Source organism: Hemitrygon akajei, chromosome 25, assembly GCF_048418815.1.
Source record: "Hemitrygon akajei chromosome 25, sHemAka1.3, whole genome shotgun sequence".
Taxonomy (NCBI): domain Eukaryota; kingdom Metazoa; phylum Chordata; class Chondrichthyes; order Myliobatiformes; family Dasyatidae; genus Hemitrygon; species Hemitrygon akajei.
In genome coordinates, this window is record NC_133148.1 from 28,508,256 (window position 1) to 28,796,613 (window position 288,358).

Consider the following 288,358-nt stretch of genomic DNA (forward strand, 5'->3'; position numbering starts at 1 on the left):
ACCAGCCCTGTCTAGAGAGCATCAGGTCTGTCCCGGGTTTACCAGCCCTGTCTCGAGTTTCCCAGGGCTCCCTGCACCATCAGGTGTTGGCCTTAGAGAGAGAGAGGTATTATCGTGAGCCCTATGGGCCCGTGTGGCAAGCTGTAGACCGTTGGGCTCCAAGGTATCTGGAGCAACTGTATTAGTTAATTCTTGTCTTAACGAGAGTGACTAAGCCCTTGTGCTATCTGTTTAATCTTGTCAGGTTTATCTTGTCAGCGGTAGTATCTGGAACATGCAGCCATGAGCAGTTGGAGAATGACATATTTTATTGTAAGATACAAACCGTAATCGGCTCTTATGGCCAGTGCTACCCCATTAGATCCATGAGATCTTCTAACCCGTTCAACTTTGAAGCACTCGCAGGAAACCCACGTGGTCACGGGGAGAACATACAAACTCCTTACAGACAGAGGCGGGAATTGAACCCAGGTCACTGGCGCTGAAACAGATTTATGTTGATAACCACATTACCATCCCACTCCAAAATGACAGCAACATTTCAGAGATAATTACCTGAGCACATGAGCACATAGGGATGGAGATCATGTGAAGGGAGAAAAATTTGGTATAAATGGCCAGCATAGAGATTGTGGGCCAAAGGGCACATTCTTGTGCTGTATTGTTCTGTGTTTGAAGTTTTATGTTACAATAGATATTCTCTCCATTCCTGCTCTTCAGAGACATTGCAAAGCCACGTCCACAGAAATCTCGGGGAATATTTTCTGGCACACAATTTTTTTTCACGCCTTTGGAAAGCCATGCTGGAATTTCTGAAATGTAACTCCCTGCTGGGATGCGACGTTGGAAGATGATCCACTGCAATCAGCCTCGACAGAATATCTCGGATTCCTGGATCTGAATGGAAAGGTTTGCTGAAAGGTGAAGCTGGCAATTCAGATCTGCGTGCACCGTCAGAATAGTCAGATAAATTTCTGCTTCTTATCTACTAGGGGTGATTGGTAAGTTCGTGGCTTAAGGTAGAAGGAGTCAATTTTAGAAACACATTTATTTTTCAACATCATCCCCTCCTACATTTACACACTTAGTCCAGCGGTCGTGGAGTATACGGATCTTGGACCCCCAGAAAGTGTCCACAGATGGGTGATTGATAAGTTTGTGGCCTAAGGTAGAAGGAGATGAGTTATACAGCTCTCGTTACATGCACATGCAGTTCAACTCTTTGAATGATTATGCAGAAAATTTGAAGTTAATAACTCATTTCCTTCTATCTTAGGCCACAAACTTATCAATCACCCCAATGAGTTATTAACTTCAAACTTTCTGCATAATCACTCAAAGAGTTGAACTGCACGTGCATGTAACGAGAGCTGTATAACTCATCTCCTTCTACCTTAGGCCACAAACTTATCAATCACCCATCTGTGGACACTTTCTGGAGGTCCAAGATCCGTATGCTCCACGACCGTTGGACTAAGTGTGTAAATGTAGGAGGGGACTATGTTGAAAAATAAATGTGCTAGGTTTTCTAAAATTGACTCCTTCTACCTTAAGCCACGAACTTACCAATCACCCCTAGTAGATAAGAAGCAGAAATTTATCTGACTATTCTGACGGTGCACGCAGATCTGAATTGCCAGCTTCACCTTTCAGCAAACCTTTCCATTCAGATCCAGGAATCCGAGATATTCTGTCGAGGCTGATTGCAGTGGATCATCTTCCAACGTCGCATCCCAGCAGGGAGTTACATTTCAGAAATTCCAGCATGGCTTTCCAAAGGCGTGAAAAAAAATTGTGTGCCAGAAAATATTCCCCGAGATTTCTGTGGACGTGGCTTTGCAATGTCTCTGAAGAGCAGGAATGGAGAGAATATCTATTGTAACATAAAACTTCAAACACAGAACAATACAGCACAAGAATGTGCCCTTTGGCCCACAATCTTTATGCTGGCCATTTAAACCAAATTTTTCTCCCTTCACATGATCTCCATCCCTACGTGCTCACGTGCTCAGGTAATTATCTCTGAAATGTTGCTGTCATTTTGGAGTGGGATGGTAATGTGGTTATCAACATAAATCTGTTTCAGCGCCAGTGACCTGGGTTCAATTCCCGCCTCTGTCTGTAAGGAGTTTGTATGTTCTCCCCGTGACCACGTGGGTTTCCTCCGAGTGCTTCAAAGTTGAATGGGTTAGAAGATCTCATGGATCTAATGGGGTAGCACTGGCCATAAGAGCTGATTACGGTTTGTATCTTACAATAAAATATGTCATTCTCCAACTGCTCATGGCTGCATGTTCCAGATACTACCGCTGCCTTGAGACCTGAAGGCTTGTGTGACAATCCACAGAGCATCAGCTCTATCCTGAGTTAACCAGCCCTGTCTCGAGAGCATCAGCTCTGTCCCAAGTTTACCAGTCCTGTCTAGAGAGCATCAGCTCTGTCCTGAGTTTACCAGCCCTGTCTAGAGAGCATCAGCTCTGTCCCGAGTTTACCAGTCCTGTCTAGAGAGCATCAGCTCTGTCCCGAGTGTACCAGCCCTGTCTAGAGAGCATCAGCTCTGTCCCGAGATTACCAGCCCTGTCTAGAGAGCATCAGGTCTGTCCCGAGTTTACCAGCCCTGTCTAGAGAGCATCAGCTCTGTCCCGAGTTTACCAGCCCTGTCTAGAGAGCATTAGCTCTGTCCCGAGTTACCAGCCCTGTCTAGAGAGCATCAGGTCTGTCCCGAGTTTACCAGCCCTATCTAGAGAGCATCAGCTCTGTCCCGAGTTTACCAGCCCTGTCAAGAGAACATCAGCTCTGTCCCAAGTTTACCAGCCCTGTCTCGAGAGCATCAGGTCTGGCCCGAGTTTACCAGCCCTGTCTAGAGAGCAGCAGCTCTGTCCCGAGTTTACCAGCCCTGTCTAGAGAGCATCAGGTCTGTCCCGAGTTTACCAGCCCTGTCAAGAGAGCATCAGCTCTGTCCCGAGTTTACCAGCCCTGTCTAGAGAGCATCAGCTCTGTCCCGAGTTTACCAGCCCTGTCTAGAGAGCATCAGCTCTGTCCCGAGTTTACCAGCCCTGTCTAGAGAGCAACAGCTCTGTCCCGAGTGTACCAGCCCTGTCTAGAGAGCATCAGGTCAATCCCGAGTTTACCAGCCCTGTCTAGAGAGCATCAGTTCTGTCCCGGGTTTACCAGCCCTGTCTAGAGAGCATCAGCTCTGTCCTGAGTGTACCAGCCCTGTCGAGAGAGCATCAGCTCTGTCCTGAGTTTACCAGCCCTGTCTAGAGAGCATCAGCTCTGTCCCGAGTTTACCAGCCCTGTCGAGAGAACATCAGCTCTGTCCCGAGTTTACCAGCCCTGTCTAGAAAGCATCAGCTCTGTCCCAAGTTTACCAGCCCTGTCTAGAGAGCATCAGCTCTGTCCCGAGTTTACCAGCCCTGTCGAGAGAGCATCAGCTCTGTCCCGAGTTTACCAGCCCTGTCTTGAGAGCATCAGCTCTGTCCCGAGTTTACCAGCCCTGTCTCGAGAGCATCAGCTCTGTCCCGAGTTTACCAGCCCTGTCCAGAGACCATTAGCTCTGTCCCGAGTTTACCAGCCCTGTCTAGAGAACATCAGCTCTGTCCCGAGTTTACCAGTCCTGTCTCGAGAGCATCAGCTCTGTCCTGAGTTTACCAGCCCTGTCTCGAGAGCATCAGCTCTGTCCCGAGTTTACCAGCCCTGTCTCGAGAGCATCAGCTCTGTCCCAAGTTTACCAGCCCTGTCCAGAGACCATCAGCTCTGTCCCGAGTTTACCAGCCCTGTCTAGAGAACATCAGCTCTGTCCTGAGTTTACCAGCCCTGACTCAAGAGCATCAGCTCTGTCCCGAGTTTACCAGCCCTGTCGAGAGAGCATCAGCTCTGTCCTGAGTTTACCAGCCCTGTCTCGAGAGCATCAGTTCTGTCCCGGGTTTACCAGCCCTGTCTAGAGAGCATCAGCTCTGTCCTGAGTGTACCAGCCCTGTCGAGAGAGCATCAGCTCTGTCCTGAGTTTACCAGCCCTGTCTAGAGAGCATCAGCTCTGTCCCGAGTTTACCAGCCCTGTCGAGAGAACATCAGCTCTGTCCCGAGTTTACCAGCCCTGTCTAGAGAGCATCAGCTCTGTCCCGAGTTTACCAGCCCTGTCTAGAGAGCATCAGCTCTGTCCCGAGTTTACCAGCCCTGTCGAGAGAGCATCAGCTCTGTCCCGAGTTTACCAGCCCTGTCTTGAGAGCATCAGCTCTGTCCTGAGTTTACCAGCCCTGTCTCGAGAGCATCAGCTCTGTCCCAAGTTTACCAGCCCTGTCCAGAGACCATCAGCTCTGTCCCGAGTTTACCAGCCCTGTCTAGAGAACATCAGCTCTGTCCCGAGTTTACCAGCCCTGACTCAAGAGCATCAGCTCTGTCCCGAGTTTACCAGCCCTGTCTCGAGAGCATCAGCTCTGTCCTGAGTTTACCAGCCCTGTCTCGAGAGCATCAGCTCTGTCCCGAGTTTACCAGCCCTGTCCAGAGACCATTAGCTCTGTCCCGAGTTTACCAGCCCTGTCTAGAGAGCATCAGCTCTGTCCCGAGTTTACCAGCCCTGTCGAGAGAACATCAGCTCTGTCCCGAGTTTACCAGCCCTGTCTAGAAAGCATCAGCTCTGTCCCAAGTTTACCAGCCCTGTCTAGAGAGCATCAGCTCTGTCCCGAGTTTACCAGCCCTGTCGAGAGAGCATCAGCTCTGTCCCGAGTTTACCAGCCCTGTCTTGAGAGCATCAGCTCTGTCCCGAGTTTACCAGCCCTGTCTCGAGAGCATTAGCTCTGTCCCGAGTTTACCAGCCCTGTCTAGAGAACATCAGCTCTGTCCCGAGTTTACCAGCCCTGACTCAAGAGCATCAGCTCTGTCCCGAGTTTACCAGCCCTGTCTCGAGAGCATCAGCTCTGTCCTGAGTTTACCAGCCCTGTCTCGAGAGCATCAGCTCTGTCCCGAGTTTACCAGCCCTGTCGAGAGAGCATCAGCTCTGTCCCAAGTTTACCAGCCCTGTCCAGAGACCATCAGCTCTGTCCCGAGTTTACCAGCCCTGTCTAGAGAACATCAGCTCTGTCCTGAGTTTACCAGCCCTGACTCAAGAGCATCAGCTCTGTCCCGAGTTTACCAGCCCTGTCGAGAGAGCATCAGCTCTGTCCTGAGTTTACCAGCCCTGTCTCGAGAGCATCAGTTCTGTCCCGGGTTTACCAGCCCTGTCTAGAGAGCATCAGCTCTGTCCTGAGTGTACCAGCCCTGTCGAGAGAGCATGAGCTCTGTCCTGAGTTTACCAGCCCTGTCTAGAGAGCATCAGCTCTGTCCCGAGTTTACCAGCCCTGTCGAGAGAACATCAGCTCTGTCCCGAGTTTACCAGCCCTGTCTAGAGAGCATCAGCTCTGTCCCGAGTTTACCAGCCCTGTCTAGAGAGCATCAGCTCTGTCCCGAGTTTACCAGCCCTGTCGAGAGAGCATCAGCTCTGTCCCGAGTTTACCAGCCCTGTCTCGAGAGCATCAGCTCTGTCCCAAGTTTACCAGCCCTGTCCAGAGACCATCAGCTCTGTCCCGAGTTTACCAGCCCTGTCTAGAGAACATCAGCTCTGTCCCGAGTTTACCAGCCCTGACTCAAGAGCATCAGCTCTGTCCCGAGTTTACCAGCCCTGTCTCGAGAGCATCAGCTCTGTCCTGAGTTTACCAGCCCTGTCTCGAGAGCATCAGCTCTGTCCCGAGTTTACCAGCCCTGTCCAGAGACCATCAGCTCTGTCCCGAGTTTACCAGCCCTGTCTCGAGAGCATCAGCTCTGTCCCGAGTGTACCAGCCCTGTCTAGAGAGCATCAGCTCTGTCCCGAGTTTACCAGCCCTGTCTAGAGAGTATCAGCTCTGTCCCGAGTTTACCAGCCCTGTCTCGAGTTTCCCAGGGCTCCCTGCACCATCAGGTGTTGGCCTTAGAGAGAGAGAGGTATTATCGTGAGCCCTATGGGCCCGTGTGGCAAGCTGTAGACCGTTGGGCTCCAAGGTTTCTGGAGCAACTGTATTAGTTAATTCTTGTCTTAACGAGAGTGTCTAAGCCCTTGTGCTATCTGTTTAATCTTGTCAGGTTTGTTTTAACTGGCATGGGGTTTCAATACGTTCAAGAGGTACATTTAATGTCAGAGAAATGTATACAATATACATCCTGAAATTCTTCTCCTTCACAAACATCCATGGAAGCAGAGGCGTGCCCCAATGAATGAATGAATGACAGTTAAAAGGAGAGAACGCCAAAGCCCCCCCCAGCTCCCCCTCCCATGCACAAGCAGCAGCAAAGTGACGACAACCCCCTCCCCACCAGCAAAAAGAGCAATGACACCCTCCACCGAGCACTCCAGTGTGCAGCAAAGCATCAATAAAGACACTGACTTGCAGTACCCAAAAATTCTCTCGTTCACCCGGTAATTCAACATACCACAGGCTCTCTCTCTCTCTCTCTCTCTAATAAGGGAAAAGAGGTGTCCCCATTTCACAGCAAGAGGGGAGACATAACAAACAACTCATTGATTTACAATGCTAAAAGCCTCTTGAGTCGCTTTTTCCAAGTTCTGTGCCCGAAGAGTTGGCCCCAACGCTCAGCTCTCTGGGCACACAACCCACGGCAGCTAACCCACTGCTCCCAAGGTTCTGTGTTCTCGTGCGACGCCTCATTCAGGGGCACCGGCCTTGAATCAGCCCGTCTCCAGAGCCACAAAAATCCAGCACCCTGAAGGCACGCTGTTCTTCCAGGGCATATGGAAAAGCAGTCAGTCGTGAGGCCCTGAGAGCGGGCCCCATTTCCGCAAAGAACCGTAGTCAGCACGTAACTCCAGGTCACATTCTTGAAAAGAACCTTGAAAAGGAAAAATAGAGATATCAAAGATAGAAATAGAACCGTTTCTGAAGATGCGAGCAAAGGAGCCGCCATTTAGCTCCATCTAAATAAACTTTGCTCTGCCTTCTGGATTCCTGATTAGCGCTTTTTGCAGGGTCGTTGGTCTGAGAATGATTTCTCTCGCAGTGTTGCTCGGTCGATCCATGGGTATTCTGTTGGATTTCCTATGGATAAATTCTGTTTCCGCCTCTATATGGGAGCCTGCCATTCCTCTACCCTTGGTTTCAATCATAGTCAGTTCACATGCTGTCTACCACTCTCTCTGTAAGAAAACTTCCCACAAAAATCTCTTAAAATATTCTCCTTTCACTCGAAAGCTATACCCTCTAGTATTTGAGATCTCTATCCAAGGGTAAAAAAGTATAGAATATAGTATTATATTCCATATAATATAGTATTATTCTACAGAATATAGTATTAATGGTAAGACTCTTGGCATTGTGGAGGATCAGAGGGATCTTGGGGTCTGAGTCCATAGGACGCTCAAAGCAGCTGCGCAGGTTGACTCTGTGGTTAAGAAGGCGTACGGTGTATTGGCTTTCATCAATCATGGAATTGAATTTAGGAGCTGAGAGGTAATGTTGCAGCTATATAGGACCCTGGTCAGACCCCACTTGGAGTACTGTGCTCAGTTCTGGTCGCCTCACTATAGGAAGGATATGGAAGCCATAGAAAGGGTGCAGAGGAGATTTACAAGGATGTTGCCTGGATTGGGGAGAATGCCTCATGAGAATAGGTTGAGTGAACTTGGCCTTTTCTCCTTGGAGCAATGGAGGATGAGAGGTGACCTGATAGAGGTGTACAAGATGATGAGAGGCATTGATCATGTGGATAGTCAGAGGCTTTTTCCCAGGGCTGAAATGGTTGCCACAAGAGGACACAGGTTTAAGGTGCTGGGGAGCAGGTACAGAGGAGATGTCGGGGTAAGTTTTTTACTCAGAGGGTGGGGAGTGCGTGGAATGGGCTGCCGGCAACGGTGGTGGAGGCAGATATGATACTGTCTTTTAAGAGGCTCTTAGATAGGTACATGGAGCTTAGTAAAATAGAGGGCTATAGGTAAGCCTAGTAATTTCTAGGGTAGGGACATGTTCGGCACAACTTTGTGGGCCGAAGGGCCTGTATTGTGCTGTAGGTTTTCTATGTTTCTATGACTCTATCTACTTTGCCTATGCCCTCAAAGTTTTATACACCTCCATCCCCAGCTCTCCCCACAAACTCTGTCCAGAGAAAACAACTCAATTCTGTCCAATGTCTCCTTATAGTTTTTACTCTCTAATCCAGGCGTTACCCTGGTGAACCTGGAGACACAAGACTACAGATACTGGAATCAAAATCAGCACGCCATCTGCTGGGAGGACTCAGCGGGTCAGTGGGGGGAAAGAAATGTTTACGTTTTGGGCTGATGGATCCCGCATCAGGACTGAGGGCGGAGGAACAAGGTGGACGGCACATGCAGGGGAATGGGGAGGCTTGCAAGGAAAGGACTCCCAAGGTGATTGGTGGACTGAGATGGGCGTTAAGTGCCAGGTAAGAGAGGTGAGTGGGGATAGAGCGCGCAGACTGTGGCAGGTGAATGGCAGACAGAGGTATGAGGTAGGAAGTGGGAGAGTGACGGTTAGAAACAACTGCTGGAGGGAGATAAACAGGACCAAAGTCGTTGGATTCAGACAATCTAGGAGATGAGAATGGGAGCCATTAGTCGAAAAAGGGGAGGTGAACAACAGTTGGAGCTAGCTAGGGGTTGGTGCGGGGGGCGGAGGGGAACCTCTGTGTGCTGGGTGAATGGAGGAAGGGGATAGGTATAAAGATGGGTGAAGGGGGACAAAACTGGGGGAGCCAGAAGAAGGTGGAGGGAAGAAATAAAAACTGGAGACTTACCTAAAATTGGAAACTCAATATTCATGCCATTGGGTTGGGAAATTCGACATGTTTCTCCTCTCGTTTGCATTGGGCTTCACCCTGGAAGTGGAGAAGGACAAAGAATCATCAGGTCAGTTCAGCGATGGGTAGTTGAAATCACAATCAGAATTTGATTGAGGTTCAGTGCCAAGCTTAAAACACAGGGCAATACCATAACAGAAAATACCACAGCAACCAACAACCTCTGGTAAAATAGCGTTTGAGTGCGGCAGCTTCTTCGGGGCCAACTATTCATTTATTTATGGACTCAGGGCCTTGGATTATGTTTTTCTTTATGTGGCTGCATTTTACTGATATCTTATATATGCTATATGTGCCTTGTACTGTGTATGACTGTTGGTATTATGTTTTGTATCTTGGCCCCAGACGAATGCTGTTGTGTTTGACTGTATACATGGGCATTCATGTATTGTGTGTTGGTGCGTGGCCAAGTGGTTAAGGCGTTGGTCTAATGGTCTGAAGGTCACTAGTTCAAGCCTCGGCTAAGGCAGTGTGTTGTGTCTTTGAGCAAGGCACTTAACCACACATTGCTCTGCGATGACACTGGTGCCAAGCGGTATCGGCCCTTGCCCTTCCCTTGGACAACGTCGGTGGCGTGGAGAGAGGAGACGTGCAGCATGGGCAACTGCCGTTCTCCCATACAACCCTGCCCAGGCCTGCACCCTTTCCAAGGCGCAAATCGAGACTAATGGATGCCTATCGTGTTTTGTTGAATGACAATTAAACTCGAACAATTTCAAAGACAGTAGTGCAAACAGCCATAAGCATTCAATTTAGCAGAACACTGGCATGCACACGTGTCAATAATCAAACTTAAATAAATGTGAACATATGAACAGACTCAATAATCCTCAACAGAACGAGGAGAGGTTGTGAAGGGATATTTAAAGCATTACACCTGAGTGAGTTTTGTGGAGAAGTACATAAATGGAGCTTCGGAGATGACATGGAGTCCTGGTGGTGATGGTCTTGTAGCATCTTCCTGGTGGCAATTTGGTGAATAGGTGACTGATAAGTGGGTAGAGTCAGCAGTAATTTTTTTTCCACTCCGTTCTTTGCTCTCGTGATGAACAGGTCTTTTAATGTTGGTAGCTGACAGCCAGTGATCTTCTCTGCTGAGTAGGCCCGGACTTGAAGGAGGAGGAGGGGGCAGCAGGAAACCAAGTGGTGATAGGGGAATCAGTCGGCAGCTGGGAGTTCAGGATGGCCATTGTAGACAGTCTGTAGGTGTTCTGTGAAACGGTCACTCAGTCTGTGTTTGGTCTCTCCAATGTAGAGGAAGCCACAGCAGGAGAACTGATTGCAGAGACCACCATTGATAGCTCTTGTACCTAGATGAACACAAATTACTCAGGCAGATGGGGAGGGGGGTGGTGTATGGATCATTGCTGGTTAATCCAGAAGGGTGCTCACGGGTCCGCATGGACAGATTGGGCTGAATGGCCTGTTTTCATGCTGTATGTTTCTACTGGGGTGGGGGGCATCCCATTGAAACCAATCGGATATTGAAAGGCCACGACAGAGTGGGTGTGGAGAGGATGTTTCCGATGGTGGGAGAGTCCAAGACCAGAGGACACAGCCTCAGTATAGAGGGACGTCCATTTAGAACAGGGATGAGGAGGAATTTCTTTAGCCAGAAAGTGGTGAATCTGTGGAATTTGTTGCCACAGGCGGCTGTGGAGGCAAAGTCATTGGGTGTACTTAAGGCAGAGGTTGAAAGGTTGTTGATTAGTCAGGGGGAGAAGGCGGGAGATTGGGGCTGAGAGGGAATTGGATCAGCCATGATGAAATGGAGGAGCAGACTTGATGGGCCAAATGGTCTAATTCTGCTCCTATATCTTATGGTCCTATGATTATTATGACAGTTTATTAATATCAATGGGGTCCTCAACTTTACAGATGTGTCTGACAATCAGAAACATTGAAGAGATGAAGTAGACCTAAAAATTGAAGTAACTACAATTGTTCTTATAAAAATGAAATTCCGATTTCCGCCAACTTGAGTGATTGAAGGTCGGTGTTGGGAAACCCATTCATCCAACCAAAATGACCTACAAAGTCACACTCCCACTTAAGTGTTTTTAACCTCAGAATACATCACTCTCGAACTACTCACCCAAAGTTCAATGTCGCAGCTCGTCACTGGAGCTCACGTTAAGTGGTTTTGTTCTCGGCTGGAAGATAATGTGAACCTGATCTGAAGTTGGCAAGGAAACACCGGGGAAGAAAGGGGAGCAACTTGCGGCGTACTGAGTCGCCGGAGGACCGAGATGTCTCACGCCGGATGTGGCTTTATTTTAAAGTTTAACATTTTGAAATGTTCACACTAAGTTCCAAACACAGACATCTGGTAGTGCTAATGTCAGGAATTTACATTCTTTCCTTAAAAAACAAACATCCTTCAAAGTCTTGGGCTTAAGAAGTTCTGTAATGTAAATAAATTATGATCTGATGAACAAAGATTCAAATTGTGGCAATTTAGTAGCTTTAAACACAAATAATTTCCCTCATCTTTTAGACAAATTACTTCCACATTTTGGGAATGGGCTGGTTTTTCAATTGTCCACCTGAAATCCCAATAAAGGTGCCCCTTAGCACACTTAGTGCCCAATTCATGTGCGGCTGAATCCAACACGAAGAATATTTTAGGGTAACATACACAATATTCTGGTGGAGCTCAACAAGTCAGGCAGCATCGGTGGGAAAGACTAAAGAGCTGACATTGCAGGCTGAAACTTTTCATCAGATACAGGAGCCCCAGGACTTACAGCACCAGGTTCAGGAACAGTTATTATCCCTCAACCAACAGACACTTAAACCAAAGGGGATAACTTCACTCAACTTGCTTGCCCTATCATGGAAATGTTCCCGCAACCAATGGAGTCACTTTCAAGGACTCTTCATCTCATGTTCTTGATATTTATTGCTCTTTTTTTTTCCTTTTTGTATTTGCACAGTTTATTATCTTCTGCACTATGTTTGAACACCCATGTTGGGCGATCATCCATTGATTCTGTTATGGTTCTTATTCTAAAGATTTATTGAGTATGCCAACAAGAAAATGAAACTCAGGGTTGTATATAGTGCACACAGTATATATACTTTGATAATAAATTTAGTTTGAACTTTGAAAGGAAGAGGGAGAAGCCAGAACAATGGCTTCCCCCTTTCTTTCCAGAAGAAACTCTTGTGTTTATGAAGAATATTTTCTAACTAATGCACAAAAACCCTGGAAAAGGGTCTGTTTGGTACTGATAGATTTGCAGGGCCTGAACTTAGTTACAGATCCATACAATGTTGTCAAGAAACAGCAACTCAAAACCTACAGACTAGGGTAGTTCCAGTTCCAACGTGGCGGTCACAAGACAGGCTGCGAAATGGGTTGGCACGGGGCTAGCAACCCCGTCCCGTCAAAATCCAGTTGCTGTGGAAATGCCAACAGAAGCACCAGAGACCTCATCCCTGGGAGAGGAAGGATCTTTGAAAATGGGCTACGCCAGGGGACACAGCTTGAAAGATCGTCCCAGGACAGAGACTCTGGTGAGCTTCTGTCTCTGGCCTATATTCCAGAAGAAGTGATGGGCTTAAAAAGAAGAAGCAGGGCCGTTCCACTTGCCTCCTCACTTGGTTCCTTCCAGAACAGGAAAGCAAAATTGTGATGCTTGTATAGAAACTCACACTGCAGTCTCTCTGCTACATTGGCCCCTGACCAGATTCTAACATTCTCATCCTTGCTTTTTGGCTTTTCCCGTGCCCTTGTGCATTCCCATCCTTGTTAGGTCTTCCACTGCAGTCCTTTATCGATTCCTCCACTCCGCAGAGTATCTACTCTGGGCCCACCACATTGATGCAATCCTGAAGAAGACACGCCAGCCCCTCTACTTCATTAGGGGTCTGAGGAGAGTTGAGATGTCACCAAAGAGTCCAACAAACTTCTACAGATGTACTGTGGACAGCATTTTGACTGTTTGCATCACCTTAGGGAGGGTCCAATGCACAGGATTAAAAGAAGTTGCAGAGGGCTGTAACTTAGCCAGCTCCATCGTGGGAACAACCCTTCCCCACCATTGAGGACAACTTCAAAACATTGCATCTATCATTAAGGACCCTCACCATCTGGGACATGCCCTCTTCTTATTACCATCATCAGGGAGGAGATACAGGAATGTGAAGAGTCTGAAGGCAGAGTACAGGGCTACGGTGGGAAACTTTGTCACATGGTGTGAGCAGAATCATCTGCAGCTTAATGTGAAAAAGACTAAGGAGCTGGTGGTGGACCTGAGGAGGGCTAAGGCACCGGTGACCCCTGTTTCCATCCAAGGGATCAGTGTGGACATGGTGGAGGATTACAGATACCTGGGAATATGAATTGACAATAAACTGGACTGGTCAAAGAACACTGAAGCTGTCTACAAGAAGGGTCAGAGCCGTCTCTACTTCCTGAGGAGACTGAGGTCCTTTAACATCTGCAGGACGATGCTGAGGATGTTCTACGAGGCTGTGGTGGCCAGTGCTATCATGTTTGCTGTTGAGTGCTGGGGCAGCAGGCTGAGGGTAGCAGACACCAACAGAATCAACAAACTCATTCGTAAGGCCAGTGATGTTGTGGGGGTGGAACTGGACTCTCTGACGGTGGTGTCTGAAAAGAGGATGCTGTCCAAGTTGCATGCCATCTTGGACAATATCTCCCATCCACTCCATAATGTACTGGTTAGGCACAGGAGTACATTCAGCCAGAGACTCATTCCACCGAGATGTAACACTGAGCGTCACAGGAAGTCATTCCTACCTGTGGCCGTCAAACTTTACAACTCCTCCCTCGGAGTGTCAGACACCCTGAGCCAAGAGGCTGGTCCTGGACTTATTTCCACTTGGCATGATTAACTTATTATTATTTAATTATTTATGGTTTTATATTGCTATATTTCTACACTATTCTTGGTTGGTGCAACTGTAATGAAACCCAATTTCCCTCGGGATCAATAAAGTCTGTCTGTCTGTCATACTTACTGTAACAATTTAGGAACAGCTTCTTCCCCTCTGCCATCAGATTTCTGAATGGTCCATGAACCCATGAAAACTGCCCCACTATTTCTCTTCTGCACTATTTTTGGAACTTTTAGTAATGTTTATGTCTTGGACTGTACTGCTGCCACAAAATAAAACACTTCATGGCACATGTTATTGATAATAAACCTGATTCTGCTTTTCCACATCTCTAATTCTGGCCTCTTGCTGTCCCCAAGTTCCCTGACCCCACCCCGGTATTGCTAGCTATTAGTTGCTCAATCCCTATGGTTGGAAATTTGTCCCCTAAACTCTATCCCTTTTCTCTTACTCCCAATTCAGGACACTCTTAAATGCTACCTCTTTGATGAATCCCTGGCTTGTGAAAGCACAAGAGTCTGAAGATGCTGAAACCACTGTGGGAACTCAATGGGCCAGAGGGGTGGGTGATGCTTTGGGCTGAGATTCTGCGTTAGTCCTTTGTCTCCACAGAGGAATTCCTTCAGGTCTCCTTCAAGCACCTTTACATGCATCAGAGTCCTGATGAAGGGTCTCACATGGAAACGTCGACTGTTTACTCTTTTCCGTAGATGCCGCCTGATCTGCTGAGTTCCTCTAGCATTTTGTGTGTGCTGCTTCTTCATGAATTCTGGCTCTCCGTTACTTTTTGTTTGATAACCCTCCTTGCAATGTTTTAGTTTGAAAAATGACACCTATGTATTACAATAATATTACATAATCTGATTGTTATGCGGCATATCTTATGACATGGGCGATTGTGGTCTTTTGCTAAAGATGTGGTTTACCACGGCCTTCGTCTGGGCAGTGTCTTTACAAGACGGGTGACTCCCAGCCATTATCAACACTCTTCAGAGATTGTCTGCCTGGCGTCAGTGGTCACATAACCAGGACTTGTGATCTGCACCGGCTGCTCGTACGACCGTCCACCACCTGCTCCCATGGCTTCATGTGACCCTGCTTGAGGGCTAAGAAGGTGCTACACCTTGCCCAAGGGTGACCTGCAGACTAGCGGAGGGAAGGAGCATCTTACACCTCCTTTGGTAGAGACATATCTCCACCCCGTCACCTAAATGATCATTACTAATTAGATTACCAATGAGACAGTGTAATGTAAAATTAGTTACTGTGCATCAGCTATAGCTTCTGAATAACACCAAAGCACATTTTCTGTAGTCAGATTGGTTTCACTTTTCACATGTACATCAAAACATCGAAACATACAGTGAAATGTGTCATTTGCATCAAATCAAATCAGGGAGGATTGTGCTGAGGTCAAGGGTGACCTGCAGGCCAGCGGAGGGAAGCCTCCTCTGGTAGAGACGTATCTCCACCCCGCCACCCTTAGGCTAAATGCTGATCAGGATCTTAACTGATTCCCTTTTATCATAAGTAATGAATTGGAGGGCAAGGGTGGAGGGAGGCAACGGCAGTTATCCGGGACCTCCCTCATGTACAATACACTATAAAGGTTATAGGCATTCTACGTTTTGCATATTTATGCATGGTGTTGTTGAGAAGGAAGCTACTGGTCGACTAGTAAATTGGGTAGATGGACCTTAATCCTGATAAGAGTGAGGTGATGGATTTTGGGCAATCTAACGGGGAATATTGAGAATCTGAGGGACCTTGTGTCCAAGATCTCTGAAAGAGATGGCACAGAGAGGAGGGTGAATACTGTACACAGGATGTTGGCCTTCATCACATGTGACGTTGAATGCAAAACCTTGGATATGATCTCATTATACTACCATAAAAGGTGACAATACAACCTCCGCAACAGTATGCACAGCAGTGCCCCTACTTCCTGAGGAGTTTTCAAAGATTCGAGAAGACATCTAGAACTTTGACAGAATTCTATAGATGTGTGGAGGGGAAAGCACTGACTGGTTTTATGCTTTCGTTGCAATTACACTTGCATGCTGGGCCCAGGGCAGGTCCTCTGAAATAATAACACTGAGGAATTTAAAGTTTATGACCCTCTCCACCTCTGATCCTCTGATGAGGACTGCTGGTTTCCTCCTCCTGAAGGCAATAATCAGCTTTTTGGTCTTGCTGGTTGTCATATTGGCCCTACTCAGCCAGAGGGATACAAAGCTTTCTTTACCAATGGGGGTTTCCTTGTTCTTCTGAGATACCACTCAGAAATTAAAGTTGCCACATTGTGCATTGTGTTATGGTGTACATGCAGTTATTAATGATCTGACAGATGATGAGTAAGAGAACTGTTTAAGGCCTTACAGTTTCCAATGTTACATACACCGTGGGTATCTTGTGACTGTCACATGACCATGATGTAATTGAGTATCTGGTGAGCATGATGATGGTGATGTGATGGTGATGGTGATCTTGTGATGGTGGGGTGATGTAATTTCCCACCAGTGTGAGGTCACATGATGTAATTTTCCCACCAGTGAGAGGTCATGTGATGGCCTGTTTCAACAGTTATAAAAAGGGAAAGCTTTGCTGTGACACAGGTCAGTTCATGGTTTAATTCATCAGTGACTCCGTTATGCTGCGTGTTCATCTTGTGATGCAGTTTTGTTTTAGAGTGGAGTTTTAATTTCTGTCTTAAGTCTCAAAGGTTATTGCTAGCAGTCTCGCCAAACACTGCCAGTATTGGTTTCTACCTTAGCAGTCCAGTCAGAGAGTGAAGATTTACTGAAGTATTGAAAACTCGAAGGATCGAGTAAACTTGGTGTCAGGATACAGGATCGACCTTATTTAATCTTTGTTCAAGGAATTAGTAACCTGCATCTGAGATAACTCCTGCATTGTGAAAGCAGAAAGAGCTGGACGCAGCGTTTTGCCAAGGAAAGGTCAGTGCCTTTAAGCTGTTTTATTTCCTTCGTCGTAAATCCTCCGGGCAAGGCATATTTTGGCTGGGATCAGCAGTAACGTCACGTCGTCAAGAAATTTGTTACTTCAGGAAAGTCTCTCCTAATTGACTGTGTAAATAATTTGGACTTTTGCATTTATCATTTTTAAGAACTGTGTTCACGTTTATCGCTTTAAGAACTGTTCGAGTTGCCATATAGCCATTAATTTCCAGTTTAGTTAGTCGTTTGTTTATTTTTATTTTTTTTATTGAGCAGTGTTTAATAAATGTTTTATTTGTTTATAAAAAACAGTCTCAATTCTAAATTCATTGTTGCCGTATCATAACACCAATATCTCCTGATGGCCTGTGCTCACCTCCATTGCTTTTAGAAGCATGTAATGACAGGAGACAAATGCTTTCAACATTAAAAAAATATAGAAAGTAATAAATTTATTTAAAATGCATTACATTTATGGAAAATAATTAAAACATTAACATTAATTTGGCCAAAGGAAATAAAACCACTCAGTTAATGTTTCAGTGAATGTTGGCTACCTTGTTCATGTGGCTGGGATTGTACATGAACCAGGTCTGGAGTAAAGCTGAGGGGCCAGATGTGAAGTGTATCTGGTCCATAACATCCAGGTATTACAGAAAGCCTCCGGGCTCAGTAGTAAGTGCAGACCCGCCAGCTAGCTATCAGTGCAATCAGGAGCTTTAATATAGATCATAGGTTGGAGAGAACTCAACACCAACTCTAATAAAACATGAATATTAATCTGTAAAGACAGCATTGTCAATAATGCCAATAATCTCCATTGTAGCTCTATGATGTAGCATAAATGCCTCACAAAGTGGGTATTGGCGACGAAATTTAACTCTCCGATTCAGAATCAGGTTTCAAATCACCGTGAAGTTTGTTGTTACGCAGCAGCAGTACATTGCAATATATAATAAAAACTGTAAACTAATGTAAGAATTACATGTATTTAAAAAGTTAAAGTTAAATAAGTAGAGCAAGAAGAGAGAAAAAAGTGGTGAGGTAGTGTATGTGGGTTCAATGCCCATTCAGAAATCTGATGGCAGAGGGGAAGACGCTGTTCCTGAGTCATTTAGTGCGTGCCTTCAGGCTTTTGTACCTCCTTTCTGATGGTAGCAATGAGAAAAGGGCAAGTCCTGGATGATCAGGGTCCTTTTTGAGGCATTGCTCCTTGAAGATGTCCTGGATACTATGGAGGCTAGTGCCTATGATGGAGTTGATCAAGTTTACAGCTCTCTGCAGCTTATTTTAATCCAGTGCAGTAGACCCATACCAGACAGTGATGCAGCCAGTCAGAATGCTCTCCACGGTACGCCTGTAGAAGTTTGCAAAACTTTGAGCTGGACAAGAGCTTGTTCAAAGACATGGGTCTCAAGGATTCCCTTAAAGAAGGAAAATAGGGTAGTAACATAAGGGACCATGTGTGTAGGCCTCCGTTAGTCTCGATAGACCATAGGATTTGCGCCTTGGAAAGTTTCCAAGCCTGGGCAAGGTTTTTTTTTATGGAAGACCGGCAATTGCCCAAGCTGCAAGTCTCCCCTCTTCATGCCACCGATGTTGTCCAAGGGAAGGGTATTAGCACATAAGGAACTAAGGAATAGGTAGATAGATAGATTGATAGAAACTTTATCAATCCCAGTATCACAGTAGCATTACCAAGTGCACAGATATACAAATATTAGAAGACAAGAAAGAAAGAATAAAAAATAAGTTACCTTTATCCATATCCTTCCTGTAGTGAGGTGACCAGAACTGAACACAGTACTCCAAGTGGGGTCTGACCAAGGTCTTATATAGCTGTAACATTACCTCACGGCCCTTGAACTCAATCCCACGGTTGATGAATGCCAACACACCATAAGCCTTCTTACAACAAGTTCTTGATAAGTAAGGGAGTCGAAGGTTACGAGGAGAAGGTAGGAGAATGGGGTTGAAAGGGATAATAAATCAGCCACGATTGAATGCCGGAACAGACTCTATGGGCCTAATAGCCTAATTCTGTTTCGATGTATGTCTATTTAAAAAGCAAACACGAGGAAATCTACAGATGCTGGAAATTCAAGCAACGCACACAAAATGCTGGTGGAACGCAGCAGGCCAGGCAGCATCTATAGGAAGAAGCACTGTCAACGTTTCTGGCTGAGACCCTTCATCAGGACTAACGTTAGTCCTGACGAAGGGTCTTAGCCCGAAACATCGACAGTGCTTCTCTCTATAGATGCTGCCTGACCTGCTGTGTTCCACCAGCATTTTGTGTGCGTTCCTGTGTATGTCTTATGGCCTTATGGAAGTGTGATGGAAGGACCTGATAAAACTTCAACTTCACTGAGGGGCACATCTACAGTTGAGTGCATCTACACAAAATATCATCGCAGGAAAGCAACATCGATCATCAGGGATACCCAGGGCATGTTCCCTTCTCACTGCTGCCATCAGGAAGAAGGTACAGGAGCCTCAGGACTCACACCACCAGGTTCGGGAACAGTTATTACCCCTCAATCATCAGGCTCTGGAAGCAAAGGGGATTACTTCGCTCAACTTCACTTGCTCCGTCATTGAAATGTTCCCACAATCTCTAGACTCACTTTCAAGTTCTCTTCATCTCACGTTTTCAATATTTGTTGCTTATTTATCTATGATTGTTATTTATTCTTGTATATGCACAGTTTGTGTCTTTTGCACACCGGGTGAACACTCAAGTTGGTGCAGCCTTTCATTGATTCTATTATGGATTTATTGAGTATGCCCGTGAGAAAAAGAATTTTGGGGTTGTATATGGTGACAGATATGTACTTTGTTAATAAATTTACTCTGAACTTTGAGCAAACCCAGCTGTAGAGAAGTCCAGAGTGGAAAGAACTTGACTGCTCTCTAACTCTTACAGTGAAACATATTCAAAAAATAACTTGTTTTGTGATGTCCTGAAAGGCATTTGGAAATGGAAATAATTTCCCTTTATCATTTTAATCCTAGATTTTGCAATGTTTTGAGAGGCCAGTCACTTCCAGACTAACGTCAATACTCTTATCATTTAGTGAAACAAAATTAAAATGTGTTGGAATTCTTCAGGTCACACCTCATTCGAGAGTGAGGTTGTTTCACATCAAGAAATAGTAATCCTGCCTTTCAATCATCTCAGATGCTGCCCGACCTACTGATTACTTCCGGAAATCAATGTTTTATTTCAAGCTCCCATCATCTGTGGGACTTTGCTTTCAAATTACTGAAATTCTACACCTTAGTTTCACAAATCTTCTTCGGAGCCGGAAATCTGTCATCCTTACCCACACTGTGTGACTCCAGACTCAACAATGCATTTGTCTCTGAACTATCTCTTTCCTCTGGGCGATTGTGGAATCAAATTCCAAATCAGGTTATCACTGACATATGTTATGAAATTTGTTGCCTTTGTGGCGGAAGTACAGTGCAAGAGATAAAAAAAAATGATACTTACTTATGCTCATAACAGTACTGGCATTTAGGGCACCAATGAAGGTCCTTCATCTCTGTTTCTCCTTGGCCATCTTCTCTATTGTGCCCAGGTGTTGTTCAAGGTCTTCATTCCTGCCTCTACAGTATGGCACCAAGTTGTCCTTGGTCTCCTGTGTTTCCTCCGTCCTTCAGGGGTCCAATGAAGTACTGTCTTGATGATGGAGATGGCCTCTCTTCTCACCACGTCCCCAATCCATCCCCAATGTTTCCTCATGATGGCACTGAAGGAGTAGGGAGAGGTTGGAGATCTTTCTTGCCCAGAACATGCAGTGGACCTTTTGAAAAAAAGTAACTATAAGTTAACATTTAAAAATAAAATAAATATATAGAGCAAAAGAGAACTAGCGAGGTAGTGTTCATGGGTTAATCACTGTTGTTTTGCATCTTGACAAAGTCAAAATCTGACGTCACTGAGGAAGAAGATGTACCTAAAATTGTCTGTGGGTCTTCAGGCTCCTTTACCTCCTCCTTGATGGTAGTAACGAGAAGAGGGCATGTCCTTATTGCCCTCAATAATGGATGCTGCCTTCTTGAAGATGTATTCAGTGTTGGGGAGGGTTGCACCCAAGATGGAGCTGGTGGAGTCTACAACCCTTTTCAGCCTCTTTTGGCCCTTTGCATTGGAGCCTCTCTACCAAGCTGTGATACAACCAATCAGAATGTTCTCCACGATACATCATTATGGACAATAGTCTCCAGCGTCCTCGTGAAGGAGGAAATTTAAAAGAAAAGATATGCATCTTTTGAAATTGGCAAATTCTCAGCCCTCAGGATAATTGGCAACACCAGCTGTCAGGAGCTCTGAAGGGCGTTCGCTTCGAAGCAGCGGCCAAGGCCTTTATCCACTAATTGATTTTTATCAAACCGCAGCTGTGTCTGAAGTGAACCAGCATTTCTGAGGAGCACCAGCAAAGTTTCAAACAAAGAATTCATATTTTATTTGCAACCTTCTTTTTATTAATGACATGTGTATGATATCAGTGCAATGATTCGAGTTGTTGGATATAAGTTGGATGCAATTTTGTGAAGTACTGGATATGCTTAAAAGGAAAAATATGTTTCACTAAACCTTCTTCTTGACCCCACACATGAAAGAAAATTATAAATATTGCCTGATATTCCCCTCATTCCAGGGAGTGATGCCGAACTATAGTACAACAGTACATTCCACAATCCCGCGCTCCCAGCAGGGAAGTCACACTTAAAGGTGGTGTGTGTCGGTGACTGGTTGAAACATTAGTCCGAGTCCAAGTCTCCTGCAAGTGCTGCTTCCTTCCAAGAGAAGATAATTTATTTTATATCCATATTAAATTTAAACAAAATCATAGACTGAGACCAACAGTCACTGATGCTCAGCAGGATCCACAGACACGAGACAAGGAGTCTATCAGTTCAGCTGAAACATTTATTTACAGTCTATATATGTGTGTGTGTGTGTGTGTGTGTATAGATAGATAGCCAGGGTGCCTAAGACTTTTGCACAATACTGTAGTCATTTTATGTATTGTACTGCAAAAGAAAAACCAAAACGCTGGTCCAGAGAAATGTTGTTTCATTTGACGGTATACATGTATATAGTTAAATGACGGTAAACTTGACTTGTGACCTGATTCTGATCTGGGTCTCTATTGCGGACTGAGAGTGGGAACGGGGCAGGGGGTGGGGAATCATGGTTGGGGAAAGGGGGGAGGGAGCAGGAAGCACCAGGGAAACATTCTGTAATGATCAATAAACCGATTGTGTGGAGTCAAATGACCTTGCCTTGGGATCTCAGGGCTGGGTGTGTCTACACCCGTGTCACCCCCCCCCCCCCCCCAGCCCCCTGGCACTCCTTCTCTGCCACTTGTCCCACTCCCCTCCTGCGGTGCACTACCCTCACCATTCCCAATGTCCTTTGCTCCTGTCAGATTTACAAACTTACTCTCCATATAACCATATAACAATTACAGCACGGAAATAGGCCATCTCGGCCCTTCTAGTCCGTGCCGAACGCTTACTCTCACCTAGTCCCACCTACCTGTACTCAGCCCATAACCCTCCATTCCTTTCCTGTCCATATACCTATCCAATTTTTTTAAAATGACAAAATCGAACCTGCCTCTACCACTTCTACCAGAAGCTTGTTCCACACAGCTACCACTCTCTGAGTAAAGAAGTTCCCCCTCATGTTACCCCTAAACTTTTGCCCACTAACTCTCAACTCATGTCGTCTTGTTTGAATTTCCACTACTCTCAATGGAAAAAGCCTATCCATGTCAACTCTATCTATCCCCCTCATTATTTTAAATACCTCTATCAAGTCCCCCCTCAACCTTCTACGCTCCAAAGAATAAAGACCCAACTTGTTCAACCTTTCTCTGTAACTTAGCTGCTGAAACCCAGGTAACATTCTAGTAAATCTCCTCTGTACTCTCTCTAATTTGTTGACATCGTTCCTATAATTCGGTGACCAGAACTGTACACAATACTCCAAATTCAGCCTCATCAATGCCTTGTACAATTTTAACATTACATCCCAACACCTATACTCAGTGCTCTGATTTATAAAGGCCAGCATACCAGAAGCTTTCTTCACCACCCTATCCACACGAGATTCCACCTTCAGGGAACTATGCACCGTTATTCCTAGATCACTCTGTTCTACCGTATTCCTCAATGCCCTACCATTTACCATGCATGTCCTCCGCTCCTGTCAGATTTACAAACTCTTTCTCTGCTCCATGTACAGGACAGTGCAAAATTCTTAGGCATCCTATACATACGTCCAGGTTAAATTCCCAACACTGCCCTTAAGGAGTTTGTACATTCTCCCCGTGACCGCGTGGGTTTCCTTTGGGTACAAACTGTAGTGGGTCAAGAAGTGGGTCAGTAATATCCAAAAACAAGCTGGTTGGTAAGTTAATTGGTCATTGTAAATTGTCCCGTGAGTAGGCTAGTATTAAATTGGGGGGGGGGATTACTGGACGGTGTGGCTTTTGCACATTACTGTTCTTATGTAGAGCAGGAGTTCCCAACCTGGGATCCACGGGCCCCTTGCTTAACAATATTGGTCCATGGCATAAGTCGGGAGCCCCTGATTTAGAGATAGAGTGAGGAACGGGCCTTTCTGGCCCAGTGATCCTTGCCGTCCAACAATCCCTGATTTAACCCTAGCCTAGTCACACGTCAACTTACAATGACCAAATTAACCTACTAAACGATACGTCTTTGGATTTAGCAAACCGGGGAACCCAGATGAAACCCGCATGCGGTTCACTGAGAGAACCTATAAACTCCTTACAGACTGTTGCAGAGTCTGACCTTCCTGACTGGAATAAGAAATATCTTTGCCCAGAAGATCGTAAGTATTTTGAATTTTTATCTCAATGCATTCCAAACTTGGGTCAATAGAATTTGGAGACTGAGGGAATCAAGAAAAATAGGCACCAGGTAGTAAAATCAAGGACTGCGAATGAAGAATCAAATTTATTCACCATGTATTAGAAATTAAAAGTTCCTAATCTTAAAAGCTTCTTCCCCAGGTGCTGCTAATCTAAGGTACAGTCATTTGTATAAAGTGGAACAGGAGGGGTGAAAGAACTCACAGCATGTGCTTGTAAACATTGAATCAGACAAGTAGAAGCCTAACCTTATAAACTGCTTCCTTCCTGTCAGGAAGTTCGTAATCCACTGACAGATACTGTAGGCTACAGCTAGCAGGGGCAGCTTACTGCATAGCAACTTCAGAACAGTAGTGTTGAAGGCGGATCTAAAATCCATAAGCAAGATCCATGTATATTGTATACATTTCTCAGACATTAAATGTACTTTTGAAACGTCGGTGTTGGGGGAGTCCAAAGGTTAAAGACTGTAGTGAAGGCACAAACTACGTGCATCCTCAACTGAATGATTCGTTCCATAAGCGAACTGTAGCGGGTCAAGAAGTGGATCAGTAATGGACTTAAATAGGCCAACGTCAGACGTTCAGAGGTTTTCAGAGCTACTATAGTCAGAGTGGCTGGCCTATAATCATTAAAGTCAGATTGTGCGCCGAATCATAATCAATTCTGCTATGTTTCACATACTGGCAATAAAAATGATTCTGATTCTGATCAACCTTTCTAATTAGCAACCCCCAACCCCCTCTAACTCTGTCACTGCACTGTAAACACTTCAACTGTTTTTTTAATGCTATTTACATTGTAAGTACATGCTAGTATTTATTCAATATCTGCACTTCTAACTTTATTTTTATATATTGCTTCATCCTGCATAAAGAATGTAGACATGGCCAGCACGGTAGCGTAGTGGTTGGCACAATGGTTTGGCGTGCAGGTGATCCAGGTTCAATTCCCGACACTGCCTATCAGGAGTTTGTACATTCTCCCCGTGACCGCATGGGTTTCCTTCGGGTGCAAACGGTAGTGGGTCAAGAAGTGGATCAGTAATGTCAGTGGATCAGTAATGTCCAAAACAAGCTGGCTGGTAAGTTAATTAGTCATTGTAAATTGTCCCGCGAGTAGGCTAGTATTAAATCGGGGTGGGGGGGGGGCGCGGAGATTACTGGATGGTAGGGCTTGAAGGGCAGGAACGACCTGTTCTGCACTATATCTCAGTAAGTAAATAAAAATAAATAGTTGTTGAATGCTGGAGGTTTTTGCTACGTCCAGTGCCAACAAACCCCAGCAAGTTTCCAATACAGGGGGATATGCACATACCGAATAAAGGTGAACTTGATCCTTGAACTTGCTGTGGTGTGTCAGGGCGTGGCATGCACCAAGTAAGTAATCAATCTTCAGCAATTATAAAGAATAAATAATTATATAGAAAGTAACGTGGAGCTTAAAGTGATGATACGGAATAAAATGTGCATGAGCACATAAATGCCAGCATTTACTTAACAATATAAATAGCATTATAAGATGTAGTTTAACGTTTTTATAGCGCGATGCTTAAAAGGTAGAGGGGGTGGGGGAGGCTAACTAGAATGGTCGATCAGATTAACTGCCCAGAGGAAGGAACTTTTAAGATGGTGTGAAGTTTTCCAAAGGGGGGATTTTGGAAATAACAAGAGAAAATCTACAGATGTTGGAAATCCAAAGCAACATGCACCCGCAGAATGCTGGAGGAACTCACCAGGTCAGGCGGCATCTATGGAAAAGAATGAACAGCCAATGTTTTGGCCTGCTGAGTTCCTCCAGCATTTAAATTAAAAAAATTTTTTTTATCAACCTACAGCATGGAATAGGTACTTGCAGCACTTCGAGCTGTGCACCAAGCAACCCTCCAATTTAATCCTAGCCTAATCACAGGACAATTTACAATGACCAATTAATCTTCCAACCGGTACGTCTTTGGACTGTGGGAGGAAACTGCCCGGGAGGAAACCCACACCCTCACGGGGAGAACGTACAAACTCCTTACAAGCAGCAGCAGGAACTCAAGCTGGGTTGTCCGTACTGTAAAGCGTTGTGCTGACCACTATGCTACCGTGATTTGCGCGCATAGCTTTTGGAAAAGGCTGGTTCCCGGGTGGGTAGTGTCTGCAGTGATTTCCCCCTGTATGCTTTCTTGCCCTGGAGACATGCAGGTCTTGAGCTGATGGTAAATTTCAGCCAGCTGACCTGACAACCTGTCGTAGTTTTTGTACGTTGTGAGAGCTTGCCTCACAGTAACGGCCGATGATGGACGAGATACAGGGGGCAGCCATGATCCTGTTGAATTCTAAGGCAGGATCATGAGAGTGCCTGTTGGATTTGGATTGGGAATGAGACGAGAGGAGAGGCTAGCTCCATCATCAAGACAACATTTCGCTGGACCTCTGAAGGGCTGAGGAAACGCGGGAGACCACAGGCAACTTGGCGCCGTACCGTAGAGACGGAAATGAGGGCCCGGAACCACACCCGGGGCACAATAGAGAAGATGGCCAAGGACTGACGGAGATGGAGGAGCTTCTCTGCTGCCTGAAACACCAGTGCCATAACGGGCAGTTGGCAAGTAAGTGAGGGAGCGTCTGCTTTAATTCTGCTTCGATTAACGTGACGCACTCAGGGCTCCTCATGGACGTCTGCCCTCACTGAGGAGATTTTCCACACATGGGAAGTAATCCACATTTTCCAGAATCTGGTGGATATATTGTCTGATTAAGCATTCTTTGTAGTTTTTACATAATTCATTGTGGGCGAACGGCATACATTGTTACACCACCACGTGGTATTTATTTATTGACATACAGATTGGGGACGGACCCTTCCAGCACTTGGAGATGCATCACCCAGATGCACCCTCCCCCCTTTATCTTTCCTCTGGTTGGTTTTCCACCTGGCGCCTCTAGGCTCTAACCCCTCCCCATCTCTATTACTGGGCTTCGGCCCTCTCTTCCCCCCCATTCCTGATGAAGGGTCTCGACCTGAAACATTGGCTACTCTTTTCTCACGGAGGCTGCCTGACCTGCTGAGTTCTTCCAGCGTTGTGTACGTATTCTTTGATCCACAGCATCTGCAGTTGTATTTTTGTGAATGTGAAGATTCTATTTTTAGGTATTTTGAGAGAAAAATCTTATCTGGGAAACCTGGCAGAAATCTCCCGGCTCTTCTTCAAATCAATGCCACAGATCAATGCCTCCAAGTGGGCCACAACCTTATCGTTGGGTTCACTGACCAGGAGAGCTATGTTGGCTGGAGTCAGGGGTTTATGCTTTGGCTTTTGGCTCTAGGTCAAAGGGTAGAGGGCAGACTAATTGTGGTCCACTGGTCCTCCAGGTTCAGGGGTTGAGCTCAGGGTTAAACGGACAAGTAAAACAAAATTGTAACGGAATCAGCAAACAAGAATCCTTCAGCATCTGAGTGTGACTGTATTCCTGAGTCTCCACCCGGGATTTGCATGGCTGACAGTAGTGAAAACCGAGAGGAAGCTACTGACACGATGAAGGAAGCCCTGAACACCGCCAGAGATGGGGGACCTTCGTTGCTGCCCTAAACGCCAGCAGTGTAACAGGCAGTAAGTAAGAAAGCTGATTCAGTCTTGGCTTCGCATTTCAACTCAAAGACACAGATGTACTTCTTCAGCACTGTACTGGAATCTCCAGTTGGGGCGCAGATGTGTGTCCAGTTTCGGACTGATCCAGAGTGGAATATAAACGCAGCATACCTGCTCCACCAGGCAGTGGCTGAGTTCTTGTTTCACTGTGCACAACAAAGGAGCTGGAGAATCAGTGTGCGACACATACAGCCCGCAGCAGAATGATGAAGGATTCCATGCCCACATTGCAAAATTATTGCTCAGCAATGCAGTTAACAACTTTGTCTAGAATGAGAACATCAGAACAGAAGAAATAGGAGCAGGAGTCGGCCATCCGGCCCATCGAGCCTGCTCTGCCACCCAATAAGACCATGGCTGATCTGACCATGGACTCATCTCCACCTACCTGCCTTTTCCCCATAACCCTTAATTCCCCTACTATGCAAAAATCTATCCAACCTCATCTTAAATAAACAACCTGGGGTCCGCAGACTCCTCAGCTGACGGTAAGAGATAAAAAAAAGTTGGGAGCCCCTGGTCAAGAACATCAAAAAATATACTACAGTCTCTGGAAATCTGAAACAACAGCATAAAATGCTGGAGAAACTTGACAGGTCAGGCAGTATCAATGGTAAGAGAAACATTAACTTTGACCTGAGACGTTAACGGTTTCTCTTTCCACAGATGCTGAATGGCCTGCTGAGCTTTTCCAGCATTTGCGTCTGTGATACCATAAGACCCTAAGACACAGGAGCAGAATCGGACCATTCAGCCCATCGAGTCGGCTCTGCCATTCCACCGTGCCCCATCTAGAGCTTGGGTCTCCCCCTTTATTGGTGTTCCGAAGTGGTTCTGTGTAAAGCACCCGGTGCCATTCAGTTCCTCGGCGAAACGTGAAATCGGCCAAAGGTCTGTAAGAAAGGACACGGCGGGTCGTGCGCGGGGTCATCGTTGGAATGGGGCCTGAGCATTCCCTGAGAAACCCGGACCAGCCCAGCGGGGTATCAAAAGGCACACGCCCAGTGGCAGCCGGACTGCATCCACACACAGACTAAACTCAGGCAGCAAGGAGCAATGGGCCTGTGCTACAGGGCAAGTTCTTGCCTCTCTCTGGGTGAAGAAAGTGCAGCTTAGGCTTCTCTAAATCGAGAACAGGACCAGGCCTTTCAGCCCTCAGTGTCTATGCCGACCATGATAACAATTTAAACCAAACCCATGGTCAATATCCCTCCATTCCCCTGCCTGCAGGTTTTGGTCTAACTGCCTCTTAAACAGTTTCACCTCTTTCCCCTTAGTCTTAATCTACCACCTCTAGTTTTGTTCACCACTGATAAGGGGGAAGGTTTTCTGCAGTCTACCCTCGTCATCATCATTATACGCCGTGTTGTATGACGGAGGCAATCATAGAACATAGAAATCTACAGCACATTACAGGCCCGTTGGCCCACAATGCTGTGCCGACCACGTAACCTATTCTAGAAACTGCCTAGAATTTCCCTACCATCCTCTATTTTTCTACGCTCCACGTACCTGTCTGAGAGTATCTTAAAAGACTCTGTTGTATTGTATCTACTACCATTGCTGGCAGTGCATTCCACACACCCGCCACTCTCTGTGTGAAAAACTGACCCCTGACGTCCCCTCTGTACATACTTTTAAGCACCTTAAAACTGTGCCCCCTTGGCTTAGCCATTTCAGCCTCTGGCTATCCACATGATCAATGCCTCTCATCATATACACCTCTGTCAGATCACCTCTGATCTTCTGTCACTCTGCTAATGGAATGTTGGCCTTTATTACAAAGGGAATTGAGTACAAGAGCAAGAAAATTCTCTTGCATTTGTACAGGGCCCTGGTGAGACCACACCTGGAGTATTGTGTACAGTTTTGGTCTCCAGGGTTAAGGAAGGACATCCTGGCTGTAGAGGAAGTGCAGCGTAGATTCACAAGGTTATTTCCTGGGATGTCTGGACTGTCTTACGCAGAGAGGTTAGAGAGACTGGGCTTGTACACACTGGAATTTAGGAGATTGAGAGGGGATCTGATTGCAACATATAAGATTATTAAGGGATTGGACAAAATAGAGGCAGGAAATATGTTCCAGATGCTGGGAGAGTCCAGTACCTGACGGCATGGTTTGAGAATAAGGGGTGGGTCATTTAGGACAGAGTTAAGGAAAAACTTCTTCTCCCAGAGAGTTGTGGGGGTCTGGAATGCACTGCCTTGGAAGGCAGTGGAGGCCAATTCTCTGGATGCTTTCAAGAAGGAGCTAGATAGGTATCTTATGGATAGGGGAATCAAGGGATATGGGGACAAGGCAGGAATAGGGTATTGATAGTAGATAATCAGCCATGATCTCAAAATGGCGGTGCAGGCTCGAAGGGCTGAATGGTCTACTTCTGCACCTATTGTCTATTGTCCGGGGGAAAAGGCCAAGTTCATGCAACCTATGATTGCAGTCTCATGAGTATGATTGTTTTTGGCAGATTTTTCTACAGAAATGGTTTGCCATTGCCTTCTCCTGGGCAGAGTCTTTACAAGATGGGTGACTCCCAGCCATTATCAATACTCTTCAGAGATTGTCTGCCTGGCGTCAGTGGTCACATAACCAGGACTTGTGATCTGCACCGGCCACTTATACGACCGTCCACCACCTGCTCCCATGGCTTCACGTGACCCTGATCAGGGGGCTAAGCAGGTGCCACACCTTGCTCAAGGGTGACCTGCAGGCGAGCGGAGGGAAGGAGCACCTCACGCCTCCTTTGGTTGAGACGTATCTCCACCCCGCCACTCAAATTCACCCCTTAGATTGTGTAACCTGTCCTGTCATCATCCTACCATCTCCCATGACTATCCTGCCACCCACCCACACCGGGGTTAGCCTCCTGCGACCACTTAACCTCGCAACCTGCATGTCTTAATCTTTGGAATGGGAGAGGAAGCCAGAACACCCAGAGGAAACCCACGCATTCTCGGGAAGAGCGTAGACTCCTCGCAGACAGCAGCGGAGGCGAACCTGGGTCACCGAACACAGAAGCTGATTCAAGAGCTGGTCTAAGATGGTCAAAAGAATTAAAACTAAAATTCTAACTCTTCAAAACATGCAAAAGAAGCCAGACTGGCCCGTTATCCGTGGTTATTTTCCTATTTTTCTTGTCCAAGTGTCTATCCAATTGTTTTGTACTTGTCCCTCCCTCTGCCATTTCTTTAGGCAGCTCGTTCCACATACCCGCCAGCCACCTTGTGAAAAACTTGCCCCTGTAAATCTATCTCCTCTCACCTTAAACCCATGCCCTCTCAGTTTAGACGTCCCAACTCTGGGAAGAAAAGACTTACCGTTCACCTTATCTGTGTCCTCATGAGTTCCCAACCTGGGTCCATGGTTAAAAAATGAGGGAACCGCTGCTCTATCAGGTCGCCCCTCAGGCCCCCGCACTCCTGTGAGAACAATCCCAGCCTATCCCAGGGTAGGGCAGTGGAAGTGGTCTACATGGACTTTAGCAAGGCATTTGACAAGGTCCCTCACGAGAGACACATCCAGAAAGTCACGAGGCATGGGATAAGTGGAACCTTGGCTTTTTGGATAAAAAAATTGACTTAAAGGAAGAAAGCAGAGGGTAGTTGTGGAAGGTAAGTATTCTGCCTGGAGGTCAGTGACTAGTGGAGTGCCGCAGGGATCTGTCCTGGGACCCCTGCTATTTGTGATTTTTATAAATGACCTGGATGTAGAGGCGGAAGGATGGGTAAGTAAGTTTGCAGATAACACGAAGATTGGAGGAGTTGAGGATGGAGCTGCAGGTTGTCGAAGATTACAAGAGGATATAGACAGGCTGCAGAGTTGGGCAGAAAAATGGCAGATGGAGTTCAATCCGGATAAGTGTGAGGTGATGCATTTTGGAAGGACAAACCAGAAGACTGAGTACAGGATTAATGGTCAGTTACTTAAGAGTGTGGATGAACAAAGGGACCTTGGGGTTCAAATCCATACATCCCTCAAGGTCATTGCGCAGGTTGATAGGGTAGTTAAGAAGGCCTATGGGATGCTAGGCTTCATTAATAAGGGGATTGAGTTCAAGAGTAGAGAGGTCATGTTGCAACTCTACAAATCTCTGGTGAGACCGCACTTAGAGTATTGTGTTCAATTCTCGTCACCTCATTATAGGAAGGACGTGGAAGCTATGGAGAGGGTGCAGAGGAGATTTACCAGGACATTCCCTGGTTTGGAGAACAAGTTATATGAAGCAAGGTTAGCAGAGCTGGGACTTTTCTCTTTGGAGCGTAGAAGAATGAGAGGGGACTTGATAGAGGTCTACAAGATTATGAGAGGCATAGATAGGGTGGATAGTCAGTACCTGGTTCCTGGGGCACCAATAGCAAACACCAGAGGGCATATGTACAAAATTAAGGGAGGGAATTTTAGGGGAGACATTAGGGGTAAGTTTTTTACACAAGGGTTGTGAGTGCCTGGAATGACTTACCAGGGATGGTGATGGAGGCTAAAACATTAGGGGTATTTAAGAGCCTCTTGGACAGGCACATGGATGAAAAAAAAATGGAAGGTTATGGGGTAGTGTGGGTTTAGTACTTTTTTCTAAGGATTATATGGGTCGGCACAACATGGAGGGCTGAAGGGCCTGTACTGTGCTGTAATGTTCTATGGTTCTATGGTTTTATCCTTGTGACTAAAGCCCTCCATTCCAGAAACATTTTGTTGACTGGAAAAGGCTTTGAATTGTAATGTTTGGTGCCCATTCCCATCAACATGTCTGTCCATGGTCTCCTTTGCCATGATGAGGCCTCATTCAGGTTGAAGGAGCAATATTTCACACTCTATCTGGTAAGCCTCCAAACTGATGGCATGAACATGTATTGTTTTCCCTCTCTGGTCATTTTTACCCCACCCACTCTCTCCTCGTCTCTTTTTTCCATTCTCCATTCTGGTTTCCCTCTCACACCTTCTCTTCTCCTTGCCTGCCCATCAACTCCCTCTGGTGCACCTTCTGCCATCTCCTCTCCTATCAGATTCCTTCTTCTTCAGCCCTTCAGCTCTTCCACCTATCACCTCACAGCTTCTTACTTCACCCCTCCCCCTTACCCCAACCCTCCACCTTCCCCCTCACCTGGTCTCACCTATCACCTGCCAGCTTGTATGTTGTCCCCTGCCCCACCTTCTTATTCTGGCTGCTGCCCCCTTCCTGTCCAGTCCTGATGCAGGGGCTGGACCTGAAAAGCCAACCATTGATCCCTCTCCAGTTGATCCTGCTCAGTATTTTGTTATTAGTTCTGTTTCACCGGAAAGAATCAGATAAAAATCTGGTATTGAGCCTCATTATTAGGGCAGCATGGTAACATGGTGGTTAGTACAACGCTTTACGGTACCAGAGACCCTAGTTCGATTCCCGCCGCTGTTTGTACATTCGCCCCGTGACCTCCTGGGTTTGCTCTGGTCTCCTGCCACAGCCCGAAGACGTACCGGTTGGTGGGTTAATAGGTCACGGTCAATTGTTAAGTCAGGGGATTGCTGGGCTGCACTTCTCAAAGGGCCAGAAGGGCCTATTCCGTGCTGTATCTTAATAAACAAATAAAGATCGGACGAGCGTGGCTCAGCACCTTCTGCTCTCGCCATCAGTTTTACAGGAGAAGTGAATGACTCGTCAGATTAAAGAGAGAAATAAAGCGAAGAAAGCGAAGCGTCAGAAAGGTGTTGGATGAAGCCCTCCTTTTTTGCCTGCTTGTTCCAAGATCTTCCTCACTTGTCCTCATCTTTCTGTGTCGATGGCCTTTGCTGTGCGATGGTCAGCTCCAACGCCAGGCTAGATGTTTGAACTCACTGATTGCACTTCCTGCCGTCCCCTCATCCTGATTGACTGCTGAGTGTTTGTTCGTTCTGTGGCTACGTGAACTCAGCCGTCTGCAGACATCTCTGAAACGAGTTTCTCTTTGATGATTCCCCTCTTAGAAAAAAGAACATGTCAGGGATATGATTATTGCACAATTACAGTACTCTCCCGCTCACAGAAAAAGAATTGAATTCTGCTTATAGGAATGTGCAGTCATTTTAAGCAACATTGCATTAGGCATTTTAGCCGATGACTGTCTGGAAATAGTCATCATGACTTGTCTGTTTACAGATACAGTGCTGAACAAGTTCTTCTGGCCCAACGAACTGCACTGTCCAGCAACCCGCCTATTTAACCCTAGCCTAATCACAGGACAATTCACAATGAGCAATTAACCTACTAACCGCTATGTCTTTGGACTGTGGGAGGAAACTGGAGCACCCGGAGGAAACCCACGCGGTCACAGGGAGAACGTTCAAACTCCTTACGGACGGCACTGGAATTGAACTCTGAAATCCAGATCATTGCGGTAACCGCTACTGTGGCACCCCAAGTACAGCACTCAATGAGAAGATGAGAAGGCCATAAAACAGAGGAGCAGAACTAGGCCATTCAGCCCATCGAGTCAGCTCCGCCATTCCTTCATGGCTGACTTTTACCCCTCTCAACCCTATTCTCCTGCCTTCTCCCCATAAACGTTGACACCCTGACTAACCAAAACCCTGCTGTTCCTTCATTACGATAACAAGATGTTATTGATTGAACAATGGCAAGAATTATCATTCAGATTGAAAGAAAGAGATATCAGACATGACTTTGTTGAGCTCTGCTCTCCAATTCTGAAGAATGTGGGTCCCAAATCCTCTTCAGAAGCTAAAGAGCAAATTCCACTCTAGTGCAGGGATACGAAGAGTTAGCACAGGAACAGGGCCGTCACTCCACAATGTTGTGTCAAACTAATTAAACTACTAATTATAATTTATTTTTAAATTTTTTACTGTTTCTTTAAAAAAGATTTTTAAATACAGTCACGGGACGTGGGCATCGCCAGCTAAGCCAGCATTTATTCCCCATCCCCAGTTGCCCTTGAGAAGGTGGCGATGAGCTGCCTTTTGAACCGCTGCAGTCCCTGAGGTGTAGTGCTGTTAGAGAGTTCGTTCCCCTCCACAGACGCTGCCTGGCCTGCTGAGTTCCTCCAGCATTTTGTGTGTGTTACTCTCGGTTTCCAGCGTCTGCAGAATTTCTTGTGTTTAAACTTCTGATTAAATGCCTGCTTCCCAGATAATGTCTATATCCTTTGGTTCCCTGCATGCACATGTACCTACCCAAGACCCATTTAAACACCTCTCTGGTATTTGCCTCCACTATCAACCCTCTGCTAGCCTGTAGGTCACACTTGGGCAAGGTGTAACATCTGCTTAGCCCACTGATCAGGGTCACATGAAGCCATGGGAGCAGGTGCTGGACGGTCGTACGAGCAGCCGGTGCAGATCACAAGTCCTGGTTCTGCGACCATTGAAACCAGGCAGACAATCTCTGAAGAGCATGGATAATGGCTGAGGTCACCCGTCTTGTAAAGTAAATTTAAGAATAAGGGGTAGGCCATTTTAGAACGGAGTTGAGGAAAAACTTTTTCACCCAGAGAGTTGTGGATCTATGGAATGCTCTGCCTCAGAAGGCAGTGGAGGCCAATTCTCTGGATGCTTTCAAGAAAGCGTTAGATAGAGCTCTTAAAGATAGCGGAGTCAAGGGATATGGGGAGAAGGCAGGAACGGGGTACTGATTGTGGATGATCAGCCATGATCACATTGAATGGCAGTGCTGGCTCGAAGGGCCGAATGGCCTACTCTTGCACCAATTGTCTATTGTCTATTGATACTGCTCAGAAGAAGGCGATGGCAAAGCGCTTCTGTAGAAAAATTTGCCAAGAACAATCATGGTCATGGAAAGACCATATTCACCTACGTCATACAATGCAGCACATAATGAACGGATGAACCACCCCTGCCAGCGGATTTCAGGGGCCCACCACTCTCTGGGTAAAAACACTTGCCTTTAAACTTAGCCTCTCTCACCTTAATTACATTAGAAATTTAGAGTATTAGTTTAGAGTTGTCGTATTAGACGTTTCAAAGTTCAAAGTAAATTTTATTATCAAAGTACATACATATAACAGGATCAGTGAAAGATCAAGCAGAGTGCAGAAGACAACAAACTGTGCAAATGCAAATATAAATAAATAGCAATAAATAATGAGAACATGAGATAACGAGTCCTTAAAGTGAGATCATTGGTTGTGGGAACATCTCAATGGATGGGCAAGTGAGTGTAGTTACCCCTTTTTGTTCAAGAGCCTGATGGTTGAGGGGTAGTAACTGTTTTTGGTGGTGCGAGTCCTGAGACTCCTGTACCTTCTTTCAGATGGCAGCAGTGAGAAGAAAGCATGACCTGTGTGCTGGGGGTCCCTGATGATCGCTACTGCTCTCCTATGACAACGTATCATGTAGGTGTGCTCAGTGCTTGGGAGGCCTTTGGACAAGGTAAACAGGGTTGAGTCCACTACTTTTTGTAAGATCTTCCATTCGAAGGCGTTGTCGCATCCATACCAGGCCGCGGTGCAGCCAGTCAATACACTGCCCACTGCACGTCTATAGAAGTTTGTCAAGGCTTTAGATGCCATGCCAAATCTCCGCAGATTCCAGAGGAAGTAGAGGCGCTGCCGTGCTCTCCTCGTAATTGCACCCATGTGCAGGGTCCAGGACATGTCCTCTGAAAACATGACACCCAGGAAGTTAAAGCTACTGAATCTCTCCACCTCTGATCCTCCAACGAGGACTGGTTCCTGGACCTCTGGTTTCCCTCTGATGAAATCTACAACGGGAAAAAGATGCCAGCTATCTAACCCACCTATGCCTCTCATAAAGTTATATAAGAATGATTATTAATCTTATAGGGGTGCAATGATTTTGGAAGCAATCTCTATAAATTTGAGTGCTGAGATAGCAGTGTAAGAGAGGTCCTTGTTCATTTATCCCAGGGCCACACACACCCCATGCAGTAATTGCATTGTTTAAGCATTGCTGCTGGCGCTGTTGTCTTCAATACGACAACTAGTTGCAGGACTCTCCAGGTCTTTGGCTCATGCCTGAAGGGTGATATATAAACTGACCACTACAGAAAGTTCTTGCAACCAAGGTGTGTTCAGCATTGAAATGGGAATGTGCGGTTGGGAGACTGTAGGTCTGACACAGTGGTCAGCAGCACAGGAGCGCCACAGGGAACCGTACTCTCTCCGGTCCTGTTCACCCTGTACACATCTGACTTCCAATATAACTCGGAGTCCTGCCATGTGCAGAAGTTCGCTGATGACACGGCCATAGTGGGGTGTGTCAGGAATGGACAGGAGGAGGAGTATAGGAAACTGATACAGGACTTTGTGATATGGTGCAACTCAAACTACCTGCGTCTCAATGTCACCAAGACCAAGGAGATGGTGGTGGACTTTAGGAGATCTAGGCCTCATATGGAGCCAGTGATCATTAATGGAGAATGTGTGGAGCAGGTTAAGACCTACAAGTATCTGGGAGTACAGTTGGACGAGAAGCTAGACTGGACTGCCAACACAGATGCCTTGTGCAGGAAGGCACAGAGTCGACTGTACTTCCTTAGAAGGTTGGCGTCATTCAATGTCTGCAGTGAGATGCTGAAGATGTTCTATAGGTCAGTTGTGGAGAGCGCCCTCTTCTTTGTGGTGGCGTGTTGGGGAGGAAGCATTAAGAAGAAGGACGCCTCACGTCTTAATAAGCTGATAAGGAAGGCGGGCTCTGTCGTGGGCAAAGTACTGGAGAGTTTAACATCGGTAGCTGAGCGAAGGGCGCTGAGTAGGCTACGGTCAATTATGGAAAACCCTGAACATCCTCTACATAGCACCATCCAGAGACAGAGAAGCAGTTTCAGCGACAGGTTACTGTCGATGCAATGCTCCTCAGACAGGATGAAGAGGTCAATACTCCCCAATGCCATTAGGCTTTACAATTCAACTGCCAGGACTTAAGAACTTTTTTTTAAAGCTATCATTAATGCTTTTTGAGTTAGTGATTTAGATGCATATCATATTATTACTGAGTTAAGTATTGTATGTAATGAGTTTTTGCTACAACAAGTGTATGGGACATTGGAAAAAATGTTGAATTTCCCCATGGGGATGAATAAAGTATCTATCTATCTATCTATCTATCTATCTATCTATCTATCTAATTGGAGTTCGGTCGACAAGGTCCAAATACTCGGGGACTCAGCAAGCCCCTGACATCTGAACCAGGTTTATTGTCCCTGGCGTGTGTCATTCATGAAATTTGCTGCTTTGCAGCAGCGACACAGTGCAAGGCATAAGATGTTACTATAAGTTACAATCAAAATGTGTAAATAAATAGTGCAAAATAGGAAAAGAGAGGTGGCGTTTGTGGGTTCACGGACCGTTCATGGAGGGGAAGAAGCTGTTCCCAAAGCATTGAGTGTGGGTCTTCAGACTCCTGTATCTCCTCCTCGACGGTAGTGATGAGAAAAGGGCACGTCCTGGGTGGTGAGGGTCCTTAATGATGGGTATTGCCTGCTTGGGGCTCCACCTTTCGATAGTGAGGAGGGTTGGGTCTAAAAGGCTGGTTGAGGCTCCACAGCCTTTTCCAGCCCTGTTCATTGGACCCTCCTGTGGTGAACTACAAATACCTGTCTGGACACGCCCCCTGCTGACTGCTCCTGTGGCTCCTCCCACTGACCGTGGCTCCTCCCACAGACCCCAGTATGAAGGCGATTGAGGCCTGAGCCCAGCCCTCAGTCTCCAGGATGTAGCATGGTGGTCAATTGCTGCTTGTTCTTTCTTCCAGTCAATAAAAGCCGATATCTCGCCTCACGTCTCAGAGAGTTATTGATGGTGCATCACCTCCTCGCCCAGGCGGCGATGTAACCAGTTAGAATGCTCCCAGCCTGTAGAAACCTGCTAGAGAATAAATTGGATTTAAGGGCAAATTGCAAAGGGAGAGCAGGGACCGAAGTAACCTTCGATGAACCCGGTTTCAGAAATCCAGCGACCTCTGCCATGTAGCCGGAGATAGTGGACTCTTCTGTCAGCCAGTGCGTGCCTCCACACACTGTGAACCACCAAACCCCTATCGGTCTCCCAACTTGTGTTCTGAATCGGCCTCTCACTCTACTTTTCCAACGCTCACACCTAGTCGGCTCTCCAACCGTGAAGGGTACGTCACCGAGAAACGTCGCAAAACTCATGCTAACACTCTTTCTTCTCACTTCCGGGGAACGCTGGCACACAAATGCCAGCAATGACAGCCTGAAATCCTTACTCTCCGCAGCGCGTCCTTGAAAGAGAAGGAAATAACCCCGAAGCCCCCTCCCCCTCCCACACACAAGCAGCCGCAAGCAGCATCAACCCTCCCCTGACATATTCTAGTGGATAGCATCAGCTTTCCCACCACCCCCCCACCCCAGGCCAGCAACAGCAAAGCCCCCAAAGAGAGACCGTGGTCCACAATCCATCAAAAACTATATCCCAACAGCTTGACATCCCTCAGGCTCTCTCTCTCTCACTAACAAGGGAGAGACAGATACCACTCCTTCCACAGCGTAGGTTCACGAGGTTCATTCCCGGGATGGCGGGACTGTCATATGTTGAAAGACTGGAGCGACTGGGCTTGGATACACTGGAATTTAGAAGGATGAGAGGGGATCTGATTGAAACATATAAGATTATTAAGGGATTGAACACGCTAGAGGCAGGAAACATGTTCCCGCTGTTGGGGGAGTCCAGAACCAGAGGCCACAGTTTAAGAATAAGGGGTAGGCCATTTAGATCGGAGATGAGGAAAAACTTTTTCACCCAGAGAGTTGTGGATCTGTGGAATGCTCTGCCTCAGAAGGCAGTGGAGGCCAATTCTCTGGATGCTTTCAAGAAAGAGTTAGATAGAGCTCTTAAAGATAGCGGAGTCAAGGGATATGGGGAGAAGGCAGGAACGGGGTACTGATTGTGGATGATCAGCCATGATCACAGTGAATGGCGGTGCTGGCTCGAAGGGCTGAATGGCCTACTCCTGCACCTACTGTCTATTGTCTACACACAGAGTAACATCACACAGAACCTCCAGTATCTTTTACACAGGAAACGTTGGGAGCTTTCAGAAACAGAATCAGCTTTACTGTCAATGACATGTCATGAACTTCGTTGTCTTGTGAAAACACTCCAGTGCAGGATAAAAAAAAGTATAAGTTATAATAAAAATTAAAACAAATAAATTGTGCGAAATCGGAACAGTGAGATCATGTTTTGCGTTTGTTACTTTGATTTCCAGACTGCAGATTTTCTCGTGTTAGTGTTCATGAACTGTGGAGGGGAAGAAGCTGTTCCTAAAATGTTGAGTGTGCGTCCTCAGACTCCTGTACCTCCTCTTCGATGGTAGCAACGAGGAGAGGGTATGTCCCGAATGGTCAGGATCGCTAATGATGGATACCAGCTTCCTGAGGTGCTTTTGAGCTGGAAACAGACGTTCAAAGGTAGTGGAAGTGTTGCAGAGGGTATTGTCTATTAAAAGGGGTTAAAAAGGGACACAAACAGTCGCGATTTTGATGTCGCAGTCTGCAGTACCACTCTTATTCCAAGTTTCCCTGACTCGAGAATCGGCAGCAAACTCCCACTCACTGTGGAGAGGGAGAGAGAGAGAGAGAGAGAGAGAGAGAGAGAGAGAGAGAGAGAGAGAGAGAGAGAGAGAGAGAGAGAGAGAGAGAGAGTGAGAGAGAGAGAGACAGAGACAGAGACAGAGAGAAAGAGAGAGGGGGGTGGGGAGTGAGGGAGAGAGAAAGAGAGAGAGAGAGGGAGAGAGAGAGAGACAGAGGGAGAGAGAGAGAGGGGGAGAGAGAGAGGGGGTTGGGGAGTGAGGGGGAGAGAGAGAGAGAGAGAGAGAGATTACCCGAGTGCAGAGACCTCCGACTCTGTCTTGATCTTCTGGCTCCCTTCGACACTTTAGTTCGCGAAACAGGCAAAATAATTGGGTCCACGGGGCTGCACTAGGCCGTACCCCGAAAGTGCCGTCTTTCAGGCCACTCCTGGAGATATCGGAAGGTTGGCCGATCGGCGAGCTCCAAGGACGAGAACGCGCTGCCGTGAAGAACCGCAGGTTGAGTGCAGTTGCAGATCACGGACTCTGACAGGACCTCAGCCACCTTGAAAAGGGAAAAAGAGGCGTTAGAGGAAAAAGAATTTAACTGTTCTACTGATGAGCTGGGAGAATTCACCTTCTGGTGCCATTTTTAGCTCCACCCCAAAGGATGAAAATACTTTCAAAACTCATGAAATGGATTTGGTGGAGAAGAGAGCTTTCAGATTTTTCATGCAGCCATGATAATTTTGTGCCTGATTAGTTCCTGCATTATGATGGTCCCCAGGAATACCAATGATTGGGAAATGAATGACCTATGCATATTGCAATTGGTCTCCTCCAGGAAACTGAGTGGGCTGCTGGGAATTTTCCAGTCCTCATTCAAAACCCACATGTTGGCAAACCCTGCAGCCTGTGGTTACAGGACGTCTCCTTCAATCCTTATTCATTGGAGTGGGGTGCTTAACTGAGGCTGCAATGAGGTTAGGCTGATTACAACAGGATCTGGCACGACTGGGCGAGTGGGCCAAGAAGCGGTGGATGGAATTTAAGACTGTAAGACAAAGGAGCAGAAGTCGGCCATTCGGCCCATCGAGTCTGCTCCGCTATTTTATCATGAGCTGATCCATTCTCCCATTTAGTCCCACTCCCCTGCCTTCTCACCATACCTTTGATGCCCTGGCTACTCAGATACCTATCAATCTCTACCTTAAATACACCCAACGACTTGGCCTCCACTGCCGCCCATGGCAACAAATTCCACAGATTCACCACCCTCTGGCTAAAAAAATTTCTCCGCATCTCTGTTCTGAATGGGCGCCCATCAATCCTTAAGTCATGCCCTCTCATACTAGACTCCTCCACCATGGGAAACAACTTTGCCACATCCACTCTGTCTGTGCCTTTCAACATTCGAAATGTTTATATGAGGTCACCCAAGTCAAACAAGTATTCCATTTTGATTCAAAGTATTATCAAAGTGTGTATAAATTACGCAACCTTGAGATTTGTCTGCTCACAGGCAGCCACAAAACGAGAAACCCAAAAGAACCCAACTGAAAAAAAAGACCAACGCCCAATGCACAGAGAGAGAAAGGAAAAAAAAAACACTAATCATGCAAACAGTAAAAGCAAGAAGCAGCATTCTGAACCAAATTGAGTCCATAGAACTGGAGCCTGCAGCATCCAAAATAGGCCCATAACCTCAGGCTCAGTGAACACCAAAGAGAAATACAGTCCTTATCCATGGATTCCATTTGCGCGGATTCAACCAACCACGATCGGCAAAACCCGGAAGTTCTCTCTCCAGCGCTCGTTGTTCGAGCATGTACAGACTATTTTTTCTTGTCATTATTCCCTAAACAATTCAGTATAACAACTATTTACATAGCATTTACATTGTATTAGGTATTATAAGTAATCTAGAAATGACTTAAAATTACAGGCAGTCCCCCAGGTTATGAATGAGTTCCGTTCTCAAGTCCGTCTTTAAATCGGATTTGAAGTCGGAACAGGTACATCCGGTATTATTTAGCATCAGTTAGTCAAATGTTTTTCTTAGTATATAGCACATCTTTTACATTTCTATGCATATGCACTTAAGAAACATATGTATTTCAATAATTTAACCACTGCATTGCTTAGAAATAATTGTAGCTTTCATCGGGGCAGGGCCTTTCAAATGCTCCATTAAAATTGTTCCGATCATTGACCGACTGTAGCCTAACGCTTTTCCAATGACCGATGGCATTTCACCTCTTTCCAATCACGTTATTACTTCCACCTTATTTTCAATCGCGATTGTGATTATTTTCGTGACCAGAAACACTGGGGATTCAGAGCCACGCCGTCAGGTCCTAATGTCCACCGCACAGAGACATGTTAAATAAAGTCCGGGGTTCCGCTGGGTCCTAAAGATCACCGTACTGATACACATTAAATAAGGGACTTGAGCTTCCGCGAATTTTGTTATCCGCGGGGGGTCCCGGAACCAATCCCCCGCGGATAAGGAGGGCCAACTGTATTTATTAAAAATCCCACCCATCTCCTGCAGCTCAGGTTATAGGTGATCCTTCTGACCTCTGAAGGGACCTACTCTCTCCCTTGTCATCATTTAACTCTTAATATAGCTATAGAATATCTTGGGATTCTCCTCCTCTGTCCTTTGCTTTACTCTCCTTATTTCTCTCTTAACAGCATTCTTAACCTTGTTATAATTATTGAATAGTTCACCCACTCCAGACCTACTAGGTCCAACGTATGCTTCCTTCTTTTTCTTGATCAGACCCTCAATACCTCTCCTCAAGGCTCCCTAAACTTGTCAGATTTACTCTTCATTGTAAGAGGAATATGCTGCTCCTGGACACCTGTTCAAAGCCTCCTGCTGGCCGTTCATTCCTTTCCTTTCAAACAGGCTTCTGATAGACCCTGTGGATACACCCTAATCTTTCCATCACTATCTTAAAACTAATAAAGTGCTCCCTGTGTCAATAGATAGAGCTGTCCTTTAAACATTTTCTGTTCGGTAGCCTGCAAAGGATTTTCAAAATTAGCATTCTATATCCTCCTGAGAACATCTAACCCTGTGTCAGTTCAGTAGAGAGAACTCCAGTTTTATACACCTTGCCTTGAACAGTTTTTTGGACTCCAGTTGAATATGCAAAGTACATTCTACCTGTTTTGGTCAGGGCTTCAGCTTTAAACTGGCAAGTGATGGATGTCTGGCAGAAGATAACATGGGTACCTTGTGTGCAATCATTCATCATCATCATTATGCGCCGTGTTGTATGACATCATCATCATGTGCCGTGTCGTATGACGTGGGTGATCACGGTCTTTCCATAACCATGATTGTTCTTGGCACATTTTCCTACAGAAGTGGTTTGCCATTGCCTTCTTCTGGGGCAGTGTCTTTACAAGACAGATGACAGTGCTCTTCCAAAATCATCTGCCTAGTATCAGTAGGACTTGTGATATAGACAAGTCACAACATCAATCAGCTGCTCCCGTGGCTTCATGTGACCCAAATCGGGTGGGGGGTGTTAAGCAGGTGCCACATCTTGTCCAAGGGTAACCTGCAGGCTAGCGGTGGGTTGGTAGAAGAGGCAAATACCATAGGGGTGGTTTGCCATTGCCTTCTTCTGGGCAGTGTCTTTACAAGACGGGTGACCCCAGCCATTGTCCATGCTCTTCAGAGATTGTCTGCCTGGCGTCAGTGGTCGCATAACCAGGACTTGTGATCTGTGCTGGCTGCTCGTACAACCGTCCACCACCTGCTCTCATGGCTTCACATGACCCTGATCGGGGGACGGGGGGTAAGCAGATGCTACAGTTTGCCCAAAGGTGACCTGCAGGCTAGTGGAGGGAAAGAGCGCCTTACACCACCCTATAAAATCATTGCATACAAAAAAATAGATCTAGAACATAGAACATAGAAATTTATAGCATATTACAGGCCCTTTGGCCCACAATATTGTGCTGACCATGAAACCTACTCTAGAAACTGCCTAGAATTTCCCTAACGCATAGCCCTGTATTTTTCTAAGCTCCATGTACCTATCTAAGAGGCTCTTAAGAGACCCTATTGTGCCCAATATATATTGGGGATATTGAATTGTAATCATTTATAAATTTTATCCAATTTTTCTTTCCATTGGGCTCAACATGCTGGGCGTTTGATGTAGTGGAATAGTATCGGATCGATTGTGAGAATTGGCAAGTGCACGTGCATCTGCTTGATTGTGTGGTGAATTGATTGGGTTTCCTACATAGGGGAGGCATTTAGGTGTGGGCCTGTTTTTCTCTCGATTTGTCGCTCCCGCTCTGTAAGTCGCCCAGCGTGTACCATTATTGACATGGCTGTCGTCTTTCTTGCTCTGTATAGTAGGTAACAAGAAGTACATTGATTTCTCGAACTTCTAATAAACTCCACCACCCCCCTCTCCTTCATCGTTCCCCATTCCCATTTCCCTCTCTCACCTTATCTCCTTACCTGCCCATCACTTCTCACTCCCCTTTCCTTCATGGCCTCTGTCCTCCCCTATCAGATTCTCCCCTTCTCCAGCCCTTTATCTCTTTCACCAATCGACTTCCCAGCTCTTTACTTCACCCCTCCCCCCCACTTTCACCTATCACCTATCACCTTGTACTTCTTCCTCCCCTCCCCACCTTCTTACCCTTACCTCATCTCTCTTTTCTACTCCGGATGAAGGGGCTCGGCCCAAAACGTTTATTCTTTCGCATAGATGGGTGCCTGGCCTGCTGAGATCCTCCAGCGTTTTGTGTGTGTGTGTGTTGCAAAGTACATGCTACCTGTTTTGGTCAGGGCCTCCGCGTGAACTTGGCTAGTGATGCACGTCTGGCAGATGAGAAGAGGTGTGCCTTGCATGCCATTATGACACTGAAAAATGGATCTATATTGGGAACACACACAAGCTCAGCAGGCCAGGCAGCATCGATATTGGGAATATGGAACTGCAATCGTCTATAAATATTAGCCAATTTTTCTTTTTATTGCTCTCAACAAAGTAAACCTGCTGGGTTTTTAAGTCATGTGGTATTGATTATTTGGGTGGCAGGTTGGGGATACGTCTTTACGAAAGGAAGTGTCATCCTTGGGCAAGGTGTAGCATCCCCCCTCCACCCCCGATCAGGGTCGCGTGAAGCCGTGGGAGCAGGTGGCGGATGGTCGTTTGAACAGCTGGTGTATATCACAAGTCCTAGTTATGTGGCCACTGGCAGACAATCTCTGAAGAGTATTGATAATGGCCGGGGTCACCCGTCTTGTAAAGACTGCCCAGAAGAAGGTGATGGAAAACCACTTCTGTAGAAAAATTTGCTAAGGACAATCATGGTCATGGAAAGACCGAGATCGCCCACGTCGTATGACACAACACATAATGATGATGTCATATGATACAGCACATAATGATGATGTCATTGACACAGCACATAATGATGATGTCATATGAGATATAACATTATGAATGAATAGTATTGACAATTGCCTATTTGCATTGTTGCTCAAAGTTAAACATGTCCTAGACCCTTCGTCAACCATTATGTCACAGCACATAATGATGATGATGATGAATGTGGACGACAGATGTAAAATACTTATCCAGGCATTCCTTCTTTTTTCTTTCTTTCTTTCTTCTTTTTTTCTATAGGGATGTCAGGGGGGAGGGGTTAAGGGGAGGGGGGAATGGGTAACATACATTTTCTTTTTCATACACTTTTATTCTGTAATTACTTGAAAACACAATAAAAAAAAGTTTTTTTTAAAAAAAGAAAGAAAAACCATTCTTTAGTGTGATTGAGGAAGGCTGTACATTAGTCATAAGCAAACACTTGTATGACTCATGGGGGCATCATGTTCAAGGCCAGGGACACATATTGCATCACGGAACCAAGTGCAGGACGTGAAGAACAAGAATAACAACATTTGCAAAGTTCAGAGTAAATTTATTATCAAAGTACACATGAGATTCATTGTCTTGTGGGCATTGACAGTGAATACAAGAAACGCAATAGAATCAATGACAGACCGCCCCCAACAGGACAGGCAAACAACCGATGTGCAAAAGACAACAAACTGTGCAAATACAAAAAGAAATAATAATAGAAATAACACACACAAGATGCTGGCGGAATGCAACAGGCCAGGCAGCATCTATAGGGAGAAGCGCTGTTGACGTTTCAGGCCGAGACCCTTCATCAGGACTAACTGAAAGGAAAGATAATAAGAGATTTGAAAGTAGGAGGGGGGGGGGAATGTGAAATGATAGGAGAAGACCAGAGGGGGGTGGGGTGAAGCTGAGAGCCGGAAAGGTGATTGGCAAAAGGGATACAGAGCTGGAGAAGGGAAAGGATCGTGGGATGGGAGGCCTCGGGAGAAAGAAAGGGGGAGGAGAGCACCAGAGGGAGATGGAGAACAGGCAGAGTGAATATATCAGGGGTGGGAGGAGGGGCATTAACGGAAGTTAGAGAAGTCAATGTTTATCATGACCCCACTAAGGAGCACCAGGCCACTGTCTCCTATACCATCACCAACCTTATCAGCTCTGGGGATCTCCCATTAAGAACATTGCGGCTTGCGGTGCATCGGGCAGCATTTTTGACGTTCCCATAGCAATTGGCTGATTTTTTTTTTACGAGGCCGATTTGCTAGTTCGACACGGTGCTAGGAGCCGGCCGGATTCGAACTGGACTGTTTGCCTCGAAGTCCAGTGCTGATGTCATTACACCACTGCCTGACAAACAATAATAATAATAACTTAATTAAGCAATAAATATCAAGAACAACTACTAACCTTTACCTTCAATCAACCTTAATTTCCATCATTGATTTAGCTTGCCAAGCGATTGCTGAGCAGTGATAATTGAACACTTAAGAATTTTGCTGATTATCTGTTACCTTCGTGGTATCATATTTCTTGACAAAACACAATCTGGCAAATTACAGAACTACAGATTGAAATCACGAGATTTATACTTTTGTTTTTCTTAAGCCAATTCTCAGGCCTCAAATGCCTTTCGGTTTGATTGTTTCTTTAACTTTCGTGATAATATTAACTGGCAGAAGCACACAACAGTTACTTTGAATTAGAAACATGTGGAGATGCGTGCAGTTGAAAAAAAAATCTTTTTGTTCCTCTTAAAAGGATTATCACTAAATACATCCTGGACATACAGAAATAAAATTGTATTAGTGCCACATAAAAGCCTGTGATTCAAGAGGATAATAAGCAATCATTGGCTTGCCCTGAAACTAATCCCTAGGTCAGAGAGGGCACAAACACAGTAATGTTAAATGTTAGTTCAGTCTTGGCAAATTTACATAGAAATTAGTCCAACCACAATCTCCATAAACAAAGCATTCCCACTTTTATCTTGTACCAAATGCAATTGTGTTGATTATTCATCATTCTCTGATTTCTGTCCTAGAAACAATAATAAATATGGGCTGAAAAGAATGAAGAGATAGCTTTTTAAAATTACTTAAGGCTTGTTATACCGCTGGCAATGAAGTTCCTCCATCTCTGGCGGTGTTCAGGGCTTCCTTCATCGTGTCAGTAGCTTCCTCTTGGTTTTCATTACTGTCAGTCATGCAAGTCCCAGGTGGAGACACAGGAATACCGTCACACTCAGATGTAGAAAGATTCTTCATTGCTGTTTCCATAAACGTTTTGTTTTACCAGTCAGGGTTGTTAGCCCTGAGCTGAACCCCCCAAGCTGGAGGACCGGTGGACCACTCTTAGTCTGGCCTCTGCCCTTTGACCTGTTTGGCGTGGGTGACCCCACCAAGAGCCAAAGCACAAAGCTTTGGTTCATTTCATAAAGCCCTGACTCCAGCCACCATAGCTCTCTCCGGATCATTGGGGCACGCAAGCCTCCAAACCCTACCTCAAGGTTGTGGTCCTCTCGGAGGAGTTTGTAAAACAATCGTGCTTTATCCAAATTTCTGGTTTAATCAGTGTCCGTGCTGGTCTCTTTTTGAAGAGAGGGAAGTGCTTTGTGTTATCTTGCTGCAGCTCTACTGCAGTAGCGTGATCACTCGGGTTGGGTCAGATCTGCAGTGGGTCAACAAGTCAGCACACTCTGGGAAGTATCGTTACTCACTGTTCATCCCTCCCCCTCCAAGTTTCACTATTCACTTGGCGTTTCTCTCTCACCCCCCCCCCCCCCCCGACCTTTCAAATCTACTCCTCAGCTTTTTTACTCCAGTCCTGCCAAAGGGTTTCAGCCCGGAATGCCAACTGTACTTTTTTCCATAGATTCTGCCTGGCCTGCTGAATTCCTCCAGCATTTTGTGTGTATTGCACAGATTTCCAGCATCTGCTTGTTTGTGGTCTCTCTTGGACGGGTCCATTGGGTGTCATGTAGTGTAGCTATTAGTGTGACCCTGTTACCTTAAGACCATAAGCTATAGGAGCAGAATTTGACTATTTGGCCCATTGAGCCTGCTCTGCCATTTCATCATGGTGATCCAGTTTTCCTCTCAGCCCCAATCTCCTGCCTCCCCTCCGTACCCCTTCATGCCCCGACTACTCAAGAATCTATCAACCTCTGTCTTAAAAATACCTGATGACTTGGCCTTCACAGCCACCTGTGGCAATGAATTCCACAGATTCACCACTCTCTGGATAAAGAAATTAAAGAAGCTGGAATTCTGAAGAATGAGAGATTTTATAGAAATGTATAAAATTATGAAAGGGGTAGATAAGACACAGGCAGGAAAGCTGCTTCCACTGGTAGGTGAGACTAGACCTGGGGGGACATAGCCTTAAGATTTGGTGGAGTAGATTTAGGACGGAGATGAGGAGGAACTGCTTTTCCCAGAGAGTGGTGAATCTGTGGAATTCTCTGCCCAATGAAGCAGTGGAGGCTGCCTCAGTAAATATATTTAAGACAAGGTTGGATAGATTTTTGCATAGTAGGGGAATTAAAGGTTTGGGGGAAAAGGCAGGTAGGTGGAGATGAATCCATGCCCAGATCGGCCATGATCTTACTGAATGGTGAAGCAGGCTCAATGGGCCAGATGGCCGACTCTTGCTCCTATTTCTTATGTTCTTATGTTCTTAAAAGGACACCCCTGTATGATGAGGCTGTGTCCTCTGGTCTTAAACTCCCACACCAGAGGAAAAAGCTCAAGCCATCAAAGGTTGGAGTTCAATTTCCCTCAGGATCAATGAAGTATGTCTGTCTGTCTGTCTGTCAATTCTGGTATCCTCTGTAAGATGTTTGTATGTCCTTGGTCTCCAAATTTGAGGTAGGACATTCTTGCAATTGAGGGAGTGCAGCGGAGGTTCACGAGGTTAATTCCCGGGATGGCGGGACTGTCATATGTTGAAAGATTGGAGCGACTGGGCTTGTATACACTGGAATTTAGAAGGATGAGAGGGGATCTGATTGAAACATATAAGATTATTAAGGGATTGGACACGCTAGAGAAAAAAAATTGAGTATAGGAATTGGGATGTAATGTTAAAATTGTACAAGGCATTGGTGAGGCCAAATTTGGAGTATTGTGTATAGTTCTGGTCACCGAATTATAGGAAAAATGTCAACAAAATAGAGAGAGTACAGAGGAGATTTACTAGAATGTTACCTGGGTTTCAGCACCTAAGTTACAGAGAAAGGTTGAACAAGTTAGGTCTTTATTCTTTGGAGCGTAGAAGGTTGAGGGGGGACTTGATAGAGGTATTTAAAATGATGAGGGGGATAGATAGAGTTGACGTGGATAGGCTTTTTCCATTGAGAGTAGGGGAGATTCAAACAAGAGGACATGAGTTGAGAGTTAGGGGGCAAAAGTTTAGGGGTAACACAAGGGGGAACTTCTTTACTCAGAGAGTGGTAGCTGTGTGGAACGAGCTTCCAGTAGAAGTGGTAGAGGCAGGTTCAATATTGTCATTTAAAGTAAAACTAGATAGGTATATGGACAGGAAAGGAATGGAGGGTTATGGGCTGAGTGCAGGTAGGTGGGACTAGGTGAGAGTAAGCGTTCGGCACGGACTAGAAGGGCCGAGATGGCCTGTTTCTGTGCTGTAATTGTTATATGGTTATCGTGAGTACGTGGGTTTCCTCCGGGCGCTCCACTTTTCCTCCCACAGTCCAAAGACATATCAGTCAGATGGCTACCCTGGTCAGGATGGACAGATGGGCTAAAGGGCCTGTTTCTGTGCTATGTGATTCCATGACTCTGCGATTAGTTAGTCTTCCAATGTAGATCTAAAAGGGCATTGAGATGGTGATACAGAATTCAGAATATGACGTTGGAGAGGAATGTGCCGTCACTGTAAACCTTTCCCTCATTACGAGCAGTAGAAAACACTGTGCCACGTTCAATCCAAACACTACTTTAAAATGCCACACAAATTAACTGCACACGCAGAGCATCGTTTAGAAATTCTTAATAAATTGCCATTTACAAGTTTAGGCACCCTTATCGCAAAATAGTTTTTTTTCCAGGAATAAGTGGAATTTGAAGTCACAGCCTTTCCTGAATCTGATTTAATTCATTCATATTTCGCTGAACCGTTAAATGATTTGTAAGAGTGATTAGTCATCCAGTACCTCAAACCTGTTTTTGTTTCCGTTCATTCTGATCTTGGTTGATTACGTGTCTTGGCTCATTGTTCCTTCACAAAAATCTAGTCACATTACTTAGGTGTCAAGAGAACAACCTCTCCCTCAACATCGCAAAACCACTCCGGTCTTTGGACTTTGTAAATGTCATGAGTAGTGGGAAGTTCACAGCTACAAATGCAGACATTGGGTGTATGATGGTCTTTTGTTTTAATGAGTTCTATTAGGTTCCTTCTTTCTGTGGCTGCCTGTAAAGAGACAAATCTCAAGGTTGTATAAAGTATACATACTTTGATTATAAATATACTTTGATTTTGTCTTTGCATATGACACTTCTTAAAGGTCATCTGAATAACCCAATTCTCCACATGCATGGCTTCTCCCTTTTCATTCTGAAACATCCTTACTGATGCCTATTGAGGTCCTGATCTACACAGGGGAAATAACTGGCTGGCATTGCGAAGTTTCAAACCATGTTGTTTTCCTGTAGGTATGTAGGACCATCGTCAAACTCCCCCAGACTCACATGCCATTCCCTTTTTTAGACATTTCTTGGAGTCAGTGGTCATGTTATGAGGCCCACCTGTATACCTGCTCATTAATGTAAATATCTAATCAGCTGATCACGTGGCAGCAACTCGATTCATAAAAGCATGTGGACATGGTCAAGAGGTTATGTTGTTCAGACCAAACATCAGAAAGGGGAAGAAATGTGCTCTAAGTGGCTCTCACCATGGAATGATGGCTGGTGCCAGACAGGGTGGTTTGAGTATGTCAGAAACCGCTGATCTCTGGGGATTTTCACTCACAGCAGTCTCTAGAGCTTACAGAGAATGGTGCAAGAAGCAAAAGAGCATCCAGTGAGTGGCCATTCTGTGGGCAAAAACATCCTGTTAATGAGAGAGGTCAGAGGAGAATGGCCAGACTGGTTCCCGCTGACAGGAAGGGGAGAATAACTTGGGTAATCAGGTGTGCTGTGCAGAAGAGAGCATCTCTGAACACACAACATATTGAACCTCAAGGTGGATGGACGACAACACAGATGACCATGAACACACACTTGGTGGACGTTAGGTACAGGAGCTACTTAATAATGTGTCCACTGAGTGTACTTTGATTCCTGGAACCTAGAGCAGCAGAGTGGCTTGACTTTTCATGGGATGGGCAAAGGAAAGCTGACCTTCTCGAGTAACACTCATGTCCTGAGAACGTGTGACGTTGTGTATTTAACACAAGGCGTTACAAACCATCGCTACTAAAATTTGCAGAAATGACTTGCTGGAGCAAATGGTTTTTAATTTAATGCTTGGGTCTTCTCAGAAACTTCCTGTACTGTTGAAGCACAAAACTGTTTCATCGCCTATGTCATGATATTTCATCCTGGCTCCAGTAACGTACCAGGGACTGAAGGAATTTGAATCACATCTGCCTGTGTAGGGTCTATGTCCCTCCTTTCACTGTCTGTTCATATCTCTGTCTGAATGTCTCTGAAATGTTACTGCCTCCATCATTTCTCCTGGCTGCTACCACTCTCTGACAAAACAAAAACTTACTTTGTAAATCTTTTTAAAACTTTTGCCCCTCATGCCTTAAGTCTATGTCCCTTAGTATTTGACAGTTCCAGTCTGGCAAACAACTGACTGTCTACCCCAATTATGCCTCTCCTTTGACAAACACTCCAAAGAACATGATCCAAGTTTACCTAATCTCTCCTTAGAGCTAATACTCTCTAATAAAGGCAATATCCTGGTGAACCCCTTCTGCATCCTGCACAGTGACCAGAACTGAACACAAAATCAGTACCCCAAATGTGGGGTACTGTTTTATACACTTTATACAAGAGTTTTATACACCTACAACATGACTTTGTGGTTTTTATACTCTGTACCTTGACCTATGAAGACAAATATGCCCTACACCTTCTTAAACCTGCCTATCTATCTATGTTGCTATTTTCAGGGAGCTATGGACCTGCCCCCCCAAGATACCCCTGCGTATCAGTGAACATAAGGGTCCTGCATTTTCTGTCTTCTTTACTCCTGAATTACGTAGGTGCAATTATTAAGAAAGCACGGCAGTTCCTCTATTTCCTTCAGAGTTTGCGAAGATTTGGCATGACATCTAAAACTTTGATGAACTTCTATAGACGTGTAGTGGAGAGTATAATTGACTGGCTGCATCACAGCCTGGTATGGAAACACCAATGCCCTTGAGCAGAAAGTCCTACAAAAAGTAGTGGATACAGCCCTCCCCACCATTGATCACATCGACATGAAACGCTGTCTCTGGAAAGGAGCATCCTTCATCAGGGACCCCCACCACCCAGGACATGCTCTCCTCTCACCGCTGCCATCGGAAAGAAGGTACAGGAACCTCAGAACTCACACCACCAGGTTCAGGAACAGTTACTACCCCTCAACCATCAGGCCGTTGAAGAAACTTCACTTGCCCCAACATTGAAATGTTCCCGAACCAATGGACTCACTTTCAAAGACTCTTCATCCCATGTTCTCAATATTTATTGCTTATTTATTTATATTATTATCACTTTTTGCATTTGCGCAGTTTGTTGTCTTCTGCACTATTCGAAATCCCTGGTTTGGTGGTCATTCATTCATTTTGTAATAGTTACTCTTCTGTAGAATTGTTGAGTATGCCCATAAGAAAATGAATCTCAGGGTTGTATCTGGTGACATATATGTACTCTGATAATAAAAATTATTTTGAACTTTGAATTTGACCTCAAAGTGTGACACCCCACACTTATCCAGATGTGCATTTCTCTACCCAAATTTCCAGATGTTGTACATCCTGTTGGATTCTTTGACCATCTTCTTCACAATCCTACTACTTAATAAACTGAATAAAAATATCTTTAAGTATTTTTAAGATGAGGTCGCAAATTAGACACTGGCTTTGAAGGAAATGGTTTCCTCTCTGACCGGAGGCCTGTGACTAGTGGAGTGCGGCAGGGATCGGTGACAGACCCGTTGTTTTTTGTCTTCCATATCAAGTGGATCAGCAAATTTACGGATGACATCAAGATTTGGGCTTAGTGGATGATGAGAAAGATTATCAGAGCTTGCAGCGGGATCTGGACCAGCTGGAAGAATGGGCTGCAAAATGGCAGATGGAGTTTAATGCAGGCAAGTGTGAGGTGTCGCACTTGGGAGGACCAACCAGGGTAGGACTTACACAGTGAGCATTAGGGCACTGAAGAGAGCTGTAGAACAGAGAACGATCTGGGAATACAGATCCATAATTCTTTCTAAGTGGTATCACGGGTAGATAATGTGACAAAGAAAGCTTTTGGTACATTGGTCTTTGTGGATCAATGAATTGAGTGCAGGAGATGGGATGTTGAAGTTGTACAGGATGTTCGTGAGGCCTAATTTGGAGTATTGCATGCAGTTTTGGTCACCTACCTACAGGAAAGATGTGAATAAGATTGAAAATGTGCTGAAAAATTTTACAAGGAGGTTGCCAGGACTTGAGGACCTGGGTTAAAGAGAAAGGTTGAATAGGTTAGGACTTTATTCTTCAGGGCATAGCAGAATGAGCGGAGATTTGATAGATGTATACAAAATTATGAGGGGTAAATGCAAACAGGCTTTTTCCCAATGAGATTGAGTGAGACTACAACCAGAGGTCATGGGTTAAGGGTGAAAGGTGAAAAGTTTAAGGGGAACCTGAGGGGAAACTTCTTCACTCAGAGGGTAATGAGAGTGTGGAAGGAGCTGCCAGTGGAGGTGGGTTCGATTTTAACATTTAGGAGAAATTTGGATAGGTACATGGATGGAAGGGGGATGGAGGGCTATGGTCAATGGGACTAGGCAGATTCATAGTTCAGCACAGACTAGATGGGCCAAATAGCCTATATTTATGCTGGAGTGTTCTATGACTCTAAGTAAGCATTAATTGACAACAAACAAAAAAAACTGCTCTGAAACAAGGATAGCCTTTCTGAAATGATTTAAAGAAAATTCTTTCAGGTAACTACACATTCTGAACAGGGGAGCATAAACTCAAGAGGTCACAGGGAGATAAACATCCATGTGATATCTCGTGTTACCAATTCCTGGCTAGGTTCGGCAGTTGGCCAATGACTGGTGATATCTCAAGATACTGGGTTGGAGGTATTCTGAGCATGTTTTCATCTTTTGAATCAAAGTAATGAACCAGGTTCGCTCAGTCTCAAATCCCACAATCCAAAGCGTGGAAAAGAATGGTTTTTCGCTCTATGAACTGGGGGGGTGGGGGGGGGGGGGTTTGCTTGCTATGTTCTGATTACTTTGGTCCACGTAGAATTACTTTCTGAACACAGATGTTAGCCCATATTAAATTCGTACACATCATCACCACCAAGTGCCATGACAACAAATTTCATGACATATGTTGGTGATATTAAACCTGATTCTAATTTGTATGATGTGGACGATCATGGTCTTGTGACCATGATTACTCTTGGAAAATTTTTCTGCAGAAGTGGTTTGCCATTGCCTTCTTCTGGGCAGTGTCTTCTCGAGATGGGTGACCCCCCCACAACCATTATCAATACCATATAACAATTACAGCACGGAAACAGGCCATCTCGGCCCTTCTAGTCCATGCTTAACACTTACTCTCACCTAGTCCCACCAACCTGCACTCAGTCCATAAACCTCCATTCCTTTCCTGTCCATATACCTATCCAGTTTTACTTTAAATGACAATATTGAACCTGCCTCTACCACTTCTACTGGAAGCTCGTTCCACATAGCTACCACTCTCTAAGTAAAGAAATTCCCCCTCGTGTTACCCTTAAACTTTTGCCCCCTAATTCTCAACTCATGTTCTCTTGTTTGAATCTCCCCTACTCTCAATGGAAAAAGCCTATCCACGTCAACTCTATCTATCCCCCTCATAATTTTAAACACCTCTATCAAGTCCCCCCCTCAACCTTCTACGCTCCAAAGAATAAAGACCTAACTTGCTGAACCTTTCTCTGTAACTTAGGTGCTGAAACCCAGGTAACGTTCTAGTAAATCTCCTGTGTACTCTCTCTATTTTGTTGACATCTTTCCTATAATTCGGTGACCAGAACTGTACACAATACTCCAAATTTGGCCTCACCAAATTTGTACAATTTTAACATTACATCGCAACTCCTATATTCAATGCTCTGATTTATAAAGGCCAGCATACCAGAAGCTTTCTTCACCACCCTATCCACATGAGATTCCACCTTCAGGGAACTATGCACCATTATTCCTAGATCACTCTGTTCTACTCTTCAGAGATTGTCTGCCTGGCGTCAGTGATCGCATAACCAGGACTTGTGATCTGCACCGGCCGCTCGCATGACCATCCACCACCTGCTCCCATGGTTCCACATGACCCTGATCGGGGGGGCTTGCCCCAGGGTGACCTGCAGGCTGGCAGTACATAAAGGAACCAATCACATCAATATTAGTTTTATCAAGCCTATCAGTCCCAGATCACCTCATGACATGACTTCATTGAGAAAGCACCATCATTAATGATGTTAAGATTTGTATTTATTGGTTATTGTGATTTCAAATGACAGCATAACCACCCCTCCCCTCAAAGAACAATACACAGTGGCACATTTGCGAAGGTCAAAAGCACTGCCTAAAATGAAAGAAAGCTATCATTCAACAAGGCCAGAACCCACATTGGGATCTAGCCTGCAGTTCTTCACAGGCAGACAAAGTGCGTGCTCAGAATCTGTCTTGCCAGGCAAGCTTGCTTCTTAAGGAAGATTGATTTTTTTTTATTAGCAGTCACCTGCTTGATTCCTTTCCGATCATCAGATAGCATTTTCTTCACTGTAGATTATCATACGTTCCTTTGTTTAAAAAAAGAATGACTTTCTAGATTCCATGACTGATTTACTATTTACATAATTTAATGATTTATTGGCACAGTTGCCAGCTGCATGCTTATGCCTGATTTCGCCTGCACGGGTTTTCGTTTATACGCGTCGTGGAGTCCTCCTGGCCATTGGGCTGATTCCCCAGGTTTATAAAGTGCCACTCTGAAAACAGACAGCAGCTCTTCCCGCCGTGCCCTATTCCGGGTCTATGGAGATGCAGCGGCACTCCTTCACCAGCTGGATCCGCCTTCGCCTGGATGAGGGCTGGAGGCTGGGGCAGTTGAAGGAGATGGTGACAGTGTTGAACTTCCTCGGCTTGCAGAAGGAGCAGGAGCGGAAGGGGTCCCCGCCGTACTCGTAGCTCGGGATGTAGAACGAGTTGCACTGGCCGTAGCAGAAGCGGTTGATGACGGTGCGGCTGACGCAGCCCTCCTCCTTCAGGGTCTGGATGAGAGGGTGGGACTTGCACCAGTCCCTGCGCACGTAACGCCGATCCATTACAATGAGAGCAGCCTGGCTGGAGTCCAAGACGTCCTCCTTGTCCTTCCTCCTCCTGGACGACCCCTTCCCAGGAGAGGGAACTGCCCCACGAGCTGCTCCACGAGTAGTTGTCTCTTCACCATACAAGAGTCCAGATATGATAAATAAAAGAAGGATACTGTAAAACATTCTGCAAAGGAAAGAGAAAGAATATTAGAAATACGGAGGCTACATTGTTGGCAACTGAAGCTAGTTTGAAGGATAATTCATGATGACACTAGTCACATAAGATTACTTTCTGTTCTTTCTGAACACGGGGGTTATCCCAAATCTGCCTTTCTTCCTTGGAGCGACGGAGGATGAGGGGTGACCTGATAGAGGTGTATAAGATGATGAGAGGCATTGATCGTGTGGATAGTCAGAAGCTTTTTGCCAGGGCTGAAATGGCTAGCACGAGAGGGCGGTTTTAAGGTGCTTGGAAGCAGGTACAGAGGAGATGTCAGAGGTAAATTTTTCACGCAGGGAGTGGTGAGTGCATGGAATGGGAGGCGGAAACGATAGGGTCTTTTAAGAGACTGCTGGACATGGAGCTCAGAAAAATAGAGGACTATGGGTAGCCCTAGGTAATTTCTCAGGTAAGGTCATGTTCGGCACAGCTTTGTGGGCCGCAGGGCCTGTGTTGTGCTGTAGGTTTTCTGTGTTTCTAAATCAGTGCATAAAGAAACCAGGCGTGCCAGCATTAGATTCAGCCACCTCTGTCATGAGCACTAGCCTTTTCAAAATCTTCAAAATGCAACACCTCGTGAAGGTGGAATCCATCATTAAAGACTCTCACGACCCGGGACGTCCTCCTATGTACTTATCTATCTGTCTATAAGACCATCAGACATAGGAGCAGAATTAGGCCATAACCAGTACGTCTTTGGACTGTGGGAGGAAACTGGAGCACCTGGAGGAAACCCACACAGTCACAGGGAGAATGTACAAACACCTTACGGGCAGAGGTGGAATTGAACCGGGGTCGCTAGCACTGTAATAGTCATACATTAAACTCTACACTACTCCGCCTTGCTTATTTTGAAAAAAAAAGTAAAGTTTTGCCCTTGGTAAATATCAGCCCCCCCCCAACCAAGCAATATTATAAACAGAAACATTGGTGATGTAATCATGATCTCCTTGTTTAGGGTCACACTGTGCAAAAGCAAGCATAAGACAGAGGAGCAGAATTAGGCCATTCAGCCCATCGAGCCTGTCATCATGGCTGATCCCGGATCCCACTCAACCCCACGCACCTGCCTTCTCGCCAATCAGGGAACCATCAGCTTCCGCTTAAGTACACCCACAGACTCGGCCTCCACCGCAGCCTGTGGCAGAGCATTCCACAGATTCACTACCCTCTGGCTAAAAAAATTCCTCCTTACCTCTGTTCTAAAGGTCGCCCCTCAATTCTGAGGCTGTGCCCTCTAGTTCTGGATACCCCCACCATAGGAAACATCCTAACTATCTATCCATCTGTTAGTTTCTCTTGTTAGTGAGAGAGAGAGCCTGTGGAGTGTTTTGGGCCGTAGTTTCTGATGGACCTAGGTCACGGTCTCTCTGGGGGCTTTGCTGTTGCTTGCTTGGTGGGAGGTGGGGGCTGATGCTTCCTGCTGGAACAAGTGAGGGGGGGTTTGATGCTTTGTTGCTGCTTGTGCATGGGAGAGGGGCAGGGGGGCTTTGGGGTTCTAACACTTATTCATTCTTTGGGGGGGTTTTCCTCCTGTTTCGTGGATGTCTGTGAAGAGTAAGAATTTCAGGTTGTATACTGTATGCATTCTCTGATGTTAACGAAACCATTGATCGATTGATTAATTGATTGATTCAGATACAGCGCAGAGTAGGCAATCAGGCCACCCAGCGCCTCCCCTGACTTAACCCTAGCCTAACCATGGGGCAACTTACAATAACCAATCAACCTACCAATGGGTACGTCTTTGGAAACCGGAGTACCCGGAGGAAACCCAGGCGGTCACGGGGAGAACGTACAGACTCCTTCCAGGCAGCGGCGGGAATTGAACTCGCCTCTCCTATGCTGTAAAATGTTGTGCCAACCACTACACTACCGTGCCACCTCTGCTCATTATTACCATCAGGGAAGAGGTACAGACCTGCACTCCAACCTTTGAGGAACAGCTTCTTTCAGCTTCCCGTCCAGTATCAGGTTCATGAGCCGTGAACAAGACCTCACTAATTTTTCTCTTTTTGCACGCTTTAAAAAATATATTTCTTACTGTAACTTATAGCAGTTTTTATGTAGTGTATTGTACTGTTGCCACAAAACAACAAATTTTGTGACATATGACAGTGATTACAAACTTGATTCTGATTTTGAGTCTATCTGTGCCAAACAGATTTCTGAAGGAATGTGCCTTCAGAAATTTGTGTGAGTCTGCAGTTTATCTTTTGCTGGTTAGTACATGGTGATCTAATACATAGGCAACCCTCCATGCTTTATAGGCTGGGAAATGTTCAAAGATTCAAAGTACATTTATTGTCAAAGAATGTATAAATTATACACCTTGAGATTTGTCTGCTAACTGGCAGCCATAAGCAAGAAACCTGAAGAACCCAATTTAAGAAAAGACCATAACCACTGCACAGAAAAAAAAACAAATCATGCAAACAATAGAAGCAAGCGACAGCATTCTGAACCGGAGTGAGTCCTTAATCCACTTCCCAGTGCAGCCAGAGTAGGCCCAAGCTAGACTGAGTCCTTAGATCCACTCTCCTGTGCAGCCAGAGTAGGCCCAGGCCAGATTGAGTCCTTAGATCCACTCTCCTGTGCAGCCAGAGTAGGCCCAAGCTAGACTGAGTCCTTAGATCCACTCTCCTGTGCAGCCAGAGTAGGCCCAAGCTAGACTGAGTCCTTAGATCCACTCTCCTGTGCAGCCAGAGTAGGCCCAGGCCAGATGGAGTACTTGTATCCTCTCCCCAGTGCAGCCAGAGTAGGCCCAAGCTAGACTGAGTCCTTAGATCCACTCTCCTGTGCAGCCAGAGTAGGCCCAGGCCAGATTGAGTACTTGGATCCTCTCCCCAGTGCAGCCAGAGTAGGCCCAAGCCAAACTGAGTCTTTAGATCCACTCTCCAGTGCAGCTGGAGTAGGCCCAAGCCTTGGTTTCAGTTCGTCACATCAGCGGGGTTAAAATGCCGCAAAACTCGCAGAGATGACAGCCGTCGGAGCCATTCACAGCCTCAGTGCTGTAGAGAGAGGAGTGAACGTGGTGGGAGAGTGAGTGAATTCAGCCCACTCGGGCTTTCCAGTCTATATGAACTGGGATGTCCAACAACCTGCCATGCACATCTCATTTTACTGTTGTAGTTTTTAGTCTGTGTATCTGTAGGCCCTGGCAGTCAGGCCTACCACATAGAGAAATGGTGGAGCAGTAATTAAATGCGGTGTGTCTGAGCAGGTGACAGGTGGGGAACAGGAACCTGACTCACTGGCCCTCCCACATCTCCCACCCGTACAGTAGTAAGGGACCCGAATCAGAATCAAAACTGACATACAAAACTGTGCAGAAGTCTTAGGCACATAGATATAGCTAGGGTGCTTAAGACTTTTGCACAGTACTATAGTAACTTTATGTATTGCACTGTACTTCTGCTGCAAAACGAAACAAATTTCATGACATATGTGAGTGATGATAAACCTGATTCTGATATGAGTCTCTGTTGTGGACTGAGAGTGGAAAGGGGGGCAGGAAGAGGGGGAATCACGGTTGGTAAATGGGGAAGGGAGAGGAGAGGGAGCAGGAAGCACCAGAGAGACATTCTGTAATGATTAATAAACCAATTGCTTGGAATCAAATGACCTTGCCTGGTGTCTCAGGGCTGGGTGTGTCTGCACCAATGCCATCCCCCTCACCCTGCCCTTGACACTCCTTCTCTGCCACCTGCATCCTCTCCACTTCCGTTTTGCCTGGGCCTTTCAATATTCAATAGGTTTCAACGAGATCACTCCCTCGTTCTTCGAAACTCCAGTCAGTACAGGCCCAGAGCCGCCAGGCACCCCTCATGCATTAACCCTTTCATTCTCAGGGTTATTCTCCAGAACCACCCATGGACCCTTTCCAAAGCCTTCCTTAGATAAGGGGCCCAAAACTACTCACGATGCTCCAAGTACTGCCTGACCAATGCCTTACAAAGCCTCTTAAAAACCGAATCGCTTTGCTGAGAGCCGTCCAGATCACAGTGCTGCTAATAGATACGCTGTTTGGGATAGAGCGCTTGCTTCCTGCAGTACAACAGTGAATGATCTGAAAGCTGTAAAAAGCATTATGTAAATGCAAAGGTTTCTTTCCAGTCTAGACACAGGACATGCGGAGTTACATCTGCCTAGAATGATATGCAGGAACTTAAACCCACAATCTTCCAACACTGGAGGTAAATTTGCAATGAGCAACAGTGAGGATTAACCTGCCAGAAGCATTTTTGCTCCAAGATCTTGCTCTGATGGCTACAACACATATTCCTATGAATTAGCTTGTGGAAAACTTGAACCTCTTCCAAGGCTGAGTTCATCGTAAGGGATGGTTTGACTTTCATTCCCCCTGTCTCTGTGTTTACTACATCCATAATGGCTTTTGTTTGTTTGAAATAAGCTCCTTGGCATTTAGTTTGAAAGCTTCTCAATGAAATACATGATTTATTGTTTTAGTCTATTTGTAATTTGCCCGAATCCAGCTATCTTTTGTCTCAGGGATTTATCAGGATAGGTCTAAGTCAAATAAAGCATCCTCTTTGATTGTAATGTATATTGGAATCAAAATGAGAAATCTTATTACTTGTTCAGCTTGGACACACTCCAGAGGCACACAACTCAAACATTTATTTGAACCTTTTCCTTTTCTTGGAAGCCAAAATGCTAATCAGGGACCTTAGCATTCCCTCGAGTTTCCATTTCTGCTGACATGTTAACATTCGGATTTCTCCTTCAATAATCCTGCGGTCACCCGTGATGCCGCCTTGTTTCTGAAGAGCAAAGTTTCGATTGTTTTAACATCAAGTACAGCCAGTCCTGGTGCAGATCGATCAAAATAATTGAGGCAGTCACTAAGTGCTTACAGCTTTACACTAAAGCGCACGCTGCATGTGACTCTGGAGAAGCAGGAAGCTGTCCAGTTCCCCGGTTCCCACAAAGAACAGTAGCAGTCTCGGGATGGTGGTGATGAGCGGGCAGGAGTGAGCCGAGGTCGTTTACCAGAGGATCCAGGTGGACTTCTGTGATTTTACAAGGAGGTGGTGTACACCATCCCCGTGGTGGTTACGATGGGGGAGCCCAAACCAATTCTCATAGTAGTGGAGTCACTAAGCAATTTCAAGTTCCCAGGTGTCCATATCTCTGAGGACCTAACCTGGTCCCAACATATTGATGCAGCTATAAAGAAGACAAGGCAATGCCTATATTTCATTAGGAGTTTGAGGAGATTTGGTTTGCCACCTTAAACACTCAGAAACTTCTACAGAGGTAGAGTGGAGAGCATTCTGATAGTCCTCATCACCATCTGCTATGGTGGGGGGGAGGCTACTGCACGAGAGCAAAGTAAGGCTACGTCCACACTACGCCGGATATATCCGTAACCAAAGCTTTTTCTCTTTGTTTTTACCCTCCGTCCACACTAAAACGGTGTTTTTGTCCCCCGAAACCAGAGCTTTTCAGAAACGCTTTCCAGGGTGTGTATTTTTGAAAACGCCACTTGGGCAGATCAGTGTGGACGGGGTAACCGGAGAAATCTGAAAACGCTGTCAGACGGCAGCGCGCCATTTTATTGTTTTCCTGAACGCAACCTAACAATTTCAGAACAGACGGCAACAAGACTGAAGCCAGAAGAGTTAGAAATGATCTTACCAAATACTTTGACCCATAACTTACTGAATAAATAAGTATACTCACTTTGCTGTTTTCTGTCCCTGCTTGTATGAAGGTGGTTTACCTATTTATGCAAGTACTTCTCTGACAATAGATTTGTAACAGCCTAATGTAACATTGTATAGAAATACAAGATAATACAAGATAATACAGATAATATGATGCAGACATGTTTTACACCTTTAACAAGGGGCTTTATTAATGCAACAGAGTTAGTCAGTTTTTCAATGTTCGTCGTCAGCCGGGTCAATCTGTCCGTGAACTCCCTGTCCGTTGCCTCCGTACACTCCAGTATTTGTTTTTTTTTACTTTTAAGTCCTCCTGCACGAGAGCCAACAGCTGCCTGTCGTTTAAGTTTTTCTAGTCTGTAACTGCACAAACGCGCACTTTCACGGCGAGATTCGACACCAACCATGTCGCTTGTTTTTGGTAGATGTGTCCTGCGCATGCACAGTAGGAGGAGATTCACCGAAATATCTGTTTCAATGTGGACAGAGATATTTTTAAAAACGCCTAGTGTGGACGCCTATCGTTTTTACACGAAACTGGCGTTTTCAAAATTATCCGGTCTAGTGTGGATCCAGAAAATTGTAGAATTTGCTCCATCATGGGCACTGCACGGTATCCAAGACATCTTCATGGAACAGTGTCTTTGGAAGGCCGTGTCTATCATTAAGGACCCCCCACCACCCAGAACATGCCCTCTTCTCATTGTTACCATCAGGGAGGAGGTACAGAAGCCTGAGGCACATGCTCAACAATTCAGAAACAGCTTCTTCCCCTCTGCCATCTGATTTCTGAATGGGCATTGAACCCATGAACACCACCTCACTATTTTTTTATTTTTGTTTTTTGCACTACTTATTTTAACTTAACTATTTAACAGATATATATACTTACTGTAATTCACAGGTTTTTTTTTCTATATTATCATGTATTACATTATACTGCCATCACTAACTTAACAAATATCACAACACAAGCCATGGAGCCTTACCATTAACCAAAGGGTCCGAGGACCCCGGGTTGGGAACTCCAGGTTTAGAGGGATATAGACTGAAGACAGGAAATTGGGACTTGCACAGTTCCCAGCATACTCGATGGGCTGAAGGGCCTGTACCTGTGCTGTGTGGACCTGTAACTCAATGGGGGAAGATAGCTAAATGGCACTTGGGTCCTAATGCAGAGGGGAGAGGCGATATTACATTGGGAAGAATTATATCAATGGTGAGAGAGAGTCTGCGGCTGGTTTTCGAGCTGGGTGGTGGGGGGGGGGGGTTCAAAATAAGCGAAGCTGCAGACTGCAACACTGAAAGAGCGAGCGGCAGAAGTGACACCCCTCTCTCCCTCGTTAGAGCCTGCTGAGGTGTTGAAGTGGTGGGCTGGACGCTACTTTCCGATGGTCTATAGATGTTGGTCTCTGGGGGCTTGGTATTGTTTGTTGGGTTTTTTTTGGGGGGGGACTGATGCTTTCTGCTGGAATAAGTGGGGGGAGGGTTGATGCTCGATGCTGCTTTGAGTGGGAGAGCAGGGGACTTTTGGGGGTCCTAACATTTTCTGTCATTCATTTTTTTCTCTCTCTCTCTCTCTCTCTCTCTCTCTCTCTCTCTCTCTCTCTCTCTCTCTCTCTCTCTCTGTTTCACCGACGTCTGTGAAGAGTACGAATTTCAGGTTGTATACCTTATACATTCTCTGATATTAAATTGAACCATTGAATGAGAGACTTGGGACTTCAAACCCTGCCCTCAGGATGTATGGATGTTGCATCGCTGTGTACATTTGAGGCTGAGGTTTATAGACGTGTGACTACTGAAAGGGTTCCATAATGTGGGAGTTGTAGGGGAAGTGGGAAGGAATCTGTTACAGGATCAGCCATAGCCTTGTCACGAGAGGCTGAATGGCCTACTCCTGCTTCTCCTTCCATGGTGCACTGTTCTCCTTCCCTGTATGTACATTTGCTCATGGTCACTCGTCCAGAGAGCACTGAAACACAGCTGACTCCTTCTGAACTCTCAGACCGCTCCCTCGGTTTCACCTTTAGCAAATGCACTTCATGTTGACTGTCTGACCCAGTCCACGGCCCTCTCTCATGCCCCTCATACCTACCTGCACTTTTATTCAGTCACAGAATGCAGCAGGGTCAGCTCCGCTTTTGACTCCGAGGGTGTCACTTCCTTTGTGGTTCCCTGGTCTGCTCCTCCCTCACCTCCTCCAGGGACAGTTCCATCAGCTGCAGGCAATGCCATTCCTGTCCTTTCAGCTCTTCCATCCCCCACCACCCAGGGACCCCGACGGTCTCTCCAGGTCAAGCAGCAGTCCATTTGCACGTCTCCAGCCCTAGTGTCCTGCAATGTGCTCTGTGTGGCCCCTTCTAGTGTGGAGGAGCCAATTGTTCTGTTGAGCACTCGTCCTCGGTGCTCCACAGTGACCCTGAGCTTCCACCTCCCCATCACTGTAATCCATTATCCCACACCCACACTGACCTAATTTGGCAGGGACTCAAGATAGGGCGGATGGTAAGAAAGCAAAGATAGCATGCAGCCAGACTTTCAGGAAGGGCAGGCAGCTGACAGGACAAAATTGCAGCCTGCAGAGCGAGCATCAGTGCATTAGGGATGCAGATTCGAAAAGGGGTAGCAAATACAGAACTCAAGGTGTTATATCTCAATGCACAGGGTGTAAGATAGAAGGTGGATGATTTTATTACACTATTACAGGTTGGCAGATATGATGTTGTGGCCATCACTGAATTGTGGCTGAAAGATGGTTGTAGTTGGGAGCTGAATGCCCAAGTTTACTCGTTGTATCAGAAGGTTAGGAAGGTAGGCAGAGGGGGTGGCGTGGCTCTACTGGTAAAGAATGGCATCAAATCAGTAGAAAGTTTTGACATAGGATCGGAAGATGTTCAATCCCTGTGGGTTGAGAGTTAAGAAACTGCAAGGGTAAAAGGATCCTGATGGCAGTTATATACAGGCCTCCCATCAGCGGCTGGGATGTGAACTACAGATCTCAATGGGAATTAGAAAAGGCATGTCAAAAGGGCAATGTTATGATAGTCATGGGAAATTTCAACAAGCATTTTGATTGGGAAAATCAAGTTGGTAACGTATCTCAAGAGAGTGAGTTTGTTGAATGCCTATGAGATGGGTTTTAGAGCAGTTTGTTGTTGAGCCTACTAGGGTTATACTGGATTGGATGCTATGTAATGAACCGGAGGTGATTAGGGAACTTAAGGTAAAAGAGTCCTTAGGAGGCAGAGATTGAGTTCAACTTGAAATTTGATAGGGAGAAATTAAATTCTGACATAGGTGTATTTCAGTGAAGCAGGGGAAATTACAGTGACGTGGGAGAGGAGTTGGCCAAAGTAATTGGAAGGAGATGCTGGCAGAGATGGCAGCACAGCAGCAATGGTGTGAGTTTCTGGGGAAAATGAGGAAGGTCCAGGATAGATATATTCCACAAACAAAGAAATACTCAAATGGAGGAAGAGTACAAATGTGCCTGACAAGTGAAGTCAAAGCTAATGTAAAAGCAAAAGAGAGGGCATACAACAAAGCAAAAATTAGTGGGAAGACAGAGGATTGGGAAGCTTTTAAAAACCTACAGAGAGCAATTAAGAGAGTCATTAGGAAGGAAAGATGAACTATAAAAGCAAGCTAGTGAATAATATCAAAGTGAATAGAAGTTTTTTCAAGTATATAAAAGACAAAAAAGAGATGAAAGTGAAAAAAGGGACCACTAGAAAATGAGGCAGGAGAAATAATAATGGGGGACAAGGAGATGTCAGATGGATTAAATGAGTATTTTACATCAGTCTTCACTATGGAAGATGCTATCAGTGTGCCAGATGTTGAAGGGTGTGAGGGAAGAGAAGTGAGTGCAGTTGCTATTACAAGGGAGAAAGCGCTCAAAAAGCTGAAAGACCTAATGGTACGTAAGTCACCCAGACCAGATGAACTGTCCCCTAGGGTTCTGAAGGAGGTAATGGTAGAGGTTGTGGAAGCATTAGTAATGATCTTTCAAAAATGAATGGACTCTGGCATGATACCAGAGGACTGGAAAATCACAAATGTCACTCCACTCTTTAAGAAAGGAGGAAGGCAGCAGAAAGAAAATTATAGACCAGTTAGCTTGACCTCAGTGGTTGGGAAGATATTAGAGTCAATTGTTAAGGATGAGATTATGGAGTACTTGGTGACACAGGACAAGATAGGACAAAGTTAGCATGGTTTCCTTAAGGGAAAATCTTGCTAGACAAATATGTTGGAGTTCTTTGAGGAGATTACAAGTAGGATAGAGAAAGGGGATGCAGTGGATTTTGTATATTTGGATTTTCAGAAGGCCTTTGACAAGGTGCCACATATGAGGCTGCTTACCAAGTTAAGAGCCCATGGTATTACAGGAAAGTTACTGACATGGTTAGAACATTGGCTGATTGGTAGGAGGCAGCGAGTGGGAGTAAAGGGATTCTTTTCTGGTTGGCTGCCAGTGACTAGGCAGGGGTTCGGTGTTGGGACTACTTCTTTTTATGCTGTATATTAATGATTTAGATGATGGAATAGATGGGTTTGTTGCCAAGTTTGCAGATGATATGAAGATTGGTGGGGGGGCAGGTAGTGTTGAGGAAACAGGTAGGATGCAGAAGGACTTAGACAGATTAAGTGAATGGGCAAGAAAGTGGCAAATGAAATGTAATGTTGGAAAGTGCATGGTCATGCACTTTGGCAGTAGAAATAAATGTGTGGACTATTTTCTAAATGGGGTGAAAATCCAAAAATCTGATATGCAAAGGGTCTTGGGAGTTCTTTGCAGAACATCCTAAAAGTTATTCTTGCAGGTAAAGTTGGTGGTGAGGAAGGCAAATGCAATGTTAGCATTCATTTCAAGAGGTCTAGAATACAACCCCTCATCCCGTGTCTAGACATGTTGCAGCTCACAGGCCTCAATATTGAATGCTCTGACTTTATATAACTCACGCTCACTGTCTGTATTATTTGGCCTCTAAAACAGTACCTAGGGTCACCCTTGGGCAAGGTGTAGCACCTGCTTAGCCCCCCGATCAGGGTCACATGAAACTACAAGAGCAGGAGGTGGATGGTCATATGAGAAGTTGGTGCCCATCACAAGTCCTGGTTATGCGACCACTGACACTAGGCAGACAATTTCTGAAGAGCATTGATAATGGCTGGGGTCACCCATCTTGTAAAGACACTGCCCAGAAGAAGGCAATGGCAAGCCACTTCTGTGGAAAAATTTGCCAAGAACAATCGTGGTCATGGAAAGACCATGATCGCCCATGTCATATGACATGACACATAATGATGATTATGGTGATACAGTACCCAACTGAGTGGCCACTTTATTAGGTACACCTATACACCTGCTTATTAATGCAAATATCAAATCAGCCAATCATGTGGCAGCAACTCAGTGCATTAAAGCCTGCAGACATGGTCAAGAGATTCGGTTGTTTTTCAGACCAAACATCAGGATGGGGAAGAAATCAATGACTCTGACTGTGGAATGATTGTTGGTGCCAGGTTTGAGCATCTGAGAAACAGCTGATCTCCTGGGAGTTTCACACACACGGTCCCTAGAGCAGAGGTTCGCAACCTGGTGTCCATGGACCCCTCGATTAATGGTAAGGGTTCATGGCATAAAAATGTTTCTAGTGTTTGCAGAGAATGGTGCTGAAGACAAAAACAAAACATCACGTGAGCAGCTGTTCTTTGGGTGAAAGTGCTTTGTTGAATCAAATTGAATTAAATGGACTTTATTTTTTACATCTTCAGGGAGTGGTGTCTCAGAAAGGCAGCGTCCATTATTAAGGACCTCCAGCACCAAGGACATGCCCTCTTCTCATTGCTACCATCAGGAAGAAGGTACAGAAGCCTAAAGGCACAAACACTCAGCGATTCAGGAACAGCTTCTTCCCCTCTACCATCCGATTCCTAAATGGACTTTGAAGCTTTGGACACTACCTCACTTTTCTCTCTCTGCTAGATTATGTATTGCATTGAACTGCTGCTGCTAAGTTAACAAATTTCACGTCACATGCCGGTGATAATAAACCTGATTCTGATTCTGATTCCTTCACACACATGAGGAGTAAAAATCTTTATATTCTCTGCGATTAAGGGAGGTACAGTTCCCACACAAAGCAGTGATGCAGCCAGTCAGGATGCTCTCAATTGTGCCCCTGTAGAAAGTTCTTAGGATTTGGAGGCCTATACCAAACTTAGAACTATAGAACACTACAGCACAGTACAGGCCCTTCAGCCCTCCATGTTGTGCTGACCCATATAATCCTTAAAAAAAAAGTACTAAACCTACACTACCCCATGACCCTCTATTTTTCTTTTATCCATGTGCCTGTCCAAGAGGCTCTTAAATACCCCTAATGTTTTAGCCTTCACCACCATCCCTGGTGAGTCATTCCAGGCACTCACAACCCTCTGTGTAGAAAACTTACCCCTGATGTCTCCCCTAAACGTCCCTCCCTCAATTTTGTACATATTCCCTCTGGTGTTCGCTGTTGGTGCCCTGGGAAACAGGTACTGATTATCCACCCTATCTATGCCTCTCATAATCTTGTAGACCTCTATCAAGTCCCCTCTCATTCTTCTACTCTCCAAAGAGAAAAGTCCCAGATCTGCTAACCTTGCTTCATCTGACTTGTTCTCCAAACCAGGCAACATCCTTGTAAATCTCCTCTGCACCCTCTCCATAGCTTCCACATCCTTCCTATAATGAGGTGACCAGAACTGAACACAATACTCTGAGTGCGGTCTCACCAGAGATTTGTAGAGTTGCAACATGACCTCTCTACTCTTGAACTCAATCCCTTTATTAATGAAGCCTAGCATCCCATAGGCCTTCTTAACTACCCTATCAACCTGCGCAGCGACCTTGAGGGATATATATGGATTTGAACCCCAAGGTCCCTTTGTTCATCCACACTCTTAAATAACTGACCATTAATCCTGTACTCAGTCTTCTGGTTTGTCCTTCCAAAATGCATCACCTCACACTTATCCGGATTCAACTCCATCTGCCATTTTTCTGCCCAACTCTGCAGCCTGTCTATATCCTCTTGTAACCTTCGACAACCTGTAGCTCCATCCACAACTCCTCCAATCTTCGTGTCATCCTCAAACTTACTCACCCATCCTTCCGCCTCTACATCCAGGTCATTTATAAAAATCACAAATAGCAGGGGTCCCAGGACAGATCCCTGCGGCACTCCACTAGTCACTGACCTCCAGGCAGAATACTTTCCTTCCACAACTACGCTTTGCTTTCTCCCTTTAAACCAATTTTTTTTATCCAAAAAGCCACTTAGCCCATGCCTCATGACTTTCTGGATGAGTCTCTCGTGAGGGACCTTGTCAAATGCCTTGCTAAAGTTCATGTAGACCACATCCACTGTCCTACCTTCATCAATTTCTTTTGTTACCTCTTCAAAAAACTCAATCAGGCTCGTGAGGCACGACCTTCCCTTCACAAAGCCATGTTGACTATCCCTGAGTAGGCTGTACTTCTCCAAATGTTCGTAGATCCTATCCTTAAGAATCCTTTCCAGTAGTTTGCAGACCACCGACATAAGACTCACCGGTCTGTAGTTCCCAGGTTTCTCCCTATTACCTTTTTTAAACAAGGGAACTACATTTGCCATTCTCCAGTCCTCCGGCACTTCCCCTGTAGCCAAAGAGGATTCAAATATCATAGCTAATGCTTCAGCAATCTCTTCTCTCAACTCCCACAACAACCTGGGGTGTATCATATCTGGCCCTGGAATATCAATCTTCATATTTTTAAGAAAATCCAGCACTTCTTCTTCCTTAACCTCCACATTGTCCAGCACACGGGCTGGCTTATTTCGACCTCACCCTGATCAAGATCCTTTTCATTTGTGAATACTGAAGCAAAGTATTCACTTAGGACCTCCCCAACCTCCTCCGCCTCCCGGCACATGTTTCCCTCTTTATCCTTTAGCAGTCCCACCTTCGTTCTCGTCATCCTCCTATTCTTCACATACACATAGAACACCTTGGGGTTCTCCTTAATCCTACATGCCAAAGCCTTCTCATGCCCTCTTTGAGCTCTCCTAAGTCCTTTCTTTAGCTTCTTCCTGGCTACCCTATATTTCTCATGAGCCCCTCCTACTTCCTGCTTCTTATATCTAACATATGCTTCCATTTTCCTCTTGACGAGTTGCCTCATGTGTTTCGTCAGCCACGGTTCCCTTTTCCTACCATTTTTTCCTTGCCTCAGTGGGACAAACCTATCTTGAACCCAGCTCAAGTGGTCCCTAAACTTCTCCCACATTACTTCTGTGCTTTCTCCTTTGAACATCTGTTTCCATTTTACTCTCACTAGTTCCTGCCTCATCCCTTCAAAGTTAGCCCTTCCCCAGTTAAGCACTTTACCATTTCATCTGATTTTATCCTTTTCCATAGCTATGCTGAAGCTAAGGGAGTTGTGGTCACTCTCACCAAAATACTCCCCCACCAAGAGGCCTGTCACCTGACCAGGTTCATTACCCAGAACTAGATCCAGTATAGCCTCTCCTCTCGTCGGCCAGTCCACATACCGTGTCAGGAATCCTTCTTGATCACACCTGACAAATTCAGCCCCATCTATCCCCCTTGCACTCAGGAGGTGCCAGTCATTATGAGGGAAGTTGAAATCACCCATAACTACTACCCTGTATTTCCTGCACCATACTAAAATCTACCTACCGGTACTTATCTGTGTCCCGAGGGCTATTTGAGGGCCTATAGATTTCTCCCAGCACAGTGATTGATCCCTTCCTATTTCTGACTTCCACCCACACCAACTCAGTGGACACTCCTTCTGCAGCGTCCTCCCTTTCTATAGCCGTGATACTATCCCTAACCAGCAATGCCACTCCCCCCCCCCTTTTCTACCTCCCATCCTACTCCTTTTAAAACACCTGAACCCCAGGATCTGCATCATCCAATCCTGCCTTTCCTCCAACCAAGTTTCAGTAACGGTCACAACATCGCAGTTCCACGTACTAATCCATGCTCTAATTTCATCCTCCTTGTTCCTAATACTCCTAGTATTGAAATAGACACATTTCAACCCCTTTAACAGGCTACAGTTAAGTTCTGTCCCCTGCCTGTCCTTCCTCATCAACTCAGAACTCTCTCAGCATCATGCCCTTGTCCTTCTACCTTAATGCCTGCACTCACATTCTGATTCCCACCCCCTTACCAAATTAGTTTAAACCCACCCCAACAGCTCTATCAAACCTGCCCGCCAGGATATTGGTCCCCCGGGACTCAAGTGCAACCCGTCCTTTTTGTACAGGTCACACCCGCCCCAAAAGAGGTCCCAATGATCCAGAAATCTGAATCCCTGCCGCCTGCTCCATTCCCTCAGCCACGCATTTATCCTCCACCTCATTCTATTCCTATTCTCACTGTCGTGTGGCACAGGCAGTAATCCCGAGATTACTACCTTTGAGGTCCTGCTTTTTAACTTCCTTCCTAACTCCCTGTAGTCTTCTTTCAGGACCTCTTCCCTTTTCCTACCTATGTCATTGGTACCAATATGTACCATGACCTCTGGCTGTTTTCCCTCCCACCGCAGGATATCTTGGATGTGATTAGAAACATCCCGGACACTGGCACCTGGGAGGCAAACTACCATCCGAGTTTCCTTCCTGCATCCACAGAATCGCCTGTCTGACCCCCTGACTATAGAGTTGCCTATCGCTACTGCCTTCCTCTTCCTTTCCCTACCCTTCTGAGCCACAGGGCCAGACTCTGTGCCAGAGGCACAGGTATTGTCGCTTCTCCCAGGTAGGATGTCCCCCCCAAACAGTTCTCAAACAGGAGTACTTATTGTCAAAGGGTACAGCCACAGGGGTACTCTCTAGTACTTGACTCTTCCCCTTCCCTCTCCTAACTGTGACCCATTTCCCTGTCCCCCGTGGCCTCAGAGTGACCACCTGTCGGTAACTCCTCTCTATCACTTCCTCACTCTCCCTGACCAGACATTATCAAGGTCATCGAGCTGCAGCTCCAGTTCTCTAACATGGTCCCTTAGGAGTTGCATCTCGATGCACTGGGTGCAGATGTGGCCGTATGGGACGCCGGGAGATTCCAGGACCTCCCACATCTGACACTGACCACAGAAAACTGGCCTCACACACATACTACTTCCTTTTGCAATCAACAACTGCCTCGCCTCGTCCTGTTACCGCCGAAGCCCGTGGAGCCAAAGCCTTTTCACTCTGCTGCCTCTCACTCCACTGCCCACTCCCAACGCTGCCCACTGGATATGGCTGCCTTCTTTTTAAACTGTTCACGCTCAACTGACTGACGTCACGCGCCTGCGCAGTCTGGCCTCTCTCTGCCCCCGAGAACTCAAAATGTCTTCCCACTGGAAATCTGGAAGTCTGGTGCTCTCCCGCTGCCTTCTTGTTCTGAATCAAACTTCTTCAACAGTCTGAGGTGAAAGAGGCTCTGCTGCGCCTTTTTCACCATGCAGCTGTTGGCGCGTGGCCTAGTGGATAAGGCATTGGTCTGGTGATTTGAAGCCTGGTTTGAGCCTCAGCTGAGGCAGCGCGTTACGTCCTTGAGCAAGGCATTTAACAACACATTGCTCTGCGACAACACCGGTGCCAAGCTGCTTGGGTCCTAGTGCCCTTCCCTTGGACAACATCGGTTTCGTGGAGAGGGTAAGGCTTGAAGCTTGGGCAACTGCCGGTCTCCCATACAACCCTGCCCAGGCCTGCGCCCTGGAAACCTTCCAAGGCACAAATCCATGGTCTCACAAAACTCATGGATGGTGTGTACAGACCACGTGAGGTCCTCGGTGATGTGGATGCCGAGGAATATAAAGCTGTTTACCCTCTCAACCCAGATCCATTGGTGTCATTGGGGGTTAGCCTGTCTCCATTCCTCCTGTAATCCACAATCAGCTCCTTTGTTTCTGTGACATTGAGGGAGAGGGTGTTTTCTTGACACCACTGTGTCAGGGTGATGACTTCTTCCCTGTAGGCCATCTCGATGCCTGTAGGCCAATCTTCCCTGTAGGCCAATCAATGTCGTGTCGTTGGCAAATTTAATTGACAGATTAGAGCTGTGGGTGGTAACACAGTCATGGGTATACAGGGAGTAAAGGAGGGGACTTAGCACACAGCCCTGAGGGCTCCTGCATTAAAGGTCAGAGGGGTGGAGGTGAGGGAGTTAATGAGGTACATCTGGTAACATACCCCCAATTATAAACAACATATTTTTATTAATAAATCCTCCTTTACTGTAGGGTTCTTAACAGTAATATCTCACCTCAAAAAGCTAGAATATTCAAGTAGGATGCCCACTGTACGAAGAACCCAACAGAGCAAGTTGAGCAGTTTGCATCCAAATTCATGAGCTGATTTAATATTTTGGAATGGCAATTTAAGATTCCCTTCTCGGAATCGGGTTGGCAGTTGACTATAGCAGTGATAGATGCAATCTATATCTCAGCCTGTGCCAGAGACCAAAGTCACCTCTGACCCAAAGTAAAAGGCTTTGTTGGCGTTATATTTGGTATTCAATATTTTTTTGTTAACTTGAAGGAATGCCTGAACCGCTTGCCAGTTAGATCCAGCAAAGAGAATGGCAAATGATCCACAATCAGTGCAGCTAACACAGCCAGATTCTAACTTTCGGAGATTGAAACAATTTATGTACATAAATGTCTGGTCTGCAATGGTAATACAGAGTGCAGGGACTGTCTCAGTGGAAAATTACAAGGCAGTGTGCCAAAACTGAAATGGCATAACAAAATATGACTTCAAAGATGAGATGAAATTACATTTTTACATTTAGAATCAGTTTTACAGCACAGGGACGTGTTTTCAAGTCCAACTTGTCCTTGCCATCAAATATGCCTTTTTGACCTCATCCCATTCCTCCCAAATTTCCCCGTCCACGAGCCTGTCCGTTGCCGTTATACCCACCTCTACCACATCCTTTGGTAAATCGTTCCGGTAGTGGCATGGTAGAGGTTAGCACAACGCTCTATGGTACCGGCGACCCGGGTTCATTTCCCGACGCTGAACGTAAGGAGGTTGTACGTTCTCATCCCCATCCCCACTGTGACTGCCTGGGTTTCTTCCGGGTGCTCTGGTTTCCTCCCGCAGTCCAAAGACGTACCGGTTGATAGGTCAATGGGTCATTGCAAATTGTCTCGCAATTAGGCTAGGATTAAGTCAGGGGATTGGTGTGCAGCATGGTTCAAAGGACCTATTCCACACTCTAGGTCAATAAGCAATAAAAAATATATCCTCTACCCTCTGTGTGAAAAAGTTGTCCCACAGGTCCCATTCTTTGCTATAAACCTATGGCCTTTACATTTTAGATCCTTCCCACCTTCCCTGGGAAAAAACACTTAGACAATCCATCTTATCTGTGCCCCTCAAGAGTTTATAAACCACTATCAATCTCCTCGGTTATGCAACCATTGATGCTAGGTAGACGATCTCCAAAGAGTACTGGTAATGGCTGGGGTCAGTCATCTTGTAAAGACACTGCCCAGAAGAAGGCAACGGCAAACCACTTCTGCAGGAAACAAAATTTGTCTAGAGCAATCATGGTCATAGATAGACCGTGATCGCCCACATCACATGGCACGACATGCAACGGAAGAACAAATTCTCCCCCCTCGGCCTTGTACACTCCAGGTGAAACGTCACTGGATTCTGCATAACTTGTGTGTTTTGGCACGTTGGAACATACCAAACGGGGCAGATTATAGAAGTGAAAGAAGAGGCCACATACACTCAGTGGCCACTTTATTGGATATCTCCCATACCTAATAAAGTGGCCGCTGAGTGTATGTTTGTGGTCTTCTGCTGCTGTAGCCCATCCACTTCATGGTTCGACCTGTTGTGCATTCAGAGATGCTCTTCGGCACACCACTGTTGTAACACGTGGTTATTTGAATTACTGTTGCCTTCCTGTCAGCTTGAACCAGTCTGACCATTCTCTTCTGATCTCTGACATTAACAAGGCATTATCACTCATGGATTTTTTTTTTGTTTTTCACACCATTCTCTGTAAACCCTAGAAGATCAGCCCATCTCAAACCACCCCATCCAGCACCAACAATCATTCCACGGTCAAAGTCATTTAAATCACATTTCTTCTCCATTCTGAGCAACTGAACCTCTTGACCATGTCTGCATGCTTTTATGCACTGAGTTGCTGCCACGTGATTGGTTGATTAGATATTTGCATTAATGAGCTGGTGTTAAGATGTACCTGATAAAGTGGCTACTGGGTGTATATGTCACCATATGCTCTCTTTGAGATTCACTTCAGTCTGCTGACAGAGAGGTTAGGAGGATGCAGTACGGGAACTTTGATATATCTCGGAATTGAAATTTGACTATGAGCAAGTAAGTAGTCAGGAAAGACAGCTTTTCAGAATGCCTGTTGGAGGAGTTTCAGCTGCTCCATAGTGTAGGGAATGGGCTGAGGAGAAAGCTGCGGTACTACAGTGGGCCCTCATCCACCATACCCTGGCTCCTCTTAGCCTCCCAATATCTCTCATCTTCACTCTTGGATATAACAAACAGGTGTCTGCGGCCTCTGGTACATCATTTCAAAGATTTACAACATGGATTTTTTTTTTCTTCATCTCAGTTCTGAAAGGCTGCTCTCTAAGACTGAGATTATGTCTGCCGCAGGTTCTTGAAACTTGAGAAACCACTGGGAGTATTCAAGGGTCAGAGCATTCCGCAGTGAGTAAATCTAGTCCGTGTTTTTGGAACAAATGATCAATGTCTAGATCTATTTCCTCATAAAGGGTTTATGCTTTCACTTCGCCAAACCATTGCTTCCACATCACTTTTTGAAACTATTTCATTGTTACCATGGCCAGAAGTTCTTTTTAATATTTATGTGAAAAAGCTTAATGTGAAAAAGGCTAAGGAGCCGGTGGTGGACCTGAGGAAGGCTAAGGCACCGGTGACCCCTGTTTCCATCCAAGGGGTCAGTGTGGACATGGTGGAGGATTACAAATACCTGGGGATACAAATTGACAATAAACAGGACTGGTCAAAGAACACTGAGGCTGTCTACAAGAAGGGTCAGAGCCGTCTCTACTTCCCGAGGAGACTGAGGTCCTTTAACATCTGCCGGACGATGCTGAGGATGTTCTACGAGGCTGTGGTGGCCAGTGCTATCATGTTTGCTGTTGTGTGCTGGGGCAGCAGGCTGAGGGTAGCAGACACCAACAGAATCAACAAACTCATTCACAAGGCCAGTGATGTTGTGGGGGTGGAACTGGACTCTCTGACGGTGGTGTCTGAAAAGAGGATGCTGTCCAAGTTGCATGCCATCTTGGACAATGATTCCCATCCACTCCATAATGTACTGGTTAGGCACAGGAGTACATTCAGCCAGAGACTCATTCCACCGAGATGTAACACTGAGCGTCATAGGAAGTCATTCCTGTTTGTGGCCATCAAACTTTACAACTCCTCCCTCAGAGTGTCAGACACCCTGAGCCAATAGGCTGGTCCTGAATTTATTTCCACTTGGCATGATTAACTTATTATTATTTAATTATTTATGGTTTTATATTGCTATATTTCTTCACTATTCTTGGTTGGTGCGGCTGTAATGAAACCCAATTTCCCTCGGGATCAATAAAGTATGTCTGTCTGTCTGTCTATTTAATGGTGTGGTGAGTGTCTGCTCTTTGATTCCACAGATTTATAGTTGAATATGACTCTGTCTTTCCCAACTACCTACATATTCATAGTCAAATTTCAATCCCAGGGTGTATCAAAGTTCCCGTACTGCATCCTCCTAACCTCTCTGTCAACAGACTCAAATGAATCTCGAAGTAAGCATACAGTGACATATATACACAGTGGCCACTTGATTGGGTACACCTGTTCACCTGCTGGTTAATGCAAACATCCCAGCAGCCAATCACGTGGCAGCAACTCGATGCATAAACGCATGCTGGCACGGTCAAGAGGCTCAGTTGTTGTTCAGAGAAAATGTCAGGATGGGGAAGAAATGTGATCTCAGAGACTTTGACTGTGAAATAATGGTTGGTGTCAGGCGGGGTGGTTTGAGTATCTCAGAGACTGCTGATCTCCTGGGATTTTCACGCACAACAGCCTCTAGAGTTTACAGAGAGTGGTCAAGAAGCAAAAATTAAAAATCCAGTGAGCGCCAATTCTGTGAGCAAAAATACCTTGTTAATGAGAGAGGTCAGAGGAGAATGGCCAGACTGGTTCAAGCTGACAGTAACTCAAGTAACCACATGTTACAACGGTGGTGTGCAGAAGAGCATCTTTGAACACACAACACGTTGACCCTTGAAGTGGATGGGCTACAGCAGCAGAAGATCACAAATATACACTCAGCGGCTACTTTATTAGGTCCAGGAGGTACTGAATAAAGTGGCCACTGAATGCACATAATTTTATGGCAAATTGACTTTGACTAGCCCCCATCCAGTGCATGCTGCTGATCTTTAACGTGAAAGGAATGGGCTGGCATCTGACTGTGTTGGCTGCGGAAAGCTGTTTGTATCCGTACCCTGCTGCTCCGATTATTTTCACCCACAAGCTGCAGAAACTGAAGCGTAAGACAATATCAGCAGCGAGAGAACAGGGCACGTGAGCTCTGAATGAAGTGTAAGATGATATCAGCAGTGAGGGAACAGGGCACGTGAGCTCTGAATGAGCAGAGCAAGCAACAACCAATCTGAGGTAACCAGTGGAAAAGGTCAATTTGAATGTTGGATTCAATGTTAAATTAGATACAGTTAACTTCTCTCACCTCAACACCAAAATAATCACTGAACGCAACATATGGACTCACTTTCAAGAACCTTGCAACTCAAATCCTTAATGTTATTTGTTAACCAGAGAAAATCTGCAGAAGCTGGAAATCCGAGCATCACACGCAAAATGTTGGAGGAACTCAGCAGGCCAGGCAGCATCTAGGGAAAAGAGTACAGCTGACGTTTTGGGCCAAAACCCTTCGGCAGGACTGAAGAAAAAAAGCTGAGGAGTAGATTTGAAAGGTAGAGGGAGGGGAGAGGGAAATGCCAGGCGATAGGTGAAACTTAGAGGGGGTGGGGAGCAAAGAGCTGGGAAGTTGATAGATGAAAGAGAGAGGCCATGGAAGAAAGAAAAAAGGGCCCCTTGGCTTTTTCTCTCCAGTCCTGCTGAAGGGTTTCGGCCTAAAACGTCAACTGTACTTTTTTCTCTAGATGCTGCCTGGCCTGTTGAGTTCCTCCAGCATTTTGGGTGTGATATTATTTATTAATTTTTTTTGCATTTATGCAGTTTTGCATATTGGTTATTTGCCAGTCTTAGTGTGCTGTTTTTCATTAATTCAATGGTATTTCTTTGTTCTACTGTGAATGCCCACAGGAAAATGAATCACAGGGTGGTATATGTCTGATACTGTACAAAAGTCTTAGCCACACATACGTAGCTAGGGTGCCTAAGAGTTTTATACAGCACTGTAGTAATTTTATGTATTGCACTGTAATGTTGCCGTGAAAAAAAACCCAGATTTCGTGACATATGTGAGTCTTGATAAACCTGATTCGGACACAAGGGGTACTGCAGATGCTGGAAATCGCTTTCACGGCGCTCCACCATCACCATTCCCAACATCCTTTGCTCCCGCCAGATTTACAAACTCGCTCTCCGCTCCACGTTGACAAAGGCGGCACTGTGCAGAAATCTTAGAACCCTACCTAAGTATACGAGTAGCATCCACAGATGTCAACGTTTCCACGGATGCTGCCCGACCTGCTGAGCTCCTTCAGCTTGTTGTACGTGTTAAATATACGAGTATGTGCCTATGACTTTTGCACAGTGCCACACGCACTTTGATAATAAATTTACTTTCAACTTTGAATGGGAAATATAGTTATAAATAAAGAACACATTTACAATATCACATTTTTGTTTAAATCTTGCAAATAAAATAAAATATTTCTCTATATAAAAAAAAGCTGTGTGCCAAACAGCTGGGTATATTTAAAGCAGAGGCTGATAAATTCTTGATTAGTAGGGGTGTCAAAGGAAGGCAGGAGAATGGGGTTGAGAGGGAAAATAAATCAGCCTTGATCGAATGGTGGAGTAGACTAATTCTGCCCCAATGTCTTATTGTCTTATTGTTTTAACATTTAAGCTTACATGTATTAAAAGAATACTGATACTTATAAATACCATGCCTAAATATCTGCTCGACACATACAAAATGCTGGAGGAACTCAGAGGCTATATCTGCTGTAAGTCTAGATTGTATTGTTCAAAGAAAATTCACTTCATGACATTAGATGTATTGATGAGACAGGCGGTTCAATGATGTTTTCACTGAGCTAACTACAGTATGGTTGAATTTGATCTAAATTCTTCAGATATTTCACTCTGTTTCTTTGCCTTGCCAAAAGCATATTTGCAATATAAAGGCTCATTGCTAATAGTCTCAGCCTTGCCTAGACAGAAAACTTTGGCCTGAAGTTTTATTGGAAGATATTTTCCTTACTGCTTGTTCACTTTCCCCTTTAGTAACTGGGGCAGCAGCCGTCAAGTTAACTATCAGGAGAGAATGGCAGCGTAGTGGTCAGCACAATGCTTTACTGGACAGGTGATCCAGGTTCAATTCCCGCCACTGCCCATAAGGAGTTTGTACGCTCTCCCTGTGATTGCGTGGGTTTTCTCTGGGTGCTCTGGTCTCCTTCCACAGTCCAAATATGTACCAGTTAGAGGGTTCGATGGTCATTGTAAATTGTCCAGTGATTAGGATAGGATAGAATTGAGGGATTACTGGGCAGTGTGATTTGAAGGGCCTTAAAGGTCTATTCTGCACTATTTATGAATAAATAAATATAGATAGACAGATAAATGAATAAATAAATAAATAAACAAATAGGTAGATGGATAAATCAATCAATTTTATCTTCATTAGCTTTTTTAATACCATGGTTCTATTTTGGCCTTTTCTATTATCACGGATTAAAATTGTCACTTTGCAACGTACCATGAATCAAGATGTATGAATCAGGTTAGTGTTCAGGACTAGTCAGTTCCCGGTTCTGAAGACATTTTCTAACCTTCTCAGCTTAATCAGAATCAGGTTTAATATCACCGGCATAAATCATGAAATTTGTTGTCTTTGCGGCAGCAGTACAATGCAATACATGATAATTTAAAAAATCAATTTTAATGAATTCCTTATTTAACAGACACACTCATACACATATGTAATAGATGTGTACACACGTATATAATAGATATGTGTGTATATTAAATAATTAGTGCAAAAAATAGTGAGGTAGTGTTCACAGGTTCAATGTCCATTCAGAAATCAGATGGCAGAGGGGAAGAAGCTGTTCCTGAATCGCTGAGTGTGTTCCTTCAGGCTTCTGTATCTCCTACCTGATGGTAACAGTGAGAAGAGGGCATGACCTAGATGATGGTGGTCCTTAATCAATGATGCCGACTTTTTGAGGCACCATTCCTTGGATATTACGAAGGCTAGTGCCCATGATGGAGCGGAATGAGTTTACAACTTTCTGGAGTGCCACCCCACCATGCCAGACGGTGATGCAGCCAGTTAGAATGCTCTCCACGGTACATCTGTAGGAATTTGCGAGTACCAAACCTTCTCAAACTCCTAATGAAGTATAGCTGCTGTCTTGCCTTCTTGCTGCACGATTTCACTTAATAATTATATCACGAGTTTCCAGTTATTCATTATTCCCAAAAATGAACAGAAAACACTATTTCTACACACTCTTGCTCTATTTGGTAATACTCGTGATCGATTTAAACATTCAAATAACTGTCAGAGGCCTCTGCACACTCTCTCGATGGTGAGAGAGGGTTTGCTGATTCTGGAGTCGGGAGAACTCGAATAAGCGATGCTGCAGATTGTAACGTTGAAACAGCGAGCTGTTGGTCTCCCCTCTCGCTGTGGCAGGTGATCTCTCTCTCTCTCTCTCTCTCTCTCTCTCTCTCTCTCTCTCTCTCTCTCTCTCTCTCTCTCTCTCTCTATCTATCTCTATCTCTCTCTCTCTCTCTCTCTCTCTCTCTCTCTCTCTCTCTCTCTCCCTTCTTAGTGAGAGAGACAGCCTGTTGAGATGTCGAAGTGTTGGGGTGGACAGTAGCTTTTGACGGACTCTAGACCACGGTCTCTAGGGGCTTGGTATTGCATGGTGAGTGGTGGGGGGGGTGACATTTTTGCTGGAGTCAGTGGGGGGGAGGAGTGAGAGTTGATACTTTCACTGCTGCAGGGAGGGGGAGTCTATCTCTAAGGGTTCTAATGTTTTTCTGTCATTCAGCCTTTAGTGTATTTTCTCTGTTTCATACCTGTTTGTGAACAGTAAGAATTTTAGGCTGTACGCTGTATATGCTCTCTGATATTAAATTGAACCATTGAACCATTGGAAATTGAAAGAATTTCCTCAGTGGGAGAAATGATTTACCTTTCTTCTCTTGCCACTTAGATTTGGCCCAGACAGCCAGCTGAACAGAACCCAAACTTCACTTGATTTAAACTTGGAACACATTACTTGTTTCTTCTTTGTTCTTTCCGTTTTCCAACACTGGCATTGGAAGCACTGGCAAAGAACCCAGAGGCTGGCCCTCGAGTCCTGGCCACCTCGCCTAGGCAATGAACGATCAGCTTTATCGGGCTACGATCAAGGTCATTGGACTTGTTTACGCTCACTGGGAACCAAGCGGAGTTCTGTCTTGCAGGCTGCGTGCTGTTTCCTAATGGAAAACACTCCACTCCTCCTTCCAGAATGTTTCAAAAGCTATTTCACAAAAAACCCTTCCAGCTATCCGAGGTTGCATTGCTTACCAGAATGGACCTGCAACAGACCTTGGACTGAATGCCCTGGAGACAGCAGAAATTGGGATTTACCCTTGCTTGGGGTTATACCTCTCAGCGCACTCTTAGAACCTCAAAGTTCAATGTTCAAAGTAGATTTTATTATCAAAGAATATATAAACTATACAACATTGAGATTTGTCTGCTTACAGGCAAGAAACCTGAAAGAATCCTGTTTTTAAAAGAAGGACCAACACCCAATGTGCAGAGAGTGAAAAAAAAACAAATCATGCAACAGTAAAGCAAGGATCAACATTCAGGATGAAACTGAGTCTGTAAAGCCAAAGCTGGGAGCAGCCAGAAGTCAGCCTGTAGTCCCTGTCTCAGTTCATCACACAGAGAGGCAAACCACCGGGAAACTTGCAGACGCTAAGCCAAGAGCAGCCGGGGCACGACACAGCACTGAGCAGAGCAGAGCTGGCTTGACCCTGGCCATTGTACCATTATACCTGTGGTCTGTATCATTGTGGAAAAGAAAGGCGTGTGAAGTAACTTCATTTCAGTACAGACCCTCATCCAACCTTACATTAATTGCTCTGCCCAGTTCAGTAGTTCTGCACACTACCCACCACCACTTTTTCTCTCTTTCTGCACTACTTATTTAATTTTTTATAATTTTTATAATTTATAATTTTTAATTTTTAAAATAAGCACTGAGTGCTTATACTTTTTTATAAGCACTCACTGGCCAATTTATTAGGTACACCTGTACTCCGGCTCGTTAATGCGAATATCGAATCAGCCAATCATGTGGCAGCAACTCGGTGAATTAAAGCACGCAGACATGGTCAAGAGGTTCAGACCAAACATCAGAATGGGGGAAGAAATGTAATCTAAATGACTTTGACCGTGGAATGATTGTTGGCGCCAGATGGGGTGGTTTGAGTATCTCAAAACCTGCTGATCTCCTGGGATTTTCACATGTAACGGTGTCTAGAGTTCACAAAGAATGGTGCGATAAACAAAATAAGTGGCAGTTCCGTGGAAGAAAATGCCTTGTTAATGACAGAGATCATGGAGAATGGACAGACTGATTTAAGCTGACAGGAAGGTGACAGTAACTCAAATAACCAGTGTTACAACAATAGACAATAGACAGTAGGTGCAGGAGTAGGCCATTCGGCCCTTCTAGCCAGCGCCGCCATTCACTGTGATCATGGTTGATCATACACAATCAGTACCCCGTTCCTGCCCTCTCCCCATATCCCTTGACCCCGCTATCTATAAGAGCTCTATCTAACTCTCTCTTGAATGCATCCAGAGACTTGGCCTCCACTGCCTTCTGGGGCAGAGCATTCCACATATCCACCACTCTCTGGGTGAAAAAGTTTTTCCGCATCTCTGTTCTAAATGGCCTACCCCTTATTCTTAAACTGTGGCCTCTAGTTCTGGACTCACCCAACATCGGGAACATGCTTCCTGCCTCCTGCGTGTCCAATCCCTTAATAATCTTATATGTTTCAATCAGATCCCCTTTCATCCTTCCAAATTTCAGTGTATACAAGCCCAGTCGCTCCAATCTTTCAACATATGACAGTCCTGCCATTCCGGGAATTAACCTTGTGAACCTACGCTGCACTCCCTCAATAGCAAGAATGTCCTTCCTCAAATTTGGAGACCAAAACTGCACACAATACTCCAGGTGGGGTCTCACCAGGGCCCTGTACAGCTGCAGAAGGATCTCTTTACTCCTATACTCAATTCCTCTTGTTATAAAGGCCAGCATGCCATTAGCTTTCTTCACTGCCTGCTGTACCTGCATGCTTGATTGATGTATTGACTGATGTACAAGAACACCTAGATCTCGTTGTACTTCCCCTTTTCCTAACTTGACTCCATTTAGATATTAATCTGCCTTCCTGTTCTTGCCACCAAAGTGGATAACCTCACATTTATCCACATTCTGCACAACAGCGCTGTGCAGAAGAGCATCTCCCTGAATGCACAACACATCGAACCTTGAAGTGGTTGGGCTACAGCAGCAGAAGACCACACTGGATTCCACTCTGTACGTAACAAAGTAGCCCCTGAATCTTTATGTTTTATTGTATTTTATATAATTTTATCCAAATCAGGTTTATTATCACCGGCATGTGACGTGAATTTGTTAACTTAGCAGCAGCTGTTCAATACAATACATAATCTAGAAGAGGCAGGAGTTTAGTCTAGTCGTGACCAAACTCTCAAAGCATTTAATCACTGTCGATGTGAGTGCTACCGGGTGGTAGTCATTAAGGCAGCTCACATTTATGCATTGTCTTGTACTGTTGCCCAAAACAAGTTTCATGACATACAATATTCAAGATCGTTTAATGTCATTTCCAGTTCACAAGTGTAAAGGAGAATGAAATAATTGTTTCTCCAGCTCCGATGCAGCACAAAACAACGCGGTAAGATAAAAAACACATTAAATATAAATACATAAGACAGCTTATATACATAGATTGATTGCGTGACGTTAGGCACAGGAGTGTCTGTACATAAGGTGACTCTGGCAGGAAATGATAAAGTAGTGGTAGAGGGTGGAGGGTGGGTTAGTGGGTAGAGGTCTGATCAGCTTTGCTGCTTGGGGAAAGTAACTACTTTAGTATCTGATAATCCTGGTGAGGATGCTCAACCTTTCCCTCAATGTCGCAAAAACAAAGGAGCTGGTTGTGGATTACAGGAGGAATGGAGACAGGCTCACCCCTATTGACATCGATGAATCTGGGGCTGAGAGGGTGAACAGCTTTAAGTTCCTCAGCATCTTCATCACCGAGGATCTCACGTGGTCTGTACACACCAACTGTGTGGTGAAAAAGGCACAACAGCGCCTCTTTCATCTCAGATGTTTGAGGAAGTTTGGTTTGGGCCCCTATATCCTAAGGACTTTCTACAGGGGCACGATTGAGAGCATCCTGACTGGCTGCATCACTGCCTGGTATGGGATCTGTACTTCTCTCAATCGCAGGGCTCTGCAGAGAGTGGTGCAGACAGCCCAGTGCATCTGTAGTTGTGAACTTCCCACTATTCAGAACATTTACAAAGGCAGGTGTGTAAAAAGGGCCTGAAGGATCATTGGGGACCTGAGTCACCCCAACCACAAACTGTTCCAGCTGCTACCATCCGGGAGACGGTACCGCAGCATAAAAGCCAGGACTACCAGGCTTTGGGACAGCTTCTTCCACCAGGCCATCAGACTGATTAATTCACGCTGACAGAATTGTATTCCTAAGCTATGTTGACTGTCCTGTTGTATATCTTACTGTACGTGCTATTTATTACAATAATTTGCACATTCAGATAGAGGCGTAACATAAAGATTTTTTACTCCTCATGTATGTGAAGGATGTAAGAAATCAATTCAATACAGCCTCCTCCCTGATGGGGGTGAGCAAGGGGGGTGGAATCCTTCATGACGTTACTGGCCCTTTTCTGGCATCTTTCAGTATTTATGTTCTTGATGGTAGGCTGGTGCAGATAATGCGTTGGGTACCCATTGTACAGCCTTCCTGTCCACCACAGTGCAGTTTCCGTACCATGCGTGATGCCGCTTGCTGGGATTCTCTCTACCACGCACCTGTAGAATGACGGGAGTATAGATGTGCGTGGTCCAGCTCTCTTCAGAAAGTAGAGGGGTGGGTGAGCTTTTCTGATTATGTGGGGTGTGTCCTGGGGCCATGAGAGGTTTGTGTGAGATATGCACTCCCAACAGTTTGAGTATACATGCAGTTTCCACCGCTGAGATGCCAATGTAAGGAGGCGCATGAGCGATACAAGTTCTCCTGAAGTCAACAATCGTCTCCTTCGTCTTGTTGCCATTAACGGAGAGATTACTTGCCTGGCACTAGGGCTCGATCTGTTCCAAAAGACCTAAAACCATAAGACCCTAAGTCCATAGGATATAGAGGCAGAAGTAGGCCATTCGTCAAGTCTGCTCCGCCATTCAATCATGGGCCGATCCACTTCATCCAGTCATCCCCGCTCCCTGCTTTCACCCCATCCCCTTTGATGCCCTGGCTAACGCCCTTCCACTTCTTCCCTACAGAGTTGCCGGTGCTGAGCCCCACCGCTGCTGCGTCGTCAGCGAACTCGACAAGCCGATTGCCTGGGAGTTTGGCCGTGCAGTCGCGCTTCAGCAGAGAGTACAGCGATGGGCTTGGCACACAGCCCTGGGTGTTTACCTGTCTTGAGGACGATGGGGAAGAAGGAGTGATCGTGTATCCTGACTATTTGAGGTCTGTCGGTCAGGAGGTCCAACACTCAGTTGCACCATAGTGTACTTAGACCGAGGAGTAATGTAGAATACTGCAGGTCCGGTTCTCTGGATTATTGGCAAGACCGCCAGTGTGGGGGTGTGGTGTACATCACCTCCCACCTTGTACTTCTTCCTCCCCTCTACCCACCTTCTCACTCTGACTTCTCATCTCTTTTTTTCCCCAGTCCTGATGAAAGCTCTCACCCCGATACGTTGACTGTTTACCCTTTCCCATTGACGCTGCCTGGCCTGCTGAGTTCCTCCAGCGTTTTGTGCGTGTGCGCTGCTCTGGATTCCCAGCATCTGCAGAATCTCTTGTGTTTATCATTTGTACACAGTGCAGGCTGAAGTGTTACGACTACGGAGAGAATGCCGTGCAGGTGGACCGAAAGGTAGACGATAATTTGTTCCAGAGTTGAGGAAGTTCACTTGCACAGATTGACTGGGAAATGGATTATTCTGTTTGCTGCAGATGTTAGTAGAAAGTCCGATAGGAAAGTTTAAAATTATGAAGTATTTTTTCAAGTCAAGTCAAGTTTATTGTCATTTAACTATATACATGTATATAACGTATATAATCATAACCATATCTCTGAACCAGGGTGTAAAGCACAGTAATACACATAACACACAATAACTTATGAAGGTAAGGATAAAATCTACAGAATTACTCATAAATTGCAAACTAAAGCACATAAATTAAATATTGTAAGGTACAGAACAGATTATCCAGTGACACTTCGAATGCGATGCGGCAGGGAGTTCAGAAGTCTGTTGGTCTGAGGGAAGAAACTGTTTCCCATCCTGACCATTCTAGTCTTTATGCATTGGAGTCTCCTGCCTGATGGTAGAAAGTCAAAGAGGATGCTAGATGGACGGGTGGGATCCTTGATAATACTAAGGGTCCTGCGTACACAACACTCCTGAGAAATGTCCCCAATGGATGGTAGAGAGACCCCTATGATCCTCTCAGCTGTTCTCACTGGTCCAATGCTCGGCTGCTCCCATACCAGATGATGTTTCAATGATGGGGACAAGGGAGGGGAGATATCAGTTACCTGAAGACTTAAACTTAAGATGTATGGCAGAGTTAAGATGGCGCCGGTGGGCGGCCTCTTTGAGATCATCTGCAAGAACGGCTTAATTTCTTCCTGTTAATGTCTCTTCTTTTCTTTTACAAGGTAGGTGGGGGTTCTGTCGGAGTCTGTGATCTACAGCTGCACTGAAACTACGGTTCTATATGGCGACGGTTCCTGCTCCTGTCGCTCACCCACTGGCCATTTTTCAATAAAGGTCTGGCCCGGAAGACGTGCGAGCCTTCGGGGTTCTGAGGCCCTGCGGACGAGCCGATTCGACGCTGGAGCGTCGCAGGGGAAACTGAACATTGCGAACAGCAGATCGGCTGTCGGAGGCCACCGTGCCTGAATCGCTCTCTTGCTTTCTCTTCCTCGGGGGGAGAGCTTGGCGCTGATTCTCAAGCCGGAGAACTCGGAATAAAAGCGATCCGCCAGGTTTTAACATTGCAATCAGCCAGCTGTTCCCCTCTCGCTACAGGTAGGATGACACCTCTCTTATTAGCGAGAGAGCCTGTGACACTGAATTGCCGGGTGGACGACTAGCTTTCGCTGGACAGCAGATAACGGTTTCTTTGGGGGCTTAGCTTGCTGATGCTTTTCACTGAAATAAGTTGGAGAGGGCGAGGGTTGATGCTTTGCTGCTGTTTGTGAGTGGGTGAGGGAGAAGGTGGCTTTGAGGGTCTGACGTTTTTACTGTCACTCGTTCTCTGGGGAACTCATCTGTTTCTGTGGATGTCTGCGGGGAGCAAGAATTTTAGGTTGTGTACTGGATTCATTCTCTGGTGTTAAATGGGACCATTTGCACCATTTGAACTTGGCAGAGGTCCGGGGGAGGGAAGGTTAGAGACAGTATTTTATACAATGAATTATGAGCTGGCATGCACTACCTGGCATAGGTTCTCTGCCTGGGATCCATAAATGGAGACAAAAAGTATAAAGGAATTAAATCATCCGTTCCATAAACAATAGTTAGACACATTTACAGGATTGCATGCATCTTTAGGAAGGACGTGAATGTGCCAGAGAAGGCGCCAAAAACAATGGGAGGTTTCAGCTACAATTTGACTGTGTGAACTGGGGTTGCCCTCTTTTTGGAGCGAAACTTACAGAGAGGCAATTTAATTGATCTGGACAAGGTCTGAACAGCTTTAGAAGGAGAGAAGTTGTTCCCAGTGGTGGATAATTTAACCAAGACATGGATTTCAACTTTTGGCCGCAAGACAAGGGAGAAAGTGAAGTGAAAGGTTTTTATAAAAGAGAATAGTTTAGATGTGAAACTCTGCCTTGGGCCAGGTGAAAACAACATCACTCAGGACGTTCAGAACGGGATAGATACTTGACATGCAGGGCTATGAGGAATGAGTTGGCAAATACGACTAATAAAAGATAGAGAGAAAGAAAAGATCTGCTTCATTTGTCACATGTACATCGAAACAGCAAACCATGCACTCAGTGGCCACTTTAATAGGTACCCCCCGTACATAATAAGGCGGTGACTGCACGTACGTTTGTGGTCTTCTACTACTCTAGAGCATCCAATTCAGGATTCGATATGCTGTGCATTCAGAGATGTTCTTTTGCACACGTGGTTAATCACCTTCCTGTCAGTTTGAACCAATCTGGCTATTCTCCAATGATCTGAAGGCATTTTCGTCCACAGAACTACAACTCACTTTTGTTTTTGTTTTTTTGCACTGTTCTCTGTCACCTCTAGAGACCACAGTGCATGAAAATCCCGGGAGATCAGCCGCTCCTAAGATACTCAAGCCACCCCATCTGGCGCCAAAGAATCACGGTCAAAGGATCACATTTCACTTAGATCACGTTTCTTCCCCCCATCCTGATGTTTGGTCTGAACAAAAAAAAACTGAACCCCTTGACCACGCCCGCGTGCTTCTATGCGTTGAGTTGCCCCCACACGATTGGCTGATTAGATATTTGCATTAACGAGCAGGCATACCTAATAAAGTGGCCGCTGAAAGTAAAGTGCAATGTGTTGACGGAACAAACAGTTTTGCTCTGCATCAAAACAATTTTCTGCTAGGATGGTTCTAGGCAGTGGCAAAAAATCAGAAAATAATGTGCCATTGTCAAGTGCATTTGAATAACACAAACTGGCTCCCTGTCACAAGAGGTTTTACACGGAGCACATGTGACACTCTTGGAGAGCCATGAGAAACTATTCTGGAGCCAACATTCTCTTAAATGATCCCTATCAAAAACTGGATCTTCCTGAGGAGCTGGGCAAAGAGAACAAGCTCTTTGTCTATAATTTCCTAGATAGCGACAAGCAGTTTCTCATAGCGAGGGCGACATGTGGGGAGAAGCTGCCACTGTCTATTAAATGGTGTGCCCCTCAAATAGCCTCTGACAACCAAGTCCATCTCCTGGCCACCACGCGTGGCTCAGCTTCTGAGCCCGGTGGAACCATTTCAGACGCATTAACTGCACCGTGCTTGTTAGTGAGGCCTTTCTTCAGCTCCCCTAGGCCCTGACAATTTTGCAAGGCTTAAGGACCTCCACATGGACCGCCTCATGCCTTGATGCTCCTTCCCCATGGGCTTTCTTCCGAAAAGTGTACTTGCCCGCTGGGCAAACCTCAGCACGGAAGGCCAGTGGAACTGACAGGAGAAGGGGCCAATGTGGGCTACTGGCGCCTTAAAACCAGTCGCTTTGGGCAGGTGGGGCTCATCAGCCGCGGCCGGCACCTCAACTAGGAGGAGGGAATCTCTGATCTCAAACCTCCGCTGCCTTGCAGCTATACCCACTCACGGAGAAGGCTTTGGGTGTAAACCGCCAAGGAAATATCCTGCGTTGGCATCCCTAAGGCAGGCCTACATCCAGTCCAACAATGACTGTGACGCCACTGGTGCCAAACTCTGCCGTTCCTGTGGGTTCATCAGATGCATGGAGAGGGGGAGCTTGCTACATGGGCCACAGCTTGCTCTCCGTATTGTACTGCCCGGACTTGCGTACTGGCCTGAGTATCGCGTAGACAGCTGGCACGCAACAACCATGGTCGGCCTTGACCAACAGAGGGCCTCAAAGCCAAGTAATTGGGTGGAGAGGTTTCAACTCTCTGAAGTAACCTTGAAATGGAAGCCTCAATGTCTAAGGATGTCTCCCAGATTTGTTTCAGATTCTGCCTCCTTCCGCTTCCCTGATACTCAAAGGGCTCTGTGGTCCCCAGTTTGGACCTTCCATTCTGCACCACTGGCGCTTATGTTACAGCAGAGAGTTAAAGAGAACACCCTGCTCTTTTCATTGGATCCTGAGCAGTTTGGGGAGATCCGTCATGTCAACAAATACACTCAGAAACTTCTGTAGTTGTACCGTGGAGAGCATTCTGACAGGCTGCATCACTGTCTGGTATGGAGGGGCTACTGCACAGGACTGAAAGAAGCTGCAGAAGGTTGTAAATCTAGTCAGCTCCATCTTGGGTACTGGCCTGCAGGGTGCTCGGAGCGTCTTTGGGGAGTGGTGTCTCAGAAGGGTGGCATCCATTGTTGGGGACCTCCAGCACCCGGGGCATGCCCTTTTCTTGCTGTTACCATCAGGCAGGAGACACAGAGGCCTGGGGACACACACTCAGCGATTCAGGAACAGCTTCTTCCCCTCTGCCATCCGATTCCTGGGTGGACGCTAGAACTTTGGACACTTCCTTACTTATTTAATATACAGTATGTCTGTTTTTGCACGTTTTAAAATCTTTTCAATATACGTAATTGATTTACTTGTTTATTTATTATTCTGTTTTATTTTATTTATTATTTTTTTCTCTCGCTGCTAGATTATGTATTGCATTGAACTGCTGCTGCTAAGTTAACAAATTTCACGTCACATGCCGGTGATAATAAACCTGATTCTGATTCTGATCCTGAACTGTGGGACTAGTGTTAGGAGGATAGGATAGCTTGGGCGGCTAGTGTCAGGAGGATAGCAAGTTCAGAAAGTCTAACCTGTCAGACATTTTATTGGCAAACACGAGGAAATCTGCAGATGCTGGAAATTCAAGCAACACACACAAAATGCCGGTGGGACGCAGCAGGCCAGGCAGCATCTATAAGGAGAAGCACTGTCGACGTTTTGGGCCGAGTCCTGACGAAGGGTCTCAGCCCGAATCGTCAACAGCACTTCCCTATAGATGCTGCCTGGCCTGCTGCGTTCCACCAGCATTTTGTGTGCGTTGGAGACATTTTATTGACTGATTTTTGGTTTCTGAGTGTCAGGTTAAGGGGGCATTTATTGCCCATGTGTACATGCCTTTGAGACAATGGGGTGAGCTGCCTTCTCACAATTCTACAGGGGAAGGTGCTTCCATGGAAGGTCCAGCGTTTCAACCCTGGTACAATGAATGAACGGTGATATTTCTCAAAGTCCGGGTGAGCTGGAGGGGAACCTGCAAATATTTTTTTTCCTACAGAAATGTCGCTTTCAAGGACTTTGCAACCCATGTTCTCAGAATGGGAATGGAAATTAAAATGGTTGTCCATCGGGAAATTCCTCTTTCAGTAGCCTTGTCTTATCTTCACCTTGTCTGCTTTAAGGCAAAGAACCTCGGTGGTCTAATTTCTGCACTACTATAATCTCTCATCCCTGGAGCTATTCTGGTAACCCAGAGACTGGACTCACACCAACCTACTGCCCTCTACTGTGCCTATTGCCTTGTTTATTATTTATTGTAATGCCTGCACTGTTTTGTGCACTTTATGCAGTCCTGGGTAGGTCTGTAGTCTAGTGTAGTTTTTTTTCTACGTTGCTTTTACGTAGTTCAGTGTAGTTTTTGTACTGTGTCATGTAGCTCCATGGTCCTGAAAAATGTTGTCTCGTTTTTACTGTGTACTGTACCAGCAGTTACGGTCGAAATGACACAGTAAAAAATGACTAGACTTGACTTGTATCCTAGGTAGCTCTCTCCAAGCTAAAAAGCCCGGAATTTGACACAGCCTCTCATATGTGTCCAGGAACCCCAATGCGCTTTTACTGGTTTTGTTAACTTGTCAGAATGTTCCACATAGAGACCCGTGTATGCTTCTCTCCCTCTCTCCTTGCACTCCCATTAAAATTGGCTTGAAATGTTCCTTCTAAAATATGTCATCCATAAGATCTCGGAGCAGAATGAATCACCTGATACTTTCCTGGCTTTATTTTCATCAGACCACTGTGTGTCCATTCCATAGACCTGCCGATGCCTCCCCTGGTCAGCTACCGACTCCCTTACAGTTTGCCCATCTCTGGCTCTCACGTCGGCCTCGGGTTTCACACCCCTGCACACTTACACTCAGTGTCCAATTTATTAGGTTCCACTGTACACCTGTCCGCTTATGCCGACATCTAATCAAGCCAATCATGTGGCAGCAACTCAAAAGCATCTAGGTTCTGTAACAGTGTTACACTAACCACTTAGCTCCTGTGCCACTGCCCCAAAAGAGAAAAAAAGAACCTTAAAACAGGTAGGCTTTGATACACTGTAACAGCACACCAAAGTTCCTAAGGCAGCACCTTCCAGACCCACGACCACTGCCATCTAGAAGGACGAGAACAGCAAATACCCGGGAACACCGTCACTTGGAAATCCCCCTCCGAGTCACTCACCATCCTGACTTGGAAACATATCGCCATTCCTTGGGTCAAAATCATGGAATACCCTCCCTATCAGCACTGTGGGTGTACCTACACCTCAGGGACTGCAGCGGTTCAAGAAGGCAGCTTCTCAAGGGCAACTGGGGATGGGCAATAAATGCTGGCTTAGCTGCTGATGCCCACATCTCGTAAATGAATAAATTTAAAAAATCTAATTATACAAAGCTGACGTTCATACCCTGAAGCTAAATTGATCAATCATTCCAGTTCAATCAAAGTTCAATGTGAATTTTATTACTGAAATATGTATATGTCACCATATACAACCCTGAGATTCACTTCCTTGTGGGCAATCACAGAAGAACAAGGGATGGGCAATTCAGAAGCATAGTGGCTAACACAATGGTTTACAGTACAGACGACCGGGATTCAATTCCCGATGCAGTCTGTATGTTCTCCCCACCATGTGGGTTTCCTCCGGGTGCTCTGGCATCTAGGTTAATAGGTAATTGTGAATTGCCCTGTAACTAGGCTGGGGTTAAATTGGGGAGGGAAGTTGCTTCGTGGCGTAGCTCAAAGTGCTGGAAGGCCCAATTCCATTGCTGTATCAGAGTGAGAGAGAGGGAGAGTGAGAGAGGAGTGAGAGAGTGAGAGAGAGACTGAGAGAGTGTGAGAGAGAGTGTGAGGGAGAGAGAGAAAGAAAAGGAAGAGAGAGAAGAGGGGGAGAGAGTACAGAGGCCTACGACAGCCGCGCTCGCTGTCTCAAAGTCAAAGTCAATTTATTTTTCATACTACCCTGATTTTCGTTTTCTTGCAGGATTTACAGGAAAATAAAGAAATACAATAGAACTTGTGAAAAACTATACATAAACAAAGACTGACAAACAACTAGTAAACAAAAAAGACAAATCGTACAAAAGTTCTAAACTAACTAAAATAGATAACACTAAGTACATGGTCCTTAAAGAATTTGCCACCACCTCAGTCGGGAACACTTAACCCCTTATTTTGATCTCTGAGAGGGAAAGCTTCTCTCTGCCTCCTCCCAGTGAAATCCCATAAGGATGTTGTGTGCGGGTGGCCAGTTTCCATGTTGGAATTTCTTTTTTTTTAAAAAAGGATGAGAAATTGTCTGTACATTTGGGTCAATATATCACACGTTAAGTATCTTAACAGATGCTGTTTTATATTTTTCTCTGAAACCTATTAGGGACTGACTTGCTTCCAGGACTCACAGACTTTTACCTATCCAAATTTATGATGATCAAATGCTGGCAAGGTTTAAGCTATTTTGCTCTTCGCTTCCAGATTCGGCAAGAGCGGGTCTGGGCTCTGGTCGGTCTGGGTATAGCATGTATCAATGTCACACCAAATGATTCTAGTTAATATATGAAAACAGGAGGGTAGCCCCACATGATAATAAACACCGATCAAAACATAATTAATCCATTCCTGTTCTCATTTAATTTTGTGCCGCAGTAAGTTTTCTGCACAAATCAAAGATTAATAAAAGTTCAAAGTTCAAAGTAAATGTTATTATCAGAGCACATATATGTCACCATATACAATCCTGAGATTCATTTTCCTAGGATTGTAACTATAACAGGATCGATGAAAGATCAACCAGAGTGCAGAAGACGACAAACCATGCAAGTGCAAATATAAATAAGTAGCAATAAATAATGAGACATGAGAACGTGAAATTTCTTTAGCCGGAAGGTGGTGACTCTGTGGAATTTGTTATCGCAGGTGGCTGTGGAAGTCAAAGGTTGACAGGTTCTTGGTTGGACACATCATCAAAGGTTACAGGGAAAAGGCCGTGGAGTGGGAATGAGGAGGGGATAAGAGGACCAGCCATGATTGGATGATGGAGCAGATTCGATGGGCCAAATTCTGCCCCTATGTCGTATAATGAGATAAAGAGTCTTTGAAGCGAGATCATTGTTTGTGAAAACATCTCAATGGATGGGCAAGTGAGGGCAGTCATCCCCTTTTGTTGAGGGGTAATAACTGTTCTTGAACCTGGTGGTGCGAATCCTGAGATTCTTGTACCTTCCACCTGATGGTAGCAGCGAGAAGCGAGCATGGCCTGGGCAGTGAGGAACTCTGATGATGGATGCTGCTTTCCTACTACAGCGTTTCATATAGATGTACTCAATGTTTGGGAGGGCTTTACTCATGATGTAGAGGGGCTGAATCCACAACCTTCTGTAGGATTTTTCGTTCAAAGGAATTGGAGTTCCCACACCAGACCGCGATGCAGCCATTGACTACACTAGAACTCTTAAGGGCCTGCTGGTGGAAGCTGATAGATTATGAGAAGCATAGATGCAGTATATAGATGGTATCTTTTTCCCAAGGTCAAAATGTCCAATATTGGAGGGCACTCATTGAGGGGGACAAGTTCAAAGGAGATGTGCAGGGCAAGCATTTTTACAGTGTGATGGGTGCTGAGTTTAAGAACCATTTTAGAAGCTCTTAGATAAGAACATGAAGGTACCGAAAATGGAGAAATATAGATGTTGTGTAGGTCAGGGTTTCCCAACCTTTTTTTATGCCATGGACCCCTACCATTAACCAAAGGGTCTGTGGGCCCCAGGCTAGGAACTCCTGATGTAGGTAGAAGGGATCAGTTTAGTCGAGCATTTAATTACTAGCTTAATTAGTTGAGTGCAACATTGTGAGCCGAAAGGCCTGTAAACCATAACACATAGGAGCAGAATTAGGCCATTTGGCCCATCGAGTCTTCTCCACCATTCAATCATATCTGACATATCTTTCCTACCCATGGTAATGCCTTCTCCCTGTAACCTTGAAGTCCGTCACCATTAAAGAATCTATCAATCTCTGCCTTAAATACAGTCGGTCACCTGGCCTCCACAGTGAGCTGTGGCTGTGAATTTCACAGATTCACCACCCTCTGGCTAAAGAAATTGCTCCCCATCTCTGTTCTATCCTGAGGCTTTGCCCTCTAGTACTAGACTCTCCCATTATTGGGACTATTCTCCCCACGTCCACTCTATCCAGGCTTTTCAATCTCCCCTTCTAAACTCCAGTGAGTACAGGCCCAGAACCGTCAAACACTCCTCGTGTGTTCCTGTGCAGTACTGTCCTATTCTCACTCAGCAGATCAAAGGGTGGCATGGTAACGTAACACTCCACAACGCCAGCGACTGGGGTTCAAAGTTCAAAGCACATTCCTTATCAAAGTATGTGTGCAGTATACAACCCTGAGGTTTGTCTTCCTACAGACAGCCACAAAGCAATAAAAAACATGCAACCCGTTCAAAGAAAAATATCAGACCCCTCAAATACTAGCCATTGATTGGACTAAGATTAGCGGTTCACTAAGTTAGTAATTGTTCTTTATATTTATTGCTTAAACCTCAGGCAAGAATTATTATTACTTTTTTCTCCACAGTTTGTGGTCCTTTGCACATCGTGTTGAGTGCGATCTTTTGTGTTTCTTGTATTTACTGCGAATGCCCGCAAGAAAATGAATCTCATGGTGACATATGTGCACTTTGATAATAACCTTACTTTGAACTCCGCAAATGCTATTAATCCGATTCTTCACGTCCTGCGCTTGGATCTGTGATGCAATATGCGTTCCTGGCCTTGAACATGACGCCCCCATGAGTGATGCAAGTTCTTACTTATGACTAATGTACATCCTTAATCACACCAAAGAATGAGTTCTTCTTTCTTAAAGGGAAGTATTTTATATCTGTCATCTACATTCATCATCCTCATCATTATGTGCCGTGACTTAATGGTTGACGAGGGGTGAAGAACTTGTTTAGCTTTGAGCAGCAATGCAAGTAGGCGGTATTCAATACTATTCATTCATTATGTGCCGTCTTGTATGACATCATCATTATGTGCTGTGTTGTATGACATCATCATTACGAGCTGTGTCTTATGACATGGGTGATCATGATCTTTCCATGACCAGGATAGTCCTTGGCAAAGTTTTCTACAGAATTGGTTTGCCATTGCCTTCTTCTGGGCAGTGTCTTTACAAGACAGGTGACTCTCAGCCATTATCAATACTCTTCAGAGATCGTCTGCCTGGCGTCAGTGATCACATAAACAGGACTTGTCCTTGTTTGCGAAGAATAAAAATTTCAGGATGTATATTGTTTACATTTCTCTGACATTAAATGTACCTGTTGAAACTTGTGATAGGCACCAGCTGCTCATACAACTACCCTGCTCTCGTGGCTTCACGTGACCCTGATCGGGGGGCTAAGCAGGTGCTACACTTTGCCCGAGGGTGACCTGCAGGCTAGCGGAGGGAAGGAGCACCTTACACCTCCTTTGGTAGAGACGTGTCTGCACCCCACCACCATGTATTCTACTTTAAACTTGTTTTAAACTTTGTTCCAGTACTGTGAGCATTAAAGACTTGCAGCTTATTCTGTTGACTCGCTGTGGACATCCCCCACTGTGACATGTCAATATGTGGTTTGGATAACGTGTGGAATTTTACACATCCCCATTCAATTCTCAACAGCTATCTTCCTCCTTGGCACCCTTGTTTCTGCCTATATGAGCGCTCCAGATAGGAATACTTGCAGTTGAGTTGATATACTATACATAGATGTGTACTTGCGTTCGGAGCCGAGCTCCAGGTCCCACAGCATCAGGTTCAGGAACAGTTATTACTCCACAACCAGCCTGGATAATTTCACTTATTTCGACTCTGAACTAATTCCACAACCTACAGACTTATTTTCAAGAATGCTACAACTCATGTACTCAGTATTATTTAACTTTTTTTTTTGCACAGTTTCACTCCTTCTGCATATTGTTTGTTAGTCTTTGTTTATGTATACAGGTTTCCCCCACGATCCAAAGGTAGAGCGTTCATATGAAACCGTTTGTAAGCTGAAATGTCGTAAAGCAAAGAAGCAATTACCATTAATTTATATGGGAAAAATTTTTGAGCGTTCCCAGACCGAAAAAATAACCTACCAAATCATACCAAATAACACATAAAACCTAAAATAACACGAACATATAGTAAAAGCAGGAATGATATGATAAATACACAGCCTATATAAAGTAGAAATATTGTATGTACGGTGTAGTTTCACTTATCAGAATCGGGAAGACAGCGAGCCAAAAATTGATTTTGAGAAAAAAAATCGGCACCTACACGCATGCGCACACAGCTCCCCGCACAAGGCTTCACGGTAATGGTAGTCTTTCTCGGGGTAAACACACATATAAAGCGGGCGTCTTTTTATTGTAAAAGCGAAAATCCTCTTTGATTAGCGAAAACAGGTACTAATGTAGGACTTTCGTAACAGCGAGCTTTCGTAAAGCCAACGTTTGAAAAATGGGGGCCACCTGTATTTTTTCATAAAGTCTATGATATTTCTTTATTTTCCAGTAAACACTTCCAAGAAAATGAATCCAAGAAAATTAGTGTAGAATCCAAGAAAATGTTTGCATATACAGTACTGTGCAGAGGTCCTAGGCAATATATATATAGTTTGGGTGTCTTAAGACTTTTTCACTGTACTGTATTAATCAACATGGAGTGGAGAGCGAGCTTGCAAATCTGGTGGGAGTAAAGGATGTTAGAAATGGCAAGGGTGGAGAGCTGTGGGAGGGGTGTGGGACAGGTGGCACAGAAGGAGTTTCGGGGAGGGGGTGGTGCGGGTGCAGACACACCCAGTCCTGAGGCACTAAGCAAGGTCATCTGATTCCAAACAATTGGATTATTGCAGAATATCTCTCTGGTACTTCCCACTCCCTCCCCTCTCCCTTCCCCTTTTCCCAACCATGATTCCCCTCTCCCTGCCCCCTTCCCACTCTCAGTCCACAATAGAGACCCATATCAGAATCAGGTTTATCATCACTCACATATGTCATGAAATTTGTTTTTTTTTGCAACAGTACAATGTAATACATAAAATTACTACAGTACCGTGCAAAAGTCTTAGGCACCCTAGTGGATATGTGGATCAGGCTTTTGCACAGGTTGCTGTGTGTACTTTGATAATAAATTTACTTGGACTTTGAGGTCATTTCTACGTTCACTGAACCACACAGGAGCTTGTGACCTCAAGTTTTACGAAAGAAATGTTTTCCACCAACACCAGGGGTAGAGTGTAGAGGAGATTCACCAGGATGTTGCTGGTATTGGAGGATGTTAGCTAGCGGATGAGATTGGAGAATCTGGTTGTGTTTTCTGGAGTAGATGAGGCCAACAGGTGATCTGTTGGAGATATAGACTCCTGGGATTGGAGGATGTTAGCTATGAGGAGATATTGGAGATGCTGGTGTATTTTCTGGAGTAGAGGAGGACAATGGGTGACCTGATGGAGATATAGAGTCCTGGGATTGGAGGATGTTAGCTATGAGGAGATATTGGAGATGCTGGTGTGTTTTCTGGAGTAGAGGAGGACAATGGGTGACCTGATGGAGATACAGAGTCCTGGGATTGGAGGATGTTAGCCATGAGGAGATATTGGAGATGCTGGTGTATTTTCTGGAGTAGAGGAGGCCAATGGTGACCTGATGGAGACATTGAGAAGCATCAATAGCACAAATAGTTTGAATCTATTTCCAGTTTAGGGTATCAAAAGCTAAAGAGAATAGGTTGAGGGTGAGAGAAAAGATTTTTAAAGGAGATCTGAGGAATAGCTTTTTTTACACACAGTGTTTGACATTGGAACTCACTGTCCAATGAGATGGTGGGATCTGATACAATCTCTACACTTATAAGACATGAAAATAGGAAGGGCATAGTAGGAGACGGTCCTACTATGGACAAATGGGATTAGTGCAGATGGGCAAAAAGAGGTCACCACAGATGTGGTGGGATGAAGGGCCTGTTTTTCAGACTCTATGATGATAATCCGAAAAATGAAGTCCACAGAAAGACCTTGGAAAACAGGGCCCCTTCCCACATCTCAGGAGTCCCTCCCAGCAAAGGCAAACATTGTAGATGGGAGCTACAGTTACCTTCAGTGTGTTTCACCTTCTGAGAACAACCCATGGAAGTGATGACTGTAGATCTGGTACCAAACCCGTGGTCTACTGGGCAGCAATCATTCCTGATTCTCTGATCACTCACAACAGACATCTCAACTCACTGGAGAGAAACCACACCCACTCTCTCTGTAAAGCCTTCCCAATCTACTAGCACCATTCTCTAAACCACACTCACTGTCCCTGTAAAGCCTTCCAGATCTAATAGCAACATCCTTTCCAACGACCGTGGTCTTGTGACCCTCATTACATGATCTTGGCACCATTGGGCAGGCCCTGGTGTTCACACACCCAACACCAGGCTTCTGGAGCAGGTGAGTTTAGGCCAAGAACAGAGGGATATATTCAGGAATATTCTCAGACCCTCTGAGGCTGGGGAAGTTGGGTGTCTCCGAGGGAGTAGAACTGGGTAAGCCATGAGGATAACCAGGTGAGCAAGGTTTACCTGGTCAACAAGTGAGTGGGAGTAGTTAGAGAGTGGGAAATGTGGGCGTCATGAAATGCAGAGCGAGAAGACTTGCCCGGCAGGTCAGGCTGGGCACGTCCTTCATTCTTAAGGGGTGGGGGAGTAGTGTTGGGATGGGAATAAAACAAGAAAACTGTCCTCTTCCTGCTGCCAGAGGAAGTGCCTACATTAGCATAATTTCAAAATTATATGCACATAATTTCAAAATTATATGTGCATAATTTCAAGATTATATTAGCATCATTTCAAACTTATATTAATATCATCATCATTATGTGCCGTGTCGTATGTCATGGGCACTCATGGTTTGAGCAATATTGATTCTTGCAATTTTCTTTTCTGCAGAAGTGGTTTGCCATTGCCTTCTTCAGGGCAGTGTCTTTACAAAATGGGTGTACCTAGCCATTATCAATACTCTTCAGAGATTGTCTGCCTGGCGTCATAACTAGGACTTGTAATCTGCTCCAGCTGCTCATATGACCATCCACCACCTGCTCCCATGGCTTCATGTGACCCTGCTTGGGGGATGGGGGGAGCTACACTTTGGCCAAGGGTGACCTACAGGCTAGTGGAGGGAAGGAGCACCTTACACCTCCTTTGGCAGCGTTGTACCTCCACCTTGCCATCCAAAATTAACATTATATAAAACAAAACTCCATCTGCGTGGCAAAGAAGGCGATGTAGGCGGGAGCATTTCAGTCACCCGCGCAGCTTAGCGAGAACAGTACCCTGCGTAGGAAACTTGTCCCACATGTCTCCCCTCTCTCTTCTTAAAGCCATGCTCTGTATTATTTCACATTTCCATCCTGGAAAAAGACTCCGACTCTCTACCCTATCCGAGCCTTTCATAAGGTTATAAATATCTAACAGGTTGCACTGAACCTTCAGATCTCCAGAGGAAACTGCCCAGAATGAGCCAACATCTCCTTATCCTAGGGATATCCTGGTGAATCTCTTCACCACCCTCTCCAAAGCCTCCACAATCTTCCTGTAATGAGCATTCAGAACTGCAGACAATACTCCGCATGTGGTCTAATTTTATGCAGCCTCATGTCACTGCACATAGACGAACAACGACTTGATGCACAGATGTACAAAGATAACCGCGTTCTTAGAGAAAAACACGAGGAGATCTGCAGATGCTGGAAATTCAAGCAACGCACACAAAATGCCGGTGGAACACAGCAGGCCAGGCAGCATCTATAGGAAGAAGCACTGTCGACGTTTTGGGCTGAGGTCCTTCGTCAGGACCCTTCAGCGTATTAGAGAAAAATACCATTTAGTCCATTGCATTTACAGTATATTAGAAGAAGGCACCACAGTGGCTATATTTCATTAATAATTTGAGGGGATTTGTCACCAAAGACACTCACATATTTCTACAGATGTGCTGTGAAGAGCATTCTAACTGACTGTATCACCGTCTGGTATAGGGGGGTGGGGGTCGGGGGGTTGAGGCTACTGCCCAGGATCGAAAAGAGCTGCAGAAAGTTGTGAACTCTGTCAGCCCCATCCTGGGCACTAGCCTCCCCGGCATCCAGGACATCTTCAAGGAGCGGTACCTCAAGAAGGCGGCAAATATCATGAAGGACCCCATCACCCAAATTATGCCCTCTTCTCATTGTTACCGTCAGGGAGGAGGGACAGGAGCCTGAAGGCACACACTCAGCGATTCAGGAACAGCTTCTTCCCCTCTGCCGTCCGATTTTTGAATGGACATTGAAACCCATGAACACTACCTCACTACTTTTTTGCACTACTTATTTAATTTAACTAATATATAAATAGAACACTAGTGAGAAAGTGTTCATGGGTTCACATCCAAATCATAATATATATATATATATTTACTGCAATTAAAGTATTAATTATTATTGAGTATTACATTGTACTGCTGTCACAAGGGGAACAGATTTCACAACATATGCCGATGATATTAAATCTGATTCTGATCATGAGGTGACCAGAAATAGAATTAACCAAAGTCAGGAAATTATGGGGCTCAAGATTAATTCCAAGAAATTAACTCTCATCGTCTAAAACAGTAACGTGGAGAAGGTGAACTCACATCTGAAATTCACTTGCATCAAGTTCAATAAGCACAAACCCAGGCTGTGAGTTTGCAAACGTCTGCAAACTGAAGAAGGATGAAAGGGGGTGAGAAATTCCACAGTGCTGGAATTAGTTCTTTCAAGAGGAATGCAATTATATCTATTGATTTCCACCCCCACCCCCACCAATCGACTGGTCTCTCTGTAGGAGCTTTCTCTGAGCTAACCAATTGCCACGTTCTCTACATTACAACTCTGAATCCATTGTAATTTTAGGAGTTTTGAGTTTGTGAAAGCACTATACACATGCAAGCTTTGGCTACTTTTATTAATCTGGCATTATTCTGAAATAAAGAGTAATTCCTTAGCAAGGAACTTAATATCCAATGGGAGCAATAGATCAGTAATTATGCAGATGTATAAGTGGGTGAGAGCAGTAGACCAAATGGAAATCAAATCTGCCTCGTACATGCAGTCATCGGGAACTTCCTACGGCACCAGCGCTCAATTTTTCCCACTTTGCTGCCACACGTACCGTATATTTATCAAAATACTCAGAAATAGGTTTAACATCACTGACATTTTGTTAACTCTGCGGCAGCAGGACAATGCAATACATGATAATATAGAGAAAACTGTGGATTAAAATAAAAGTATATGCAGTGCTTATAAAACTTGTAAGTTTTCTTGTTTTAATTTTTTTTACAACATTATATGACAGTGGATTTAATGTGGCTTTTTTTGGCACCGATCAACGGAAAAAAGACTCGATCGTGTCAAGGAGAAAAGAGATCCCTACAAAGTGATGAAGTGATCAAGCTACTCTTGGTAATTCCTCAAACTACTCATTACACTTTCTCAAAATGCTCTTGATAATTCCTTCAACGTCTCCTCGGGTAATTAAATCCAGTCCTGATCCGAATATATGAAATTCTTCATTACATATCAGCTCAATCCTGCGTGCTGGGAATACTTGGGGGCTTGGGAATCACCTCGCCTTGGCTGCAGGATTAGATGATGCAATATTGAACCAGGGCTAATCTGGTTTGATTCACCACGGTTTTATTTTACTGAGCTAAGCCTTTCTGCGTAAGAAACCTCAACATTAAGATCTTGATTTTTTTTTAATGGGTTCTATTGTGTTTCTTTGTTCTGTGGCTGCCTGTAAGGAGACGAATTTCGAGGTTGTATAATGTATACATACTTTGATAATAAATGTACTGTGAACTTTGAAACATTCCTCAGGATGCCCAGCAATGTGTTAATTTTAGAAGGACTATTAGATCCAAATCTAAGCGTGCCTAATGGTTGTTCTGACGCGTCTAGCGTGGTTGAGTAGTGGGCAATGCTTGTCACTCCTGCTTTTAGCTTCCACCTCTGGATTAGCAGTCTTACGAAAAGGAGAACTGGATGCATAGGTCTCCATACTTCCTGTTCAAGCTTGTGCCCTTGAGAAGTCATGCCTGGGCTCCATTGTCCTTCGAGACAGACGGATGCCATCATCGTCATTAGATCCGAGTGACCTCATCTCCTTGTCCGAATGGGCGCCGCAGTAACGTAGCGGTTAGGGTGAGGCCATCGCAGGTCGGCCCGTTGGAGCTCAGAGTGCAAGGAGTTTGTTCGCTCTCCCTGTGCGATGCGTGGGTTTCCTCCGGGTGCCCTGGTTTCCCCCCACAGTCCAAAGACGTGCCAGCTAGCAGGATAATTGGTCATTGTAAAATGCCCTGTGATTGGGCTAGGGGTAAATCAAGGGTTGCTGTGTGGCGCAAATCGTAGAGCCGGAAGGGCCTATTCTGCTCTGTATTTCTAAATCAGGGGTTCCCAACCTGGGGTCCACAGATCCCTTGGTTAATGGTAGGGGTCCATGGCGTTAAAAAAAGGTTCGGAACCCCCCTCCTCTAAATAAATAAATGGGATCAGTTGTGAACTGAAGTTAAGAGCCCCATTCCTGGGTATGAATTCTAAATGTGAACACAAAGCAGTGCTGAGGGAGTGTTGGAGAATTGGCATCTTCTGGATGAGACACCAAGTAAGGGCCCCACCCCTTACTTTTGAATCAGGTAAAAAGGTTTGATCCCACATTTCCAAAGAAGAACATGGTGCTGGCCCAATATTTATTCTCAGCTATCTATGCTAAAACCATTTCATAGAACCATAGAACATTACAGCACAGAAACACGCCTTTTGGCCCTTCTTGGCTGTGCCGAACCATTTTTCTGCCTAGTCCCACTATCTGCCCATTATTTGGTTTCTGTTTGAGAGTCCAGTAGGCTGTAAATAATCTTGGCGGGTCCTGAACTTGAGAGAGACTTTCCTTTCCTTTCTCAACACCTCCATCAGACAAGAGGTACAGAAGCCTGAAGTCCCTCAACACCAGAGTCAAAAGCAGCAACTTTCCTTCAATTCTTTGGTTCTTGACCCAGCCTGCACAACATCACCAGTTTAGTAAAACCATACCCACTCGTGAGACCACACTTGGAGTATCGTGTGCATTTTTGGGCTCCTTATTTTAGAAAGGATGTATTGACATTGGAGAGGGTTCAGAGAAGATTCACAAGAATGTTTCCAGGAATGAAAGGGGAACCGTATGAGGAACATCAGGCAGCTCTTGGGCTGTATTCCCTGGAGTTCAGGAGAATGAGGAGGGATCTCATAGAAACATTCCAAATGTTAAAAGGCTTGAACAAATTAGATTTGGCAAAGTAGAGGAGTCTAGGACAAGAGGGCATTACTTCAGGATTGAAGCATGTCCATTTAAAACAGAGATGTGGAGAAATTACTTTAGTCAGAGAGCAGTAAATCTGTGGAATTTGTTGTCACGAGCAGCTGTGGAGGCCAAGTCACTGGGTGCATTTAAGGCAGAGATAGATAGGTTCTTGATTAGCCAGGGCATCAAAGGGTATGGGGAGAAGGCAGGGGAGTGGGGATGACTGGAAGAATTGGATAAGCCCATGATTGTATGGCGGAGCAGTCTCGATGGGCTGAATGGCCTACTTCTGCTCCTATATCTTATGGTCTTATGATCACTTTTTGCAAAAGTAGACTTTGCTCTTTTTTATTCTAATTGAGTTCTTTCTTGCTGAAATTGTGTTTAATTTATATTTTTCTTATGAATACGGTGCTGCGGACTGCAATGGTGCTGCAAGCAAGCTTTTCATTGCATTTGTGCATATGAGCTCATGTGGGTATGACAATAATCTCCACTTTTACTTTGACATTACATATCTGTCTTTCTCCTCAGCCATTACACTGGACATGTGGCCAAATCTGTCCTGAATTCATCGGTCAGGTTCATTGTCAAGCCAAGAGATCCTACAAATGCTGGAAATCCTGAGCAACACACACACACACACACACACACACACACACACACACACACACACACACACACACACACAATGCTGCAGGTCAGGCAGCATTTATGGAGAGGAATAAACAGCTGCTATTTCAGGCTGAGACTGGAAAGGAAGGGGAAAGGAGCCAGAATACTTTTGCCAACCTTGGTTGTTATCTTGGAGCACAAGGGGGTTTGGGATCTGGAGCTACAAACACTCAGCTGAAGGAACATCAGTGGGTCAAGCAGCATTGGGGGGTGGGGGGAGGAGAGTTGTCGACGCAAGCTGCTTATCTTTCCTGGAAAGCAATTCCACGAGCTTAGTGACCTGCACAAATACAGGAAAGATTTGGTTTGCTTTGGATTTCCAGCATCTGCAGATTTTCTTGTATCACAGACAGGGGTTTAGCCAGTTCCAAGGGAGAATGTTCCCAGCACAGAGAAAGCCACTGCACCTTCCCTTCCTGGAGCACACTATGCTCTTTCTCTGTACACTAATAAGCACACAGACCGGGTTTTAATACCATGAGGATTAGGCCATTCGGCCCATCGAGTCTGCTCTGCTGAATTGCTCTGCACTTTGCTGAGTCTGGTAGGAGAGGGTAGCTGTTGCATTTCAGAACTAGTTAATGACTGTAGCTGAAACAGAAAACTTAAATAATTCATAGGGAACTATTAAGAATTGTAATCAAGAAATGCTTCATTATATCTGTATACTGTGTGCATTACTGTCTGCTCTGGAGGGCAATGAACACTGGGATAAATGGTACAGTCTAACCATTTTCTATTAAAATTTCTAATTACTCACACTCCTTGGTCAAAAAAAATCTCATGTTCTGTTGATATATTTAGAGTCAAGCCTTTGTGCAAAACTTTCATGAGCTATATATATAGATATATCCTCAGAATGGAAATAAAGATAAACGTAGTTCCTTGTAATTGCGCGGTGTAGCCACTGTGTGGTGCTGCATTACCATCTCCCCAAATGTCAATTATTTGGCCATTTTCACCAGTTCTCCGTGAGCTGCCTTTTTCCCAAGTAACTGAAATTTCTAATGTCCAAAATAACCTTAGAGTCAATTGAAAATACAAGCAGTTCCTTACTTTGTGACGACCTTTTCTTTTAAACAATTATGGATTGTAAACTTAGCTCTGTCATGGGCACTAGCCTCCGTAGTATCCAGGACATCATCAAGGAGCGATGCCTGGAAAAGGTTGCGTCCGTCATTAAGGATCACCCATCACCCAGGACATGCCCTCTTCTCATTGCTACCGTCAGGTAGGAGGTACAGAAGCCAGAAGGCAGACACTCAGTGATTCAGGGACAGCTTCTTCCCCTCTGCCATCCGATTTCTGAATGGACGTTGAACCCATGAACTCTACCTCACTACTTTTTTTTATTTCTATTTTTTGCTCTACTTACTTAAGTTAAATAAATTTGGGTGGATGGAGCTCGTCAGCCTGGGAAGGCAGTCCATCTAAGAGAGGGAAAACTTTGATTTCAAACCTCCGCTGCCTTGCGGCCATACACACTCATGGGAAAGGCTTCGGGAGTAAACCCTGAGGACAAATCCGGAGCTGGAGTCCCTAAAGCAGTCCGACGTTGTCTTCAATCTCGTTCCGGCAACTCCTGCGACGACACCGGTGCCAAGCTGTATCAACCCTTGCCCTTCCCTTGGACAACATCGGTGTTGTGGAGAAGGGAGACTCGCTGCTTGGGCAACTGCCGGTCTTCCATACAACCCTGCCCAGGCCTGCATCCTGGAGAGGTCCAGGCTACAGATCCACGGTCTCGCGAGACTAACGGATGCCACACACATTTAATTTAACTTATTTATATTCATTTATATATATATATACTGCAATTCAAAGTTTTTCCTCTATTATCATATATCGCATTGCCACAAAAATAAAAAATTTCATGACATATGTCAGTGATATTAAACGTGACTCTGATTTTGAATTGAATTAACTGCTTTTTCTCATTGTCAGAGCATGCATCCATATACAACTCTGAAATTTGTCTTCTCCAGATAGCCACGGCACAAAGAAAGAACAGGAGAGTCATTCAGAGAGAAACATCAAACCCAACCCGGCCCCACTTCACCAAAAACAACGGCATCCTGATCATCAGCTCCCAGAGCTCCCCCTTCCCCGGCACAAAACAGAACAGGAACATCAACCCCTCCCCCATACAAAAAAAAACTAACACAGCATCAACCCCCAAACACCCTCCTCCCGCACAACGAAATGGAAAAGGAACCGGAAATAAAAAACCACGTCTGGAAAGGTCCACGGTCCATAAACACAATAGTCCGATCCACAAACGCTGAACCACGATAACATCCTACGATATTTCTGACCTTCGTCGAGAAAGAGGGACGCCGCACAAGGCGGAGAGGCCTACCTGCCCACCACCGTAAGCCACGCCGCAATAGGCCGCTCACGGATTCCTTCTCCGGCAGCAATCAGAAGGAAGGCAGTCGGCGCTGAACTCTGCCCCCCCCCCCCCCCGACCTGCTCACCAGCAACCCCTGCCCCCGTACCAGAGACAATTCGCAGCAGGCAATTACCCGACCGACCTGCAGATCTGTGGGTTCCAGAGGGAAACTGGAGCACCCAGGGAATAGAGGCACGTAGTCACAGGGTGAACGTGCAGGTCCACTCAGACAGAGCCCGAGGTTGGAGACATTCAAGAGTTCAAAGTACGTTTATTATCAAAGTACATATGTATGTCATATCTTGGGGTTCATCTTCTCGCAGGCAGCCGCAAAGCAAAGAAACACAATAGAGTTCACGAAACAAAACCCGCACACCACAAAGACAGACGTACATCCAGTGCGGGAGAAAGAAAGAACAAATCAAGCAAACTTTTTTTTTAAAAAGCCAACGAGCAGAAGTTCCTGAAAGGAAGTCCTCAGCCACGTCACCAGTTCAGCGCTGCAACCGGTCCAGGAGACCGACGACGGCAGGCCACGGCCACGGAGCCAGGCTCAGTGCTGAGGTGAGTGCCGGCGGCTGTAGGCCGCAGCCGCAGAGTCAGTTCAGTGCTGAAGAGAGTAAAGCCTCTCAGAATAGAGAGCTGAACACCGCCCTTGGCCTAGATGCCTTAACCTTTTAAATCTGGCTTGGTGCTTAAATCGGCCAAACATAAGTTTGTTATCCGCTCTCGGGCCTGGGCCCAGCCACTTGTTTGGAGGAATAGCAGGTGGAATTTAGTCCAGACAAAGATGAGGTGTTGCACTTTCGGAGGTCAAAAGCAGTAGATGGCAGGAGCCTAAAGAGCATTGAGGTACGGAGGGGTCTTGGGGGTGACAGTGGAGAAAATCTGTTGATGCTGGAAGTCCAGAGCAACACACACAAAATGCTGGAGGAACTCAGCAGGCCGTGAGGAGGGTAAACAGTTGACATTCCGGGCCTTAGCGCCTCTTCATAGACGCTGCCCGGCCTGCTGAGTTCCTCCAGCATTTTGTGTGTGATGCTTTGGGTGCAAGTCCACAGCTGTGTGAAAATGGCCGTACAGTCTGATAAGGCGGGAAAGAAGCAACACACACAGCAGGCCAGGCAGCACTGTTGACATTTCGGGCCGAGACCCTTCGTCAGGACTAACTGAAAGGAAAGATAGTAAGAGATTTGAAAGTAGGAGGGGGAGGGGGAAATGCGAAATGATAGGAGAAGACCGGAGGGGGTGGGATGAAACTAAGAGCCAGAAAGGTGATTGGCAAAAGGAATACAGAGCTAGAGAAGGGAAAGGATCGTGGGACGGGAGGCCTAGGGAGAAAGAAAGGGGGAGGGGAGCACCAGAGGGAGATGGAGAACAGGCAGAGTGATGGGCAGAGAGAGAGAAAAAAAAGAGGAGGGGGGAAAAATTAAATATATCAGGGATGGGGTAAGAAGGGGAGGAGGGGCATTAACGGAAGTTAGAGAAGTCAATGTTCATGCCATCAGGTTGGAGGCTACCCAGCCGGTATATAAGGTGTTGTTCTTCCAACTTGAGTTTGGATTCATCTTGACAGTAGAGGAGGCCATGGATAGACATATCAGAATGGGAATGGGACGTGGAATTAAAATGTGTGGCCGCTGGGAGATCCTGCTTTCTCTGGTGGACAGAGCGTAGGTGTTCAGCGAGAAAGGTGGGAAAGAAGGTTGATGCTATACCTCTCTTCATCACAAGTATAAAGTCGTGGTGCAGCTGAATAAAACTTAGATTTGGCCACATTTGGAGTATTGCGAGTGTAATTCTGGTTGCTGCATTACCGGAAGGATTCGGAGAGGGTACACAAGACGCTCAGCGGGGTGATCCCTGGATTAGAGAGCACTAGCTGTTAGTATTAGGTTGGACAAAGTCGCGTTATTTCCTCAGGAGCATCGGAGCTGATCGGTGTGAGCTGACAGAAGTTTACGTAGTTGTGAGCAGTGTAGATATACAGAATATTTTACACAGGATGGAAATGTCAAGTACTAGAAGGCAGAGTTTAAGGTGTTTGTGGGGGGATGTTTAAGGGAGATTTACAAGGGAGGATTTTTTAAACAGAGAGTGGAAAGTTTATGGAAAATGCTGCCACAGGAGGCAGATACAATGACAACGTTTTGCTATTGAGCGTTCGATGGCTCTGGCCTGAATTCACTGGACTTCAGAAGAATGGGGGTGACCTCATTGAAACCTATCGAATGGTGAAAGGCCTTGATAGCGTGGATGTGGAGAGGATGCTTCTTATGGAGGGAGAGTCTAAGACCAGAGGAGACAGCCTCAGAATAGAGGGGCATCCTTTAAGAACGGAAATGAGGAGGAATTTCTTTAGCAGGGAGTGGTGAATCTGAGGAAATCTTTGCCACAGGCGACTGTGGAGGCCAAGGCTTTATGTATATTTAAGGCAGAGTTTGATAGATTCTTGTTTGGTCAGGGCATGAAGGGACACGGTGAGAAGGCAAGAGACTGGGGCTGAGAGGAAAACTGAATCAGCCATGATGAAATGGCCGAATTCTGCTCCTATATCTTATGTTGTTATGGTCATTTTTAAGAGGCATTCAGAGAGACACAAGAGCAGGCAGGGAGAGTGGAGGGACTGCATCATGTGCAGCAGGTGGGATAGTTTAAAATGGCATCTTGGTCAGCCCAGATGTGGCGGGTGAAGAGCCCATATGTATGCTGTACTCTTCGGTGTTCTAGTAGAAATTGATGGACAGAATGGCCTCTTTCTGTGTTGCAGTCGTTCAAACTCTCTGGCACAAATGTTTCAGGCCGACACATAGTTGTCAAGTCCATCTCTGACCCCACCTCTTCCTACCAGAGTAACTACAGGGTGGACAACACCGCACAGAGTCAGTGTACTACCCCCACACTCGGGGCATTTTGCTGCACCAAATCTGCTGTGTAGTACGGGCCGTGGGTCTAAATTGCTGTAGGAATTTGGTAAGGTTTGTTGTCATTAAAATATTTTCTTGAGTTTTCTTTGTTTCGGGAAAAGTTGTTGCCCCCGCAGTCATGGGACTCCTGGACGTGCTTCACTCGCCTTGGCCCTGAACAGGGTCCGCGGCTGTGGACTCACTTTTGGGGACTCTGCAGTTCACGTTCCATGGGTTTTAGGTTTCTTATACTATTTCTGTGATTTGTCCTCATTTGCACATTGTACAGTTGTGTGTGTATTTTTTGGTGAATTTTCTTTGCTTTGTGGCTACCTGCAAGAAGATGGATTTCAAGGTTTGCATATTTTGATAATAAAGTTGAATGTTGAACTTTCTCCACTTATCCAATCCTCCTTCCTCTCCCTTTTTTTAAATATCTTTCGGAATTGCCAGTCATTCACTATACTCTTCCCTCTGCTATGTCTCTACTTTATCAGACCCAGTTTACGGAGATGGGACACTGGTCCTACGAATAGTCATTGAATGGTTCAGGCAGAAGGAAGAACGTTCAACATATAGCATCTATAGTGGTCGTTAGTGGCACCATCCATCCTGTATCCTAACTAATTATCTATTTCCCATTTGTCAACCCCCATTGAGTTGGTTTCTCCATCGTTACAAGATCCAAGTTCCAGATCCCAACTATTATTCCCTGAAACGTCGACTGTTTATTCATCTCCATAGATGCTGCCTGGCTTGCTGAGTTCCTCCAGCATGTTGCGTGTGCGACGCCCTGAATTTCCAGCATCTGCAGAATCTTTTGTGTTTGTATTCACCGAGGAAAAAAACCTTCTGCTCATATCTCACCTGTACCGAAATCCCCATGTCCTGCTTTTACCCACCGATGTCAACAGCCTTCCTCTCCTGTCTTTCACAAACCTATCCTCATTTGGTTCATCTTAGATCTCCTCCCAACAAACCCCGACATCTAGTGTAATTTTGGAACTGAAACATCTCTTCCTCAAAGCCACTTGGGAATTTGCCTGCTACAAGGAAAGGTTGAATAGGTTAGGACTGTTTTCCTTGGAGCGTAGGAGAATGAGAGGAGATTCGGAAGGGCAAAATAATTTTATGAGATGCATGTATAGGATCAATGCTTGCAGGCCTTTTTTCCACTGAGGCTGGGAGAGACTAGAACTAGGGGTCAAGGGTAAAGGGTGAAAGGTGAAATGTTTAAGGGGAACTTCACTCAGAGGGTGGTGAGAGTGTGGAAGTGGTGGCTGAGGGCTGAATTTTGTCATGGACGGCTACGGTCCAGTTGTACCTCTGTTTCTGTGCTGTAGTAGACGGGTAGGCCTCACTACCTCGTGAGGTGTCCCTCTCTTTCGATGAGCGTTGGCGATATCGTAGGATGGTATCGTGTCTCTGTGTTTAATCTGTAGACTTTTATCAGACTTACGGTTTTATATCCCGCGTTTTTTATCACCCGTTCCTTTTCCGTTTTGTTGTGTGAGGGGTGTTTGAGGGAGTTTGATGTACTGTTAGTGTTCTGGTAGTCATTTTTCTGCAGGGGAGTGTTGATTTTCAGGGGTCGATGTTCCTGTTCCATGGGGAAGGGGGCATTATTTTTGGGGGGGGGGCACGTAGATTTGATGTTTTTCTCTGAACGACTCTCACGCTCTTTCTTTGTTTCATGGCTATCTGGAGAAGACAGATTTCAGAGTTGTATATGGATACATGCTTCGTTGATAAATGGGCCTTTGACCTTTGATCTATGGAAGCCTTTTCTGCACCTTCCTTAGGATTTCATGCCCCTTCTGAAAAGAAGTAATCCTATAATAAGATCCAACCAGTGTTTTGTACACATCCAAAATTCAAAAATAAAACTGCAGAAAAAAAAACCAAAACTGATGTTCTAAATATTCGACTGGTTCCTCCTCACAGGATGACAAAAGGTAGTAGATTCAACCCAGTACGTCACGGGTAAAACCCTCCCAACATTGAGCACATCTACAAGAAATGCTGCCATAGGAAAGCAGCATCCATCATCAGAGATCCTCACCACCCAGGCCGTGCTCTTTTCTCACTGCTGCCATCAGGTGGAAGATACAAGAGCTCAAGATTTGCACCACCAGCTTCAAGACCAGTTACTGCCCTCAACCATGAGACTCTCGAACAAAAGGGGATAACTACGCTCACTTGCCCATCCATTGAGATGTTCCCACAACCAACGATCTCACTTTAAGTATTCTTTACCCTGCTATTTCACATTCTCATTATTTTTTGATATTTATTTATATTTGCATTTGCACAGTTTGTTGTCTTCTGCACTCTGGTTGATCTTTCATCGATCCTGTTATAGTTACTGTTCTATAGATTTTCTGCAGGAAAATGAATCTCAGGGTTGTATATAGATAGATAGATAGATAGATAGATAGATACTTTATTCATCCCCATGGGGAAATTCAACATTTTTTTCCAATGTCCCATACACTTGTTGTAGCAAAAACTCAGTAATAATATGATATGCATCTAAATCACTAACTCAAAAAGCATTAATAATAGCTTTAAAAAAAGTTCTTAAGTCCTGGCAGTTGAATTGTAAAGCCTAATGGCATTGGGGAGTATTGACCTCTTCATCCTGTCTGAGGAGCATTGCATCGACAGTAACCTGTCGCTGAAACTGCTTCTCTGTCTCTGGATGGTGCTATGTAGAGGATGTTCAGGGTTTTCCATAATTGACCGTAGCCTACTCAGCGCCCTTCGCTCAGCTACCGATGTTAAACTCTCCAGTACTTTGCCCACGACAGAGCCCGCCTACCTTATCAGCTTATTAAGACGTATATGGTGACATATATGTACTCTGATAATAAAAAATTACTTTGAACTTTGATCTGCTGAATGTTTACAGAAATTCCTGTTTTTGGTTTAATTTACAGATTAATCCAGTCTCCTATTGTCCCTATTAACAGCTGCTCGCTCTGCAGAACCTACTCTCTCCTTGACATTATGGGGGTCTGCAAAGAGGTTGCTGAGCGAGCCTTCAGGTGCACATGGATCAAGAGGTGTGACCCCTGGACCACCGCTGCTGGGACACAAGTCGGGGGCCTGATCAACCCTGGCTGGGTGGCCTGGGCAAGAGTGCCCGATGTTGAAAGACCTGATGACTGCAGGTGATTATCGCTGCTGATGTGGCCCAGCACAGCCTGGGATCCATCTCAGCATCATGCATCCTATTTTCTTTGCTTCTGCTTTTTGGCAGATTGCTGGAAGATCTAAGCAGGGTTGGGCAGCATCTGTGGAAGGAAATGATCAGTCAGATCCACAGAGAGAGTCAAAGACTGATGGAAAAGTAGTAGGTAGGTAGGCCTCCGTTAGTCTCAATAGACCATGGATTTGCACCTTGGAAAGTTTCCAGGACACAAGCCTAGGCAAGGGTTTGTTTTATGGAAGATTGGCAGTTGCCCAAGCTGGAAGTCTCCCCTCTCCACGCCACCGATGTTGCCCAAGGGAAGGGCATTAGGACCCATACAGCTTGGCACCGGTGTGGTTAATTAGCAGAGCAATGTGTGGTTAAGTGCCTTGCTCAAGGACACACACGCAGCCTCAGCCAAGGCTCGAACTAGCGACCTTCAGATAACTAGATGAACGCTTTAACCACTTGGCCATGCGCCAACACATGGAAAAGTACAGCACAGAAACAGGCCCTTTGGCCCATCTAGTCCATGCCAAACCATTTAAACTGCCTAATCCCATCAATCTGCATCAGAACCATAGCCCTTCATACCCCCACCATCCATGTACCTATCTCAACTTCTCTTAAACGTTGAAATTGAGTTCACATGAACCACTTGCGCTGGCACCACCCTCTGAGTGAAGAAATTTCCCCTCACGTTCCTCTTAAACTTTTCATCTTTCACCCTTAACCCATGACCTGTCATTGTAGCCCCACCCAACCTCAGCCTGCATGCATTTACCCTATCTATACCCCCTCATAATTTTGTATACCTCTATCAAATCTCCTCTCAATCTTCTACATTCCACAGTAAAACGTCCCAACTGATTCAATCTTTCCTTATAACTCAGATCCTCTGCAGATTTTCAACCTTATTTACATATTTCCTGTAGGTAGAGGACCAAAACTGCACACATATTAGGCCTCACCAATCTCTTATACATCTTCAACATAACAGCACGTGACCCAATGAGTTCCTCCATCTCCTTTGAGCATCGCTTCAGGTTTCCAGCATCTGTACTCTCCTGTGCTCTGTTTTGGCCTGCCCTACCACTTTTAAGCAGTTATATAATTGTCTTTACACATCTCTTTCACACATGTGTCGTTGATTCATTTTTTAACTGCATTGCAGTTGTGGTTTCTAAATGACAATAAATCAAAATTCAATTCAATTCAATTCAATTCAATGTGCCATTTAGTCTGCATGACTAAGTGCCAACTACTGTCGACAGAATCTCAGAATTGACAGCGAGGAGGCGTAGAGGAGTGAGGTCGATTGCAAGAACAACCTTGCTCACAGTGAGGCCAAGGAACTGATTGTGGACCTCACTAAGGGAAAGTCCAGGGAACCCACACCAGTCCTCATCGAGGAACAGCAGTGGAAAGGGTGAGAACTTCCAAGCTCCTGGGCATCAACATCTCCGAAGGTGCACCCTGCCCAACGCATTGACGCAATTACAAGGAAAGCAAGACAGCAGCCATACATCGTGAGGGATTTTTGGAGCTTTGCTTTGTCAAACACGCTAGCAAGTTTCTACAGACGTGCAGTGGAGAGTATTGGAACTGGACGCACCACCGTCCGGTAAGGAGCGGTCGCCGCGCAGGACTGGAAAAGGCTGCAGAGGGTCGTAAACTCGGCCAGCACCAGCACTGAGAACATCTTCAAAAGGCTGTGCCTCAAAAAGGCGGCGTCCGTCATTACGAACCTCCATCACCTGGGACTCTTCTCAGTACCACCATCGGGGAGGAGGTACAGGAGCCTGAAGACGCACACTCGATATTTAAGTAACAGCCCTTTCCCCTCCACTATCAGATTTCAGAATGGATGATAAACCAACCCATGACCTCATTATTTTTGCTCTTATTTTTTGCCCTACTTTCTTATTATGATTTATAGATTTTTATGCACCACCGCCACAAAACAACACATTGCATGACGCACCTGACCAGATTCCAATTTGGATTCAGCAGATCTGTTGTTCAAAGGTGTCTGTTAACAGTTTCCAACAATTGACAGCTGGTGAGGCAAAGTATGCAGGGTGAGGCATCAAATCTAGCTAAACAGACCCAGGAAAGTAATGTTCTCTGGCACAGTGTTTGGCAGTTGCTCATTTCCACCTCCACAATATACATGAAGATGTGGCTCGTTTCCACTTTAAGCGTTTGCCTCACAGTTCCCCTGATGGAATGCCCAAGTGCTCAGGGTGACACTTCACTCAAACGATGGACGGTGGTTGCTCAGATGTCAAGACATGTGCAGCCAAGCTGTCAGTGCCTCAATTCGGGCTCCCATACAGAATCCTGAGGCTGCCAAGTAGCCAGCCGAGCGACACTGAACTCTCCTCCCACAGCCCCTTTATCACATGCAGGCCACAAAATTCGCCAAGTGCATCTGATTCCCTGAATAAATGTACAGTACTGTGCAAAAGTCTTATAGCTAGAGTGCCTGAGACTTCTGCACGGTACTGTAGTAATTTTACGTATTGCACTGTATTGCTGCCGCAAAAAAAAACAGATTTCATGACATACTTGAGTGATGATAAACCTGATTCTGATCTGGATCTCTATTGTGGACTGAGAGTGGGAAGGGGGCAGGGAGAGGGGAATCATGGTTGGGAAAAGGAGAAGCGAGCGGGAAGCACCAGAGAGACATTCTGTAATGATCAATAAACCAATTGTTTGGAATCAAACGATCTTTCTTGATGTCTCAGGGCTGGGTGTGTCTGCCCCTGGCACTTCTTCACTTGCACCTGTCCCTCACCCCTCCCAGAGCGCTCCCCTCCTCACCATTCCCAACATCCTTTGCTCCCACCGGATTTACAAACTCGCTTTCAAAGGATCCAAGGTACAGTTATTTTCCAAGTATGCAACCCTGAGATACTGTCCATCCACGGACGGCCGGGAAACAAAGACAGGCCGCGGGACCGTTCAGAGAAAAGGGTCGACTCCAGCACCATGTGCAAGAGCAACAAATTGCGCAGAGGGGAAAAAGAACATCCCCTTCCCATCGTGCAACCGGTAACAAGAAAGAACGAGCGAAAACGCGGAATATGAAGAAACAAAATCGAAAGGGCCCACATTCAGTGAAGCTAAGTGCCCACTATCTGTAGGCCGGCCTGATTCAAAGTTGACCAAATAGCAAAAGAAAGGGGGCCCCACAGTGTCAAATACAGCACAGTGCAAAGGTCTGAGGTACCCTAGCTTATATGTGTGCCTAAATCTTTTGCACAGTACCGTATCAACAGAGTAATAAGCAGATGATGTCCCTAGTTAGAGAATCCAAATTCCTTTATTTTGCCTTCTTTTTTGCAAAACATTGTCAGCAGGCAGATCCTGGCCAAGGCTGGGCAGCTGCCAGCTGTTTGCTGTGCGCATAGCAACGAGGTTTTGTTTATATATCTGATCCATCCATTCCAAATTTTCCACCCTGGACAAGATTTCATCTCAATGCATTAGCAGGAAGATGCAAGAAAAAAAACACTCAGATATTAAACATCTGACTTCAATATTGTGGGGAAGGATTTATATTAGTTACGGGATGGGGAAACAGAGGAGATGGAATCAGAGTAGGCCGCATGCCCTCTCAGACCTGCTCAGCAATCCTGTTGGGGATGTCCAACAAATGGATGCTCCTCACTCACACTGAACAATAAAAATAAAACAAGATTTACTAGAATGCTACCTGGGTTTCAGCACCTTACTTACAGAGAAAGGCTGAACAAGTTAGGTCTTTATTCTTTGGAGCGTAGAAGGTTGAGGGGGGACCTGATAGAGGTATTTAAAATTATGAGAGGGTAGATAGAGTTGACGTAGATAGGCTTTTTCCATTGAGAGTAGGGGAGATTCAAACAAGAGGACATGAGTTGAGTGTTAAGGGGCAAAAGTTTAGGGGTAACACGAGGGGGAACTTCTTTACTCAGAGAGTGATAGCTGTGTGGAATGAGCTTCCAGTAGAAGTGGTAGAGGCAGGTTCGATATTGTCATTTAAAAAAAATTGGATAGGTATATGGACAGGAAAGGAATGGAGGGTTGTGGGCTGAGTGCAGGTCGGTGGGACTAGGTGAGAGTAAGCATTTGGCATGGACTAGAAGGGCCAAGATGGCCTGTTTCCGTGCTGTAATTGTTATATGGTTATAGGTAGTTGGAACAGCAAATTCATCTTCAAGGATATGATCAGTAGATGACGCAAAAAGCCGGTTATAGTAAAGATTTGATTTCTTTCCATTTTGGAAATCCTGGTGGTTTGGGATTGGCCCGCCAGGTAACATTGGCCTGTTCACTTCTGGCACTGGTGCTCTCCTTTCTAAACTCCCTTGCCCCTTTCCAGAGCCCCAGTTCCTCTGGTCTTCCTCGCTCACCGGCTCCCCGTTCCCACTGTCACCCCTCACTCTCACTCTCTAGTTGAATGGGGTCCTATTTTCCATGATTCCCTTAAACTCGCCCGGTTCATTGCGATTTATTGCAACACCCTCTAAGGTCTTAAACAAAGATGAATCAAATAGCAAGAGAGTCCAGCTGATTTGCCAGATTATCAGTTTTAAATAGGCTTCACAATGAAGTGCAGCTTAGTATTACAAGTCTTGAGCTTTGGATGATAGGTGAAACTGGGAGAAGTGATACCAGTAAAAGATTCAAAGAACAGCAAAGAGAGGCACGGTGGTGTACTGGTCAGCACAACGCTCTAGAATACAGACGACCTGGGTTCAATTCCCGCCGCTGCTTGAAAGGAGTTTGCACGTTCTCCCCGTGACCGCGTGGGTTTCCTCCAGGTGCTCCGGTTTCCTCCCACAGTCCAAAGACGTACCAGTTGGTAGGTCAATTGGTCATTGTAAATTGTCCTGTGATTAGGTTAGGATGCAATTGAGGGATTTCTAGGCGGCATGGCTCAAAGAGCCAGAAAGACCTATTTCACGCTGTGTCCCAATAAATCAATAAGACCAAAAGAGCATAAGATGTAGGAACAGAATTAGGCCAGTCAGCTCATCTGATCTGCATGGCTGATTTATTATCCCTCTCAACGCCATATTTCTGTCTTTAACCTATAACCTTTCAGGCCCTGAATAATCAAGAACCAGTCAACCTCCGCTTTGAATATACCCAATGACCTGGCCTCCACAACCGTAGCAATGAATACCACAGGTTTATCACCCTTTGACTAAAGAAATTCCTCCTTATTTCTGTTCTATTGGGACATCCCTGCATTTTGAGTCTGGTTCTAGACTTCCCCCGACATAGGAAACATCCTCTCCACATCCACTCTATCTCATCATCATCATGATGTGCCATGTCATATGATGTATGCCGTCATGGTCCCATGACCATAGTTTGCCACTCTATCTAGGTCTTACAATATTCAATAGGTTTCAATGAGATCCCTCCTTCATTCTTCTAAACTCCCATGAGTACAGGCCTTGTAATACTCCCATGAATATTCTCCTTCTATGTTAACCCTTCCGTTCCTGGGATCATTCTCATGAATCTCCTCTGGGGTCTTACCCATACTGGCACATCCTTTCTTAGGTGAGGGGCCCAAACCGTTCACAATACTCCAAGTGCAATCTGACCAATGTCTTATACAGCTTCAGCCATTTGGCCCATCGAGTCTGTTCCGCCATTCAGTCATAGGCTGATCCAATTCTTCTAGTTATCCCCCCTCCCCTGCCTTCTCCCCACACTCTTTGATGCCCTGGCTAATCGAGAACCTATCTATCTCTGCCTTAAATGCACCCAATGGCTTGGCCCCACAGATGCTCATGGCAACAAATTCCACAGATTTACCACCCTCTGGCTAAAGTAATTTCTCCACATCCTTGTTCTAAATGGATGTCCTTCAATCTTGAAGTCATGTCGTAGACTCCCCTACCATGGGAAATAACTTTGCCACATCTAATCTGTTCGGGCCTTTTAACATTTGGAATGTTTCTGAGATCCCCCCTCATTCTCCTGAACTCCAGGGAATACAGCCCAAGAGCTGCTAGACATTCCTCATACGGTAACCCTTTCATTCCTGGAATCATTCTCGTGAATTTTCTCTGAACCTTTCTAATGTCAGTATATCCTATCTAAAATGAGGAACCCAAAACTGCACACAATACTCCAAGTGTGGCCTCACGAGTGCCTTATAGAGCCTCAACATCACAATCCTGCGCTTATATTCTATACCTCTAGAAATGGATGCCAACATTGCATTTGCCTTCTTCATCACTGACTCAACCTGGAGGTTAACCTTTAGGGTATCCTGCCCAAGGACTCCGAAGTTCCTTTGCATCTCTGAATTTTGAATTCTCTCTCCATCTGCCCGTTTATTTCTCCCACCGGCCTGCAATGAGACCGTAGCCCTCCATATCTCTACCATCTAAGTACCTATCCAAACTTTACTTCAACATCAAAACTGAGCTTGCATGCACCAATTGCCACTCATTCTACATGCTCACAGCCCTATGAGTAAAGTAGTTTCCCTTCATGTTCCCTTTAGACTTTGCACCTTTCACCTTTAACCCATGACCTCTAGTTCTAGCTCGGCAACACTGGGATAGGCCCTGTTTGAAGGCAAGACTGAGCAAGGAGCTTCCCCATGTTCCAAAGCTGTGAAATACTTTCACAATGTCTACATGTCTCAGTGATATCTAGAGACTAATAACATCTGAGAAAAGATAACTGATAAAAAAAATCATTTAAAAATGTGGAAAAGGAGAATGTGAAAAATAAAATGCTGCAGATGTTGGAAATCTGAGGCAAAACAGAAAGTGCTAGAAACAGCTGGTCAGGCAGCATTTGTGGAGCTGGAAGGATTCTCTGATGAAAGATCATCAATCTGAAACACTAACTTTGTTTGTCTTTCCACAGATACAGTCTGAACCTATTAATCACTTGTCCCCCTATTGTATAAGCAGACAGCCACTGTTGAATTGGAAGGGCCCAGACTCCTGGTGTTTGTTCACTCGTTATGTGCCATGTCATATGACGTGGTTGATAATGGTCTTTCTATGACCATGATTGTAGTTGGCAAAGTTTTCTACAGAAGTCGTTTGCCATTGTCTTCTTCTGGGCAGTATCTTTACAAGTCAGGTGACCTCAGCCATTATCTCTTCAGAGATTGTCTGCCTGACGTCAGTGGTCACATAACCAGGACTTGGGATGTGCACCAGTTGCTTGTACGACCATCCACCATCTGCTCCCATAGCTTCACAAGACCCCCCGAGTGGGGGGCTAAGCAGGTGGGAAGGAGCTCCTTACACCTCCTTTGGTAAAGGTGTATCTCCACCCTGCTACCCGACTACGGGTGTAGGACTGGAAAAACATCCGGCTGGTAAAATACTGGGAGTTCCAGTAAAACCAGACTCTGTTGCTGAACTAAACACAAAATCAGACACGTCAGTATCGGTCACAAAGTGAATCCTAGGTTTATGACTGATGCCCGTCTTTCATCTAAAAGGCAAAGATAGCTCATATGAAGGGGCGTAACATTTAAAGTGATTGGGGGAAAGTTAGAGACAAATTTTTTTACACAGAGAGTGGTGGGGCATGGAGTGCCTTGCCAGGGGTGGTGGGAGAGGCAGATTTATCAGGGACATTCAAGAAACTCTTAAATGGGCTCATAGATGACAGAAAACTGGAGGGATATGTTGGAGGAAAGGGTTAGATTGATCCAGCAGTAGGTTAAAGGGTTGGCACAACATTGTGGCCCAAAGGACCTGTATTACCATAGAACACTACAGCACAGTACAGGCCCTTCAGCCCTCCATGTTGTGCCGACCCATATAATCCTTAAAAAAAGTACTAAACCCACACTACCCCATAATCTTCCATTTTTCTTTCATCCATGTGCCTGTCCAAGAGGCTCTTAAATACCCCTAATGTTTTAGCCTCCACCACCATCCCTGGCAAGTCATTCCAGGCACTCACAACCCTCTGTATAAAAAACTTACCCCTGATGTCTCCCCTAAACTTCCCTCCCTTAATTTTGTACATCTGCCCTCTGGTGTTTGCTGTTGGTGCCCTGGGAAGCAGGTACTGACTATCCACCCTATCTATGCCTCTCATAATCTTGTAGACCTCTATCAAGTCCCCTCTCATTCTTCTACGCTCCAAAGAGAAAAGTCCCAGCTCTGCTAACCTTGCTTCATATGACTTGTTCTCCAAACCAGGCAACATCCTGGTAAATCTCCTCTGCACCCTCTCCATAGCTTCCACATCCTTCTTATAATGAGGTGACCAGAAATGGACACAATACTCTAAGTGCAGTCTCACCAGAGATTTGTAGAGTTGTAACATTAATATTGTGTGGTAGTGATCTATGTTCTGTGTCCAGCTGGTTGAATACCAGTGGATTATCATTGGTGGCATTGTACACAGTGCAGTAGAGTGTCTAGAGCAGGGGGTATATCAGTTGGAAAGCTGGGCAGAGCATTGGCAGATTGAATTTCATCCTGACAATTGCGAGGTGATACATTTTCAAGGATTAAGGATCAAGAATCAACTTTTTCACAGTATACATTTACATATATTAGGAATTTGACGTGGTGTGCTAGAAAGTTAAGTAGAGATAGGACATAATCCATAAATGGTAGGTACTAAGGAATGTTAATCAGCAGTCTTGTGAAGACACTGGAAACCATTTAAATTAACATAAAGTGCACGAGAACCCATCTACATTGACATACTGTGCACTTGATCCCATCTACTTTGACATACCGTGCACGAGAACCCATCTACATTGACATACAGTGCACTTGATCCCATCTACATTCACGTACAATGCACTAGAACCCATCTACATTGATGTGAATTGAACTAGAACCCATCTACATATCTATATTGACATACTGTGCTCTTAAACCCATCTACATTGATGCACAGTGCACTAGAACCCACCTACATTGACATACAGTACACTAGAACCCATCTACATTGACATACAGTGCACTAGAACCCATCTACATTGACATACAGTGTACTAGAACCCATCAGCTTGGCTCCAGCAACATTTCACAATGCGAGTCCACAATCCCAACCTGTAAAGGAAACCCATCACAGGTCACATGTTCTCTTAATCACAGGGAGATGCCGATGCAGTTGATCCCATTCTGTTTATCAGAGGCTGCTGTGCACAATCATGTTCCTCATATCACAATTTTGAAATATTCACCACCTTAAGAGTTATTTGGGACTTCCTGCAATTATGGAGAGCACTTTATAAATGCAATTAACTTAATTTATCATTTTGTGCTTCTTTCTTTCTTTTAGTCCTTTATTTAAGAACCCTCTCCATTGAGGACATGACTTCCTCTCATTACTACCATCAGGAGCCTGAAGACCCACACTCGATGACTCAAGAACAGCTTCTTGCCCTCAAATTTCCATCAGATTTCTGAACAGACCATGTACCCATAACTCTACCTCACTATTCCTTTTCTTTTGCAGTAATGTATTATGTGCTTTGTAGAAATGTTGATGTTTTTTCACTCTACTGTTGCTGCAAAACAATAAATTTCATGTCACGTGTATGGACTCTATCACTCCAGTCCTCAGTATTATCTATTTTTCTATCTATCTATTTATTTGTTCTTTTCTCTTTTTTGTATTTGCTCCAGTTTGCCTATTTTTGTACACTGTTGTGTTGTCAAGCATGTGCAATGTTTGCCTGTACAACACACACAAAATGCTGGAGGAACTCAGCAGGCCAGGCAGCATCGATGGAAAAGAGTAAGCAGTTGGCGTTTTGGGCTGAGACCCTTCATCAGGTCCCTCAGCGGGTCTCGGCCCAGAACGTTGACTGTTTACTCTTTTCCATAGATGCTGTCCGGCCTGCTGAGTTCCTCCAGCATTTTGTGTGTGTTACTTGGATTTCCAGCATCTGCAGATTTTCTCTTGTCAATGTTTGCCTGATTGATTCTATCATATTTCTTTGTTCCACTGTGAACAAACAAACTACACACTCCGTGGCCAATTTATAAAGTACACCTGTACTCTGGCTCGTTAATGCAAATGTCGAATCAGCCAATCATGTGGCAGCTACTCATTGCATAAAAGTATGCGGATATGGTCAAGAGGTTCGGTGGATGTATAGACCCAACATGAGAATGGGGAAGAAACTTGTTCTAAGTGACTGACTGTGGAATTGATTGCTGGTGCCAGATGGGGTGGTTTGAGTATCTCGGAAACTTTTGATCTCCTGGGATTTTCACGTATAACAGTCGCTAGAATTTACAGAGAATAGTGCAATTTTTAAAAATCCAATGAGCATCAATTCTGCAGGTGAAGACACCTTACTAACGAAAACAGTCAGAGAAGAATGGAGCCAGACTGGTCCAAGCTGACAGGAAGGTGACAGTAACTCCAATAACCATGCATTACAACTGTGACATGTAGAAGAGCACCTCTGGATGCTCAGCATGTTGAACCTTGAAGTGGATGGGCAACAGTAACAGAAGATCACAAACATAGAGAAATCCATTCAGTGGCCACTTACTTGGGTACCTCCTATACCTAATAAAGTGGCCACTTTGTGTAAATGTGCAATCTGACATCAAAAGCACCACAGTTTGGGCACAGACTAACTCATTTTCCAGTTCCAAGTGTCTCACAGAGCCAATACTTCTTGTGTTGTGCCAAGTCTTTTTAAGCAGTTCTCCAAAACTATGGCCCGATGTGAACTCTGAACATTTCACCTATCCTTACCATAAGGCCACAAGACATAGGAGCAGAATTGGACCTTTCAGCCCATCAATTGCTCTGCTATTCCATCATGGCTGCTATACCATCCCTCTCAACCCTATTCTCTTGCCTTCTCCCTGTAACTTTGATGCCCTGACTAATCAAGAACCTCTGCTTTAAATATACCAATTGACTTAGCCTCCACAGATTCACCACCCTCTGATGAAACAAATTCCTCCTCATCTCGATTCTAAATGGACATCTTTTTATTCTTAGGCTGTGCTCTCTGGTCCTAGACCCTCCTACTGTAGGAAACATCACCTCCACCTGCACTTCATATCATCACCGATAAGTGCCATGTCATATGATGTGGGTGATCATGGTCTGTCCATGACCCCGATTGTTCTTGGTAAATTTTTCTACAGAAGTGGCTGGCCATTGTCTTTACAAGACAGGTAGCCCCTCAGCCATTACCAATACTCTTCAGAGATTGTCTGCCTGGCGTCAGTGGTCGCATAACCAGGACTTGTGATCTGCATCGGCTGCTCATACAACCGTCCACCACCTTCCATGGTTTTACGTGACCTTGATCGGGGGGGGTGGGTCTAAGCAGGTGCTACACCTTGCCCAAGGGTGACTTGCAGGCTAGCAGAGGGAAGGAGCACCTTACACCTCCTTTGGTAGAGACATACCACCACCCTTGTGTTGGCACATGGCCAAGTGGTTAAGGCGTTCGTCTAGTTATCTGAAGGTCGCTAGTTCGAGCCTTGGCTGAGGATTGCGTGTGTGTCCTTGAGCAAGGCACTTAACCACACATTTCTCTGCAACGGCACCAGTGCCAAGCTGTATGGGTCCTAATGCCCTTCCCTTGGACAACATCGGTGGCATGGAGAGGGGAGACTTGCAGCTTGGGCAACTGCCGGTCTTCCATTAAAAAAAGCCTTGCCCAGGCTTGCGCCCTGGAAACTTTTCAAGGTGCAAATCCATGGTCTATCGAGACTAACGGAGGTCTACACTACACACCACCACCATGCCACCCACTCACGCTATATAGGCCTTTCAAAACTTGATAGATTTCAGTGATGTCCCACCCCCAATCGTTCTAAATTCCAGCGAGTACAATCCAGAGCCATCAAATGCTCCTCATATTTTACCCCTTACATTCCCAATTCAATTCATTCTCATGAACCTCCTCTGGATCCTCTCCAATGCTAATCCATCTTTTCTTAGATAAAGGGCCCAAAACTGTTCGCAATACTCCAAGTGCAGTCTGACCACTGCCGACAAAGTCTCAGCCTTACAGGCATTGGTCAGACACACTTGGAGTACAATAGAATTAAAATGATAAGCAATGCACCAACTCAGATCGGCACAGTGCAGTAGCATAGTGGTTAGCACAATACTTTACAGTACAGGCGACCCAGGTTCAATTCCCGCCATTGCCTTATGGAGTTTCTATTGTTATGTACCCCCAAGGTTAATTTTTTTCTGTGGACTGTCACTTTAGAATGCCGAGAGAACTTTTGAGCACTGTTTGAGCTGCTCCAGAGAGAGAGAGGTGGAGTTATTTGATGGACAATCGATGTTATGGTTTCTCTGCAGCTTGTTTACTTTTTACAAGGACGGTCACAGACACACACAGTTAGAGTCGAGATGGATTTGGTCAATGGAAGACACCAGTGAGTCGGGCGCTGGTTTAAACTTTCAGTAGCCCAAAAGGGGTGAGTTGAGATCGAGCCAGAGTATCGATAAATGACTCTCACAAGTTTGCTGCAACTAGAAAATGTTTGCAGAGAGGAGAGGAGAGGAAGGTTTGAAACAAAAGAAACCTGGTGATAAAGAGATCACTGTTTGGACTCTCTCTGAGTAGCCCGTGAGGGTGAGGTTGTTTCCATTTGGCTACGAAGGTGTGTTTGTCACTTAGTTAATCCACAGGAATGTGTTCTCTGGTGAGGGGAAAACCTTTGTGAATACCACATCTGTGTTAACCCTTTGTCTGGGTGTGGTCATTCACTGAGGAAAGGCACCCCTGTGGCAAATCACTGTTGGAATTATTTCGTAGGTCGTGGAACTGGATAAGTGGCTATCACGTTGTGTGTGATTAGGTAACCTTGTGGAATCTACCGGTGTGTCGACCCTTGCCAGGGTGGTGGTTCCCTTGGAGATGGTCCCCTTTGTGATCAGCTACTGTGGGTGATAATCCATACGAGGATTCTGTTTGAGTATCCTGTGGCCACCACTTTGAGATGTCCCGTAGCTGAATTCGGCTGTGGTACCACTTGTGGTGGAAGGATATTCGTTGAAGATCACTGACGGTGACATTTCGTGTGTGGAGTGGAACAACCTCAGAGATGAAACCTACTGCTATTGTTATTTTGTATTGCTGTCATGGAATCTGTGGAGTATCGACGTAATTGCCTTCTCACAACATTCGTCTTTGGATTACAAATATCTCGATGTAATTAACCTGAAGATTGAACTGAATTTTCTGACACATCATCATGAGACTGTATCACTTGCCACCTAGTCTTGAGGAAGTATATATTTACACCTATATATGCATAATAGACAATAGACAATAGACAGTAGGTGCAGGAGTAGGCCATTCAGCCCTTCAATCCAACACTGCCATTCACTATGATCATGGTTGGTCATCCACTATCAGTACCCCGTTCTTGCCCTCTCCCCATATCCCTTGACCCTGCTATCTATAAGAGCTCTATCTAACTCTCTCTTGAAAGCATCCAGAGACTTCGCCTCCACTGCCTTCTGGGGCAGAGCATTCCACATATCCACCATTCTCTGGGTGAATAAGTTTTTCCGCATCTCTGTTCTAAATGGCCTACCCCTTATTCTTAAACTGTGGCCTCTAGTTCTGGACTCACCCGTCAGCGGGAATATGCTTCCTGCCTCCAGCATGTCCAATCCCTTAATAATCTTATATGTTTCAATCAGATCCCCTCTCATCCTTCTAAATTCCAGTGTATACAAGCCCAGTCGCTCCAATCTTTCAACATACGACAGTCCCGCCATTCTGGGAATTAACCTCGTGAACCTACGCTGCACTCCCTCAATAGCAAGAATGTCCTTCCTCAAATTTGGGGACCAAAACTGCACACAATACTCCAGGTGGGGTCTCACCAGGGCCCTGTACAACTGCAGAAGGACTTCTTTACTCCTATACTCAATTCCTCTTGTTATAAAGGCTAGCATGCCATTAGCTTTCTTCACTGCCGTTAACTCTTGATTTGGTTTAAGTTACTATATGACATAGTTACTAATAAAATAGTGTTTTCTTAACATCAGAAACACACCAGATTCCAGCTGTCTTCTATTGTTGCTGATATGTTTACAGGGTTGTGTGTATGTAACACTACATTCTCCCCATGTCCACTTGGGTTTCCTCAAGGTGCTCCAGTTTCCTCCCACAGTCGAAAGACATATCGGTTGATAGTTTAATTGGTCATTGTAAATTGTCCCATTATTAGGCTAGAATTAAATCAGGGGTATTTCTGGGCAGCATGGCTCAAAGGGGTGGAACAGCCTATTCCACAGTGTATCAATCAATTAACCAATCAATCAATAAATAAACAAATATCTGACACTGTCATTGATATCCGCAGATAATAAATGTAACCTGTACTGTAAGAAGATTTACAGGTGTTCTATGAATAACATTGGAAGTAATGAGATAGACACCAGGGTTAAAATGTCAAAAAGAAAAAATTAATGAATTATATTCACTTGCCAACTCTACCATAACAGAACTTTACTCCCACTCAAGAAAGCTCATGAAATAAGCCAAAAGGAAAATATCCAATATTTGTTTAAATTTAGGTCAACTAATAAATTGTTAGACTTTAGATAGATTAGTCTCCAGAAGCTGAGGGCTTCCTCTCAAGAGTTTTATAGGAAGGAAGCTATCGAATTATGTCAGTAAAATGGAAGTTTCCAAAGATTGCTGTGTTATTTTTAGGATGAGATTTGGAGCAATCCTGTATGTACAAATCTGCATGATTAAAATCCAATCTGAATAAAGTACTGGAATTTGTAACGGTTGAAAGTTGCCTCAGCCCTTAGACAAAAGAGCTAGCTAGAGAAAGCCAAATCTATCTTGTCACGTCTGACCCATGTCTGAATGTTCAGAGGCCCTGAGTTAGTAGAATGACAATCAGATATAAGCAACACCTCTTCAACATAATCTTCATCCTTAGTTGAAATCCCCACTTGGCCTCATTCTTTCCCGTCTTTCAAACCTCCTCCATTTCTCGCAGCCTGTGCTCTCTAATTCTGGCTTCCTGTGCATTCTCAGTTTGAACCTCTCTGGCACTAATGCGACGCCTTCATCAGGCTAAGCCTTCAAGCCAGGGAACCCATCTCTAATCCCCTGTGTCTGTTGCCTCTCCTTCCTTCTTCAAACCTCCCGTTTTGAGTAAGCATTTCGCTACTATCCAGATGTCTGCTCAAGACCCTGAGAACCCTTCAGGTTAAAGTGCAACTGCTAGATATTTTTGTCAAGTGGGTTTGAAGGTGGCGTACCAAGAGGATATCTGATAGGGCAATGTAAAATAGCACAAGGATTGAGTTTGATGAATAAGGAAGTTATCTCCTTAGCAGTTTGAGCTAAGTCACCAAAAATTTTATCAAAATTCTACAGATGTACCATGGAGAGCATTCTAACTGGGTGCATCACCATCTGGAATGGAGGGGGCCACTGAAGTTTTGTTTTACGAGGCCGATTTTGCTAGCTCGACATTCAACCTAGCACAGATGGAAAGCGTGCAAGGAGCCGGCTGGATTCGAACCCTTGACCACTGCCCTCCAAGTCCGGTGCTAATGCCACTGCACCACCGGCCGGCTATTAAATTGAGAACGTTCCACTGTTGCTCCACAGCATCGAAGACATCTTCCGAAGGCGATGCCTCAAAAAGGTGGCATCCATCACCCAGGATAGCCTCTCTTCTTATTATTACCACTGGAGAGGAGGTACAGGGGCATGAAGCCACACACTCAACATTTTAGGAACAGTTTTTTTTTTGTGTATTGTACTGTATGCTGCTGCTAAGCAATAAATTTCATGACACACAGTATTATACAAAAGTCTTAAGCACATATATATACTTAGCTAGGGTGCCCAAGACTTTTGCACAGTATTGTAGTAATTTTATGTATTGCACTCTACTGCTGTCACAAAAGAAAAAACATTTCATGACATCTGTGAGTGATGATAAACCTAATTCTGATTTGGGTCTCTGTTGTGGACCGAGAGTGGGAAGGGGGCAGGGAGAGGGGAATCATGGTTGGGGAAAAGGGGTAGGGAGCAGGAAGCACCAGAGAGACATTCTGTAATGATCAATAAACCAATTGTTTGGAATCAAATGGCCTCACCTGGTGTCTCAGGGCTGGGTGTGTCTGCCCCTGCGCCACCCCCTGCCCCTGGCACTCCTTCTCACCCAGATTCTTCCAGCGGCGCTCCGCTCCCGCGATTCCCACCATCATTTGCCCCCGCCAGATTTACAAACTCGCTCTCCACTCCACATTTACAGTACTATGTAGAAGTCTTAGGAATCCTAGCTACAAGAAAGTGCCTGAAAGTTTTCTTGAGTACTGTATATTGAGGCATCAGCGTACCTTGAGGGACTGAGAAATCACTACATGGTATCGCAAGGATATTTACCAGACTCTCTTCTTCATTCATCTTAAAAAATCGAGAATTTTTGATGTTCCTTTTCGCACATCAGGCAGTATTTTTTGCCATTTCCTTAATGGTTTTTTTTTTAACGAGGCTGATTTTGCCAGCTTGACACTTAACCAAGCACAGATTGAAAGCGTGCAAGGGACTGGCTGGACTTGAACCCGGAACCTAGGTCCTTCAAGTCCAGTGCTGATGCCACTACACCAGAGACCAGTTATTAAATCAAGAAGGTTCCATGGTTATTTGTGCCTAATCGGAATGATAGCACTTGTAACAACAGAGGAAAAGCCCACAGACACCAAGGTTTCTCCTTCTCCTTTGTCTCTAGTGAATCAGGTCTGAAAACTAACTCGAGACAAAACCTGTTGAACTCAGTACTCCTGATTAATCTTCCCTGTTGCATTTGTGACCAAAGAAAACTGTCCTCCCTGAATATTTATAGTCTACGGATTACTCATTTGTTATCTTGGTGTGTTGACTGTGAGAATGAGATGAAAAGGAATTCTTCTGAATTTTCCACCCAGGGGAGCCGTGAATGCCAAGTCATGAAACATATTCAAGGCATGGTGATAGATTTTGGGCTGCAAGGGAAGTAAGGATTATAGGAACCAGACAAGAAAGTAGAGTTGAGGCCAAGGATTAGATCAACCATCATCTTATGGAACAATGCAAGCTGCCAGCTTGGCTTTTAGAAGGCAATAGATCAATAGATTGTCGAAGAAGAGCAGGGTTGAGAAGAATCTGAACAACAATGGTGTACAGAGGGATCTTGGTGTCCAAATCCATCGCTCCACGAAAGGGACCATGCAAGTCAATAGAGTTGTAAAAAAGACATATGAAATGGCTCTACACTAAGGGCATGGAGTACACGACTCAGGAAGATGCGTCGCAACTGTCGTTACACTTTGGTTCGGCTACTCCTGGAACATTGTGTGTGGTTCTGGCTATCTCATTACTGAGAGGAGGTGAAGGCATTGGCAAGGGTGTGGACGGCATTTGCCAGGCTACTGCTGAATTATGAGGGGTATAGGTAGGGTAAATCCAAGCAGGCTTTTCTGCACTGAGAACCAGACAACTAGACGTCATGGGTTAGGGATGAAAGGTGAAAGTTTAAGGGGAAAGACGAGGAGAAACTTCTTCGCTGAGTGTGGAATAAGCTCCCAGCTCAAGTGGTGCATGCGAGCTTGATTTCAACGCTTAAGAGGAGTCTGGATAGGTACATGGAAGGGGTATGGAGGGCTATGGTCCCGGTGCAGGTCGATGGGGATAGGCAGTTGAAATGGTTTGGCATGGACTAGATGGGCTGAAGGGCCTGTTTCTGTGCTGTGCTCTTCTGTGACTCTATGACTGTTTGAATTTGAGGGCATAAGGAGAGGTAGGGCCAATTTGGATTGCTTCATCAGGAGTGTCAGAGACCTGATGGAATTTAATAAAAGAACGAGACAGGGCAGACAGTCAGAATCTTTTTGCAGCATTGAAGCTTTGAAGTTTTAAGGTGAGGGGGGGAAGTTTGCAAAGGATGCCCAGGCCAAGAGAGAGGTGGGTCCCTGGAATGAGGGTGCCCGAGGTACTCGTGGAAGCCGATACATTAGGGATGTTCAAGAGGATTTAGGACAGATGCATGAATATGCAGTGTAGGCATATTTAATTCGGCATCACCCTCAGTAGAAACATTGTGGGCCTGAGCTGTGCTCTTCCATGTTCCATTGGATTTGGTCCATTCTGAAATACAAGGAAAGAACAGAGGATAGTGCAACAAACCATCCAACAGGAGGCAGTAGAGGTGGCTGGGGTACTTTCTGAAGCCCCCATGTCCTTGGTTTGAACCCCCTTCTGTAAAAATGGATTGAACAATGGATTCTACAACACACCAAGCTTCCTGAGAGACTGGCGGATGCTTCTGAGCTTTATCAGAAACTCATGGGATCCATCATTAAAGTGCAGGGACACACTGTCTTCGGGATAGGACATAGCTTGTGTGGTAGGTGACTGAATCTACGAGTTGTAGATATGGGTGCTTACTGTAATAAAGTATTGCTAGCACATGGTTCATCAAAGATGGAACGACTGGAAAGAAATTTATTGATTTATTTTTATTTACTGAGATGCAGAGTGGAATAGGCCCTTCTGACCCTTTGAGCTGTACTACCCAGCAACCTTTGATTTAACCCTAGCCTAATCACAGGAAATTTACAACGACCAATTAACCCACCAACTGGACTGTGGGAGGAAACCAGAGCAGGTGGAGGAAACCCATGCGGTCACGGGGAGAACGGTACAAACTCCTTACAGTCAGCGGCAGGAATTGAACCCAGGTCACCTGTACTGTGAAGTGTCGGGCCGACCACTTACGCTACCAAGATTCCTATCTCCTGAAAATTGAACTGCAAAATTGCAAATAAAGGCATTTGGGAGTGACCCTAGATATGTCTGGGACCCAAGATATCCCATACTAGCTGTGGAAGAAATGGTAGGAAGGGCATTTCTCAGTACATGGCCTGAGATTGGATTAAAAGAATGGGAAATGGTTATGCTAACCTCTCAAGGTCAAGGCCTTTTGTGGTCTAATCATTGGACGACAGCAAATATCATTAACCACAAACATGAGACTTGAGATTAGATTATAGGCTTGAACACCCTTCCTTGATATCAGTTCCTTCAATATAGACACAAGACTGATACACTCATCTTCCTTTACAACATGGAATGCAACAACCCAAACACTCGTGGAGTGAAATTACCTTCTGAAATCTTGGGGAAGTTCTCCTCCTCGCCCCTTGTTAGCTCTGTGGAAAGGAGCCCCTGAATGAAAGGTGGATGGGTACAGAATGGGGACGGTGAGCACCTTACCGAGAATCAGAATCAAAACTAGGTTTAGCATCACTGACATATGTTATGGAATTTGTTGTTTTCTGGCAGCAGATCAGTGCAATACATTAAAAATTAAGAACATAAGAACATAGGAAAATAGGAGCAGGAGTCGGCCATCTGGCCTGTCGAGCCTGCTCCGCCATTCAATAAGATCATGGCTGATCTGGCCATGGATTCATCTCTACCTACCTGCCTTTTCCGCATAACCCTTAATTCCCCTACTATGCAAAAATCTATCCAACCTTGTCTTAAATATATTTACTGAGGTAGCCTCCACTGCTTCATTGGGCAGAGAATTCCACAGATTCACTGCTCACTGTGAAAAGCAATTCCTCCTCATCTCCAGCCTAAATCTACTCCCCTGAATCTTGAGGCTATGTCCCCTAGTTCTAGTCTCACCTAGCAGTGGAAACAACTTCCCTGCCTCTATCTTATCTATCCCTTTAATAATTTTATATGTTTCCATAAAAATTACCACGAGCTACAATGAGAAACGTAATGAGTAGTGCAGATAGTGATGAAGTGCTCATGGGCTCAAAGACCATTCAGAAATCTGAAGGTGGAGGGGAAGAAGCTGTTCCTAAACTGTTGAATGTGCATTTTCAGGCTCCTGTACCTCTTCCCTGATGGTAGTAATAAGAAGAGGGCATGTCCCAGAAGGCGAGGGTCCTTCATGCTGCCTTCTTGAGGCACTGGTGCGGAGGCTAGTGCATATAAGTTGAGTCTATAATCCTCTGCAGCTTTTTTCCATCCTGTGCGTTACCCCCCACCCCCATATCAGACAGTGAAGCAACCAGTCAGGATGCTCTCCAGGGTACATCTGTAGAAATATGCTCCAAGTATTTGGTGACATACCAAATCTGTCAGAAACCTAATGAAGTATAGCTGTCGACATGCCTTCTTTGCGATTGCACAATATGTTGGCCCAGGATAGTTCCTTCGAGATGTTGTTGGCCACGAACTTGAAACTGCTCACCCTTTCCCTTGATATTCTTCCAACGTCTCCTTCCTGCCATCCACAATCAATTCCTTGGTCTTCCTGAGGTAAAGTGCAAGGCAGTTGTTGCGATACCTCTCAACCAGCCGATCTATCTCACTCCTGTACACCCCCTCATCACCATCTGAGATTTTGCCAGCAACTCTTACATCATCAACGAATTTATAGATTCAGCTCACAAATGTAGAGGGAGTAGAGCAGTGGGCTAAGCATGCTTCCTTGAGGTGTGCCTGTGTTGATTGTCAGTGAGGAAGAGATGTTATTTCTGATCTGCACAGAATGGCGAGGAAGTCAAGGGTCCAGGGGTTCAGGTTTTAGACCATAAGACCATGAAACATAGGAGCAGAACTAGGCCGTTTGGTCCATTGAGTCTTCTCTGCCATTTCATCATGGTTGATCCATTTGCCCTTTCAGCCTCAACCTCCTGGCTTCTCCCCATATCCCTTCATGCCCTGACCAATCGAGACTCTTATCCACCTCTGGCTTAAATATACGTAAAGACTCGCCCTCCACAGATGCCTGTGGCAACAAATTCCAGACATTCACAATTCTCCGGCTAAAGAAATTCCTCCTCATCTTCGATCAAAAAGGATGCCCCTCTGTTCTGGGGCTGTGTCCTCTGGTCCTAGACTCTCCCACTATAGGGAACATTCTCTCCACATCCACTCTACCAAGGTTTTTCAACATTTGATAGGATTCAATGAGATCACTTGTCCATTCTTCTGAATTCCAGTAAATTCAGGCCCAGAGCCATCTAACACTCTTCACATGACAAGACATTCAATCCTGGAATCACTTTCATCAACTTCCTTTGAACCCTCTCCAGTTTTAGCACGTCCTTCCTAAGAAAAGGGGCCCAAAACTGCTCACAAGTTTTGAAGTTTTGAAACTTGCTGAAGTTTTGAAATTTTGAAACTTGTTGAAGTTTAGAAGTTTTGAAACTTGTACCGAGGGGATGATGGGGTTGAATGTTGAGCTGCGGTTGATAAACAGCAGTCCAAGGCTGAGCAAAAAGCCAGTGAGTTTGCACTCACTATAGACCTGTGTTGTGACATGCAAGTGGTGGAAATGGACATGGGAAGTGTTTGAGAAGTTATTCCACCTGATTGCACTGAACAAACCCATGGTGCGAGAATTGTTAGCCTTTGTGTTTCACCTCATTTCTTTAACGTTGCGAGGCAGTCTACAGAGAAGAAGCCATCATCCTGACACAGTAGTGTCAAGAAAACAACCTTTCCCTCAATGTTGCAAAAACAAAGGAGTTGGTTGTGGACCACAGGAGGAGTGGAGATAGGCTCATCCCTATTGACATCAATGGATCTGGGGTTGAGAGGGTGAACAGCTTTGAGTTCCTCAGCATAAACATCACCGAGGACCTCAGTTGGTCTGTACATCCCGGCGTGTGGTGTGGTGTAAAAAGCACAACAGCACCTCTTTCACCTCAGACGGTTGAAGAAATTTGGCATGAGTCCCCAAATCCTAAGGACTTTCTACAGGGGCACAATTGAGAGCATTCTGACTGGCTGCATCACTGCCTGGTATGGGAACTGTACTTCTCTTAATCGCAGGACTCTGCAGAGAGTGGTGCGGACAGTCCAGCACATCTGTAGTTGTGAACTTCCCATGATTCAGGACATTTACAAAGACAGGTGTGTAAAAAGGGCTCGAAGAATCATTGGGGACCCAAGTCACACCAACCACAAACTGTTCCAGCTGCTACCATCCAGGAAATGATACCACATCATAAAAGCCAGGACCAACAGGCTCCAGGACAGCTCCTTCCACCAGGCCATCAGACTGATTAATTCAGGCTGATACAATTGTATTTCTAAGCTATATTGACTGTCCTGTTGTGTATCTTACTGTACAGACTAATTACTACAAATCAGTATAATTTGCACATTCAGACAGAGATGTTAACGTAAAGATTTTTACTCCTCATGTATGTGAAGGATGTAAGAAATAAAGCCAATTCAATTCAATTCAATACCTCTTCAGGGATAGAAGTACAAAGCTGTTTAGAGACAGAAAACTGGATAGGAAAGGCATCTCAGGAAGATCCTCCCGATTAGCATTTGGTAGTTGAATAGTTTTGATGAACCACCATAGATGTGGCTTAACCAGAATCCCTCAGACACTGATTTGCTTTAAGTAGGTCAAAGTAAATTTATTATCGAAGTACATATACAACCCTGAAGTTCATTTTCTTGCAGACATACTCAATAAATCTCTAGAATAATAACCATAACAGAATCAATGAAAGACCACACCAACTGGGGCATTCAACCAGAATGCAAAATAAAACTAACTGTGCAATTACAAAAAGAAAGGAATAATAATAATTAAATAAGCAATAAATATCAAGAACATGAGATGAAGAGTCATTGAAAGTGAGACCTTTGGTTGTGGGAACATCTCAAAGGTGGGGCAGGTGAAGCTGAGTGAAGTTACCCTCTTTGGTTCAGGAGCCTGACTAACGTGATCCAGACTGGGTAGGTCTGTAGTCTAGTGTAGTTGTTTTTTGTTTCTCTCCGTGTTGTTTTTTACGTAGTTCAGTCTAGTTTTTGTACTGTGTCATGTCTGAAAAACGTTGTCTCATTTTTACTATGTACTGTACCAGCAGTTATGGTTGAAATGACAATAAAAGTGGATTTGACTTGACTGCAGTTTGAAGTTGGGAATGGTAACTGGGTGTTGTAACAGTTTCTTCCCCCAAACTGTCAGACTCCTCAATACCCAGAGCCTGGACTGACACCTTGCCCTATTGTCCTGTTTATTATTTAGTGTAATACCTGCACTATTTTTGTGCACTTTACGCAGTCCTGTGTAGCTTTCTCTGTGTTGTTTTTTATGTAATTCAGTCTAGTTTTTGTACTGTGTCATGTAACACCATGGTCCTGAAAAACATTTATTAAGCAGTTATGGTCGAAATGACAATAAAGGTGACTTGACTTGACTTGACTAATAGAGGTTGGAGTGTATGAAATGCAACTTCTCAACAATGCTTTGAACTTATACCAGCAGCTACAGCCACAATGGAGTACCAGCAAGAGAATCCTACGCGAGGGGGAGATGAAAATTCTGTTCATCTACAAAGCAAAGCTCAGCGTGTGTGACAAAAAATATGGAAGATGCCGTGCAATGAAAGGCAGGCAAGTATTTAAGCCTACTTGTTCAAAGTATATTCAAGCTCCTGGGTGTCAGTATCTCTGAGGATCTATCCTTGACCCATCATATCAATGCAGCTACAAACAAGCCACGACAGCAGCTATATTTCATGTGGAGCTTGAGGGGATTTGGTATATCACTAAAGACACTCACAAATTTCGACAGATGTAGCACATCACCATCTGGTATTGGGGGGTGGGGGGGCTATTGCACAGATGCAGAGAGTTGTAAACTCAGTCAGCTCCACCACGGGCACTAGCCTCCGTAGTATCCAGTACATCGTCAAGGAGGGGGGCCTCAAAAAGATGACATCCATCATTAAGGACCCCCATTACCCAGGTCATGCCTTGTTCTCATTGCTACCATCAGGAAGGAGGTACAGGAGCCTGAAGGCACACACTCAGCAATTCAGGAACAGCTTCTTCCCCTCTGCCATCCGATTTCTGAATGGACATTGAACCCATGAACACTACCTCACTACTTTTTTATTTCTGTTAATATGTATTGTATTGTACTACTGCTGCAAAGACAAGTTTCACAACATACGTTTGTGCTATTAAACCCGACTTTGATAAATTTGTTATCAAAGTACATTCATGTCACCATATACTACTCCAAGGTTCTTTGTCTTGAAGATATTCACAGCAGAACACAAAATACAATAGAATCGGTGAAAAACTGCACACAAACACTGACAACCCAATGTGTAAAAGGTGAAATCTGTGCACGTTCTAGTGCATGTTTATCTGCTTTATCTCATTTTAAATAAGGTATGTGTAAAGAAAGTGAGCTAACATTAATGGCACCCATTCACATCTTCCCAGAGTGCTGAGCTAGTTTGAGTCCTCTTGAATTGCGGTCATATTTATACTTCCTATCAGCAACAAACCAGACCCAGAGACCTACGATATTGAGCAGATTATCTTCTCGCCTTCTCCCATTTTCGTGGGGTGGTGCCTCTGAATAAGAAGGCTGCAACGATCCACCCCTGAGGCATTTCGAGGTAAGCTAGCTGGCACTCTGCGCTGAGCCTGTCCTCTCTGGTTGGGGTCACTGCCCGCTTTAGAGACCCTCAGTCTCCCAGGATGGGTAGTTCCTTCACGCATCCTGTCTGGAGGAAAGCACGTTGTCCTGGTGAGCCCAACTCTACGACGCGCGAAAGATAAACACCAGAGGAGTTCATCACACTAAGCTATTCTGTTAAAGTTGACTAGATCAGGAGTATATCTTTATTGTGGCAATTTCTGGATGGTCTGAGTACTTTCCAGACTGAGTGGGCACCTAAAGCAAATTCATAATCACTGATGTTCAGGGGTGATGTTGTCCCCCGTGTAACTTCTGGAGAACTCAAGCTAAGTCACTTCTGGAACAATCAGCATTTGCCAATATAACTTTGGATGGGGATCTTTGCAAGTCCCTGTCCTGCCTTGCAATTTTTGCACACCTCTATGCAATTCACGCCAATGAATTGAGACACACCCAGGTCACAACAGCCAGATCTTCGATGTTCTGATCCGATTCTCAGCGACCTCCCTGATCGTTCAAGGACCTTTTCCTGAACCTACGATAGCATGGATATGAATTATTTTCTATCCATGGTTCTCCTTCTCCATTTCACCCACTCTAACCACCCACTTCACTTGACTTCACTTCACTTCAGAGCCCCTTGCAGGCTCTGATCACCACCCCATACCTCAAGGCATACCACCACTTGATTCTTTAGCCAGAGGGTGATGGAATTTAATTGGGTATATTTAATTATTTTATTGAGATACAGCATGGAATAGGCACTTTACACCGCAGTACTGAGCAATGTCCCAACGATTCCCAATCTCCCAACGATGACCTATCAACCATTATACCTCTCAGGAGAATATACAAACTCCTTACAGGCAACAGCAGGAATTGAACCTGCGTCACCTATGCCGTAAGCTGTTGTGCTAACCACTACACTGTTGTGCTAACCACTACTGTGCCGTCTGATATTTAAAGCAGAGATTGATAGGCTCTTGATCAGTAAGGATGATGTAGGTTAAGTGAGAAGGCAGGAGAATGGGATTGAGAGAGATAATAAATCAGCCATGATAGGATGGCAGAACAGACTCAATGGGCTGAATGGCCTAACTTTGCCTCTATGTCATTGGAACTTATGGTCATAGGATAATCGCTGATGAAGACCTGAAGAACACATAGACAGTCATCTTCCTTTACAGCCTGGTCCCAATCATCATCCTGTGATCTTCACTTCAGATCCTCCAACTCTGGCCACAACAATTTAACTGCAGAAATGCAAATGCCTATTTGGTGGTGGCCAAAGACTGGTGAATCCTGTCCTTGCATTCCTAGGGCATTAAACAGTCATTTAGTTACTGTGAGCATGATCTTGCAAGAGGAAAACAGGCTGGAGAGTAAAGACTAGACTTCTAATTTAGTGTACCCAAGAGATAGTGCACTATGGAAGCCCTTCCTCTCTTAAGTAAAATCCCCAAGAGGGCCACAGCCTTGCTGTAGGTTTTGGAGGCTTGTGTGCCTCAATGACCTGGGGAGCTATGTTGGCTGGAGTCAGGGCTTTGTGCTTTGACTGCTGGTAGGGTCACCCATGCCAAACAGGTCAAAGGATAAAGGCCAGAACAAGACCTCCAGGTTCAGGGGTTCAGCTCAGGGCTTACAACCCTGACCGCTCAAAAAGCAATCGTTATGGAAACAGCAATGAAGAATCCTTCTATACAGACAGAGATGGAGGACCTTCATTGTTGTCCTAAGTCCCAGCGGTGTAAGGGGCAGTAAGTAAGTAAATAAATTCTTGGAGGGAGTGAAATAGAAATCAGGACAAGGATTACATCGAACACAGTCATCACAGAGCCTCAGGCCCACAGGCTCCAAACCAGCCATCAAACACCTATTACACTAATCCTACTTTAATCCTGTTTCATTTTCCCAACATTCCTGTCAGCAACCCCCAAAGTTCTACCATTCATCTACATACTAGGGCAGGGCTTCCCAACCTGTTTTATGCCTTGGACCAAAATCATTAAGCATGGGGTTGGTGGACCCCTGACTGTGAACCCCTGTACTAGGGGCAATTTGCAGTGTCCAATGAATCTACCGATGTGCACGTCATTGGGATGTGGCAGGAAGCTGGATTAGCCCACAAGATCACAAGGAGATCATAAAAATTTCACTCAAAAAGCACTGGAGGTTAGGATTGAACATAGAACATAGAAATCTACAGCACATTACAGGCCCTTCGGCCCACAATGTTGTACTGACCATGTAACCTACTCTAGAAACTGCCTAGAATTTCACTAGTGCATAGCCCTCTATTTTCCTAAGCTCGATGTACCTATCTAAGAGTCTTTTAAAAGACCCTATTGTATCCACCTCCACCACCATCACTGGCAGAGTATTCCATGCACTCACCACTTTCTGTGGAAAAACTTACCCCTGACATCCCCTGGTTACCTATTTCCAAGTACCTTAAAACCGTGCCCCCTCGTGTTAGCCATTTCAGCCCTGGGAAAAAGCCTCTGGCTATCCACACGATCAATGCCTCTCATCATCTTATACACCTCTATCAGGTCACCTCTCATCCTCCTTTGCTCCAAGGAGAAAAGGCCAAGTTCACTCAACCTATTCTCATAAGGCATGATCCCCAATCCAGGCAACATCCTTGTAAACCTCCTCTGCACCCTTTCTATAGTTTCCACATCCTTCCTGTAGTGAGGTGACCAGAACTGAACACAGTACTCCAAGTGGGGTCTGACCAGGGTTTTATATAGTTGTAACATTACCTCACAGTTCTTGAACTCAATACTATGGCTGATGAATGCCAACACACCTTATGCCTTCTTAACGACATTGTTAACCTGCTCAGCAGCTTTGTGTGTCCTATTGACATGGACCCCAAGATCTCTCAGATCCTTGACACCGCCAAGAGTCTTAGCATTAATATCATATTCTGTCTTCAAAAATGAACCACTTCACTCTTACCTGGGTTGAAGTCCTTCTGCCAGTTCTCAGCCCTGTTCTGCATCCTATTGATGTCCCGCTGTAACCTCTGACAACCCTCCAGACTATCCACAACACCCCCAACCTTTGTGCCATCATCAAACTTACCAACCCACCCTTCTACTTCTTCATCCGGGTCATTTATAAAAGTCACAAAGAGGAGGGGTCGCAGAACAGACCCCTGTGGAACACCATTAGTCACTGACCTCCATGCAGAACACAAACCATCTGCAAGCACCCTTTGCCTTCTGTGGGCAAGCCAATTCTGGATCCACAAAGCAAGGTCTCCTAGGATCCCATGCCTTCTTACTTTCTGAAGGAGCCTTGCATGGGGAACCTTATCAAATGCCTTTCTGAAATCCATATACATTACATCACTGCTCTACCTTTAAATTTAGACATGTGTGAAGCGATGCATTGTGGGAAGTTAAGCTATGGCAACGGTGAATGACAGGGCCTGGGGGAGTGTTGTAGAATAGAGAGACCCATAGGAATATAAATAAATAGTTCCCTAAGAGTGGTGACAGAGGTAGACCTGGTGGTGAAGGAGGTGCATGGCATGTTTACCTTCATTGAGAACAAACAGGAGAGCCAAAGAGGACATGGTGTGAGACCACACGTGGAATATCGTGTGCAATTCTGGTCGCTGTCCTATGGGAAGGATGCCATTAAGTTAGAGAGAATGCAGAAAAGATCAACAAAAATGTTGCTGGGACTGGGGGAGGGTCTTGAATTATGATGAAAGAATTGATGTAGGACTGTTTTCACTGGAGTGAAAGAGTCTAGGTGTAACTTTCTAGAGGTTATTGAATCATGAGAGGGCATAGATAAGGTGGATGGTAGGTAAATCTAAAACTGGAGGGCACAGATTTAAGGTGAGAGGGAAGAGATTTAAAAGGGGCCTAAGGGACACATGTTCACACAGTGAGCACTGTGTTTCTAACCAGCTACCAGAGGAAGTGATTGAGGCTGCTACCCATTAAAACAATTAAAAACCTTGAAGCCAACTCATAGTAAACTTATTGTCAAAGTGCCTATATGAAGTGGGTTCGGCCCAGTGACTCATGGGTATAACTGTTCCGACCACCGAGCGCATCTACATGAAACGCTGTTGTAGGAAAGCAGCATCCATCATCAGAAATCCCCACCACCCAGGTCATACTCTCTTCTCACTGCTGCCATCAGGTAGAAGGTACAAGGACATCAGGACACACATCACCAGGTTCAAGAACAGTTACTACCCCTCAGCCATTAGGCTCTTGAACGAAAGGGGACAACTACACTCACTTGCCCCATCATTGAAATGCTCCCACAACCAATGATCTCACTTTAAGGACTCTTTATCTCATTGCCTTATGTTCCTGTTATTTATTGTTACTTATTTATATTTGCATTTGCAAAGTTTGTTGTCTTCTGCACTCTGGTTGGTCTTCCATTGATCCTGTTATAGTTAATATTCTATAGATTTGCTGAGTATGCCCAGAGGAAAATGAATCTCAGGGTTGTATATGGTGACATATATGTACTCTGATAATAAAATTTACTTTGAACTTTGATATACTACCCTAAAGATTCATCTTCTTGCGGGTATTTATAGGAAAGTAAAGAAATACACAAGAATTTTGACAAACATAAACAAAGACAAACAACTAACGCGCAAAAGAAGACAAATTGTGCGAATAAAAACAAACAAAAAAATAAATAATACTGAGAACTTGAGTATAGAGTCCATAGAAGTGAGTCTACATGTTGTGGAACCGGTTCAGTGTTGAAGTGAATTAAGTCATCCACGCTGGCTGAAGAGTAATAACTGTTCCTGAACTTGGTGGTGTGGGACCTGAGGCTCCTATACCTTCTGCCGAATGAGAAGAGGACGTGGCCTGGATTGCGGAGGTCCTTGTTGATGGACGCTGCTTTCTTGTGGCTGTGGTCCTTGTAAACGTGCTCAATGGTGGGAGGGCTTTGCCTGTGATGGACTGCGTCCGTCCCTTTCTGTACAATTTTCCGCTCCTGGTCATTGGTGTTTCCATAGCAGGCTGTGATGCAACCAGTTAGGATACTCTCCACTGTGCATCTATAGAAGATGGTCAAATTTTTAGCTGACATGTCGAATCTGTGCAAAGTTCTAATAAAATAGAGGTAGTGTTGTGTCTTCTTTGTGATGGAACCTGCATGCTGGATCCACAACAGATCTGATTTGATGAACACACCTACTACCCCACCAGCCTCCAGATCCAGCATATTATCCTCCACAACTTCCACCACCTTCAACAGGACCCCACCACTAAGCACATCTTTCCCTCTCTATCCCTCTCTGCTTTTCGCAGGGATTGTTCCCTCTGTGACTGCCTGGTCCACACGTCCCTCCCCACAGATCTCCCACCTGGCACTTATCCCTGCAAGCATAAGTGCTACACCTGTCCCTACACCTCCTCTCTTACCACCATTCAGGGCCCCAAACAGTCCTTCCAGGTGAGGCAACACTTCACTTGTGAGTCTGTTGGGGTAATCTATTGCATCCGGTGCTCCCGGTGTGGCCTCCTCTACATCGGCGAGACCCGACGCAGATTAGGGGACCGCTTCGTCAAGTACCTCTGCTCTGTCCGCCTCAACAGACGGGATCTCCCGGTTGCCACCAACTTCAACTCTGCTTCACATTCCCATTCGGATATGTCCATACATGGCCTCCTCTACTGCTATGATGAGGCCAAACTCAGGTTGGAGGAGCAACACCTCATATATCATCTGGGTAGTCTCCAGCCCCTTGGCATGAACATCGAATTCTCCATCTTCCAGTAATTCCCTCCCTCTTCCTTCCCCCATCCTAGTTTCACTCTGCCTCCTCCTCCAGCTGCCTATCACCTCTCTCATGATTCTGCCTTCTTCTACTACCCATAGTGCTTTCCCTTTACATTCCTTCTTCACCTCTCCTGCCTACCCCCTCCCTGCTTCCCCTCCCCCACCCCTTGATCTTTCCTCTGATTGGATTTTCACCTGGCACCTTCCACCCTCCCCCCACCTTCTTTATAGAGCCCTTGCCCCCTCCTTCTTCAGTCCTGACGAAGGGTCGCGGCCTGAAACATTGACCGCTCATTTCCACAGATGCTGTCCGACCTGCTGAGTTCCTCCGCCGTGTTGTACGTGTTGATTGGACCACAGCATCTGCAGTGTACTTTGTGTTTAAGATCTGATTTGATAATGGGAATTAGAATCAGATAGCACCAAGGAATTTAAAGTTACTGACTCTCTTGACCTCCGATCATGGACTTCCTGAAGTTTCCTCAGCTTCTTGGCCTTGCTGAGATTGAGAGGTCCCTGTTGTGGCACCTTTCAACTAGATTTTCAATCTCTCTCCTGTATTCCTCTCCGTCACCACCTTTGATTCGGCCAGCAACAGAGGTGTCATAAACACGTCACTGGGGCTGAATTTAGCCACACAATCATACCTATAAAGCAAGTAGAGAAGGGAGCTAAGCACATGGATTTGTGATGCACCTGTGTTGATGGATATCGTGGTCTTCGTGTGAGGAAATTGAGAGCCCCAGTTGCACCAGGAGGTACTCAAGACCAGGTCTTGGAACTTAATGACTAGTTTCAAGAGGGTGGTAGTGTTGAATGCTGAGCTAGTCAATGCAGGGCATCCTGATGTGTGCATCTCCACTGTCCAGATGTTCCAAAGCTGAGTGACGAGCCAATGGAATGACATCTGCTGTTGACCTGTTGTGACAATAAGCAAATTGGAGCAGACCCAGGTCACTGCTCAGGCAGGAATTGATGTGCTTCATAGCCAGCCTCTCAAAGCACTTCATCACAGTGGTTGTAAGCGCTACTGGAAGATAGCCATTGAGACAGGTCACCATGTTCTTCTCGGGCACCAGTGTGATGTAAGTCTACTTGACGTAGGTGGGTACTGCAGACTGCCAAAGCAAGACCCTGAAGATGTTGGTAGACACGCTAGCCAATGGATTATTACAGTTCTTCAGTACTCGGCCAGTTACACCTTATGAGACAGATGCCTTTTCATGGGTTCACCCTCCTGAAGGATGTCCTCAAATGGACCTCGGGGACTGAAATGAATGGTTCATGGATAGGAAAAGCTTAGAACAGGGGTTCCCAATCTTTTTTACGCCATGGACCAATACCATTAAACAAGGGGTCCGTGTTTGGGAACCCCTGGTTTCACGGGATGTGGGGCAAATGCAGATAACTGGAACTGGCGCAGGAAGGCACGGTGCAGGAGTGGGGCTGACTGGCCTCTTTCTCTGCTCTGTGACAGAGGGGCTGGAGCTGAGAGGTGGCAGCTCTACCTTCTGCAACAGTATGCTGCCCTCAGTGTCCATTATCACCATTCTCATCGTTGCTTCTAGATGATTCCCAATCAGGAGGTCCGTGCACCGTGAAGGGATCAGAGGTGGAGAGAACCAGTAGCTGTAAATTCCTTGGCAATATCAGACCCTGATTCTGACCATCATATCAGAATAAAATCCAGTATGTAAGTGTAAACACGAAGTTCAAAGTCCAAATTAAATTTTATATTATCAAAGTACAAATATGTCACCATTTACAACCCTGAGATTCATTTTCCTGTGGACAAACTCAGCAAATCTATAGAATAATAACTATAACAGGATCAGTGAAAGATCAACCAGAGTGCAGAAGGCAACAAACTGTGCAAATGCAAACATAAATATATAGCAATAAATAATGAGAGCATGAGATAAAGACTCCTTAAAGTGAGACCATTGGTTGTGGGAACATCTCATTGATGGGACAAGTCAAGTTGAGTGTAGGTTCTGGTCCCCTTCTGGCCAGGAGCCTGATGGTTGGGGGGGGCAGTAACAAAGAAGCACGACAGCATCTCTACTTTATTAGAAGTTTGTACATGTCATCTAAAAACTTGACAAACTTCCATTGATGCAAAGTGGAGAGTATCCTGACAGGTCGCATCACAGCCTTAACATTTGGCCCATTGAGTCTACTCCGCCATTTCATCATGGCTGATCCATTTCCCTCTCAGCCCCAGTCTCCTGCCTTCTCCCCATATCCCTTCATGCCCTTCAATCAAGAATCTACCACCCTTTGCCTTAAATATACCCATAATTAAGGTCTGTGAGTGTGTTTGCTTTTATTCACATTTGGACGTGTTTATGCTTTCTCTGTAATCTCTCCTCATGCAACTGGAACTCTGCCTCCAGCTTAAACAGATAAGGGTTCCCAGAAGAACAGCGCACAAAATTCTAAAACTTTGATTTTCTGTGTTTCTAGGAACGCTCCTGGCTGCCCTTTTTATCTTGCTGGCCGACGAATCCATATGGTTGGACAGACATGGCCTTGAATGTGAAGCGTGGGTAGACGCTCCAGATCGGGAAGGTCCGCGAGGCCAAATCTTCTCTTCTTCCTTGGCACTGAACCTGTTTCACTGTCATCCTGGTCAGAGGAGCCTTTAGGGAAACTATGCCCAGATAAGCAAGCAAGGAGGGAAATGTCTAGAAAATGAATTTTGCCTATTTGTGGTGTGCTAAATTGTTGGTGTGCTTCATATTAATATTAATTAGATAGATAGGTAGACTCTTTATTGATAGCAAAGGGAGTTACAGTGTCACCATAGCATTACAAGTGCACAGATATACAAATATTAGAAGAGAGTAAGAATGAATAAAACCAAGTTACCTTCAAAATAAAATGTACAAGATTTACAAGATTGCATCCCTGGCTATAGGTTCACTTACTATGGAGTTTAATGGCCGAGGGTAAGAATGACCTTATATAGAGCTCTTTGGAGCAGCGCAGTTGCCTTAGTCTGTTACTAAAAGTGTTCCTCTGTTCAGCCAAGGTGGCATGCAGAGGGGGAGAAACATTGTCCAGAATTGCCAGGATTTTCTGGAGGGTCCTTTGTTCTACCACAGCCTCCAGTGTGTCCAGTTTGACTCTTGTAAGAGAGCCAGCCTTTCTAATCAGTTTATTGAGCCTGTTGGCATCACCCGTGTTGATGCCATTGCCCCAGCATGCCACCACATGGAAGACTGGTGGTAGTGCAGAAACTCGTCAAACTGACCTAAAAATGAATTGGGATTGTTCACATTCAAAGAAAAAGTCTGAACTAGGAACACCAGAGACTGCAGATGCTGGAATCAGGAGCAACAAACAATCAGCTGGAAGAACTCAGCTGGTCACGCAGTATCTGTAGGAGGGAAGGAACTGTTGCCGTTTTGGGTCAGAAGTGTCCTGAGGCATGATCTTGACTTGTAACGTGACTATTCCCTACCTGCTACAGATGCTGCTCGACCCGCTGAGTTCCTCCAGCAGTTGCTTGCTGCTCTGGAACAGCACTTGTGGTCGTCCGGCAGGACCACGCTCATGAACAAGGCTGGCCCAGGGAGGATGGACGCTTACACCCACTGCTAGGCAGTGGCGGGGCATGAAATAGAGGCTGCGAGGGAGAGGGAGAGGAAGGGGGAGATGGAGAGGTAGATCAATAAGGAGATGGAGAGGGTGATGGAGAGGGAAAGGGAGAAGGCGAGGGTAAGGGAGAAGCAGGGAGAGGGAGGGGGAAAGGGAGAGGGAGGGAGAGGAGACAGAGAGGGAAAGGGAGAGGGAGGGTAAGGCAGAGGGACAGGGAGGTGGGGAGGGAGATGGAGAGGGAAAGGGAGAGGGAGAGAGGAAGGAGAGGGAGAAGGAGGGAGAGGGGGATGGAGAGAGCAAGGGAGAGGGAGGTGGAGGGGGGAGGTGGAGAGGGATGGAGAGGGAGAGGGAGACGGAGAAGGTAAGGGAAAAGGATAGGGAGAAGGAGGTGTGGAGGGAGATGATGAGGAAGATGGAGAGGGCAAGGGAGAGGGAGAGGGGGAGGGAGGGGGATAGAGAGGGGGAGGGAGAGTATTCCCAAATACACTAATGACAAAGCAACTGAGGCTGTCCTTCTGTCCACTTGGCACATCATTCTGACTTTTCAAAAACCGAGAATTGCATTTCCTCTGAGGGAAACCTTTGTCATCTTCATTTTCTGCTCCTACCAGCACCGATGGGTCAATGAATCCCTGAGGATTCATCATCTCTACCACACCTCTGTCCATTAAATGGTCAATCTTGAATACTTTAATAATTAGTGAACCAAAGTCTTCACAGGATCTGGAGGATCTTCATTCCTAGTCTCTGCATTATAGGAAGACTATGAAAGCTATGGAGAGGGTTCAGAAGGTTTTCCAGGATATTGCCTGGATTAAAGTCAAAGATGAGTTCCATAGATGTGTAGTGGGGAGTATATTGACTGGCTGCATCACCGCCTGGTATGGAAAATAATGCACAGTAACCATACTGTGGCTGTGCCGTTGGGTGGAAGAACGAAATGGTTGAAGGGAAGTAGCTGTTCCTGGACCTGGTGGTGTGGGACCTCATGCTTTGGTTCTGCCCAATGGCAGCTGCGAGAAGATGGCTTGGCCCGGATTCTTGATGGTGGTCGACAGTGTTGGATCCTCTCATGCTGCAGGTAAGATGCTGATAGCAAGCAGGCAGAGACTTCCTCAAGCTGGCCTGATTAGAGTACATATAGTATAAGGACAGTTGGCACACAGCCTAGTGGATAAGGCATCGGACTAGTGATCTGAAGGTCACTGGTTCGTACCTCAGCTGAGGCAGCGTGTTGTGTCCTTGAGCAAGGCACTTAACCACACATTGCTCTGCGATGACACCGGTGCCAAGCTGCTTGGGTCCTAGTGCCCTTCCCTTGGACAACATCGGTGGCGTGGAGAGGGGAAGGCTTGCAGCTTGGGCAACTGCCAGTCTCCCATACAACCCTGCCCAGGTGTGCGCCCTGGAAACCTTCCAAGGCACAAATCCATGATCTCACAAGACTAACGGATGCCTATAAATATAAGGACAGGTGGGACAAACTTGAATTGGTTTCTCCAGAGAGGCAGAAGATCTAACTATTTATTTATTTAATTGAGATGCTGTGTGGAATAAGCCCTTCTGACCCTTCAAGCCACGTCACCCAGACACCCGCGATTTCACCCTAATCACAGGACAATTAACCTACCGACTGGTTAGACTGTGGGAGCAAACTGGAGCATTCGGGGGAAACCCCAGTAGCGACAGGGGAAAATGTACAGAATCTTTACAGTCAGTGGCGGGAATTGAACCCGGGTCGCTGGTACTGTCGAGCGTTGTGCTAACCACTACACTACCATGACGAGGGGAGATCTGGTAGAAGTTTATAAAATTATGAGAGACCTAGATAGAGTAAGACAGCCAGTGTCTTCTCCACAGTACTGAAATGTCTACTGCTAGATGAGAGGGGGACATTTTTTTGTGGCAGAGAGATTAGTGTGTGCCTATGAATGCTCTTCCAGGAGTGGTGGTGCTGGAAGCAGATGCAACAAAGGCATTTGAGAGGTCCTTGGACAGGCATACGAACGTACAGAGAATGGAGGGATGTAGACCACGTGCACGGAGAAGGGGTTAGCTTACTTAGCTGGGTAAAAATCTGTGGTCCGAGGAGCATGTTGCTGTTCTGCACTGTTCTATATTCTACAGTCTTAGAACATGCTCTTCGGACCACAATTACTATAAATTTCAAAAATAAAAATTACAGATAAAAGGAATAATGAAGTAAAGCTCATGGGTTCGTGAACATTTCAAAAGTCTGATGATGGAGTGAACTACTTATCGGTGGTAAAAAAACAAATCAAAGAAAATTATTAAATACCTTATTGATAACACTATATTAATATTGATCAACGCTAACAATGGAGAGGCGAGCAGCGGCGGAGGCGGAGGCACAGGGAAGGCAAGATCGAGGCAAACGAAGGTAGAGCAAGGTCCCCGAGGAAAATCCCGACATCTGAGTGATTTAAGCGCTGGGCCAGACTGGAAAGGTCAGGTACGGGCCGAATCGTGGTGGCAGGGGTTTCAGGCCCCAGTGCAGTCCGAGAGCAAGGAACGACCCGATGTTTGGGCGATTTAAGCGCTGGGCCAGGTTTAAAAGTCCTGGTGTCGGGTCCGGAGGCGAGGCGAGGGTCGATTCTGCCTGGTTCTGCTCCTTACTCCAAGATACTTACTCGGCTCTGAGCTGAACTGAGGCTGCGGCCTGCTCTGGGTGTAGTGACGCCTGGCTTCGTGTCTTTTGTAAAGCTTCAGTTCTGAAGCAATCTGCTTACTTTTATCGTTTGCATCTTTTTCTCTGTCTCTGTCCGTGCATTGGGACTTTTTTTAATGGATTCTTTTGGAGTTTCTTTGTTTTGCGGCTGCCTGTCAGGAGACGAACCTCAAGGTTGTACAGTATATATATGTAATGTGGTATGCTATTCCTCTCTGCGCCTCGCGGTACATCGGGCAACAACCTTGCCGTTTCTTTATACAGGGCCGAGTTGCTAGCTCAATGCTCAACCCAGCATGGATGAAAAGCATGCCAGAAGCCGGCCGGATTCGAACCCAGGACCACCTGCTCCAAAGTCTGGGGCCGATGCCACTACACCACTGTCCGGCAATGTATACATACTTCGATAATAAACCTACTTTGAATTTTGAGATTTGAATCTGTCCTTCCTGAATCATTGAGTGTGTGTCTTCAGGCTTCTGTACCATCTCCCCGATGGTAGTAATGAGACGTTTCTTAGAACAAATGCTCTCAGATGAGTAATCACCCCATACACAGCAGAAACACACAACTATTTTGAAGCCTCTACGTATTTATTCCTTCCAAGTGATGATTGTAATGTTACCAGGCAAGATAGTTGTGGGAATCCAATGGACGGTTCTCAAGCATTGCCAATCCACCCCCGCATATGGGTGACAAAATTGTGCAGAAGTTCTACCTTTGCTCACCTGGCCCACAGCTGTAAGACCTCTGACCTGCAGGTAGTCACCTCCTTTGGGGCTGACTACCACTAGGTCAGTTGCCTTGATCTAGCCGGGGAAGTCAACTGTGGCAAACGCAGTTCCAAGCTGTCACTGGTTATGGCAGCTCACAAGGAACGACCCGATGTTCGGATGATTTAGACACCGGCTGGGTGGCTCGAAAAGGCAGGGTGTCGGGATCGGAGGCAAGGGTCAGGTCTGTTCCGCGATGTTTGCTCCGCTCTGCGCTGTACTGAGGCTAAGGCTGTGGTCTGCTCCAGGCTTCATATCTGAGGACTCACTTTCGTTCCAAATACTATTTGCTTACTTTTATTTTATTGCACAATTTGTTTTATTTCTCTATGCATATTGAGTGTTTGTTGGCCTTTATTAATGGGTCCTTTTGGGGTTTCTTTGTCCTGTGGCTGCCTGTAAGGAGACAAATCTCAAGGTTGTCTATATTATAGATGCTTTGAGAATAGATGCATTTTGAACTTTGACTTTCTGCTGGGTGTGACTTAACCGCTCTTTGGGATATTTCTTCTTGAAGAGTCAATCCTATCGGATGGCCCAAAGGTTGCAGTTGTGAAAAATGTGAAACATAGGCAAAAAAGTCCTGGAGGCAGGCAGCGTCTATGGTGAGGAAAGCACTGTGGATACTCCAGACCAAAGACTTCTTGTCAGAACTGGAAAAGTCCGAAGTAGAGGCATGTCAGAACGGGACCATCCAGATTTTCCATGACACATCTGGTGGTCTTGAATTCCTGTTCTAAGCCCTGGAGTCCCTTCAACCAAAAGTTATACCTTTGCTTGAGTTATTACAAGCATATTTACAACAGTTCATTAATCTTGAACATCCATTACCAGCCCCATAATCTTTTTTTATTTAAATGAACTAATAATCCAAACAAGGGTGTATTTAAATTCAGTTTCAGGAGATAAGAGAACTTCTCAGAAATATAATTATAAAATTCCAGAACTAACTTTCATTTCCAGCTTTTCCAAGTAACGCCAGTACTCCCAGTGTCACTTATCTGCGTGCAGGCAGGGTTGTGCCGACAAGGTGGCCTTTGGAACCTATCTAATGCTGGTAACCACATAGAAGAGGGCTATTCAGCCCATCAAGTCCATGCTAACTCCCAGGGGAGCAGTCCCATTTGGCCCATACCCTCTTCCTTGAACCAACTGCCATTTTCTTTTGGGTCAATACCCACGGCTCATTTCATTCTGCACTTCTGATTCTGAGGAAGGGCGCTCTAGAAATGGGCATTCGTTAACAACACGAGGCAGTTTGCCCACAATCTCGAGAGTTCTGCTTCAGAACTCAAGCGTAAAATCAGTCGTGAGAAAACTCAGAAATGTTCGAAACGCTAGCACAATTGCCTCAGGTCCAGGTCTATGGCTTTATCGCCAGCAGAATGAGATGTCGTAACTGCAACGATGCCCAAAGAGGAACTGCTGGCTCCGGGTCTACAATTCCCAAAGCTCTCCACACTGATGGGTGTTCCCAAGTACCGTAAACCCTAATGGAGTTCGCCTGCCATGTTTACTTACCATCATTGACTCTCAAACGGGAGGATGGTCGGGTGTGAGTAAATATGTAAATGAGAGGGTGTATAGCAAGGGGGTTAAAAATCCCATTAGGTGATGCCACACTCAACGTCAGCAAAACCGAGGAGTTGAATGTTGACTACAGAAGGAAGAAGCTGCGGGCTGTAGTCAGTCCTCATGAGGGGATCGGAGGCAGTGAGGGTCAGTAACTTTAAATTTCTTGGTGCTACCATATCAGAAGATCTATCCTGGAACCAGCACGTAAGTGCCATCACAAAAAAGGCACAACAACAGCTCTACTTTCTTAGGGGTTCTCATGCATAGGCTCAGCACGTCATCTAAAACTATGACCAGCTTTTAAAGATGCACGATGGGGAGTATCCTGACTGGCCGCATCACAGTCTGGAATGGAATCGCCAATGCCCAGGAACGGAAGAGCCTACCAAAGCAGAGGATCCAGCCCAATCCCTCCGAGGGAAAACCGCCCCCAACCATAGGGCACATCTACGAGGAGCACTGCCACGAGGAAGCAGCGCCCATCACCATCCGGGCCACGATCTCTTCTGGCTTTGACGCAAGTGAGCCCAGCTCACTTCCCATCCACCAACTCTTACCTTCGTGATGATCTGAACCCAGGGAAACCATTGGGGTGAAGGCAGGAGCGGCATTTATAAACATATAACAATTACAGCATGGAAACAGGCCATCTCGGCCCTTCTAGTCCATGCCGAACGGACTGGGGCTGGGGCTGAGGAGATACTGCAGGCTGGGAGGTTTCCAAGCACAGTTCCGGCGATTACTGAGTGCTTTGCCACTTCACAGTATCGGTAAGCCACCTGCAGCCCTCTCAGGCCGCAGGTTATTTGCACAAGGCTTCGACAGTGTGTCAGCACGCTACCTTTCCCACAGCTGTCCATTCCTGGTGCCCACTTCACACCACAGATTAAAAATAATCCCTGAATTGTTGATTCACAGATTGAAATATTTTTTTTTTAACTCATAGATGTTAGGGGTATGCACAAAGACTGAAGTTCCAGCTAGACAGAAGATAGACCAAAGTAACATCCCACCTCACTCACCTCACCATATCTGTTCGTTGTAAGGGCTTCAGAATACGATGGCCACTCTGCGCCACCTAGAAAGCAGAACGCAGCATTTTAGCAAGTCATCTTGAGTAGATCCTCACAAAGTTTCCATGGTCTAGAAGGTGAGGGCGTAAGATCCCAGTTATTCACTGGCCTGTGTGGGTTTCAGCTCTCGACTGCATTCCCTCAACATTCCAGGTCCAAGTTCCTGGAACTTCCTGCAGCTTTCCTCTTAGACTCCACCCACACAGGAATGCCTTCAGATGGAGGACTGGGAATCTCGGACACTTGCCACCTCTGAGGGTGGTGGATACTCACCGGTTGAGTATCCCCAAGGCTGCGACTGGTGGGTTGTTCAGCAGCAAGTGGGGATGAGGATCGAGGATGGGGAGGAGAGTGACTGAACCACAGGTCTAGCCAGGATATTAAATGGCAGAGCAGGCTCAAGGGGCTACGCAACCTCCTTCCACTCCTAATTCTGATGTTCTAATATGAAAAATTAGCTTTATTTGCCACATATGTATCGATGTTAAGAGGTCTTAGTCAAATATACATATATCTACGGTGCCTAAGACTTTTACACAGAACTACAGTAATTTTATGTATTGCTCTGTACTGCTGCCGCAAAAAAAACAAATTTCATGACGTATGTGAGTGATGATAAACCTGATTCTGATATGGGTCTCTGTTGTGGACTGAGAGTGGGAAGGGGACAGGGAGAGGGGGATCATGGTTGGGAAAAGGGGAAGGGAGTGGGAAGCACCAGAGAGACATTCTGTAATGATCAATAAATCAGTTGCTTGATATTAAGTGACCTTGCCTGGTGTCTCAAAGGTGGATGAGTCTGTACCCGGACCATCCTCCACCTCGACACTCCCTCTCTGCCACCTGTCCCACACCCCACCCGCAGTCTCCATTCCCGCCATTCCCAATGTCCTTTGCTCGCACCAGATATACAAACTCCTCGTCGGCAAATACAATGCTGTGTAAAAGTCTTAGGCACCCTAGCTATATATACATGAATGACCAACACAGTCCGAGGATGTGCTGGGGCAGCCTGAAAATGTCGCTATGCGTCCAGCGCCGATAGCACCCACAACTTCCTAACCCTAACCCATACGCCTTTGAAATGTGGGAGAAACCAGAGCACTCAGAGAAAACTACGCCACCACAGGGAGAAAGTACAAACTCCTTACAGACAGAGGCAAGAATTGAACCTATTAACATGTTAGATCAATAATATTTGGCCTGAAATAAAAACTGAATTAGTAACGGTAACTTTGTATACAGAACTGCTTTGAGTTTACAGCCACGTAACCAGGCCATTTAGCTTAAGAAAGGTGTCCTAGCAAATCCCCTCCTACATCTTTCTTCTCATTACACTTTCAATTCTTTCCAGTCCTTTCAATGGCGACCCCCGCCCCCCCCCCCCCCCCCAGGACATGCTCTCTTCTCGCTGCTGCCATCAGTAAAAAGGTACAGGAACCTCTGGACTCGCACCACCAGGTTCAGGAGAAGTTGTTACCCCTCAACCATCAGGCTCATGAACCAAACGGGATAACTTCATTCAACTTCCCATGCCCTGTCACTGAATTGTTCCCACAACCAATGATCCCATTTTCAAAGACTCTTCAAGTCATTTTTTAAAATATTTATTGTTCATTTATTTATTATTATTATTTCTTTTAGTTTGTACTTGCAGTTTATTGTGTCTTTTGCACACTGGTTAAATGTCAAGTTGGCGTGATCTTTCATTGTTATTTATTATAGTTTTATTTATAGCAAAGAAAGCCCAGCAGCATCTCTACTTTCTGCGAAGGCTGAGGAAAGTCCATCTCCCAACCCCCCCCATCCTCATCACATTCTACAGGGGTTGTATTGAGAGCAACCTGAGCAGCTGCATCACTGCCTGGTTCGGAAATTGCACCGTCTCAGATTGCAAGACCCTTCAACAGATAGTGAAGTCAGCTGAGAAGATCATCGGGGTCTCTCTTCCCGCCATCACGGACATTTACACTACGCGCTGCATCAGCAAAGGAAACAGCATTATGAAGGACCCCATGCACCCCTCATACAAACTCTTCTCCCTCCTGCCGTCTGGAAAAAGGCTCCGAAGCATTCGGGCTCTCACGGCCAGACTATGTAACAGTTTCTTCCCCCAAGCTATCAGACTCCTCAATACCCAGAGTCTGGACTGACACCTCGCCCTATTGTCCTGTTTATTATTTATTGTAATGCCTGCACTGTTTTGTGCACTTTACGTAATCCTGTGTAGGTCTGTAGTCTAGTGTAGCTTTCTCTGTGTTTTTTTTTACGTAGTTCTCAAACATACTGTGCATTACAATAGCGGTGTGCAACATCTCTTCTTTTTCCATTACTTATTAAATGTTTTGAAGAGGTAACAAAGAAGGTAGACAAGGGTAGTGTAGTGAATACAATGTACCGAGACTGGCCAAGGCCTTTGGAAAAGTGCCTCATACTATGAATAACATAAGAGTGCAGGAGACCTCAATAGAATGGACAATTGGCTTGAATGCAAGGTTCAACAGACCGAACAGAAGTAAAGGAAAGAGTTGTCTTTCCAGAATGGCAGGAGGTGGATCTGGAGAAAATCTGCCGATGCTGGAAGTCCAGTCTCTACTTTCTGCAAAGGCTGAGGGAAGTCCATCTCCCACCCCCCATCCTCATCACATTCTACAGGGGTTGTATTGAGAGCATCCTGAGCAGCTGCATCACTGCCCGGTTCGGAAATTGCACCATCTCGAATCTCAAAGCTCTGCAGCAGATAGTTAGGTCAGCTGAGAAGATCATCGGGGTCTCTCTTCCCACCATTACGGACATTTACACTACGCACTGCATCCGCAAAGGAAACAACATTATGAAGGACCCCACGCACCCCTCATACAATCTCTTCTCTCTCCTGCCATCTGGGAAAAGGCACCGAAGCATTCAGGCTCTCACGACCAGACTATGTAACAGTTTCTTCCCCCAAGCTATCAGACTCCTCAAGATCCAGAGCCTGGACTGACACCTTACTGGCCTATTGTCTTGTTTATTATTTATTGTAATGCCTGCACTGTTTTGTGCACTTTATGCAGTTCTGAGTAGGTCTGTATTCTAGTGTAGTTGTTTTTTTTCTCTGTGTTGTTTTTTATGTAGATCAGTCTAGTTTTTGTACTGTGTCATGTAACACCATGGTCCTGAAAAACATTGTCTCATTTTTACTATGTACTGCACATAGCAGTTATGGTCGAAATGACAATAAAAGTGACTTGACTTGAGTATGCCCGCAAGATAATAAATTTAGGGTTGTAAATGGTCACACACACACACTTTGATAATAAATTAACTTTGAACTTTAAACTTTGAACTTTCACCATCCAGTATTTATCTAATTTCTCTCTCAGATTATCTCTGCCCTTTGTCCTATTACTTTCAGTGTTGGAGAGCCCCATACGTTTAGCACCAGCTGAAGAGGTTTCTGCCAACAGGAAATCACCCCAGAATCTCCGAAGCATCTTGATAATTTGGAAGTCATAATTATTTTGTCTGCGCGCAGAACATGTATACAAAATACCCCGATAAAGCACAGGAGCTCCATTAGATATGTGAGCTTTGTGATATTATTAAGTTCACCAAGACAAACAGCAAGTGCTCCATGCAGATAACCGCCAGCGTCCTAATGCCCAGAGACTGTAACCAATTTCCAAAACTGCTCCTCTGAGGATTTAACAATTAAGTGATCTTATTACAGAAAATTTGGCCACAGTCACCTTCTGTTGCCGATCCAAGAGTATTACCTCGAAAATTATTCTATTATGCTTGCAGAAATATTTCCTTAAACTGCCAAAGTTTTCTTGTTTATGACAGGGCTGAGTCCAGGCTTGGAAAGGACTGTGTATAGACTGCCCATGCAGCTCAGGAGGCTAAGGCAATGCTGACCCTTGAGAAAATATACCAGAATCAGGTTTAATATCACTGGCATGAGTCATGAAATTTGTTAACTTTATGGCAACAGTACAATGCAATACATAATAATAGTGAAAAAGAAAACTGTGAAATTTAGTAAGTAGATATATATTAAATAGCTAAATTAAATAAGCAATTCAAAAAAATAGGAAATAAAAAAAAGTAGTGAGGTAGTGACCACGGGTTCAATGTCCATTCAATCAGCAGAACCAGAGACACCACACACCCCGGCCACTCCCTGTTTGACCCACTGCCGTCCAGCAAAAGGTGGCCTCCATCACACCACTCCCACAGAACAATGACTGAAACTGTGAGCACACACAGGGACTCAAATACTCGCACTAACGGCACTCTGTGCGTTACTGTGACATTCTGATGCTGCTGTAACTTTTTTTCTGCTACTTATCTATCTAATACTGTTTTTCAATTACTGTCCTGTTTTTATCTACCGCTTTGTTTGATTGCCTGAGAGGAAGCCAAACAGAGTTTCATTGTATCTATGTATAATGGCAATAAAGATCATTCAATTTAATTCAGAAATTGGACGGCAGAGGGGAAGAAGCTGTTTCTGAATCACTGAGTGTGTGCCTTCAGACTTCTGTACCTCCTTGATAGTAGCAATGAGACGAGGACACGTCCCGGGTGGTGGAGTTCCTTAATGATGGATGCTGCCTTCTCGAGGCACCGTGCCTTGAAGATGTCCTGGATACTACGGAGGCTGGTGCGCATGATGGAGCCGACTAAGTTTAAAATTCTGTGCAGCTGACTTCGAGCCTGTGCAGTAGCTATCGCACTAAGATGGACGGTGATCCCAATTGCATTTTAAATTTACAGTTACATCTTTACGGCTTCATGTTAGCTTTGAAGCAACTCAGGATGACTTGATAACATGCAGGCTAGCTAAATACTATCAAGAATATGTGGTGGGCCTCTTGCTTTTCTGAAGGCCTGTACAAATTGATCTGGAAGCATGAGATTGGAATTTGCCACAGCAGGTGGGGAGATTAAATTGATTAAATCAATATGGAATAAAAATTTTGTGCCAGTTAATAGAATAGTGACCATGAAAATACTGGATTGCTGTCAAATCCCATCTGGTTTACTGGTGTCCTTACGGGAAGAAATCTGTCTGTACTTACCCTATCAGGCTTTGTACAGTCAGTGGCCACTTTATTAGGAATGCCTGTGCACCTGCTCATTAATGCTAGTATCTAATCAGCCAATCATGTGGCAGCAAAGCAAAGCGTAAAAGCAAGCAGACATGGTCAAGAGGTTCAGCTATTGTTCAAACCAAACATCAGAAGGGGAAAGAAATGTGACCTAAGTCACTTTGACCTTGGAATGATTGGTGGTTTGAATTTCTCAGAAATTGCTGATCTCCTGGGATTATCAGAGTTAATAGAATGATGCTAAGAACAAACAACATTTAGTGAGCGGTAGTTCTGTGGGCAAAAATACCTTGTTAGTGACAGAGGTCGGAGGAGAATGGCCAGACTGGCTCAAGCTGACAGGAAGGTGACAGTAACTGCAATAACCACGCGCTACAACAGTGCTGCACAGGAGAGCGTCTCTGAACGCACAGCATGTTGAACTTTGAAGTGGATGGGCGACAGCAGCAGAAGACCAGGAGCGTAGATTCAGTGGCCACTCTATTAGGTTCATGAAGTATGTAAAAGAAGTGGCCAATGAGTGCACGGGACTTTTAATGACCTATAGCATGGCACTCTGTTCAGCAGTGGGCAAAATACACTGCCCAGGTCTGTCATGTTCGATGAGAGAATAAAAAATATCGGATAGAAACAAGCTATTCTGCACATCCAAATCATGATATGTCGTCCTTTGAAGTCAATGAATACAATCCTCTGTTCCCATTTTCATCAAAGGTCAAAGTAAATACATTATCAAAGTACGGATATATCACCATATACTACCGTGAGGTTCTCTTTCTTGTGGGCATACTCAGTAAATCCAATAACCATAATAGTGTAGTCGCGCCCAACGCGCTACTAAAGAAACGCACGGAGGGAGAGGGAGGGGAGGGAGGGAGGGAGAGGGAGAGAGGGAGAGGGAGAGAGAGAGAGAGAGAGAGAGAGAGAGAGAGAGAGAGAGAGAGAGAGAGAGAGAGAGAGAGAGAGAGAGAGAGAGAGAGAGAGAGAGAGAGAGAGAGAGAGACGATTCAAAATCGCGCGCTTAAATCTCTCCTCCCATGGGCCCCTGCGACCCGCGGGGCGGACGTGACGTCAGACCGCCCCCGGAAGGTCCGCCCCGAGCGGGTAGTGCCAAACGCGCTACCGCGTGTCTGCCCGCGGCTCCCGATGGCGGTTCGAGTCCCTCGTGTGCGGGCCGCCAGAATAGGATCCGTGGAAGACCCCACCCAACAGGATGGACAACCAGCGTGCAAATACTATAAGTATTAAAAAAAAGACATGATGACAATAATCAACGAGAGAAAGGCTGCAGATTCTGGAAATCCAACACACACAAAACATTGGAGGAACTCAGAAGGTCAGGCAGCATCCATGGAAATACATAGATAGTCAACGTTTCGGGCTGAGACCCTTCTTCTGGACTTCAGGACAGATAAATAGGTAATAAATATCAAAAGCGTGAGATGAAAAGTCCTTGTAAGTGAGTCCACAGGTTGTGGGAACAGTTCAGTGATGGGGCAAATGAAGTTGAGTGAAGTTATCCCCGCTTGTTCAAGAGCCTGATGGTTGAAGGGTAATAGCTGTTCCTGAACCTGGGTGGTGTGAATCCTGAGGCTCCTCTACCTTCTTCCTGATGGCAGCAGTGAGAAGGGAGCATGACATGGGTGGTGGGGGTCTTTGATGATGGATGCTGCTTTCCTGCAGCAACACTTCATGTAGATGTGCTCAATAGTGGAAAGGGCTTTAACCATGATGGATGGACCGTACCCACTACTCTTTGTAGGATTTTCCATCCAAGGGCAATGGTGTTTCTCTATCAGGCTGTGATGCAGCCAGTCAATATACTGCCCATCACATATCAATAGAAGTTTGTCAAAGTCATGCCAAATCTTTGCAAACTTCTAAGAAAGTTGAGGTGCTGCCGTACTTTCTTGGTAATCACACTTACATACTGGGCCCAGGACAACTCATCTGAAGTGATAAGACCAAGCAATTTAAAGTGGCTGACCCTCTCCAGCTCTGATCTCCCGATGAGGATTGGCCCAGGGACCTCCAATTTCCTCCTGGAGTCAACAATCCTTGGTCTTGCTAACATTGAGTAAGAGGTTTATTCAGCATCGTCTTGCATGAATCTAAATAACTTACCTCATTTGCTCCATTTTCCAATCACTCCATCCAGAAGGGTTATTCCTTCTGAGTTCCTTATCTAATCTCTCTTCCCAACAACTGGAAGGAGGAGATACTGGATAAGAACCTCACTCCATGTACAAAAAAGCCTTTCATAACTTTAAACACTGACCCAGATAACGCTTTCCAAGTGAAAAGAGATTCAGTCTTTAAAGAGGAAAGAGAACTCTGTCAGCTCCATCACAGGCACAAAGTTCTCCACCATCAAGGAGGCCATCAACGAGGCGGCAACCATCGCAAAGGACCCTCACAAACTGGGACATGCCACCTTCTCGTTACTGCCATTGGGGAGATGGTACAGAAGCCTGAAGGTACACACTCAATGATTTAGGAATGACATATTCACCTCCATCATTGGGAGGCACATAGTGGTGAACACCACGCTTTACAGTACTACTGACCCAGTCCACAAGGAGGTTGTACATTTTCCCCATGAGTGTGTGGGTTTCCTCAGGGTGCTCCAGTTTCCTCCTGTAGTCCAAAGACGTACCGGCTGATAGGTTAATTGGTCATGGTAAACTGTCCAGTGATTCGGCTAGGGTTAAATCGAGGGATTGCTGGTCGGCCCAACTTGAAAGGCTGGAAGGGCCTATTCCGTGTTGTATCTCAGTAAATAATAACTAAATAAATAAAATCATCAACCTGTTCATGAATCCATGAACACTACTTCATTATTCCTTTCATCTGCAACATTTATTTATTTTTGAAACTTATAGTAATTTTATGCCCGTGCACTTTACTGCAGCACAAAAACAACAAATTGCACATCTTATAAATCAGTGATAGTAAATCTGATTCTGATTTAGTTTTGTTAAACCTCTGCTGACTGGTATAATGAACTATTCTGCTCGTAAGTCATTTCTCTATCCTCGCCAAAGCCTCCATATTCTCTTTATAGATGGAAACCACAACTGCCTCTAATATTTCAAGATTCAATGAAAACTTAATGAAACTTTATTACTTCTCAATTTTGTAAAACGGACGAAACATTTTTAACTTGCATTACATTTGTACAGTGAGCGATTAGCTTTTCTGTACTGCAGAGCATGAGTCTCTCCTGGGGGCTTTGGTATTGCTTGCTTGGTGGTTGATGCTTGTACTTGGGGGGGTGAAGGGGGTTTGGGGATTTCAATGTTCTTACTGTCATTCATTCTTTGGGGTGCTCTTCTGTTTCATGGATGCCAGTGAAGAGTAAGAATTTCAGGGTGTATACTGCATACATTCTCTGATATTAAATGGAACCATTGAAGCTATTGCTTCACTCTTCAAGCCCATGCTATTTGCCAGACAACTGAGACTTAATTTTTTCTTGTTGAAAGGTAACAACTCACACTTCTTTACATCAAGCTTCCACTGGTTCATTTCTGGCAACCACTCCCCTCTGTGACCCCCTCACCCCTTCTCTTTCCCCTTCCCCACCTCACCCCATCCCACAACTTGCCCATCCTCGTCACCTTCCTCCCTCTGGTTCCCCACCCCCTTCCCTTCGTTCCATGGATAACAGCCTTCTCCTCTCATATTGTGGAAATATATCTGTAACCCCGAAGTCTTTACGAATTTGTAACTTCTGCAAAAGCATGTGAACACGATGGAATCTATGTAATCCCAAGGTGCTTTGCTGGTTCGGATAGGAAGCTTACAAGTCCATGTGTGTTTTATGATAGGAAGCTGTCGTTTTATGACAGGAGACTTGTTTTATGGCTGGAGTTGATTTTTTGACAGCAGAGGTAAACAGGATAGAGCTTCTAAAGAACAAATGTCAGAATGAGATAAAGAGGAATGCTATGGAATGAAACAACATAATTACTGTACTCTGTAAAACGTATAAAAGTGCTTTGGTTGAAACAAAAGATTGAGGCTATTTTTCCGGATGTTTCTTGGCTGGAAGCATACCTCCTATTAAAAGCAGAATAATAAATGCACTAATAATGTCAGCCACTCTGAATTTGCTGCAGTTTGTTTCTGTATATTAGAAGATCTAGATGAATGGTACACGGCAATATTCTCAGGGGTGGAGGAGCAATACCTTCCATTCTGTCTGGCTAGCCTCCGAACTGATGGCATGAATGTCTGGTAAACAAATTTCAACCCCCTTCCCTGCTCCACACTCTGACCCTTTAGCTCTTCTCACTCGCCTTTTACTTCCCCTTAGGTTCCCCCCCACTTCCTTTTCTCCAATGGTCCACTCTCCTCTCCTTGACCTTTCCCACCGACCTGGCTTCACCTGCCTCCTTCCCCTCCCTGCACCCATTTATTCTGGCATCTTCCCCCTTTTCCTCTCGGTCCTGAAGAAGGGTCTCAGTCGGAAACAATGACTCTCTATTCACTTCCAACCTGCCTGTCCTGCTGAATTCCTCAAGGATTTTGTGTGTGTTCCTTCTTCTTCAGCCTTTGCCTTCTCAACCTATCACCTCCCAGCCTCTCATGTTGTTCCCTTTCAACCCCCTCCACCCTCCTACCTTCTACCTCTCATCTGGACCATCTGTCAACTACTAGCCTGTACTATGACCCCTCCCCTTTTATTCTGACTTCTACCCGCTTCCTCTCCAGCCTGATGAAAGGTCCCCAATCCGAAATATTGACTGTTCATTTCCCTCCACAGATGCTACCTGTCCTGCCGAGTTCCTCCAGCATTTTGTGTGCATTGATATTCCCAATCCTGAAGTTTATTACTACCTTCTTGATTTTACAGTTCTTAGCCATGTTGATCCTTCCCAACTTGCTATTACAGTCAAATTTAGAAACTGTGGTTTTGAATCTGGTCTGAATTGTTAATATAATTCAATTCAAATTTAATTGTCAATCAACCATATATGAATACCCATGAATACAGCCAAACGAAACAGTATTACGCCAGGCCAAGGTACCAAACATAGTGCCAACAGTCACACACAGCACAAAGCACACATAGCTTATGCAAAATAGCAGGCACATAAAGATATCAGTAAAACTGGGAGCTAGATTAGTCCCAGCAGTCTCCCTCAAGAGTAAACGGTCGACGTGTCAGGCCGAGACCTTTCATCGTGAGTCCTGATGAAGGGTCCCGGCCCAAAACATAGACTGTTTACTCGTCTCCATAGATGTTGCCTGGACTGCTGAGTTCCTCCAGCATCTTCAAGTCAAGTCAAGTCACTTTTATTGTCATTTTGACCATAACTGCTATGTACAGTACATAGTAAAAATGAGACAATGTTTTTCAGGACCATGGTGTTACATGACACAGTACAAAAACTAGACTGATCTACATAAAAAAAACAACACAGAGAAAAAAAAACAACAACTACACTAGAATACAGACCTACTCAGGACTGCATAAAGTGCACAAAAACAGTGCAGGCATTACAATAAATAATAAACATGACAATAGGCCAGTAAGGTGTCAGTCCAGGCTCTGGATATTGAGGAGTCTGATAGCTTGGGGGAAGAAACTGTTACATAGTCTGGTCGTGAGAGCCCGAATGCTTTGGTGCCTTTTCCCAGGCAGCAGGAGAGAGAAGAGATTGTATGAGGGGTGCATGGGGTCCTTCATAATGTTGTTTCCTTTGCAGATGCAGTGCGTAGTGTAAATGTCCGTAATGGCGGGAAGAGAGACCCCGATGATCTACTCAGCTGACCTAACTATCCGCTGCAGAGCTTTGAGATTCGAGATGGTGCAATTTCAGAACCGGGCAGTGATGCAGCTGCTCAGGATGCTCTCAATACAACCCCTGTAGAATGTGATGAGGATGGGGGGTGGGAGATGGACTTCCCTCAGCCTTTGCAGAAAGTAGAGACTGGATTTCCAGCATCGGCAGATTTTCTCCAGTTCCACCTCCTGCCATTCTGGAAAGACAACTCTTTCCTTTACTTCTGTTCGGTCTGTTGAACCTTGCATTCAAGCCAATTGTCCATTCTATTGAGGTCTCCTGCACTCTTATGTTATTCATAGAATGAGGCACTTTTCCAAAGGCCTTGGCCAGTCTCGGTACATTGTATTCACTACACTACCCTTGTCTACCTTCTTTGTTACCTCTTCAAAACATTTAATAAGTAATGGAAAAAGAAGAGATGTTCTTTTGCACACTGCTATTGTAATGCACAGTATGTTTGAGTTACTGTCAACTTGAACCAGCGTGGCCACTCTCCCGAGACGTCTCTCATTACCAAGGCATTTTTTCATCCGCAGAATTGTCACTCACTGGATATCTTTTCGGGGGGGGGGGGGGGTTGTGTTATTCTCTGTAAAACTCTAGAGACTATTGTGCATGAGAATCCTAGGAAATCAACAATTTCTGAGATACTCAAACCACCCCATCTGGCACCAACAGTCGTTGCAGATCACTTAGGTCACATTTCTTCCCCATTCTGGTGTCTGCTCTGAACAACAACTGAACCTCGTGACCACGTCCTCATGCTTTCACGTACTGAGTTGCTGCCACATGATTGGCCGATTGGATATCCGCATTAGTGAGCAGCTATCCCTAACAAGGTGGCCACTGAGTGCATAGCGAAGCAACCCCTGGGTTATGAGAACTGACAGCAGAATGCATTTGCTCATGGCAAAGTCAGCGACACTGGGGGCATCAACTTGGATTCTGAAAACAGGGCAATGAAGGGGATGAGGAAATGCATAAGCAACCTTTGTGGGGTAACAACATCCTCAGCAGTGTGATTGGCTTAAAACAGGGCACAGATTTAGAGTAACACATACAAAATGCTGGAGGGACTCAGCCGGTCAGGCAGCTTCAATGGAAAGGGATAAACAGTCTGTCACGGTCCCGTCTGGCAATTCCCCACCTTGCTATTGCTTCAGTAGTTGGGCTTTAATCCTCTCGTCTAATTTCCAATCATTCCCAGTTCCACTAATTACACACACCTGCCTTCCATCAATAAACACAGAATAAAAACCCTGTAATCACAACAAGGAGCTGCCAGTTTGTTGGTTGACTCTTGTATGAGTAACCTCGGTTCACAGTCCTTTAGGACTGTCAGTTCTAAGTTCCGTATCATTTTCCTGGATTCTCTACGTGAACCTCGTCTCTGTATCAAGACTCTCCTGGATACCTATTGCACGCTTGTGACGTGCTAACGCCTCTCGATCCCGCCTCCGTGCCTGTGTCCAGCACTTGGGTTCGCCCACAGCCATGTCCTTTCGACACAGTCAACTTTTCTGGCCAAGACCCTTCATCAGGACTTGGCCCAAAACATCGACTGGTTCTCCCTTTCCATCGATGCTGCCTGACTTTCTGAGTTCCTCCACTCATTTTTATGTGTCGAGCATCCACAGAACCTCTTGTGTTTATGGGACACAGATTTGAAAGTGCACAGTTGAAAGTACGTTTCTTAGAAAGAACGTGTGCATGAAACAACCTTGAGGTTTGTCTCCTAACAGGGAGCCACAAACAAAGAAACCTCTAAAAGAGCTCTAAAAGACCGCCGATAACAAAAGATTTGTATACTTCACAACAGGTGGGTAAGTGGAATAGAATTCCTCTTGGAGCCGGAAATGAGAATGGTGCCAATCGAAGACCAAACTGGATTGCGTATTTTTTTCCCAGGGAGTGAGACTGAAAGTGCAAGAGAGGAATTACTTTGTTTTATTTGTAATTGCCCAGATGTACTAAATAGAATTTTATAGTCTTTTGTGTTTCGCACTTTTATGTAGGACAAGAAAGTTTCAGAGCGTTTCTTGCCTGTTTTGGCAACCCATGTGTGCGTTATCATTGCCTGAGGGCTCTGAGATTCCAGTTGCTGCAATGTATTATCTAGAGGTCATGGATAATAACAGTAACTTGTAATTAAATATCTTAAGGAGCTTCAAGTGTGTATTTGACATTCAACCAAGTTTGTTAATGTTCCTGGGATCATTCTCCACCAGAAAGTTCCTGAAAAACAATGGAAGCAGTTGCTGCCTTAAAGGAGAGAAAATCTGAAAGCTGGAGATATCAATGCAGAGATCTGAAGCTGTAACATCACTACCGAAGGGGTGTATAACAGGGGCATGTAATATGTGCATGGGCATTGGTTAATTAAGGTGTAGTGTTGTCATTTTCCTTGTGGTTTAACTTTCCTATGCTTGCCTGTATTTTTATATAATCACCTATATACATGTTCAGTGAATTCTCCAGTAATTTTTTTATTTTCACAGAAGCTTGGTGAAAGGACCAATCAGAGTAGGCTTTATACAGAGAACGGTCGGGCACTGAAGAGTACTGTGGAACAAAGGGATCTGGGAATATAGGTTCCTAATTGAATGAAAGTGGCATCACAGGTAGACAGGGTGGTAAAGAAAGCTTTTGGTACAGATCGAAGTACTGAGTACAGGAGTTGGGATGTTATATTGAGGTGTATAAGACTTTGCTGGGGCCTAATCTGGAGAATTGTGTGTGCAGTTCTGGTCATCCTCCTAGAGGAAATATGTAAATAAGTTTGAAAGACTACAGGGAAAATTTACAAGGGTGTTGCCAGGATTGCGGGGCCTGAGTTATAAGGAAAGATTGAATAGGTTAGAACTTTATATCCTGAACATATTAGCTTGAGGGGAGATTTGATGAAAGTATTCAAAATTATGACGGGTGTAGATTGGATAAATGCAAGCAGGCTTTTTCTGCTGAGGTTGGGTGAGACTCAAACTAGAGGTCATGGGTTAAGGTTGAAAGGTGAAAAGTTTAAGGGGAACCTGAGGGGGAACTTCATCTCTCAGAGGGTAGTGAGAGTGTGGAATGAGCTGCCAGAGCAAGTGGTGGTTCCATTTAAACACTTATGAGGAATTTGGACAGGTATATGGATCGGTACGGTCCAGGTGCAGGTTGATGAGACTAGGCAGTTTAAATGGTTCGGCATGGACTAGATGGGCTGAAGGGCCTGTTTCTGTCTGTACTTTTCTCTGACTCTCTGACTGGAATTTGTCAAATTTCATCTGGGTATGAGATCACCGTGGCTGCTATTTCGTTTGTGTTGGATATAGTTCCTCCACCCATGCCGCACTAGGTACCTGGAAGCCCCTGTATTGTAAATATCATTTGCCGTCCCAGATAAAGATGTTCTTTTGGCCATCAAGTTGTCGAGTGGTCTTTTAGTAAAGTAGAAGTTACCACAGTTTGTCTTCCTTTGCTCATTCTTTGCTCTTGAAACACTTAATAAAACAAATGCAAGTTCAATACCTCGTTCTTGACTTCCAAAGAACCTTTGGATCACAAAGGTACTGGGATCCAACAAAATCCAGACCGTAGTACCTGCAGTAACAGGGCAGCAGACATTCCTGAAACCCCATCAAGGGGTACAAGAGCTGTTTGAGCAACTTTTCTATGAGTTCATTCTCCGATCAAGACCAAAACACTGAGCCAATTCCCAGAGCCTAGTAAGCAATGAGCATGATCCTCAGCTGTTAGTAGAGGTAATCACCTATATACGTGTTCAGTGAATATTTCAGCAATCCTCTATTTTCCAGAAACTTGGTTGCACTTTGGGAGACTGACCAGGGTAGATCTTACACAGTGAGTGGTAGGGCACTGTGGAGTGCAGCACACCAATGGGAAGTACTCTTTTGGCAGTCTAAGTCTGTGGGCAACTATCTGGTGGCCATTATCCCAATACATTATCGAAGAACATTTACACTTTTGGTGAGCATTATTAAAAATTTGTCGGATTATGCTGTCTCAGAAAGGCAGTGTCCATTATTAAGGACCTCCAGCACCCAGGACATGCCCTTTTCTCACTGTTACCATCAGGAAGGAGGTACAGAAGCCTGAAGGCACACACTCAGCGATTCAGGAACAGCTTCTTCCCTCTGCCATCCGATTCCTAAATGGACATTGAAGCTTTGGACGCTACCTCACTTTTTAAAAAAATATACAGTATTTTTGTTTTTGCACGTTTTAAAAATCTATTCAACATACGTTATTGACTTAATTGTTTATTTATTATTATTATTATGTTTTATTTTTTTTCTCTCTCTGCCAGATTATGTATTGCATTGAACTGCTGCTGCTAAGTTAACAAATTTCACGTCACATGCCGGTGATAATAAACCTGATTCTGATTCTTCTCTTCTGATAACTAGCTTGTTATCTGATTAATTACTAATAATTTTTAATAATTGTACTTCCTTCCGCTAGCCTGCAGGTCACCCTTAGGCAAGGTGTAGCAACTGCTTAGCCCCCCGATCAGGGTCATGTGAAGCCATGGGAGCAGGTGGTGGACGGTCGTACGAGCAGCCGGTGCAGATCACAAGTCCTGATTATGTGACCACTGGTGCCAGGCAGACAATCTCTGAAGAGTATTGATAATGGCTGAGGTCACCCCTCTTGTAAAGACACTGCCTGTCCTCCAAGAGAACCACAACCTTGTCGTAGAGTTTGGAGGCTTGCGTGCCTCAATGACCTGGAGAGCTATGTTGGCTGGAGTAAGGACCTTATGTTTTGGCCCTTGGTAGAGTCACCCATGCCGACAGGTCAAAGGGTAGAGGCCAGACTACAAGCAGTCTCCTGGTCCTCCAGGTTCGGGGGTTCAGCTCAGGGTTAACAACCCTGACTGGTCAAAAAAAATTGTCATGGAAACAACAATGAAGAATCCTTCTACATCTGAGTGTGACGGTATTCCTGGGACTCCACCCTGGACTTGTATGGCTGACAGTAGTGAAAACTGAGGGGAAGCTACTGGCATGGTAAAGAAAGCCCTGAACACTAACAGAGATGGAGGATCTTCTTTGCAACCCGAAACACCAACAGCGCAATGGGCAGTAACTAACTTCTACCTGTACAATGTCCATTTCATGCCATTCCCTGCAATCACCTCTCTGATAGCCTCTTAAACGCCTCTATCATATCTGCCTTCATCACCACCCATGGCAGTTTGTCCCAGGCCCCCACCACTCTCTACAGAACGCTGCAAAAGTCTTAGGCACATATACATATAGCTAGGGTGCCTAAGACTTTTGCACAGTACTGTAGTAATTTTATGTATTATGTACACTATACTGCTGTCGCAAAGGGAAAACAAATTCCATGACGTGTGTGAGTGATGATAAACCTGATTCTGATATGGGTCTCTATTGTGGGCTGAGAGTGGGAAAGGGGGCATGGAGAGGGGAATCGTGGTTGGGAAAGGGGGAAGAGAGAGAGGAGAGAGTGAGAAGCACCGGAGAGACATTCTGTAACGATCAATAAACCAATGGCATTCTTTCCACATACTGCATGTCAACATCCCAAAGGAGCTATCTGAGTTTTGATCACTATAACCACCAGCTACTTCCCTCGAAGAAACTTGAATTGACTGCATGTTAATAATTACTTCAAATACACTTCCTGCATTATTGTTTACTTGCTCCAGTGATTTGAACGTTGCACATTTCATGGTTTATTTTGCCTGAAATCATCATCAGTTCAACACCTCCTCCCTCACCTCCATTCAGGGCCCCAAACTGTCCTTCCAAGTGAGACAACACTTCGCCTGTGAATCTGCCGGGGCCGTCTATTGTGCCCGGTACTCCGGAGGCATAGGTGAGATCCGTTGCAAATGGGGGAATCGCTTCGTTGAGCACCCCCGCTCCATCCGCCGCAAGTGAAAATCCCCGGTGGCCAAACGTTTTAATTCCAGTTCCCATTTTATTCCAATAAGTCAGTCCATTGCCTCAACTTGTGCCAAGATGAAGCCACCCTCAGGGTGGAGGAGCAACACCTTGTATTCCATCTGGGTAGCCCCTAACCTGATGGAATGAATATCAATTTCAATTTCTGGTAAAAAAAATCCCTTCTCCTTCTCTCTTCTTCAGTCCCCCAGTCTGGCCTCTTACCTCTTCTCACTTGCCTGTCACCTCCCCTTGGTGCCCCTCCTCTTCCCTTTCTCCTATCAGATTCCTTCCTCTCCAGTCCTTTACCTTTCCCACCCACCAGGCTTCACCTATCACCTTCTAGCTATTTTCCCTCCCCCATCTTTTTATTCAGCCATCTTCCCCATTCCTTTCCAGCCCTGAAGAAGAGTCTCAGCACTGATCTTCAACGGTTTATTCATTTCCATAGATGCTGCCTGACCTGCTGAGTTCCTGCGGGATTTTGTGTGCATTATTACCTCATTATTCCTCTTTCACACCATTGTTCATGCATCTTACATTACTTGTAGTAATTTTAATTCTTGCACTTTACTGCTGCCACAAAGGCAAGGGGATTGGGGCTGTGGGGGGGGGGGGAGCGGATATGGATCAGCCATGATATGATGGCAGAGCAGACTTGATGGGCCAAATGGCCTAATTCTGCTCCTATATGTTATGGTCTCTGAACAGCAAGCATCACGACCCGTGTCAGTGATAATAAACCTCATTCCGATTCAAATTCTATAAAATAAAACGATGACAGACTGCCGAATAAAGTGTTACGGTTACAGGAGAAAATAATGTAAAGGCAGGCAGTGAGATGCAAGGCCACCAAGAGGTAGATTACGCAAAGGAGGTTTTAATAAAGAAAAACGTGTTGCAGAGAGAAATAAATTTTTGGGACAGAATTCCAGAGTTCAGGACCTGGACTGCTGATGTACACTGATTAAGTTCAAGTTATGGAAAAGATTCAAAGGTTCAAAGTTCAAGTTATGGGACTAGTTCAAAGTACATATAAATCACCATATACAACCGTGGGGTTCATTTTCCTGCGGGCGTACTCAATAATGCATAGAATATTATCGATAACAGGATCAATGAACGATCAACCAGAGTGCAGAAGACAACAAACTGTGCAAATGCGAATATAAATAAATGGCAATAAATAACGAGAACATGACGTAAGAAGGTAAAGTGAGATCGTTGGTTGTGGGAACATCTCAATGGCAACTGAGCGTAGTTTTTGTTCAAGAGGCTGATGGTTGAGGGGTAGTAACTGCTCTTGAACCGGGACGTGCGAGTCCTGAGGCTCCTGTACCTTCTCCCCGATGGCAGCGGTGAGAAAACAGCACGGTCTGGGTGGTGGGGGTCCCTGATGATGGGTGCTGCTTTCCTGTGACCGTGCTTCGTGCAGATAGATCCGTATAATGAGATGAGTGATGTCCTGCAGGTTTCCAGAGATTGAAAAGGCGACGGAGATGGCAACGGCCAATGCATTGTGTGTTAGTTTTTGGAGATGTTACTGGTACATTAGCGCGATGTTATCACAGGTCGGCGGGGCGTCGGGGTGCCCGTGCTCAATTCCTGCGTCTTTTGTAAGCAACGTGGTACGTTCCTTCCCGTGACCGCGTGGGTTTCCTCCGGGTGCTCCTGTTTTCTCCCACAGTCCAAAAATGTACCAGTTAGTAGGTTAATTGGTCATTCTAAATTGTTCGGTGATTAGGCTAGGGTTAAATCGGCGGGTTGCCGGGCGGCGAAGGACTGTTCCGCGTTCAATTAAATAAATAGATCGACAAAGCCGCCGTGAGGTAGCCCTGAAAAATGTCAGAATAAAGGCGCAGGAGATGGGGTTCATAAGGGCAGCGCTTAAGATTTAAGCTTCAGGCGCTTAAATCTGTTCCAAGATGCTCCGGTTGACTCCGCCGGACTGCCGCTCCGTACCGTGGTCTGGCAACATCAACCAAACCCGGCTGTAACGTTTTAAACCGATTCCCTCCAACCAAACAGGGACTCTCGAGGGACTGAAGTGATTCACGCGTGGCAGCACGTTGATTAAGTTGCAGGGCCAACAGAGGCCCGACCTATTGAGCAGGGACACGCTCTATGCCCCATCTCAGCGGTATTTGAGTTCAACTAATTCAACCGGGTGGCGGGGTGAGACACGTCTCTATAAAGCGCTCCTACCCTCCGCTCGACTGCAGGTCACCCTTGGGCGAGGTGAAGTACCTGCTTAGCCCCACTGACCAGGGTAATGTGAAGCCATGGGAGCAGGTCGTATGAGCAGCTGGTGGATATCATAAGACAACAACACACACAAAATGCTGGTGGAACACAGCAGGCCAGGCAGCATCTATAAGGAGAAGCGCTGTCGACGTTAACAACACACACACAAAATGCTGGTGGAACACAGCAGGCCAAGCAGCATCTATAGGGAGAAGCGCTGTCGACGTTAACAACAACACACACAAAATGCTGGTGGAACACAGCAGGCCAGGCAGCATCTATAGGGAGAAGCGCTGTCGACGTTAACAACAACACACACAAAATGCTGGTGGAACACAGCAGGCCAGGCAGCATCTATAGGGAGAAGCGCTGTCGACGTTAACAACAACACACACAAAATGCTGGTGGAACACAGCAGGCCAGGCAGCATCTATAGGGAGAAGCGCTGTCGACGTTTCGGGCCGAGACCCTTCGTCAGGACATCATAAGTCTTGGTTGTGCGACCACTGACAATCTCTGAAGAGTATTGATAATTGGCTGAGGGGCGGGGGGGTCACCCGTCTTGTAAAGACACTGCCCAGAAGAAGGCAATGGCAAACCACTTCTGTAGAAAAAGTTTGCCAAGAACAATCATGGTCATGACGATGATGAATTCCATAAACTTTGAATTAAAAAAAAACTACCAGCGACCGTGAACTTGCTGAATTGTCTAGTCCTTCAAGAAAACTCCAGGAACCTTTCCGTTCACTGAGTTCGTGTCGCGACCGTTAAACACGAAACCGACCACCAAGACAGTATTATTTTTCCCCAGAGTCCATCAAATGTCCCATTTGCACGCTGTTTTACAGACACACTCACACACACACACACACACACACACACACACACACACACACACACACACACACACACACACACACACACACACACACACACACACACACACACACACACACACACACACACACACACACACAGTGCTGGAGGATCTCAGCAAGCCAGGCAGCATCTATGGAGAGAATAAACGGCGAACGTTCCCGGCCACGATCTTTCATCAGGGCTGCTTCCAGCTCTCCACGGGCACCCACCCCCGACCTGCTAAGCTCCCCCAACATTTTGTGTGTGTGCTACTCCGCGTCAGCGGAATTTCTCGTGCCTTTAAATTTACAGACAATTACATTACAGATTTACACCCCCTGCAATCCGCACGTCTCTTTGGGATGGTGACCGCAGCAGTCGGAGAACCCCTCACTGTCACAGGGAGAACGCGCGGACTCCACGCGGACAGCGCCGGAGGTCGGGACCAGAACCAGACGCCGCTGCCGCACAGTGTGGCGCGGCTGTATTTGCTGAGCCAGCCCCGTTCGCATCCTCCGGCGTCACACGAATGTGACTCCGGACCTACTGCGTGAACTGCCGCTGCGTGGATACTGACGCGGCGCAGTGTGAAGTGAAAAATAATGCCGGTTTTGCTGTCAACGCAGGCATCATATGTGCAAAGAGATTAAATGCACTCACGTAGGTCAATTGATCACCTTCCTGACTGGGTACAGATACCCAGATTTCTTCTAACGGCAGTCTGAAGTGGACCCGGCATTGTCCCTGAAAGACTAACGCGAAATAATCTCTCTCCCCGACCCTAGCAACCCAGGTCAACCGGTTTAACTCGTTACGAGTCCCTTCAGTACATGGGACTGTCGCTTCAGCCGGGTAGTGGACAGTGCCTGATCTCCAGGCTGCAGGCGGGACGGGGCCACGTCCATCCGGCTGGGAATGGGCGAAGCCTCAAGACCCCCATTACCCAGGTCATCAGGAAGAAGGTACAGGAGCCTGAAGGCAGACAGGCACGCAGTGATTCGGGAACAGCTTCTTCCCCTCTGCCATCCGATTTCTGAATGGACATCGGACCCATGAACACTACCTCACTACTTTTAAAATGTCTATTTTTGCACTATTTATGCCACTATTTTATATACCTCACTGTAATTCAGTATTTCCCCCCTATTATCATTGTACTGCTGCCGCAAAGACAACAAATTTCACGATGTATGCCGGTGATAGTAAACCTGATTCTGATTCTGAGAAGCAAATGCAGACGGGAGAGAGAGAGGGCGATAACCGGGTGAGAGAGAGAGCGACGGCCGGGTAAGAAAGGAAACTCCGCTCTAAGCAGGACCAGATAAGGAACTGGCAGACAAACGGAAAAGCCGCGTGTGTTGGAATACACACAGAATATAGACAGAACACTCGGGAGATCGCGCCGCACCTGTGGGTAGAGGTGATCAAAGGCATTGATGCGAAATGTTGGCTGTTTCTTTGCCCGCCGAGGGGTTGCCGCGCGTTCCCACTCCGAGTGGAGTGGGAAGTTCAACGAACTGGGTAGGGGCGAAGAGAGGAGAGAGGCGGGCGTCGACGCGGAGCGCTGCTGGCGGAGACGGCGACCGAGAGCAGCGCGCAGCTCGCCGGCCACCTGCCGCCGAACACGCCGCGCCCCAGGGCAGAGCCTCGCCGAGTGTCGCTGCCCGGATTGCACCCTCGGCGGACGCAAAGAGAGGGAGAAGGAAAATCGCGTTTTGGACGCGTTGTTTCCGTACGTAAATCTCCCGGAGACAGACGGCAGCCCCTGGCGGACCGACCCAGGGGGTCTGAAACTGCGGTCGCTGGATGGACGCAATCTTGTTCCGAAGTCAAAAGTTTGTAGCTGAACGCGCATGAAAGCAATGGGACATAAAAAGCGTGCGTACGTTTCCAACGTTAAATCAATGCCGCTAGGATCTAAAGATGACTACAACTGTATATACGAGCTGGCGTGTGTATTTACAATTGTTTTACTGAGCACAAAACGCATTTAAAATAGATTCAACTAGAAAAGATTTAAAACTCCAGATCCAGAAAGTTTTTTGTTAGATCCGCGAATAATGTACATAATCTAATGTTAATTGCAAAAGTTACGGCAATATGGATCTTATTGACATTGCTGAATTATTATGCTTATAACATCAAAATTGTTGTCCGGAGTTTAGGCCAAGTTTTAAAGAATGCTGCCTGTAATGACGGGGGAGAAGTCGGTAATTTCTACATTTGGCGGTTAAACCGCAATTATTGTCCTACCTTGCAGCTCTTCTGATCGTTAACGGTACAGTGCGAGGAGGTGCCGGTGACTGCTGCGATCCGCTCGGTTTTGTATCCGTGTGCGTGCGTGTGTGTGTGTGTGTGTACATGTGTATTTGCGTATGTATGTGTATGTGTGTATATGTGTGTGTATGTATGTGTGTGTGTGTGTGTGTGTGTGTGTGTGTGTGTGAGAGTGTGTGTGTGTGTGTGTGTGTGTGTGTGTGTGAGAGTGTGTGTGTGTGTGTGTGTGTGTGTGTGTGAGGTGTGTGTGTGTGTGTGTTTCGAACGTCAGTGTCGATCGCCGTCTCCGCTGCAGATCCCGAAAAGCGAAACCCACCTCCCCCTGTCCCCGGGTGTGTGATTTCAGCGACAACTCGCAGGCCAGGTCACGGCGAACTGTCACCTGCAGAAGTCCTCTCCCCTCCTTAACACCGACGGTCGGCGGCACGCACGCTTCCCAAAACCGCGCTAGTGGCTCGACCGGCGCCCACGGTCCGAGTGTGGCCGCCGGGCTAATATCGTTTTCAAGCTAGTCGTTTACAGAGAGGGGTGGGGGGTGGGGAAAGACCCTTAAATACACAGACACTGACAACTGATGCCCGTATTCTTCGTTAGCCCCGGAATCTGAATCAGTCAGGTTTAATACCACTGACATATGTTGTCAAATCTGAGCTCTGCGGCGACATAAAAAATTATATGTGTTTCCAAAGATTCAAAGTATTAATTATTATCAAATTATACAACCTTGAGATTTGTCTGCTTACAGGCAGTCACAAAGCTGGAAGGCCGAAATATATTAAGTTAAATACAACCATCCTCGGCGTCTGCCCGTCTTGTTCACTCATCGTCCCTCGAAATCAATGGCAAATGTACGCGTGTGGGGTCAAAACATTAAACAGTTTCCGCGTAATTTCTCTTGTCAACAAGTAGTCAATATGTTATGGTTTGAGAGGGTTTCCATAACATCTCCTCATCTGCAAAAGAACATTGTAAAAAAAAGACGAATTACTGGAACCACTCGGCAAGTCAGATGACATGTGGAGAGAGACTAATGAATTTCGGGTGGAAATTGGGAACTGAAAGCTGGTTAACAGTTTTTTTTTAACATTTAAAATCGAGTTACCTAGTGACAGTTCAAACCAAGCCAGCAATACCAGTTCAACCCTGCGACCTCCGGCGCTGTCAGTGTAGAGTTTGCTCGCCCTCGCCGTGACCGTGCGAGTTTTCCCCCCCGGAAGCTCGCGCACCCCGCGGGTCGGCGCGTTGATTGGTCACGTTCGCCCGAGTGTGGAGTGAATCGGCGGGCGATGGGAACGCGAGCGAGAGTAGGATGGCGGCTACTGCTAGCACCAACCGAATGGGCCGCCCGGGGGAGAGGGAGAGAGAGGGAGGGAGAGGGAGAGGGAGAGAGAGAAGGAGAGGGAGAGAGAGAGAGGGGGGGGAGAGGGAGAGAGAGAAGGAGAGGGAGAGAGAGGGGGGGGAGAGGGAGGGAGAGAGAGAGGGGGAGAGGGAGAGGGAGAGAGAGGGGGAGAGAGAGAGGTAAATTATTTTCTGATCAGGATTACAATTCCGGTGAACGAGTAACCTCCCTTTCAGCGGGCTCTCTTCCTCGTTGCCAGTCAACGTTACTTGGGCGACAACACAAAGTGTTGGAGGAACCCGGCAGGTCAGAGGACACAAAAAGAGGGAGACCTCGACTGTTCATTCCCCTCTGTGGATGCTGCCTGACCTGTTGAGTTCCTCCGGCATTTTGCTCGAGTTGCTCAAGATTCCCAGCATCTGCTGAATCCCTAGGCCAGCGTTTCTACAGCCCTGGGGTTCCGGAGCAATGGACAGAGACCTTTGCTATCACACTTCCGTGGAGCGATTGAGCTCCACTCGCAGCATGCCGCGGGGCTCAGTGACATTTCTAAAAGCGTTGCGTTTTAAACCTTACAAAGGGGAGTGGGGTCCTTCGGACCACGGGATAATTCAAGGCATCACTGTCATGTCGTGAATGTGGTGCCCGCCGTACAGTATTACTCGACACGGGTCCTGTTCCCGCCGCTGCGCCCGTCAGGAGACTGCACGGTCTCCCGTGACCGCGAGCGATTCCCCCGGGTGCTGCAGTTTCCCCCCCCCCCCCCCCCCACAATGCAGGGTTAACTGGCCATTGTAAGTTGTCCCGTGAATAGACGACGATGAAATAGGACATCTAGGCTGGAATCGGCGCCGTATCCTAGGTCAATTAAATAATGACAGTGCCCTGGCATTTTAACGTGTCTTTTTTTTCCCCCAAAAATACTTTATTCAGGAATATTACAAAATAAAGTTATTTACACAAAAAAATCATTCGTTAAATCTGAATCCTTATACAATAAATAAAGTTATTTACAATAACTTATGCGTTGGCTCTCTGTTCCTATTCAAATTAAAGATGTTTACAAAAACCATTCATTGACTCTCAAACTTTAGGCAAGGATTAAAGACTTCTTTACAATAAGATAAAAGTTATTAACGTGTCGCTCACACTGGGCAGCCTTTCAGGATTCTCTGCTTTTATGTCACGTTTCCCGCATCTGCAGCATTTTACTTTTAGTGACGTCACGTAGTTACAACATATTACTTAACAAACCCCGGAAGCGTGGTCAGGGTGGGTGATTCCATTGCTAAATAAATGCAGCGCTCAACCAGCCAATAAGTTTTCTTCACTTAGTTTCAAAGTTGTACGTTTGAATACTTCTCAGGCTTAAGCTGAGGAGTCTCACTGTGTTCAAGATTAGAAAGACTGCATTCTCAAAGCTGTTAAAAAAAAACACGGGCTTGCTGCCTGATTTAGACAAACTGGGGTTGTTTTCTCTGGAGCGGTGGAGGCTGAGGGGAGATCTGACAGAGGTCCATAAGATCACAAGAGGCAGAGAAAGAGTGGACAGGGAGCATCTGCTTCCCGGGGTTGAAATGTCTAATACCAGAGGGTATTTGGGGGTGGGGGGGGCGGGTAGGTTGAAGGGGGAAGTGAGGGTTAAGTTTTTTACTCAGAGAGTGGTGGATGCCTGGAACGCGCTGCCTGCTGTGGTGGTGGAGGCAAATACATTAGAGGCTTTTAAGAGACGTTTGAATAGGTCATGGATGTAAGAAAGATGGAGGGATAGGGACATGGTGTAGATAGGAGGGAGTAATACTTGGGAGTTTTGATTTGCTCTTTAGTCGGCTCGGCACAATATTGCGGGCCGAATGGCCCGTTCCTGGGCTGTACTGTTCTAATTTCTAAGTTTCTAGCCTGATGAGGGGTCTTGGACTGCTAAAATTCACTGTTTATTTCTCTCTGCCCGACCTGTTAAGTTCCTCCAGCATATGTCTGTGCATGTGTGTGCTGCTCTGGATTTCCAGTTTCTGCAGGAACTCTTGTGTTTCTGCCAGTGAAATGCTTCTGACGCGTGGGAGACATGGGGTGTATCTTTGCACAGCAAGATCCCACAGGCAGCAATGTGAAATGATTTAATATCTGATTTTAACACTGTTTGTGGAGGGATGAGGATTAGCCAGGACACTGGGGAAGTCACAATTGTCACTCTCCATGACAAGAGCATGCATAGTTCTCTGATTTAATATCGCACGTGAAAAGTGGAACTTCCAACTGTGGGGCACTGGATCTCTTTGTCCAGTGATTCTTACTCACCGAGACTGCCAGTTCCCTCCTGCCTCCTGTCCCGGAGGAGGTGGAGTGATGATCATCATCACTGGCCTGGGCAGAAGGTATGGAGATCCTGAGATAACAGTCACCAAGACCCTGCCAGTTACAAAGTATGCACAGAAATAGCACACCTACTAAGGTGTGTGTGTGTGAGAGAGGGAGTGTGAGAGAGTGAGAGAGTGAGAGAGAGAGTGAGAGTGAGAGAGAAAGAAAATGAGAGAGAGAATGAACAAACACTAATGTATTGTCAGTTTTCCAATAGATTTATCTCCAGGAAGAAGTTAAGGTGCTTTTTTTATTACAGAATAAACCATAAAATATACTGTGTATATATTATATATATATATTGTACACACATATACACCTGTATATATGCAGTATTATAAAAAGTCTTTATATATATATAGCTAGGGTGGCTAAGTCTTTTGCACAGTACTGTAGTAATTTTATGTATTGAACTGTACTGCTTCCCCAAAACAAAAACAAATTTCATGACATATGTGAGTGATGATAAACCTGATTCTGATGTGGGTCTCTATTGTGGACTGAGAGTGGGACGGGGGCAGGGAGAGGGGAATCATGGTTGGGGGAAAGGGGAAGGGAGAGGGGAAGGAGCAGGAAGCACCAGAGAGACATAAACCAATTGTTTGGAATCAAATGACCTTGCCTGGAGTCTCAGGGAATTTTTTCCCTACAGAACTGTCACTTGCTAGATGTTTTTTTTTGTACAGTTCTCTGTAATTTCCTTTGGGATCAATAAGGTATATATCCATCTATCTAAATTCTGGAGACTGTTGTCCTTGAAAATCCCCGGAGATCAGAATTTTCTGAGATACTCAAACCGCCCCATCTGGCACCAACAATTATTCACGGTTAAAGTCACTTAGATCACACTTCTTCCCCATTCTGATGTTTGTCCTGAACAACAACTGAACCATGTCCGCATGCTTTTATACACTGGGTTGGCTAATTAGATAATTGCATTGACGAGCAAGTGTACCTACTGAAGTGGCTACTGAGAGTATATATCCCATATGTTTGTGGCCGCTTTGAATAATGCACCCACCAAGTGTTACACTGAGCCAAACCCAGTGGCAGCAGAACCTTCGACTGCTGACCTTCCCCGTGAAGCGTTTGTGTTGGCATCAGTGCATCTGGAATTGAAGCCTAGTTGACAACAGAAAGGCTGTGAGCCGCCTGTGCAGGTCTGAGCTCTCATAGTCGCTTCTCTGAGTGCAACGCTCGCTTTTGACAAGGAGTGCTGACCCTAAGGCTGTGCTTCAGTCATACGGTTACACTTCTAGCTTGAACAGACTGAAAATGCTTCAAAGTTGTCAAGAGGAAGGACTGAAGTTATAAACTCCTTTCTGTAACTTCAGGAGTCCCCAAAGCAATTCAGCCAATCAGAAACTTCTGAGCTTTCACACTGTGGTATCAGAAACAGGACTGTCAATTTACACACATCGGGCTCCTAAAACATTAGCGTGGTAAATCACTTTAGGTTGAGGGGTAAATCTTAGCTGGAACCTTAGAGTACTGAGAAAAAGAATTTCAAGATGTATATTGTATACATTTCTCTGACATTACATGTACCTATTAAATTCCCCTGCTGTTTCTAAAAAATGAACCCACATGCTGAACGATTCATGAATATCTTCTTCCCCTCTGCCATCCGATTTTTGAATGGACATTGAACCCGTGAACTCTACCTCACTACTTTTTAAAAATTTTTGCACTACTTAAATTAATTTAAATTTTCAATGGTGGTGGTGCTTGGCATCCACCTGTCCCAAACGCGGTAGGAGTGATCATCATCATCACTGGCCTGGGCAGAAGGTATGGAGATCCTGAGATAACAGTCGTTAAGACCCCCCCCCACCCCAAGCCTCACCAGAGCAGTACAAAGGAAAGCTTGTGAAGCAATACGTTTGACACCAGCTTGGCTGCAGACACGGTCAGAAGAATGTTCAATGATGTCTAGCCACTTAGGGGCTCCACTCCAGATTTGCTGTCTGGATTTAGTTCCATAGCCTTCGTCTCTTCCGAGGCTGCCCATAGCTGGGGATCTGGTTCACGAGCACCAGAACATGTCCACATGCCGGTGGGCTTGCGTGTTACATGTGCAGGGGCCAGACCGTCTCCCCGTTCCCTATAGTTCAGACTGATTCTGAAAGGAGTTCGGTTTCCATGTGTCACCAGCGAGGAGGCACAACATGAGGCTTGCTGTTGGACAGTCTGTGTACTGGCAGGGAGAGACCTACACATTCAGCTCTCCTCTTCGCGAGACTGCTAGCCAGCGGTGGGAGCTGAAACTGAGAGCGACAATCACTACTCACTACACTACCACACTAGATGTGTCACAACAACCATTTTGACACCTTTCTTTTAAATATAGACATACACATGAGTATATACACACATTATATACATATTATACACATATACTTCAATATAGATAAATATTATATATAGTTTGTATTTATGTATGTTATATATATTTCTTACTCTAATTCACAATTTTTATTATCACGTAATTTCACGTGGTAAAGGGGGCGTTTAGCATGCTGGTTGAAACATCGACGAGAAGAGTCAGGACATTGTGACGCTCAAAGCAGCTGTGCAGGTACTGTGCATTGGCCTTCATCAATCCTGGGATTGAGTTTAGGAGCCGAGAGGTAATGTTGCAGCTATATAGGACCCTGGTCAGACCCCACTTGGAGTACTGTGCTCAGTTCTGGTTGTCTCACTACAGGAAGAACATGGAAGCCATAGAAAGGGTGCAGAGGAGATTTACAAGGATGTTGCCTGGATTGGGGAGCATGCCTTATGAGAATAGGTTGAGTGAACTTGGCTTTTCTCCTTGGAGTGACGGAGGATGAGAGGTGACCTGATAGAGGTGTATAAGATAATGAGAGGCATTGGTTGTGTGGACTGTCATATTCTTTTTCCCAGGGCTGAAATGGTTAGCATGAGAGGGCACAATTTTAAGGTGATTAGAAGTAGGCACAGAGGAGATGTCAGGGGTAAGTTTTTTTACGCAGACAGTGGTGAGTGGATGGAATGGGCTGTCGGCAGGGGTGGTGGAGGTGGAAACGATAGGGTCTTTTAAGAGACTCCTGGATGGATACATGGAGCTTAGAAAAATAGAGGGCTATGGGTAAAGCCTAGGTAGTTCTAAGGTAAGGACATGTTCGGCACAGCTTTGCGGGTCGAAGGGCCTGTATTGTGCTGTAGGCTTTCTATGTTTCTATGTTTTTTGTTATGTTGCAGCTATACAACATATACTATATAGGTGTACCTTATAACTGCATGACATAATGCGAGGTCGCAATAGGAGTATTGCTTACAGTTTTGGTCAATCCCATTGCAGAAAGGACGTGGAGGCTTTGGAAAGGGCACAGAAGATTTTTATCAGGATCTGCCTGGATTGGAGGACATGAGCTATAAAAAGATGCTGGACAAACTTGGGTTGTTGTCAAAGGCTGAGGGGAGACTTGATCAAAGTTTATAAACTTCCATGAGGCATTGATAGGTCAGATAGTCAGTATTTTTCCCAGAGTGGAAAAGTCAAAACCTGGAGCACACACATTAAGTAATAATTATTATCAATTATATAATCGACCAGTCCATTATTACAGGGAGTACAACCCATAATAAATATCAGGATATAATATTACACAATAAACAAGAACAGCTTACTTAATAGATATAGCCATTCCAAACACACACAATGCAACATACAGAAATCAATCACTGAAAAACAACAGAATTAAAAGAGGAAATTGATGGACTATGGAACATGAACAGGGTATACATTGTCCCAATAGTAATATCTACAACCAATATCATCCCAAAGGCACCACACATTACACAATTAGGCCTACACAGCAATATCTATATAAATCTTCAGAAAACCACAATACTGAACACCACTAGAGTAGTTCAAAAGTTCTTAGCAATTGAAAAGTGAGTGTGCTTGGTTATGCCCGTACCTCAGGTTTTACCAGTTTGAGCAGAGAAAAAATAAATAATAGTAATTTTCTTTATATAGCACCTTTCATACATTAAAATGCTGTTCAAAGTACTTTACATAGATTGTAAAAATATAGTCATATACAAGACAATACTAAAAATCATATGAAAAGATAAACATTATCTAGAATAAAATGTTATCAAAGATACCAAATGATATAAATATAATCAACATCACCAGGCATTAAGTAATCCTATAAGTAGGATAGATTAAAAAAAGTAGGCTTTTAGAATTGTTTTGAAATATTCCACAGTAGTAGCCTGGTGTATCTCAGTTGGTAGAGTATTCCAGATTTTTGGTGCATAAGAGCAAACGTCTGCATCACCTGCTCTTATATGCTTCGCTCTAGGAACACTAAGCAAACCAGTATTCACGAATCTAAAATTACAATTCGGGGTGTAAGGGGATCAACATCGTCATCATCATTATGTGCCGTGTCACATGACAGGGACGATCATGGTCTATGATCATAATTGCTCTTGACAAATTTTTTCTACAGAAGTGGTTTGCCATTGCCTTCTTTTGGGCAATGTCTTTTTACAAGATGGATGACCCCAGCCATTATCAATACCCTTCAGAGACTGTCTGCCTGGCGTCAGTGGTCGCATAACTTGTGATCTGCACCGGCTGCTCATACGACCGTCCACCACCTGCTCCCGTGGCTTCGTATGACCCTGATTTGGAGGGGAGGAACGAAGCAGATTCAACATCTTGCCAAGGGTGCCTTGGAGCGAAGGAGCGCCTTAGACGTCCCTTGGTAGAGGTTTATCTCCACCCCACCACCCTGGGGATCGAAAATCCAAAATATATGGAGGAGCTAGATTATTCAGAGCCTTATATACGATGAGGAGTATTTTAAAACTGATCATAAAGGACACAGGCAGCCAACATAATGATGCCAAAACTGGTGAAATGTGCTCAGAATTTTGTATTTTGGTTAAGATGCTAGCTGTTACATTTTGAACAAGCTGCAACCCATTTCTATCTTTCTTAGGCAGTCCTGAAGAAACTGCATTACAGTCATCTAATTGGCTGAAAACTAAAGTGTGTATCAAATTTTCTGCACCTTAGAATGTTATTAAAATAAATTGAATTCTTGTGAAGTTCCTAAAATGAAAGAACAGTCCCTCGATCGCAGGACTCTGCAGAGAGTGGTGCGGACAGCCCAGCGCATCTGTAGAAGTGAACTTCCCACTCATTATTCAGGACATTTACAAAGACAGGTGTATAAAAAGTCCCAAAGGATCATTGGTGACCTGAGTCACCCCAACCACAAACTGTTCCAGCTACTACCATCCAGGAAACGGTACCGCAACATAAAAGCCAGGACCACCAGGCTTCTTCCACCAGGTCATCGGACTGATTAATTCATGCTGACACAACTGTATTTCTGTGCTATATTGGCTATCTTGTTGTGCCTAATATTTATTATAAATTACTATGATTGCACATTGCACATTTGAACAGAGACGTAACACAAAGATTTTACTCATGTATATGAAGGATGTAAGTAATAAATCAATTCAGTTCAGTCTTAATACGTGATTTGAAACTTAGCTCAGGGTCAATAATAATGCCTAAATTCTTTACTTCCGCTTGATTTGTAAGGCCAGATCATCAAGTTTATTTCTAAAATTCTCACTTTCTTATTGCTAGCAATAACCAAACCTCCAAGAGGACCACAACCTTGTCATAGGGTTTGGAGGCTCGAGTGCCTCAGTGACCTGGAGAGCTACATTGGCTGGAGTCATGGCTTTATGCTTTGGCTCTTGGTAAGGCTGCCCATGCCAAAAAGGTCAAAGGGTAGAGGTCAGACTAAGAGCGGTCCACCGGTCCTCCAGGTTCGGGGCTAACAACCCTGAGTGGTAAAACAAAATTGATGCAGAATCAGCAATGGAGAATCCTTCTACACCTGAGTGTGACGGTATTCCCGAGTCTCCACCCGGGACTTGCATGACTGACTGTAGTGAAAACCGAGAGGAAGCTGCTGACGCGATGAAGGAAGCCCTGAACACCGCCAGAGATGGGGAGACATTCATTGCCACCCAAAACGCCAGCGGCGTAACAGGCAGTAAGTAGGTGCCAATAACCAAAATTTCTGGATTTTTTTTCCCCTTCATTTAGTTCAAGGAAACTTGAGCTCATTCACTCTGTAATGTTGGACCAGTGTCAAGGAGAAATATAGCACAGAAAGAGGCCCTTTGGGACGGTATATGGACAGGAGATGGATATTTGCCAAACATGGGCAAGTGGGACTGGCTTGGCTGGCATCATGGTTGCCATGGATGAGTTAGGGCTAAGATCCTGTTTCTATGCTGCATAATTCAATGACTTAAGCCCTATGATTGTAAATGGTGCTATACTGTATAAACAGTCTCTGTTTTCTCCCTCTAATGCTCCAGCCCTTAAGATCCTGTGGCATTTCTTCGTTTAATAAAGGCTGCTATTACTGCAAGATGAAAAGCGAGTGTGGCATTCTAATTGTGATGGATGGTGTGTCACAGCAGTCTGCATATTGCATGGGCCCTGGTAGTCTGTGGTCGGATTAGAGGGGAGCCCGGCATTGTTTGCAAACCCACAATTTGGCACGAGACATAAAAGAATGAAGCAAAAGTGGTAAATTGATTTATCAAGAACTCTTGCCGTCAAAATCAAACACACCCCAGAATAAGAGGCACATTGCAGGCACCTTCAAAGGTAAGGAGACCTGCCTTTGTACAGTACCTTGGCATCGTGCATCGCAGCCAATGAGCCTTTTGTTTTAAAGCATAGCTCCCTTTCCAGAGCTATAACAGACTACAGCTGCCAAACTGCGCTCAGGAAGTTCCCCTAAACAGTAATGTGTTAATGACCAGTTAATCTGTTTTAGTGACATTGATTGAGGGATAACTGTTGTATAGGATGCAGGGAGAACTCTATAATAAACTTAAGAAAGTCTGCAGCTGCTGGAAATCCAGAGCAACACACACAAAATGCTGGAGGAACTCAGCAGGTCAGGCAGCATCTATGGAAAAGAATAAACAGTTGACATTTCAGGATAAGACTCTTAAAACCTTGCAGATGCTGGAAGTCCAAAGCGAAATGCTGGAGGAACTGGGCAGGTCAGGCAGCATGTATGGAAAGGAACAAATAGGAGATGCTTCAGGCCAAGACTCATAAAACCTGCAGATGCTGCAAGTCCAAAGCATCACCCACAAAATGCTGGAGGAACTCAGCAGGTCAGGCAGCATCTACGGAAATGAATACACAGTCAAACTGATAAGAGAGGAGCGTGGACCAGAGGAGAAATGGAAAGGAGGAGAGGACCTAGGGAGAGGTGATTGGTAGGTGAGAAGAACAAAGAGGCCAGTGTAGGGAATAGAAGGTGGAAGGAATTTTTTTTAACCAGAAGCAGAAATTGATATTCATGCCATCCGGTTTGAGGCTACCCAGACGAAAGACAAGGTGTTGCTCTTTCACCCTAAGGATAGCCTCATCATGGCACGACCAACAAGTCGTTTCTCCTTCCCTTTCTCTCATGGTCCACTCTGCCCTCCTATCAGATTCCTTCCTCTCCAGCCTTTTACCTTTCCTACCTACCAGGCTCCACCTATCACCTTCCAGCTATCCTCCTCCCGCATTTTTATTCAGCCGTCTTCCCCATTCCTTTCCAGTCCTGAAGAAGGGTCTCAGCTCTGATTGTCGACACTTTATTCTTCTCCATAGATGCTGCCTGACCTGCTGAGTTCCTCCAGCATTTTGTGTGTGTTGCTTTGCATTCCAGCATCTTCCTCTCGTGTTGTTATAGAACATAGAAACTTAGAAACCCTACAGCACAATACAGGCCCTTTGGCCCACAAAGTTGTGCCGAACATGTCCTTACCTTAGAACTACCTAGGCTTACCCATAGCGTTCTATTTTTCTAAGCTCCATATACCTATCCAGGAGCCTCTTAAAACACCCTATTGTTTGCACCTCCACCGTCGCCGCCAACAGCCCATTCCACGCACTCACCATTCTCTGTGTAAAAAAATTTTACCCTGACATCTACTTCCAAGCACCTTAAAACTGTGCCCTCTTGTGCTAGCCATTTTAGCTCTGGGAAAAAGCCTCTGACTATCCACATGATCAATGCCTCTCATTATCTTGTACACCTCTATCAGGTCACCTCTCATCCTCCGTCGCTCCAAGGAGAAAAGGCCGAGTTCACTCAACCTATTCTCATAAGGCATGCGCCCCAATCCAGGCAACATCCTTGTAAATCATCTCTGCACCCTTTCTATGGTTTTCATGTCCTTGCTATAGGGTGACAACCAGAAATGAGCACAGTACTCCAAGTGGGGTCTGACCAGGGTCCTATATAGCTGTAACATTACTTCTCGGCTCTTAAACTCAATCCCATGGTTGATGAAGGCCAATGTGCCATATGCCTTCTTAACCACAGAGTCAACCTGTGTAGCAGCTTTGAATGTCCTATGGACTTGGACCCCAAAATCCCTCTGATCTTCTACACAGACAAGAGTCTTACCATTAATACTATATTCTGCCATCATATTTGACCTACCAAAATGAACCACCTCCTACTTATCTGGGTTGAACTCCATCTGCCACTTCTCAGCCCAGTTTTGCATCCTATCAATGTCCCACTGTAAACTCTGACAGCCTCCACACTATCCACAACACCCCCAACCTTTGTGTCATCAGCAAATTTAATAACTCATCCCTCCACTTCCTCATCCAGGTTATTTATAAAAATCACAAAGAGTAGGGGTCTTAGAACAGATCCCTGAGACACACCACTGGTCACCGACCTCCATGTAGAATATGACCCGTCTACACTCCACTCTCTGCCTTCTGTGGGCAAACCAGTTCTGGATCCACAAAACAATGTCCCCTTGGAGTCCCGTGCCTCCTTACTTTCTCAATAAGCCTTGCATGGGACACTTTATCAAATGCCTTGCTAAAATCCATAGACACTACATCTACTGCTCTACCTTCATCAATGTGTTTAGTCACATCCTCAAAAAATTCAATCAGACTTGTAAGGCATGACCTCCCTTTCACAAAGCCATGCTGACTATTCCTGATCATATTATGCCGCTCCAAATGTTCAATAATCCTGCCTCTCAGGATCTTCTCCATCAACTTACCAACCACTGAAGCCATTTGCAGTTGTTCTGAGCTCTGGCAGATGTGGGCTCTGTGGTGTCTTGCTTTGTTACAAACACAAGGCAGACCTAGCCTAGTCAAAGTTCAAAGTAAAATTTATTATAAAAAGTATATATACAATATGTCACCACGTACTGCATCAAGATTCAGTTTCAGGCGCAGTTCCATAAATTGGGAGTAGTCAAAGTGTATATTAAAAAAGTATTTGCATAGTGGCCACTTTATTAGGTACAAGACTGAAACCCGGTGTGTTTTTTTTTGCTGCTGTAGCCTAACTACTTCAAGGTTTGATGTGTTGTGCAGTCAGAGAACCTTTTCTGCAGACCGCTGTTATAATGCGTGGCTATTTGAATTATTGTCACCCTCCTGTCAGCTTGAAACAGTCTGGCCACTCTCCCCGACCTCACTCACTAACAAGGTGCTTTCACCCACAGTACTACCACTCACTGGGTGCGTTTTTTTTTGTTTCTCACACCATCCTCTGTAAGGTTTAGAGACTGCCGTGCATGAAAATCCCAGGAGATCAGCAGTTTCCGAGATACTCAAACCACCCCATCTGGCACCAGCAATCATTCCAGGGTCAAAGTCACTTGGATCACATTTCTTCCTCATTCAGATGTTTGGCCCCAACAACAACTGAACCTCTTGACCATGTCTGCAAGCTTTTATGCATTGAGTTACTGCCGCGTGATTGGTTGATGAGATATTTGCGTTAATGATCAGTTATACAATTACACTTAATAAAGTGGCCACTGAGTGTATATAAGAGTAGGTTTCAATAAAATTCACTAAGGATTATTTTAACCAGGTGAATTTACCAGATTAATCCACTGAGTTCAATGGGGCCATATTCAAATGCGCTATTAAACAGGCCTTTGTCCAAACCCAGCCTAGCCCCAGTGGCAGTTTGGGTTCAAGTGATTCCGCGGTTTCAACATGCCATCTAAATTAAATAAAGCATTTCAATCTGTACCTAACACAGCCTTCACCCTGATGGCATGAACATCGATTTCTCGAACCTCTGGTCAATGCACCCCCCACCCACTCTCCTTCACCCTTCCCCATTCTCTTACCCCTCTCTCAACATATCTCCTTGCCTGCCCATCGCCTCCCTCTGGTGCTTTTTCTTTCTTCCATGGCCTTCTGTCCTCTCTTATCAGTCTCAATGTTCTCCAGCCCCGCATCTCTTTCACCTATCAACTTCCCAGCTCTTTGCTTCATCCCACCCCCCGCCTCCTGGTTTCACCCATCACCTGGTGCTTCTCTCTCCCCTCCCCCCACCTTTTAATCTACTCCTCATCTTTTTTTTTCTCTCTCCGAACCTGTCGAAGGATCTTGGCCTGAAACGCTGGCTGTACTTTCTTTCCATAAATGCTGCCTGGCCTGCTGAGTTCCGTGTGTGTGTGTGAGTGTGTGTGAGTGTGAGTGTGTGAGTGTGTGAGTGTGTGAGTGTGTGTGTGTGAGTGTGAGTGTGAGTGTGAGTGTGTGTGTGTGAGTGTGTGAGTGTGTGTGTGTGAGAGTGTGTGTGTGTGTGAGTGTGAGAGTGTGAGTGTGAGTGTGAGTGTGAGTGTGAGTGTGAGTGTGAGTGTGAGTGTGTGTGTGTGTGTGTGTGTGTGTGTGTGTGTGTGTGTGTGTGTGTGTGTGTGTGTGTGTGTGTGTGTGTGTGTGTGTGTGTGTGTGTGTGTGTGTGTGTGTGTGTTGTTAGGATTTCCAGCATCTGCAGACTCTCTTGTTTCAGCCTTGAATCTGTCACATAACCGTCACAGTTTAAGTCAGAATCAGATTTATTATCACCGGCCTATGTCATGAAATTTGTAAACTTTATGGCAGCAGTACAATGGAAATACAGCTAAATAAATATAGAGGAAAAATATAGAGTTACATTAAGTATTTATATGTCTATTAAATAGTTGTTAGCATAAGTAATGCAAACTAACATAAATAAGAAAGTGGTGAGGTAGCCTTCATGGGTTCAATGTCCATTCAGAAATCGGATGGGAGAGGGAAAGGATCCTGAATCATTAAGTGTGTGTGCCCTCAGGCTCCTGTACCTCCTTTCCCTCTGATGGTAACAGTGTGAAGAGAGTATGTCGTGGGTGGCGGGGGTCCTTAATGACGGACACCATCTTTCTAAAGCATTACCCCTTGAAGATGCCTTGGATACTGCGGAGTGTAGTACCCGTGATGGAGCTGACTAATTTTACACATTTCTGCAACTTATTTCAATCTTGCCCAGTAGCACCCACCTCCCCACACCAGACGGTGATGCAGCCAGTCAGAAAGCTCTCCATGGTAATTTTGTAGAATCTTTTGAGTGTTTTAGTTGACAAACCAAATCTCCTCAAACTCCTAATGAAATATGTTTTGGACTTTCTGCGTGCTGGTTAAAAGAAATGAAAGCTGTGCCTCTTGCTGGTTTCCCTTTTGACTTTGAGGAGAAAACAGCTAATCATAGACACCAATTATCCTTGCTGCCTTGGCAAGGACATCAGGCCAATGGATCAGCGGGAAGATCATAAACGCAAGAGATTCTGCAGGTGCCGGAAATCTTGAGCAACAGCCACAAAATTCTGGAGGAACTCTGGAGGCCAGGCAGCATCTATGGAGGGAAATAAACAGTTGATGCTCCATGCCAAGACACTTCATCAGGACTGGAAATGGAGAGGGGGAGAGGGGGATGAATTCAAACAGGCAGGAAATAGATGAGACCAGGCGAGGAGGAAGTTGGGTGGTTCAGGGAAGGGGAGATGAAATAAGAAACTGGAGGGGTGCTGAAGAAGGAGGAATTGCAAAGGAGAGGACATCGGACCATGGGATATAGGGAAGGAGGAGGAGGGGGACCAGAGGGAGGTGAAGAGAAGGAAGGAAGAAGTCAGCGAGGACAGGGAATGGAAAAAGAGAGAAGGGGAAGGGGAGTAATCAGCAGGAGTTGAAGTTGACGTTCGTGCCATCGGGTTGGAGGTTACCCAGACAAAATATGAGGCATTGCTCCTCCAACCTGAGCTTGGCCTCATTGCGGCAGTAAAGGAGGCCATGGACAGACATGTTAGAATGGGAACGGGAAGTCGAAGTGAAATGAGCAGCCACCAGGAGATCACGCCTCTCGTGGCGGACAGAGTGAAGGCGCTCAACGAAGCTGTACTCCCGCCCCATCTACGTTGGGTTTCACCGACGTTCCTGAACCTGCCGTTGTGAGCCCTGAGGCTCCCACACCACCTTCCTGATGGCAGCTATGAGAGCATGACCTGGGTGGTGGATTTCTCCTGTGACGGATGCTGTTTTCCTGTGACAACGCCTCACGTAGATGTGCCCAAAGGTGCTCAGTGCCATCTACCAACAGCATCTTTACAGTTCAGCGACCTGTAGCTCATGCACCAGCACACCACAGCAGCGGGAGCTGTGCTTCCTTAGACTTTCTGGTTCTGCTGGAGCGCATCTTCCTTGACGATGATCCAGTATTTATCAATAAACAGCTGGTGCCTGCAGCTCGCAACCCTCTCCTCTCAGTAGATTCATGCACTCGCTTGGAAACTGACAAACCGCAGGCCAACTCTTGAGAAGCAGTACTTTGGGAGTGCCTCACTAATGGACTTTTATTCCAGTTGAAATGCTAAACCGTGACCTGGTTACTCACATGGACACAACAGAGTCTTGGAGAATGGGAAATTGTCTCTGCTGTCTTGGGAGTCGGATAGCTGGGAGGTGATAGGTGAAGCCAGGTGGGTAGGAAAGGTAAAAGGCTGGAGAGGAAGGAATCTGATAGGAGGGCAGAGTGGACCATGAGAGAAAGGGAAGGAGAAGAGACTTGTTGGTCCATAACCTCCTCTCGTGCCATGATGAGGCTATCCTTAGGGTGGAAGAGCAACATCTTGTCTTGCTCCCCAGACTAACAGATCATCAGCGGGATCATTAACACAAGAGATTCTGAAGCTGATGAAAAATTTGAGCAACACACACAAAACGCTTGAGGAACTCTGTTGGTTAGGGAACATCTATGAAGGGAATACCCTGATGAAGGATGCCTAAAATGTCCACTGTTCATTCTCCCCCACAGATGCTGCCTGACCTGCTGAGTTCCTCCAGCACACTTTGTGTTCCCCTCGCAAGTTTGCACCCGCTTACCAGATTTCAAATCACACAAGGACTTTGAGGACGAGGGTTTATAAGGGCCAGGCAGGATTGGATGGCTAAGTCCTTTCTTGGTAACCCCCACACCTACCTAGACTACACCTCTGTCCACCTTGTCTCTTGTAAGGATGCCAGCTCTTTCTCCCACTTTCTCTGTCTCTGATATACCTGCTATCAAGATGAGGTCATCCACTCCAGGACATTAAAAACGTTCTCCTTTTTTCAGGAAATGCAGCTTCCCTTTTACTGTGGTACTTCCTTGCTTTCTCAGACTTCTTTTACCCACCCCCTGCCTTCAAACAGAAGGCGGCTAGAGTTCCCATGGTCCTCGCCATTCACCCTGTGCGCCTCCGCATCAACAGATCATCCGTCATTTCTACCCGCTGCAGCGTGATCAAACTACTCCTGCCCACCCCTTTCCACCTTCCACAGGGTCCACTCATCCCTCCCTACCCTGCAACCATAGGACTTGTCCTTGCAAGGTCAAAGGGGGAGTTTGTTGCCCGATTCTGGAGTCGGAGAACTCGGGGCGGGGAGTGGCGCTGCAGACTCTAGCACCGTAAATCAGCCAGTTGCTTTTGTTTACGTCTCCCCTCGCGCTAAGTGACATCTCTCTGTCCCTTTATTGGGGAGCGAGAGAGCCAGTGCCTGTTGAATTGTTGTGTGAACGATTAGTTCTTGTTCCACTGATGGTCTCTCTTGGGGGCTTTGCCATTGCTTATTTGGCAGAGGGTGCCAATGCGGATGCTTTTTGTTGAAGTAAGTGGGGGGAGTGTCGATACTTTGAATGCACGTGGGGGGGGGGTAAGCAAAGGGGCTTTAGGGTTCTGAAGCTTTTTGCTGCCACTACTACTCTTCCATCTGAGCAGAACACGAATTTCAGGTTGTACATGGATACATTCTCTGATATTGAATGGAACCGTTGAACATTGAAGTTCAAGTTTAATTATCATGCGGTTATGATATTGGTGCTCCTTTTTGTGCCTTGTGCAGCATTTTTTGCCATTTCCTGAGCATTTGTCTATTTTTTTTCCAGGCCAAGTTGCTAGCTCGACACTCAACCCAGCACGGATGGAAGGCATGCAAAGGACCAGCTAGATTCGAACCTGGGACCATTTGCTTCGAAGTCCAGTGCTGATGCCACTACGCCACCGGCATTCAATCATACACAGGAATATAGCCAAACAAAAGTGTTTGTCTGGGGCCAAGGTGCAAAACACATTACCAACAACTCACAGCATAAAGCACATAGCACATACTGCACTTATGGTTACAATAGCAGAAAAAACATATAGTCACAAAAAAATTAATGCAGCCAAGTCCCCAAGAGGCGTATAGATCGATGGTGTATTCAATATCTATATATAAAGATATCAACATTCAAAGTTCCATATCTATGTGCAGTTGTTTAAATGATCAAGATTTTAAACAATCAGATCATCACCTTGCAATTCTACTGTAAGAGAGACCACTGAAAGAAATTACATAAACTCATGATGTCCAATATTGCTGATGAACAGTTTGAGTTTTCCAAGGAAAGTGGTAACAGCCTCTTCACATGATATGCAGTTTTTTCCCCTTGTAACGGTTTGTTTAATAAATCCAGTTTTTGGAATATATCTGACAGGTAAAATACATCAGACATCACTGACAATTTGTTCTCCAAGCAGCTTATCATTTAGAAATGCTACAATACTATCCCAAGGTGCAATAAATCGATGAAGACAATTACCTTTTGAAAGCTGTCGGACCTCTGTATGCATTAGTAGCCTTTCAAAATCTTCTTCGTCTTCCTCACAAAGTTGTCGAAAAAGATGATTGCTGAAGTGCATTTGATTTGATGAAGTTGCCAGCCATAATCACAGCAGCGAGGGTGTCGTGCAAAAGCCTCCCAATTTACTTGCACCCAAATGCTGATGCTGAATAACACTGCATGCAAAAACGTCAGGCACAACATTTTTAAATAAGCAATGAATCCTGTACATCTACCTACCATCAAAGCAGCACCAGTAGTTGCCATTATATTTTCCACCAGAATATCATTTTCCAAGAAATAGCTCTTCATGGTCCATTTGGAAACTCCAGTGGCTCCCAGCTTGATTTTCCTGCATTGCGAACCATTTTATACATGACCAATGTCCAACAGGGTTTTGCAATCAAAAGAAAAATGTCCGATACAATCACTCACACTATCCCTGTCACAGCCATGGATATGGCAATTGCGCTCGTGAATGTGCATGTGTCAGCTAATTATTATTTCATTGCGATGGCATTTAAATCCATTCTTTTCATTGTAGTGCTTGTCAAGACTTGGACAAAGCACAGCAACGTTTCACTGCCTGTTTGTATTCGGCATTGTCTGAGAAATTGGACTGTCGAGTCAACTAACACTGAAGACTAGTGGTATTCCTTTTATATTTAATTATTTCTTTCATCCACAGTGTTGGCCTCGTTTTCTATTTGAAAATTTTCGTTAATGGCCCTGTTTGGCCTAGGGTTTATTGTTTTCTTTTCCCTCTTACTCTGCTTGCATTAAAGTGTGTGAACTATTGACACACTTCAGTGTATCTTGCTCCGCACTTGGGCTGTACTTCTGCACAACAAGGGAAGGTAACGTGTTCAGGTGACAACACAACAATGGTACATCAAGTTCAAGGTCTTCCACTAAAGGCTGATTTATACTTGTGTGCGGCATATACACCTTAGGGAATGCGTACCCTACACTGTAGGGTGACGTGCACCTCTCCAGAAAAGTTACTCACACGTCGCGGCGATGCAGACCGCAACAATTGTGATTGGTCCGCTTGGTAGCATCGCATTTCCTCCTACGCATTTCCGGTTGCTTCTTCTCCGCCATGTCTGTAGGCTGTGCATACGCTGATACGAAATAGATGAACCAAATCATCAAATCTATCTGCCGAGATGTGAAAATGTTTGCAATACATTTCCTCGTCCATGTCTCTCACGAAGAAACTCAACACAGTGTCATAGAAACCCCACCGCCAACTAGCGTTTTGGCGCACATCAACGCATGCTCGCTATGGCGTAGAGCGATGCAGAAGTGAAAATCAGGGTTATGGCGTAAGCTGCGGTGTAGCCCATACTCATAAGTATAAATCAGCCTTAAGAGGTGGCACACAAGGATGCACCAGTCACTTGGGTACCAACCAAAGGTGTTTATGTCTTTTTTACAATCATAGGACAACTCTGGACTTAAAGACCTTTGGGTACTGCAGGTCCACCCCATCAGTGAGCTCCTCATTGAGGGAGGAGCTGGATTTGGTGTGGACCATGATGCTGCCCATTACAGGAAGGCAAAGTTGATGCATGAAGGTGGTACGCAGTGTAATGGCGGGTGATTGCCTAGGACATTTATACTACAATCGCAAGACCCTGGTGGACATTGATCATGTAAGATGCCACAGGCCCATTTCCCTTGTCTTGTTGGCACGACAGGCTGCCGTGAGTGGGGAAGCTGTGCGGCCTTGGTCGTTGTTAGGACTAGGCCTCAGGCCTTTGGCTGCCTGCTGCTGCAGTCTCAGGAGAGCAGATGCCTGAGGTGGTGTAGCACAGTGTCCATGTAGGGTTGGGGGCTGGTCTCCTCCATCGGTTCTACCCTCCAGTGCTCAATTGGTGGAAGGACAAGCTGGATTGCATGTGTGTGCTTGTCTGCGGACTGCTGGGAACTAACTGTACCATCAATTTGCGGCACACACACACACACATATCTTTAGATAGCTCTCTCTCTCTCTCTCTCTCTCTATATATATATATATATATATATATATATATATATATATATAGATAGATAGAGATATATATAGAGATAGAGAAAGATATATATATATATATAGATGGAGATGGAGACAGAGATGGAGAGAGAGTGAATTTGTTCACAGAAGGAAGATATCATGCCATGAAGTTGGAGGGAATCTAGATAGAATAAGTGTTGTTCTTCCATCAATTTTGTGTGTGTTGCTTTGGATTTCCAGCATCTATAGACTTCCTTGCGTTTATCAGTCTAATCAATCCCCCCCAAATAACCCTCTACATTTTCTATCAAACATGTGTCTAAGAGTCTCTTAAATGTCCCTAATGTATCACCACCCTTGGCAGTGCATTCCATGCACCCACCACTCTCTGTAAAAAAAAAAATTAAAAAATCTCTTATAACCCCCATATCCTTTTCTCCCAGCACCTTAAAATCATGCCCCCTTGTATTAGTCATTTCTACCCAGGGAAAATGTCTCTGGTTGTCCACTCAACCTATGCCTCTTATCATCTTGTACACCTGTATCAAGTCACCTCTCTTATTTTAGGCCAATGAAGATAAGTCCCAGCTCACCTTATCCTTTCCTCATAAGACACGCCTTCTAATCCAGGCAGCATCCTGGTAAATCTCCTGTGCGCCCTCTCTAAAGCTTCCACATCCTCCCTGTTATGAGGCTGTCAGATGAAAGTCCACTGCAAATGCTGGAATTCAAAGTAAAGCACACAAAACACTGGAGGAACTCAGCAGGTCAGGCAGCATCTACGGAAAAGAGTAAACAGTTGATGTTTTGGGCTGAGATCCGTCACTAGGCCCGAAACATTGACTGTTTACTCTTTTCCATAGATGCTGCCTGGCCTGCTGAGTTCCTCCAGCATTGTGTGTGTGCTACTCCAGCTGCTGTCAACCAGGAGTTTTGTAGAGCTGCAATGTTACCCTGCAGCTCTTGAACCCACCTTTGTGATGCTGGAAGCTGTCACGAATATTGGTTTAGTTTAGACTTTCTTCTTTTCTCTAAGTACCCCCCTGATCAATGAAATCCTACCCCCCCCCCCCCGATCAACCAGCACATAGAGCACCAGCCTAACCATTTTGCCCAAATAATGCTTCTTCTCACAGTCATAAAATCACACCACACGGAAATTCGGCCCACATTCAGGTTGTTTCTGCTTGGAACAAAGACAGAAAATGGCGGGAACACTCAATAGGTCAGGCAGCATCTGTGGGAAGAGAAGCTGCAATATTAATTGTAACTGCAGCTTTTAAAACTTACTTTTACTCATCTAAATTAAAAAGATGAGAGGCGTCATGATGGAGACGTCTGGAATTGGGTTACATAGGTGCAGAGATGATGCAGGAGACTTTTAGAACTTGGGGGGTCACTGTATGAGAGTATGAAGTTTATATATTTAAAATCAGCAATGAGACCATTTTTGGTCCCCCTCAGAAGGTTGCAAGTCTCAGGAATTCCTTTCCTCAAGGGGCAGCGGAAACAGTGTCTTTGTGCATTTGAGAGGGAACACAGAGGTGTAGCACTGAAATAGGCCCTTCAGCCCATCTATCTATACTGACTGTAATGCCAATCTAAACTAATCCCACCTGCCTGTGAATGGTCCATATCCCTCTATTACTTGCTTGTTTGTGATTTATTTATTGATTGATCGATTTATTAATATCTATTTATCCAGTTATTGAGCTACAACGCCCTTTGAGCCGAGCTACCCAGCAATCTCCCCCCCCCCCCCCCCCCCGCCTCCTCCGATTTAATCCCAGTCACGGGACAATTTACAAAAGCCAAGCAACTTGCCAATTGGTAGATCTTCGGACTCTGGGAGGAAACTGGAGCATGGGGAGGAAACCCTTGCGGTCACGGGGTGAACATACAAACTCCTCACAGGCAGAGGCGGAAATTGAACTCTGGTCACCTGCTCTAAAACGTTGTGCTAACCACTACACAACCGCTATCCCCCCCCCCCCCCCACACACATTCATACTCATCTGCATCTTAAATATTGCAAAACATATTGTTGTTATGGTGTGACTATGAGATCTGCACTTATAGCTCCAAGTATACAAGCCCTTGGGTGTTTCACCATCCAGGGCAAAGATCAAATTTATGGCAAAATCACCACCTCAAATTCTACTTCCTTTCTTTTTGATTTACTGCCCAACTTACGTCATTTCTGTTAGCTTAATATCACCTTCTCTGGGCATTTTTTAACGTTATCTGGTCCCTAATCCTCCTTTGCCTCTTTCTACCCCAAAGAGATTCTGAAATCAACCAGTCTTGTGAGAATAGACATCAAATGTTAATATTTGACCTTTGTCAGGCTGCAGCTCAGATTTAGCTATTTTTAATTGCTTTTTAGGTTTGTAGAGATGGTTTTGGGGACAGCGAGGGGAATTGGGGGTCAGGTCAGGGTTTAGGGAACAGGGACATGGGAAATTAGAGGTTCAGCTGGAGTCTAGGTCTCCACTCGATCTTCACAATGCTCACGGATGTGTGGGTGGAAGGGAGACACAGGGCTATTGCTTGTCATGTTCTGTGTTGTTCTGCCAAGCACAACAGGCACGCTATGTTGGCATGTGTTGTTCTGCCAACCACTACGGGCACGCTATGTCGGCACTGGAACTGTGTGGTGGCACTCGTGGGCTGGCCCCGGCACATCCCCGTGTGTGTGTGTTGGTCGCTAACGTGAATGACGCACTCCATCGTACGTTCCGATGGACGAACGTGCACCAAACAAACTTGCGCCTTGAATCTTGAATTGCTGTGAAGGTTACCTTGCAAGGCTGTAAAGATACAAGCACCGTCTCCGTTGCTGTTGGAGGTCAGGACGGGGAGCTCTAGAGAGAAGTTTTACAGATGAATCTTTGATGCTGTTAAACGACTGGATGGAGAGTTGAGTATGGCGTTCTCCTAAGGGGTTGTCTACTGGTGGGTCCTCAGATGGCTGTAGAGGTCGATCCAGGATGTGGATTCCTTTAATAGAGAATGCCTGTGTGTTACTTTATGGGCAATCTCCTTGGTTAGTTACTGGCAGATCAGGATCCAGATCCAGGTACATGAAGTGCAAGACAACTTCACTGCTGTAGCCTCCCCCACTGCCATTGTGATGTGTCATCTCCTGCCAGCTCCACCGTTGAGGTTGTGGTTGGATCACTCTTTGTCTGGAACCTCCACCTTGACCATGAGTGACCCTACCAGGAGCATTTTTCTGAGGATCGTCACCTCGTGGTGGTGGAGAGGCTTACGAGTTCCTGAGAGCAAGACCATCTAGAGTTTAACCGGTGAACTAGTGCTCAATAAACCAGAGAAAAAAATTGAAAGAAGCAAGAGAAAATCTACAGATGCTGGAAAGCCAAGCGACACATGCAAAATGCCGGAGGAACTCAGCAGGCCAGGGAGAAAAAAAAGATGAGGAGTCAGAGTTAGAAGGTGGGGGCGGGAGAAAGGAGGAAGGAACACAAGGTGATAGGTGAAACTGGGAGGGGGGAGGGATGAAGTAAAGAGCTGGGAAGTCGATCGGTGAAAGAGATACAGGGCTGGAGAAGGGGGAATCTGATAGGAGAGGACAGGCCATGGAAGAAAGAAAAAGGGGCAGGAACATCAGAGGGAGGTGATGGGCAGGTAAGGAGATAAGGTGAGAGAGGGAGAGGGGAATGGGATTAGAGAAGGGGGTGGGGGGCATTACCACAAGTTCAAGTAATCAATGTTCATGCTATAGACTCCTTACTTAACGGCATTGGTGCAACAGCATAAAAAAGGTTGGGAACCCCTAATCACTTGAATCATCAAGAATTGTAGGCTATGGACCAAGGGTTGGTAAGTAGTATTGTTGTAGAGTTTCTAAAGATTGGGAGCCCGTTATAGATACTGTGACACACATCAGACTGAAGGGTCTGGTTCTCTTGAGCTATGAACCATGTTTAAAGCAGATGTTGATAGGTTCTTGATTAGTAAGGGATCTCAAAGGTTATGAGGAGAAAGCACGATGGGGTTGAGAAGGATAATAAATCAACCATGATTAAGTGGCAGAGCAGGCTCGATGGGCTGAATGGCCAAATTCTGCTCCTACGTCTTATGCTCTTAGAACAGAATGGATACGCTCTTTCCAGTCACTGCAAGGTGCTTCACAAAGCCAAACAGCCGCACCCTGTATCAACAGTGCTAAGGATCTACAAAGGTATGATTTATATTAACCATTTATTGCCATGACAACGCAGGGGGAAAAGGCTTCGACTACTAAACTAATAATGGTGATAACACGACTGGCTTCAGCAACGATGGATTTCTGATGGGATTCTCCTTTAATGGTCAGCAGAAGCGGAACACACATCTCCTAGGCAACCAGGGAAATGTTTTCCCTCCTCAGTACCTCTTTAAGCGTACAAGCAGCCTACACAAACATTTCCAGGTACAAAACTATTATCAAAGAGCCCAAATCCATTAAAAGCAAATCTGGAAGCACTCTGCGCTATGGCTCAGCTTCTTAGAAAGATGAGCTGAACCTGTGCGTTCCAGTAAGATGGGGAACACGACCAAGGTTTTCTGTGCATGGAATGCACGATCTCACGCACGTTAATTTTAAGCCAAAAATTGGTTGATATGAAGTGCTGAGAATATTACCAGATGAAGATGTGAATATGTATTTGCTTTTTAATGTAGAGTACAGTTAGTAAACCTGGCAGGATGTTGGGAACAGCGAGGGTGGAGCGCAGTGGGAGAGGTATTTGTCAATGAGGAGCCAAGAGCAAGTTTGTAAATCTGGTGGGAGCAAAGGATGTTGGGAATGGCGAGGGTGGAGCGCCGCGGGGGGGGGGGGGGGGTGTGGGACAGGCGGCAGAGAAGGGGTGCCGGGTTGGGAGATGGTCCGGGTGCAGACACACCCAGCCCTGAAACACCAGGAAAGGTCATTTAATGTCAAGCAATTGGTTTATTGATCATTACAGAATGTCTCTCTGGTGCTTCTCACCCCCTCCCCCTTTTCCCAACCACGATTCCCCTCTCCCTGCTCCTATCCCACTCTCAGTTCGCAACAGAGACCCATATCACAATCCGGTTTATCATCACTCACATATGTCATGAAATTTGTTTTTTTTTAAAGGCAGCAGTACAGTGCAATACATAAAATTACTACAGTACTGTGCAAAAGTCTTAGGCACCCTATCTCTCTCGCTATATATGTATATATATATATACACATACATACACACATTTGTATATATATGTAAAATTTTAAAAATATTATATATATAACCCACAGTTATTTTTCAGCAGCAGTACAGTGCATTACACAAAACTGCTACAGTACTGCGCAAAAATCTTAGGCACCCTAGCTCATATTATATATACACACACATATATACAGTACTGTAGTAATTCTATGTTTTGCATTGTACTGTATCAAAATAAACTTTATTCATATTTTTAAAATTATTTACAAGAATAAACCATGCAATACCTTTCATTCATAGACAATGTGTTAGGTGGTAAAACCAATAGAGCTGTCAACACTCAGATGGCCCTCTGAGGTGGCACACACACAATAATCGAGGGGGTTCCTAACCCAGTGGACCATGGGCCTCCCTGTCCAGTAGTGGAAGAACTTTATATATTTGTTATGCCTGTTAAAATAGAATTGGTAGAACTTCCTTACTTACTGCCCATTACGCCATTGGCATTTAGGGCAGCAATGAAGGTCCTCCATCTCTGGTGATGTTTAGAGCTTCCTTCATCGTGTCAGTAGCCTCCTCTCGGTTTTCACTACTGTCAGTCATGCAAGTCCCGGGTGGAGACTCAAGAATACCGTCACACTCAGATGGAGAAGGATTCTTCACTGCTGTTTCTGTAACAGCCTTGTTTGACCAGTTGGGGTCGCTAGCCCTGAGCTGAACCTGGAGGGCTGGTGGACCTCTCTTAGTCTGGCTTCTACCCTTCGACCTGTTCGGCACGGGTGACCCCACCAAGAACCAAAGCGTAATGCCCTGACTCCAGCCAGCATAGCTCTTGGGCCACTGAGGCACGCAAACCACAGGTTTGTGGTTCTCTTGGTGGTACAAGGAGGAGTTGAACTTTGATGTCTTTGTGTGGAGGCGGCCACATTTCACATGCACACTTACTTTACAACCAGGGGTTCCCTCGGTTAATGGTAGGGGACGATGACATTAAAAAAACAGGATGGGAACCCCTGCATACCCTGAGTGATGGTTCCCTATCGCTCTAACTTCTCTGGCACCTGCTCTCCCTAATAACTGGATTGATACTCTGAGATGTTGAGGGAGAAAGGAACCTTGGCCAGATGGATTCCTACCAGACTGCTGATGCATAAATCAACGTTTATGTTTTTAATCCATTTCATAGATCATGGGACCACATGGAAACAGGCCCGGAGTCTACACCGAGCATCAATCACCTACTTACACTACTCCCAGTTTTAATCTGCCCACTTTCTTAGACTCCCAGATTTAACTCTTCACCCTCAACGAGGGGAAATTTAACCTGCTCATCTTTGGGACCCTGCCATCTCCTTCTCACAAGTGGAAGATTTTTCGTAATCCCATGAGTGACTGGGGCCAGGTATTACCAACCCAAGGAAGTTCTTCAGTAAGATCCATTGTGGGAGGCACCTCCCATCTCACCAGAGCCTCTGCGTTGGCTGGTCTTTTCTCGGTCGCCGGCTGACATGGCTGTGGAGAACGGAAGGGAGAGCGGTACTGGCAGACGGAATTTACAGGTTGGACATCAAAGAGAGGGAAAAAGATCAAAACTTCAGCTGCTTGGAATATACAAATTGTCCTGTTCACCCATCTTCTGCATTGGCCCAGACCTACCCTTGCGACAATAGGGTGGACATGGGACGAAGGACCTTTGTAGTCGAGGTCTTCACCAGCAACGTGGACAATTGACAAAGGAGATCCATGGATGCCGGGCTGTCCCACATCAGTAGGTTCTGGGAAGCACAAGGGGCGTGCCTGGTGTTCAAGATCCCATCATCGGCTAGTCCGGTGGTCACTACTGAAGAATGATGGCCAAATGCTGAATGGATGCCCAGTAGTTGAAGCCGATGGCCAAAGCCTGGAAATAGCAGGCCCAGAGGACTGTCCTGGAGACGGAGGCCATAAGACACAGGCAGAATTAGGCCTTTTGGCCCATCGAATCTGCTCTATCATCTCACCAATTTTCCTCTCAGCCCCAATCTCCTGCCTTCCCACCCCCCCCCCCCCGCAACCTTTCATGTCCTGACCAATGAAGAATGCAAACGATGCATTTCACTGTATGTTTCAATGTATATTTGACAAATAAAGCTAATCTTTAAACCACGGTAAATCAATAAGGCACAGTCTAATTTTCAAGAATTTATTTGTAGAAACGTATAGCTTGGAGAATACAAGTTTTCTCAAGGGAACAAAAAAGAGTAAAATTGAATGTTTTTCGTGTGAAAATGATTAAAACGTGTGTTGAGCATTACTTAAGCTCATATGAAGAAAATAGTTCATTAAGATAACCCGAGCTGCCCCTGTAACCGGCGTTCCCAAGGCAGAAGCCTTTTCCGATGAGGACACTGGAATCCCCAAATTACTGGCGTCATAAAGATTCGCCGTTGTCACAAGACCCCCTCACCCCTTCTCAGAAGCATGCTTCGAATTACGTATATCCAAAACACAAAACTACACCAGGGAATACGGGAAATATTTGGGAATCTGCCCAATGAATCCCGATGAAAGTGGCGGGACTGACACCTAGCCTTGAAAGCTGGGAGAGTCACTTTGCTTTCAATCCACCCAAATAAAACTACTATAGGGCAGATGTGAGATGAAGGACTTTTGTATTCTAGGTCTCGGCTCCGTGCTTGAAGGCCAGCAATGTGGACAGTTGATGAAGGACATCCACGGCTCGAGCCCTCACATATTGAAACACCACCCACTTTCCTCAAACTAGAAACACTATCCCGATGATAATCTCACATTAAAAGTCTAAAAATATTGTCTTGGGCGGCCCTGCTGGCTACTTCTTGCTTGGGTGGCGAGCTTGAGGTACACTGGTGTTACCGGCTTCTTTCTGTTGTCCGGGGGCGGGAACTTATTCCCTTAGACCTGGCCTGGATGTCTTCCTCACAGTTTGTGATGTCATTGCTAAACTAGTGTCGCTCCGAGCCACCTGAAAATTGCAGGTCATTTGATTCAGACGTGCTAACCGCTCCGTGCCTGCTAGTGCTCTTCAGCTGCTCTAGGCCCTGACTAATTTGCAAGGCACTCTCAAGACTTAAGGACCTCCTCATGGGCCGCTCCGTGCCTTGATGCTCCTGCCCCATGGGCTTTCTTCCGAACAGAGTACTTGCCCGTTGGGCAAACCTCAGCGCGGAAGATTGCTGTGGGGCTTGCTTCGAGGTCACTGGGAGTTTTTGTTTCAAACCATCCCTTTTCACAGAGAGCTTGTTAAATTTCCGAATGCACCCTGCCACAGAAGCCCGGGCCAGCTCCATCATGCTCGGTTGCGGGTGGGACTTTTTACAGCCGCAGTCCGGTGAGTCGTAGGGGGTGTTGTACAGGGAGTGTGTAGCACTGCTCTCTACCTGAGCAACGACGGGCGTGGCTGGCCCCTGAGATAGCAGAGGACCTGTGGTCAGACCGGCTAGATCTGTGGAGTGGTGACGCACCTCCACGGCGGGCGCCGGTCGCAGAGGCCCACAGATGAAGGCTGGTGGATACTCAGCTCTTGCCGCAGGCAGAGTGCCTTCCAAATCCTTCAGCTGGAGGGCAGGACCGTCTCCAAACCCAACCCCGTGCTCCCAGTCATCCGAAATACCCTCGGGCAGGCTCAGCGATCGGCGGATCACCTTGCGACCCAGGGTAGAATTACACTGAAGCAAACGTGGCAAGGAGGCTGCATGGTCACGGGTGGGGCTGAAGTCAGTCTTCACAGCGTCTTTGCAGCCTGTCCAAGACTCATCCTTCCTTACTGCCCCTGGGCTCTCAGCAACACTCGGCCTCAACACGCTGCGCGGCCTGACAGCGTGGGCCTTGGCCTTTAGCGACGCACCTCTTGGGTTAGTGATGGTATCGGCAGTATCCGCCTCACCCGCACTCAGCTCAGTACCAGCTGAGACCAAGCCCAGCGATCGAGGGGGCCCCTGACAGGGAAGATCTGGAGGGAACGAAACACAAGATGTACAACGTGAGTCAGTCAAAGCGAGGAGTGACTTTGGTGCAATCAAACCAATTTTACCGTGAGAAAGAGGTTATTTTAATTAAAGCACGGGCATTTCATCATTTCCTACATAGCAACAAGAATTTCCTTCGCAACAGACACAAAGTGCTGGAGGAATTCAGCAGGTCAGGCAGCATCTATGGAAGTGGGAAAGCAGTGGTGACTTAGACTGGTTGGTCGAGTTATGTTGCAACTACAACTACACATTCAATGTCAGCAAGGTCAAAGATTGGACTTCAGGAAGGGGAAGTCAAGATAACAGCTCTCATTAACATGATAGAGGCCGCAGATGCTGGAAAGGCAAAGCAGCACATGCAAAATGCCGGAGGAACTCAGCAGGCCAGGGAGCATCTGTGGAGATGAATAAACAGGCACCATTCTGGGCATTCAGTGAGAGAGCAGGTCATTAACTGAAGCAGCAGCGTCTGAGAACAGACAATAGACAATAGGTGCAGAAGAAGACCATTCGGCCCTTCGAGCCTGCACCGCCATTCTGAGATCATGGCTGATCATCTACTATCAATACCCGGTTCCTGCCTTGTCCCCATATCCCTTGATTCCCCTATCCATAAGATACCTATCTAGCTCCTTCTTGAAAGCATCCAGAGAATTGGCCTCCACTGCCTTCCGAGGCTGTGCATTCCACACCCCCACAACTCTCTGGGAGAAGAAGTTTTTCCTTAACTCTGTCCTAAATGACCTACCCCTTATTCTCAAACCATGCCTTCTGGTACTGGACTCTCCCAGCATCTGGAACATATTTCCTGCCTCTATCTTGTCCAATCCCTTAATAATCTTATATGTTGCAATCAGATCCCCTCTCAGTCTCCTTAATTCCAGCGTGTACAAGCCCAGTCTCTCTAACCTCTCTGCATAAGACAGTCCGGACATCCCAGGAATTAACCTCGTGATCTACGCTGCACTTCCTCTACAGCCAGGATGTCCTTCCTTAACCCTGGAGACCAAAACTGTACACAATATTCCAGGTGTGGTCTCACCAGGGCCCTGTACAAATGCAAAAGAATTTCCTTGCTCTTGTACTCAATTCCCTTTGTAATAAACGCCAACATTCCATTAGCCTTCTTCACTGCCTGCTGCACTTGCTCATTCACCTTCAGTGACTGATGAACAAGGACTCCTAGATCTCTTTGTATTTCTCCCTTACCTAACTCTACACCATTCAGATAATAATCTGCCTTCCTGTTCTTACTCCCAAAGTGGATAACCTCACACTTATTCACGTTAAACATCATCTGCCAAGTATCTGCCCACTCACCCAGCCTATCCAAGTCACCCTGAATTCTCCTAACATCCTCATCACATGTCACACTGCCACCCAGCTTAGTATCATCAGCAAACTTGCTGATGTTATTCTCAATGCCTTCATCTAAATCGTTTATGTAAATCGTAAACAGCTGTGGTCCCAATACCGAACCCTGTGGCACCCCACTAGTCGCCACCTGCCATTCCGAGAAACACCCATTCACCATTACCCTTTGCTTTCTATCTACCAACCAGTTTTCTATCCATGTCAATATCTTCCCCCCAATGCCATGAGCTCAGATTTTACCCACCAATCTCCTATGTGGGACCTTATCAAATGCAGGGGAAGCACAAGACCAGACTCGCCGTTGAGGCGGTAGGAGTCAGGCTTGAATCTTCAGTGTCCTGACTTACTGCAAAGAGTCTTACCGACCGACTGATACAGTACATTAAACCCCTGAATATCTCTGCTGTCTTCCCTTCCAGGGCCTCAGTACAACCCCAACAAATCACAGCAAACTGCAGACCAACCTCAGTGTATGCTCCATAATCCGATGGACTGAGGAGCTGGTTTTAAGAGCTGATACCTGCAGGACATATAATCACCCACAGGTCACCAAGATCCGTCAACACGTAACACAGTCCCTGAGGAAGGTGTCCCTCAGTACGGACCACCGTCCCTGGTCACCTGTCCCTCAGTACGGACCACAGTCCCTGGGTCACCTGTCCCTCAGTACGGACCACTGTCCCTGGTCACCTGTGTCCCTCAGTACGGACCACCGTCCCTGGGTCACCTGTGTCCCTCAGTACGGACCACCGTCCCTGGGTCACCTGTGTCCCTCAGTACATACCACAGTCCCTGAGGAAGGTGTCCCTCAGTACGGACCACCGTCCCTGGGTCACCTGTCCCTCAGTACGGACCACCGTCCCTGGGTCACCTGTGTCCCTCAGTACGGACCACCGTCCCTGGTCACCTGTGTCCCTCAGTACGGACCACCGTCCCTGGGTCACCTGTCTCTCAGTACATATCACAGTCCCTGGTCACCTGTCCCTCAGTACGGACCACCGTCCCTGGTCACCTGTGTCCCTCAGTACGGACCACCGTCCCGGGGTCACCTGTGTCCCTCAGTACGGACCACCGACCCTGGTCACCTGTGTCCCTCAGTACGGACCACCGTCCCTGGTCACCTGTGTCCCTCAGTACGGACCACCGTCCCTGGGTCACCTGTGTCCCTCAGTACGGACCACCGACCCTGGTCACCTGTGTCCCTCAGTACGGACCACCGTCCCTGGGTCACCTGTCTCTCAGTACATATCACAGACCCTGGTCACCTGTCCCTCAGTACGGACCACCGACCCTGGTCACCTGTGTCCCTCAGTACGGACCACCGTCCCTGAGGAAGGTGTCCCTCAGTACGGACCACCGTCCCTGAGGAAGGTGTCCCTCAGTACGGACCACCGTCCCTGGGTCACCTGTCTCTCTCAGTACGGACCACCGTCCCTGGGTCACCTGTGTCCTTCAGTACGGACCACCGTCCCTGGGTCACCTGTGTCCTTCAGTACGGACCACCGTCCCTGGGTCACCTATGTCCCTCAGTACGGACTACCGTCCCTGGGTCACCTGTGTCCTTCAGTACGGACCACCGTCCCTGGGTCACCTGTGTCCCTCAGTACGGACTACCGTCCCTGGGTCACCTGTGTCCCTCAGTACGGACCACCGTCCCTGGTCACCTGTGTCCCTCAGTACGGACCACCGTCCCTGGGTCAACTGTCCCTCAGTATGGACCACCGTCTCTGGGTCACCTGTGTCCTTCAGTACGGACCACCGTCCCTGGTCAGCTGTCCCTCAGTACGGACTACCGTCCCTGGGTCACCTGTGTCCTTCAGTACGGACCACCGTCCCTGGTCACCTGTCCCTCAGTACGGAGCACCGTCCCTGGGTCACCTGTGTCCCTCAGTACGGACTACCGTCCCTGGGTCACCTGTGTCCCTCAGTACGGACTACCGTCCCTGGGTCACCTGTGTCCTTCAGTACGGACCACCGTCCCTGGTCACCTGTCCCTCAGTACGGACCACCGTCCCTGGGTCACCTGTGTCCCTCAGTACGGACTACCGTCCCTGGGTCAACTGTGTCCCTCAGTACGGACCACCGTCCCTGGTCACCTGTCTCTCAGTACGGACTACCGTCACTGGGTCACCTGTGTCCCTCAGTACGGACCACCGTCCCTGGTCACCTGTCCCTCAGTACGGACCACCGTCCCTGGGTCACCTGTCCCTCAGTACGGACCACCGTCCCTGGGTCACCTGTGTCCTTCAGTACGGACCACCGTCCCTGGGTCACCTGTGTCCCTCAGTACGGACCACCGTCCCTGGGTCACCTGTCCCTCTGTACGGACCACCGTCCCTGGGTCACCTGTCCCTCTGTACGGACCACCGTCCCTGGGTCACCTGTGTCCTTCAGTACGGACCACCGTCCCTGGGTCACCTGTGTCCTTCAGTACGGACCACCGTCCCTGGTCACCTGTCCCTCAGTACGGACCACCGTCCCTGGGTCACCTGTCCTTCAGTACGGACCACCGTCCCTGGTCACCTGTCCCTCAGTACGGACCACCGTCCCTGGGTCACCTGTCCCTCTGTACGGACCACCATCCCTGGGTCACCTGTGTCCTTCAGTACGGACCACCGTCCCTGGGTCACCTGTGTCCCTCAGTACGGACCACCGTCCCTGGGTCACCTGTGTCCTTCAGTACGGACCACCGTCCCTGGGTCACCTGTGTCCCTCAGTACGGACTACCGTCCCTGGTCACCTGTGTCCTTCAGTATGGACCACCGTCCCTGGTCACCTGTCCCTCAGTACGGACCACCGTCCCTGGGTCACCTGTGTCCCTCAGTACGGACTACCGTCCCTGGGTCACCTGTGTCCTTCAGTACGGACCACCGTCCCTGGTCACCTGTGTCTCTCAGTTTGGACCACCGTCCCTGGGTCACCTGTCCCTCAGTACGGACCACCGTCCCTGGGTCACCTGTCCCTCAGTACGGACCACAGTCCCTGGTCACCTGTCTCTCAGTACATACCACAGTCCCTGGTCACCTGTGTCTCTCAGTTTGGACCACCGTCCCTGGGTCACCTGTCCCTCAGTACGGACCACCGTCCCTGGGTCACCTGTCCCTCAGTACGGACCACCGTCCCTGGGTCACCTGTCCCTCAGTACATACCACAGTCTCTGGTCACCTGTGTCTCTCAGTTTGGACCACCGTCCCTGGGTCACCTGTCCCTCAGTACGGACCACAGTCCCTGGTCACCTGTCCCTCAGTACGGACCACCGTCCCTGGGTCACCTGTCCCTCAGTATGGACCACCGTCCCTGGGTCACCTGTCCCTCAGTACATACCACAGTCCCTGGTCACCTGTGTCTCTCAGTTTGGACCACCGTCCCTGGGTCACCTGTCCCTCAGTACGGACCACCGTCCCTGGTCACCTGTCCCTCAGTACGGACCACCGTCCCTGGGTCACCTGTCCCTCAGTACGGACCACCGTCACTGGGTCACCTGTCCCTCAGTACGGACCACAGTCCCTGGGTCACCTGTCCCTCAGTACGGACCACCGTCCCTGGGTCACCTGTCCCTCAGGACGGACCACCGTCCCTGGGTCACCTGTTCCTCAGTACGGACCACAGTCCCTGGGACACCTGTGTCCCTCAGTAGGGACCACCATCCCTGGGACACCTGTGTCCCTCAGTACGGACCACCGTCCCTGGGTCACCTGTGTCCCTCAGTACGGACCACCGTCCCTGGTCACCTGTCTCTCTCAGTACGGACCACCGTCCCTGGGTCACCTGTGTCCCTCAGTACGGACCACCGTCCCTGGTGTCCTGTCCCTCAGTACGGACCACCGTCCCTGGTGTCCTGTCCCTCAGTACGGACCACCGTCCCTGGTCACCTGTCCCTCAGTACGGACCACCGTCCCTGGGTCACCTCTGTCCTTCAGTACGGACCACCGTCCCTACGTCACCTGTCCCTCAGTACGGACCACTGTCCCTGGTCACCTGTCCCTCAGTACATACCACAGTCCCTGGTCACCTGTGTCTCTCAGTACGGACCACCGTCCCTGGGTCACCTGTGTCTCTCAGTACGGACCACCGTCCCTGGGTCACCTGTCCCTCTGTACGGACCACTGTCCCTGGGTCACCTGTCCCTCAGTAGGGACCACCGTCCCTGGGACACCTGTGTCCCTCAGTACGGACCACCGTCCCTGGGTCACCTGTGTCCCTCAGTACGGACCACCGTCCCTGGTGTCCTGTCCCTCAGTACGGACCACTGTCACTGGGTCACCTGTGTCCCTCAGTACGGACCACCGTCCCTGGTCACCTGTCTCTCTCAGTACGGACCACCGTACCTGGGTCACCTGTGTCCCTCAGTACAGACCACCGTCCCTGGTGTCCTGTCCCTCAGAACGGACCACCGTCACTGGTCACCTGTCCCTCAGTACGGACCACCGTCCCTGGGTCACCTGTGTCCCTCAGTACGGACCACCGTTCCTGGTCACCTGTGTCCCTCAGTACGGACCACCGTCCCTGGTCACCTGTGTCCCTCAGTACGGACCACCATCCCTGGTCACCTGTCTCTCTCAGTACGGACCACCGTACCTGGGTCACCTGTGTCCCTCAGTACGGACCACCATCCCTGGTGTCCTGTCCCTCAGTACGGACCACCGTCACTGGTCACCTGTCCCTCAGTACGGACCACCGTCCCTGGGTCACCTGTGTCCCTCAGTACGGACCACCGTCCCCGGTCACCTGTCTCTCTCAGTACGGACCACCATCCCTGGGTCACCTGTGTCCCTCAGTACGGACCACCGTCCCTGGTGTCCTGTCCCTCAGTACGGACCACCGTCCCTGGTGTCCTGTCCCTCAGTACGGACCACCGTCCCTGGTCACCTGTCCCTCAGTACGGACCACCGTCCCTGGGTCACCTGTGACCTTCAGTACGGACCACCGTCCCTGGGTCACCTGTGTCCTTCAGTACGGACCACCGTCCCTGGGTCACCTGTCCCTCTGTACGGACCACTGTCCCTGGGTCACCTGTCCCTCTGTACGGACCACCGTCCCTGGTGTCCTGTCCCTCAGTACGGACCACCGTCCCTGGGTCACCTGTCCCTCTGTACGGACCACCGTCCCTGGGTCACCTGTGTCCTTCAGTACGGACCACCGTCCCTGGGTCACCTGTGTCCTTCAGTACGGACCACCGTCCCTGGTCACCTGTCCCTCAGTACGGACCACCGTCCCTGGGTCACCTGTCCCTCTGTACAGTCCACCGTCCCTGGGTCACCTGTGTCCTTCAGTACGGACCACCGTCCCTGGTCACCTGTCCCTCAGTACGGACCACCGTCCCTGGGTCACCTGTCCCTCTGTACGGACCACCGTCCCTGGGTCACCTGTGTCCTTCAGTATGGACCACCGTCCCTGGGTCACCTGTGTCCTTCAGTACGGACCACCGTCCCTGGGTCACCTGTCCCTCTGTACAGACCACCGTCCCTGGGTCACCTGTCCCTCTGTACGGACCACTGTCCCTGGGTCACCTGTGTCCTTCAGTACGGACCACCGTCCCTGGGTCACCTGTCCCTCTGTACGGACCACCGTCCCTGGGTCACCTGTGTCCTTCAGTACGGACCACCGTCCCTGGGTCACCTGTGTCCCTCAGTACGGACCACCGTCCCTGGGTCACCTGTGTCCCTCAGTACGGACCACCGTCCCTGGGTCACCTGTGTCCTTCAGTACGTACCACCGTCCCTGGGTCACCTGTGTCCCTCAGTACGGACTACCGTCCCTGGTCACCTGTGTCCTTCAGTACGGACCACCGTCCCTGGTCACCTGTCCCTCAGTACGGACCACCGTCCCTGGGTCACCTGTGTCCCTCAGTACGGACTACCGTCCCTGGGTCACCTGTGTCCTTCAGTACAGACCACCGTCCCTGGTCACCTGTCCCTCAGTACGGACCACCGTCCCTGGTCACCTGTCTCTCAGTACATACCACAGTCCCTGGTCACCTGTGTCTCTCAGTTTGGACCACCGTCCCTGGGTCACCTGTCCCTCAGTACGGACCACCATCCCTGGGTCACCTGTCCCTCAGTACGGACCACAGTCCCTGGTCACCTGTCTCTCAGTACATACCACAGTCCCTGGTCACCTGTGTCTCTCAGTTTGGACCACCGTCCCTGGGTCACCTGTCCCTCAGTACGGACCACCGTCCCTGGGTCACCTGTCCCTCAGTACATACCACAGTCCCTGGTCACATGTGTCTCTCAGTTTGGACCACCGTCCCTGGGTCACCTGTCCCTCAGTACGGACCACCGTCCCTGGTCACCTGTCCTTCAGTACGGACCACCGTCCCTGGTCACCTGTCCCTCAGTACGGACCACCGTCCCTGGGTCACCTGTCCCTCTGTACGGACCACCGTCCCTGGGTCACCTGTGTCCTTCAGTACGGACCACCGTCCCTGGGTCACCTGTGTCCCTCAGTACGGACCACCGTCCCTGGGTCACCTGTGTCCTTCAGTACGGACCACCGTCCCTGGGTTACCTGTGTCCCTCAGTACGGACTACCGTCCCTGGTCACCTGTGTCCCTCAGTACGGACCACCGTCCCTGGGTCACCTGTGTCCCTCAGTACGGACCACCGTCCCTGGTCACCTGTCTCTCAGTACATACCACAGTCCCTGGTCACCTGTGTCTCTCAGTTTGGACCACCGTCCCTGGGTCACCTGTCCCTCAGTACGGACCACAGTCCCTGGGTCACCTGTCCCCCAGTACGGACCACAGTCCCTGGTCACCTGTCTCTCAGTACATACCACAGTCCCTGGTCACCTGTGTCTCTCAGTTTGGACCACCGTCCCTGGGTCACCTGTCCCTCAGTACGGACCACCGTCCCTGGGTCACCTGTCCCTCAGTACGGACCACCGTCCCTGGGTCACCTGTCCCTCAGTACATACCACAGTCCCTGGTCACCTGTGTCTCTCAGTTTGGACCACCGTCCCTGGGTCACCTGTCCCTCAGTACGGACCACCGTCCCTGGTCACCTGTCCCTCAGTACGGACCACCGTCCCTGGGTCACCTGTCCCTCAGTACGGACCACCGTCCCTGGGTCACCTGTCCCTCAGTACATACCACAGTCCCTGGTCACCTGTGTCTCTCAGTTTCGACCATTGTCCCTGGGTCACCTGTCCCTCAGTACGGACCACCGTCCCTGGTCACCTGTCCCTCAGTACGGACCACCGTCCCTGGGACACCTGTGTCCCTCAGTAGGGACCACCATCCCTGGGACACCTGTGTCCCTCAGTACGGACCACCGTCCCTGGGTCACCTGTGTCCCTCAGTACGGACCACCGTCCCCGGTCACCTGTCTCTCTCAGTACGGACCACCATCCCTGGGTCACCTGTGTCCCTCAGTACGGACCACCGTCCCTGGTGTCCTGTCCCTCAGTACGGACCACCGTCCCTGGTGTCCTGTCCCTCAGTACGGACCACCGTCCCTGGTCACCTGTCCCTCAGTACGGACCACCGTCCCTGGGTCACCTGTGTCCTTCAGTACGGACCACCGTCCCTGGGTCACCTGTGTCCTTCAGTACGGACCACCGTCCCTGGGTCACCTGTCCCTCTGTACGGACCACTGTCCCTGGGTCACCTGTCCCTCTGTACGGACCACCGTCCCTGGTGTCCTGTCCCTCAGTACGGACCACCGTCCCTGGGTCACCTGTGTCCTTCAGTATGGACCACCGTCCCTGGGTCACCTGTGTCCTTCAGTACGGACCACCGTCCCTGGGTCACCTGTCCCTCTGTACAGACCACCGTCCCTGGGTCACCTGTCCCTCTGTACGGACCACTGTCCCTGGGTCACCTGTGTCCTTCAGTATGGACCACCGTCCCTGGGTCACCTGTCCCTCAGTACGGACCACCGTCCCTGGGTCACCTGTCCCTCTGTACGGACCACCGTCCCTGGGTCACCTGTCCCTCTGTACGGACCACCGTCCCTGGGTCACCTGTGTCCTTCAGTACGGACCACCGTCCCTGGGTCACCTGTGTCCTTCAGTACGGACCACCGTCCCTGGTCACCTGTCCCTCATTACGGACCACCGTCCCTGGGTCACCTGTCCCTCTGTACGGACCACCGTCCCTGGGTCACCTGTCCCTCTGTACGGACCACCGTCCCTGGGTCACCTGTGTCCTTCAGTACGGACCACCGTCCCTGGGTCACCTGTGTCCTTCAGTACGGACCACCGTCCCTGGTCACCTGTCCCTCAGTACGGACCACCGTCCCTGGTCACCTGTCTCTCAGTACATACCACAGTCCCTGGTCACCTGTGTCTCTCAGTTTGGACCACCATCCCTGGGTCACCTGTCCCTCAGTACGGACCACCGTCCCTGGGTCACCTGTCCCTCAGTACGGACCACAGTCCCTGGTCACCTGTCTCTCAGTACATACCACAGTCCCTGGTCACCTGTGTCTCTCAGTTTGGACCACCGTCCCTGGGTCACCTGTCCCTCAGTACAGACCACCGTCCCTGGGTCACCTGTCCCTCAGTACGGACCACCGTCCCTGGGTCACCTGTCCCTCAGTACATACCACAGTCCCTGGTCACCTGTGTCTCTCAGTTTGGACCACCGTCCCTGGGTCACCTGTCCCTCAGTACGGACCACCGTCCCTGGTCACCTGTCCCTCAGTACGGACCACCGTCCCTGGGTCACCTGTCCCTCAGTACGGACCACCGTCCCTGGGTCACCTGTCCCTCAGTACATACCACAGTCCCTGGTCACCTGAGTCTCTCAGTTTGGACCACCGTCCCTGGGTCACCTGTCCCTCAGTACGGACCACCGTCCCTGGTCACCTGTCCCTCAGTACGGACCACCGTCCCTGGGTCACCTGTCCCTCAGTACGGACCACAGTCCCTGGGACACCTGTGTCCCTCAGTAGGGACCACCATCCCTGGGACACCTGTGTCCCTCAGTACGGACCACCATCCCTGGGTCACCTGTGTCTCTCAGTACGGACCACCGTCCCTGGTGTCCTGTCCCTCAGTACGGACCACCGTCCCTGGTGTCCTGTCCCTCAGTACGGACCACCGTCCCTGGTCATCTGTCCTTCAGTACAGACCACCGTCCCTGGGTCACCTGTGTCCTTCAGTACGGACCACCGTCCCTGGGTCACCTGTCCCTCTGTACGGACCACTGTCCCTGGGTCACCTGTCCCTCTGTACGGACCACCGTCCCTGGGTCACTTGTCCCTCAGTACGGACCACTGTCCCTGGTCACCTGTCCCTCAGTACATACCACAGTCCCTGGTCACCTGTGTCTCTCAGTACGGACCACCGTCCCTGGGTCACCTGTGTCTCTCAGTACGGACCACCGTCCCTGGGTCACCTGTCCCTCTGTACGGACCACTGTCCCTGGGTCACCTGTCCCTCAGTAGGGACCACCGTCCCTGGGTCACCTGTCCCTCTGTACGGACCACTGTCCCTGGGTCACCTGTCCCTCAGTACAGACCACCGTCCCTGGTGTCCTGTCCCTCAGTACAGACCACTGTCACTGGGTCACCTGTGTCCCTCAGTACGGACCACCGTTCCTGGTCACCTGTCCCTCAGTACGGACCACTGTCCCTGGTCACCTGTCCCTCTGTATGGACCACAGTCCCTGGTCACCTGTGTCTCTCAGTACGGACCACAGTCCCTGGTCACCTGTCTCTCAGTACATACCACCGTCCCTGGTCACCTGTGTCTCTCAGTACATACCACATTCCTGTGGGTCATTCCTTTGCATCACCAGGGTGGAGAGGAGCCTTGTTCCACACAATGGGGATCCACCAACGTCAGCACTCAATGTCGGGGTCATCCAGTCCCGGTAAAGCACGTTGGAAGAGGGCTTGTTCTGCTGAGGAAAAGGCAGGGAAGGAATGGTTAGAATGTCATTCGTCACAGTCAGGTCTTCTTGAACTATGAAGTGGTAAACCTGCTACTAGGCAGGCTGGTAGAGCGTGAGAGCTTGGATGGAACTTCGCCAAGTGTTCCTCCTTGCATCTAGTCCTAACATCAGGCACAACAAGCCGTCAGACTTGAATCTAGACTTTACCCAATTCATCTCAAACAACTGAACCCGAGCTCGAGCCTCCTCCCCACGAGTACTGATCTGCCGAGCACAGGGTACCTCTGGAGAGAGAAGGTTCAATGAAGGTCTAGAACCAGCCTTACTAACACTGACTTGCATGTTGTAAAATTCGTTGGTTTCTGCCAGCAGTGCAAAGACATCAAAATTAGCATTAAAATATATAAAATATATAAAATTAGCGTTAAAATATATATGTATATATTCATGATTTGGGAGAGAATGTAGGAGACAGAATTAGTATGTTTGCAAATGCCACCAACTTTGGTCATGTGGTGGACAGTGAAGATGGTTGGGGAGGAAAGGATCTATCTGCCCTCCTGGAGGAGCCCAGCACAAGGAAATGCAATAGAATAATTCATCACTGAAACTGGCCCAACCCTCAGACTAAAGTGCCCACCTAACCTAGTCCCATTTGCCCACGTTAGGGCCCATATCCTTAAACCTTCCAAAGGTTTAAATCCTTAAACCTTTCCATATCCTTAAACATCTACCTGTCCAAATGTCTTCCAAAAGTGTTTTATACCTGCCTCAACCACTTCCTCTGGTAGCTCTTTCTATAAATACAACGCTCATATGTGAACAACTTGCCTTCCAGTTGCCTCTTAAATCTCCCCCTCTCATCTTAAACCTGTCTTCCCCTCTGCCTTCTCCACTGTGACGGAGGCACAATTTCAAACTGGTAAAAATGCTGAATTTTAATATTTCTGAAAACCCACATCCGCCCTCACCTTCTCACTCGCCCAATTCATTTTCTTCTTCCTTTCCAACACCTGCAATCCCTTTTTGCTTTCTCTCGTATGTCACGATGATAGATCGATTCCACCAATGGCAGGAAATTTCTCATTTGGACCGAATTCAAATTGTTTGACTGCTCCAAACTGATGAATAATAAACTTTCATAAGGATTTATTATATTAGTTCAACACTGTTTGGTTTAATTCCCCTTTTGTCTGTTCTGATTTGTTGTCCCGATGGGTTTCTATTTGAGAAGGCAATAGGTCAGTAAGTCTGATTACTTTTTAAGTTGCTTCATCTTATTATACCCACTGAGGGAGTCTGAAGCTGGGGTGGGTGATGAGGATAGAGATCAGGAATGGGAGATAGGGTGAAGGGAAAATTTGATAGTGGGAAGTGTGGGTTAGAAAAGTCCCCAGGAATGAGGATTATTTAGTTAATGAGGAAGAAACAGCTCACTGGGTAATCAGGATAGAGATCGGCAATGGGAGACAGGGCATGCCGGGTGATGGGAGGACTTGGACAGTGGAAAATGAGGGTTTGAAAAGTCCCCAGGAACAACGCTCCCTCTAAGGTGTGCATGTGTGCGCGCGCACACATCTTTTGCTACTAGCGCAAAAAGGAATTTAAACTGCGCACAAAAGGTTGCCGCCCTCTTCCTCGTCGGCATGTCAAGTATATTTCCTTTTCCGGTCTCTGACGCGGACAGTGTTGACCACGTGGAGTTCGCAGTGATTTGTCTGCAGATTTTAGAACTGGCTTATTTATCCTGTCTACATTGAAGAAATCATTCAGTGCGCACATGTTGTTGCCACTGGGCAAAAAATATTGCACAGCACAAGATTTTTTTGCGCACATTACAGATTAGAGGGAACATTGGCCAGGAATGAGGACTGTTGAGGTACTGAGGAGGAAGCAACTCAGCGGTAGTGCTTGGAATGCTGGGACGCATGGTTCAGTCAAGACACGCCATTGCTTGGGATTCTGCACTTCGCCAATTCCCCAGGCCAGCACTGGTACCAGCCAAGATGCACAAGCATCGAAGGCCACGTCTAGGGAGGAAGGACCAAGCTGACGTGGGCGTTCACAGAACGGTGGAGGAACTCAGCAGGTCAGGCAGCATCCGTGGAGGGTAGTCTATAAAGGGACAAATGGCAGGTCTCACCCTGAAACACTGGCTGTTTATTCCCCTCCTGTAGAAGGTGCCTGACTTGCTGAGTCCCTCCTGCATTGTGCTTGTTGCTCAAGATTTCCAGCATCTGCTGAATCTCTTGCAGCTACGATCCGACCTGGAAGCCAGGGGCAGCCACGCGATCGAGGTACTGGGGAAAATGTCCATCATTGATCAATTAAAATCACCCATTCCTCCAATGGACTGAATTTGTTTGACAGGATTGACGAGCGTGCTGCACTTATTCTGAACAAGTCCTGGGCTGTATCATGCCCCCACTTAAAGTGAGACCTTCACAAAGCCCCATCACCAAGTACAAATGAAACTTACTGAATCTTCACCTCCACTTAGACCTTGGCACCGTGGCGATCCCCAGACGCTCTCCCAGTGGTCTACAATAGACGGAGCAGCTGCTTTCCTGAGTGGAATTCTGGGAAGCACACAAACAGCGAATTTAGACACCCAAATTAAGACTGTAGGACCATATGACATAGGAGCAGAATTAGGCCATTTGGCCCATCTGATCACAGCTGATCCTTTATTCCTCTCAGACCCAATCTCCTGCCTTCTCCCTGTACTCCTTCATGCACCGACCAATCCAGAATCGATCAACCTCTCTGCCTTCAATATCCGTAAAGACTTGGGAACGAATTTCACAGATTTGTCACTCTCTGGCTAAAGAAGTTCCTCCTCATCTCCGTTCTAAAAAGGACGCCCCTCTATTCTGAGGCTGTGACCTCTCTGGCCCTAGGCTCTCCCACCATAGGAAACACCCTCTCCACATCCACTTCATCAAGACCCTTCACCATTCGATAGGTTTCATTGAGGTCACCCCTCATTCTTCTGAATTGTACCAGATACTGGCCCAGAGCCATCAAATGCTCTTCATACGAGAAGCCGTTGAATTCTGGAGTCATTTTCATGAACCTCCTTTGAACCCTTCAGCTGTGTCCTTCAGTGTGTTGACATTTAATGACCCTGGAGTCATTTCCTGTATTCAAGTACAGATGTCGCCCGCTTTACAAATGTTCGCTTTATGTCACTTCGCTTTTACAGAAGACCTACGTTAGTAACCTGTTTTCGCATTACAAAGAGGATTTTCACTTTTGCGAAAATTTTTCCCATATGAATTAATGGTTCTTCGCTTTACGCCATTTCGGCTTAAGAAAGGTTTCATAGGAACGCTCTACCTTTGTAAAGGGGGGGGGGACACCTGTAAACTCCCAACCCGCATATTTTGGGAGGTGGGGTGGGAGGGGAAACTGGAGCACCCAAAGGAAACCGCAGGACGGGGCAGCACAGACAACGCAGGTGGTCAGGATTGACCCCGGGTCTCGGGAGCGTTGAGGTGGCTGGACTACCTGTAGTGTCACTTTGACACAACACTGGATGCTCAACACAAGCACAGGTCAAAAGTTTCAGTGAACCGCAGGTGATTAAGCTCTTATTAAGATAGTTCACATTAATGCCCAAAGCCTAGCAGCTGAGCAAATGTCAAAAAATTCTGCCAAGTGCAGAGATTTTTACTGGTATCACAAGCTGACGGGTCAGATGAAGCACTCCTCCAGTACACTTACAGAACTGCACAGAAGTCTTAGGCACATATACAGTAGAGGCTAGAATCCAAGACATGCACACGGTACTGTAGTAATTTTGTGTATCGCACCGTACTGGGTCTCCGTTGTGGGCTGAGAACGGGAAGGGGTCAGGGAGAGGGGATGGTTGGGAAAAGGGGAAGGAGCGGGAAGCGCCAGGGAGACATTCTGTAATGATCAATAAGCCGATTGTTTGGAATGAAACGGCCTTGCCCGGTGCCTCAGGGCTGGGTGTTGCCTATACCTGTGCCGTCCACCCCTCACTCCTTCTCTGCCACCTGCCCCACTCCCCTCCCGTGGCGCCCCACACCATTCCCAACATCCTTTGCTCCCATCAGACGCCAGGCAAGGTCATCCGATTCCAAACTATTTGTAACACCTATGCAGCGCCTGTCTTAACTTGTGTGACTGGTCACCGCACTCTTTATGAGAAAAATCAGATTACATAGTGCTGCACTAGGTGCTAGTAAGTCATCAGAAGCTCTAGATATCAGAAGGAGGCAGTGACCAGAAAACTCACACTTCTGGAGGTAAGTTTTGTTCATAAAAAAACAAGATATACAAAATATTTTAATGAGTACAAACAATTCAAAATTCCAACATTCTGTTTAGGTTCCAAATCTCAGACATCAAATTCCTGTTTAGTTAGAATCAGTGATATTCATTAGAATAACCTTTGTTACTGCAATTTCTCTAAATAATTAGATCTAGTGTTATTCCCTATCTAAAGGTTTACAGACTAAACTTTCCTTTTTTTTTCTTCCCTATTAGAAAACTAATATTATGGTTAACTTCAGTTTCAGTTTGTCAGTTTGTCTACAAATTGAAATTGAAATTTTAAGATTATATATCTGTACATATACATATTGACAGGTATATGGAGGAATTTAAGGTGGGGGGGTTATATGGGAGGCAGGGTTTGAGGGTCGGCACAACATTGTGGGCCGAAGGGCCTGTAATGTGCTGTACTATTCTATGTTCTATACAACTTAACTCCTTTCACAATTCTCCAACATCACAACTTTTAAGCAAAGTAATTCTCATTCAGTAACTTATGAAAGCCGTTGCAAAAATAATCAGTTCTTGCAGAAAATCAAATTCAGATCCTAAGAATGAAAATAAACTTATTCATTCAACCATATAAAACCCTCCATGTCATGAAACATTTCGTTCCCACGCTGATTCTTCAGCTAGGGTGGCTCACCATCTTGTTTCTTGGTTTGTTGGATGAAATAGTTGATCGTCTACAGAAAGTAGATTCACAACACCTACACAAAAAAACCTGATCAAATCCCTTGGTGCGATTTAACAGAACTAATTCCCAGTTACAAGGTAGAGATCTTGGGCACTCGTCTCTGCCGATATTGTCTCGTTACAGCTGCTGTGTGTTATAGACTTAGCTTCAATGGATCTTTTATCACTATCGTCTCTCCTCCAGTGGCCCTGAGGTTTTCAAGTAAGATAGAGATACTCACTACTCCTACTTTTAAAAGTTTATACCTTTAGTTTCTAATAGATTGCCGCATTTCTCATGCTTTCCCACACTGCCTCAGCCATGCCTTGTTCTTGTATAGCTTCCCCCCTCGCCACCCCCAAGTTCTTTTTTTAAAACTTCGGTAAACCTCGTTTTCCTGTTTATTATTTTTTGTAATGCTTGCACTGTTTTGTGCACTTCATGCAGTCCTGGGTAGGTCTGTAGTCTGATGTAGTTGTTGTATGTTTTTTTCCCTCTGTGTTGTTTTTTTACGTAGTTCAGTCTAGTTTTTGTACTGTGTCATGTGCCTGAAAAAACATTACCTCATTTTTACTATGTACTGTACCAGCAGTTATGGTCGAAATGACAATAAAAATGACTTGACTTGACTTTTCATCCCTCCACAGGTGGAGCTTTCTAACATTACATCTTTGGGTTTAATTAACCTCCCCCTTTGAAGTTGTGCAAGTCCCTTTGCATACGGTTACAGGTTGCACTGTAGTGGGTGTGAGGCGCGCGACACGTGTGAAATCTGGAAGAGATTCTACAGTGGCTGAACTCAGAGCTTGGAAAAGGGACTGAACTATTGTCACTATAGGTTTTCCTGGCTCAGGGTATGTTAGAGTTCTCTGTGTCTAGAAAGCCTCCTGACTTCAGGCTCTTCTTTGTGAGAATTTTCATTTGTCACATCTTTTCTAGTCAACTCTTCATCACACATCTCCTTCTCTTGTCGAATCTCAGTCCCATCTGGGATTGACGAAATTCCCAGGCCTCTTTCATCTGTTGGATGCACTGATTACACATTTTCTCAGTTGTTGTTTCTTCCACCGGGTTTTCTTCAGGACTAACAGGGAACTTACCTTCTACAGTGGATTCCTCTACATAAGCTAAGTAACTTTCATTTCCTTGGGATTCCAGCACTGGGTCTGCAACTGGAGTGGCTGCAAGGGGCTGCTTTGGGCTTGGGTTGGAGGCCACCGTTCTTCTGTGCAACTGTTCACAAATTTCTCGACTCTTAGAAGGTTCAGCTACGATGTCAAGTCCTGGTCTGAGGTAATAAACCTCATCCTCATCCTCTTCAGAGTCTTCTTCAACCGACTACTCATTTTAGTACTCCTGTGGGTTGTGTACTGGCGAACAGGGACAGGAGAAAGGTGTTCATTGTCTTTAGAAGGGAAGGGAGCAACAGATCCCAATGTAATACTCATATGGGCCCAGGCTGGTTCTCAGGACGTACCTTGTAGACAGTCAGATCACCAGCTTGGCTCACCACTACATAGACCATTTCTTCCCATTTATCAGCAAGTTTGTACCTCACGGGCGCACATTCCTACTAGCACTCGGTCTCCTTCCTTCAACTTGGAAGCTGTCACCTGCTCATCACATCTGGTCTTGCTTTGGTTTGCCTTTTTTGGTGAGTTCCTCGTAGTTACCTTGAAGCTTTCCTCAAGATGAGATTTCAAATTTTGTACGTACTGAGAGTGTGATGTACCGTGTTTGTTTTTCAAGGGTAGTCCGAAAGCCAAGTCAACTGGGAGTCTGGGTTGTCATCTGAACATCAATTCATACAGACCAAAGCCAGACGTCTCATTCCTAGTACAATTATAAGCATGGACTAGGGGTTTCACAGATTCTCGCTGGTGATTTTTATCTTTCATCTCCAGAGCTCCCAACAGATTGTAAAGGGTCCTGTTAAGCCTTTCGACAGGGTTTCCTCTGGGATGATATGGTGTAGTTCTGACTTTTTGAATTCCAGCTATCTCACAGATTTCTTTAATCAAGAGGGATTCAAAGTCAGGCCCTCTATCGCTGTGTAGGAGCTCAGGATAACCATAATGTGAGATGAAATGCTCTCACAGGTACTTCACAACCCTCTTGGCTTTTCGGTTAGGTGTAGGAATAGCCAAAGCATATTTAGTGAAAAGATCAGTTATTACCGTAGATTCCGGATTTTAAGCCGCTACTTTTTTCCCACATTTTGAACAGCTTTGAACTTTGCGGCCAATAATCCGAAGCGGCTAATGCAAGGTTTTTTTCATGCCGCCTCGTAAACATTTTGCCTCGTAACAGTAGACCAATAAAATTGATGAGTAGTTCACAGAGGTCCAATGAAATTGTACGATAAATCAAGCGCACTTTCACAATTAAATTATTGTAAATCAGTCATTTGTACTCACCCTCATCAACATGGAAAACACTCGAAGCATTGTGCTACCTACCCTACTTAGTTTAAACTATATTTGTTTTCTGTACTACATCGCGGGATGCTATGACGTCACACCCGGTTTCGCGGCGTCTTGTGGGAAAATGCCGTTTGCGATGAAACGGAAAGGAGGGGGGAGCGGATTACGCGAGCGGCTTTGGATCTGAGCGAACTCTGCTTTTAAATGCCGTTTGCGATGAAACGGAAAGGAGGGGGGGAGCGGATTACGCGAGCGGCTTTGGATCTGAGCGAACTCTGCTTTTAAGTTAAAGGTATCAATAACTTTTCCTGGTAGGCTGCAGTATATATATTTTTTACCAGTCGTTAGGAGATATTGGAATGTTGTTCAGTAAAGAAGTATACGCAACGTATATTTAAAAGTAGCCGCGTACGGGCACGGTTCGAAAAAAAGCATTTGCAATATGTATTTGTTTTTGTTACCATATGGATTTAATTAAAAGTTAAAAAAATCCTCACGTGTAATATCTTTCTGTGTAAATATCTCATATTACAACGTGGGACACCTGCGGCCGAAAATCCGGTGCGGCCTAAAATCCGGTGCGGCCTTTACATTTAAAAAAATGATTTTATTTCTAAAATTAGTGCCAGCGGCTTAAAATCAGGTGCGCTCTGTAGTCCGGAATCTACGGTACTAACACGTCTTCTGTGTTACTTTGATCGGGTTCTACCGCATGCAGACCAGCTGCAGGGGTCAAGTAGTCACAAGCTGACAGAGCAGCTTTCACAGGCAAGGTCTTTCTTCTTGCACATTGACCTCATGCTTTAATCTTGTGTTCTACATCAGCAGCCATCTTGGACCAACAGAATCAGCTTCTGACTAAATCCGGGTACGATCAATACCCACGTGACCAAAGTCTTAGTGAAACTCTTAAGTGTCTCAGATTGAAACTTTTCAGGTAAAACAAGATGGTATGTTGTTTTGTCTCCGGTTAATCTTTTCCAGTAGAGAATTCTGTTCTATAGCTCTAGACGATCGCATTCTCTGAGAAGGTAGGGTAGTCTGGGGATTGTGTTTCTCACTGAAGGGGATGGTTTTTCTCCAGTTTCCAGCTGCTGGATGACTTCCCTAACACAAGCATCAGTTAACTGAGAGCCTAATCTCAGCATCAGAGAGATGAGAAATGACTGGTAATGCCTCACACTGATCTTCTTGTGCGTAACTGTCAGGAATTACACTTTGAATGCATCATTAAGGATCGAACATACGCAATGGCAACATCTGCGGCAGGTGCTGTTTGCTGGATAAGATGATCCCACATCCAGCTCGCACAACGTCAGCGCTAACTTCAACCACATCTCCCGAGTTCACCGGATGACTTCCAGTAAACTTACCCAGCAACATCTTGGAGCTTTTGGGGCACACGTTGCCAGCATCAGTCCCTCTTTGTCCCACAACAGGAACTACTTCTCGTTTAAAACGAGGCTTAGGGAGTACCACGACGTGACTCACTCTCACTCCATCTCTTTTCAAACTGTCTTCGATTTTCCACTACCAGTGCCGGATTGGGTTCATAGCAGCAAGAGCTGGCTATGTTCCCCATCTTCGCCGCATTTAAAACAGACCAAGGTTCTGGTTTTACACTTGGCTGTTTGTTAGTAGTTGTGGACTCTGGTTTATCCTCTGTGTCAGCGTATCACCTACCGTCTTCGAGCTCACTTTTACCTTTGCTGTTTCGTAGCTAGCTGACTTTGAAACCCAGCGATTTGTTTAGTCAGTTGAGAAGTACACCCTATCCTCGTCATATGCGGGGGATACGTTCCTCACAGTCGACGCATAATGTGAATAATTATTTAAGTGGAGAAAATAGAGATACGTTCCAGAGGGTTTCCTAAATATGTTTTATCTGTACTTTATTCACATTTTCATACCAATACGGCACAAAATCAGTACAACAAGGCAACATTTATATCATATTTCATCAATTTAAGTTAATATTCAATGTAATAAATCATAGAAAGTTAACATACTAGGGTGTACAGTACTCACCAACAGTGGCAGGTGTGTTCGCTCCGGGAGATGAGTGGTTGTTGTGGTGTTGGGCAGCTTTACGTGGATAAGGTGGACATTGAGCACAGCAAGGGGCGAAAGAAGACTCACAGAACGGCAGCAGGAAATGACACCAGTTTGAAGAAAGTGGTGAGGGTTGTTTGTTTGGCAGCATTTTGTTTTCCAGCATAAATTTGCTTGTAGGGAAGAAGGGTTGATGGCAGGGAACGACTGAAATGCTGACTCCGTTCTAAACTTGGGTCCATGTCCATCGCCATTTGTGCCAAGTGTTCCGACTTCCACCATTCCCTCACCGTTGGTAAACTCCCGGGATTTTCAAAATCGTCTGTTGCTTGCAGCATCTGAGAGACAGCTTGCCGTAAAAGAAAACTTGAATGTGGATCACACCTTGGTCGAGTGGTTGAATCAGCGATGTTGTGTTAGGCGGCAGGAAACGCACTGTTATGTTGGGATGAATGCTGTCCAAATGTTTAGGATGGGCTGGCGCATTGTCAAGCAACAAAAGAACTTTAAAGGCAAGATTCTATTCCTGGCAGTAGTGTTCCAGAGCTGAGTTACCTTCACCTGATGCCTGTGAACAAGCGTATACGTTATGTACATATGTACAATATGTACATATGTACAAGAGCCCCATCACGGGCTCTAGCCTCCACAGTATCCAAGACAGCTTCAAGGAGCAGTGCCTTAGGAAGGCAAACACAAAATACACTGCAGGTGCTGTGGTCAAATTAACACGTACAACATGCTGGAGGAACTCAGCAGGTCGGGCAGTATCTGTGGAAACGAGCAGTCAACGTTTCAGGCTGAGACCCTTCGTCAGGACTGAAGAGGGAGGGGGCAGGGGCCCTATAAAGAAGGGGGGGGAGGGTGGAAAACCAATCAGAGGAAAGATCAAGGCGTGGGGGAGGGGAAGCAGGGAGGGGATAGGCCGAAGAGGTGAAGAAGGAATCTAAGGGGAAAGCACTATGGGTAGTAGAAGAAGGCAGAATCATGAGAGAGGTGATAGGCAGTTGGAAGAGGAGGCAGAGTGAAAGTGGGATGGGGGAAGGGAGAGGGAGGGAATTACCGGAAGTTGGAGAATTCGAGGTTCATACCATGGGGCTAGAGACTACACAGACGGTATATGGGTAATTCCCCTCCCTGCTTCCTATCCCCCACCCCTTGATCTTTCCTCTGATTGGATTTTCACCTGGCACCTTCCACCCACCCCCCACCTTCTTTATAGGGCCCCTGCCCCCTCCCTCTTCAGTCCTGACGAAGGGTCTCGGCCCGAAACGTTGACTGCTCGTTTCCACAGATACTGCCTGACCTGCTGAGTTCCTCCAGTGTGTTGTACGTGTTAATTTGACCACAGCATCTGCAATGTACTTTGTGTTCATAATCCACCTCATTAGGTGGATGAGGGGTTCTATCAGAAAAAGCTCAGCGCCTTAGTGGTGGATTGCCGTGAGCCATCAAGTCATTACCGTGCACAATGTGCTCCACTTTGAATTTCTGGAGGGTTTAGATCATTGGGAGAGGGGTGGGTTCACTGTAACCCCCTTACAGGGGGTATTACAGGGACTGAGTTATTCTGCATAGCAGCTAGAGCTGTTTCTGGCTGTTTGTATCAGAGAAGTCTGCTCTGAATTGAAGAGCTGTGGTCTTGTCACGTACAGCTTCAGCAGCTCGAACAGTGACCGTTTCCCTTCTCTCGATAGTAAGGGTTTCACTGATCTAGGTTCACATCTCTCTCAGGATTTCATGATAATCCTCCCCACTGCTCTTCGCTAAGGTTTTCAACTCACCAAGGTAAGCCTGAGTGGAGTCTCTTCCAACTTTCTGAGTGTAAACACCAGCTAAAGTAACTGCATGGAAGGAAACTGTTTGGTCGCCGCTTGCCTGTTGAGTGCACGGAAGCGAGGGCTGGAGGTCTTGCACTGCAGAGCTAAAAATTGTATGAGGGACTTAGGAAACTCTGCACCGGGGTCAGACAGAGGAATAAGTCTAGCAAATGAACCATATTCTTTTAGAAAGTCTAGTATTTCCCCATCTTTTTCTGTTCTGCCACTGACTGAAGTAGCATTGGGGCTTTGACGCCTCTTTTCCTCCAAAACTTCCATTTTCTTACACTGTAGGTCTTATCTAATGAGTTTGAACAACAAGATTCTTCCAGTACTTTCAATCCTAATCGGTGTGCTACTGGTTATCTAGTACACTGCCTCCTGGTTGGCTCGCCAGGTATTACACCAGGTGCTAGTAAGTCATCAGAAGCTCCAGATATCAGAAGGTGACCAGAAAACTCACACTTCTGGCTTTGTTTATAAAAAAAAAACCCCAAGATACACAAAGTATTTACATGAGTAAGAACAATTAAAAATTAACAACATTCTGTTTAGGTTCCAAATCTTAGACATCAAACAAAAAACAGATTTCTCTTTAGTTAGAATCAGTGATATTCATTAGAAAAGCCCTTGTTACTGCCCTTCCTTCACTGTCTAATTTCTCTAACTAATTGGATCTAGTGTTATTCTCTATCTAAAAGTTTACAGACTAAACTTTCCTTTTTTTCTTCTCTATTGGAAACTAATTGAATTCCTATTCTGAAGTATTATGGTTAACTTCAGTTTCAGCTCAAGTCAGTATGTCTACAAACTGAAATTCAAACATTATATATTTATACAGCTCAACTCCTTTCACAACAATTCTCCAACATTACAACTTTTAAAAAAAGTAATTCTTGCTCAATAACCTATCAAAGTCCTTGTGAAAATGACCAGTTTTTGCAGAAAATCAAATTCAGATCCTTCGAATGAAAATAAACTTATACATCCCACCGCATTAAATCCTCCGTGTCATGAAACATTTCATTCCCGCGCTGGTTCTTCACCTTGGATGGCTCGTCGTCCTGTTTTGTTGGACGAAATAGTTGATCATCCACGGAAAGTCGATTTACAATACTTACATAAAAAAAAACCTCACCAAATCCCTTGGTGTGACTTAACAGAACCAATTTCCTGTTACACAGTGGAGATCTTGGTCACTTGTCTCTACCGATATTGTCTCGTTACAGCTGCTGTGTGTTATAGCTGTAGCTTCAATAGATCCTTTGTCGCCATCGTCTCTCCTCTGGGCTTTTCCAAGTAGGGTAGAGACTGTGGTAACTTCTACTTTACAAAAGACCACTCGACATATTTTATGGCCTAAAGAATATCTTTATCTGGGATGGCAAATGATATTTACAATACAGAGGCTTCCCGGTACCTCGTGCGGCATGGGTGGAGGAACTATATGCAATGCATACTGGGAGTAAAAGAGCGGAAGTAAACCCCGCCATCCCCGGATCCCACCTCTTGCTACCAACAGCTTCCCGATTAGTATTAACTTACTTATAATAATACTCACATCACAACACTTCTCCCCCTTTAAAATCTAATATTCCCCAAATATAGAAGAACTGGGAAATAAAAAGTGGTATCGTAAGCAACAGGTTACCAAGACAAAACACCTAAAAAACGTGGCAAATTCAACATTCAATCTATCAACAAAAAACACTATCCAATCAAAGATTCAGTCTGTCAGGAGGTTTGTGAGGGCGCTGCGATCTTCACACTACCCCCGGTGACCCAGCAGGCACCGCTGGTGAGGGTGTTTTCGGTGGATCTGGTGTTGGGGACACGAGAGGGGTCAGTGTGTCTGCATGAGAATGTCCGTCCTTTTCAGGGGACTCTGGCCCCTCTGTCAGTGTGTCTCCCTCTAGCAAAGTCACTGGTCGACATGCTTCCCCAGTAGTCTGTCTCACCATTGGAAACTCCATGGAACTGTCTGCCTCTGAGCCGGAATCATGACGCAGGTGCACATGGTCCTGATGTCTGCAGAAAACACGCCCATCAGTCAGCTTAACAACATAGGAGACTGGACCACTCTGCTTAAGATTAACACCAGGTAGCCATTGCTGATTGTTTCTCACATAGACATTGTCATCTGGTTGTAACTGTCTGTCTCGCGCATGTTGATCGTGTCCCTCCTTCTGCTTTTCCTGCTTTCTCTCCACTTTTGCCTTCATGTCCGGGCGCAGCAGGTCCAATCTTGACTTAGAACTATGCCCCATCAGCATCTCTGCTGGAGTGCGTGCAGTCGTAGTCTGTGGAGTGAGGCGGTATTTAAACAGGAAACGTGAAAGCCAGGTACTAAGAGAGTCCCCTGTCATGCACTTCAGGCCTTCCTTCACTGTCTGAACAGCCCGCTCAGCCAAACCATTTGAGGGCGGGTGGAAAGGGGCCGTCCGAATGTGACGAAAGCCATTCTGCTGCATGAACTCACCGAACAGCTCACTGGTGAACATCGGGCCATTATCAGTGACCAGAGTGTCAGGCAACCCGTGGACTGCAAACACTTGCCTGAGTTTGTCTATGGTTGAGGAGGCTGTGATGTTGCTCATGATGTGAGCTTCGATCCATTTGGAATGCGCATCTACCATTGCAAGAAACATCTGCCCCATAAAGGGGCCAGCAAAGTTCAAATGTAGCCTAGACCAGGGGTAGACTGGCATGTTCTGATTGGTCTGACATTGCGTGCATGATTTTACCTTGTTCTCCAGATCCTGATCCATTCTTGGCCACTAGACGTAGGATCTTGCAAGGCTTTTCATTCGAGACACCCCTGGGTGAGTCTCATGAATTTCCTCCATGATCTGTGAATGGCCAGGGGGAGGCACGATGACCCTCACCCCCCCCCCCCCCCCAGAAAATGCAGCCATCCTGCAGACTCAGTTCTGTCTTGTGTTTGGCATAAGGCCTCAGTTCCTCTCCTTCCACAACTCTGGGCCAACCTTGTAAAAGAAAAGTCTTGACTTGAGACAGGACTGGGTCCCTCTCTGTCCATTGCTTGATCTGGGTCACCTTTACAGGTGCCTTGAACAGCCTCTCCAATGAAAGCACAGTCTCTGGAGGCACATATGTAGTAACAGACATCTCAGGTAAAGGGAGTCGACTCAGCGCATCGGCGTTTGCACTATCCCCACCCGCTCTGTACACGATAGTATACTGGTAGGCTGACAATGTGGAAGCCCAACACTGTATCCTGGCTGAGGCTAGCGGTGGGATGCATCTGGTCTTCCTAAACAGGCTCATCAGTGGTTTATGGTCTGTATAAATTGTAAATGCATGTCCATAGAGGTACTGATGAAAACGTTTGACCGCAAAAACAACGGCCAGACCTTCTTTGTCTAGCTGTGAATATCCCTTCTCAGCAGCCGTCAGGGTACGTGAAGCAAAACCAATAGGCTTCTCTGAACAGTCCTCCGTTACATGTGAGAGAACTGCCCCAACTCCATAGGGCGAAGCATCGCATGAAAGGGTGATCTTCTTGTCTGGGTCATAGTGAACGAGCAGCTTCACTGAGTGGAGGAGTTCCTTCACTTCCTTGAAAGCTTCCTCCTGCTCTTCACCCTACTGCCACTTAGTATCGTTGTGAAGCAGCTTCTACAGTGGGGCCAAAACCTTTGAGAGGTCCAGAAGAAACTTGCCATAATAATTCACCATGCCCAAAAATGATCTGAGTTCAGTGACGCTCTTGGGGCTTGGGGCCTCCTTGATAGCTCTCACTTTTTCCTCCACTGGGCAAAGCCCCTCAGCTGTAATCTTGTGTCCCAGGTAGGTCACACTCAGAGCCAGGAACACACATTTTCTGTGTTTCAACCACAGCCCTGCGTCTGAGAGTCTCTTCAGCACCTGTTTTAAGTTAGCCAGATGCTCCCCCTCCATGCCTCCCGTGATCAAAATATCATCAAGATACACTGCTACATGTGGAATCCCCTGCAGCAAAGAGTCCATTGTCCTTTGGAAAATGGCAGAGCTAGATGCCACTCCAAACACCAGGCGATTGTATTTGAATAATCCCTTGTGCGTATTGATGGTGACGTACTCCTTTGAATCCTCGTCGAGCAGCCGCTGTTGGTAGGCGTGGCTCATATCCAGCTTTGTGAACAGTTTACCCCCCGACAGGGTCACAAACAGGTCATCCTCCCGTGGCAATGGGTACCCCTCCAGCTTAGAGACCTGATTCACCGTAAGCTTGTAGTCCCCACATATCCTCACCGTTTTATCTGCCTTCAAAACTGGAACAATGGGAGCCAACCACCTTGAAAATGGGATGGGCTCAATAATACCCAGCCCCTGTAAACGTTCCAGCTCCTCCTCGACCTTGCCTTTCATGGCATTGGGCACCGACCTGGGCTTAAAAAAAACGTGGTGTGGCCTCACGGTCGAAATGGAATTTCATAGTCACGTCCTTCAGTGTGCCCAGCTCGTCGATGAAAATGTCACTATACCACTGCTGAATGTCCTCCGGTGTGTGTGCTTACTTCATTTCATGCCAGTTGAGCCGGATTTTGCGAAGCCAATCGTGGCCCAAAAGACTAGACCCACTGCCCTTAGCTATCACCAGCCTGGCTTCAGCCTTCTGGCCCCCGGCCAAAATATCCACATATAACACCCCTAAATGAGGTATGGGCTGCCCCGTAGAGGTCCTGAGTTTGAGATTAGATGGTCTGATGAGAGGCAGGTTGGATCCCCACGTCCTCCTGTAGGTCTCCTCACTAATGACCATTGCAGTAGCCCCTGAATCAATCTCAAACTTAATGTCCTTTCCCCTGACAGTGACGGTGGCATAATACGGTTCAGGTGGTCCCTCATCCGTTTCCACTCCAAATATGTTGTAGGCACACGCTGCCTCCTCATCTGCTTCTCCTAGGTGGTGTGTGGCTGCCTGAGTCTGTTGAGCTTTCCCTTGCCCAGGCTTAACCTTACCCTTTAAGCTCCTGCACTTTTTAGCTAAATGTCCCTTTTTGCTACAAGCATGGCAGACAGTATCTGTGAATTTACAAATATTTGCATAGTGCGTCCCTCCACATCGAAAACCCTCCACCCGCTTTGCCTGTTTACCAGTCTCCCTCCTGACTTGGAGCACTGCCACTGACTGCGACGCCCCGAGTCCTTTCTGGATATCCTTGGTATTATTAGCAGCCATCTCCATGCCTTGAGCAATCTCTAAGGCCTTCTTGAAAGTCAACGGTGAGGTTTCCCCCAACAAACAGCGCTGTGGCGTCATTATTAATGCCGCATACTAATCTATCATGGAGTACGTCATCCAACACGGCTCCAAAATCGCAATGCTCCGACAGCTGCCAAAGCTCGGCCACAAAATCACCCTCAGACTGACCTGGCTTCCGGACATGGCTGTGAAACTTGAACCGTTGGACTATCACCGAAGGTTTCGGATCGTAGTGGTTCCCCACGAGCTTGACCAGTTCATCATATGGAATTTCTCCCAGTTTCAGCAGCGTGACTAAGTTCCGTATCAGCCAGTACGTCTTTGCCCCACACACACTCAGGAGAACAGAGCGCTTCTTAGCATCCTCAGTAATTCCATTAGCACAGAAAAAGTGTCCCAACCTTTCCTCATACTCTGGCCACTCCTCGAATTCACCGATGGTCTCAAACATAGCTATCTGAACACGAGGCTCCTCGTCCTCACAGCTCCTGTTCGAAACGGGCCGACCTGTCCACAAAACCAGTTCACCTCGTCGCCAAAAATATGTGGTAACTCCGCTTTACAAAAGACCACTCAACAATTTTATAGCCAAAAGAGCATCTTTATCTGTGACAGCAAATGATACTTACAGTACAGGGGCTTCCAGGTACCTCGTGCGGCATGGGTGGAGGAACTGTATACAATGCATACTGGGAGTAAAAAAGAGCAGAAGTAAAGACCCCGCCAACCCCGGATCCCACCTCTTGTTACCACCAGCTTCCCGATTAGTATTAACTTACTTTTAATAATACTCACACTGCACACTGCAACAGAGATACTCAGACTAATTCCACTTTTAACACTCTTATATCTTTAGTTTCTAATAGTTTACACGAGGAAATCTACAGATGCTGGAAATTCGAAGGGTCTTGGCCTGAAACGTTGACAGCGCTTCTTCCTATAGATGCTGCCTGGCCTGCTGCATTCCACCAGCATTTTGTGTGTGTTGTTCTAATAGCTTGCTGCGTTTCTCTCGCCTTCCCGCGCTGCGTCAGCCACACCTCGTTCTCGCATAGCTTCCCCCCCCCCCACAAGTTCTCTCTTTTTTAAAACCTTATTTTCATCCCTTCACAGGTGGAGCTTTCTAACATTACATCTTTGGGTTTAATTAACCTGGGTTACAAACCAGTTTATTGGTCATTACAGCATAGCTCTTCACTCACACGTTATGAAATTTGTTTTTTTTTGTGGCAGCAGTACAGTGCGATACGTAAAATCACCACAATACTGTATAAAAGTCTTAGGTACCTTTGATATACATATGCATGTAAAACTTTTGCACAGCACTGTACAATTTTTAACTTCAACCTGAATTACAATTTGGAAACCCTTCACCGACTGTAAAGAACATTGGGTGCATAAAGATATTATTTACATGTACTTATAAATCGATCTCTGTCGTGTTAGATATCTGCCTAAACAAGGTGAGGGCAGTGTTGGTACTTGCCCCTGCCTCCGGTAACTCATTGCCTTGCTTTTTCCCATCCTGGTGGTTGAAGAGATAGATGGAGCTCCCCTGCCCCCTGCTGGCAGGATGTCTCGCTCTGTCCGAGTTTTCAGCAACGCAGAAGGACTTTGATATGCTGCAGGGAACAGATTGTCATCCTGGCCGAGATCTGCAAAAAAAAAACCCACACATCTCAAAGAGATAATCTCTCAAGCATAAAGCTAGCATTCACTTAGCTGGTCAGAATGGAGAAGCTAGGTTTGGATTCAGAGGTGGCTTACAGGATTGACTTAGATTGGCTGGTCGAGTGGCATTGCAACTACAACATTGCACTCAACATCAGCAAGACCAAGGAATTGATGAATACTTCAGGAAGGGGAAGTTGAGAGAACAAACACCAGCCCTCTTTAATATGAAAATGCCTACAGATGCTGGAAATCCAAAGCAACGCAAGACAAAATGCTGGAGGAACTCAGCAGGTCAGGCAGCATCTACGGAAACGAAGAAACAGCGACGTTTTGGGCCGAGACCCTTCTTCAGGACTGAAATGGAAAGGGGAAGGCACCAGAATTTTAAAAAAAGGTGTGGGGAGGGGAAGGAGGCTGGCTGGAAGGTGATAGGTGAAGCCAGCTGGATGGGGAAGGTCAAGCACTGGAGAAGAAGGGATCTGATAGGAGAGGAGAGTGGACCACAGGAGAAAGGGAGGGAGGAGGGGACGCAGGGAAGGTAATAGGCAGGTGAGAAGAGGTAAAACGCTAGAATGGGGAATAGAAGAGGAGGCTAGGGGGAGGGAAAAAAGTTACCAGAAGGAGAAGTCAATATTCACGCCATCAGGTTGGAGGCTACCCAGCTGTTGCTCCTCCACCCTAAGGGTGGCCTCATCTTGGCACAAGAGGAGGCCTCGGATGGACATGTCAGAACGGGAATGGAAATCAGAATTAAAATGTTTGGCCACCGGGAAGTCCCACCATTGGCGGATGGAGCAGAGGTGCTCGACGAAGCTGCCCCCGCTCCCAATTTACGACGGGTCTCACCAATACAGAGGAGGCAGCCAGACGCAGTAGACAGCCCCAAAAGGTTTCTCATTGAGCTGTCAGTGGTGGAAAGTGTGAGCAGCTTCAAGTTCCTGGCCATCAGCATCTCAGAGAATCTATCCTGGGAGCACCATACTGACACAGTCACAATGAAGGCACGCCAGCGACTAAACTCAGTGAACTTCACAGTTCAAAGAGATTTGGATTGTCGCCAATTTCCAGAGATGTCTGGTGGAGAGCATTCTGCCTGGTTGCTTCACTGCCTGTTTTGGAGGTGCCAATCATAGGGGCTTCATAGGTCCATAGTCACCATTGGCTCCAACACCGGCACAAGCCTCCCCATCATCGAGGAAACCTTCAAACAGTGGGGCCTCAAGACGGTGGTATCCATCATTAAGGATTTTCAACACTTGGGTCATGTCTCCTCGTTAGTCCCATCTCGGAGGAGGTACAGAAGCCTCAAGACACACACTCAAATATTTTAGGAACAGCCTCTTCCCTTCTACCATCAGATTTCTGCACGGTCCATGAATGCTATTTATAGTACATTATTGTACTATTAATTTACATAAATTTTTATTGTAGTAATTTATTGCGTCTGTACCGCTGCCACAAAATGTGTCACGACTGAGGTCAGTCACAATAACCTTTATTCTGAAGTTTCTGATGAGTGTCAGTAGGGGGTGCCACGGTAGCACGGTGGCTGGGACCACACGATTACAGCCCAGGTTGTAATGGAGTTTGCGCTGTTCTGTAAGGAGTGTTGGTAATCCTCCCCTTGGAATGGGTGGGTTTTCTCCAGGTCCTCCCAGTCTAGAGAAGTACCGGGTAGGTTAACTGGCCATTGCAAATTGCCCTGTGACGAGCCTGGGATTAATCAGATTGCAGGGGCTCAAAGGGCTGGAGGGCCAACTCTGCGCTGTATTACTAATGAGAGACAGAGTCACAGAGAGGGGGGAGAGGGAGGGGAAGACACAGAGGTGGGAGGAGGAAGGGGGGAAAGGGGGTGGTGGGGAGAGGAGGGGTGAGAAGGGGGTGTGAGAGGGGGGTGTGAGAGGAGGGTGTGGGGGGTGAGAAGGAATATTACTATTGACGTATGATTTAAAGATCAGGAGGTGCATATTTATAATAATGGGGGAAGACAAGGTAACTACTACTTGCTGGCAATGTCCTTGAACTCACTGGCAGTGTGTGGGGAAGCAACAGGGTCTACCATTCTCACATAATTAGACTGAGAGAAACTTCCTTGAAAAGCTACAGGAGCCCAGCAGAGTAGGACTGATTAGACTGCTCCACAAAGTCTAACAATGCACCAAATGGCCTCTTCTAGTCCATCAGACTTCACAATGACCGAGAGTGAGTCACAGCAGGCAGTGAAGAAAGCTAATGGCATGCTGGCTTTTATAACAAGAGGAATTGAGTATAGGAGTAAAGAGGTCCTTCTGCAGCTGTACAGGGCCCTGGTGAGACCCCACCTGGAGTATTGTGTGCAGTTTTGGTCTCCAAATTTGAGGAAGGACATTCTTGCTATTGAGGGAGTGCAGCGTAGGTTCACAAGGTTAATTCCCGGAATGGCGGGACTGTCATATGTTGAAAGATTGGAGCGACTGGGCTTGTGTACACTGGAATTTAGAAGGATGAGAGGGGATCTGATTGAAACAAATAAGATTATTAAGGGATTGGACATGCTGGAGGCAGGAAGCATGTTCCCGCTGATGGGTGAGTCCAGAACTAGAGGCCACAGTTTAAGAATAAGGGGTAGGCCATTTAGAACAGAGATGCGGAAAAACTTTTTCACCCAGAGAGTGGTGGATATGTGGAATGCTCTGCCCCAGAAGGCGGTGGAGGCCAAGTCTCTGGATGCATTCAAAAGAGAGTTACATAGAGCTCTTATAGATAGCGAGGTCAAGGGATATGGGGAGAGGGCAGGAACGGGGTACTGATTGTGTATGATCAGCCATGATCACAGTGAATGGTGGTGCTGGCTTGATGGGCCGAATGGCCGACTCCTGCACCTACTGTCTATTGTGAGTCATAGGGAACAGAAACAGGCCCTTCTGCCCATCTACTCTGTGTCCCATTGCCTTGCACCTCGATCGTAGCCCTCCATACCTTTCAACCATGGAGGTATCCAAACTTCTCTTAAATGTTAAAATTGAACCCGCTTCAACCACGTCCATTGGCAGCTCGTTCCACACTCTCCCCACCCTCTAACTGAACAAGATCCTCATGTTCCCTTTAAACATTTCACCGTTCACCCTTAACCTGTGACCTCTAGTTCTAGTCTCACCCAACCTCAGTGAAAAAAGCCAGCTTGCATTTAGTCTATTTATACCCTCATAATTTTGTATACCTCTGAATCTTCCCTCATTCCCTGATGCCCCAAGCAATAAAGTCCTAACTTATTCAACCTTTCTCTTCATTGGTTAGGTGATGGTTTTCCTTGGATCTGCCTTCAGGAAAGAGTATTTGATCAGTGAACTTAAAATTTACCAGCAGCCATGATGGAATTCCATCTCATATCTTGATTATGGCCTTGTAATTTAACCATTATACGACCATAATGGTGCTGGGTGGAGATACGTCTTTCCCAAAGGAGACATAAGGTGCTCCTTCCCTCCTCTGATAACTAGCTTGTTATCTGATTAATTACTAATAATTTTTAATCATTGTACTTCCCTCTGCTAGCCTGCAGGTCACCCTTGGGCAAGGTGTAGCACCTGCTTAGCCCCCCAATCAGGGTCATGTGAAGCCATGGGAACAGGTGGTGGATGGTCGTACGAGCAGCCGGTGCATATCACAAGTCCTGGTGATGCGACTACTGACACCAGGCAGACAATCTCTGAAGAGTATTGATAATGGCTGGGGTCACACGTCTTGTAAAGTCACTGCCCAGGAGAAGGCAATGGCAAACCACTTCTGTAGAAAAATTTGCCCAGACCATGGAAAGACCATAATTGCCCATAAAAAGTATGGGCTATTCAGTTAAAATTCAGTTAAATTCCACAAGTTCACCACCCTCGGTGTGGAAAAATTTGTCAATACCCTGAATCCTGGCATTGTGATTCCTCTGTCACAGTTTGGGGGAGCACCTTCCTTCCGTCCGGTTTTGTACAAGGTTGGGATGACACATTGCTGCTGTACAAAACATCGGTTACACTGCAGTTGGACACTATTGTCCACATTTCTGGTCATCACACCGTAGGAAGGATGCGTGGCAATGGAGACACGGCCGATGAGATCCACCAGGACATTGCCTGGAATGGAGGGGTGTGGTGGCAAGGAGATAGTGGATAGTCTAGATCAGGGGTTCTCAACCAGGGGTCCACACTTACTTCGTAGCATTGGTTGGGAACCTCTGCTCTAGATTCTCCTCACTTGAACATCAGAAGGAGAGAGGTGGCTTTACAGAGCTCTCTGAAATTATGAGGGCAATATGAAGGACAGAGAGTCACAGTCTTTGTCTTGAGGAGTGGAGCCTAGATCCAGAAGGTAGAAGTTTAAGGTGAGGGGGCAAAAATCTAAATGAGACCTGATGGGCAAATGTTTTTCTAAGTAGAGGGTGGCGAATACAAGAACATAAGAACATCAGAAATAGGAGCAGGAGTCGGCCATCTGGCCCGTTGAGCCTGCTCCACCATTCAGTAAGATCATGGCTGATCTGGCCATGGACTCATCTCCACCCACCTGCCTTTTCCCCATAACCCTTAATTCCCCTACTATGCAAAAATCTATCCAACCTTGTCTTAAATATATTTACTGAGGTAGCCTCCACTGCTTCATTGGGCAGAGAATTCCACAGATTCACCACTCTCTGGGAAAAGCAGATCCTCCTCATCTCCGTCCTAAATCTACTCCCCGGAATCTTGAGGGTATGCCCCCTCAAGACTTTATATTGTTCTATATTTAGAACAAGCTGCCCGAGGAGGTAGTAGAGGCAGATTAAGTTACGATGTTTAAAAGGCATTTGGACAGGCGACTTCACCATCAGGATTGGAAAGGAAGCAAAGGGTCTCGGCCCGAACCGTTGCCTGTTTACTCTTTTCCATGGGTGCCGCCTGGCCTACAGAGTTCCTCCAGCATTGTGTGTATGAGAGCGCGAGAGAGAGAGAGAGACAGACAATAGACAGTAGGTGCAGGAGTAGGCCATTCGGCTCTTCTAGCCAGCACCGCCATTCACTGTAATCATGGCTGATCATACACAATCAGTACCCCGTCCCTGCCCTCTCCCCATATCCCTTGACCCCTCTATCTATAAGAGCTCTACCTAACTCTCTCTTGAAAGCATCCAGAGACTTGGCCTCCACTGCCTTCTGGGGCAGAGCATTCCACATATCCACCACTCTCTGGGTGAAAAAGTTTTCCCGCATCTCTGTTCTAAATGGCCTACCCCTTATTCTTAAACTGTGGCCTCTAGTTCTGGACTCACCCATCAGCGGGAACATGCTTCCTGCCTCCAGTGTGTCCAATCCCTTAATAATCTTATACGTTTCAATCAGATCCCCTCTCATCCTTCTAAATTCCAGTGTATACAAGCCCAGTCGCTCCAATCTTTCAACATGACAGTCCAGCCATTCCGGGAATTAACCTTGTGAACCTACGCTGCACTCCCTCAATAGCAAGAATGTCCTTCTTCAAATTTGGAGACCAAAACTGCACACAATACTCCAGGTGGGGTCTCACCAGGGCCCTGTACAGCTGCAGAAGGACCTCTTTACTCCTATACTCAATTCCTCTTGTTATAAAGGCCAGCATGCCATTAGCTTTCTTCACTGCCTGCTGTACCTGCATGCTTGCTTTCATTGACTGATGTACAAGAACACCTAGATCTCGTTGTACCTCCCTTTTTCCTAATTTGACTCCATTTAGATAGTAATCTGCCTTCCTGTTCTTGCCACCAAAGTGTATAACCTCACATTTATCCACATTAAACTGCATCTGCCATACATTTGCCCACTCACCCAACCTGTCCAAGTCACCCTGTATTCTCATAACATCCTCCTGACATTTCACACTGCCACCCAGCTTTGTGTCATCAGCAAATTTATTTTTAATCCCTTCATCTAAATCATTAATGTATATTGTAAACAGCTGCACTCCCAGCACCGAACCTTGCGGTACCCCACTGGTCACAGCCTGCCATTCTGAAAGGGACCCGTTAATCGCTACTCTTTGTTTCCTGTCAGCCAGCCAATTTTCAATCCATGTCAGTACTCTGCCCCCAATACCATGTGCCCTAATTTTGCCCACTAATCTCCTATGTGGGACTTTATCAAAAGCTTTCTGGAAGTCCAGGTACACTACATCCACTGGCTCTCCCTTGTACATTTTCATAGTTACATCCTCAAAAAACTCCAGAAGATTAGTCAAGCATGATTTTCCCTTCATAAATCCATGCTGACTCGGACTGATCCTTCTACTGCTAACCAAATGTGTCGTAATTTCCTCTTTTATAATTGACTCCAGCATCTTTCCCACCACTGATGTCAGGCTAAACGGTCTATAATTCCCTGTTTTCTCTCTCTCTCCTTTCTTGAAAAGTGGGACAACATTAGCCACCCTCCAGTCAGCAGGAACTGTTCCTGAATCTAGAGAACATTGGAAAATGATTACCAATGCGTCCACGATTTCTAGAGCCACCTCTTTAAGTACCCTGGGATGCAGACCATCAGGTCCCGGGAACTTAAAGTGCAAGAGAGAGTGCGAGAGAGAGAGAGAGTGTGTGTGTTGAATTTGGACAGGTACTTGGATGGCTGTATAAGACGATGAGAGACACTGATCGTGTGGATAGTCAGAGGTTTTATCCCAGGGCTGAAATGGCTAGCATGAGAGGGCACAGAATAAGGTGCTTGGAAGCAGGTACAGAGGAGATGTCAGGGTTAAGTTCTTTACACAGAGAGTGGTGAGGGCGTGGAATGGGCTGCTGGTGATGGTGGTGGAGGCGGATATGATCGGGCCTTTTAAGAGACTCTTGGACAGGCACATGGAGCTTAGAAAAATAGAGGGCTATGGGTAACCCTAGGTAATTGCTAAAGTAAGTACATGTTCAGCACAGCATTGTGGGCTGAAGGGCCTGTATTATGCTGTAGGTTTTCTATGTTCTAGAAAGATGTGGAGGGAAAAGAGCCTAAAGTGTGAAAATGGGACGAGTGCCAATGGACAACACGTTCAAGATGAGCTTAAGAGCCACGTGCTGTATATTTCTATAAACTCGCACCTTAAAGGAGGGGCTGAGAAGTGACCATAACACCACCAAGATCAGCCTTCACTTTGTCCCTCCGTTTTGCCCACCTTTCACAGATCCCACCTCGCCCCCTCTGCTTGCCTTCCCTCGATGATTTCACAGCTGCCATCTGCTGGCTGGATTTTTCCAGGGACCCACTACTTCCCTCTCACAGGCAACAACCTTACAACTCCACTTCGATGACAAGCCTGTCCCCTTCCCGTCAGCTGCCCCAACAGCCTCGATCAGTCACCAAGGTATTTCACAGAAGATTCTGGACTTTGTTGGGGATTTGACAGCCTGGCCGTGACTGAGGCCCAGGGGAGGCATTGTCTCGTCTCTTACCAAGGACAGCCTGGTCTTCCCACCACCTCCCTGTCCAGACCAGCACCGAGGTCTCAACTAACCCCCTTTGCCCCCTCTAAGATCCTGGTGGACTCCCCCCATGGGTTGTATTCCCCTACACCTCCCCCTTTCAACCCACAGATTTTTTCTTGGACTCTCCTCCAATGCCTCTTCACGACTTGCTGGCTCTTTCCCCGGTCAATCCTCGCATCTCTCTTCCCCCCCCCCCCCCCCCACACTGCGGGAACTTCTGCCACCTCTGTTCAAGACTGCCCCATGCCAGACATCTCCTCGGTCTCACATTTAGCCATCAGTTACGACTAGCAGCCACCGCGATTTCACAGAAAAGATATTCCGAAAGGCCACAGACCTGCACGGGTGTAGTCTGTCCATCCTGGTCTTCCACCATCCACACGAGATTCAGGGTTAGCCTCCTCTGAATCGGACAGCGACCTCCTGCAGGGAGTAGGGAAAGGGACGATTACTGACTGGCTAAATTGGAAACCACGAAAAGCCCCATCAAATCTACTCTCATACGAAACAAAATGGTTGCTGAATAATACACAGCAGGCCAGGCAGCATCCACGGAGACATCGCCCGTTAACCCTTTTCCACAGATGCCGCCTGGCTTTCCGAGTTCCTTCAGCATTTTGTGTGTGTTGCTTTGGATTTCCAGCATCTCGTGTTTGTAAAACGTTGCTAATCCTTATATCCAGATCCGAATGGATTATTTAGCTCCCCGATTCAAAGAAAAAGAAAGAGGAACCCAGCTAGTGCTTGTGAGATTGGCAAAATTCTATCTCAAGCCACTTGTAATACAACATTCAGAAAACCTTGATAATAATCAAGACAAATCACGCTGGGTTTTATGAATGGAACTTGGATTTGACAGTAGTATCAGGATGAGGAAGGTGGATCAAGGGGATTTAGTTGATGTTGTGTATTTGGATTCCCAGCAGGTCTTCAATCAGCCTTGTATACAGTTACTGTACAAGGTCAGTGGGAGGTATATAATGTATCAGCATGAATGGGGGGTGAGCAAAAGGTTCTAAGGAAGGAAAAGGTGGAGGGGCATTACTTGTTGGATTCAATATGGTTTTTGCTTGGACTGAAGGTGTTGTGGGAGCATATTGGGTTGACACTCACTGTAGTTCACAACATTGGGGTGATCTTATTGAGATGTGGACTCCAAGACCCTCAATAGGGTGGAATAAATTTAAGTCCAAATATGACAGGCAGATCTTTAAACAGCAGATTCAAGGACTGTGGAGAAGAGGCAAGTGGAGCGGAGGCCAAGGACAGATCAGTCACGATCTTTCTGAAAAGCAGGTACAGCATAGGCTCAAAGGGCCAAGTGGCCTCCTCCCACTCGTGCTTCACCTTCAGATCCTTTGGTGTCCATAAGTTTGTTACCAGCTTGTTGAAAGAGTACAGAGATGTCGCCGGGTCTGGAGGACCCAAGGAAAGATTGAATAGGTTAGGACTATATTCTTTAGAATGTAGAAGATTGAGGGGTTGATAGATTGATAGTGGTATACAAAATTATGAGGGGTACAGATAGGGTAAATGCAAGCAGGCTTTTTCCGCACTGAGGTTGGGTGAGGCTACAACCGGAGGTCATGGGTTAGGGGTGAAAGCTGAAAAGTTTAAGGGGAACATGAAGGGAAACTTCTTCACTCAGAGGATGGTGAGAGTGTGGAACGAGCTGCCAGCACAAGTGGTCCATGCGAGCTCAATTTCAACATCTAAGAGAAGTTTGGATAGGTACATGGATAGTAGGGATATGGAGGGCTATGGGCCCGTTTGCAGGCCATTGGGAGTAGGTAGTTGAACGGTTTCGGCATGGACTAGATGGGCCGAAGAGCCTGTTTCTGTGCTGTACTTCTCTATGACTCTAAGCTTGAATTATCCCCAATGCAAACACAAAGAAACCTGCAGATGCTGGAAATTCAAGCAACACACACAAACTGCTGGTGGAACGCAGCAGGCCAGGCAGCATCTATAGGGAGAAGTACAATCGACATTTGGGTCGAGACCCTTCGTCAGGATAGTCCTGGTGAAGGGTCTCAGCCCAAAACATCGACTGTGCTTCTCCCTATAGATGCTGCCTGGCCTGCTGCGTTCCTCCAGCAGTTTGTGTGTGTTGCTTGATTATCCCCAATGGCTGATTGAGTTGAGAACTCCAAAAATCTCACACAATCATTAAAAGGCCAACCTTCCATCCTGAGAAGCTGCAGCCCTGTACCCTCTGCTCACTTCGCAACCCTTCGGGAAGGGGTAACACCCTCTCAATGGAAGCACCACTGTCATCCAAACAATGGCAGTATCTCAGTGCGAACTAGTAACAGGAACGGCAAAACAATTCCGAGTGGAATCTTCACACTTAATGCAGCTGCATTTACACAGTGGCCTTCAGGCTCCAGTTCCGTTACAGTCAGGAGAAATCACACAGGCTCTGGTGTAATGCAAGGGTGTGAAGCACGAGTGATAGGTTTATATTTAGATGGGAATGGGCCTTTCTTTTTAAATCATTAAACCTAAACTAAAGCAAAAAGTGCACAGGCTGCAGTTGTTCGCCGGAGTACCTCTTCTTCAGTGAGATGCCTGGAATCCGGGCTGAATCGTCGGCTGCCTTCCTCTTGGTTGTGAGCGATGCACCGACCACAGGACTTGTTTCTTGCCGACTAACTGAAGGGAGAAAAAGAAAGGGGAGGCACTGCACATCAATAAAGCCTCAAAATTACCAATTGAGCTGTTGTTTCCTTAAACAGGGGTTCTTCTTTCCAAATGACAACCCTTCCATCTCCGTTCTGTCTCAAGGCATTGAGCTGTCTAAAGCACAAGGCAAACTTTGACCTTGGAACTGGAATGGGAATTTATTTGCTGTTGTCACAGGTCACCAAGGTCCAGGAAAAAGCTCATCTTACATACTGTTCCTACGGATCAAATCATTACACAGAGCATTGAGGGCAGGACAAGGGAAAATAATAACATTGCGGAATAAGGAACTATGGTAGCGTAGTGGTTAGAGCGGCACTGTTACAGCTAGGGGCGTTCCAGAGTTCAGAGTTCAATTCTGGCGCTGTTCTGTAAGGAGTCTCTGTACGTCCTCTCCGTGGAATGCATGGATTTTCCATGAATGCTTCGGTTTCTTCCCACAGTCCAAAGTTTACCGGGTAGGTTAACTGGTTATTGTAAAAAAAAACTGTACCGTGATTATAGACAGACAGACATACTTTATTGATCCCGAGGGAAACTGGGTTTCGTTACAGTCGCACCAATCAAGAATAGTGAAGAAATATAGCAATATAAAACCATAAATAATTAAATAATAATAAGTTAATCATGCCAGGTGGAAATAAGTCCAGGACCAGCCTATTGGCTCAGGGTGTCTGACACTCCGAGGGAGGAGTTGTAAAGTTTGATGGCCACAGGTAGGAAGGAATGACTTCCTATGGTGTTCAGAGTTACATCTCGGTGGAATGAGTCTCTGGCTGAATGTACTCCTGTGCCTAACCAGTACGTTATGGAGTGGATGGGAGTCATTGTCCAAGATGGCAATTGTCCAACTTGGACAGCATCCTCCTTTCAGACACCACCGTCAGAGAGTCCAGTTCCACCCCCACAACATCACTGGCCTTACGAATGAGTTTGTTGATTCTGTTGGTGTCTGCTACCCTCAGCCTGCTGTCCCAGCACACAACAGCAAACATGATAAGCACCGGCCACCACAGCCTCGTAGGTCAGGGTTAATTGGGTTTGTCGGGGGTTGCTGGGGTGGCGTGGCTCAAAAGGGCGGGAAGTACCTACTCCACGCTGTATCGATAAGTAAAATAAATAAATAAAATGCAACAGCTACAGATAGAGTCAGCATCATAGTCTTCATCTTCAACATCGTCTTCATCATCATTGTCTTCATCTTTGTCATGTCACTGTCTTCATCTTCATCATTGTCATTGTCTTCATCATATGACGTGGGTAATCACAGTCTTCCATCTGTCTTTAATCTGAGAGGTTCTAATAAGCCCTTCACAACTTTTGCCTGCCCACCCTCTGATGCAACTCACGAACGTCATGCGCTGTCAATTGCAACTTTTTCTTCCAGCAGTTTTTCCCGTCACTGCCAGACATTCAAACTTCTCTTTCCTCAGCACACATCCCAGAAATTCCAGCCGCCGTCTCCTGATTGCTTCTTTTTTTTTTTAGGAATCGGGAAACCGAGTACAGTGCAGGGAATAGTAAGGTGCAGGGAATAGTAAGGTGCAGGGTCATAGCAAGGTAGGTCGTGAAGACAAGAACCCTACCAATAGTACTAAGAAACTATATAATAGTCTTTTAACAACAGGGGAGCTTGAGCTTGGTAGTTTGCACTTTCAGACTTTTGTATCAAAGGAAAAAGGGAGCAGAGAGAACGTCCAGGGTGGGAGGGGTCTTTAATGACGTTGCCTGCTTTACTGAAGCCGCGAGAAGTGTAGACAGAGGACATGGAGGGGAAGCTGATTTCCATGATGTGCTGAGCCATGACCACAACTTTGCAGCTTTTTGTGGTCGAGTGCAGAGGAGTTATCTTACCAAGCAGTACTGCACCCAGACAGAATGCTTTCTATGGTGCATCGATAACAATTAGCCAGGGTTGGTAGGAACATGCACATGCTTTTCTTTCTCAGCCTCCTGAGGAAGTACAGCTATTGTGTGAGCTTTCTTGGTGGTGGCATCTACATTGTTGGACCAGGACATACCATCGGTGATATTCACCCTTGGAAGCATAACTGACAATGAAACCTTTCTAGATCTGAATGGCAGAGGCTGACCGGGGTATCTGTTGGCACTGTCTAGATCTGAATGACAGAGGACGACTAGGGTATCTGTTGGTCTTGGCTATAGATCGGAATAACAGAGGCTGACTGGGGTATCTTTTGGTCTTGTCTATAGATCTGAATAACAGAGGCTGACTGGGGTATCTTTTGGTCTTGTCTATAGATTGGAATAACAGAGGCTGACTGGGGTATCTTCTGGCCTTGTCTACATATCTGAATTGCAGAGGCTGACTGGTGTATCTGTGGGCCCTGTCTATAGATCTGAATGTCAGAGGTAAAACGTTGACTGCTACCTGACTGACTGAAGTAAGCAGGTAGCAGAAACTCAGCAGCAAAAGTGCAGGGCCCACGGATCTCTGACTTAAAATAATAGGAAGGATCAGAGGAGGAGACATTTGGTTTACCCGTCTGCTTGAAGGGGTGTTGGAAGCAAATTCATCAGCAACTCTGCAGAGAGAACTGAATAAATTCAAAGGGTAAGTCTGCAGAGAAGAGTTTAAGGTTAGGAGCACCTCCTTCAAACTGCTTGCAAAGGCACAACTGGGCCAAATAGCCTCAGCCCAACACGCTAATGTTCTCTGAGGTAGGGAGCAGTTGATTCTCCAATCCCCAGAGACAACAGCCAGGAGCGCTCGACTCTGATTCACCCTAAAGACAAGCTGACTGTCCACACACCTGAAGTTGGGTCAGTTCACCTTTCCTTCCATTTGCATCTCGGACATACAGGAACAGGCCCTCCCTTTAGGCCACAATATCTCTGTCAACTGTGAACATGTCCCAATCTGTGTCGCCTCCTCCATTCTCCGCTGCAGTGAGGCAGAGGCTGCGGCCTGCCCCGGCAGCCCCGGGTTTGGTGTCCGCAGGTTCCGTGACATTTTGCTCTGGTGAGTGAGAAATTGAGGCCCAGGCTGCGGGCCTGCTCTGGACTTCATGTCAATGGACTCATTTTCACTCCAAATGCTGTTGATTGCTTTTATTGTTTGCATGATTTGTGTGTCTTTTTCTCAACTTCCCTCTGCACATTGGGTGTTTGATGGTCTTTTTTTTAAAAAATGGATTCTTTCGGGCAATAATATTTCAGAATTTGTAAAGCAACTGACCAGTAGTTACTGTCACACTAGAAACCTTCATTTCCATCCTAATCTTGGCTTGGCATAGCAAATGGCTCCGGTCCCCTGCTCCGCAAAGGGAAGCCATGCTCTTCAAAGCCCCTTCTTGCCCGAGCTGATTGTACACGATCTGTGTGGTGAAATCATGTGCAATCGGACACATCGGACAGAGCACCGAGCATGCACAGGATGGCCAGAAAGTTCCAGCACGTGGCTGGGTTAAGTCAAGTTTGTTTATTACTATAAATAAAAGTTCTCTAATTCTTTCAAAATATGATTCTTTACTGTTAACCCATGGTACACTTAAACAGAAAGTAACACAACAATCTGTAAACCATCTTAGCCTGGACGTGATCTGAACCCTTGCCTTGTCGCAGCCCCCTATTTCCTCCGACGGTACATTCCATGCACCTGCCACTCCGTAAAACATCTCATAAATCACATCTCCCCTTCTCAATTTAAAGCTCCTTCCTCCGAGAAAGTAAACTTAGTTTGCAACAGAACTGCTTGTGCTGACTGGCTGCATCATAGTCCGGTATGGAAACACCAAAGCCCTTGTAGGATTTTCCGTTTAAAGTGGATAGTGGATTTGGCCCTGTACGCCACAGGCAAAGCCCTCCCAAGCACTGATCACATCTACATGAAACGCTGTTGTAGGAAAGCAGCATCCATCGTCAGAGATCCTCACCACCCAGGCCGTGCTCTCTTCTCACTGCTTCCATCAGGTAGAAGGCACGGAAGCCTCAGGACTCGTACCACCAGGTTCAAGAACAGTTATTACCCTCAACCATCAGGCTTTTGAACAAAATGGGATAACTACACTCACTTGCACATCCATTGAGACTTCTCACAACCAACAATCAATCTCACTTTGAGGATTCTTTACCCTGCTATTTCACATTCTTATTATTTATTGCTATTTATTTATATTTGCATTTGCACAGTGTTGTCTTCTGCACTCTGGTTGATCTTTTACAGATCCTTCTGCACTAATCTACAGATTTGTCAGGTATGCCCACAGGAAAATGAATCTCAGGGTTGTACATGTGCTTTGATTATAGACTTACATTGATCTTTATAGAGTCAGACCGCAATGCACTGTGGAACCCTGGCCCAATCAGTTCACCCAGGGCTCCTAAAACTGAGACATCCCACGGCCTCATTTTCAAATCATTCCCCCTCTACACTTGCAATCCTTTCCAGCCGAAAAATACCCTGATTATGGAGGGTCTGATGCATAGTTTAGATCTGATTGTTGATGCATCATTCCCCCCCCCCCCACCACCCCCCATAGATGCTGCTCGACCTGCTGAGTTGATCTCACAGTTTGCTCTTGCCAGCATCTACTGCCTCTCACTTCCCCAGAATATTAGCTCCTCCAATCCAGGGGTCCTGTACGTTCCTCCTATCACCCGTTCTGCTCCACGTCACCGAGTCTTCACTTATTTGGGATTCCATTCCTACACCTTACCCCTAACCCCAACCCTTCCTTAGGATGTGCTGACATTGGAAAGGATTCAAAGGAGATTCACGAAAATGATTCCGTGCTTGAAAGGCTCATTACATGAGGAGCCTTTGGTGACCCTGGGCTGTACTCGCTAGAATGAGAGGAGAATCTCATTGAAACCCATCAAATGCGGAAAGGCCTTGATAGAGTGGAGAGGAGGTGCATGACCATGCATTTTCCAACATTGTATTTCATTTGCCACATTTTTACCCATTCTCCTAATCTAAGTCCTTCTGCATCCTACCTGTTTCCTCAACACTACCTGCCCCTCCACCAATCTTCATATCATCTGTAAGCTTGGCATCAAAGCTATTATTCCATCATCTAAATCATTTACATACAGCATAAAAAGTGGTCCCAATACCGCCCACTGCAGAACACCACTAGTCACTGGCAGCCAACCAGGAAAGGATCCTTTTATTCCCCATTCCTTCTGAATGAATTCACCAGATATGCTCAGTGGCCACTTCATTAAATATACCTGCAAACCTGCTCGTTAATACAAAGCTTGAAGTTAATAACTCATCTCCTTCTAACTTAGGCCACAAACTTATCAATCACCCCGATGAGTTAGTAACTTCAAACTTTCTGCATAATCACTCAAAGAGTTGACCTGCATGTGCATGTAACGAGAGCTGTATAACTCATCTCGTTCTACCTTATCAATCACCCCTGCTGTGGACACTTTCTGGAGGTCCAAGATCCGTATGCTCCAGAACCGCTGGATTAAGTGTGTAAATGTAGGAGGGGACTATGTTGAAAAATAAATGTGCTAGGTTTTCTAAAATTGACTCCTTCTACCTTAGGCCACAAACTTATCACTCACCCCTCGTACCTACAACATAACAGTAAAGATGTGAACCAGAGTTTTACGTGTATTAGGAACATGCTGTGGTGGGTTAGTACGACTCCCCCACTATGGTGGGGGAGTCTAAGACCAGAGGGCACAGCCTCAGAATAGAGGGTCGTCCATTCAGAACAGCTATGAGGAGGAATTTCTTTAAGCAGAGAGTGGTGTGAGGGGTTTCTTCTTTTATGTTACTGCTAAGGCTAATAAAATGGCTTCTTTGTTATGTTAACTGCTGAGAAAGTGCTTCTCTCTTGCAGCTTGTTTGGGTTATAATTACTGATAGAGAGAATTGTATTCATTTTCTAACCAATTGGGATAGATGTTATTCTTTCTTGTGTGTCTGTAAGCAATTGTTTTCACGGGCTTTGGGGAGAAGGCGTGATGGGGACAGAGAGAGGAGACGTGATGATGTAAACTGGGCGATGGGACGGACCTGAGCAGGAGTCCAAGGCCCAGGGTCTTCGGTGAGGAGAGGAGACGAGGACAGACTCGTGTGGAGCATCTGGTCGACCACCATGGTTGGTCCCAGGCAGTGGGTCGAGGAGGTCGGAGGGGATCGAAAGGTGACAAGAAGACTTCGTTAACTGAGCTCCAACAGTTGTGCACGAAGTGGATGGACTTTGATAAGTTTGGCGCCTTTTAGTTTTCCTTTTATATTGTATCTCTATTAAGTACATAGTTCCAGTAAGATCTATAAAGTGCAATCATTTAATCGCGTATGATGTACTGTCTGTTATTTGGCGGGGTGGGAACATCACACAGCGTCTACACAAACTGATTACCCAGTCTGGCGGGGCCGAAGGCTGCTCCCCCTTAGACGGAAGCGAGCTGAGCCAGCCTGAGGCTTACCGGGGGCTACAGTGGCAAATCTGCAGAATTCTTTGCCACAAATGGCTGTGGGGGCCAAGTCATTGGGTATATTTAAGGCAGAGGTTGTCCCACTCCCCTAATCAAATGGTTCTTTGATCAAGTGATTACGTCCTGTCCTTTAGTGAAATCCCTTGGTTAAAGATGTTCAAAAATTGCAAGTCATTGTAGTTTTTTTCCCCTCCTGACTGCCTTGTATAATTGATACTCTGAATTTATAATACTACTTACATTGTAAGTACATGCTGGTACATTTGGTTTATGTACATTATATTCCAACCTGCACTCTAAGCTCTAACTTTATATACTTCTTTATTCTTTACAATTGTTGAATGCTTTTTTTTGCATGTCATACTAACCCACCACAGCATGTTCCTAATACACGTAAAACTCTGGTTCACATCTTTACTGTTATGTTGTAGGTACGAGGGGTGAGTGATACGTTTGTGGCCTATGGTAGGAGTCAATTTTAGAAAACCTAGCACATTTATTTTTCAACATAGTCCCCTCCTACATTTACACACTTAGTCCAGCGGTCGTGGAGCATACGGATCTTGGACCTCCAGAAAGTGTCCACAGCAGGGATGATTGATAAGTTAGAAGGAGATGAGTTATACAGCTCTTGTTACATGCACATGCAGGTCAACTCTTTGAGTGATTATGCAGAAAGTTTGAAGTTACTAACTCATCAGGGGTGATTGATAAGTTCGTGGCCGAAGGTGGAAGGAGATGAGTTATTAACTTCAAGCTTTGTATTAACAAGCAGGTTTGCAGGTATATTTAATGACGTGGCCACTGAACATATCTGGTGAATTCATTCAGAAGGAATGGGAATAAAAGGATCCTTTTCTCATTGGCTGCCAGTGACTAGTGGTGTTCTGCAGTGGGCGGTATTGGGACCACTTATTTTTATGCTGTATGTAAATGATTTAGATGATGGAATAATAGCTTTGATGCCAAGCTTACAGATGATATGAAGATTGGTGGAGGGGCAGGTAGTGTTGAGGAAACAGGTAGGATGCAGAAGGACTTAGATTAGGAGAATGGGCAAAAATGTGGCAAATGAAATATAATGTTGGAAAATGCATGGTCATGCACTTTAGTAGTAGAGATAAATGTGCAGACCTTTTTTCTAAACGAACAGAAATCCAAAATTCTGAGATTTCAGTTGGTGGTGAGGAAGGCAAATGCAATGATAGGATATATTTCAAAAGGGCTTGAGTACAAGAGCAGGGATGTGATACTGAGGCCTTACCCTGAGTATTGTAAACAGCTTTGGGCTCTCTCCGGTCCTGTTCACCCTGTACACATCAGACTTCCAATATAACTCGGAGTCCTGCCATGTGCAGAAGTTCGCTGATGACACGGCCATAGTGGGGTGTGTCAGGAATGGACAGGAGGAGGAGTATAGGAAACTGATACAGGACTTTGTGATATGGTGCAACTCAAACTACTTGCGTCTCAATATCACCAAGACCAAGGAGATGGTGGTGGACTTTAGGAGATCTAGGCCTCATATGGAGCCAGTGATCATTAATGGAGAATGTGTGGAGCAGGTTAAGATCTACAAGTATCTGGGAGTACAGTTAGACGAGAAGCTAGACTGGACTGCCAACACAGATGCCTTGTGCAGGAAGGCACAGAGTCGACTGTACTTCCTTAGAAGGTTGGCGTCATTCAATGTCTGTAGTGAGATGCTGAAGATGTTCTATAGGTCAGTTGTGGAGAGCGCCCTCTTCTTTGTGGTGGCATGTTGGGGAGGAAGCATTAAGAAGAGGGACGCCTCACGTCTTAATAAGCTGGTAAGGAAGGCGGGCTCTGTCGTGGGCAAAGTACTGGAGAGTTTAACATCGGTAGCTGAGCGAAGGGCGCTGAGTAGGCTACGGTCAATTATGGAAAACTCTGAACATCCTCTACATAGCACCATCCAGAGACAGAGAAGCAGTTTCAGCGACAGGTTACTATCGATGCAATGCTCCTCAGACAGGATGAAGAGGTCAATACTCCCCAATGCCATTAGGCTTTACAATTCAACCGCCAGGACTTAAGAACTTTTTAAAAGCTATTATTAATGCTTTTTGAGATAGTGATTTAGATGCATATATTTTTTACTGAGTTAAGTATTGTATGTTATTAGTTTTGCTACAACAAGTGTATGGGACATTGGAAAAAAAGTTGAATTTCCCCATGGGGATGAATAAAGTATCTATCTATCTATCTATCTTATTTTAGAAAAGATATGCTGCCATTGGAGAGGGTTCAGAGGAGGTTCATAAGGATGATTCCAGGAATGAAAGGGTTACCATACGAGGAACGTTTAATGGCTCTGGGTCTATACTCACTGGAATTTAAAAGGATGAGGGGGGATCTCATTGAAATGTTTTGACTATTGAAAGGCCGAGACAGAGTAGATGTGGAAAGAATGTTTCCCATGGTGGGAGAGTCTAGGACTAGACGGCACAGCCTCAGGATAGATGGGCGCCCTTTCAAAACAGAGATATGGAGAAATTTCTTTAGCCAAAGGGTGGCAAATCTGTGGAGTCTGTTACCACAGGCAGCTGTGCAGGGCAGATCATTGGGTGTATTTAAGGCAGAGATTGATAGGTTCTTGATTGGACAAGTTACAGGGAGAGGGCCGGGCAATGGGGCTGAGGAGGGGAAAAATGGATTAACCATGATTGAATCGCAAAGCAGACTGGATGGGCCAAATGGCCTAATTCTGCATGTCTTATGGAATAAAGTTGATCCTTGATATTCTGTATACCGATTGTCTGAATCTATGTATCTGTGTATCGTTACAGTACATGGAAGTTGTTCATTACCCCTGTACTGTAATCATGCACTTGACAACGATCTCAACATGACCTCCAGCTGGGTCATGACCTTGTGTTCACACCCCCCCCCCCCCAACCCCTCGAGCTAATTCCTGGCCGTTTCTGGTGGTCAAGGATGTTAGACAGTCTCCCATTTCAGGAAAGGAAGGAACAAGCACACGAGGCGACGGTGAGACAGCGGGGACGGAATAGGATTGAGGAACAAGCAAATGGCATCTCAGCCTGACAGCGGGAGGCCAGAGCGGAGCATCAGTCATACTGAAGTGCAAAGCCATACCTGAAAATTGAAGGGGGTGGGGGAAATTACCCTTGGAGCAAGGCAAACACAGTGCAGCAGCAAAACCAAAAGAATGGAGTTGTCATACCTACATGATGCGCCCCCACCTCTTGTAATGACTGCTCCAAAGGTCAAATCCTTTATAAGCAACGAGCAAAACATACCACCTCGAATGATGAACTTAAGCATACCCAGGTATAAGCTAAGCACAACTGAGTGGTCAGCAAAAGGTATGACATTCGCTGGTCCCAATCTACTACAAACAGCCTAGAACAAAGCGTGAATACGAGACTTATTCCCTTTGCTTTTACTACCCCCCCCCCCCAAAATCGTGTGACTGGTTACCATAATAAATGCACAACACTCAATACAATGCAGTTAGAGAACAGATGTATGACTCCTTCGGTAGAACTCCAATAATCTGTGCTCCAACTATTCAGAAATCCTAGCTGCTCAGCCTCTGGTTCACTAGGTGACATTTGCCGAATTCCCCTTTTCACTCACTTCCCGTGCTCTCTTGACACGTACCTGCTTCAACTGGAATATGTACTATGATGCACATTTAAAAAAAACTCAATTCAAGCTGTGTTTTTAGTAGAAATTATATCCAACAGTCTTCCAATCGAACACCACCGATATCTCGAGTGTGCTGGAGTTTTACTGTAGACAAAGGAGCAGAAGTAGGCCATTCGGCCCATTGAGTCTACTCCACCACTCCACCATGAGCTAAACTATTCCCCCGTCTAGTTCCAATTTCCGGCTTTTTTCCCCATATCCCTTGATACCCTGATTGGTGTCAGAGGGCTGGTCGGAGGCTCGAAGTTTTCGGACAGACTCGGAGTTGGCTGTGGTTGGGGCTCCCAAAGTGCTGTATTGGCAAGCTGCGGCGCTGGAGGTTGATGGCAGGAAGAGTTTTTCTTCCTTCTACCGTCTGCGTGAGATGATGGGCTGTCGGGACTTCGAGACTTTCTTTTAAACTGTGCATAGACTGCTCTTTATCAGATTACGGTATTGCTTTGCACTGTTGAAACTATGTGTTATAATTATGTGGTCTCTGTCAGTTAGTCTTTTATCAATTATGGTACTGTCTGCACTGTTGAAACTATATGTTAACTATAACTATATGTAACTATGTGGTTTTGTGTAAATCTTGTAGCTTTAGGTTTGTCTGATGGGTTTGTAGTTCCTTTCCGGGGAACGTGCTAAGACGGTAGCGCGATATCGATACGCAGCAGCCTCTCCGGACTCTGGATTGGGGATTACCAAACGTTATGTGGTTTTTCTTGTGTGGTCTGTTTTGTGCTTTTTCGTGATATCATTCCGGAGAACGTTGTCTCATTTTTTAACTGCATTGTATTTGTGGTTTATAAATGACAACAAACTGAATCTGAATTAGATACCGGTCAATCTCCTCCTTAAAAACCCTCAATGATTGGGCCTCCACAGCTGTATGTGGCAACGAATTCCATAAATCCACGACCCTCTGGCTAAAAAAATTTCGCCTCATCTCTGTTTTAAATGGGTACCCTCTAATTCCAAGATTGTGACCTCTTGTCCTGGACTCGCCCACCAAGGGAAACAGCCTTTCCACATCTACTCTATCTAACCCTTTCAACATTCGAAATGTTCCTATGAGATCCCCTCTCATTCTTCTATACTCTAATGAATACAGTCCAAGAGCTGACAAATGCTCCTCATATGTTAGTCCCTGCATTCCAGGAATCATCCTCGTGAATCTTCTCTGAACTCTCTCCAACATTAGCACATCCTTTTCTAAGATAGGGGGCCCAAAACTGCACACAGTCCAAATGGGACACCAGCGCTCCATAGAGCCTTATCAACACCTCCTTACTCTAATACACTATTGTTCTTGAAATTAATGCCAACGTAGCATTCGCTTTCCTTACTGCCGATCCAACCAGGTGGTTAACCTAGGGTATCCTGGACTAGGACCCCCAAGTCCCTTTGCACTTCCAATTTTTGAATTTTCTCCCCATCTAAATAATAATCTGCCCAATTGTTTCTTTTTCCAAAATGTACAACCATACATTTCTCAACATTGTATCTCATCTGCCATTTCTTTGCCCACTCTCCTAAACTGACCAAGTCTCTCTGCAACCTTTCAGTTTCTTCAACAGTTCCTGCTCCTCCACCTATCTTGGTGTCATCCACAAACTTAGCCACAAAACCATTTAGTCCATGATCTAAATCATCAATATACAGTGTAAAAAGAAGAGGCCCCAACACCAACCCCGCGGAACACCACTAGTAACCAGCAACCAACTAGAATAGGATCCCTGTATTCCCACTCTTTGCTTTTTGCCTATCAGCCAATGCTCCACTCATTCCAATATCCCTCCTGTAATTCCATGGGCCCTCATCTTATTAAGCAGCCTCTTATGCGGCACCTTATCAAAGGCTTTTTGAAAATCCAAATACACAACATCCACAGCCTCTCCCTTGTCGATCTTATTTGAGATTACCTCAAAAAATTCCAATAGCTGCTCGAGAATGGGGACAGCTGGCTTGAACTGAATTTCCAACTTCATGAGTCCTTACATGATTTGGAGCAGGCTGTGATGGAGGCAGTCAGGGGAATATAGGAACTAGGGAAGAGTGTTCCCGTTTGGAGCCCAGGCACAACAGGGAGAGATTAACTGGACAGTGAGGGATCACCAAGACGCAACGTACCTGTATACCTGTTAGGCTGCAGAGTGATTGAAGTCTTCAGTCTGCTCAGTGCCCCACTGACAATAACTGGGGAGAAAGCAGAGTCCTCAGGTTAAATCCCTTCCCCACCATTGAGCACATCAACATGAAACGCCATTGCAGGAAAGCAGCATCCATTGCCAGGGGCTTTCCACTACCCAGGACATGCTCTCTTCTCACTGCTGCCATCAGGAAGGAGGTACAGGAGCCTCAGGACTCACACCACCAGGTTCAGGAACAGTTATTACCCCTCAACCATCAGGCTCGTGAACCAAAGGGTCACTCAACTTCACTTGCCCCACCAATGAACTGTTCCCACAACCTATGGACACATTCTCAAGGACATTCACATTCTCGTTAGCTTGTGCTCTCGATATTTATTGCTCATTTATTATTATTTCTTTCTTTTTGTATTTCCACAGCTTGTTGCCTTTTGCAGACTGGCTGAACATCCAAATTGGTGTGGTCTTTCATTGATTCTCTGGTTGTTATTCTATAGATTTACTGAGGCAATGAATCTCGGGGTTGTGTATGGTGACATACATTTACCTTGAATATTGAGCCTCCTGCCACAATAAAACCCCCTTCAGCCTCTGTGCACGAAAGCCTCATTGGAAAGCTCACTGCCATAGACTGCTCCTCAGTGGAAACTTCCCACAGTGTCTGGGCATAACTTGCTAATTCATGTTTGGAAACCTTAATACTTTTAATTTAAGTTGGTAAATTGGTTTATACTTGTCACGTGTACTGAGGCACACTGAAGACCTTGTCTTGCATACTACCCATACAGATCATTTCATAATTAACAGTGCATTGAGGTAGTCCAAGGTAAAACAATAACAGAACTTACTAGGAACCTGAGGGAGAATCTTCACTCAGAGGGTGGAGACTGAGGAGTGAGCTGCCAGTGGAGGTGGTGCATGCACGTTCACTTTCAACATTTAAGAGAAGTTTGGACAAGGACATAGACAGGAGGGGAATGGAGGGCTACAATGGAGGGAATGGGTTGATAGAACAAATAAAAAATGTTTTTGACATGGAGTAGATGAGTTGAAGGACCCGTTTATGTGCTGTAGAGCTCCATGGCCCCAGAATGCAGCATAAGTTGTTACTGTTACAGAGCGAATGTGGTACAGGTCAACAAGAAGGTATATGGTTACATTGAGGTAGATACTGAGGTTGAGTGTCCATTATGGAAATGCGTTTAAAACATTGAGATTTTTATGCATTTAATCTTGTGATGTGACAAAATGGAACCTGTATAATCCCAGAGTGCTTTGTTATAAGCTAGGTGTGTACATGTCAAGAGGTATTTAACATCCTGATCATTGTTCATTGTGTATCTAAGGGGAGAATGTTATACTGCTGGTCTTGGGTACTGCAGTTGTATTGTAGTGGAGGAGAACAGATAACAGTCAAAGTTTGAAAATTTGTATTAAAAAAAACATACATCAGAAGCAGCCTGCAAGTTGTTTCTCCTTCCAAGCAACAAACATGCAACAAACATGTCTTTGAACAGATCTGCTGTGTTTTTGGTTCTTTATTTTAAGACCTAGCGAAAGGTATCTGGCACCATCCAAGTTAATTAGAAAAACTTAATCAATTTACTTTAACCAATGTATTCATTTTAAATGATTGATATCCCTTTGAACTACTCTTGATTAGGTCAGGCTCACATCAAGGTGGAATGGAGAGTAAAGCTACCCAATGAAACAAAGGTCCTATTGCCCAGTACGTGGCATCAGTGGTCCACAAAAGGAGGGCATCTCCGTGGTACAGGGGCACAAGGATGAAGTTGCACCACCATCGCTGACAATTTCCTCAGTTGCCCACCTCCCAGCTCACACGAAAAGGCCAGGCCACCATGCGTCTGGCCTTCCTCACCTTCCCAGAGCCATGCCCATTTTTCGCAGCCTGCTGCTGGAGTACTCCTGCCAAGGGGGAAATGATACACAGGCAAGGACCAGGCCTCAGGAGCTAGGTTCCGAGGACCTTCTCTGTGGCATCGTAAAGGCCTTTCAACGTCTTAGTGGCTTTGAGTTCAATTAATGGCCTCTACTGACCAAATAAACCATTCAAATTGACTTAAGTTAACAATAACAATTTCTACAGGTTTGTAAAATAATAGCCTATCTATAAAACATCCCAAATTAAATTGAAATCAAAAATAAATAAAAACTTTTTAATTGTGATCAGTTTGTTTTTCAATTGAATGGATTGCACTGGCTGTTACCATCCTCCCTGGTGTGAGACTTGGGAGCTGCACATCAAATGCAGGATTCAAAGGTCAACAGGATAGTGAAAAGTATATCAAGTTTTCTATAACACAAGAAAGTCTGCAGATGCTGGAAATCCAAAGCAACACACGCAAAATGCTGGAAGAACTCGGCAGGTCAGGCAACATCTATGGAAATGAATAGATAGTTGACATTTTGGGCCGAGACCCTTCTTCCGGATTGAGAACGAAAGCGGAAGATGCCAGAATCAAAAGGTTGGGGTAGGGGAAGGAGGCTAGCTGGAAGGTGATAGGTGAAGCCAGGTGGGTGAGAAAGGTCAAGGATTGGAGAGGAAGGAATTGGATAGGGGAGGAGAGTGGACCATAGGAGAAAAGGAGGGAGGGGGGCCCCATGAGGAAGTAATAGACAGGAGACAAGAGGTAAAATCGTCGTCATCGTGGCTATCCCTTGAGGTCGAGGATGATGGTCTTCGTTCCATTGATTGTGGCCCACAGAGCAAAGATGCCTATTCGTGTATTTGTTTAACGTGTACTTGATGTTGCATTCCAAGAAGCACACGATACTTCACAAATCAACCAACTGATTCCAATAGCATGGAAACCACGACGATGGGAGCTGATGGATTTATTGCAGCCTTCATCCACCTTCACAGCCGTTGAGTTCAAAGTAACTTTTTCCACCTGTTCCACCGTTGAGGTCTTGGCTGGATTGTTCTTTGTCAGGGACCTCACCCTCGACCTCACCGCCATGGGTGACCCTACCAGGAGCATAGCTCCAGACGGCATCGCTCTCGGGATCTCAGGATCACACAAGCTTCTCCACCGCGACAAGGTGACAATCCACGGAGAAGAGAGGTAAAATATTAGAATGTGGGAAAGTGAGGGGGAGTGGGGAGGGAGAAAAATTTGTCTACCGGAAGGAGAAATCAATATTCGTGCCATCAGGTTGGAGGGTACCCAGACAGAACACAAGGTGTTGTTCCTCTGCCCTGAGAGTGGCCTCATCTTGGCACGAGAGGCCACAGACCGACATGGTGGAACGGGAACGGGAATCAGAATTAAAATGTTTGGCCACCGGGAAGTTCCACATTTGGAGGGTGGAGTGAAGGTGCTCAATGAAGCAGTCTCCCAATTGACGACGGGTCTCACCTAGGTAGAGGAGGCCACACTGAGAGCACTGGACACAATAGATGACCGCAGCAGATTCGCAGGTGAAGCCTGGGGCGCTGAATGGAGGTGAGGGAGGTGGTGAGTGTGGGTTGGTGCAGCACCTAGGCTGCAGGGATAAATGGCGGGAGGGAGATTAGATTAGTGTGGAGGGACAGAGTGGACAAGCGGATCGCAGAGGGAGGGGTCCCTGTGGAAAACCGGGGGTGGGGGGGGGGAGGGAGTGATGAAGGTACGTTTACTGGTAGGATCCTTTTAGAAATGATGGAAGTTGTGGAGGATAATGTGTGGACGCGGGATAGTACTGTCGGTAAGGACAAGAGGAACTTTATCACAGTTAACACGGCGGGAAGAGGGGGGTGAGCACATTTCTGTAGAAGCTGCCTGACCTGCCGAGTTCCTCCAGCATTTTGTGTGTGTTGCTCAAGTTTTCTGTGTTTTGGTTTAATACCTCATTCACTAATGTAATAAATCCGTATCTCTCCTCTCCCAACCTCTGGAATTAGAATTACGGTGCCCTTCAAGCAGGGACTCCTTTGCTACCTAGACCCCAAAATCTGGAGACCCTTCCTTGATGGTGTTTCTTCATCCCCCTTCTCTCACCCTACATGATATTCCTTAAAACCCAAGCCTCAGATTATCACACTGATCTAGCAAGGATCTTTGATCATCTTCCCTCTTTCTGTGGACTGGGAGGACGGGGAGACATGATGAACTGTTGGGTAAACAGTGGTTTTTGAATACCCAGAGCCTGGACTGACACCAACTTACTGCCCTCTACTGTGCCTATTGTGTTGTTTATTATTTATTGTAATGCCTGCACCATTTTGTGCACTTTATGCAATCCTGGGTAGGTCTGTAGTCTAGTGTAGTTTGTTTTTTCTGTGTTGTTTTTACGTAGTTCAGTGTAGTTTTTGTACTGTTTCAAGTAGCACCATGGTCCTGAAAAACTTTGTATCGTTTTTACTGTGTACTGTACCAGCAGTTATGATCGAAATGACAAGAAGTGACATGACTTGACCTGAAGGACTGACAGCATGGTCTCTCTTTGGGGGCTTTGCTGTTGCTTTCTGTCGGAAAAAGTGTGGGGAGAGGGAGGGGGGAGGGTTGATGCTTTTGCTACTAGTGCATGGGAGGGGGAGAGGGGCTTTGGAGTTGCTACATTTTTCTGCAGTTCACTCTTGGGGCTTTCCTCCTGTTTCGAGAATGTCTGCAGGGAGTAAGAGTTTCAGATTGTGTATTGAATACATTCTCTGATATTAAATGGAACCTCTGAATCACTGAACAACTGTTATCTGATCACTAGGCCTCGATGCAGAAGTCCTACTCTACTGGAGCTCAGCACCTGCCACTCCAGCAGAGTGGTGTGCTTGGTGATCAGATCTCCAGTGGTGGACAGTGGTAGGTCCCTGTTACAGAGGTCCGAGGTCAACCCTGACCTCTGGTGCTGCCCGTGTGGAGTTTATGTCATTAATGAGCGGGTTTCCCCAGGTGCTCCAAATTCCTTCAATGTCCCTCGAGTTAAAGGCAGTGATGTGTAGGACGGGCAGAACTTGGGGGTGACGATGAGAATATTCCTACTTCCAATATGGTGGCAGTGCGCTCGGACGCAGTGGCCTCTCGGGGAACAACCAAAGGTGTTTTCTCTTTCTTTTTTAAAATGTCTTTTTTTTTTAACAATTGCAGGACAAATTCCGGGTACTGCCGGTCAGTGAGCTGCTGGTTGGCAGAGCAGCTGGACTTGGCGCAGACCGTGTTGCTGCCCGCCACACGAAGGCGTCGGAGTTGGTGCGCAAAGGCGGCGTGCCGTGTAATGGCGGGCGATTGCCTCGGATGTGTCTCTTACAATCGCGAGGCCCTGTTGGACCCTGATAATGCAAGATGCCCCAGTGGTGGCGTGACAGATGGCAGGGGAATTGCGCGGTAGCAGTTCTAGCGAGGACTAGGCCTCATGCCGCAGGCTTGCCTGCTGCTGCAGCCCAGGAGAGGAGACGCCACGAACGGTGTAGCTTGGTTGGGGGCCGGACTCGCCTGTCGGTGCTGCCCTCCAGTGTCTGATTAGTGGAATGACAAGCTGGATTGTGTGCATGTGTTCATCTGTGGACTGCACCATCAATTTGTAGGGCATGTCACTCAGGAACTTGGGCTACATATTTGCGTGACCGTATGTGTGCTCGCAATCTTGATTGTGCAGTGCACCTTGGACCCATTCATGCACGGTTGGATGATAACCAGAATTTGACTTGATTTTGATTGACGGGGTGATTAAGTTCAAGATTGGTATAAAGGGGAAATTGGTCCAGGTAGACTCAGGGTGCAGAGTGCAGACACCCTACCTCTCCCGGAAGTTCTGGTAATCTCCCGCATATTGATAGCGGCTCCCTGATGCCCGCAAATTATATACAATATCCCTGAAATTGATTTTTTTGAGAAGGAGTGGGAGAAGAAGAGGGAGCATCCTGATTGGTCTCTCTTCGTGCTAAGTAGACCTATCAGTTTTCTCTGTGGGCAGGCTCTACAGTCGGCCTCAAAAATAATGACAGTGTTGCTCGCTGCACTGTTTACAACAATGACTTTTCTATTGCCCACGGTGGGTTAAAATGTTAAAGACATGTTGAGGTGAGTTTAACAGGTGTCATTCGTTCATTAGCATAGCTAACGTTATTTAAACTAGCTGGTGAGCTGCTAAGGAGCTACTCTATTGATGTCCTACGTGATGAGGCCAGACTCCCCGTAGACTTGCTTAAAGTTGTAACAGAATAAAAAAACGACTCCATGATAATATAAATACATATTTTAACATCACATTTGCTGCATATACCCAACTTGGTTTACAGATTAGACAAAATCTAATTTTGTCTAGTCTGGGGGGGGGGGAATATGGGGTTGCAGGGGGCAGAGGTGCTACCTCCCTGAACAGAGTTTTTGCAGGGTGGGATGTCTGGAAGTTTCAGCCACAAAACCTGATCACAATCAGCTGTGATCTCACTGGTGGATCTTGCTTGAAAAGAGGCCTCCTCCTGAACTAATTTCTAAGCCAAAGGACAGCCTGGACCTGATTGGTGGGGAATGGTCACCATGGAGACACCTTGGTATAAATAACCAGCTCTCGGCTTCTCACAGAGACACCCAGCCACTCACGACAATATGGAAGCAGCAACCATCTGCCTTGCTGAAACACTGACATCCACCGCTTGACCTCCGCCCTCCGACACAGATACTGACCTCCGACACTTTGCCGCAGCCGTTTCCTCTGCTTCGCTGAGAACTTCCGTCCGTCTGGGTCACCGGTTGTCATGAAACCAGCTTCTGCATCCAGGGAGGGCAGCTTGTTCAACACCGATGGCGGGAGGCGACCTAAACGGCAGGGGAGAGGAGGAGAAATAAATGGACTCTGAATGCCTTCGATGGTCCCAGACTTTTCTACAACCATCAGACAGGGCAGACTGATCTTCCCTTGCACAGCTCACCCACAAATGGTCGTACTGTCGAGATAGCTCACCATGCTGTGCTCCAACACAGAGCTTGGGCTCAGGTCCTTCAAATGGGACATGAGCTCCTGACCTTCCACGTGTGTAGTGAGGGTGGGGCAAAATGATTCACAGCCAACATCCAATCCCACTGAGCCCGGAAAATCTGACGGGAAACCAGGAACAAGATGCTGCAGACGCTGGAAATCCGAGCAACGCACACAAAATGCCGGAGGAACTCAGCAGGCCAGGCAGTTTCTGTGGAAAGCTTCTCTGCTCCAGTCCTGCCGAAGGGTTTCGGCGCGAAAATATCGACTGTACTTTTTTTTCCCCCACATGGATGCTCTGAGTTCCTCCAGCATTCTGTGTGGATTGACGGGAAAACAGGTTCACATTATTGCACATTAACAAAACTGTCAGGTGTACCAGTGCACAGGTAAACCACTCCAGTGATCACTGATAACAACAGCCCACAGCTAAACCAGGCTCGTGATCACCAGCTACACCAGCGCACATTTAAACCACTGTGATCACCAACCACACCAGTGCACAGTTAAAGCATGCCCGTGATCATGAAATACACCAGCTTAACCACGCCTCTGACCACCAGCATGCACAATGCACACACGAGCTACACCTCTACGTTAAGACATTTTATTCTTGCTTCCCAACCTCTGTTGATGTGGCTCTCTGTTCCCAGCCCCAACACGCAGACATCTCCGAACTTAACGGCTCCACCACCACTCTGCCGAGGGCTAGCTGGAAATTCATCCCTCTAACTGGAAGCCTGCTAATGGTTCAGCAGCTCGGGCTAGAAACCAAAAACTGCCTCGGGGAGAAGGAAAAGTGCGTGTTGCCCCTTGCCTCAGCATCTCCGAGGGAGGGAGGAATGGGTAAGATGGAAAGACATTAACCAATGGCTAACAACTCTGAAATAACCCCAGCCAGTTCGCTCTGGGCTGCTCTTCCAAACATTCAGAGGAATAACCAAGTCTGAAGGTCACGTCTTGTGAGCTCCCTGCCCAATTTGATCTCTAGTCACAACAAGTGTACTTTAACCAACACATCCTTCAGGAATGAAAAATCACACACACAAAATACTGGAGGAACTCAGCAGGCCAGGCAGCATCTATGGAAAAGAGTCAACAGTCGATGTTCCTGGCTGAGACCCGTTGTTGAATAGTCCTGATGAAGGATCTCAGACCGAAAGGTTAACTGTTTACTTTTCTCCATAGATGCTGCCTGACCTGCTGAGTTCCTCCAGCGTTTTGTGTGTGTGTTGCTTGGATTTCCAGCAACTGCCGATTTTCTCTTGTTTATAAAGATATACATTTTTTAAATATAATTATTAACTTCATATGTCACATACATACAGTTCCTATAAAAAGTATTCACCCCCTCCTCCTTGGACATTTCACAATGGATTTAATTTGGCTTTTTTTGACACTAATCAACAGAAAAAGACTCTTTCGTATCAAAGTGAAAGCAGATCTCTATGAAGTGACCTAAATTAATTACAAATATAAAACACAAAATAATTGATTGCATAAGTATTCAACCCCCTTCAAGTCAGTATTTAGTAGAGGCACCTTTGACAGCAATTACAGCCTTGAATCCGTGTGGATAGGTCTCTATCAGCTTCTCAATATCTGCACACTGCAATTTTTCCCCATTCTTCTTTACAGAACTGCTCAAGCTCTGTCAGATTGCATGGGGATCGTGAGTGAACAGCCCTTCTCCAAGTTCAGCCCCAAATTCTCAATTGGATTGAGGTCTGGACTCTGACTTGGCCACTCCAGGACATGAACTTTGTTGTTTTTAAGCCATTCCTGTGTAGCTTTGGCTTTATGCTTGGGGTCATGGTCTTGCTGGGAAACAAATCTTCTCCCAAGTCCTGTTGAAGGGTCTCGGCTCGAAACGTCGACGGTACTCTTTTCCATAGATGCTGCCTTGGCCTGCTGAGTTCCTCCAGCATTTTGTGTGTGTTGCTTCTCCCAATGTTCCAAGGTTGTTAAGCCAGGGAGTGGTAGTGGGGACAAGCTGCCTCTACCTAAAAGTGTTCCTCACGGCATGCTCCTCAAATAGCCTCTGACAAACAAGTCCAACTCCTGGCCTTCTCGAGTGGCTTAGCCTCTAAGCCCAGTGGAACAGTTTCTACTGACAGGAGAAGGGGCAAAGGCGGGTCCTGGCACCTTAAAACCAGTGCTTCGGGTAGAAGGAGCTCATCAGCCTGGGAAGGCAGTCCATCTAAGAGAGGGAAAACTCCAATTTCAAACCTCCGCTGCCTTGCGGCCATACCCACTCATGGGAAAGGCTTCGGGAGTAAACCCTGAGGACAAATCCGGAGCTGGAGTCCCTAAGGCAGTCCGACGTTGCCTTCAACCTCGTTCTGACAACTCCTGCGACGACACCGGTGCCAAGCTGTATCGGCCCTTGCCCTTCCCTTGGACAACATCGGTGTCACGGAGAGGGGAGACTGGCTGCATGGGTAACAGCTGGTCCTCCATACAACCCTGCCCAGGCCTGCACCCTGGAGAGGACTTTCCAGGTGCAGATACATGGTCTCGCGAGACCAACGGATGCCACCTTCTCCCAAGATGTAGTTCTCTTGCATTTTACCCTCTACCTTCTAGTAGATTTTCCCAGTCTACCTGCATATCGAAATCCCCTTCATGACTATTGTAACATTGTCCTTTAGACATGCCTTTTCTATTTCCCATTGTAATTTATATCCCACATCCTGGCTACTGTTCAGAGCTATATTTAATTCTCATCAAGGTCTTTAACTCCACGCATAATGATTCTACATCTGCTAATCCCATGTCACCTCTTTCTAAGGATTTGATTTCATTTTTTAACAAGGCCAAACCTATCCCCTCTGCTTACCTACCTGTCCTTTAATACTATGTGTGTCCTTGGAAGTTAAGCTCCCAACTCTGATCTTCTTTCAGCTACAACCCAGTGATGCGCACAACGTTACATAACAATTACAGCACGGAAACAGACCATCTCGGCCCTTCCAGTCCGTGCCGAACGCTTACTCGTTATACCTGCTAATCTCTAACTGCACTAGAAGATCACCTACCTAATTCTATATAGTGTGTGCATTCAAATACAAATCCTTCAGTCCTGTTATTCATCACCATTTTTAATTTTTCCCCATGTTCCACTTAAACATCCCACTGACTGCAATTTTACCCTAAGACCTGCCTGTTCTTCCTCACAGCCTCACTACAGACTGAATTGACTTGCATACCAACTGACCCAACCTCAGCCTTATCACACCAATTCCCACCCCCCACCCCCCAATGCCAAATTTCAGTTCTTCCTAATAGCTCTAGCAAACCCGTCAGCAGGGATACTGGTCCCCCTCGGGCTCTAGTGCAACCCGTCCTTTCTGAACAGGCCACATGCTCCCTAGAAGAGATCCCTATGATCCAGAAATCTGAAACCCTTCCCCTTGCACCAGCCCCTCAGACCCTCATTAATTCAGTACTACCATCCTATTCCTGCCCTGACCAGTACATGGCACCGGGAGTAGTCTGGAGATTACTACACTGTTCTTCAGTCTCTTCTCTCTACTCACTGTGTGAGACCTCTTCTCCCTTTCTACTTACAGTTTGTCATTGGTGCCAATCTGCACCATGACCTCTGGCTGCTCACCCTCTCTCTCTTGAGAAAATCCTGCGGCCGTTCTGAGGCACCGATGAACCCCAGCATCTCGGAGGAAACGCACCATCCCGGCGTCTTTTTCATTTTAATCCTTTAATCATTCGGTTGAACCCCGCATGTATCAGACTCACCGATGTTCTGAGCTTGGTCGATGAGAACCTCCGTGGCCTGGGTCAGCAACGGCAGCGCCTTCTCAACGCTCCCCGCCAGCTTGCTGTTCGCATCGAAGAGGTGGAAGAGGTTTGGAGCAAAGACCACTGCGAGGTTGTGGACCCCCATCTTGTTCTTTTCTGATCTAGATTTAAGAGGAATCAGAATCAGGTTTATTATCACCGGCATGTGACATGAAATTTGTTAACTTAGCAGCAGCAGTTCAATGCAATATGTAATATAGCTAAGGGAGAGAAAAAAATATAAAATAATAAATAAACAAGTAAATCAATTACATACATTGAATAGATTATTAAAGAATGTGCAAAAACAGAAATACTGTATATTAAAAAAAATTGAGGTAGTGTCCAAAGCTTCAATGTCCATTTAGGAATCGGATGACAGAGAGGAAGAAGCTGTTCCTGAATCGCTGAATGTGTACCTTCAGGCTTCTGTACCTCCTACCTGATCGTAACAGTGAGAAAAGGGAATGCCCTGGGTGCTGGAGGTCCTTAATAATGGACACTGCCTTTCTGAGACACCGCTCCCTAAATATGTCCTGGGTACTTTGTAGGCTAGTACCCAAGATGGAGCTGACTAGATTTACAACCTTCTGCAGCTTCTTTTGGTCCTGTCAGTAGCCCCTCCATACCAGACAGTGATGCAGCCTGTCAGAATGCTGTCCACATAGAAGTTTTTGAGTGTATTTGTTGACATGCCAAACTGCTTCAAACTCCTAATAAAGTGTAGCCGCTGCCTTGCCTTCTTTATAACTGCATCGATATGCTGGGACCAGGTTAGATCCTCAGAGATCTTGACACCCAGGAACTTGAAGCTGCTCACTCTATCCACTTCCGATTCCTTCATGAAGATTGGTACGTGTTCCTTCGTCTTACCCTTCCTGAAGTCCACAATCAGCTCTTTCGTCAGGACAGGACAGCAGTACTCAGTAACACTAGAAGACAAACGTTTTCAAGTATTGCTTCCTTAGAATCGTTTTTTGCTTATAATACTGCTTAAAGCTGAACACAAATACAATTTCAGACTACTTGTATCACATAGGAATTTGGAGAAACAAGAATTTGACTTTTATTGAATATAATGGGTTTAATTGCATAACAGTGTTGATGCTTGGCAATAGTTCAACTAGGCTAAAAATGTTTTGTTGATGACTTTCATTTGTACTCAGTGTCTGAGGCTTCTCGCTGAAGTCTCCAACAATAATCAGCCAGCATTGATGGATTCCAGTTGCCCTGATACCGTTTCTCCATGACCGCAATGTCCTGGTGGAACCTTTCACCGTGCTTGTCACTGACAGAACCAAGATTTGCAGGGAAGAAGTCTAAATAGGAACGCAGAAAATGAATATTTAGTAACATGTTGCACTTCATGGTTCTGTGTGCTTGAAGCATGTTGTCAACCATCTGCACAAAGTTTGGGTCTCTGTAGTTACGAAGAAAATTAAGTGCCTTCCATGCAATTTTCTCAAGTCTCACTGAAAGTTCCCTGTCATTGATGACCTGTTTAATTGTGGACCAACAAAAATGCCTTCCTTAATCTTGGCACCAGTTATTGAGACTTGAATTCTGAATGGAAACAAAAAATATGGGCGATTTCAGGAACATGGTGCGTGATAGGGAATTTTCATGGCGATTTTCATGACCAGCAGCTCAAATTCCAAAAGATACACCCAACCCCAGCATTCAGGAAGCAAAATCTTTGTACTTCAGATCATTGATGCAGCTAGTTAACAAGAAAATTTCCTTTCTTAGTGCACGTCCCAACTGTACATAGACACAGTGAGAACAGGACAAATTGGGGGGGGGGGGGGGGTTTGGTGGAGGAGGAGGAGGAGGGGGTGGGGGAGAGTCAGACAGATAAATGAACTAATGTGTAAACACAGCCAGCCACACATACAAATCCTACAGAATATTTAGTAATTCTAGGCCTTCATGACATTGAAAGAGGCCATTTGGGTCATGGGTCCAATCCAACTCATTAAGCAAATCTCGGCAGCATCTATGGAAAAGGGTACCCTTCAGCAGGACTGAAACGTCGCCTATACTCTCTTCCCTAGATGCTGCCTGGCCTGCTGAGCTCCTCCAGCATTTTGTGTGTGTTGGTCGGATTTCCAGCATCTGCAGATTTTTTCTCGTTTGTCATTAAGCAATCCCATCAGTTGGGCGGCGGGGTAGAGATATGACTCTACCAAAGGAGGTGTGAGGCACTCCTTCCCTCCACGAGCTTGCAGGCATTCCTTGGGCACCCGCTGAGCGCCACCCCCACCCCCAATCAGAGCGGCATGAAGCCATGGGAGCAGGTGGTGGATGGTCATACGAGCAGCTGGTGCAGATCACAAGTCCTGGTTATGTGACCACTGACACCAGGCAGACAACCTCTGAAGAGTATTGATAATGTCTGGGGGGCAGTGGGGGGTCACCCACCTTGTAAACACACTGCCCAGAAGGTAGAAATGGCAAACCACTTATGCAGAGAAATTTGCCAAGAACAATCACACTCATGGGAAGAGCATGATCGTCCATGTCATGCGACACTTAATGGATGAACGGACATCCTGCGTGCCTGTTCTCTTTTACAACCCAGTCCGAGTCTCTGCACCTCACCTACACCTGGGGTTATTTAACATACCTGCACATCATTGGAACATAGGAGGAAATTGCAGCACCTGGGGGAAATCTACACAATCACAAAAAGGATGTGCAAACTCCACCCAGACAGCAGCCGAGGTCAGGATCGAACTCAGGTCGCCAGATCTGAGAGGAAGAGCTCCACTGCGCCGCTCAGCTGCAAGCTACCGCTTATCTCTCCGACCTTCTAGAACCACGTACACCTCCTCTCTGTGTGTCTGTACCGAGCTGGCCCTTGCTCCCTCTACTTCATTCTCTCTCAACACTGATTCATCGTGCCTGCCCACGTCTTTCAAAAACAGTGGAAATGCTCGTCAAGGTCTCTGAACTCTCATGCTGAAATCTGTTTTTTTCTTCTTCTTTTCTTTCTCTCTCTACAGATGCTGCCTGACCCACTGAGTATTTCTGATGTTTTGCCATTCCTAATTCAGATTTTCCTACTCTTAAAATATTTTTTTAAACTTTTCTTTTTTTTTTAAAAAACTTTTCTAACTTGTGAACTTCAGTCTATTCATGTAAACACATGCACACACACACACACACACACACACACACACACACACTCACTCTCTTCTGGACTTGTGAATACAGTTCTGTACATCTCTTGTCCATTCATCCCTCCCCTCTAATCTCCCGCAATGCACTAATCCCTACAAGCAGCCCAAGTGTGACACCTACCCATACACCTCTTCCCTCACCTCCACTCCGGGCCCCTAAACTGTCCTTCCAGGTGAGGCATCTCTTCACCTGCGAATCTGTTGGGGTCATTTATTATGTCTGTTGCTCCTGATGTGGCCCCTTCTACATTGGCCAAACATTTAAATTCTGATTCCCATTCCTGTTCTGACACACCAGTCCAGGGCCTCCTCTGGTGCCAAGAAGAGGCCACCCTCTCCCCTCCAAGGGAGGAGAAGCAACACCTTATAATCCATCTGGGTAGCCCTCCAACTTAATGGCATGAATTTAGATTTCTCCTCCTGGTTTAAAAAAAACCCTCCCCGTCCCTCTTCTTCTATTCCCCACTCTGGCCTTTTACCTCTTCTCACCTGCCTATCACCTCCCCTGGGTCCCTTCCTCCTTCAGTCCCCTCTCCTCTCCTATCTGATTCCTTCTTCTGCAGCCCTTGACCTTTCACCTATCACCTTCTCGCATCCTCCTTCCCCTCCCCCCACCTTTTTAATTCTGGTGTCTTCCCCTTTCCATTTCAGCCCTGAGGATGGGTCCTGGCCCAAAACGTCGACTGTTTATTCATTTCCGTAGACGCTGCCTGCCCTGTTGAGTTCCTCCAGCATTTTCTGTGTGATACGTGTCTGCCTATCTCCAAGTTTCTCCCCCACTTTCGGAGTTGTGAAGATCCCAACAGAGTGATGGGACTTTCCTGGTAATCTCACAAGACAACAGGGCTCCTCGATTTATGTCTCTGCCCACACTAAAGCTCTCCTTGAGAGATATCAGCGCCAAGCATGTAATCAAGTCCATGGATTGGGCCTTGAACACATGGATTTCTGGCTTGGCCAACCAGGATTTCTTCTAGGCCAATGGATGCCTGTGCTTCCATGGCTACGCAACCTTATCCTTGGGGGCTGGGATTTCTGAGCCTAGGTTGATGTCCTGCAGTCCACCCTATTCCAAAGTAAAGACCACAAGGTGCTGCCTAGTCTGACGAAAGGTCTCCTACCTGCTCGCAACGTTCTGGAGGAAGGAGAGGAAATACTTCATGGCGGCCACGTTAGCCACGGGCATCAGGCAGGTTAGCAGGAGGGTGACTGCACTCCGGTCATCTTCCGCCTGCAGTTCCTGCGCCTGGCAGAGCGGCCCGTGGAATCCGGCGGGGACGATGGGCTCCGGCAGCTCCCGGAAGAACTGCTTCAGCAGGCCGGCGACGTCGGAGGTGGACGAGAATTCAAGGGAGCAGTCTCCTCGCTGCAGCTTAGCCTGGGGAGAGAAAAGATTCCAAAAGGATTACAGTGCAAAGCATCGCTCCTGTGTAGAAATAACTTGGACACTTCTCTATTTTAAAAAAAAACAGGGTAAGATGTACCACACATCTAAAGATGTTTGCTTCACCCTACAGGGAGTTAAAGAGAGGAACAGAGGTAGGAATATTAGGAAAACACCGGGAAAGGACAAGGCCGATTAGAGAGGGAGAAATGACCTGCCAGGCCTGGGCAAAGGTACAAACCAAAATATACATCTTTAAGATGATGGATACACCCTAGACTGTAGCAGCTGTTTTTTTTAAAAAACAGTGGGGAGGATTCAGGCTGGGTGCATTTCCCCCAGTGCAGGGGCTTCAATGCACAGGATTGAAAGGGGCCGCAGGGGGCCATAGACTCCGCCAGCTCCATTACAGGCACAGCTCTCCCACCATCAAAGGCATCTATCACTAAGGATCCTCACCACCCAGGACATGCCCTCTACCTCATACCTACCATCAGGGAAGAGGTATGGGAGCCCAAAGTCACGCACAGAGCTTTAGGAACAGCTTCTTCCCCTCCGCCATCAGATTCCTGGATGGCCCATGAACGCTATTCCAATTTCACACTATTTATTTATATTTTTTTAAAATTGTAACAGAGTAACTTTTAAAAAATATTTTGCACTGCACTGCTGCCACAACACAAATTTCACGACATATGTCGGCGATAAAAAAACCTGATTCTGATTCTGGTCAGGTAGCATCTGCGGAGAGTTCCTGTTTGTAAAACCATGAGGTACAGGAGAAGAATTAGGCCATTCGGCCCATTGAGCATGCTCTGCCATTTCATCAGGGCTGATCCCTTTCCCTCTCAGCCTCAATCTCCTGCCTTCTCCCCGTATCCCTTCATGCCCTGACTAATAAAGAATCTATCAACCTCTGCCTTAAATATGCATAAAGACTTGTCCTCCGCTGCTGCCGGTAGCAACGAATTCCACAGATTCACCACTCTCTGGCTAAAGAATATCCTCCTCATCTCCGTTCTAAATGGACGCCCCCTATCATGCCTCTGTCCCCAGGTTTCTCTCTCCATAGACTCTGCTTGAGCTGCCGAGAGATATCAGCAGCTTCTGTTTCGCTTTCAGATTACCAGCCTTTGCGTCACTTTGGTTTTCCATTCTCGGGCATTGGACTTGCTGTGCTGTAAATCTTCAACCCAGACAACGTGCAGGGTACCGGGAGATGCACTGTCAACGCACGGGGAGTCTCTGCACAGCCCGAGCTCCCGCAGGAGCTCTCAGCACCGCCTCGGAAGCATCGGGCACTCTGGAACTCGTCCTCGGATGCCTCCTGACCCAGGAGAACTTATCTGCTACGGTGAAATGTGCAGAGGTTGCTTGAGCTGGGGAGGAAGAAAAGGAAAATAAAGCAGTGCTGGAGGAACAGCAGGTCAGTCAGGATCTACGGAGGGAAATTCTGGATGCTTTGGGCCGAGACCTTTTATCAGTCCACTTTTGGTCACCTACCCATCGGAAAGATGTAAATGAGGTCGAAAAAGAGTACAGAGAAAATTTACAAGGATGTTGCCAGGTCTGGAGGGCCCGAGTTATGAGGAAAGATTGAATAGGTTAGGACTTTATTCCTTGGAAGGCAGGAGATTGGGAGGAGATTTGTCTGAGGTGTACACGACCATGAGGGGCATATAGACAGAGTACACGCAAGCAGGCTTTTTCCAAATTAAGTTGGGTTAAAGGTGAAAGGTGAGAAGTTTAAGGGGAAGCTTCCTCGCTCAGAGGGTGACGAGAGTGTGGAGTGAATTGCCAGCACAAGTGGTATACTCGAGATTGATTTCAGCGTTTAGTAGAGGTTTAGACAGGTACATGGCTATGGACCTGGTGCAGGTGGGTGGGAGTAGACAGCTTAAATGGTCCTGCATGGAATAGATGGGCTGAAGGGCCTGTTTCTGTGCTGTACTCTTCTATCACTCTACGACTATCAGGACAGTAATTAAATCTTCAGTCAGATGGACCGGTTGCTCAGAGAGGTTGTGTGGGATTATCTCAGGCACAGATGTGTTGGGAAGGGTTGGGCTTTTGACCGAGTCCAGGGTCACCATAAGGGGTTTGTGATGGGTTAAGTAGTGGAGGGAGGAGTCAAAGTCGAGTTTACTCTCATATGCAACAAAAAAAAATTACTTGCAACGCATCACAGGCACAAGGTTCACTTGAAAAAAAACAAATTGTATGCATGTAGGCCCTCTGTTGATCAGGGTCAAACCATGGGTGTTGCATCTGAGCTGCCTACGCAAGCCTGGGCTGTACGATGTGGAGAGTGAGCTGTTGCCCATGTAGCAGGCTCCCCCTCTCCATGCAATTCAAAGGAATGGCAGAGATCGATACAGTTTGGCACCAGCGGCGTCACAGGAGTTGCCCGTCAGTGTTGAACTCAACGTCGGACTTCCTTAGGGACTCCAGCTCCAGATTTTCCCCTCAGGATTTATTCCCGAAGCCTTCCCCATGAGTGGGTATGACTGCAAGGCAGCGCAGGTTTGAGATCAAAGTTTTCCTTCTCCTAAATGAGTTGCCAACCATGGCTGACGAGCCCCATCTGCCCAAAGTGACTTCTTTTAAGGGGCCAGCAACCTATCTTTGCCTCTTCTTCTGTCAGTGGAAACAGCTCTGCCAGACTTAGTAGCTGAGCCACACGTGAAGGCCAGGAGCTGGACTTGGTTGTCAGAGGCTATTTGAGATGCACGCCATTGGGAGCATTTAGTAGGTAGTCATCATTACAACCTCTGGCTATAACAACCCTAAGGAATCAATTATACATATGTTTTACAAGCGCATGGCCAATGGTTAAGGCATTGGTTTAGTGATCTGAAGGTCGCTAGTTCGAGCCTCTGCTAAGGCAGCGTGTTGTGTTCTTGAGCAAGGCACTTAACCACTCATTGCTCTGCGACGACACCGTTGCCAAGCTGTATCGGTCCTTGCCCTTCCCTTGGACAACATCGGTAGCGTGGAGAAGGGAGAGTCCCAGCACGGGCAACCCTGCCCAGGCCTGCGCCCTGGAAACTTTCCAAGGGGCAAATCCATGATCTTGCAAGACTAACGGATGCCTATGTACAAGAAAGAACACATAAAAGTTCATAGTAGTTCAAAGAGGCTACAGTGTTTCTATACTGGGATGTATGGGTTGTGAGTGAATCACAGTGAGTCGACAAGACCATAAGACATTGTCCGCTTGTTAAGGTCTGTGTCATATATGATGTGGGTGATCATGGTCTTTACATGACCATGATTGTTCTTGGCAAATTTTTCTGCAGAAGTGGTTTGCCATTGCCTTCTTCTGGGCAGAGTCTTCACAAAATGGGTGACCTTCCTCAGCCATTATCAATACTCTTCAGAGATTGCCTGCATGGAACCAGTGGTCGCATAACCAGGACTTGTGATCTGCACCGGCTGCTCATACGACCATCCACCACCTGCTCCCCTGACCCTGACTGGAGGGGCTAGACCTTGCCCAAGGGTGACCTGCAGGCTAGCGTGGGGAAGGAGTGCCTTATACACCTCCTTTGGTACAGACGCCTCTCCACCCCGCCACCCCCATGAGCCAGAGGAGCGCAACTGGGCCAAGTGGCCGATCGAGTTTATCTTCACCGCAGCGGGTCCCGTCACCCTCCGTGCTCCTGTGTTCACAGCAAAGCAGCCAATAGCGCTGCATCCTCATGCCTGGAACACGCGGCCCAGGCTGGCACCTGCCTGGCTCGTCCATATCTCTGCCTACCGAGATGTCGGCAACGTTCACAGGAACTCCCGCTGTCCACTCTGTTGCTCTGCGAGTGCCTGACGTGGGAGGGGGAGGCCGCTCAGAAATCTCCACTTACTCACGGTCTGCGCCAACGACCTGCCTAAGTCGGGCACTCTGCCTCATCCTCCTCCTGCCCTCAACCATGGCTTCCACAACCTGTAACCTCCACTCCGCCTCACAGGCTTCATCACCACCCGAGTTACAACCATCTTGCCCCCCCACCCCCCTCGGATCTCACTGAGACTCTCCCTCGGCTTCATCTGACCAATCCTTCTGCAGCCCTCCCTGACGCCCCTCTCACACGGCCAAACACCAAGGAAACAGGCCCTTTGGCCCACCATCCCCATTCTGGCCACAGAGAACTAATCCCTGCTCTCAGTCCAAAGCTTTCTGCACCTTAGCATTTCAAGCGTTCAATTCATGATTGATCTGAGATTGATCCTCCTGCAGTCAGTCACAAAGCAAAGATACACCATGGAACTTGTTTGAGAAAATGTCAAATACCCAACGTGCAAAATGAAAGAATAAATTGCACAAATGGCAGAATGCAAATGGACAATACATGGAGTATCAGATGTCAAAGCAGGCGTCCAGTAGTGTTCAGGCTGGCTCAGTTCAGCGTCCGCACCACCAGTCCACTGCAGGCCACGGGGGCAAAGCATTCTTCGCTGAAGCACCTCAGGGCGCATCGATCACCCCCGATCAAACCACTCAAAAACAGAAACAAAAGGTAACCAGCAAGGCCTGTGACAAAGTTCCACATGGAAGGTTAGTTAAGAAGGTTCAGTCGTTAGGTATTAATGCTGGAGTAATAAAATGGAATCAACAGTGGCTAGATGGGAGATGCCAGAGAGTAGTGGTAGATAATTGTTTATCGGGATGGAGGCCGGTGACTAGCGGGGTGCCTCAGGGATCTGTTTTGGGCCCAATGTTGTTTGTAATATACATAAATGATCTGGATGATGGGGTGGTAAATTGGATTAGTAAGTATGCCGATGATACTAAGGTAGGAGGTGTTGTGGATAATGAGGTGGGTTTTCAAAGCTTGCAGGGAGATTTATGCCGGTTAGAAGAATGGGCTGAACGTTGGCAGATGGAGTTTAATGCTGAGAAGTGTGAGGTTCTACATTTTGGCAGGAATAATCCAAATAGAACATACAGGGTAAATGGTAGGGCATTGAGGAATGCAGTGGAACAGAGAGATCTAGGAATAACAGTACATAGTTCCCTGAAGGTGGAGTCTCATGTAGATAGGGTGGTGAAGAAGGCTTTTGGAACGCTGGCCTTTATAAATCAGAGCACTGAGTACAGAAGTTGGGATATAATGTTAAAATTGTACAAGGCATTGGTAAGGCCAAATTTGGAATATTGTGTACAGTTCTGGTCACCGAATTATAGGAAAGATATCAATAAATTAGAGAGAGTGCAGAGACGATTTACTAGGATGTTACCTGGGTTTCAGCACTTAAGTTACAGAGAAAGGTTGAACAAGTTAGGTCTCTATTCATTGGAGCATAGAAGGTTGAGGGGGGATTTGATCGAGGTATTTAAAATTTTGAGAGGGATAGATAGAGTTGACGTGAATAGGCTGTTTCCATTGAGAGTAGGGGAGATTCAAACGAGAGGACATGATTTGAGAGTTAGGGGGCAAAAGTTTAAGGGAAACACGAGGGGGTATTTCTTTACTCAGAGAGTGGAATGAGCTTCCTGTAGAAGTAGTAGAGGCCAGTTCAGTTGTGTCATTTAAGGTAAAATTGGATAGGTATATGGACAGGAAAGGAGTGGAGGGTTATGGGCTGAGTGCGGGTAGGTGGGACGAGGTGAGATTAAGAGTTCGGCACGGACTAGGAGGGCCGAGATGGCCTATTTCCGTGCTGTGATTGTTATATGTTATATGTTAGAATCCAGGTACGCATACATGAACCCCGAAGTCCCCCAGTAACGGGTCCACAGCCTCTCCGATCAATCCTTGCAACGTGCTTCCCAAGATCTCCTGCACTTTCCTCCGACAGCAGCCGGCGAGAGGGAGAGGATGGCCGGTCAAATGCAGTCGGGCGGTATTAGGGTTAGGGTCCCAACCACTCTCTTAGGTGGAAAACCTTTTCTCAAATCCCCTCTACGCTCCCCCCACCTTTAACCTTTGCCCTTTGCCAACAGGTACCCTCTGTCAGAGTAAAGCCTTTCGAACCGTCAATGCCACTCACAATTCTGCACTGCTGTCAGGTCCCTGCTCCAAGGAAACCCAGTATCTCTAGCCTCTCCTCATAATGGAGTTGGGCCGCCTCCAACACTGCCCTGTTGAAACACCTCTGCACCTCCCAGTGCAACCACATCCTCAACACCACGAGAAACAGGAGTAGAATTCGCCTAGTTGACCCATTGACTCTCCTTCACCATTCCATCATGGCTGAGGTTTCTCCCCAACCCTATTCTCCCACCAATCAAGAGCCTGCCGACCTCTGTCTTAAATACACCCGATGACTTGGCCTCCACAACCATCTGCGGCAACGAATTCACCACCCTCTGGCTGAAGAAACGGCTCTGCTCTAAAGCAATGCTTATGTAGTCTTTCCTTGCTGCAGAGAGTCTTTGAGAGCTCGAGGTGGAAGGCAGAAGCTGGGGAATTGTCCAGTTACACATGAAGGGTCACAGTCAAAGCATCCTCACCCAAACCCATAGACAGGCCGCAGAAACGTTCTAGTTGCACCTGCACTCTGTGGCACAAGACCAATTTGGTCATTGCAGTGATCCCATTATGCTTCACCCACTTATCTCCTAGGCAACCTTAAAGGGTTTCCCTCTGTCCCATCCATTCCTTCCCCATTCTCCCTGCAAATTAAAATCAACTAGTTTTCAGGGTCCTTCACCTAAAACATCAAGTGTTTCTCCTTCCACAGGAGCTAGCCGACCTGTTGAATGTTTCTTTGTGTTTTTTTTTGCCCATGTTATTGCCGCTCTGTGACTAAACAGAAGCAGTTGGAGCAATGTTGCAACTTCTCATTGGGGCTCGGGCACTTTCTCAATGCATCTGTACAAATCCCGTGCCGTGTCAAATTACAACACCACTTCCTTCCCCTTTTGTACTCCGGGCTCTTTGTAACAACCCCCTCTCTGGCTTCCTCTCATCTCCTCTGCTGAGTGGAGGCTTCAGCCTTGATGTTGTACAGGGATGTTGGCAGAGAGGAAATGAAGTCACGTGCTTTGGTGTGGACTGCACAACCTTTGGAGCTTCAGGGCACAGCAGCAGATAGTTGGCACGACCAGAACCCAAACGCGAGGTCGCGCCAGTTGTGGCCAGATGCGGATTATAACATCTCCAGGAGACAAGAGATTGCAGAAGCAAAAGAACAGAAGGAGCAAAAGACAAGATGATGAAGGATCTGAATGGGTTAGTCAGTGTCTGGGGAGGAAGCTAGTCGACATTTTGGTCAAGATCCCTCACTCAGACCCAAAACATCAGTAATGTACGGGCCATTGTCACGTACCTACGATTTAAGATCCCATAGAACGATTCCTTCCTGGCTTTGAAGGGGTTAATTTTGTAAGTGAATCCTTTGATGATCCCTTCCAGTAGCACAACCATCTGGGTTTATGGACAAGTTGTTCTGACCCCATTTTCGTACAGAACGCACCAAAGGTCCTAACATGGCCCTTCATATCCCAGAAGGTACATATGAACACAGAGCACCACGAAGGAACAGCCCCTCCAAAAGCTGCCTGGGGTAGAGATGGGCCCGGGCAAGCACATCCAAATTGAGGCAGAGAGATCATTGTTCAAAATGCTGGCCGAACCACATAGAGAAGGTGGAGTTGGATACATTTCAGCCACGATCTAAGGGAATGGTGGAACAGGCTCAATGGGCTGAATGGCCTCTTCCAGGCCCCATGTATAAGGAATCACCTGATTTGCAATGTTACCACTCAGCACCAGAGCTGCCTTCCAGCACTCCTCAGCCTCTCATGTGAAGCTGTCCGTGAAGTTGTAAACTCAAAGGAAAATCTTAAACACTACCTGGTACAGTTGGGCACGGGTACCCTTACTAAAACGAGGTTATACTGTAGCCACCTACTCTGCAAAGGCTAGATCACTTCCCTGTTTATCATCCACAGTGAGTTTAATTTCCATTACCCATGTTTGAATGGCGCTTCCCCCACCCCCCACCCCCCACCAAGGAGGAGATACTTCCAGCTAACAAAGTAGCTTAAACACAGTTTATTTTTAATGATCCACATTCAAATCCGGAAAAAAAACTCTTAAAACACATTCAAAACTCACAGATGTTTCCTATCTTATAAAAGATAGCTAAAGCACAAAGGAGTTCCAAAACACAGGTACAATTCCTACAAGCTAAAAAGACGTACCAATGAGTTGAAGATGAAAAAAAAAACTCGCAGAAATCAAAGGGAAAGGAATGGATTCCAGTCACCCCGTTTTCTGTCATTCTTCTTGCTGTTCTTTGACCATTACTAACAAGGCAAGCTGTTCTCTAACATTTACACTGTGATTTTTGCCACTTGGGTGACTTCACACATGTGATATTTTTTTCCAGATACATTTTCACACAGATGGTTTAAAAAGCACCTGGGGATAGAGTTCCCATATACCCATGATTAAAGTTATCAAGCTGAATCTCTGAACACGCAAACCTTTCAACAGTTAACAGATCAGCTACTTGATGAGCTAAGTGAATCTGGTCTGCGTGCTTCTTTGAACTAAATAACTTAGCCAGCGTCTGGTTTGAAAGAGGCCAGTTAAAAAAAACATCATCTTACAACCAGCCCCATGCTGTGGGCCAGCATCCTGTGTTCTATAGATTGTGCTGTTTGTTTGCAAAGCCGTCACTAACTTCAGATTGATCATTGCTTGCCCCTTACATTAAGAACTGAAGACTGGCTCCTGTTCACAACAAGAAGCTGAACAAAGAATATTGGTGGGAAATCTAACCTACTCAGAAGCAACTCATTGATCTCTGCAAGTGCCAGCTGCTGGGTCAGAAAGCTGAGCTTGGCAAAAAAAAAAGGACCCTCCCCCCTCCCCCCATGTGAATATCTATCACTCTCACCCCTTCAAACCTCTCGCTCATGCCTTTATTTCAGAACTGTGGGATATGATCGTGCCCACAGCTTCTTTCCCTTATAGTAAAGAACTTTCCCCACACAGACCACATCCTACAATCAATGTTCCCTCTAATTTTTAGTAGTGTACGCAAAAATCTTATGTTGTGCAAATTTTTTTCCTGTGACAAAAGTGTGTGTGCACTGAATGCACACATGGCACAGTTTATGTAGGTTTACAAAATATTTAACATAAAACTGCACAGAATAACAACAAAATAACATACATATTTAAGTCACTCAGTTATCTTTTCCTCTCTCCTGTCTTTGGCATTTACGCATTCTTTGTAAACTTTATCTAGGCTAATAGAACTTACACCCAACTGACAGCTTTTGATTCTCATTAACATATCCAAATGACATTCACCTAAAAGTTTTTCAATAAAAACTTAGTAAGCTATCTACAGGATTTGAAACAGATCTTTGTAAACTTTACGATGCGAACACTGTCCGCCAAAGATGGCTGCCGCCGTGATGCAGCTGTACAAACCGGAACAGGAAAGGTGAGGTGACGTGCATTGTGGTATTTCAAAAACCAGCTAACTAGTTAACAGAAACATTTAGCTAAAAGATTATTTTCAGTAAGTGTAATTATTAATTACTACATTATTTTAGGTAACTAACCTTTCGTGCACACATTAATTTCCTTTGTGCGCTGGTTGAAAAACGTGTGTGCGCGCACACACAGCTTAAAGGGAACATAGTCTACAACACTCGGCTGTGGTAGCAGAGAGCGATGCCGAGTTTGTGAACATTCATTGCAAAACTGAGACGGAAAGAAACTGCAGAGAGCCATGGACACAGCTCAGCACATCACGGGAACCAGCCTCCCCTCCACGGACACCGTCTATACTTCCCGCTGTCTCAGTAAAGCAGCCAGCATTGGACTGTACTTCACATTTCCTTCAGCTTTTCAGTGCTTTCCTTCGTGTGGCCGAGATGTTAGATTTTGTGAGAGTGAGGGGTTGGGGATTCGGGGCCTGGTCTTGTTGGTGTTTTTCCGAGTGAACGATCTGTTGGCTTTTATGTGTGGGAGGGAGTCTAGGATTTGATGTAATCATCACTGTCCTTTCTTGTGAAGGAGGGGGTCAGGGATCTGATGCCATTGTCCCTGTCATTTCCTGTGAGTGAGGGGGGTCGGGGATCTGATGCCATTGTCCCTGTCCTTTCCTGTGAGTGAGGGGGGTCGGGGATCTGATGCCATTGTCCCTGTCCATCCAGAGACAGAGAAGCAGTTTCAGCGACAGGTTACTATCGATACAATGCTCCTCAGACAGGATGAAGAGGTCAATACTCCCCAATGCCATTAGGCTTTACAATTCTACCGCCAGGACTTAAGAACTTTTTAAAAGCTATTATTAATGCTTTTTGAGATAGTGATTTAGATGCAGATCATATTTTTTACTGAGTTAAGTATTGTATGTAATTAGTTTTGCTACAACAAGTGTATGGGACATTGGAAAAAAAGTTGAATTTCCCCATGGGGATGAATAAAGTATCTATCTATCTATCTATCTTTCCTGCGAGGGAATGGTTGGGATTTGCAAGTTTTGTTTCTTTCTCTTTTTCCTGCCAGGTGGGGGGGGGGGGGGGGAGGGTAGATGTCTTTTCTTTCAACAACCTGCGATGCACCATCAATAACTCTCAGAGATGGGAGGCGAACGATAGGCTTTTATTAGCAGCAACACAGAGCACGGCATCTCGGAGACTGAGAGGGGAACAGTGCCTCCAATCGCCTTTATACAGGAGTCTGTGGGAGGAGCCACAGGAGCAGTCAGCAGAGGGGCGTGTGCAGACAGGTATACATAGTTTACCACAACCTGTATATCGTGGCTATCTGGAGAAGACGAATATCAGAGTTGTATTGTACATGCATACTTTGACAATAAAATGAACGTTTGAGCATAATCAAAGACGACACACCCCGGACATTCTCATTCTCTCCCAAGGCCAATAGATAAAAAGCCTGAAAGCACATACCCCAGTCTCAAGAACAGCTTCTGCCCCTCTGTCATCAGACTCACGAACGGACTTCTTAGACAATACGATGGACTCAGCCTCACAATCTACGGTACCCTGTTAAGATCTTGTTCTCAATCATGTACCTGCTCTGCACTTTCTCCTAAGCTGTTACACTTTATTCTGCATTGGTTATTGTTCTATCCCAGTGTACTGTGTGATGATCTGAACTGCATGAACAGTGTGCAAAACCAGCTTCTCACTGCACCTCGGTGCCTGTGACAAGAATGAACCAACACCGTTGCAGAAAATCCAAGGTACAACCATCAACGCAGGAACTTGGCTGTTGCAACTCACTGATTATTGCACTTGTGTGATTGGAACGTGGGACACCATTCATCATCGATCCTGACTGTCCTTGAGAAGATGGGGGGGGGGGGGGGTGTGGTGAGCTGACTTCCTGAACTACTCCAGGCCATCTGGTGAAGGTGCTGTTGGGGAGGGAGGTTTGGAGACAGAGAAGGAACGTTGACGTGTCAGGACAGTGTGGAGGGGAAATCTGTTGAGTGGGTGGGGTTAAGGGGTGGATCGTTCCCATGGCCTTTCTTCTCCCCCTTGCTGGCAGAAGAGGTCACAGGATACAAGAGGGAGAATTCTGGGTTGACCTCGGGAGGGATGCTTTAAGGTGCCAGGAGTCAAGTCCCCGGCCACAGGATCCCAAGCATGTAACCTGTTACATTCGAGGGACGCCGGCCTGGAATATTGCTTCTGAATGCCAGCAGAGAGGAGGGCTACCACCACTTCCCAGGACCATGGGGTGGCGCCCTCCTACAACACGGGCTATCCCATCGCAGGTCCCGAACTGGACATGCTCTCCAGCCTGTCCCAGTCCTGCTGGCTCCCTCTCCGGCTCAGGAATAACAGAACCGTCGCTGGGAGATGTCCCCAGCCGTCGAGTAGCTCGGCGATCTCTCCCTCTCAGATAGAGAGCTGCAAACACAGCTCCCCTTCTAGGACCTCCTCGTCCAACAGCACCGAAGGGGCGGACCCCAATCAGGGGCGTCTCCACTCAGGCTGAATGCCCTCTTACATGGGGAGAGTAGCGGGAGGACAGCTTCTCCTTCTCAACCCTTACCTCTTGGGAGTCAGAGCTACACAAGACACAAAAAGGTCATTCAGCCCATTGAGTCCATGATGACCATCAATCACCCAACTTAACACATACAAACAAGCTGGATGAACTCAGCAGGTCGGGCAGCATCAGTGGAAACGAGCAGTCAACGTTTCGGGGCGAGACCCTTCGTCAGGACTGAAGGAGGAGGGGGCAGGGGCCCTATAAAGAAGGTGGGGGGAGGGTGGAAAACCAATCAGAGGAAAGATCAAGGGGTGGGGGAGGGGAAGCAGGGAGAGGATAGGCAAGAGAGGTGAAGAAGAAATGTAAGGGGAAAGCACTATGGGTAGTAGAAGGCGGCAGAATCATGAGAGAGGTGATAGGCAGCTGGAAGAGGAGACAGAGTGAAAGTGGGATGGGGAAGGGAGAGGGAGGGAATTACTGGAAGTTAGAGAATTCGATGTTCACACCAAGGGGCTGGAGGCTACCCAGATGGTATATGAGGTGTTGCTCCTCCAACCTGAGTTTGGCCTTATCATGGCAGTAGAGGAGGCCATGTATGGACATATCCGAATGGGAATGTGAAGCAGAGTTGAAGTGAGTGGCAACCAGGAGATCCTGTCTGTTGTGGCGGAAGGAACGGAGGTGCTTGACGAAGCGGTCCCCCAATCTGCGTCGGGTCTCGCCGATGTAGAGGAGGCCGCACTGGGAGCGCCGGATGCAACAGATTACCTCAACAGACTCACAAGTGTAGTGTTGCCTCACCTGGAAGGACTGTTCGGGGCCCTGAATGAAGCCACCATTCATAAGTAAGGACCCTCACCATCCAAAACATGTGCTCATCTCATTTCTACCATCAGGGAAGAGGTACAAGAGCCTGATGATACACTCTCAAGGTTTTAGGAAGGTTTCTTCCTCTCTGGAATCAGATTTCTGAACGGTCCATGAACGTCCCCTCACTATTTTGATCTCTTTTTGAACTTTTTTTAAATATATTTCTTGCCGTAACTTGTCAATTTTTACATACCACACTGCTGCCACAAAACAAATTTCACAACATATAACAGTGATAATAAACCGATTCTGAATTCTGAATCTGCAGCAGCTCCTTTTCATCTTCTCCAAGCTCTGATCAGCTCCTGACCCACACAATTCACAGCGGCCAATTAACCCACCGACCTGCACATCTTTGGGATGCGGGAGGAAACTGGTGCACCCGCGGAAACCCACAGAACGTGCGAACTCCGCATAGACAGCACCAGAGGTACCGGCTGTGGAGCCACGAGGTAGCGGCTTTACCATCTGCACCCACCATAGGTCGGTACACACAGTAACAGGCCCTTCAGATCACTGTTCATGTCAAACTTTTTGTTCGTCTACAGTAATTCCATATCCTTCTATTCTTTGCCTGCTTACAGAACTGTGCAAAAGAAAACAAATTTCACAACATATGTGAGTGATGATAAACCTGATTCTGATATGGGTTGCTATTGTGGACTGAGAGTGGGAAGGGGGCAGGGAGAGGGGAATCATGGTTGGGAAAAGGGGAAGGGAGAGGGGAGGGGGAAGGAAGCACCAGAGAGCCATTCTGTAATGATCAACAAACTAATTGTTCGGAATCAAATGACTTTGCCTGGTGTCTCAGGAGTGGGTGTGTCTGCACCCATCCCCGGGACACCTTCTCTGCCACCTGTCCCACACCTCTCCCATGGCGCACCACCCTCGTCATTCCCAACATCCTTTGCTCCCGCCAGATTTACAAACTCGCTCTCCGCTCCGTGTCAACAAATACTGTACTGTGCAAAAGTTTCAGGCACCCTAGCTATATATCTGTTCCCAAGACTTTTGGGGAGTCTCAATGGTTCCTAAATTCATGACTATATCTGATTCCACCAGCTCCTTTGGTAGTGAGTTCCAGATATCAACAACTCTGTAATATAACACCCTCCCCCAAAAACTCCCTCCTCTTAGCTGAAACCCATGCCCTCTTGCTTTAATACCTGTCTTGGGGGTAAAAAAGTCTGACCCTACCCTATCTATGCCCTCATAACTTCCAACATCAGGTCTCCTCCCAGTCTACTTCGCTCCTGGGAAAATGGTATGAATATCAATTTCTCCTCCTGGTGAACAAATTACACCCCCTCCGAAATCTCCTCTCCTCTCTGACCTTTCACTTCATCTCGCCTGCTTTCCCCTGAGTCCTCTCCTCCGTCCCTTTCTCCCATGGTCCACTCTCCTCTCCTATCAGATTCCTTCCTCTCCAGCCCTTGACCTTTCCCGCCCACCTGGATTCACCAATCACCGTCCAGCTTGCCACCTTTCCCCTCCCCCCCCACCCTTTTTATTCTGACATCTCGCCCCCTTCCTTCTCAGACCTGATGCAGGGTCTAGGGCCGAAACGTCGACTGTTTATTCTTTTCCACAGATGCTGCCCGACCTGCTGAGCCCCTCTTGGTGTATTTTGTGCGTTACCAGAGAAAACAAGTTCAGCCTATCCAATCTCTCCCCATTAGTAAAGTTCCAATCCTGGTAACATCCTGGTGAGTCGTCCCTGCACCCTCCACAGCACAACCAC

General features: G+C 46.2%; 1 protein-coding gene across 5 annotated transcripts; it reads right to left on the bottom strand.

Annotated features, from left to right (window-relative positions):
- Window positions 1-55,805: 55,805 nt before the first annotated feature.
- LOC140716484 (gremlin-1-like) lies at window positions 55,806-178,205 on the bottom strand. 5 transcript variants are annotated; one of them, XM_073029254.1, is made up of 3 exons: window positions 177,981-178,205; window positions 154,643-154,698; window positions 55,806-56,831 (listed from the first exon to the last, which is right to left on the bottom strand). In XM_073029254.1, exons 2-3 carry the CDS (start codon window positions 154,648-154,650, stop codon window positions 56,357-56,359), a joined length of 483 nt encoding a protein of 160 aa, XP_072885355.1. In that variant the 5' UTR covers window positions 154,651-154,698; window positions 177,981-178,205; the 3' UTR covers window positions 55,806-56,356. The 5 variants fall into 5 exon arrangements, with proteins under 5 accessions (XP_072885355.1, XP_072885356.1, XP_072885354.1 ...); XM_073029255.1 differs by lacking the exon at window positions 177,981-178,205 and adding an exon at window positions 177,195-177,336; XM_073029253.1 differs by lacking the exon at window positions 177,981-178,205 and adding an exon at window positions 176,855-176,987.
- Between the last annotated feature and the right edge of the window lie 110,153 nt (window positions 178,206-288,358).

Excerpts from the sequence above, each read along its gene's own strand:
- LOC140716484 (XM_073029251.1), bottom strand. The coding sequence starts at position 176,964 with ATGTACACACACACACACACACGCACGCACACGGATACAAAACCGAGC. Across the intron at positions 56,832-176,854 it reads ACGATCAGAAGAGCTGCAAG|AATGTTTTACAGTATCCTTC; the intron begins GTAGGACAATAA and ends TTTCCTTTGCAG.